Source organism: Leuciscus leuciscus (assembly GCF_965113295.1).
Source record: "Leuciscus leuciscus genome assembly, chromosome: 7".
Lineage (NCBI taxonomy): Eukaryota > Metazoa > Chordata > Actinopteri > Cypriniformes > Leuciscidae > Leuciscus > Leuciscus leuciscus.
In genome coordinates, this window is record NC_138731.1 from 39,646,463 (window position 1) to 39,918,206 (window position 271,744).

Sequence of the window (271,744 nt, forward strand, 5' to 3'; positions counted from 1 at the left end):
ATCGTTTTACAATGTTCACTATATAGCGACATAGGTATCACGAGGATAATCAAATTATTATTATTATTATTATTGGGTTATTATTATGGCCACACCCCCACAAATCTGGTGTCACAGAAAAGGCCAGAAAGTTCCCTTTAAGTAACATCAGGACATAAACCAATGGCATATTATCTCAGAGATTATTATAGAAATGTATACAGTGGACAAAATGCTAGGCGTTACGAGGATATCCCGAGGAAATTAATATGGGAACACATATATGTGTTCTAATTATTATATTATGCTATGAAGACAAACATACAATCGTAAAGCCCTCTAAAAACACAATAGAAGCTCGCGCATTTACAGTAAGAAAATGAACGTACAGCACAAAAACAATGAGAATCGGCTGATTCCTCGACTGCTAAAGCAAATATTTCTAGTAAAATCCAAATAGAGACATGGTGAGAACTAGAGCACGAAAAGCTGTGGTATGCAGACTGTATTTGTCAGAAATAACACGGAAACAAACGCTGAATTTTAGTTTTCCTCAGTATTTGCGAATATTATCCAGTAGCCTAAACAAATTAACATTCTCATTATATCGTCGATGTTATGAAACGAATAACGACCCAGCCGTAAGAAGGAAAAATTTAGGCCTACCTCTCGTGAATAAAACTCAAATTTCAGCGGGGTTTAAACTGGTTATGAAGTTACATACCACATTCGTAAACGTTAAGCTAAAAAAAAAAAAAAAAAAAAAGAGAGAGAGACAGAGAGAAATGGAAAAGAATTATGATCCTGAAATTAAAGCACCTGTGTGTGGAACTATAGTCTAAGGAACGAAAAGATTCTGCTACATGACATCGGGATATGAAGTCCTTTTTGTCCTAACATGAACCTTTATTTTTAAGAGTTAAGGTGAGCTGCAACCATAACAGTTTATGCTCCTGAAATAACAGCACAAAAAAAAACTCTTTAAGATCTTTAAGGCAAGACTGAAATCTTTCAGGCTAAATACGTGTACAATATTACCTTAATTATTTGTAATTATTATTTACATTTTATTTAATAAGCTAAATTATGCATGGAGTTCTCTTTCCTTGACAACAAAATAAAGCAATATCCTGTGGTGAAAAGAAAGATTTCCTAAATGAACCTGCACATCTATAAATGAATATGGTCCTAGTTTAAATAACTAATTAGCTAATAAAAATGATGAAGTGAAATTAAAGAAGATATCATAATGCATTAACCAGTTGGATAAATATCGATTTTTATGCGCCGGATTAGGCCTCTTATCAACCAAGACAACACACCGCTGTCATAAAAATGTTTAACTCAACACTTGTTACAATATTAGTTATTTGTCTAATTGATTCTTTTCAATTTATTTGAATAAAGTAATATGTGCTACTGAGAAATTCCAAAGGAAGGCAGGTGTACGGCTTCGGATTTCAAACCAAATGACCTCTTAAAACAGTTATTTTCCAGTGACGTAATTCCACCTGGGATTTGTGTAACAAGATTGAACCAAGCCTTTTCCTGTGTAAGCATGTGCTCCCACTCAGAATTAAAAAATGGGATCATTAATAGCTTCCCATTTTTCTTTCTTCAACCACAGACAAACCTTGAAGTTTAAGGTCTTTCGTTGAAAATCCCTGCATAGAAGTTTGAGGCCTTTAACAGAGAGAAGCAGATTTTTTAACCTAAATGTTTCTCACGAATGTTTCTTCTTCTTCCACAGACTGTTTACTTCCACTAATTTTGAAGACACCAAAGGATTTATTGATGAACCTCTAAACCTCAAAGACGTGGCCAAGGGACATTCAGTGGATACACCTACATCCTCATGAAGGACACAACAAAAGGAACTTTTTATATACTTAGAGAAAAAGTAGATGACGTCTCCTGTGTCGTCAAATACATTTAATCTTTTTCACAAGTTATTCTTTAATGTCGCTGTGGTGATAGTACAGGAAGGCCATCTGTTATCTGTATGGAAACTATATTTCATGTTTGTCTCTAAACAGAAGAGTTTATATATATATATGAACAAAAAAACTATTGTACATAGGCTACCTGTGAGTGTTGTCAGCTTTTTTTAAAGGGACCAATGCAATTTAGAGCAATACTTTCTTGAAGTATGCTGCATGGATGAATGCATACATTTGAATTTTTTTCTATGCAACATTTTCGATTTCCATCCATTGTACATTTTGCTTATTTATTAAAACATATTTTTGAACATTTAGGGTGAACACATTGATTTGCATATGTCCACATCATCACTGCAGAAAAAGAGCGTTCAGATTTTCCCCTTCTTTTGTGCAGGTTCATTAGCCGAAAAGAAAGTCCAGCCAGTTTTACCCCAAAGCTTATAAAAAAGCCTGTCCGCTCTAATAAGAAGAAATCACTGAATCCAGACGGCTGGAGGCAAATTCTTTAACAACTGCAGATAACCGCAGCATTTAAATACCGGACCCCTACCAGACCTTTTCATTTCTCCTCTAAATCTACACCAACGCTCGCAAATCATTTAATTGTTTACATCTCATTTTCCCAGGCTTAGCTTGATAAAATCTAAAAGAAACGACTCCACTGCTGAGGCATTAATGCTTGATAAAAGCTCAGTTGTTCTGTTGGCCTGTTCAAATTCAACTCTGTTTTTTTATGATATTTTGGAGCTTTAAATAATAAAGGCAAGAACCTTTACATCAGATAGGCATATGTCATGGGTCAACATGCCACTGATGATTAAAAGAGAAATCTTTTTTTTTTTTAAAGAGTTATAATAGTTCAATTTTGTATAAGTTGCATACATTTTTGATAAGCATTTGTTCCATTTTCAACAACAACAACAAATGATTTTATGACTCCAACAATGTGGGGGTGTTTATGGTTTTCTTATCACATGACTAAACAAATCACTTCCTTTATGCTGGTTATGCAACACTTCCTTTGATTTCCCAGACAAGAGTGGCTATATTTTAAATGTCAGGGTATTAAAAGTTTTTTTTTTTAAGGTAATAGCAATAAAAGATTGTGCCAGAGTACAATCTTCTGATAAAGAGCTGGAATCAAAACCTCACCTGTGGTGAAAACATGAAATAAATATTTTTCATTTTTTTTGGAGCTGTGGTGTGCCAAATTTACCTTCCTTTTTGTAGTTGAGCACCCTCATTGAGCTTTTTTGCCCGTTAGATGCATGTGCGAGTTCAGTATGCCAACATCTTATTTAGCCTATCTCAGGACAGTTAGGCCACCATCACATGACGTTTTTATCTCCCACAAAATAAAATCAAAATCAAAAACTAAAACAGGCAAGAAAAGGTAGCAAATTTGGCGAATCGCCACTGACCCAAAGAGATACACTTACGACAAAACAGCTGCAGTTTAAAAATAACAGTTCTTAAATATGTGGTGATGGGGAAGCCCACAGAAGAAAAAAAACTGCGGTGAAGAGTGAGAACCAGCCTGTTATATACACACCTCTCACTTTATTCTGTGCACCTGCGCAAATCTCTGCAACCGCAATGGAAACGAGCTGAACGCAAGGGTCTCGAGAACGGCTACTTGACGTCGAGACGCGACGCAACTGAGAAATACGTCCTGCTGACACACTTGTACGTAAACAGACCAAAAATAATTAACGTAGGGCCTATACGGAAAGCAAGAACATTTACAGGATGGAAGCTATACAATAAAATAAAACAAGTTAACACGTCTGTCAATCGCCCACTCTCAACAAACATATTTTGGTTTCTTATAGGCTATCTACATTTTTTAAATCTCAGTTAGCGATGTCCGATTCGTGGAGGGCTCGTTCTTATGAGTCGGATCTTTTATGGAACAGGTCAAACTTGTTCACAAAATGATTCGTTAAGGAATTGGGGATAGTTCACCCAAAAATTGAAAGTTAGTCATCATTTACTCACCCACGTGTTGTTCCAAACCTGCCTGAGTTTCTTTCTTCTGTTGAATGAGATTAAAACATTTAAAAAGAATGTTGGTAACCAGACGGTTGACAGTAGCTTTGACTTCCAGTAGGAAAAAAATACCATGGAAGTCAATGGGTGACTTCTGTGTTCAACAGAAGAAAGAAACTCATACAGGTCTGGCACATAAGGGTGAGTAGGCCTAAATTATGACAGAATATAAATTTTTGGGTGAACTATCCCTTTAATGATTCGTTCACTAATCTTTTGAATTTAACGAATCGGACTGAATCAGTAAGGACAGTTCTCGAATACGAGTGAATCTTTCGAAATAGCCTATGTCCAACTCGTAATAGGCCGAGAATTACTGATGGGGCAAAAATATGTTCAGTAAAAAATGTTTTTACACATCAATTCGAAACGTTGGTTTTAATAAATAGCATTTAATTAAATCATGCAAATATTCAGTCGAGTGATGTAAATTTTAAGTAACCTATTGTTTAATGTGAAACGCAAATTATATTTAGGTTCAAAATAACTGTTTTTATGAGCTGAAGTCTGGCAGGAACGAAATTACAATAAATAAACAATCTTATTAATAAAAGTTTCTCAGGAAAAATGAAATAAACATCAACGTGTTTCTACATAAGACTTTATTAGGTATGTACATGCAATGCAATTATATCATGGAGGTGTGATTAAATAATTACGTCATGACGTAAAATCACTGAATCTTTTTTGACTGATTCTAAAGAGCCGATTCACGTAAAAAAGTAATTATTAATACACGTTTTAAAACGATGTGAGAGGCACATAGATTTAAAAATAAATCAAATAAAAGGTTGTGTGTTGAGGGAAAGTGCGTATCCATCAGCAGCATGTTTGATAATGTCTCATTATTCCCGCCTTCCTTCTGAGCCAGAATGCCTCGGGCCACAGTTACGGAGTGGTGCAAGCCCCAGATGTTTCCCGTAAAATGAGACGGAAAAAGCAACAAAATTTTAATTTGCAGTAAAACGGATAAAGTAAAGGTTTACGCTGCATGCGCCGCAGAAAGGATTTCATGTTCTAGCTAATGCCAAGGTTACATTACACTGTGGGGGTGGGCCCTGGCAGGGCACACATTTCCTTCTGCTAAACCTAGAATCAGATTTGTAGGCTACCACCCTAGTGGCTTACTTTTACCTTCTGTGTTGATAGTAGGCCTAAACTAGAGCAACTAAAAGACCACAGCTAACTCTAACTTCAGGCTAACTTGATGAGCCATGCTAAAACTGTTGTAAAATGCTGATAAACACAACACACCTGTGGCCTCAAATTGATATTAACACACTAAATTACACTGTAAACAGTTTACAGTGAGCCTAATGAATTATATTAGCATTCTTGGCGGAAGAAGTTTTTTTTAAATCATTAATGTCTGTCTACTATTAAACTTAAAAGTATAGTTTACCCAAAAAAGAAAATTCTGTCAATTTACTCACACTTGTGGAATTCCAACACTGTATGACTTTCTTCTGTGGATCATAAAATAAGATATGCCTCAGTGTCCATACAATACAATACAATTCAATAGGGTCCAGTGATGTTTAGACACCAATATACTATAATTACCCATGACTTTGAGTGGCTTATTGGATTAATATTTAAGATTTTTATAATAGCTTATAAGAGCTTTACAAAAGTAAATTTGTAGCTAGAATATAATAAAGTACATTCTTGTGATGGAACTCAAATGATCTCTCCGGATGACAATAAGTGGAATCGAGATGAGTAACAATTTGATCCCATAACACTCATAAGAGGCTGATACTGGCCTTCTTGCCCTAAAACAGCTCCACGTGTACAATATACGAACCCGCAGGACCGGATCCGAGCTCAAGGGTAGATGACGTGGCAATGCAGCACATGTTTGGCCTTAGATCGCATACAAACGTCTGCGCTGAATCACCGACCAGCAGATCAAATCAGGACATGGCTGAAGGACGGTGGATTCAGACAGTGTAACGGACATGCGTTCTGGGACAGGACATCTACAGCGCAGGTGTGTTCCTCCTGCACAGGTGGAGGGCTGTATACTGAGAGCGTTTCATCTGGAAACAATAGGTGGAGATGCTTACATTTAGTATAAACAATCCAAAAAGCCAGGAGGGGAAGGGATTATGGTGAACAAGAATAGTTCTGGAACGCTCTGGACCTTCAGTTCACAGAAAGAAGACACTAAAAAAGTACTGGGAGGTAAGATCAGGACATGCAGGGGCCTGCTGACATGTTCAGAAGCCATGGATGATTAACTAACTAACCAACCAACTAACTAACTGCATTTTCAAAGACTGTAATGGATTATTCTAACTAACTGCTGAAAATGTCAAAGCCCCTAATAGATGTTGGTTACACTTTACTTTACAGTGTCTTTGTTACATATGTCACATGCACTCACCATACTAATAACAATAAATGATGCATGATTACATGCCTAACCCTCAACCAAATCCTAATCCTACCCTAACCCTAAGTACATGTACAGTAGTTATTTAATATTACTCAGTACTTAAATATTTAATTACACTGTAACAACGACACCTTAAAATAAAGGGTTACTCTTTATTACAGTGTAATTCTATATTTAAGTACAGAGTAATATTAATTAACTACATGTACTTACTATAGGGTTAGGGTAGGATTAGGATTTGGTTGAGGGTTAGTTGCATGTAATTATGCATCATTAATTGTTATTGCTATGATAAGTACATGTAACAAGGACACTGTAAAGTGTTACCACGTCTGGCTGTCTAACAACCAACCAACCAACCAACCAACCAACCAACCAACCAAGTAACTAACTAGCTATCTGTCTGTCTGTCTGTCTGCCTGCCTGCCTAACAAACTCCTAGCAACCACTCAGAATACCCTAGCAACTGCATAGCAACACCTTAGCAACCATCCAAAGTACACATAGCCTAAATAATCTTCAAACATAAAGACACTGCACTATTTTAAACTTTCAGAGAAAGGTTGTCCAGCCATTATTTAAAGTTTGAAAAACTCTACTCATAGTTTTCATTCATTTTCATTACTGAGTGTAATTTCTGAATTTCTTGAATGAATGTGCCTGTGATTTCACTTTGACATGACCTTGAGCACTATACAAAATTATACTTATTTTATTATCATCCATTAACCGTGAGAAAGAACAGACTTTCAGTCTTCCACTGCCAGCAACACCACCTCTCCCCTCATCCTGGGAAGCACCAAAAACACTTCTCAGCCACAATCATTCCAAAAGCACACCACCACCACCCCCCCCCCCCCCCCCTCCCCTAAAATTCCAGTCTTTACACCGCTGGAGAGATTTCCGCTGCTCTTGGAGGCAAAATCAAACTGGACAAGAAAATGGCTTAAAACACTAAAGTGGCTGTAAAAGCTGGTGTGGAGAACACATGCAGACCAGGCTATGGAAATTACCTGTGGACTGATGTGGCACTCAGTGACCTCAATGTTCATCAATGGTTTTACATAATTCTGTATTATGATTCACCAGCATCTCTATTCAATCTCAGGCCTCTTTGCTCAAAGTGTTTGAGAGGTTTATAATATAGGCAGCTGTGAATTTAAAATAATGATCTTACACAGGACTTTCAAGAGCTAAAAGAGCAGAAATTCTTCACCTTAACTGGATCAGGCAACTTGCAATAACGTTCAGTGGTTAAACAAAGGTGCGCTCGGCTGCAGAAACCTGATCCCGTCTCGTCTGTGGGTTCATACTGCGGCACACTCGCACACCAGACCACTTTCCTCTTCATTAGAAGAAAGGTCACACCAGGCCACTGAGGTGAGGAGCTGTTATTCTCTCCATTTCACCAAACTATGAAACAAACCAGCGTTACGCCACGTCCTAACCAAGCACGGCACTGGTTTCCAACATGTAATTTGGTAATCTACACAGAAAGTGAATATGTTGTTTAACTCGATACAGAACATATTTGATATTTAATATACATCTAAGTAGAGCATTTGGACCAATGAGATTTCACTGTGGGCGGGGCTTTCCAGCATGACACCACATTATTACAACACCATCAAATGTCATTGCATTGTAAAGCATTTTCACTTTCAGAATGGACAAAAATTACTTAGAAACCAGTCAAACCACAAAGTGTCAAGCTGCTTTTTGGTTGTCTTAGTCATGGCTGGTTAAGGCAAAAACTCAGACTCAGCGCCGTTGGTTCCAGAAGTATTTTGTTCATTAATTTTAAAATAGTCTTTGTTAACTCTAAGCCACCGTCAGCGTTTTTGACCATTTTCACAAAAATGTCATGGCCTCCAGAATATTTTGTTGAATGAATATCTGAACATGCAAATATATAAAGAAAGAACAGGCCCTCTACTTTCAAAAATAAAATAAAAAATAAATCTAGCTTAATACATTGTTTTTTATCAACACTTGAATGAGGGCAAGTTTCATTAGAAAAGCAACAATTTGAGCAAAAAGCTGAGAAAAACGTGCTTTTTTGTCAAAGTCTACGTCTGGATGGGATTCAGAACAATGATCAAAACATAAATGGAGTAGATTGAGTCCATCAACACCTATAGTCTTATACCTCGTCCTTGGTCGACATTTCATTCAGTAACATTAGGCCGTTTTGATTTATATGCTGTTTAATGTTGGTCATCGTGTTATTTTACATATACATATGATTACATATGATATAGCTTGTGTTTGCATCTTCTTCGCATGTTTTGATCAAGAGATTTAGCCTACGGAAGATGCGTATAGCGACCCCTACGTAACAGTGAAAACACGGAAAGCCGGAAATGTCCGTCAATAGCAGGCAAGCATTGTCTCATAAATTATGGAAATAGAGTTAAAGTTAAAGGGTTAGTTCACCCAAAAGTCTTTTCACGTAGCCTAGTGTAATAGTGTAGCGCGTCTGTGTAGCACGTCACCACGTAGGCTCACTATTGGGCGACGCTAGTCATGTGTGAGATACATTTACATTTACATTTATGCATTTGGCAGATGCTTTTATCCAAAGCGACTTACATTGCGTTATCCTATACATTTATACATAAGTATGTGCAATCTCCTGGGATCGAACACACAACCTTGCGTTGTTAACGCAATGCTCTTACCACCACTACGTGGTGATGTGCAACACAGACGCGCTACGCTATTACACTACGTGAAAAGACTCGAGGCCCAGAGAGAAGGAAATGAAAAGTGGAATAAAGTCGTTATTTTTTTTTGTTTTTGCGCACAAAAAGTATTCTCGTCACTTTATAAACTTAAGATTGAGCCACTGGAGTCACTTGGACTATATTAACAATATCTTTAATACATTTTCTGGGCCAGCAAGTTATAGTGTCCATAAGCCTGTGGAGGAGTGATCCAGCACTCAGATTTCATCAAAAATATCTTAATTTGTGTTCCGAAGATGAACGAAAGTCTTACGGGGTTGGAACAACATGAGGGTGAGTAATTACTGACAGAATTTAAATTTTTGGGTGAACTAACCCTTTAAGAGTTATAATCCATGAACCAAGCCAATCAGCTGCGAGGTGAATCATAACACTACAAACTTTGTTTTGAAGCAAAAAAGTTTTAGAAAATCGGATGAAAAGACATTATATACAAAAACAAATATTTGCATTAATTTAGTTTAGCATGCTTATGTTTTTTGTGTGCTTGTTCTCACAGTGAAAGCTATCCTCTACAGTCTGGTGAATGTTCGTCAACTGAGTGCCACACTCTGTTAAGCCACAGGACCGAACGTTTCACATGCCCAGACTGCAAACAGGTACGTGGCCAGAAATGGTGCAAAAGTTGCTTCTGTTCCAAACATGGTTGCTTTCTAAGAATAATCTCATCTGAGTACAAAGTGCAGTGCATTTTTGTACAAACTCTTCATTTTGAGTAATTCTAAAACTATAGACCTTCGGCATATATGTCAACATGTGTTTATCCAGTGGTGCAATGAGCTGAGTGAAAGGCACCTGAGCCCGAGATTGTGGGTTCGATTCCCGTGTAGTGCAACTTTATAAAATTGTGTGCTATAAATTATGTTTTTACATTTCGATCACTTAAATATGCAGGTTTTGCTCTTCTTGGCCCCGTATCGCAGCTTGCAGTTATACTTCTCTGTGTTTTTGTTGTTGTGCTGTTGGTGGAAGAAACACCGGCTGAGGGAGATTACAGAGCAGAGATGCACGGAGATGTTAATGACTTCCTCATGTGAAGCCAGCGGGATAAAACACACAGTCCCCTTTACACGGTTAGCGCAGCCGCAGGGGAATTGCGGTGTGAACGATTTGAAGGGGGGGCTGAAATTAAACTTGCTCCGAGGGGGTAGATTCCGTCCCGCTCCATTTTTGATCTCATAGAGCCGGAAGGGGATAGGTCACCTGTGTAATTTGGACTAACACAACAGGCATAAATTGGTGTGGGTTGTGTTTGTGTGCTCTCTTAAAAAGTTGTGTGAGCTCTTAATGAGAAAAATATGTCACGGCCCTCGAGAGCCACCTTTCCCCCGCTCTCCTCTCTGTGACGATAAACATTTATGACAGTCCTGTCTTCGCATGCAAAGTAGAATCAAACAGTGAGGCGCTTTATGTCAATATTGAAAATGATCAAGTAGGAAAACGGAGAGTGTGAACCCAGCGGCGTTTGTTTCCTCTCAGGGCCGCAGCACCTGCAGTGCAGTGACGGCTCAGTACACAGATATCTCCTCCCTGTAGCCTCTCGGGACGGGCACCGGGTTTTAGACTAAACACGGCAAAGACAAGCAAACAGCACACAGCTCTCAAAACACAGCACACGCGAGACTGAAGATGACAGTCGACGTGGAGGACAGGCGTACAGTTTCTGAAAATATTTGAGCATAAAACAAACTCGGCACATTACAAGTGCCATCAACATCCTCGTCTTCAGACAAAATATTATCAAATAGCTGGACAGATGATCAAATAAAACAATAAGCCTTGAGAAGCCATGTGTTACTGCACACGTCAAAAAGCAGACTGCTTAAATCTCCTGTGGTAAAATCACGGTAGAGCATGCCCTCAAATGGCTTATTGCTTATTTTTTCAGAAAAACTGTCAATATGACACAAAAATAAACATCAATATTCACTAAATAGTTCAAGGGATTGGTCACCTAAAAAAAAATAAAAAAATAGGATAGTTCACCTAAAAAAAAAAAGAAAAAAGAAGAAGAAAATTCTCTCTCACCCACATGCCGTTCCAAACCTTTATGATTGCCTTTCTTCTGCAGAACACAAAAGAAAATAATTTGAAGAATGTTGGTAACCAAACAATTTTGGACCACACTGTTTTGGTTACCAATTGACTTTCAATGGACAAACAAACAGAAATTAAAAACTGGAATGAACAGTTACTGCAATAGTATTATATATTATTAAATATAGGATAATTATTAGTAAAACATGATGCTACTGACATTCTTAATGGATGTTCCAGGCCTTATTGTGCACAATTCATTGTTGAATATTATTTAAATACAGTAAAAAAAAAAAAAAAAAAAAGTAGAAGTTTCAATTTATTACCATTAGCAAATGCATTAAGTATCATGAACTGCATTTTATTTTACATGTATTAATCTAGTTTAATTTTCTTAACCTACTTTTTTTTTGTTGATTTGTGTTTGTTCACAATAGATAATAAATAAACTAAAGTTAATTTATTCAACTTGAAATGTTAATACATTTTCATGTGTAGAAATGAACAAACATAGATTAATAAATGCTGTTAAAATATGCTTTATTGTTAGTTCATGATGCCTAAGGCATTAACTAATATTTAATTCAACCTCGTTGTAAAGCGTTAGAAATTGTTTTTCTTTATAATCTTTCAAAATTCAACTTATTTCACCCCTGATTCGTCTGACTTTTTCATTTTTCCAATCAATTCTCAACGGATAAACTTTTTCTCATATACTCTGTTTTACTTAGAAATATGACAGATAATTAAACGTGCTTATCAACTATTATACAGTGGCTTTAAAGGGATAGTTCACCCAAAAATGAAAATTCCTAAAGTTGCTCCAAGCCTGTATGAATTTCTTTCTCCTGCTGAACACAAAAGAAGATATTTTAAAGACTGTTGGTAACCAGACAGTTGATGTGCCCCATTGACTTCCATAGTAGGAAGAAAATACTATGGAAGTCAATGGGTGCCATCAACTGTCTGGCAACCAACAGTCTTTAAAAGATATTTTGTGTTCAGAAGAAGAAATAAACTCATACAGGTTTGGAACAACTTGAGGGTGAGTAAATGATGACAATTTTCATTTTTTGGGCGAACTATCCCTTTAAATGTGGCTCATCCAATCTGAATTTACAGTCTGCACTATCTGCCTCATAATATGTGATTTACAGTCTAAATTGAGGAGAAGCTCTCTTGAGTAACGCTGGTCGGGATGATGTCCACACCCATTGGGTGAAGCGCAGGTCTTCCGCCTTGTGTCATATCACTCGGGGCTCTGTAAGGCTGATCTGTAATTTGGCTCTGAGATGCAGCTGGCTTCATCCACCACCTCAGAGCCACAATTAAAAACTGCAGAGAAGTGGCGAGCGACGCTCTGGAAGGAGGACCTTCTCTAATATAAGAGACCATAATGACAGACTGAGCCACCTCAATGAGGATGAGCAGAGGGATGGCGGGGAAAAAAGAGAGATAGAGAGAGAACAACATTGAATTGTGTGACCGCAGACCAAATAGTTAGGAACTAGCTAGAGGTTTTCCATCTGATGTGTCAAGCTTGTGTTCTCCGAGACGGGTTTATTGTGGGAACGGAGAGCATGTAGAGACCCCGATTGGGATCAAATGTGGAGACCGCACTGGGTTTACCCGACCCCGAGCGACAGGGCAAAGGTCACGGGGTTCAGCGACCTGATCAACAGTTCCACTGACAGTCTCTAAACGTTTCACCTCGATTTGACTCCCGAGGAGCTCGATATGCGAACACATTCCTGGGGATCACGTCACCTTTGTTGCTCGCTATGTTGTTTGGAGACGATCTTTTGTCGACCTGCGAGACGGTAAATATTGTCTCTTGCGTCTCCTTTCACACTATTAGCTTATCCGTGCCACACGTCCCAGGGTGTCAGATTTATGAATATTCAAATGCCTGCTTTGTGACGTGTTAAATTGTTTTCTACTTCATGGCCTAAAGAGTCAGTTCAGCAGCGCTGGACTGGAATTAGCCGGTTGTTTGTTTGACTGGCGCTTAGCAAGCAGCAGGGTGATGTTTTTGTTTGCTTTGGTCAATCCGCTGGATTTCTGTCGCTCTAACTTGCCCCTGTATATTTGGACAGACGTCTGACCCTTGTCTCCTGTAAATGAGCTGCTAATCCCTGTCGTGACTACTGTAAGCTGTTGCCCTCCCCTGGACAGAGGGGGCAGTGCTCCAAACACAAGCACTGGCTCCAACAAACCTTCACCAGAGGAGTACTATAGTAACAGATACTACAATCATACTGTATTCATGTACCATGGTATTTACATGGATCTCCAAAGGAATTAAAAAACAAAAAATTAAATCTAGCTTAATAAATTTTTTTTTTGCAGTAATTAAAAAATATATTCATAATCATCATTTTTGCTACATCTATCAATACTTATTTAAAGGAATAAATAATAAACAAAATATGCCTCATTAATTCATGTTCCTTGTGCATGATTCAGAGGCCGGCTTTTTAACAATACAATCAAATCCAGATTGATAAAATCAAGTCTTACTCAACATTTTGTGTGTGAAATATAATTTTTTCATTGGGAAATGCAACAGGATTATGACTTTAACACAATAGTTCCATTCCCTACTGTATCTAGACTACCGTTCAAAAGATAGATATGATTTTTTTATGTTTTTGAAAAATCTATTCACCAAAGCTGTTTTTATTTGATTAAGAATACAGCAAAAACAGTAATATTGTGAAATATTATTACAATTCTAAATAACTGTTTTGCTGGCAAAGCTGAATTTTCAGCATCATTACTCCATATATATATATATATATATATATATATATATATATATATATATATATATATATATATTGTAAGAATGTATGTCTTTACTGTCAGTTTTGATTAATTTAACTTTTACTGAATAAAAGTATTAAATTCTTTAAAGCTGCAGTCCGCAGTTTTTCCTCTTTGTCGCCATCTCTGTTCGAAATCTGCAATTGCAGTTATTCATGGAATCATCAACTTTACGTGGGTTGTGCCTCGGCACAGCACAGCGCGGATGAATCCAATGTTTTGAGGAAAATGTGCGGCTGTCAGTCGCCGCGCCGGTGTGGATACTGGCATTCGCAATCACAGATTCTACTTTTTGGAAGTATGACCAACATAAGAATTTTCATTGGGAAAATGTCATCTGTACAAGTAAGTAGGGTTGTGCCGATGGACGATATCATCGTCCATCGTGATGGCTGACCGACATCACGATGGAGAGCCACCATCGTGATGCCACGCCCCGCTCGGTTGCGCGCCTGAACGGCCAAATAAACATTTCAAAATGCCAAGCCGAGTATTCCCGTTGCGTAAACACAGTAGATGTAAGTAGCTACAATGTGCACTCTCCCTGTCTCTTCGTGATCGTCAGCACCTCCATCGCGATGTTTTACTGTAAACATCGTCAACTGCCAATTTAGGGGACATCGCCCAACCCTACAAGTAAGTAACATCCACTTTTGTTCTGACCAACTAAGGGAAAAAAAAGCATTGCAGTAAATGCCGCTGATTAAATCTAACGATCGTTTATCATATCACGTCAAACCGTGCAAATTATACTTTGTTCTCAAATTGTTAAATGTTAACAACATCAGCATTGCGTGACTACATTTAATGCCCTTCCGATATGTATCCTTGTTTTCGCATGGTCCGCAGAAGTCTTTCACGTTTTACAACGGATGAATCTCCAGTTGTCACTGGTGATTGTCGTTTGAACCTTTCTGGTCCACCATCAAATTGATAAGTTTAATTATATCAAGTGCTGTGAGAAAAGGCTATAAATCTCCACCTCCAACATCCTCACACTCATAGCCTACTAGCCGAGACTCCTTCTTTATGTGTACAGATGTGACGTAATGACGCAAAGACATGCTCGAATTTCCTGCAGAAATCCACCAGTACCACTGGAATTAAAACATTATTACAAGCTTACCATTTTGAATCGAGCTGAGGCAAGCAGATAGTTTTGAACACTGGCTGGTTATTTACTTGCTCAAAAATTTATTTTGGATCATTTTTAACCTCAAAAAAGCTACGGACTGCAGCTTTAATAAATTGATACAAAAAAAAAAAAAAAAAAAAATTATTTGCACAACAATGTGAATTAAAATAAATGAACATGAATTTCTTTAGTTTTAATAAGAACATCAAAGAGTCACATTATCTATTTCACTCATTTACTTATTTGATTAGTGAATTTAAAAAAAAAGATTAAAATATAAATATAAGAATATGAAGAGCAAAAGATTTCAAGTGCCATCTGAAAATTTCTTCTAGAATGGTCATTTTTATCAAGCTCGTATATTTAAGTTCAGTCATTTCACTTAAATGACAATTGATAGGTAATTTTCATGGCCATTTAAGTGAAATTACTGAACTTAAATATATGAGCTTGATAAAAATGACCATTCTAGAAGAAATTTTCAGATGGCACTTAGAATCTTTTGCTCTTTATATATAAATATAAGCTATAAAATGTTTCTTTTTCATTTTTATACATACATTTTCCTTCTTAATCTTTTTCCAAAACGGTTTATTTAAATAATAATAATAATAATAATAATAAATAAAAATAAATTAAAAATCACATCTTTCCTGGAACATCTGAAAAGATCTCTAATATCTGCTTTATAGGGCAGGTACACCCAGCACAAAGATCTATATTTAATCTATCTCTCTCTCTATATATATATTCTCACAGTCTAAATGCTAAAGTTCTGCGCTCCAGGCAAACTGACGGGAACTGATGCCTGTGACAATAAACCACAGTCCTTAAACACACTGTGGGACATCTGAGCATCCCGGCCCTTCTCTCCCCTCAAACAATTCATCTCCAAGAGTTTTCCATAGAACATTACTTGTGGTGCACTGTTGTTTGCTACATAATAGATTTACAAAAAGTCCCTGTCGCCCAAGAGCACACCACAGAATTATAGTGTAAAATGATGAGAAAAGCTCAACGTTCACTACCAGAAAGGCCATTAGACCCTTCACAAAGTGACGAGAACACTTACGGCGGTCAGATTAACAAGGACTGGAACTTCCTACTGAAACGGTTGAGGTTTAACAGCTGCGGACTCCCGTTCTTTTGATTAAAACGTATTTAACATGTTCTGTGCAGATTTTGAGGGGAGAAATCTACAGAAATGTCGTAATAAATTAATCCTAAATCATGACCAAATTAGCCAAATATTCAGACAAACACACAATGGATGAGTGACAGGCATTCCAATCATGCAGATATCTGGACCTGCTTATCAATATCAATATTGCATATATAATTATTAGTGGTCCGTAAAAATAAAATTATCAACAAATGGTTAAACAATTGTAAATGAGGTATTATTTAAACACACACACACACACACACACACACACACACACACACACACACACACACACACACACACACACACACACACACACACACACACACACACACACACACACACACACACACACACACACACACACACACACACACACGAAGAGTTCAGATGCAAAAGCCTCTAAGTGCCATCTGAAATTTTCTTCTAGAATGATCATTTTTATAAAGCTTGTATATTTAAGTTCAGTAATTTCACTTAAATGACAATTAATAGGTAATTTGCATTGCAATTTAAGTGAAATTACTGAACTTAAATATACGAGCCTGAAAAAAAAAGATCATTCTAGAAGAAAATTTCAGATGGCACTTAGAGGCTTTTGCATCTGAACTCTTCATATATATATATATATATATATATATATATATATATATATATATATATATATATATATATATATATATATATATATATATATACACACACACATATATATATATACACACACACACACATATATCCAAAATGTATTATTTATTTAAGATAAATATAATTTATTTACCAAAAGATGGCAGGTGAAGAAGTCAAAAGTTATTCAAGAAAATGCAAAAATGCACCCCGACCAACGTTTAGTTTTGTTGTATGAGAGCACATGTACTACAAGACAGTGATGAATAAACCTAAAATTATGAAAAAATATAAAAAACATGAAGTCATAGAGAAAGCATTCAATTATCTTAGTAGGAAATATGACATTTAATGAATTCAGTGATTCTACTATTATAATAATTAGAGCCCCTTCCTCATTGTGCGTTGGTGAATCCATCGAGTGATAACGTGCTCGGGAATAAAAACAAGACAGTGTGGTATTCAAAAACAAGGTACTTTATAGGTGATGTCAAAGACAAACATTAGAGCAAAGGTCCCAAGAAAAGTTCTATTGTAACAATGGAAAAACAAAGTGACAAAAATAATATGCATTTCTTACATTTTGTAAACCTAGAACTGTTCTCGAGCCACAGTGGTCACAGGTATTACTGGCTGATAAGAGTTTTTTTGTTTTTTGTTTTTTTTCTCCTTTTGGACAAACTGAAGATATTTCTGACAAACATCTGGAAAAAAGCCCTTTGATGATTCCAGATGTTTCTAAAGGAATGACCCTAATCTTTTCCTAGTCTTCCTCCAGTCTCAAAAACAAATCCTTAGGAAGAGTAGAAAAAAACAAAAACAAGAAAAGAAAGCAAAAGAAGTCACACAAACAGTCTAAAGTGTGACGTAGTGTGTAGTTCACCTAAAACAATGCTCTACATAAATACGATAAAGTCTATAGTCTGTATGTCACAAGTGCTAGATAACTCTTCTTCTTCTTGTTGTTGTAAAATATTCAAAAGTCATTTTTCTTTCATTCCTTTTTTAAACAAGTAAAAAGCACATCCGTCGGACACCAAGAGCATCATTCCGTCTGCGAAACTGACCAGAAACAGGAGGAAAGAAGAGCTTCCATCCCATGCGTTCTCCAAAGCCTCAACCCTCCCGTGTTCCTCCTTTGTGCAAATATGTTACAAGGACAGACAGGCATGCTGACGCACAAACCATGCAGAAATCTACAGCTGTGAAGGAAAGAGAATGAAAGAAACTTCACCCTGGCCTTCAAATAAACAACTGCTCAGGCCAGACCTCATGGCAAATTAGCAGGAATGACAAGAAAGGTAAAAAACAAAACAAATGGAATGCAGTTTTCGTTTTCTTTTATACAAAACAAGAGCAAAGAAAATGCCTATCCGGATGAACCAGATAGAGACGTCCCTTTGACAAGGCTTTCGATAGGCTGCCGTTTGTATTATTGCAAAGTGGTCTGTGAGTTTGATTGGCTGTCCGGTCTGAGTATTACTATCGTGTCGCTTTACATTTCCAGGACACTTTCAAATCAATGTCAGCCTTCGCACTTCATTCTTGAAAGTATATTAGATGAGATTTGATGGACTTGGTTTTGATATGATACTGCAAAAAAAAAACTAAAAAAATGCCCAAAATAGCTCGGAAAGAGTAACAAGACGCAGATTTTACAAAACATAAGAGTCCAGAGAGTGACTGACCGCATATAAATAAAACGCTTACATTTTCACAAAGTCATGTCCAGGTTGCATTTCACCCTAAAATCAAAAGGAGGTAAATAAGAAATGCTATTTTGCATAAAGAAAATGCTTATTTAAAAAGACTATTAAGCATATTTCACAATTTTTTCGTTGCTTTTTGTAAAATTCTCACTATAATTTTTTAAATTTTTTTTATCATTTAAATTATTTTATATTTCACAAAGCTGAAATGTGTAATTTCGTGTAATATTTTCAAACACTTCTTTTGGAAACTCCCCGCCTTCCATTGGTCGAACAAACATATAGCCACACCCAAAACTCACACTATTGGCTGAGCCAGTGTTGCTTGAGGAAACATTTGATTTCTTCCATTTTTTCCTTTGATTTTAGGGTGAAATATGACCTGGATGTGTTCTTGATAGGTTAAAATAATTCAAACGAAAATGAAATGAAATCCATTTTGGATCACTGTCAGTATCTACTCTACTTGGTCTATCCAAATGGACTTTTACCAATGGAAATGTACAGTGTCAGTCAATAATATTTTTTTCACGGGACTTTCATATGAGAGTTTAGAGAGCACTCTGTCAAACTGAAGCCTGGAACCACAAAGATCCGTTTGATCAAGAGTTTACGGTGCCAGAGTAATGCTACTGTGAATGCATGAAACCAATAAACAGTGCCTTCAGTGGAACCAGCGACGGCCAAAGCCAGACCATGTACTGAAATATATCACTTTGCAATCTTTATAATATATAATATATCTATAGATCTTTGAAATATAAATCTACTATGAACAGAACGTAGTAAATACACAATTGTCGTAATCATTATACAAAGTAAAAGCATCTCCCTCCCACCGCATACAAAAAAAAACAAGATAAAACAAATTTAAAAAAGGCTTGTTACTCTCTAAAACAAGAAACTAAAGACTTGAGCATGTAAAACACATTGTCAACTACATAAAGACTGACAAATGAACAAGTACATAATCCAAAAAGTACAAAAAAATTAAACGGGACAAATGAGCTCACAAGGCAAAAAAAAAACGGACAAGAAAATAATGGCCACGAACCCAAAGTGGAGTAGTCATACGTGACAGGCATATATAAAAATGAAGTCGAGGAACAATGGCAACGGTGAGTCAAATCTCCCGCCTTAATGAGTCTCATATTGAACATGACACACAGAAAAAGAATGCCAAAGGTAGTTGCCGAGAGGCTAAACACGAGTCAGGGGTTGTCAAACAAATCATCGCCTCTTCATCAGTCCAGAATCGAATAAAATTCAATGTACAATCAAAGTCAAGCCAAATGATCTACTGTCAGCATGCATAATTGCGTATATATATACAATTCTATGTGCCATTTCGAAGCGTCGGCGACTATGTCAATGTCCCATGCAGATTGTCTGAGTATCACAGTCTTCTCAGAGGCGTTTACGATTGTTTTCTGAGTGGAAGCTGGTGGTCCCGCTACTTCCTGGATTGTGTCATGTGACGAGCACATGTTCAGTAGCACCTGCCCCTAGTGAAAGGCCCGTAACCCTCCTCGCTCGGGCCTGTCGGCAGGAAACCAGCGCTAAATCTCACCAGGTGGCACGTCTGAAGGCTCAGTGGTACATTTAAAATCGGTAACCAGCCCTTTTCCGCTTGTTTCAAAGGTGTCAATAAAACTGACCATCTGCTGAGTAGAATAATAGTAGTGATACGCTAGTGCCCTTTGATTAACTGTAAAGTAACCGGAAAACTAGACATTCATAGCTATATAAAAAGTACAACATGTTGAGAGAAGGAAAAATAGAAAGTTTGTCTCGAACTACAAATCGTATGACGCGTGGTCATCGCAGCCCTATCCTATATGCTCGCAGCTAGTGGGTTAACAGCAAACTCATGCTCGTTGGCGCTGTTAATCTACGACGGTTGAATTCCTAACTTGGCAGATGGAAAGCTGCATGCTGGTCAACCTTTCTTCGGAGGAGGAGGAAGAGGTGCGTATTTGGTCATTAGAGTTGAAATGAGTCGCTACATTGGCTTGCCTTCTAAAGCGTTGGAGAATTCAACTAAATTTTGCCCTTGGATGGCTGGCAGGCAACTACCTTAAAGTTCGCTTGTCAGTGACACTTAAAAGTCATGTAACATCCAACACAAGCACAGTAAAAAAATGAAGGAACATAAAACAGGTCATAATGCGTGTGAAACATGAAGATATCTGCAGGGAGTTCCTGGTAAACATGCTGAGGGTTTCTCGATTCTTTAGGCCATTGCGACAAGAAAAACCGAGGCGGCGAAACGTCTTCCCCTCCTGTAACTAGTTTAAGGCAATGTTCTTCTCGATCCGTCACGGGAACTCTTTTTGAAAAAGGCACAAACTCAAATTGTCACTCTCATGGCTCTCTGTCGGGGCTTCCCAGAATCCTTCGCCCTCTCTCACAGTCACATCGTCCACCCTTGCGGGTCTCTCGTCATGAATGTCAGAAGCGCTAACTCGGATGGAGAATGGAACAAGTCACTTTTTTTTCTCCCCCCCCCCCAAAAAAAAGAAAGAAAAACAGACAAACAACAAATAAAAAGACGTAGGCCGCAACGAGACCCCACAGCCGAAATCAATCATGTGGACTATAGTGGCTCTGGAAAATGTTGAAAAAAAGTTCATGTCGAAAGCACCAGCTCTCACATCTAACAATGAAACATGAGTCTATGTCCTGCTCGAATGTTAAATGTCCCTGTGGACAGACCAGGATGCACAATCCTGGACTTGCTGCCACGGACAGAGACTAACACGGCTGAGACGTTTGTCGCACTCTGGGTGTCACGGAGATTTCTTCAGGCCGTTTCGGATCCCGTGCTCAAAGTGCGCACATCGCGGGACAAAAAATGAAACGGATGGAGAGAGTAGAGTGACGTCAGAGGCTCTGAGCTGAGAGGGTCACCAAGGCATTCGAGCGGACCTTCTACAATGGAGGTTCCTCTTCCATAGGCTCCTCCTCTGTCCTGTGGGGCGACACACACAAACCCTTCTGAGTTACATCATACATGAGAGCTTTCCACATATTTTTTTTTTGGGACTTCAAGACATTCGCGACATTAAAATCACGATTAAATATAATCACCAACTAAATATTTCAGAGTTGAGCATAGGTACAAATTCATTTATATTCACCATGAATGTTCATGACTTAAAGATTTTATATTAATTATAAATATTATTATTTTTCCTAGACGTGGGAATCGCAATTTTAAAATTCCAAAATATTTCCAGGTTTCCTTGCCTCTGGGAACCCTGTACACACGCACACGCACACACACTTTGAATAAGATTTTATTTGTACATTTTCAGTTTTAATTTAATTTTTAGTAATTTTGTCTGATTTAGTGATTTTATTTTGCGTTAATTTATTTCAGGCTTAGACATTTTAGTTCTTGAAGTTACAATGATTTCAGTTAGTTGCCAAGGAAACATTTCAAATTTTCATCTAATATTCATATTTTATATCATTTCAACTTTATTTAAATAAATAAAAATCATTTTTAAAACACTTACACAAATATATTACACAAATTACTCAAAAATATTGTTTTAAAAAAAGACCCATATTACTTCAGTAAGGAGATGCTAATATAGTTATATATTTAAATATATATAAATATTATATAAATATATAATTATGGAGCCATTCACCTCAGTGACATTCCCATTGAACAATCGGTTTATGTGTTGGTGTTAAGAGCAGATTTGACCTAGTATTTGACCTGTAGGTGGCACTGTAATTGAATTTATATGGTATTCCTGGGGAATTGATATGGTATTCAAATTGACAGCAGTGTGTGCAACGTGTACAAACTCATTTCAGAGATAAATCATCACTTCCTGTTTGGTGTCAAATTTGCTGGTATTACTTGAGAATAGTGTAAGACATAAAAAATACACTTAGTGGATTTCCGTGTCTTGGTCTGAATATGATCTGAACCAGTTTTGTAGGAGTAGTAGAATAAAAAATGGATGCAAATTCATTTAAAATGACAGAAATGGTGCATGCCATGGTGGAGATTTACAAAATTTGAATATTCTATTTGAGAATTTTGAAAGAAATCAGGAGGAAATTGAAACAACCAGATTCATGGAACTTTCAAAGGATCTAGAGAGGAAAAAAAAAATTTGTTAAAAAAGTTATTAGCTAAAATGTTGATGAAACTTTGAACTGTTGTCTGGTGGCGGTACAGTGTTTGAGAGGCCGACTCCAAAACTGGCACAGAGAGTTTTGGAGCTTCCACAATCAAGTGTGGCTGCCACAGACACCAAGCCAGAAAACAGAAAAGAGGAAAATAAAGTTAAAATAGGTGTCAATGCATTTTCAGCTTTTGGCCCGTAATAGGAATAACAGGAAATAATGTGAGTTTGAACCTGTGCCGGGCACATGTATATACACATGCGAGAGTGTAAGAGTGTGAGTGTGTAAGGAAGGTCCAGCATCTGTGCTCAATGTTTCCTGAGTGTTTTTAATTAGGACTCTGGCAGTGTGTGTCTCTCAGAAGCCTGATGCTGCTGGACGTCTGCCCCGAACCGGCCGCCTGCCTATCACGGCTCATGCACACACTTGTCCTGTACCTCTGGACCCCCTCACACAACCATAAATACACATGGGGTCGCATAAACAGACACACACAGGAGGCCTGCTATGAGCAAATGTATGACACATTCCAGGAATAAGGTAACAATTACAGGCTGAAACATTTTTTTTTAGCAAATTCAATGAAAGGAGGTAATTTATTATATATATATATATATTATAATTTATATTTTAACCTTAAAATATATATCTTTTTTGTACAGTAAAAAGTATTTTATAAATAATAAAATAAATATTGGTAATTATAGGTAAAACACGCTATTTGTGCCTTAACTTTGTTTTGTTTTTTAAAGTAACGGGACCCAAACCGTATTTGTGGAAAGTGCCATATGTTAAACACAAACACGCATACAAACTCAAATATAACTGCACCTCTTCCCCATGTGCTTGTTGGCCACAGACAGGGAGGCCATGGCGGTCACCGTCTCTGCCTCTTCAGTTTCACATCTCTGAGCCTCCAGCAGAGAGTAGCCCAGAGTCGAGGCAGATCGCTCCAGCGAGCGCCAGTATTTACCTACGCACAAAACAAGGTCAAAGCTCAGCCTTAAATATGACTAAAAGCTTTATGTACAGGTGTAAGATGTCAAATACAAATAGCATGTAAAGAGATCACATGCATGCCAGAGTTATGACTAAACAGAAGTCTAGTCCATATTGCAGAATATTCTCACCAAAAACTGCCCACTCGAAGACGAAGACACCTTATGATATGCGACCAATCACAATTTGTTTTGTTTTTATACATTGTTCAGGGGCAAGTTTATCTAATAAACTATACTACAAACACAAAAACAAATCTTTTTTGAATGGTGTGTACAATATGCATCAGTCCATCAGTGAATGAATCGTGAAAGTGTGTTTGCACTCACTCTGGACCTCCAGAACTTTCTCCATGGAGTGAATGGCATTGGGGTTCGGCCTCTGTTGAAGCACGTCTTCAGGAAGAGGATCCAACTGGAGGGAAGATCACAGATTTAAGATTAAACGATAGACTGGACAAAGATCCCTTTAAATGAACCTTTAAATTAAATAATTGATAAAAAACTCAATGCTTATATATATTATACGTATATCATACGTACGTATGTATGTATGTATATATATATATATATATATATATATATATATATAAAAGCATTGAGTTTTTTATCATAAATATATAATTATTGAGTATTTCTATTCTCAATGTTTAGTCACCATGAAATTGACAAATCTTATTTTTTTATGGAATATTGTAGTATTAATTATGCATGATTTATCTGTATGCATCTTTTTATTTATTTATTCATGTGCCTTCATCATTTTGAATGAAAATAACTTTTGCAGCGACATCTCTGATGACGAGTTTACTGGAGCGCGGGCGGGGCAACCTGTCAATCACATGAGATCGACCAATAGAAAACCACAACCACCAAATCAATTCCCCACAGAAAAAAAAGCAAATCCCACCCTACATTTTTTCTTGTCTGAGAAGCCATTTCACTCATATACCCATCACAACACGGAAGAAAACAATAGGGAAGAAAAGGTGATAACTTTTCATGCTAACTTTAACACAAAACTATGTGATTTTGGAGAATATATACAACAAATCCACATCTTCATCAGGTTATTTATGGAAGCAGACCTTGCTGGTTACTGTTTTCAGGGACCACCGATGTCTACCTGTCAATAAATGCATTAATAGCAAGGTTGTGTTTACGCTCTAACGGCGGCTCACAGATGTGCTGAATGCTGTGCTTTAAAGCTAGCCAACAATGCAGGGCTTTGTGCTTTGTCACAGCGCGTGGGCAACGAGACCTCATGCTCCGGCAAACCCTCACGACAGCTCAGGGACCAGCGAGACCACGGCCCAGAGGAAACAGCCAGCGTGCGACGCTGCATTCCTCATGTGGAATGATTCCATTTCCCCTTGGCTCTCGGCTGCATTTTTTCACCCCCACGCAAAAAAATAATGAAAATCTACAGCCAAGCGTTTCATATGCAAACATTAAAGATGAAGAAAAGGGCATGCGTCCTGTCATTCATCCTTCATAAACCATTTACATGAAAAAGAAAAGAAAAGAAAAAACACACATGAAAACAGGGTGGAGTGATTTTGAAATATTATCAAGTGTAGAGAATGAAAGAAGGAGGGAGAGATCATTCTCTACTCCTGGCCGAGCTGGAAGCTTTGGTTTAATTAAAACAAATAAGACGAGGGCAGGAGGACTGGAGGCGTTGGGAAAGGCCGTCTGAGGAGACTTTAATCCTGCTGTGGCACGACATATCAAACCCCCAGTACTAAAATATTAGAAAACACAGTGTAAGCAAACTCTTTTTATTTATATGAGTTATGTACATTTTATTTATAAGGCACATTTTAGAGAAAATCTATCTATCTATCTATCTATCTATCTATCTATCTATCTATCTATCTATCTATCTATCTATCTATCTATCTATCTATCTATCTATCTATCTATCTATCTATCTATCTATCTATCTATCTATCCATCCATCCATCCATCCATCCATCCATCCATCCATCCATCCATCCATCCATCCATCCATCCATCCATCCATCCATCCATCCATCCATCCATCGCATTTATGTATATATAAAGTGTCCATATGAATATTGTATTTGAAATTTGATTTGAATCTTGGTGTTTCCATCCAACATTTTCACACAATATAAAAAATTTGTGTAAAAACTATATGAATGCAGGCCGGCTAACGAAAACATAAATATGCTCAATATCAATTTGCATCCGCCATAATTCTTCAAACGACACGTTGCCAGCTCAGAAAGTCCGGCCTCAAAGAAAATCCAGATTTTCCCACAGGTACAACATTGCGGTGGTGTTCATCTCGTAAATATGATCGTTCCGACATGACTTGAAGGCAGCAGTCCCATATGGAGGGGTGAAAAGTCTGCGTGTGTGTGAGGCCAGCTGGTCATTCATTCACACTTTCCCGCTGTGCAGTGTGACTGTAGGTCAACACTCGTCCCCCCGGTACGCTCCCATAGGAATCCTCCCAGTTCAGCCGGGCCCCTCTCAGCTCTGCAGTCCCGCTGCGGTCGCGACCCTGTCCTGCCCTGGCACTGGCCGAGGGGGAGGGGGGCGACCTGTCCGTCATCGTGATGGACGTCCCTGCTGCACGTCTATAAACTTTAATAGGTCTTGTCAGCGCACGCCAAGCTGCTTGGCAGGTATGAAACACATGCCAGTTGCCGGCATCCACCATGACAGTGGGATTTATTTGATTTTCCCTCTCGCCCTCGCCCGCGGCCTGAGTGTGCGAGGACCTTCACATTCTCCAGGAAAAAGAAAAGCTTTTGTTAGGATGGTTTCTGTCAACCTGCCTGCAGCAATATAAATTCTGACTGTTTGAGAACGGGGCACGTCCTTCAAATATGGATGAAGCCAAACGAACTGTGAACTTCATGCAAAACAGGGTTACCAAAAGAACATGCAATAGTGCAGAGAAGCAACAAAATAAAGCTTGATAGTTTACAATACATTAAGGCAGTGGTTTTCAATATTTTGGGCGATGTGCCACTGAAACTATTTAGTTAGCACTTTCCGATTTATATTTTTTCGGATAAATAATGGAACAGTTTTATCGGTGAAATCAATGAAAACTATATTTTTTTCAGTTTTTAATGTTTTAATGCATAATTCCAAGTCTTCTGTTTACTTTGAATGAAAACAGACAGAAATGTAACGGAAATGTAAAATGCAGAATTCATTCACAATTCTGCATTCAGATCTGCATACTCATCACCAAAGAAGAAGGTGGCGAGAACCCCACTGGTTCTAGTGTGTATAGTCAACATGGTAGATTTAAAGGGGCTTTAAGTAAGAATTTTCATGTATTAATCACTTTTTGTATTTTGCATTGCAAAAACTTAAAAAACGAGACCTTCCCCGACTTCCCAGATTGTCTATGATTGTTGTCTGTATCTTTATATTTTGGGCCAAAAACCCAAAGAATGTTTCGTTCTATGACATATGAAATGAATGCTTATACAATGTTCAGTATAATGCCGAAAGTATTGTAATGTCAAAGTCATGCAAAGAAAAGGGATTAATTCAAACTATAGTCTCACATGGCCAGATCTATATATAGTCTATAGTCTCAAACATACTTTATATCCAAACTATCATAACAGTGTAATTATAATTACTTCATCTGTCGACATGGTGCCGGTGAATGATCTGATGCTTTCTTAACAGCTGTTTTCTCACAGCTGTGATTTTTTGTTGGGTTTATTTTGATATTGAAAGGAAAGCTCGCAGCACATATTTAAGTATTCATGTTAAGTATTCAGCAGTGTGGTCTGGATGTTCGTTAACAGTATATCGCTGCAAAGGTATTTCCAACTTCTTTTTACTTCTAAGCAAAGAACGATAAGAAACTTCGCCGTGAGTATATCGGGGCACTGAATCAAGTTCAGTCTCTTGTACGTTACGTGTGCACGAATGCGAGAACAAGCAGTAAGTTGCTGACTGCAGTTCACTTAAAGGCCACCGGTGTCGCTAATAACAACGGTTTCTGAATTCTACATATAGCCCCTTTAAATGTGTTAAAGTGAACATGATATGGGAACTAGGGAAGTCTTTTGTAACTATAATTTACCACTGCATTAATGCATTGAAAATGATTTTACTAGAAGGACATTCATGACCAGCCCTGACAGAGCTGATTACAGTTTATTTTGAAATTGCTAATTTGATTGCAGTGACCTAACAAACAGTCCTTTACAGGACAGAAAATTCTGGAAATCAAGCCCAGGTCACATAGGTTAAAGCTTGCATGTTTACTGTAGCTGTTGGGTAAACGCAGAGAAAAACCTCATGGTGACTGGCAACAATTAGCTTATTAGGACGTTGTTTATCATATAATTGCTAATGACCACAATTTGAGAACAACATCTGCTTGCACACATCCATCAATGAGTCATGGATTCAAGGCTGAATGTCGTCAGAGTCGAAGCATCATTCATGAGCTATTTAACTAGCGAAACCTTTGGTTACTCACGGATAACAGTGAGAGAAGTGATCATCAGAACCGCCCCTGATCTGACTCATTTTCAAAGGAAACACAATCCTCATTATAACAGCGCCTCTTTCTCTTTACCTGCCTTTAAACAAGAGGAAGTATATTTCACACACACCAGCCCAGGCAGTTAAACGCTCAATATAATGACCACAGTCACATAGGAGGCTGCTGCGCTGTAAAGCGGCTCAATCGTTCACTCTCTCGCTCCATGAACAGCAGGGAACCCGGATAGTGTCACTGCGGTTCGCTTATAACAATTTGGGTAACGCCAAATATTTTTGGTCTTTATAGGAAACTGTACTTAGGTTTAGATGACATGTACAAAAACACCATAAGATTGTTTGTGATTGATAATTGATATTCAATTGATATTTAAATACTATATTGCTTTATGTGTAATCATTCTAAATACTATTAAATATAATATAAATATTATGGAGTAGAATATTCCTTTAAATATTATTGAATTATAATATATATAATGTATTATATATATATATATATATATATATATATATATATATATATATATATATATATATATATATATATATATATATATATGTATGTATGTATGTATGTATGTATGTACGTATATATATATAATTATAATCATTTTAAAACAGTTTTACATTAAAATAAATATAATGGCATATTATAGTTACAGATTATATAAAGGTATATTGTAAAAAAAGATATTAAAATAATTATATTATTATTTTTATAGAAAAATATAAATATCTAGAAATGATAACCAAAATATTAAACTCTGTAACATTTAAAGATTATATTGTTATATTTAATAACAATAATTATTAAACAATGTAATCTTTACATATTACAGATTAGAGTACTTTTGTTATTATTAGTCATATCATACATTTTTCACACACACACACACACACACACACACACACACACACACACACACACACACACACACACACACACACACACACACACACACACACACACACACACACACACACACACACACACACACACACACACACATATATATATAATCTATCTATCTATATATTTATATATATAATATATACACACACACACACACACACACACACACATATACACACACACACGATTTTATATTTTTAACGACATATCTTTATATTATTTACATAACACTATAATATATTATAGATTGGGAATGGATAATGCAGCCAATGCTGTCAGAAGATTAAAATCAGTCTCAATTAATCCTTCTGTAATGATGAACATGATTATCTATTATAACTACATTTGCAAACTGCCTTTTATTATGTAATGTGTTCAGTTTTACTATAATCATTTTCTCTTTTAAACTACAGAACACAACATGTAAAAAAATGGTCTTATTGATTCCTAAAATACATAAATTGGTTTAGTTTTGAATGAAAGCACTCTATTGAGCTTGATTTACTTTTCAATTTAAAGACGAGCGAATGAGCAAACCAGGCGGAGTGGAGGTTCGGGTAGCTGGAGCACCTGTTATCCCATGAGTCTCTAGTTCAAACACACTCAAACACGCTCTCGAAAGCTCTCAGACTCTATCGACATCATCTACTCACTGCCCCGAACTTCACCTCTGTTACAATGTGGGCTTGAATGCAATGATAAAACACCTGCTTCCTGCAATACTGATTACAGTCTGTGCTCTCGTACTATCTGGCCTGCGCTTCTCTTCTCGGGGCATTTCAGACATCTTGCATGGGTCATCAAATGACAGTGTGGTTGAACTGCCCCTTTTGAAAACCCCCTGAATGGGTGCCATGAAAAACATGCATGATACTCCACAAGAATCTAAACAAGGCTTCCAATTTTCATACTTGGACAAATAAGGCCAATGAACTCTTTGCGTATTAAAACAACATGCACTGGAGAGGGCTGAAGCATCTAATATGGCATTAGTTGTTCTGTGTCCAATGCTCATGGGATAGTCAGTCCTTCCACTCTCGATCTTTATGACATACGCTTCCTCTGTACTTTGTGCTTCCTAATTTCCTTTGATTACTTTAAGTCTGCATGTGTCTGCGAGAGGTGTGAAGATAACTGCTTTCAGATGGGCCGCTGGTAGCGTCTGTAAGCTGAAAGGGAAGAGAGCGAGCGTGAGATACTCCGAGCCCCCCTCTGAACATCCCTCCAGGGAGTGCACTCGATAGGCAGCTGAAGCGGGCCCTTACTGAGCAGTTTTGCTTGCTCAATGCCTCCGTCTCCTTTATCCTTTTCCTGCTATGACAACTAACCTTCCCATGGGGCAAACCGGAGATGAAGGCAGCGTCAGGCGGGCCTGCAGACTCGCTGTCTGCCACCGACCGAATGCTGGCACAGGTAAACCGATTATGATTATTGCATTAGGACTGCTAGTATGTGGTTCTACTCTAAAAGCAAACAGGTCCAGATCAGTTAGTGCATTTATTTTCTGACAAGCCTGTGACTGTGGAGACACACAGTGCCTTGTGGGAAAGAGAAAAAGTTCATTCCTATCCCATGCACATGTACAGGTCACACTAGCTTCTTTCTTTCTTTCTTTCTTTCTTTCTTTCTTTCTTTCTTTCTTTCTTTCTTTCTTTCTTTCTTTCTTTCTTTCTTTCTTTCTTTCTTTCTTTCTTTCTTTCTTTCTTTCTTTCTTTCTTTCTTTCTTTCTTTCTTTCTTTCTTTCTTTCCTTCCATCCATCCATCCATCCATCCATCCATCCATCCATCCATCCATCCATCCATCCATCCATGATTAGAAATTATATTCTATTTTGTAATATTTAATAGTATTCTTATTATACATTACATGACTAATGAGCTGACACTTAATAATAATAATAATAATAATATTCAAACAACACTTAGTAGTAACAAATAAAAAGCTACAAGAAATAGGCTCACTTGCAGCAATGAAAAAATGAAAAGAAAATATGAACTTATTAAACCTGGTGAGCTCTGACTTGATTAGTATGTTTATATAAATAATACAATTCTTGTTGATTGTGTAAGGCAGGTTTTAGAAATAAAAAAAAGTTGTGCACATAGTTTTGTGAACTTTTGTGATTTTTTTTTTACAAAAATATTTTAATGCATATAAAATTTTAATTAAAACATCTAGCAAAATCTACACTACTATTCAAAAGTTTGTGGTCAGTATGACTTTTTTTAAACTAAACTAAAACTTGCATTCAGCAAAGACATTCAATCAAAAGAGACAGTAAAGACTTTTACTTTGTTAAAAAATACAATTCTAGTTCAAACGTGCTGTTCTTTTAAACTTTCAAAGAATCTTGAAAAAAATGTATTACAAGACTGGAGTAATGATGCTGATTTAAAAAAAAATTATATATTTATTTTAAATTGTTACTGCATTTACTGTTCTAACATCTGAAATGTCTGTAGCATACCAAAAGTGTCAAATAGTGACAGAACTAACTAACATAAGTCTAAATTCTGGCGCAGAAGTCAAGGAGAGCACACAAGCACTCTCACCTTGTTTTATTATCCTGTTTATTTTCCTCTCATCCCCAGAAATGGAGTGGAGACAGCTCACTTTTACTGTTCCAGGAATGTATTTACAGGCTTGTCTCTAGAGCTTCAATAACACCAGGAATGAGGCCCATCCTCTCAGCTGACCGTAAGAGTGGCAAAATGATTGAGCCCTGCTCTGAACACTAACTCCCAGCGCTCAGCTAAGCTAGCCTCTGGGAAGCCGTATAAACTCAGCACAAGTGTAAATGTCGGGATCCACATGGTCTGGGATCGTATTTTAGAGGCTCAATGGGTCTGCATGGATGGTTTCAACAGGTTCACTCCTTAACCAATAGAAGTTAACTCTGTAAGGATGTGCCACATCGTCACTCTCTCAAAATACACACAATTTCTGATGTCCGAAGGCCTGTCAATTCACTTCAACCTATTTTTGTATGCAATTCTGTCAAACGAATCATAGACAAAATATGACTATTTTTATGAAGTCAACATCAGGGCTCTATTAATTCTTGAGAATAAAACATATTTAAAGCATGTATTAAACGAAACAAAAACTGTTTCACACATGGAGCTGCAGTAGTCCCTGTTATCTGTCCTTTGGTTTCTAATTCTATTTCTTTAATCTCAATTTTTTAAAGGGCTCATATCATGAATGATCAACGCGTTTTGATGAAACAATGTATTTGACTTTCAGGATTTAACATTAATGCTTTACTACCTACATATACACGTCAATGCCACTCTTGCATGATCAGAAACCCAAGGTGAGCCTATTAAGAAGGACGCAGGATATATTGTATTATCCTAAATAGAAGAAGCAACATAATAACCATGTTTACCAATCAGAGACCATGTTCACACAGCAGCAGTGCACAGTTGTCAATCCTGTATTTGAGGATATTTCTCAAAAAATTCTGGAAAGATGAATGTGTACTTAAATTGGGTCATTTATGCAGTAGAAATGTGAAAGTTGGTGCCTTCTAGACTGAGAAAAGCCAGAAAATGTATTTTTGGCTCATGTGGAAAGACAACAACTCCCAGAATGCACTTGCTTCGCTGCCCTACGAGGCCACTCCCAAGCCACGCCTACCGGTTACAGAGGGCAGTATTGGAAGAAATGATACAACTAGGCTACTAGTCGACTCGAAACTGAAAAGACGCGGTTTTATCGTGAGATCCCCCTATGGGCGAGTTAAAAACATGCAGAACTAGCTCCTCCTACTGGCTGTAGTCTCTCGCCTCTCGCCAAAAAAGCCTCCGATGATGCTAAATTATGATTTTTGTATCATCTGAGGTTTTTTTTTCCAGACACACAATACAGAAATCTCTCGTCTCAGGGGGACATGAGGGAGGTAAGCACAGTCATTCAAAAATACTACTGGGTTTCTTCTGATACAAAGCTTAATGCTAATCGGTGAAGTATCCCTTTAATACGGTTACATTCACACACAGTACGGTTATTTATGGGAGTGACAACTGCATTCTTTAAACAAACTCACACCAATACATTTTCAGAATTAACCGCACCCTCAAAAAACCTGTGCCGAGTGAAAGGAGAAAGGAACCAGACTGGACAACTAGTTGTCTGTCACGTCAAACAGTGCGAGAGAGCCTCTCTGGAAGAGACAGAGAACACAAAATCTCCAAGAAAGAATGGAGATAGAGAGCTGCCAACACAGGCAACATTTCAAGGCATCACAGGTCCAACATTTGGTTGTGCTATGTAGTTTTAGCTGATTAGAGTATTGCATCTTTAGCTTAGCAACATGCCAATGTCAAATGCTATTGAAATCAATTGAGCATGGATGCAATAAGTTGATGTCTATGTACAGTGTTCCAGATCACTTATGAGGTTCATTTAGGCTGCTGTTTAGACAGCAAAGCAGAGCCGAAATGAGAATGTATTTGATTTAGAAAGAGAAAGGAAAGGCCCTGAATCAAGAAGATGAAGAGAAAGAATAGCAGTGAAGATGAGAGATGGGAACATAAAAGAAATTATTCTTCCTCTGACACAGAGACAAGTGGATAAATGACGCCCCAAAGCTTCATTTGTCTTGTTTCTCCATGTGCGGACAGTGAACCGTTCGCTTTTCTTTCACTCCCACCCTCAGACTGGACTTTGACTGTGTCAGCTGAACCTTGGTGGCTGGCCAGCACAAAGGGAGTGCTGTTAAACACACACCCTGACAAACATCTAGTCTGTGACACCCTATACAAAAGCTGGGTGGGAGGACAGAGGACAAGGCTTGAGAACAAGGCCCAGGGCCAGTAAAAAAAGAGCTTCAGCTCAGCTGATGGAACATTCACTTGTCCAGTTTGGCCAGTTATCAGTATGCAGAACTGCTATGCAGAAGACTTGCTCTTAAAGTCAGCTAGAAGACACATGATGGGAACTCTTGTAAAACTTTTGTAAAACTCAAACTTTTTTTTAACTTAACACAAAATTCACTAAGTGTGACACTGTAAAAACAGCGAGAAAAGATGCAACGGCTAAAGATGTCACCCTGACTCAACACAATGTCCAGCATAGACCGACTGTTAAGACTGCAGAGGAACGCTTAAAATTGGTTATTTAATTAAAAAATAATTGTATACAATTCGTTATAAAAAAAACTAAAAAAACTAAACTCCACTTATAAATAATCATATATATATAATTAATTGTATGTATATTATTTGAGTATATATACCATTTCTTGCAGGAAAGTGGAGTTTAGTTACTTTTCATTTATTAATGTTATTATTATTAATTTAATAATAAAAATAAATAAATTACACACTCAACCTTGTCTACACTCCTGATTTAAAAACTGTAAAACTGTTTCCTGTAAAACTAAATTCTAAATGAAATAAATAAAACAAGTACACACACACACACACACACACACACACACACACACACACACACACACACACACACACACACATACATACATGTACATGTACATATATATATATATACTGTATGTGTGTGTGTGTGTGTGTATATATACAGTTTACAAAGACACACACACACGTGTGTGTGTGTGTGTGTGTGTGTGTGTGTGTGTGTGTGTGTGTATATATATATATATATATATAGTATAAACATACACACACATATTATATAAACATACTTTTATTTTATTTAATTTTTTACAGGAAACTTGAGTGTAGATATGTTGAGATTGTAATGTCCGTTGCATCAAATGGCATCAATGATAACATCATTTGTTTAAATAATGTGGTGAGCGAGGTGGAACTAACTGTTTGTCCAATTAATGAAAGAGTTGAAACTGTTTGAAACTAGAACAGCCATTATTTCTCCAGTTCTGTTCAGTGTCAGTGTCATTAGTACTGCAGAAATAACCACCTTTAAAACTATCAATTTTTCTCACAAGACAAGTACAACCTGAAAAGCTGGCTCAGCTGGATATAAAATCCATATTATTGAACACTGGAGGATGTTGTCATTCAGTAAAATCCCTTCATGTTTTCCTCCATTCATAAAGCCCCGTCCATCCCTGAGTCCCCCTCCCCGTCTGATCTCCAGTCTGCTCTTACCTCGATTCCAAGTAAAGCAGAAACGCATGCTTCGGAGGCATCGCAAATGGCGGTGAGGTCGTGACCCCCCTCCAGCGCGAGCACCAGCCGGCCGCCGGCCAGTCCCATCAGCTGCTTGGTCAGGTAGCCAAAACCTGCCAAAGGAAATACAAGAGGGGGTTATAGAAACCGGTGGCTGGCCTTTGATCAAAGGAATCAGAGATGAAGAAAAAAAGAAAGAGGGAAAAGAAAGACGGTATTACATCACATTCTCTCCGTTAAAAAGACGACACTCTGGATTTACTGGGACTAAACATGTAATACGAGGCAGGTTTAATTTTAAGAAATGTGGCTTAGTTTTTTGGCTCCAGGCATCTTTTGATCTTTGTTTGAATATATGTATCCGACTATACATCCCTTTCCCAAAGAATCACATTCAAGGCCATCCTAGATGAATTTATTTAGTTTTAATTCTTTACTGGCATGACATGGTCCAATGGGATGTTCTTCAACACGTCTGCAGTCCATAAGAGAAGGAACCGTCCAGTACAGCTCAACCACTGAGAACCTGATACAGACTTTATGCAACATATCAAATGCAACACAAATTGCACCAGAACCGCAGCTACTCTGAATAATGATGCGCATACTGTGCTTGTGCACATCATTCTTAAAGGAATGGTAAAAATATGTTATTATTTATGCACCCTCGTGACGTTCCAAACTTTTATGCTGTTATTTTGTATGGGAAGACGAAAGGAGACATTTGGAGAATGTTTACGCTGCTCTTTCTCATACAACGACAATTCATCGTGACCACTTCCACCCCAAAAAGCATTGTTTTTCAATAGTTTTGTAAGATGTAATTCACTGAAAAACCTAATTCTTAATCAAATCAGTCATGACATGCAAGAACTAATGGCGTTTGCTGTCAATGTTGAAAAAACGTGGCGTATAATTTGAACCTGATATTTGTGAGGTCTGGTAGAGAGGAATATTATCAGTCATCCTTGTGTCGTTCCAAACTCGTTATTTTTGAATTTGGAGATTATTTACGAAGCTCTTGTCCACACAATGAAAGTTCATGGTGACTAAATCCACTCCATAAACCATCATAAAAGTAGACTGTACGACACGTGGACTATATATTTCAAGTCTCCTGAAGTCATATGATCGCTTTGTGTGGGGAAACAAAACTGTTATTTATGACTCTGTCACACCATGTTCAGTTATGACAAACAAAAACCAATGGTGTTTGCTGTCAATGATGCCAAACTTGGTGAAACTAGTCTAACTTGAATTTCACCATATTCACCATATTTGAATTTGAGACTTTTATGAGCTCTTGCAGAGAGGAAGATAAGCCAATAAAAATGTGTTTCATTCAGATTTGACATATGGCGTACAAATAATGTGGCCTTGTTTTTGGGACAAAAACCACGTACAAATTTTGAAACGACAATAGGGTGAGAGCATAACGTCAGAAATATTTATTGGGTGACTTAGTCCTTTAAGTTAAGCGGAAAAATGAAAAACAAACGTCGGCACAGATCGAATCATTCTTAGATCAGCAGATGGAACGAATCTGATTTAAAGTTCACTTTCAGATGCAAGAATGGTGCAAATTCAGACCGGACAACCTGTCTTTCTTTAGACTCTGGGCAAATGTTTTAAGCGAACAGTGTTTCTACTTTGCGTTTCCAGCACTGACATGACCAGGAGATGTAATCTACAAGAGCTGGCCTTATGATCCCTCTAACAGGATAAAAGCAGCCTTTTGGACCCCAATAACAAGTGCTGTATAATCATTAAATGTTTGATTTAGAAACAAGCCTGGAATGCCTTCTTGATATTATGCACACATGGGGGGAAAAAATAAAGGAAAAACATCAGGGATCTGGAAGTATGAGACAGGATGACTGGTACAATCCCTCCCTTCAGGGATTAGACTTTGCACACAAGAGTGTGGTCTCTTGTTTTTGTGGTATTAGCACATGATAAATTTGCCTGAAATGAAAGCTTTTAGACATGAGAAATGAGCGAGAGAGAGAGAGGAGTGGGACAAAGGCTGACTTCCACGTCAATGACTCATCTTTCTGCTCTGAACCGCTTCATTCCACGAGAATGTTCCTAAGTAAAGGGAAACGCAGAACACTTACATTTAGCCGTGAGTTTGTATCCTCCCAGAGGTGGCTGGTGCCCCTCCACAGCGTCGAAGCCTGAAGAAACCAGAACCACGTCCGGAGCGAACTCATTCGCAATGGGCATCACCACCGTCCTTTAAAAAAAGACAAAAACAAGACCACATGAGTTTCGGAAAGGAATAGTTCAGCCAAAAACGAACGTCGTTATTTATCCACCGTCATTTTCCCCTAACTCTTTATTATTTACTTTCTTTGGTGGAGATATTTTTAGATGGTTTTTCAACTATGGCCACTTTTTTCCCTCTGGACATTGAAAATAATAACAATGTCCATTAGTGGATAACATGAATCACATGTGAACTTTTTAATTGAAAAAATAAATAAAAAATACAAATATAAATACCACCACAGTGCCATTTCCACCCTCTCACATTTTATGTATTGTTTTTAATAGCATTCTGTGATGGAATTGGTGGTGGAAATTACATTTTAACCAAATCCTTTGTCTTGCTAAGACTAATTCGCATTTATCATTTTATGTCTTCTATATACAGACAATTAAATAATATTTTCACTGTTCTTGCATAATTTTATAAAATTGCAGCTTGACTGGAAATTACACAAAATCATCTGTTCAGAAGTGATATCTACCATGCTTAAAACTTCATTAGGGGAAACACTGTTCAGTGTGGTGGAAATGACACTGCAAAACGTGTCAATAAATATGATTTTTTTGTTGAGATTTGCTCTTTGCAATAGTTTTAAATGTTTTATTTAAATTTTTATGATGGATTTCCATGTTTTAAGACTGGAAGTCTGTGTAAGAGTAATACGATAAAGTCTATAAATAAAAGGCATCTGAAAAGTAGAAACAATAAATTATGAGTACATGGTATAACGTTTCCAAGACTAAAGTTTTTAACGTGACCTTCATTTAACAAAATGAAAAAAGTGAATCCCTGGAACATAAAAGTCGAAGAAACACCCTTATAGCAGAATGTTATAGCTGCATTCCCCCCATACAATAAAAGTAAATGGTGACCAAGATATTTTAAGCAAAATGATCAGTGTCTTAATTTTCAGTTAAAGCTATTGTATGACTTAACAAGTCTTTGAAAACAATGTATTCACATGGACTACTTTAGGAAGCTGTTATGATGCTTTTTTGGAGGCTAGAAGGTCCTGTTTGACATTTACTCACATTGCATTGAAGAAAGCAGCATGAACATTTTGCAAATAGTTTTTTTGTGTTTCAAAGCAGGAATAAAATAATACAGGTTTTGAATGACGTAAACGACAATTTTTCTTTTTTGTGAACAACCCAAAGATGATGAAGCAGTGCAATTGTATGTTAAACATAGTCCAAACTCCACCAAAACACCAGTTGCCATCATGGGAGACATTTAAATTCAAAGAAACAAGACTAGATTCAGTATGATTCATGGGACGAATGCGGTTTTAACGGCTCATTCTGTGGTAAAGTCGCGATTTCTAAACCAAGACTGGCTGTTGCAAAGACAGCCGTTGGACTCAGCAGAGGTCGTAAGACAACATGACTGGGGTGTGTGCATGGCGTGAAAACAATCCCAGCCGTTCTGTCTGTAAGGCACATAACACACACATCCATGCATATACACACGCACGCACCCTCCGATTGCGTTTGTCTTGGCAATGCCGATCGGACTGTAAGGGTCATCAAAGCTCACGTCGGATGAAGACGACACGCACATTGATTAGGCGGAGGATATTCTGACTTTGAGTTTATGACTGCGGCCAGGCCCTGCATTCCTTCTGGGCTCACAGCTGTGAGGCTATATTAAGACGACAGATTTCTCTTTCTGAACTGCAGCTGGAGAAATTGGATATATAACTGGGCTTGGTGGGGCGGGAGGCTTGGCGCTCTGTGCTCAAGTGTAGGTGTAGTTGACGTTACAGACTTGATTTGTGTAAGGCTTCATTTCCATGGCTGTTAATAAAGATTCGATGCAGTAGAGGTTTATGGTGTGAGGGAGAGTGGGGTAAGATGTGTCATCTGCCTGATTTAACAGTCTGTGTCATGTGACCATATACTGTATTTAGAAAGCTTAAAAGATGCACATGAGAAAAGCGATTATGCTAAAAACTGTGTTTTGCATGTCAAAGTAAATTTATATTTTTATTTAATTTATACTATATATATTTAATTTATATAAATTATATTATATAATAATTATGAAATGTATATATATTTATATATATAAACACACAACTTAAGTATATATACATGTGTGTAACAGCATATACATACACATTTATTATATAAATACAAACTTTATGTTAGATGCGAATAATCGATTTGAGAGCACTAAAATATATAAATATAATAATATATACATACACATTGTGTAAAAACTAACTTTTATGTTAGATGAATCGATTTGACAGCACTAATATTAACATAAACTAGAAAAAAATACTAATGCACAGTCCCATCAAACGTCCTATTAATATGCTGAACACTGTTCAAGATCTTTTATATACTACAGCCAGGAAATAATTTAATATTCAGAGCATTTGATTGCATTGAAATAATGTTCAGATTTTTGAATACTAACATTATTTGTAATTTCCTGTACTTTATTGTAGATTTCCTGCACTATTAGTTGATTGAACCACTGGCACAACTTACCCCAAAGTAATTTACAACACGGATGCCTTTTTGGGAAAACGTTTCATTCATTAATTCAGTGGTAATCTTAAGCAATGCATATATTATGTTTAAAATTTTATATATATACATTAAATAAAAGATCATTTTAATTTTATAATATAATTTATAAAATATATAAATTTTTTGTATTGTTTTTAATTATTTTTTATTTGTTATATTATATAAAATGTTAGTATAATTCAACATATCCCTTCACATGATACAGCTTACCAAAATTCCTTAAAAATTTTTTTTTTTAATTATTAGACATGGCGATGACTCATGTATGCTCCCTAGCAGGGAGGTTTCTTTCACACACAGCTATTCTGCATTGCATTAACTGTAGTGCCCAGTTGCACAATATACTTGGTCTCTGGTTGGAACTTCACTGGCCTCTGGAATATGGCACTTGTCCTCTTGCCGAAGGTGGGCAAAAGGCCCAACTCCTAAGATGGCCAAAGTCCACAACTGTGCGTCATATTTTCCATCTTAAAGTACCTAACCTCACCTCAATTACACCCTGCGCCCCACACCGAGCCCAGCTGACTGCACTGCCTGACTTACTGGAGGTCTAAAGGCTTCAGAAAGGATGACAGAAGGCTTTGAGAGTCCAACAGGGTTTGCGTCACAGAAAAGCGGCTGAAATGCCATCACACGGCTGCAACGGGAACGCAGTGTTTTCAGTGTTGTCTGGGAAAGCGCAGTGGTGTCTGTGTGGTCAGCTGCTAAGTGAAAACAAGCTTGCTTGATACTATTTTGAGAGTCAACAGTGACTCGTGTTGGTGCATGCTGAGATCCTTAAAACAGTGGTTGAAAATAAAAACTTGCAAGATCAAATAAAAAAATATGTAGAGGTTAGGCATGCACCGATATTAAAATTCTGGCTGACATAACAGGCCAAACATAATAATTTTCATTCCATGTTTTGGCGGAACTGTCAACATTAAATTAATTATTCAAATGTTGAAATATGAAAGAAACCCAGAACATTAAAATCAATCATTTTAAATGCTACAAGCGAATTTAGGCATTTTAGCATTAAAATGAACCGGATGGAAAATGGATATTCATTTTGTAATTTGCTAAAGATTACATTTAACAGACTTATTAAATTATTTCCCTAAAAAAAAAAAGCAAAAATATTGATATATACTGTCAATGTTAAAATTCTATACTATTTTGTTTATTTACCCCACCCTCCCCCCCATTAAAACAAAACATTCAAATCTAAAATCAATCATTTTAAACGCTAAAAGTGAATTTAGGCGTTACAACATTATAATGCATAGGATAAAATATGGATATTCATTTCACAATTTCCTAAAGATTACATTTAAAAGTGGTATAAAATTATAAGAATAAAGTTAATAAATAACTAAAATAAAGATGAACTTTAAGTGAGAGTTAACTGGGAAAATTTTATCACAATGTAAAAAAAGGGAAATAAGCATGAACAACTAAATATTTAATATTGTTGAATATAGATGAAAAATAAATAAATAAAAAATCACACACACAAACAGACACACAAAATAAACCCACTAAACTCTCCTATTAGCCTTTAACCGATATGATACCAATAAATTGTGCATCCCTTAAAAAAAAAATAATTCACATCACCCACTGCTATTGGCATTTTAGTGAATATCCGGTTTGGTGAATTCAATATAATGGAAGCACATAGTGACTCATTGTCCAAGTGACAACCCCATATTTAAGTGGCCGTCCAGTAAAAGTGTGCAGGTTGCTGCTGCTCTCCAGCGCTTCATGCTTCTGTCCAGTAGGTGGTGGAAAATTTCACCTGCTTCCTCCATGCAACAAAGTAAAAAGGGGCATTTCCGGCACAATTTTACTGTGTAATTGTTGAAATATCTGGTTGTCACAGAACACCTGGAAAATGATCAGTGAGCTGTATATATATACAGTACCAGTCAAAAGTTTGGAAACATTACTATTTTGAATGTTTTTGAAAGAAGTCTCTTATGCTCATCAAGCCTGCAGTTAAAAAAACAACAACAACAACAACAACAAAAAAAAATAATATTATGAAATATTATTACAATTTAAAATAATGGTTCTCTTTTTTAATATATTTTAAAATGTAATTTATTTTTGTGATGCAAAGCTGAATTTTCATCAGCAAGTACTCCAGTCTTTGGTGTCTTATGATCCTTCAGAAATCATTCTAATATGATGATTTGATACTCAGTTATTATCAATGATGGAAACAGTTGCACTGTTTAATATATTTTTTTGGAATACTTTTTTCAGGATTCATTGATGAGTAAAACGTTAACAGCATTTATTCATTAAAACAGCATTTATTCAAAATAAAAACATTTCTAACAATATAAATCGTTACCATCACCTTTTAACGCATCTTTGTTGAATTAAAGTACTAATTTCTTTAAAAAAAAAAAGTTATTGTTCCCAAACTTTTGAACGGTGTATATTGTTACAAAAGATTTCTATTCTAAATAAATACAGTTCTTTTTAACTTTCTATTCATCAAATAATCCTGAAAAAAGTATCTCAGGTTATAAAAAAATATTAAGCAGCACAACTGTTTCCAACATTGATCATAAATCATCATATTAGAATGATTTCTGAAGGATCATAAGACACCAAAGACTGGAGTACTTGCTGATGAAAATTCAGCTTTGCATCACAAAAATAAATTACATTTTAAAGTATATTAAAAAAGAGAACCATTATTTTAAATTGTAATAACATTTCATAATATTATTATTTTATTTATTTATTTTTAACTGCAGGCTTGATGAGCATAAGAGACTTCTTTCAAAAACATTAAAAATAGTAACGTTTCCAAACTTTTGACTGGTACTGTACCTTTTTTTTTACAGACACTTTTGAGGCCTTTATTAAATCCACTGAAAATGATATTGATTAAAATATCACCTGCAAAAAAAGTGTTCTGCAAAAGAAAGAAAATCAAACAACATGATTGTGAGCAAATGAATGAATTTTCATTTTTGGCTGATCTATCCCTTTAAGGTCAAGATCTCAGGCTAGAACGTCTATTAATGAGACCTTTATTCACTAACACAGCAAGAAGAAAAAAAAAAGGCTGAGCTTTGCTCAACGGTCACACTTTCCATCACAGGTGACACCTCACATCGAGAGCCTCCTAGCTCGCCAGAAACAGCAGTGGTGCGCCCACACAAAGCCTTCCTCCAGTCTAGCCCTGGGCAAATCAAAGCTCCACACAGGCCACAGGCACTCACAGGGCAGCCGCAGACTCACAGAGGGGTCCTCGGTACGACAGCAGCGGAGCGGGCAAGCGGCCAGAACCTTCCGTTCTCCACTTTGATGTTCAGAGACGAGCAAGCTTCAGGCGCCCGCCAAAACTGCTCGCATCATCACATTCCCCCGCCACAAAAAACGCGCCTCTTCTCTAAAAACCGCACGATCAATTATCAAGCCCGTGTGGAAAAGTCTTCTTTAAAGCCCGTGCGCACATGAATCAGACAGCGTTGATGCGGAGATGAAAAAGAGCTTTACTAATTAGGCCATGGATGCTGAGATTTACGAGCTACGTAGAGGCATCCTGCTCCGAGTGGGAGCCTTCCAAACTCCTGTCTCTGCTGACTGTCAGCTTATTTGGTTGCTTTATGGCCGCTTCTGCTGACGGATATGATCATTCCTGCATTTCAATCCAATTGCCACAAAAAAAGCAGGATTAATCACTGGCGAGACCACACAGACACACAACGAACACAAATCAAATCACACCACGCCACTTTGAAGACCAACAGCATCGCTGAACCAGCGAGTGGCCCCTCTCTCTTAAACCTCGCTCATTTCTGCAGGTCTTACGGGATGTTTTCCTCAAGAAGCTCCCGTGTGATTCTTCCTGAGACCCGGCGTCAGGCTCCAGAGCAGGACACGGAGATGAGAAGCCGAGGGCTCATTTCTCACAAGATGATAGGGCCTCTGCCAAATCTCTTTGACCTTTGATGGGTTTGCTCCAGACTTGGACTGTTATGCCTAACTCTCACACACTCACAGACACGCAAATACAAGTATCTAGATTCATTCGGCTGCTATTTTAAAGTCTTTTCTTCCCCTCTCTTCAAAGTTGCCAATTCAGGGTTCCCACACTTGTTGACTAAAGAATTGCCATGATCTTTTCATATGATTTATCTTGTTATTTAATCATTGGATTGACATCTGATGTAAAAATGCAGACTGATAGTAATTTCATGGCCGAGAACCAATAATTGGCTGATAATACAGTTGTGTATATATATATATATATATAGTGGATCAAAACATTTCATCAAAGATGAACAGTACCCGTTCTTGTCTTAGGACAACTTTGATGAACTTTTTTGATCCACTTCAAATGTTGACTACTGTATATACATTTATATACACACACACATTTATATTTAAGTTTTAAATGCCATGTTTTAAAAGTGAAATGAGGAATCACAACATAATAAAAAAGGACATTCAAAAATGTATAATTTCTGAGGTTTGTTAAAGATGACATCAGTGTTATCAAATAATTGTTGTTGTTTTTTTTGTGAGAATTTGAAGACTGCAAAGGTAATCTAAAAAGCAAAAAAATGCAGAAATTAAATATCCGATACCAACAAACCTGATAACCATAAACTACACTAAAAAGTCAAAATTCCTCCCCAAAAGGCTCATTGTGAATGTGAACAATACAGAAGGCTTTTTACTTATTTACATGACTTTTCCAGGCCTGGAAAACACCAATTTAAAATTCATATATTTCCATGACCGTAGAACCCCAGTCCATAAATACAGCGAGTGCAGTCCTTCACAAATACTGATCATGCATCATACGCTGCACCTCTCATCAGTCATGAGCTCACCCTTCACAGACAGGTCCGCTGGGAAATGTTCATGGCCTCACACACCGCACCTGAACGCAGTATCACATTCCTCCAGAACTCGCATGTAGAGGCCCCTTCAGATCCAGCGGACCATCCGTTTGACAGTCAGATCAGTAAATGACAACACACAGAGAGGATCTCCGCTGACTGCGGTTTGGGCTCTACATTCACTAATGACACAAGTGAAAAAAAGCAAAGATCTGGATTCTCTCACTATCGCTGCAGTTGAAATTCAAGGGCGAAATAGGAGGAGAGATACTCAAAGTTATGCTGTCAAATAGAACGTTTTTAGAAATTTGCAAGCAGACGTAACGTAATTCAAAACAGAGAGAGATATTGGCCAGGCTGAATATTTTTAGCCAATTTGAGATTATCAGCTTTGGCAGCTAATATGGCTGCACCATGGATGATTAACAAAAATGTTAGTTCCTTCTTGTATCAAATATGCAGGGCTTGACATTAACTTTTTTGCTCACCAGACACTGAGGCTAGTGGTTTTTCAGAGTTATTAGCCACTCAGTATTTTCACTGGCCACAATTTTGACATCAATACCATGGGGGAAAGCTGCCATATAGATATTTTTAATATCATCTCATAATTTGGCAGCAGGTATATTAGGGTGCTGTCACTTTAAGACCTGACACACAGACCCATTAAGTGTTACCAAAGCGTTTTCTTTCTCAACTGTTTACGATCATTTAAAACAGAACTGAATGTGTTTACGTGAAAACTCTCATTATTTTGTGTATATCTGACTGTTTATGCGCAATAAGCAGCAAAAAATAACTGAATTTAGTACTGAGAGGCGGCTTTATGTGCGCGCACTTTGGGTGTGAGCAAAAAATCTGCAGGAATGAGTCAAATTATGCACAATATATGCAATCCCACGCCGAAGTTTAAGCCCTGTAAACACCAACAATATTCATCCGGAGCAAATGAAATGAGTGAGTGAGGGGAGACGGGTTTGTGTGTCAGAGAGACGAGTGAGTGATAAACCACAGCTGGTATCGTGTATCTATTCTGAGGAAAAAATTAGTATTGGAAGAGTTTCATATACATATCGATATCACTACACTGCACTTAGTTTATTTTTTCAGATGACTTTTTAAAAGGCTACAATAATAATAATGCATATACCCGCATTTGGCGTGTGTTAATGTCAAGCCCCACAAATATGTACGTGTTTCTACGGTTCCGGATAATCACTAAATATTACATTATTTTTCACATTCATTTAGAGGCATTACTATTGCTTAGTGCTACTTTTTTTGTGGGAACATCAGGCCTATACCCAGACCCAGAGGTTGTGTTGTGGAGTCCATTTGATGTGAATTAGCTTGATGCAAAACTGTTTTTTACTACGATGCGCAACAGGAAACTGCACCTGAGCCTGCTTGAAACGGTGGCCTGGGGTTCGTTCATGTGAACTCTCAATTTGTGTGAGAGCAATCATGATTAACTTGAAGTTAACTACTATTGATGAAGGAAAAAGAAAGGAAGAAACAAAAGGCGGAATGAATAAACAAGAAAGGAAGAAAGGAAGGAAGGAAGAACAAAAACAATTGAAAGGAACAAAGAAACAAAAAGACAGAACAAACAAACAAGCAAAGGAAAGACAGACATCAACAAACAATACAATTTGGATTCATGTGAACTCAAAGATGGTACACAATTTGTCAAACTGTGGTTCGGACCAAACAATCAAACCAAGTGTGAAAACAGCCTTAGAGTCTCAGAAACACAAGGCTACAGAGCGTGAGAAGGTCTTCATCATCCTCCTCCTCCTCTTCTCCCCAGTGGCAGCCCATCTGCCTCGCTGTGGGGTCTGTGGGAAGACAGCGGAGCTTGGCATGAGAGTACAGGACCGCGTGTCTGGGATATACAATGTTGCGAGCACTTTATCTTTCCGTCTCACACACAAACACTCTGGAAACGTCTTTGTCCCATGGCATGAGCAAGACAAACGGCGACCTCCATCTCTCTAGATGCTCATCCGCCTCACCCGAAACTCACTGGCAATGAATCCTCTTACAAAAGCTTATTCAGGGAAACTTTCTGTCATGTTTGCCAGGGGGGCAACAATGAGAACGGATCCACAGACGAGGAAGACTCAACCATGACGTGCAAGATGAGGCAAGGATTTATGACTGGTAATTAGCATTAGCCTGCGCAAATTTCCTTGCAATGGACTGAGACAAATTACATGGACTGGAACCACAAGGCTCTCGAAAACCGATCCCACCTCACGGGTCCACCAAATCCCAGAGCTGGAACATGCCAAGAGTGGTTTGGAACAGAAGGATCATGCACTTGTAAAACCCAAAAAAAAGGGCAGTGAAGGGTTAATGCTAGTCATGGCTATCCATCAGTCTCAAAGGCTTTTCCAATCGCTCCCCCGTCCCAAAAAAAAAAAAAAAAAAAAGCGAGAATGCAAAGAGTAAAGGCGGCGGGGAGGGGGGCACTTCAAAGCCTTGTCATCTGGCATTGCGAAGAGCTGGTTTGAATTAACTTCAATTCTCCTTTCTGTTTCCAAGTTCATGGTGAGAGTGCCTGGGCTTCTGGTTTTCATTAGAGCCAATTTTCTTATCTTTTTTCTCCCTACTTTCTTCATCCTAGGGTTGATCCCCAGTAAATGCAACGTGGCACTGGCTGGGTCTAAATAAGAAGGTGCTGCCCTTAAGGCATGTATTGTCTCGAGAGGCCCACAAAACATCGCTGAGGAGGGGGGGGAAGAGTGAGGAGGAAAAAAAGATGAGGGTAACCAGGAAAAAGACATGCATAAAAGAGGGAAAGTGAGAAGTGAGAAGAAAGGAAGAAAGAAAGGTAAAGAAACAAACAAAAGAAAGTAAGCCAGAACAAAAATAAGGTGAAAAAAGAAAGAACAAACAAACAAAATAAAGATACAAACGGAACAAATAACGTCAAAGAAAAGACAGAAAAGCAAAATAACACAGAAAGAACAAAGCAAAAGGAAAGAAAGAACAAACAATCAAAAGAAGGAACAAATAAAAAATAGAGAAAACAAACAAAGCAAAAATAATAAAATATCAAAAGACAAATAATGAACAAAATTGCAAAGACAAACTGAAGAAAGACACAAACAAAAGAAATAAACAGAGAAAAAAAAATAATAAAAGAAAGAATAAATGAACAATCAAAAATGAGAAAGATAAGATAAACAAAAAAGAGAAAGAGAAAAAAAAAGACAATGAAAGAACGAAAAACAGACAGAAAGAACGAAAAACAGACAGAAAGAATGAACAAACATAAAAGAAAGGACATGATAAATAAAAACAAAAACAAAGAAAACAAAAACAAAAGAAAAGAGAAAAAATAAGTGACAGAAATCATAGAGAACAGGAAGGAAGGAAAGAAAAAGAAAGAAAGAAAGAAAGAAAGAAAGAAAGAAAGAAAGAAAAAGAATGAATGGCGTGAGCAGGAAGGCAGTAGACAGAAATATATGAACTGTTATGTTCTCCCTCCGCAGTCTCGAGGGATCATTCAATCAAACGCTGAGAAACGTTTGTAAAGAGCAGCTGATGACAGAAAACGAGAGAGAGAGAGAGAGAGAGAGCGCAGTGGGAGTGAGACACGTCCCCTCATCTGGGTGGATCATGGGTGGACGCAGGACAGATAACTAAACTATGAACACAACAACCCGATTACAGATCATTTAAAGGTTGAGTCACTTAACATGGAGTTTCCTTTGACTCAGAATGAATCATGAGCAGATTTGCATGTAATTCGATTAACATAATGGCTCAGGTGCCCCTGTAACTCAAACAGTAGAGCATTACATATGTACTGAGTTACACGCATGCTCTGGCGTATGAGGCAAACGCTGACGCAAATATGGTTTGGGTCATTCCACAACTGTGGTGGCATTTTCAACACAATTTTTTTCAAAAATGAAACTCATCCATACAACATTACTGTATTAAAATAACCTTTCTGTATTATACCCTCTTTTACTATTTTATTAAAGGTCACACTATATAATTGCAATAAATGATCAATAATAATAATTAATTATAATAAACGACCACATGACCTTTAACCTAAGGAACAACTTTTTAATCAAATTTACATTTAGTCATTTAGCAGCAAGCATTTTTCATAAAATGTTCCAGTTGTACAAATTCTTTAAAATATTTCCAATATTTCCAATATTACACTTTAATAATTTATATATAAAATAAAATAATTATCTTTGTAATTTAACAACATGATCAAATATAGCACCTTTCACATTTGAAATAATTAGCGACAACTGCTTTTATGTAAATTATTAAAAATCTTTTGAACAATTTAACTTCACTTTTTTACTGTGCTTATACATTTCTTAGATACTATGTTTCACAACAAATCTCTTATTTTTGCTAATTTTATTACTGTATTTGAACTGAAAAATTCTCTCTAGTCAGCTGAATAATGAATGGGTGACATGCATATTTTTCAAAATCAAAATAATTGTAAATATTTATTAGGTCATATAATTGATGCCAAGTTGCAGTTAAAAGGTGTTTTTAAAAACTAAAATATGATTTTCAATAGGAATTGTGTGCATAGCAGTATCTGTCAGGGCAACTGTAGAATGACTGGTTACCACTAATACAGCAGCCGTCTCTACTGGAGTTATGAATCAGAATGAATGGACTGATAGAGTGAAGGTGTGCATCAGGGTATGAGTACAGCAGCTGGCAACCAATGAGTCTCTGAGTGATATGGCAACGTAAAGCGAGTCAAAGTCATTACAAAGGTAGATCTCTACAAAACTTTTCCGTCTGATTCTCAATGGCCAAACCGGAGCATCCTAACATGGGTGCTGATGCAGATGAGATCAGGGGGAGCTTCGGGTCAGACTCAGCTGGCATCACTTAGACCCTGCGTGAGGAAAAGCCGCTGAAGAGAGGTGCAGCGAATTTATCGAAGACGTGTTGGGGAGAGATTTACGGCAACGGCCGGACAGACGGGCTGATTGGGTCAAAGAGAGGGAGGTGGTCTGCTTTTAAAAAAACAGGGATGAGCGAGGACCATCCTGCCTTATCATCGCCCTGCAGCGGGCCATATTTTAGCCATCTACCTGTCGAAGCAGCCTGAACGCGTTGGGCACGGAGGCCCCTCTTCAAAGAGCATCTCGAATCGGCCGTGCGCCCGCGCTGTGAGGGAAGGGGTTATTAATAGCCCCAAACACCAATGCTAATGGGGCTCAGCTTTACTGGCTCACCATCAAAGACTCCCATCAGCCCCTGCTACAGATAAAAGGGACAGTTCAACGGATGAGCAGAGCTTATACAAATTGTTACAAGACACCATTCTCCCACCGATTCTCCAACAACCACCTACCGTTCATGAAAATCCCTGTGAAAATGGGGCTTTGCCTGGGGCTTTTCACACTGTTTGGCTGTCATATGGGTGTGTTAGTAGGCAATATTAAACCGGTGAGTTGGTTTGGCTCCATTTTAAAACCTAGTGAGCTGCCTTCATTTTAAGGGAGCATGAAAATGACTCAAATGCCAAAAAAGTGGGCAGAATAATTCAAACATGTCTTATTTTGAAACGACATCCAAGATGGCAGACGATGCTAAAGGAATGTCAGTTGTAAAATGTAAAACAAAAAATACCAGTAACTGTTATTAAAATGTGTTACAGGGGACCTATTATGGCCATTTTCAGTCTTGATTTTATTTTTGAGGTCTCCTGGAATAGGTTTTCATGATTGAATGTAAAAAAAAAAAAAAAAAATCACATTGTTGCAGCACCTCTTTTCCCAGTCCATCAGTAATGCTCTTTTTATTTCCGGTCTCTATGAAGCCCCTCCTTCCGAAAATCGAAATGTGCTCTGATTGGTCAACTGGGGCAGTGTGTTGTGATTGGTCAACTGCTTCGAGTATGTTTCGGAAATGTACCATAACCGCGAGCTTCAACACACTACTAACGCAACTCAACCTGGCCTCGTCCTCTTTATTTGCAGATGCCTTGGGTGGGAATTATTCAAATGAATAATATTGTGATGTGAATGTTCCCGAAAGACAACTCAAGACTACAATCGAGGCGTTTCAGGAAGTTCAGAAATAGTGCTTATTGATATAGAGAATAACTTCATTTGGACTGGACCTTGCGCTTTGTAACTTTACAGACTTTTTTCATGCTCAAACAGCAACAGCTCACTAGGTTTTTGAAACAGAGCCCTTCTCTTTGAAATAGTTTTTAATGTCTTTCCTGCCAAAAAAAGAAAAGGTTCATTAATCCAGCTGATCAAACTGAAGTGTGTTTAACTTCCAGCTCTTAAGAGTCTGTTAGACTATTCCAGCATTCTCAATCATCACATCCTATTCGGAGTTAAACTCAGTGGTGAAATACAGTCCTTCTACTGGCTGTGAGGTCACTGGGGTAGCCCATGCCCATCCAATAAAAGGACATTGCCTTGCGATAAATTCAGCCCTGAACAGGCCACTCTCAGCCACATGTGCCCACATGAAATCTCTGACTGTGCAGCTGGTGGTAATATAAATAGTTTGAGGGAGTAAATAGCTATTCAAATAAATAAATATATAATAAGCTCAGTAAGGCAAATATATCCGTGCAATAGTTATAAGTGCGTCTTTATTCAATATGATGCCGCTGCTCAACCAGGACTCATTCTGCACGTTTCCCAAAAAAAGAGAGAGGAAAAATAAAAAAATCTGCGTGAGAAATATGGCTTCTGCACCAGACACTAAAACCTGCTGGTCTTGAACCAGGACCAAATAACCAGTGTCTAAGGGGGGATAATGTCCACATGAATGACTATTTAATTAGACTTTTTGATTGTTTTTCATAAAAAATATTTAAAATCCTTAAAACAAAACTTTACTTGAAGAAACGCTAGTGTTGTTATTGTCAACTAAAACTATTAAAAATCAGTTTCTGTAATTAAAATAAAACTAAATTAAAATAATACAAATATTATAATAAAAACGTAAAATTAAAAAAAACTTGATTGAAAACTACTAATGTTGGCAACAAACTGAAATAAATAAGTTTAAGTACTAAAATTCCTAAAACTACAACTGAAATGAAAAAAAGGCACGTAACAAAATGACTAAAACGGCAACTAAAATTAAAATAAAAAAAACTGAAAAAATAAATAAATAAAGCTAATTCAAAATATTAATAAATACTATAACAGTATATAAATAATACTTAAATGACTGAATAAGATATTAAAACTAGTATTAAAACAACTTCTCAGTTAATTATAATTTCTTTTTATGATTAAAACAAATGTAAAAAAATCTGTCAGTGCACTAAGACAAAAAACACTATTTTTAAAGACACAATCATAAGTCTTAATATCTTATGTAGTGTTGTTTCTAAAATTTCTTGTTTTAAGGATTTTTAGTAATTTAACTGGAAAATTTGACAAAAATAACATTATAATCAACAAAGTTGATGTGATACACGAGCAGACACTACAAATCTACAGGACTCCACACACTTTTGTCTATGTGTCAGTTTAAAATAACTTGATTTTATTAACAAAAAAATCCCAGTATTAAATACATTCAATATTTGGTCCCATTACGTCTGACGCCAACACCAAAGTCAGCTCATCATGGCATAAAGACGCTGAGAGACATTAACAGTTTTATACTTGTAAACAAAGACTGCAATACACTTATGTAGACCGTCCTTGCTTTTTTTGGTGTAAAAGAGGTGTATGTGTGACGATGTTACCTGAATGCTGCCAGATACTCAGTGTCCCCCATGGGCGGCTCCAGACCTCCAGTGAATGCCATGTTCACATTAAAGCCCACGCCTGGACCGATGCCCACCTATACACAGACAAAAACAAGCCACAAATACAATTCTATTAAATATGTGGTGTAGTACTAAGGCTGCTAAGCTCCCAGCACAGGTCTTACTGGAGCAGATGAGCAAGTGTTATTATGAATCATGCACATTCAAACATCCTCGGGAAAAGCGCTGATGTCACAGAGCCAATGAAGGACAAATCCCAACAATTACGACCAGAGTTAAACTGTAATGAGGTCTTATTTGAAAGCCAAATGGACTTTGACTAATACCAGAATTTAGTGGTACAACTGAGTCAATTCAATTTCAATCCCCTCATTAGTTCAGAGGCAGGAGCTGACTTATCGGATTAATGATAATGAGCATTAATTATAACTGAGAGAAATTGGAGTCAAATAAGGAGGAAAAGAAGAACACAACTGTCTTTACCATACAGTGCTTATATTAGGGAGGCAACATCATTTTGGCCGCTGGAAATTATCGAAAATATGAGGTTACACTCTCGCTCTAGCGTTATCACAGCGCGGTGTGGTGCTTTGCTCAATATTCTGCTTTATGCACGTGTGTTGCTCACGGCCTATGCGAACGCTCCACTCATGTACCGCTCATGCTTATCGGAACAGCAAAGTCTCGCTCAAATAACACGCCAACATGACATTTCTATGTAGTAGGGTATACTTGTTGCTGTTTGCAATAGCCGTATTGCCCTAAAAGCATTTTGGGGTTTTCGGCCAAACGCATCCAGAATTTTCAGCTTCGGTTTCTGATCATGTTCTCCAGAGTGATTTGAGAATTGTTCAAAGAGCATCTGCATCTGATCGTCTATGCAAACAACTCGCACGATAAACGTCACACATTTTCTTAGTCACCTAGAACCAGTGCAGAATATTAAGCACATTTTCCATGTTTTCTCAGTTTTATATTTTACAAAATCCCCAAAACTGTTTATTTTCAGGTTTAAACCTGATTTTGTATCTTTGAATCATCGTATGCCTTGTATTATTATTATACATCAAAATTATAGTTAAATTAGGGTTTCTCTTACTGGAAAAAAGTTGTATTTTTTAAGCTGTTTCAAAAGAAATGCATACATACTGTGATATACAGTACAATTCAAAAGTTTGTGGTCAGTAAGATTTTTTTCTTTGAAAGAAAATAATACTTTCAATTCAGCATTAAATGGATCAAAAGTGACTTTTCTGTAAATTTTTACAAAAGATCTCTATTTATCAAAGAATCCTGAAAATAAATGCATCGCGGTTTCCATCAAAATATTAAGCAGCACAACAGTTTTCAACATTGATAATAAGAAATGTTTCTTTAGCAGCAAATCAGCATATTAGAATGATTTCTGAAGGATCATGTGACACTGAAGACTGGAGCAATGATGCTGATTCGCAGGAATAAAGAGCATTTTAAAATATATTTAAACAGAAAACAGTTTTTTTTAATCAAATAAATACAGCCTTGAAGCATAAGAGAAAAAAAAAAGCATAAAAAAATCTTACCATACTGTTAAAAGGCACACAAAAACTCACCTCATCGGGGGCTCCACTTCCAGGGAAGAAGTTCCCATCATCGTAGCGATGGAGAGACAGATACAGGATATTCGGATCACTGTAGAAGGCCTGTTGAGTCCCGTTGCCATGGTGAACATCCTAATGCACAACAGTACAAACAATTCACGTCATCTGTTCTATCCTAAAGTTATCATTAATCTACTCAAAACAACAATATTTGGTTAAGCAATGTAAAAATCAGATGCCGTAAAAAGACATGCCGTCACTCTGGTGTATTTGCATTGGAATGAAACGTGTGTAAAAATCTATTCTGAGCCGTCAGTGATGCAGGAGGACAGTTTAAGGGATGATTTCTTTTCATGTCTGCCACAACATGTCACGGTCAGCTTCCCCATAAACAGCAGGTCTGTCAGAAGAGCCGGGTCACAGAGACGAGGAAATGAAAGCCATTTTAAAAGGCATCCAGAAACCCTAATGACCCCAGCAGAGTCTGCCTTGACGCCACTTGTCATTTTAAGCTACCGCTGGCCCAGGATGAGACAGGGACTGTCCCGCATACCATAAACTCTCAGAGTTTTATAAAAAAATATATATTATATAATCACTTTTTAATTTTTTTATGTTTAATGCATTTTATTAAATATTTATAAAATATATAAACATACATCTAAACATGTATTTTGCCACTGGTTAAGTTAGCATTATAAATATAAAATTTATTAAAATGTAAAAAGTTTTGACCTCTGACCCGATGTATGAAAACTCAAGCTCCTCTTCTCTTATCGAAATCCTCCGACATTTGTCTTTAAAACTTCTCGTTTTAGACTTCTAATTCGCGACAAGTGTTTTGTTTTGCTTCTGCGCTTCCACGTTCGTCAATTTCAGAAGGCATTTATGAACTCACTGGAGTCATGTGGTACTTTTATGATGGATGCGCTTTTTGGAGCTTCAAAAACTGTTTCAAATCCATTACAAAGCTAGGAAGATCCAGGATATTATTTGATATAACTCAGATTGTGTTCGGCTGAAAGAAGAGAGTCATATACAGATAGGATGGCTTGAGGGTGAGTCAATTATGGGATAATTTTCATTTATAGTTGAACTATTTACATACAGTATTCTATATATATATATATATATATATATATATATATATATATATATATATATATATATATATGAAGAGTTCAGATGCAAAAGCCTCTGAGTGCCATCTGAAATTTTCTTCTAGAATGATCATTTTTATCAAGCTCATTTATTTAAGTTCAGTAATTTCACTTAAATATTTAATTTAATTTTATCAATCAATAAATTCCTCTTGAAACAAACTTTGTTGTATTATTTTAATCTAATACTGTGAAGCTGCTTTGATACAATCTGTATTGTGAAAAGCGCTATACAAATAAACTTGACTTGACTTAAATGGCAATGAAAATGACCTATTAATTGCCATTTAAGTGAAATGACTGAACTTAAATAAATGAGCTTGATAAAAATGATAGTTATGAAAATTTCAGATGGCATTTAGAGGTTTTTGCATCTGAACTCTTCATATATATATATATATATATATATATAAATATATAATTTATAGTAAAATATTTAAATATTTAATATTAAATATTAAAATTATATATAACTTTTTTTCCCTCCACTTTCATGGCACTGGTTATGTTAGCAGAAAAGACAACTGTTGCCCATGGACATTTACTGAAAAAAATGTGTGTAATTTTTTATATGGTATATGCACCAACTGCGCCAGTTACTGTACGTGTCCGGATATCAGTTTAAAAATGTTAACTATTTGTGTAATTCAGTTTGGTGACTCTAGTGACAAAGAAATAGGAAAAAGATATTTATGAAGAAAGAACATATGAATTCATGGACTAAAACAAAAATATATCCAACCTGATTGAGCGTACACTTACCCAGTCTACAATGAGAATCTTACTGACGTTGAGTCTCTGCTGGAGGAGTTTGGCTGCAATGGCGACCGAGTTGAAATAGCAAAATCCCCTGTTTTTTGTGTCAAAAACAAAAGCAAAAAAACAGCACGTGAGGGAGAACACAGAACCAGGGCAGTCAGCTGGTGTGTGTGATCTATTGTGGAGGGCCTGATCGTGTGCGTTTCTGAAGTGGACCTCCTGGCCTGATGGATTGTCTCATTTCGCTAATGACACGATTCACCCACTGCGTCCTGGCCTGACATCAGAGCGTAAGAACAGGGCCTGGCCCGCGGCCCACGGCAGAGGCACCAAACCTCAGTCGACTCCCCAAACACGGCATTGATGGAACAATCCTTTTATTTAACCTTTCACCATAGAGACTGAGGAACACTCGTTTAATTTAACCTTTCCGTAATGAGGGAGACGCACTGGGAATAAAGATGGGAGGAGCGGCTGTGATGCTTGAGCCTTTTAGAGCAGCAAAACTCATCAATTTGAGGGAATTTAGTCCCACATTAACGATAACTGACATTCATTTGCACAAACCATCAAGCATCAAGATAATTAAAATTGCATCCAAGTTGCCTGAGCTTAACAGTGAGAACATCGTGTACCCAAACATCTCCAAACAGTCAGAAGTATGCCAGATCGGGAATAAATTGCACTTTTTATGAATAAAGTACAAAGTATAGGGCTGAAACTCTTACAAAATGAATCATGTAATCATGTTTCAGGATTTGGTCAGTAAAAGGAAGCACTAAATGTTGAATGACAATGTTGAGGGCAAACTAATGGTCACTTTATGTGAGTTGTGCATTTTTTTGCTACCACAATTTGAGGAATGTCTAAATAGTTTTTTTCGGTGATTATTATTTTCTATTAACATAAACAAAACATCAAAATGAAGTAGGAAAAAAAAAAAAATGGAAAAAAAAGCTAGCTATTATGGGACAAAATGTTAGTTTGTAGATACTGATATACTGAAACATAATTAGCCCATTAATGAAACAATCATTATTATTATTTTATCATTATTGTTCCTTCCATTATCTTGGGTAACAGGGTTGAATGGTTGAATTTGACAATGCATACAAATTTAGAAAATTGGTTCGGTAAACAAAAGTCACAATTTAAGTGGTAACAAAGTTGTGTGCAAAACTTGCCACAGCTAACCAGCTAATAATAATAATTAAATAATAAATTAATTAATGAAATATTTAATTAACAATTTTAATTTATATTGAATATAGAAATCAACACATTATATCAAAAGTATGTGCTGTAATATTTTACATTTAAATGTATGTATTTTAAAAAAAAAATTTGTGTGTGTTCCCTGGAAATCAAAACTCTAACTTCGAGCTACAGGAACCTCTTTAAATCCTGGATCCAGAAAAGACATACCAAAGTCTACCGTACTCATGAAAAAATGCCGTTTACAACACATGCTAGTCTTTCCAAATAAAACTGGCGTGAGTCTGTCTGGAGATAAGACTGGCCTACTGTGCTGAATTCACCTCACCGACAATTTGCATTACTGTACTGAAGCCAGCGAGAGCGCTGGAAGTCCTGCAGTCTTGGCCAGGCGATCCACTGCAGAGCTGGAATTCATTTATGTGAGAGGAGAGTGTGTATAACACTGATTTATGATGCTGTGCGTGTGTTTGAAGTGGATGCTGATATCGGCTGTGGGGTTTATTTTGAGATCACAGAGATACAGTGAGAACGTACATGGGAGTGCTCTCCTCAGCGTGGTGTCCTGGAGGTCGAACCACAGCAAAGCCGTTCTGTGAACACAAACACACACAGTGTCTGAGACCTTAGAAGTGAGAAATACAGAAGAACCTTAACACAGCAGGGGCATCCCAATTTGCGTGGCTATGCACTATTCTATGCAGTTTCGTAGTATAAATTGTGAGAGTAGTGTGTTCACGCTGAGAATTTCAAATAGAAAAAGTTAACTTTAAATACCCGAATGATGCACTTAAAGGGACAGTTCACCCAAAAATTTATTTCTTCTGCTGAACACAAAAAAATAAGATATTTTTGAAGAAAATGAGTAAGCAGAGAATTGATGAGCCCCATTGACTTCAATAGTATAGAAAAAATAATAATACTATGGAAGTCAATGGGGCTCATCAACTGTTTGGTTTGGAACAACATGAGGGTGAGTAAATGATGACAGAATTTTCATTTTTGGGTGAACTATCCCTTTAAGTGCATCATCCGGGTATTTAAAGTGTACTTTTTCTATTTGAATTTTTTTGGGTGATCATCCCTTTAATAAAAAAACAATAAAAAAAAAAAAAAAAACAATTGTGGAATGTTTGACACTTCATGCATTATGATGTTGAATGACAAAACAACTTATAACATTCATACGCTACACGATTGAGTACATAGTGCACAAGTTCATAGTGTATAGTGCATCATTTGGGACAAAACTAGATTATTAAACTAATTAATGAATACATCATTTTATTAGAAATATACTTTAAAAACAATAAATTAACAATAATACAAATCAATATTTCAAAAGAATTATTATGGAGTTGTTTTTAACTGGGAGTTTGATGAAATAAAGTTTAATTTATTTAGTTTAATCTTACATACTGTATTTGTTATACTCAAAAAAAAGAATAAATGAGATAAAAAAAATATATATTTCAAGATTTCACTTTATTATTCAGTTTTAATTTATTGTAGCATTTTTTAAGTAGCTATCATCACAATGACAGTTGTTTTGGCGGACACAATGACAGTATTTTTTTATTAGCTATGATTTTGTCATTTGATGCAGTGGTTCGCGTTCAGGGGGGACGCCTGGCTTGGACACAGTATAACGGAGGTATGCTAATGAATGAGGGTTCATTTACAAAAACATCATTCCAAAGTGACTTTGGGAAACGCCACTCAGACTCTCTGTCCTGTCTCTCCTTGACTCCTCACAGATAATGTATTTTCCACTCAGGCTGATGGACAATAAAGCTCAGTGGATGCTACTATGTGGCTGGGTGTCACTGCGTGGCTATTGAGAGCAAGAGGACTTTAAGTCTGCCAGTGTGTGATACTACTTTACCTCAGGTTTCACACACTGGGCCGCCTGCAGCTGCCTGATTTTATTATCCTTCCTCACTACAGAGGATATTATTTTATGCAGAGATAGAGTGGGAAACAGAGGGAAAAAAAAGCTAGTGCATTATGTAGGTGTATTGAGTTTTTCTGGGCATGCTGAGGCATGGTTTTGAGCCATGTCATTTTTGAATGCGATGATTGGTGTATTTCAGTGTGTTATGCTGAGATTTCAGTGTGTTATGCTGTTATTTCGGGTGGGCGGGAGCTGAGGGGAAATCATTTGTGAAACGCATAATTCAGCCTCTAAATACTGACTGGAAGTGCATTAAACATGCATCTGAGACCAGTGAGTGTGCGAGAGAGTGTCAGTCTTACCCTTAACTCTCCCGAAGCCACCTTAAAGACCAGATCCACTACAGAGCCCACAGCCAGACGAGCAGCACTGGACGAGTGAACTTCATTCCAGATAGTGTCACTGTCAACCTGTTAACACACACAAGCACAGGTCTGTTGCATTTAGGGTGGAGATGATCCGATACTGGGAATGCTATCAAGTTTCAAGTTATTAAAAATGAAACAAATTAAACACACACACACACACACACACACACACACACACACACACACACACACACACACACACACACACACACACACACACACACACACACACACACACACACACACACACACACACACACACACACACACACACACACACACACACACACACACACACACACACACCTTTATGAGGACATTCATTGACACAATGCAATCTCTAGCCGCTTACCCTAAACCTTACCCTTAACCTAATTATAACCTTATCCCTAAAACCAAGTCTTGACCCTCAAACAGGCCTTTAAAGGGGTCTCAGAAAGTGAGGACCGGCCAAAATGTCCTCACTTTACTCTCTTTGTCTTCACTCCAATGGTCTAAAACTCAAACTGGTCAATAATACAAAGTTATATTAAGCCAACTGATATGATGTATAAAAAATAAATAAAAATATAATGTGATTAAATACATTAAATATCAAAACTACACAAGTTAAAATCAAATAAAATGGTTGACAAAAAATAAAAATAAAATTAAAAAATGATATTAAAAATTTGAAATATAAAATGTTTTACAACATTAAATCTAAAAACAAACGATAAAAATAGTTTGGTGCATTTGATGTTATTAATAGTTATAGTTTCATGTAAAAGCCATACTTTGCTACCCATAAATCATTAGTCCCATTTTAGTTAGTCCTGTTGTAGTGCACTTAAAAACGTACCACAAACAGCAATTTCTAGTCAATTAAATGATATTGCCAAATACCAAATAATGAAAATGGTATGGCATCCTAATTTAGCGAACAATATTCAGCAGTTCTATAAGATGTCTCTCCTCAAGAACCCATGTATACGATGAAAGCAGTGTTTTCTCACTGCTGAGAGACTACACAGGACAGAAGTGAGACGTTTACTCAAGCGGACAGCAAACAGAGCCAGAGAGGCTTCATACACACGAGGCCCGAACACCCAAACGTTCCCAAACATCCTCTTATGTACCATTCCCGTTCTCACAGAGATGCCTGATTGCCCAGCAAGCAGAAAGAGAAAACGCCACACCGAGATTTACACACAAACCAACAACACGGTCACAAAGAAGCCAGAGGCCTGTGTGACACCTAATGCACAACCCAAAGGACACGGGCATGCTGGGAGTTCAGGGCAGACAGGCTAAGAGAACGCAAGTTTATTCTGTGACATGAAGGCAAACAGTGGCAGGAGAGACCTGGCTCGGGAAGGGGGGCATTCCCAGAATGCTTAGAGACAGAAAACAGCCATTCATCAGGCACTACTGATTATGCTCACACACGTCTGCCCTACAGCCTGCAATTACTGCACAAATGAACACACACACACATACACACAGGAACACACACACTAATACTTAAGCACAGTGCACTTAAATGGGGTCATGGGTAAAACAGGGAATAATTCATGAGGTGTAAACTACTGGCTCTCCAGATCAACAGGTGCTCGAAGTGCAGAATAACATCTCTCACACTGAGAGTTTGACATGAAGTGCCATTAGTAATTAATAGTGTTCAGCTTATGACAAGCATCACTACTACTATTGCTCGTAAACGGGGATAGGGAACAAAACTTCGGCATGAATGAGACTTGGGGACAGTTGCAGACACTTAGCCACTATGTTAAGACTTTGTCTAAAGAACTAGTTTGACCAACAATAAGTTAACCAATGGGTAATCAGTCTTACTTTTCTGATTCAGATGAGACCGATATAACTTTTTATGTAACTGACTTAAAGTTATGAACAGCCTTAAAGAAAAAAAATGTGATGACTAACTTGTAAAACTAGCCTTAGCAGTTTATGCAACCGGCCCCCCCGAAATCCATATACATATAGAGAGATAGAGAGAGAGACCAGAATATCATAAAAACTTGAGCCATTAATAAACCTCCATAACCACAATATCTCTTCTATTAGAGGGCTTAGCACAGACCAGTACTGCTCATATTTTGTTCAGAATACATAAAAATAATATACAAATATTATTTTAAATAAAAAGATAAATTGTTGCTTTATAATATAATATATATGATAAAATTATAAAACTTTAATTATAAATTATTTTATAATAACAATTTACTATACTATATAAAAATACATCATAATTTGAATAAAAAATAAATAAAAATTAAAAGTATCCAATATTACAAAAAAAGTTTCTGGTTAATATTTTTGTTGCTGTTTTTTATATTTAAAATGATATAAAATGATTATTTTAAATAATAAAATTATAAAAAATGTATTATAAATTCTTTAATAATAATAATTTACTATAATATTTAAAAAAATACTATTTAAATAAATACATAAATTAAATTAATTAAAATTATTTAATATATATATATATATATATAAAAAAAAAAATTAAGCTAACTTTTAAATAAAAGGGGGAAAAACAGTTTTTACCTTTTGGCTTTCTGTGATCCAATGTGCATTGGACAGAAAAATTGCTTAATAATATAATTTTTATTTTATTTTTTATATTTAACCATACACTGTATTCGAACTAGTAAAAGAGATGCGTTTGAAATGGTGAAAAATTGTGCAAATTACAAAATCTTGTCTTGTCTTGAACATCTCTAACAGACAGCCAATAAAACATCTTTCTCTTCCACGCCATCATCACGCTCTACTTCCAGTATGGCTTTCCAATAAACCTGCGACCACTGAAGTCATTTCTGTTAAAGTGCTGGAAACTTCTTAGAGGAAGGAATATCAGGCCAGTCTGTGTCTCTGCAACAGCATGAGGAGGAGAGGGCTGAAATAAGCACTTAATGAAACGACGACGAGAAGGAAGTGAGAAATCTGGAGAACCGCTGAGACGCTCAGAAGGGGTTTACCAACCCTGGGTTTCCCTCTCAGCGCACATATCCTCCATCCATTTATGAATTCAGCTTTTCAATGGCATGAGCGCTCAAGGGCAACGTAAAAAACCTCCGGTCTTTTCAAGCTCCGCCAAGAACGACTTTGTCACGAATTACGAGCCTGTTGTGCATTTTAAAACGAACGAACGAAAAAAATAATAAGAATTTGATTCAGGGAACAGTGAGAGAAAGCTAGGGAAATGAGAGAGAGTGAGCTATTGAAAGAGAGCAAGAGTGCATGATGAAGGAATAGAGTGTAGAAATAAACGAGAGCGAGAGAGCAAAAGGATGTGCAATATAGATGTGACTTCTAGGGTCATTCCAGGATATTCTTTGTGTCTGGAGTGCAACTATGATGCCTTAAAATACTGCCTACATTAGCAGCTCATTAAGTTTAGGAACAGAGCCACTATGAGACACTTTCAAACAAATAATTATAGTAACAAAAAAACAGAGAAGAGTCATTTTTATGAAGTGAATCTTTCAATATTATTGGCGTTAAAATTAAAACCACTAAGCCTTAGTGCACATTTTACACTATATGTAGTTTAAAGCAAACGAACAAACAAAAAACTTGGTGAAAGACATGTAAACACTTCAGGCTTCAGCCCCAGGAGCCCGCCGCAGCGTGACCCGTGGTGTAAAGGCAGGTCTCAGGCAGGCCTGGGGAGCGTGTTGGAATGAACAAGCACAGTTTATCTTCACTCTGACAGGCTAATTTTTGCTCTAGAGATGCAGGAAGACAACAATTTTGTTCCATTTCCATAAAAGAGTCCAGAGCCCTTCTGTTTCTCACCATTCAGCTCAAAGACTGTGACTTCAGCCAGACGGGACCGCCTGCCATTTATCAGAACCCCCCGCTCCGCCCCCCCAACAGCCCTGCCTGAGGACCCTCCATTACACACACACACACACACACACACACACACACACACACACACACACACACACACACACACACACACACACACACACACACACACACACACACACACACACACACACACACACACACACACACACACAAAGTTTGGAGATATTACAATTTTATGTTTTTCAAAGAAGTCTCTTATGCTCACCAAGGCTGCATTTATTTAATAACAAATACAGTAAAAAACAGTAATATTGTGAAATATTATTACAATCTAAAATAATAGTTTTCTATTTGAATATATTTTAAAATGTAATTTATTCCTGTGATGTCAAAGCTGAATTTTCAGCATCATTACCGCAGTCTTCAAACAGAAAGCAGTTATTTTAAATTGTAATAATATTTCACAATATCACTGTTTTTACTGTATTTTTGATTAAATAAAGGCAGCCTTGATGAACATAAGATAATTTCATTCAAAAACATAAAAAAAAACTTAGTTTCCAAACTTTTGACAGGTAATTTATACACACAAACTACCATTCAAATGTTTGAAGTATCTTCTGCTCACTTCTATTAAAAATACAGTAAAAACAGTAATATTGTGAAATATTATTACAATTAAAAAGATCTGTTTTCTATTGAAATATATTTGAAAATGTAATTTATTCCTGTGATCAAAGCTGAATTTTCAGCATCATTACTCCAGTCTTCAGTGTCACATGATCATTCAGAAATCATTCTAATATGCTGATTTGCTGCTCAAGAAACATTTCTTATTATTATCAATGTTGAAAACTGTTATTGCTGTTATATATTTTTGTGAAAACCATTTGATATAATAAATAGGTATATAGTTTTATCATTTTGATTATTATTATTTAATAAAAATAAGAGTTTTATTATGTACTGTAACAGTAAAATATTTCTGTCTTATTTTGATCACGTTTGATCATTCAAGTGTCGTTTCCAGGTGATCCGATTAAATAGTCTTTTGATCCAATATGCGCTGCCTCTTCTATAACATTTTGTATCATTAGATTTGTATGGCAACTAAAAATATATGAAACTAGTTCAATATTTAAACAAAGTCCAGTGCACTTATAAAGCAACAGCGGCTTCAAAGCGAATCACGATCATTGCACTTCTTGAGTTTGTTAGAAGCGCTCACACAACATAATACAAGCATATTAAATGCATATTTCACATATTTTTTTATCTTCTTTTAAAATGTCCTTAATTTCATGGTAAAATTAACATATTATCCGTGTAGCTCAAACAATAGAGCAAGCTACAGCAAAGTGATGGGTTCAAATCCCAGGGAAGGCATATTTTGAATGCAATGTAAATTGAATGATCATATTATCCTAAATAGTTATGATTAGGTCCAATAGTTGCAACGGGCTAAGCCCTGGAGAAAAGAATAATTTCCCTTTGACGTATGAATATATCAACAACAACACAAAATCACATGAATGACTGAACCATCTCTCCATTCATTACAAGAAACCATTCATGGTTCGTCTGAATCGTTGACCTAATCCAGGAGGGGAGGGTATGAGTAGAATGAGAGAAGTGAGGATGAGTACTTCCTGTTCTTCCAGAGCTGTGAAAGAGTGTGGCTGACACTGTCCACTCAGCACTGAAGAACAAGTCTATCCATTCATTCATCATCATCATCAGAGAATACACACACAGCTTGTTTATAGAAAACATCTGGACACAATTACCCGCTCTGCAGAAAGGAGAGCAACAGTTTTTGTTGCCGCTGGAGTTCAGGGGAGGGAGAACAAACAGGGCTGTTATTTACACACGGGAAAGAAAGAGAAACTCACCCCGATTCCTCCGCACGGCAGTCTCACGAACATGGGTGTCACTGAACCTAGAGAGAGAGAGAGAGAGAGAGAGTTGTGTGAGCTCCACAAAATCACTGATCTATGTAATCGTCTTCTTCACATGAATATCAAGATGTGTGTACATGGGTTATTTCAGGCCAGAATTATTATTATTTATTTATTTTTCCAGCTGAATCTGGAGCACCACGGTGAAAGAGCTAATTATATAGTTGTTAACTTGCAGCCTGATAAGGCAAAAATGATGTCAACACAAGATATATTTGTTTTGCTGTCTGCACAAACATAGAGCATGACTAGTGTAGTGTGATTCATGTATGATACTTATGAGCTCTTTGTAGTGAATTAAAAACATGGTGCAACCAGTGCCATTTGATTTATGAACTAATGGACTCTTATGCGCTGATTCTTTTAGGCGAATTTAAAAACATACAGTGCAACCGATGTCGTCCGATTCACAAACTAATGAATCTTATGAGCTGGTTCTTTTTAGTGAATCAAAAACATCGAGTGAAACCAGTGTCATTTGATTAAAAAAAATGAATGACTCTTATAAGTGAAATCAAAAACATAGTGCAACCCGTCTCATTTGATTCATAAACCAATGACTCTTATGAGCCAGCTCTTTTAAATGAAATCGAAAACATAGTGCAAACAATGTCATTTGATTTACGAACAAATGACTCTTATGAGATGATTCTTTTAAAAATGATCAAAAACACCACTGTAGTTTGATTCACAAACAAATGACTCTCACTATTTTTAGCGACCCAAAAACGTATACAGTAGTGCAACCAATAAGATATGATTCATGAACCAATGACTCTTGTGAACCGGTTCTTTTCATGGATCGGTCAAAAAGACACACAAACCATTCCGATTGAATCAGTCTGACACATATTTCACCACATGAACTCAGTAAATCCATCAGATTGGTTACTGAATTAATATATGACTCACTTACTGATATGCAAGTAGAATCTAACAATAATATCCAACTTGCAAGAATAAAAAAAAAATTTATAAAAAAAAAACTGTGGCAGTAACTTAAAACAACTTGTTTTACGTAAATACATGCTAAGTCCCAATTCGCCTACTTATACTATGCCCTAAAAGTACTGTATGTACTATTTTTGTGAAGAAAAAGAAAAATACTTCTGAGTGTGTATCAGAAGAGTAGACAAGCTTTCGGGACACACTACTTCATCATAACCGCGTCTTTAACGGATAGCTCTGTTGCTTTGTAACATGCACCCCGTCACCGAATAAACTGCCCTGTCAATCATCTTGTCATAGTTTAAATCCTCCACGTTCAATTTAATTTAATTTCCCACTGTTTCAGAGAGAAATATAGTAGCACGTTGATCTGCCAGTCATATGTTTGTAATTTGCATAATGATGCATTTAAAAGTTAATGACCAAACGTATCATTACGTTTCAAACGTATCAAAATTCACAATGCTGTTGCAGATGAAATATAATGTGGATAAAATTGAATAAACATCTTTTCGTCAGGGTAGATACTGATTTTTAATTCCTCAAACCGCTTTATCTAAACTATCTGCCATGTTTGTAGTTTTTCAAACATTTTTTATTCATGTTTGTAGTTCTAATCGAATCCTCGTTCAACGCGAAATGGGTTGTGGGCAAAATATTAGATGAAAATGCACGGATCTGCACTTCAGATCTCTGGAATACTCATTTCAACATACTATGATATGGGACACACCGAAACTAATTTCCAATAGTATTTAGGACGGATAGTATGCGAATTGGGACGCCGAAATATTTCTTAAAAATATGTTGTGCAAGAAAACGGCATTAGTACACTTAAAAAACTGAGATGCAATGCAATATCTAAAGACGTCCCTTTGACGCACATAGACCAACAATAAAAAATCAGCACAGATGGACCACCAACTGCAAGTACTCAAAATGACCACATTGACCATCCCTAGTTAGTAGTGCACAAACACACATGCAATAATCCAACATTTCTCAATGAGGCAAAGCACCTATTGATTAAAATTGCCCTATTTTTCAAATCAACTGTGCTTCTAAAGCAACACATTGTAGCAACTAACATCAAAAGTCTGTTAATCAGATTGTAAAGACGGAAACTGTGAAAAAGTCTAAACTGTGATGTCGTCTCTGTGCCGGACGAGTGTGAAATATCCACGCGTGTGTGTGTGTGTGTAAGCGGGCATGTCGTTTAAGCATGCGTGTGATCGCTGCACGAGGGGGCCGGAGCTGAAGTCATGGAAAACTGCATGTGTGGTTGTTATTGGCAGAGAGGTGACGGCCCTGACGGACAGCTCAGGGGCAGGCTCAGATCAAGGCCGTGACTGATGAAAGCGGAGAGTGAGCTGACAGGGGCGAACAACACGGGGAGGGAACAACAACGGGCCAAAAAAAGAAATGAAACCAATTGCAGCATTTAGGAAACATGCTGTAAGGCGGATCTGGCTGCAGAAGCGTAAATAATGTGGATAATTGCAGAAGTCCAGACGCAGTGCTTCACGGGCTAATAACTGAGAAGGCCATCGGAGGCTCCAACTGTCGCAGATACAACAATGCGCTCATTCACAAAACTCATTCAGATTCAGCCTGTGGTGTAGTCAGGTGTGTGTGTGTGTGTGTGTTCTCTTACTGTCCAGTTTTTGTCTGAGTGGGTTGGTTCCATAAAGCAGCACATGGGCTTCAGAGTGGACCGTCTGTAGCTCCTCCAGAGTGGCTTTCCTGCCTCGAATACACTGCAAAAAACCAACCATAGAGTTAAGATCTGAGTATTTCATTTGACATGGATGATGGTTCTGCGTTTCAATCTGTTACACTAGTAGCGACATGAAATACTGAAATTAATCTGCTGAAATATTGTTTTTTTCTTCAGATTTTAATGTAACTTTTTTTTGTGAATTTTGTTACTATATAATGTTAAAAATTGTTCATTGAAATACAACAATTTTGTGTTTATTTCACGTTCTTAAATTGAACTTTCAAAAGTTTAGGGTCGGTAAGATTGTTTGCCAAACGGTACATTCATCTTACCCAGATAAAAGTTGGTCATAAACAAAATATACAAACTGCCATACAAACCATCTAAACTGAGCTCAAACCATTTTTTACATTTATGCATTTGCCAGAAGCTTTTATCCAAAGTGACTTGCATTGCATTCAAGCTACACATGTTTTCAATTCAATTCCTGGGAATCGGACCCATGACCATTGTGTTGCAAGCACTATTCTATACTGTTTAAGCTACCGTTTACATTTTTAGAGCCTCAAAATTCAGATTTTGACATTTACAATTATTTTATGAAATAAAAACATTTTAACAGGTTGCAAATGCTTTGAGTTTACATTACACAAGACGATTCTGTCCAAAAACATGGATTTTTATAAAACTTATAATCATGTGCACTTATTCAGAGGACAAATACTTATTAAAATATTATTTCTAAACAACAACCGATGAGTAGTATAAGTAACAAGAAAATAGTTTTTTTTTCTCTCGTATGTTTAAAGGCTATGGAATATCTTTGCACTCCACATTCTGTGTTTATCTTTGGTTTTGGTTCAGATTTCTTCTGTTTTATTTAAAAAGGCTGTGAAATTGTGCACTACACATTCTATGTTTGTTCATATGTTTATTATCCACTCAAAAAAACGGCCTTTTGTCTCCTTCCCAGCGTACCGACAAAGCCGTTAGCGTTAGCATTAGCCGTTATGCTTTTTTGGCTAAAGGTTGCGGGCTTGGCTTCCAGTGGCTTTGATATAATATAATCAGCCGAACAGGTAAACCGCTTTCACAACCTTGTTGTGTTTATAATTAACAATTATAACTTGAACTTTCAGGGAAAATGTTTTTAAACAAAGACTGAGAGAGTTGTCGGAAGCTTAGTTATGTGACATTGAGGTCATGTGACCGCCGTGTAGTTCGTTTAACGCCGACTGTATTTGTTAGATTATCATGATGAACAAAATGTGTAAGAATCATAAGCTTTTGGTAGTCACAGAGCTTCTTTTCTGCAAAAATCCAATGGAAAAGTCAATGGAAAAATCCTATTGGGATTTTGTCGAGGGAACCAGGGTGATGCTAACTCCGGGATGGCCTACACAAATACATCATCCCTGCAAAACTCTATACGCCGACTAAAGTCTTTAGCTGTCACAGCAGAGCTGAAACAGGCCCGCTGTCCACCTCCCACTCCAAACTGGGCCCCACATGCCTGTAGAACAAAGCCACCGGCCCTCGGAGCTGCTTTTCCCTTGTTTAATAGCTCTGGCCTCCGAGGCACAGACCATCCGAGAGGGAGGCGGACCTGCCCACCTGTGGAAGCGCTCTGGGGAGGGTTCTGCCGAGGTGACACCTGCAACAGGACGTACTACCTCTCGGATTTAACAGCATGTGCAGTTAAAGAGGGGCCCGCGGGGGCCCGGTGCTGGCTGGCGGCAGCTTAAAACAACCCTACACTCTTTAAGGGCCCCCCTGCTGTAGATTAGGGGGTATTAGAGTCATGACTGCCTTTAATTGAGGCCCAATTCACTGTTTCCATCTCCCAGAACAATAAACATCCCCACCAAGGAGCGAATGTAGGCGAGAGAGCAGACGCGCGGCCGTGCCATTGTGGTGCTTGTTTACTTGTTTGTTTGGAGGAAAACAGAGACTGCAGCTATGCGACTGCCTCGAACAGGCCTGACGCAATGGAGCCAGCGTGGCAGGAGAGATTAGATCCAGCGAGAGCCATTAGGCACCAGCGATCAGGACTCCAGATGATGAGAGAGCTCAGGAATTGCCCTCAGCAGGTGGAGGCAGAGATAAGCAAGCACACACTGCTTTTCTGCGCTAACTTCGAGGGGGGAAATGTGGGAAAGGGAGTCAAATCATGTTATTTATAGCTCAAAGCATACTATACTGTATTTAGTACACAAACTGTGTGGAGTTTTGTCTGGGCCCACAAAAAAATTATACTAATAATTTTTTTTATTAAAATTTGGAAATAAACTTAGTTTGTGAAATGATTTAAAATTAAATGAAGAAATACACAATCGTTCAAAAGTTTTTTATTTGAATGGAATTAATACTTTTATTCAGCAAGGATGCATTATATTAAACAAAAGTGGCAGTGAAGTCTTTTACATTGTTACAAGCAGTGTTGGGTAAGTTACTCTAAAAAAGAAATTAATTGCTAGTTAATGATTACATCTTCAGCCGTGTAATTAGATTACTGTACTAATTACTCTCTCTAAAAAGAATTGCATTACTTATTACTAATTATTTTCTATATCACATATTAACCTATACCTACTGAACAATACAAGGATAGACATAATTATTTTTAAAAATAATATAAAATTGCATAATTTATTATTGAACTGACCAAAGTAATTAAACTGAGTTTACATTAAAAACATACATTTTTTCTTTATACGTTACATTTTTATTCAATGTCTATACAGACGTAGATCTATACTGTATTTAATGCAATTACATCAGAAGTAACTAATTAAATTAAAGAAAAATTCAAAGTAATCCCTAACTGTACTTTTTCAAGGGAAAACTAATTAAATTACAGTAATTATTACTTAATAATGCATTACACCCAACACTGGATTTCTATTTCAAACAAATGCTCTTTTTATTTTTCAACATTAATAATAATAAGAAAATTTCTGAGCAGCAAATCATCATATTAGACTGATTTCTGAAGGATCATGTGACACTGAAGACTGGAGTAATGATGCTGAAAATTCAGCTTTGCATCACAGGAATAAATTACATTTAAAATAAATATATTCTTTAAAAAAATAATATTTCACAATATATACTGTATATATATATATATATATATATATATATATATATATTACTGTTTTACTGTGTTTTTGATCAAATAAATACAGCCTTGGTGCGCAGAAAGGACTTCTAAACTAATTTTTAGGTTACTAATCTCATTAAAATCGAAAATGTTACTCATCAGTACAAAGGCCAGATGCGGCTGCTTCCATTGAAACATTAGATGCTCTCTGGCTCAGATCACGCTGGAGAACATGATCATCAGGGTCTGAGCAAACCTGTAGGGTTCATGCAGCTAAAGTGCTGCTGTCATTATAGAAACAAGTGGAACAAGCCAAATACTAAGCCTTTTTTTTCATTCAAATTTATAATGAAAAATTGTGTATTAAATTGTGAAAAGAGAAGTATTTTCACAAGTGGTCTCAGACATTTGGACCCCCTGCAGTAATTCACCAGCACTTCCTCTGCTCTGGACGTTTTATGCCTCTTTTTCTCTGCCGGCTCATTTTTTTCCTCGAACACACTCAAATCAATCTTGCTCCCCCCTTTTCCGTTGAGTAAAACTCTTTGGTTTATTCATAAAGTTTCATCAAAGAGAGTGCGTGGCTGAGTTAGTGATGGCTGAACAGCGCCCTCTACAGATCGAAAAAAATATCCTTCACCTTGATAAAGTTACCAGCAGGAGTCTGAAGCTAAAGACGACATCAATATGTTTAGTGCTGAAACATCATAAAAAAAGCAGATAGATGATGTCACAAATGGACAGATGTGAGCAAACGAATTACCTCACACTGGCCGCGCAGTCCTGTCTCCTGCAGTCGAGACCAGATGCTCTGGATGCGTCCGGCGTGCTCGGGGTGGATGTTACTGTTTCCACACATGCACTGGTGTTTCTGCATCAGGGTGTCGTACACCAGACCTGTAGGGGCACAAATACTTATTTTAAGGAGGGATACAACCTAATATGAATATATTTAATATCCAGATGCTTAGTTGTTTTCCTTAGTTGTTTAGTTGGTAATCCCATGGCAATGATATCTAATCCAGTGACTGACCGGTGGTAAAGCGTGGTTTGGCTGCTGGTTCCTGGACCACAATGGGAAAGTTCGCTGAGGCTGGGGACGATTGCGCCCTGGACAGGGGCCGATGGCCTGGGAAGGTCACAGACAGTCCGGCCGCCTCCATAGACGCCTGATAGTTCCTCAGCTGATGGATCCTCTGTTGCTCCAACAGGAGAGCTTGCTGCTCAGAGACAACAACAGAAGTTTTCTCTTGAAATAAATGTGAAACTTTGCAAGTGAATTTGTGGAAACAAACAGGTTTCATCCTTCGTACAGACGAAAATCAAGCGCTTTAGGCGTCCTGCAGTTACACAAATAACCAGCAGGTGGCACTCAATACATTGAAGAACACAGACAAGAGCGTTTTTAGTAGAAAATGCTTCATATTTGGAAAATCAAAGAGAAAGACTTCACTTATTATGCTAATTAAGGTGAGAGTGTTTCAAACTACACTTTACATATTCACAATGCTTTGCATCCAGCTGTTCAAGACTAAATTTAGGCTATCCAAAATGTGAAAAATGCTGCTTTCTAAGGCAGTATATTAAGGTCTGAAGACAGATAAGTACATTTGGTCAAGGTAGTTCGTTTAAAGAATAAAAATTGCACTTGGGTTGGAAGATAAAATAAGATAAATATTTAAAAAAAATTATATTTCCATTACCATTCAAAATTTTGGGGTTTGCAAGATTTGCAATTCTCTTATGCTCACCAAGGCTGCACTGAATTGATCAAATATAAAGAAATATTGTGATATATTATTACAATTTAAAATAAATGTTTATGATTTGAATATACTTTAAAATGCAATTTATTCCTGTGATGCAAAGCTGAATTTTCAGCGTCATTACTCCAGTCTTCAGTGTCACATGATCCTAATATGCTGATTTGCTGTTCAAGAAACAGCTTTTTATTATCGATGTAAAGAAATAAATGTATATTTTTGTGCAAACAATTTTTTTTTTATGATTCTCTGATGAATAAAAAGTTCAAAAGAATAGCATTTACTTGAATTAGAAATATTTTGTAACATTATACATTTACTGTCACCAATTTAATGCATTTTAGCTGAAAAAAAATGTATCTCCAAAAAACATAATTCTTACTGACCCCAAAATTTTTACCATAGTGTATTTTCAAGTTATACTTAGAGACAAGCATTGTAGCCATCAAATATTTGCTTGGATGTGTCTAAAGCTCACACAAGTTTTTCCGTGATCATTGTACAGTATGTGATGTTATGGTTCCTTGAAGCTGGTCTGAAACCTCAGGAAGTTCTTCATACATAAGCTCTGCCTGTTAATTGGCAGCTCTCCTCAGTTACGGACACAGCTTTAGTTAGCTGATGAATATTTCATGATTGCAGGAACACGCAGAGGGTTTCAAACCCCCGCTGCCCATTAAGAAGAAAAAGAGCTGGACCTAAAGGATCTCGTCGAGCACAAGTGCGCACCTCCTGTTCATTTAAAAAAAGCAGTGATTAAGCACTGAGGACCTGTGGTTGCAGTTTACAGTTACTGCGTTAAAAAACACTCGTTTTTCAAGGATTGCACAAACAAACTCACATTAAGCATTTTTATGTTAATATAAACAGTTTTATTAAACTATTCTTCTTGTGCATTAATGAAACTGGCACGTTACTGTTTGCACAGCTGCTTAGCTAGTAATTGCTCTTTTTGTATTTGACATAAACTCCCATAGTTTTTTGGCAGCTTTAAGTAAAATAGACGAATGTCTTCAGCCGAGTAAGTGCTAGGAGGATACACCGGCTGCGTCCGAAATCACATACTCTCTCGAGTAGGTTCTCAAGGTATTTTGAATAAGTAATCAGTAATAAAAAGTACCTTATATATGAATAGTATGTGTGTAGTATGAATGTAAACCGGACGTCCTACATTCACCATGTTGTCATTATCCAGCCCGGTCTCACCCCAAAACGTCATATACTGACGGGTCTTGACCATACGTCAACATACGACGAAAAGGGTACCCCTATAACGTCCATATGAGACGAAGACATAAGCGCACCAGCAGCGCCTCCTAGCGGTACCCTAACGCATGCCTAAACCTACCCATAACCCGAATCGTCACACATGGACGTTAAAGGGGTACCCTTTTCGTCGTATGTTGCCGTATGGTCAAGACCCGTCAGTATGTGACGTTTTGGGGTGAGGCTGTGTTACATTATCATGTGACCAACCAGCGTCAGTTACGTCGCTTCACTGCCATTCATAAATCCTGTCCCGTGGCCTCATGGGATAGTTAAGTGTCCATCGCATGTAGATTTTAGAATCTCACCGGAAGTAGTATGTACTTTTTGCTTTCTCTTTTATGAATACTGTGAATTCTGATATACTTCTTTTGTCACATACTGTTTTTTGCTTACTATATAGTAGGTAAGTATGTGATTTCGAATGCAGTTTCTTGTAGCTACAGATCAGGTTAATAAGCACTTGTTCCACCGACGGGACAGGGTGCTTGTGTCCTTATAGGAGCCTGTTGCTGCCCTCTTCTGGTGCTCAACGTGTCTGTGGCTTCATTCTGTGCCATTCAAAGAAACACCATTTACTGTGCAATTCTACATTCTCAAGAGCGACGGACAAAGCCTTATATTTTATTTTATATATTTTATATCTCTATATATTTTTATATCCCCCATTTTGCGGGAAAGTCCCGAAATTGAGAGCTTTGTCCCGCGTCCTTCAAGACGTACGCTGTATCCTGCATATCGATTATGTCTGTATTATCTAGTTTTAAATATGTAATAGTGCATATATTGAGCAAAATGCCACTCTTTAGAATTATTTATTCTAGCTAACTATCGAGCTATGGACATTGAATAGCTTTTCTGAGGTAAATGTAGAGTTCTGTGACATTGTTCACAAACCGTTTTATTGACTTCTTCCTGCGGTTAAAACACTGATTGAGCGACTACATGAGACATGATACATGTGTGGCTACAACGTTCTGTCACGACACATTAACCCTCTGGGCTGCTGGGTCATTTTTGACCAAACAATTGTAAGTTTCGTTTTTTAAAAAAATGTTTTAACTTCATAGGAATGGTACGAAACTTTGTAAAGGTTTTGGCAATACCTGTGTGAACTCCCACACACACACACACACACACACACACACACACACACACACACACACACACACACACACACACACACACACACACACACACACACACACACACACACACACACAAATCATGGACATGATTCGAAAAGGTTAAATGGTCCTGGTAACCATTTACTAAAAAAATATAGTAACATTGTTTGCGCTCTAAAATTACAGCATTGTAAACAAATGGGAGACGAATTTCATCTAGTGAAAGTGCGGTCCTGCGCTCAAACTAAATTTGACTGAAAGCTCATTTTTTGAGTTATCAACCTCAAATTTTGAACACAGCTTGTTTAGATATATGGCTTTGATTTTCTCACAGTTTTAGATTAAAACACGTTTAAAATATATATTTCATATAAAACTTGAAGATGGTTTGCATTTTCATATTAATTGTAAAATTGTATGATTTTTTTTTCACTTCAGCAATAATATGTCAAGTATCGTTTATAAAAAGAGACCAAACTCCAAAGCAGTCAAGATTTATGACAGTTTAAGTTGGAAATTTTATTCTCAGGTCCATGCTCACAAAGTGAATACATGGATTATAACTACTGCAATACATATAATATAGCACCATTAAATCCCCTAAAAATACAAAATATTAAATAAAAAACATTATCGAACTAAAATATAGTAAAATAATTTCATTGAAAAAATGAATACAATAAATTTGTTTCAATTTTGAAATTTCAGTGTTAAAGAGCAGCAAAATGGTATTTATTGTTTGAATTTCATAATTAAAATTGACAGAATTGGAAAGATAAGACTTCATATCTTTCATATCAAAAAGTAACAATAAGTGACAAAGCACAGAACTTGATGCGATTTATTGGATGTGAAGAACGCTACAAATAATGTTTAGTGAAGTTGTTCACGCATCAACTGAAAAAAGCATAGACCAAGAAAATTATTCTTAAGATATTGGTTTATCAAAATGAGAATCGATTAAAATTGAGAAAACAATATTTTCAACTCAGCCCTAAAGTTCATTTTATTTAGTAAACTGAATATGTCCCGTGGGGTAAATGACATTGTATCACTCGAACCTAGGCAAGCTGAGTGCCCGTCACAGAGCCAATGGTTACAATTAACAAAGCTTACTGGTGATTTAAAACATGTTATCACCCAGAAAATAGGCTTTCCTACTAATATAAATCAATATTTACATAGTCTTAAAGTATGGAATTTCTCTCTCTCCCATGTGAGACAATAATCAGGTGGTCAGCCTGATCCTCACCTGTCTGAAGAGCAGCTCTTCCTCAACTTGTCTATCTCTCTGCTGGAATTCTTCGTCCTGTTCATCCAGAGGTTCCTGTTTGATGATGACCCCGTGAGGAAGACCCTCGGAGGAGTCTCCCAGCCCCTGGTGCTCCCGCAGCTCCTCTTCCGTCTCCTCCGGGTGGCTCTCGTGCTGTCGGCCCGGCTCGTTCGGCTTAGCCATCATCTGAGAGAGGAGGAGAAACACATCATCACTTCGTCTGATCAATCAGACTTCTTCACATACAAATGAATCATTTTATTGGAGAGTACAATAGGAATGTGTATTCAACAGTGTCTGGGAATAACTAACTAAAATTAGCAATGCTACTAAATTATGCACTAACGTTCAAAAGTTTGGGGTTAGTAAGATCTTTTTTCCTTAAAAAAAATAAAATAAGATAAAATAAAATAAATTATGCAGCAAGGATGTATTAAACTACAACAGTTAAGACATTTATAATGTTACAAAATTTTATTTCAAATAAATACTTTCGTCTGAAGGTTCAATTCATCAAAGAATCCTAGGAATTTTTTTTTATGAATCATGGTTTCCACAAAAATATTAAGCAGCACAACTGTTTTCAACATTGATAATAATAAGTCAAGTCATCATATTAAAATGATTTCTGAAGGATCATGTGACACTGAAGACTGGAGCAATGATGCAGAAAATTCAGCTTTGAATCACAGGAATAAATTACATTTTTAAATCTATTGAAATAGAAAACTTTAAATTGTAATAATATTTCACTATATTGCTGTTTTTACTGTAGTTTTGATCAAATAAATTCAGCCTTGGTGAGCAGAAGAGACTACTATTAAAACATAAAAAAATCTTACCGAGCCCAAACTCATGAAATGGTAGTGTATTTTTCCGAAGGGTAAAATAAATAAATATATTATTATTATAATAATAAATTAAAAATATGTCAAAAGTACATGATCAGATTTTTTTGTTTTGTTTTAGGTTGTAGTGTAGCTAACACATTTGATCAAAAGCATAAACCCTTAAAGTCAGCATTAAATTGACCCTATTTTAATTTATCAATACACCTTTTTTAAACATCAAATAGCCTGTTTCGTTTAGAAATACATGTACATTCCTTAATGGAAGTAAAAAAAGGTTGTGAAATTTGAACAACAGAAAAGGAATTCATAAGAGGATGAGTTCAGAACACATCTGCAACACAAAGATCTTCAGAGTCAAAGCTACAGTTGCATTAAATAACATTCCTGGAACAACAGGGACAAAAGAAACTGTCCTCTTGGCTCAAGTTCATGCTGTGACAGCTGTGTCTAACCCTATCACCGTGGCAATGACAGCTCTAGCCCCGCCCTCACCCCTGCACACACACACACACACAAAAACACGGGCCCCTGGCACTGTGCCAAGGGAACATAATTGACGTCAGAGCGCTCTGCAATTGCCTCATCTGTGTGCTTCATTCCAAACAAGCTTTTCTTTTTTCATATTCTCCTTTGTTTTCCTCCCCCTTCCTCGCCACAACTACATCTCTCCCTTCAGCTTAGTGAACATGTTCATGTCATTTCTTCGGAAAAGGAATCAGCCAAAGCCAAACTGACGGGAATAATCCAAAATTTGGGGACAAACATCAAATTTCCTCACAAGGATGACATGCTTTTAAACGTCTAGTTGCCACAGATACATTCATACTAGATACCATTTGAAAGCTTAAAAACTTTGCAAAAACATCTCAGCAAAAACATCTCCCAGGCCTTTTTGTCCTAAAAGTTCAGTAATTTTCAGAAAAAGGTTCAGAACATCAAGCTAGACCTTCTGTCAGTGTTAACAGCTCAGCACACAAACGTTGGCAGGTATGGCTTGGGTCATGAATATTAATTAAGTTATTTGAATTCTGTCATTATTTATCCATCCTCATGTCGTTCCGTTGGTAAACAATGGTAAGCAAAGGCTGTCAAGCTCAAAAAGTGACAAAGCACCATAAAGGTAGTCTTGAGTACTATATTTCTGAAACCAAACGATAGCTTGAATGAGGAAAGCACAGAAATGAAGACAATATTCACTGTATAGCTGTCAAACACCCAGGATGGCAGCGAATCAAAATAGAGCAAATCACCTTTTGAAAGTAAATTGACCCTTCAAACATAAATATTGTATCAATTATATCCTTACGCCTCTAGATGGCGACAAGTGACCGTTAAAAAATTAACCTGACATTGAATCATTCATTCAAGTGATTCGTTCAAAAATGCTCATTCGTCCAGTAATGAAACAAGTGAAGTATTTATGAGTGAGTCGTTGAATCATTTACTATATGAAACAAAAAAATTGTGATTCTCAATTTAATCCAGAATTGTGCAGCTCTAATTCTCTTAAATCTCATTCATGGACTATTAAGTTTCACACATGAGAAATAGGCCAAAAAGCTCACATGAATTTATTGTCCAGAGACCACACAAATAAAGTGCTAAAGTGCAAGGTATGGAAGTAGAATAATGTCAAATGTTTTTGAAATAAAAAGCCTGTTGAATTGCACTACTTGAAAAAAAATAGGCATTGCATTAACCATGCTTGCATTTTAATGCATTGTATTTTTAGTGCTTACATTTTTATGGGCTGAAATTCAACATGGTTGAATATTTAAGCTGTGAATATTTCAATTAAAAACATTTCAAACACCTTTTCATTATTAAAAATTAAATAATCCATATTCACCTTTCATATTTCACTTCCAAAATATTCAAACTGTTTAAAAATAGGCAATTTTCGGTCCATTTTATTTCGCTTTGCAAATTCGCTTCCACAAATTCAGTGGTTCAAATTCGACAGTAAATTCAACATTGACGTCCAGGAACTGCAGGAAAAGCAGTAGATTGCCGAGCATACTCTCCATCTGCTGTTAGTCGACCTCAACAGCAGATGGTGCAAAAGCGCTTGTTGTTGACGAAGACATTCATTCATAAAATGAAAATGATTATCTGTGTCAGTATATGCGGAAAAGATGATAAACACACAAAAGCTGTGTTTATGTTTCATTCAATAACTTCATTGTTACTTTCCCTGTGTATTCTACATGTCATCAGCTTTCTCTACCATGAACAGGATTATAATCGGTTTCCCTCAATACCTCATACTCAAGGATTTCCCTTCCGTTGATACAGTGATATGAAAGACCAATCTTGCACCTTATTAGGGAAGTAGGCTGTAGGCTATTATATAGGCTACAGGCAAGAAGATGGACTCAGAATATGAATTTAACGCGCAAAGTTTCATGCTGAGCGTTTCGTGATATACTGGCATAAAATCAACACATACATATATAGTATGCATACGTGTATTGCATTAGCTTAAACTGTCACAGCACTTGCATATTGTCCTCCTATTGTTAGTTTAACTGTAAATCGCTTTGGATAAAAGCTTCTGCTAAATGACTAAATGTAAAAATTGGCTTGACATTGGACATTCGCACATTTAGGGACCGTCTCTAAAGTTTCATACAACATTGGCATACACGTTTCTAACTTCAATAGCAAACTTAAATTTATTTGAATAAATATCAAAAATCCAAAGGGTGCGCATTATGCCTGACACTACATGAACACTTTACAGTAGGTTTTATGACTGTAAGTCGTTCTATTCAAATGCTATCGGAGTTAGAAACGTGTATACCAAAGTCGTATACACTTTAGAGACGGTCCCTAAATGTTCGAATGTCCAACATCAAGCCATCTGTATGCCAATCTATCACTGGGAAACGCTCAGCATTAAGCTTTGCGCGTTATTCTGAGTCAATCTGCTTGCCTGCGAGTTTGGTCTTTTACATCACTGTAGTCCATTAAGCTACGTTAAGCGTTGTATATGTCCAGCAGGGGAATCCTTAAGTATTGAGGGAAACCCTAATAGCCTGCATGCAGCACATCCACAATATAAAGTTAAGGCTACTAAACAACCAAGAGAAATATATGTCAACCTCAAAAATGTAACATTGGATCTGTATATCCGCATCGGGGAATAACATTATAATCTCGTTCACGGTAGAGAAAGATGCATGTAGGCTACACAGGAAAAGTAACCGTGAAGACACTGAATTTAACATAAAACAGCCGTCATAATAATCACAAATACACTTACATTGCTGTAAATGAGTTTTATGAATGAATGACTTGTTCTAACTGTTGCTGGTCTTCAACACGCGCTTTTGCACCATCTGCTGGTGAGGTCGACTAACAGCAGATGGAGAGTATGCTCGGCAATCTACTGCTTTTCCTGCAGTTCCTGGACGTCAATGTTGAATTTCCTGTCGAATTTAAAAGCGAAATAAAATGGACCGAAAATTGCCTGTTGAATATTATTGGTTGTATTTTTAAACAGTTTGAATATTTTGGAAGTGAAATATGAAAGGTGAATATGGATTATTGAATTTTTAATAATGAAAAGGTGTTTGAAATGTTTTTAATTGAAATATTCACAGCTTAAATATTCAACCATGTTGAATTTCAGCCCATAAAAATGTAAGCACTAAAAATACAATGCATTAAAATGCAAGCATGGTTAATGCAATGCCTATTTTTTTTCAAGTAGTGCAATTCAACAGGCTTTTTATTTCAAAAACATTTGACATTATTTTACTTCCATACAAGGACCGCAAAATGTTTTCGTGCACCTTGCACTTTATTTGTAGCCTCTGAACAATACATTCATATTAGTTTTTTGGCCTATTTCTCATGTGTGGAACTTCTTTAGTAGTTTTAAACATATTTTTTTAACAATTTTTGAATCTGATTCTATTCATTCACCTGTTTTGGACTAGTGTCTGGCGCTACGCTTTTCCGTTCTCTTCACTGGACTATTAAGTTTAACATTTTACCATGTTTAAATCTATTTCGCATATTTTTTTCCTAAATGCATTGTAAAAAAATGCACAAATCAAGGCCACAGATGTCATGCACTGGACCTACTTTGATATGCAGAAAACCACATGCACAGATTCACAACATATGCCTTCTCACATCTCCACAGCAAACTTCTAACTTCTAAAATATAGGAATGGACTGAAATCTAAACAAGCGTAAGCATTGCTTGGGAAGCATTAAATCCTCTGACATCTGCTGAGCAAAGAGGCCGTATTCCCGGAAGCCCCGAGTGTAGCGCTGAGGTGATCCACACCCAGTGATCTCATTCCGACATGTTTGTGTGCAGGCATGGATTACCTCCATAACTAATCTATAATGCACATTTGCAGTGGTGGGTGGGGGGGAGGTGGGAGGGGGGGAGCACAGGCATTAGAAACAAACCAAAAACCCTGTAGGATAATGAGCCAACACTAGTAATCTCTACAGACTTCACCACACACTCCATGAGCAAACATGAGGAGGAATAAAATGGTGAGGTTGTAGTTTTCCAAATTCATTATTTTCCCATAGGGATTTAAAATCCTTCAATGAAAAGTTCACGAAGCAAATCAACAAGACTTTCATTCATTACAACATTGCAAACTTCGTTCCGAATCAAAAAATTATATGAAAAAGTATATAAAAATGCAGACATTTAGTTTAGGAAAGAATGAACTGCTCATCCCCATCAAGCATTTTTATTAATATTTTAATTAAAAAAATAATGATGATGCAATACAAAACATATTGAATTATAGTTACTGAATAATGCTTTTTTTATTTTTATTTTTTTTTATTTGCTAAATACTTTGTTATATACAATTATATAAGAAGCTTAAGCACGTAGGTAGACAAGCCATATTCATCCATAATTTTCCAGCAAAACATTTTTTTTTTTTTTTTTTTGCAAAATACACTTCAGTTCAAAAAGTCTGCGGTCAGTTTTTTTATATATATATATTTTTTAAATAAATTAATACTTTTATTCAGCAAGGACACATTAAATTGATCAAAAGTGAGTTTTATAATGTTAATAATAAATGCTGTTCTTTCAAATCTTCTATTTAACAAAGAATCCTGAAAATATCCTATCACGGTTTCCACAAAAATATTAAAGGTGCTATATGTAACTTTTCTTCTAAAATGAATCCTTTTTTTATTGCCTGTGTGTGAAGGGGTTGTAATCACACATTACAATGATCCACTTGTCGTGTTTTGCTATTACCTCTGAAGGCCAGTATTCCTATTTCTATGTGAAGTCTCCGGGTCGGATTTTCTGCGAAATGCATCGGATGTGACGTGCATGCGCGCTCCCGAGCCTCTCTCCTTTTTTATATACAGTCTATGCGACGACGGCACTGCAGCTAACGACATGGAGTCTGATAACACCCAAAAACGACCTGCCTCCAGCACAACACAGACTCCAACACAAACTCCCAAAAAATATAAAAAACAAAAACAAATTTAATCTGCTGAAGCTCGTCAATCGGATCGACTCAGGACGAAAACACGGATCAACATCGGCAGAGCGTTTGAATTATGGAGAGACCTCCGCTTTGTTTTAGGTATAAAAACAGACCCTGAGTTGGCTTTCATCCTTTTGGACAGGTAAGCTAACATTACTTCAAAGCATGTAGTGAGTGCGCGCTCTTGAGTTCGAGCACGCACACGAGCACGAGTGCTCTTGTTGCGATCTGAAACATCACCGCTAGAGGCCGCTGGAACCTACATACAGCACCTTTAAGCAAAACAACTGTTTTCAACATTGATAATAAGAAGAAATGTTTCTTGAGTATCAAATCAGCATATTAGAATGATTTCTGAAGGATCATGTGACACTGAAGACTGGAGTAATGATGCTGAGAATTCAGCTTTACATCACAGGAATAAATTACATATTAAAATATATTTAAATAAAAAAATATTTTAAAATATATTACTGTTTTTACTTTATTTTGGATCAAATAAATGCAGCCTTGGTGAGCATAAGAGACTTCTTTCAAAAATAAGTAGTGGTAGTGGTCGTGCATATATTTTGTGTATTCATTTTATTTAACATTTCTTTTTGTAAAGAAATTTGACAGGAATTGTTTTTTTTTACTTCAAAAATGTTAATCTTTTAAGGTGGGACCAGCAGACAAAATAGTTACTTAAACCCTATTTAACGTAATTCATTTAACAGAACTCCGCATTTCACCCAAAATTCAGCCCTGAAATTGCGCTTCCAAGCATGGATTCAGTCTGGGTCCGCAATGACTGCAGTCCCACATACACACTAGCAGAGTGCTTCCGGTCTGACCATATAAGGACTGCACATCCTGCTGGTTGCCATGGTGATTAAGGGAGCTAAAGACAGACAGAATGCTGTACCTTGCTGATGTGAAGCTGCTGCTGCTGGAACTGTTGCTTGTGTTTTTCCAGGAACTGCTGGTGTTGCTGTTGAACCACCAGCTGCTGCAGCGCCTGGGCGTTCTGGGGCAGGGGGGCCGACTGTGTGCGTCCGAGGGGCCGATGCTGCCGGAGCTTATGGATGGGATGGGACTGCAGGGGCACGCCACCCAGGCCTGGGGACACAACACATGGGCTTTAGGTAACACAGCAGATTCTAGTTAGCACTTAGCCCTGAACTAATTAACACCTTTGCCCGCTTTTGCTCTCGGGGGGGGGGGGGGGGAGTTTCATGAATACATGCACGGCTGAAGATTTAAGCGCGTCTCCGTCTCAGTTTTAGGCGGCATGCCCACGGGTCGCTTGTGAAGCATCTAGTGCACACAAAACTGGCAAGATCCTTCTTAAAAGTCATTCAAAAATGCAACTGAATGGAACAGAACACAGACCTTGAGGTGAGATTTTAAAGTGTAACGATTTCAAACTTAACATACCGGCCTAAATATGTGCAACAAAAATAACAACCCCCCCAGTAAAATATATTTCAATAAAAGTAATAAAACGTACGTAAATCGGTAGTGTGTGCAATTATGTGTATGCATATATATATATATATATGATTTTGTGTATATACACAATTACTATATATTATAATACATTATATTTTCAGATCATTACATACAATTTTTTTTTTTATATATATATATATGAAATTATTCAATATGAAATATAGATAACCTGACATAATATACATAATAAAATAAAATCATTGTATATAATAAAATAAAATTGAATATTTATATAGTAAAATATAAAAACTGCGTATGTATTTATGTATATTTATTTATATATATATATTAGACTAAACTGGGAAGGGTCACAACACTTTTTGTTATCTATTTTTAGTTTAATTGATTCTGTTGCTCTCAACATTTGAAAGTTGCTTGGGATAAAAGTGTCTGCTAAATGATTAAATGTAAATGTAAATATAAATATATACACACTGAACGATGATCACCGGAACAAAATCTATTCAGTCAGAAAACTTTAATTTTTTTTCCCTACATTTTTTAATTGCCATTATTGGGCCACTCTGCTTCAGACACACTCTCCGTCCCTCCCAGGGGCTTGACACTTCCTGTTTGTACACTTCCTGTGCACTGGATTTGCTCATCTCCCTGACAACAGTGGGCGGAGAAAAGGTTAGCTCTTTAACGTGATGGTCTATGATGGCACAAATCATTAGTCAGAATTGACTGCGCCAGTGAGGCGTCTCTCTCTCTCATCCTCAGGATAAGTATTGACCTCTTCTTATTGCCAGCCTCTCTCTCCCGTCTCTCGTGAAGCCGTTCCTGGCACATCGGGAGGCTAATTAACACCGCCTATGATTAATTTGATTAAAATGAGCCTTCTTTAGTGCGTATCGGAGGAAATTGAATCCAATTTATAAAGGACGCTGCATAACCTATGCTGGACTAATTACAACCACTAAATGCATGACAACCGCAGGGAGAACGGAGCGCGACGCATTAAGATCCCGCGAGGCCCCGGGGCACCTGCCTGTTTGGAGGCCCCCCTTTGCTGCAATTTTGAGATATAATGTGCAAATAATGGGAAATTATGTCACAAATGTGAGAAATGTTTGTGTATTACGAGAATCAACGAACCATGCGAATAATACATTTGAGTAATACAACACTCGCAAAGATTAATGATTAAATCTAACATTTTTCCCAAAATGGAAGCAGGGGTGTAAAGTGTGTCAGATGCTTTAGGGTAAGCTGTGCCAGTGTGAACCTGCTGAACATTTTTAAGTGGGACCAAACTTCCTTCCTTTCAAAGAAAATAAGACATTTTCTTTACTGAGGAGCTACATCAGGAACAGAGTCTGGAGAACTGCAACATTTCATATTTCCCTACAACCAAAAACATCAGCTAAAATGTAGAATAATGCCATAATCTGTTCAAGAAATAATCTTTTTATAAACTCCCCTCCCCCTCTTCTTTTGTTAATGTTTAAAACATAATAACTGCAAACAAACAAATACATAAATCAAACTGAACATATTTTGAATATTAAACTTTATATGGCTGGTTTTATTTACGGATATATTTAAGAAAGTGTAAATAATAGCTGGTAAGTATAGAAAAATAAAATAAAAAATAAAAGGCAACAGTGCATTTTTATGTTGTATAATTTTGAATATTGCACGTCTCATGCCTAGTTTACAGATATTTAAGAAAAGGTGAATAATGACAAGAAAAAACCACAACTTTGAAACATAATAGCACATTGTCATATTGTATTTTTAATATAATAAAAAAAATTAAAAAATGAATATTAAACTTTTCATGCTTCGTTTACAGATACCTTTAAGAAAATATGAAAAATTTAAATTAAATTAAAATTAAACTTTGAAACATAATAGTGCATTCTTATATTGTATTTTTAATATAATATAATATAATATAATATAATATAATATAATATAATAAACTGTGAATAATGAAATAAAAACATTGAAACATAATAACAATGGATATATTGCATTTCTAAGATAGATAGAGATAGATAGATAATATAATATAATATAATATTCAATATTATAATCAATTTACAAGGCAATATATTCTCTTCTCAATCCAGTTGTCAGCTGATGTTTTCAAAAATAATGCATACATTTTTTCTTCTTTTACCAGAGACAACAATCAGCGCTCACCCCGTCTCTGCAGGTAAAAGGTGTCCTGGTAACATCAAAATTGGTTATTATGACTGGGACTGACCTGCGACCATGGAGTTCTGAGCGGCTGACTGCTCCAGAAGCACCATATGCTGGAGGAGTGTGTTGTGTGCCGAGCCGCTCTCCCGCTCTAAGGAGGAGGCAGTCAGGTAAGACGGCAGGTGGGCTCCTGGCATGAACGGAGTGGTTATGGGTATTCCTGGCACTGCCATTCTGTCACCATCCTGCTGGCCAGATGCCATCTATGTGAAGAGAGAGAGAGAGAGAGAGAGAGAGAGAGAGAGAGAGAGAGAGAGAGAGAGAGAGAGAGAGAGAGAGAGAGAGAGAGAGAGAGAGAGAGAGAGAGAGAGAGAGATCATAAGCCAAAAAGAATCCAGGGCAAAGAAGAGAGGACATTCCCCCATAAATAATTCTTGTGTGAGGATATTGCTTGCGTCAGTAAGCTGTGGTCAGCCATTGTCTTTCAAAAGACTCTTTTTGAAATGCCACTGGTGCTGAAAAGCCACATGTGGCAACCTGACGGTCCAGACAATGGAGTCTCTATGAGCGCACGCAAGAGGGCAGGCCCCCCGATGGAGAAAAAGAAAGATGGACTCACGCTGGAAGGGCCGGTGGCTGGCAGGCCCAGGGTGATGTTGGGAAGGGAGGGCGATGTGTACAGAGACAGCTGGCTAACAGGACCCTCTCTGCCGGCGAGTCTGTGTGCCAAAGATGGCTGGAACGACACACACACACACACAAACATATGCACAGATAAATAAACCCCACCGATAAAAACAAACAGCTCTGTCTGGTCGCTCTCCGGACCCCTGCGGGACGCGTCTACAGAAGGAGACTGTCGACGTCTGAAAAACATGCATGGAAACAGCCAGGAAAATTGCAGGACACTTCCCAAAGCAACATGACAAGTGTGACCACCAATAAAACTGAGCTAAGACTAAAAAGTAAAGAGATTTACAGGTCCATTTAAGAATACACCAATAAGCCAAAAGAGAGATGCCATGTCTTGCAGATATATCATTCTTATTAAGAGGCTTTAGGAACAATGAAGGAAAGTGTTAAAAAAAAAAAAAAAACGGTGGCAAAGTTACCATGACACATTCATTTGTATAATAATGCTACTATAATTTCTAGTTATTTTTTATCTATTTATAAAGTATATATAAATATGAATGAATGTGATTATATTTAAATATATGTATATATATATTTTTTTTATTATCATCATATGAATATAAATCTATATCATATGAATAATATGAAAAAGAAATTAATGATTCAGTTTATGATTGTATTTATTTTAAAATGATTTATTAGCTTTTTATCAACTTACGAACACCCTGGCAAACCCCAGTTTGAGAAAGTTTCCCATGCTAAAAACTTTACTCACTGCAAACGTCTACATGCTATCGTGATCTTAACCAGTTGTGGTCACCCAAAAACTACAGCTGGTGAAGTATACCGTGCTCTGTACCTCCATTGGACTGTTGGAGATGGATCCAGCGATGCCGTTCTCATTGGTAATGTTGTTTGAACTGTTGTTGGGTGAACTTGGACCGGAACCAGGAGCACTGCTACATGCCGATTCTGAGGGAAAATGGGTGTGGAAAAACGCGCTTAATTTGGTGTCAGTCAAATCTGCACGGATGTCGGAATCATGGCCTAGCAGTCAGGTCATTGATCTGTGGTGAGCATGCAGGAGACACAACTTACCCACTCTTCTGCCAATCATTTTTTGACATGTCTCTACTTTCACTATGAATAAAACATGAACTATGTTCTAGATGGATGCTCTCACCTGCCATGTCCAGAGAGCGTTTCTTTGCAGTGGTGACCTGCCCATCCTTCCGCCGAAGCAACGGGCTACTCCTGCGCTCCGTAACTTTCTGCTTCAGCCTGGATCGTAGCTTCAGGTTAGGCTCAGATGCTAATGGGAAACAGAAAGAGGACAGTCATTAAAATAAAGCAAGAACAGGATAGATATTTAATCCTGCAACAGTGCTTTCAAGTAGCAGGATGTGTGACATTACAACTAAATAGAGAACACACACTTAGGTTTTGTTCCAAAACTTTCTTTTTGTAAACTGTATACCTTTCCTTAGAATCGGGCCTAAAGCCATCCCATCACCTATTACGACTAGAAATGTTTCTCAGTGGAGAATTGGGATGTTTTGGTCTGATTTTAATTCATTCATTTTATGTATGAATTAATGTATGTATTTAAATTTGTAATTATTTAATCATATATATTTTTTCTAATTCATTCTAATTCATAAAGCATTCTATACTGAAAAGTGTGGATGAAAAATAGATAAAACATTGATTATTTTACATAGTATTTGTGTACAAGATACTTTATGCTTAAGCTCACTATTTGTATATACTGTACAATTTACTGCTTGACACAAAGTTTTTTAAATCAGTCATTGGTATGTATGTATGTACAGGTGTGTATGCACGTATGCATTTATGGATGGATGGATGGAAAACTTAAAAATCCTGATTCTCCACTGAGAAAGATTTCTGCTCATAAGCAGAGAAAAGATGGCTTCAGGACTGATTCTGCGAAATACAACTGTTAAAAAAAGCAAGTAGTTTGAAACTAGCTTGACCTGAACCAAGCAACTAATTAATCCTTACAAAAGAGGCCATCTCTGGTCACTCATTATGTTTGTGAATTCAGATTCCAGTTGAAAAACAATGGTGCAATCCAGCATTTGAACAACTTCCAGCCTGGCACAGCAACTTGCCCAAAAGTTTAATCAAGTCTGTCTAAGTGTAAACACTGTAAATGAATACCCTTGGTTCCGAGTGCTTTCAGTCAAACAGTTTGCAAACACATGCTCTTGGGAGTGCGACGTAGCGTGTCAGAACAGGCCTGCCACTGAGGCCACGCACAGGCCTGGCCAGCAATTAATAAAATGAAAGCTCACCGAGAGGGTCATGCCTATTTGAAGCTGTCATCCAGGCACGGACGTTTCTCCCATTAGCCACGGATGACATTTTCACCTGCTCACATACTCCAACAAAGACCTCTCAATCCCTCTCTTGCCCCAATTGTGCTTTGGCGCTTGATCCTTGCTTCGTTTGTGACCCATTGTCAAAATATGCATGGCCCAGAAATGAGAGCACGCAAAGTTCATTAGGACCAATGCACTCAATAGTAATTTAGAACATAACCTTATCTGCAGACACTAACAAAAGCCATGAATAAACCTGTCAAAGTGTTCAAATCATACACACAAATCTGCCCTGGGTGTTAAGGGGCACGCTTTTCCAGCCATTGAAAAGATTTTTTGTAATATTGCAAAAAAAGAAAATGCTTTTTTTTCATACACCATTTAATACCCGAAGTATTTAAGCATAAACCTAACAATTTCTTTAAGCATTTCTGCTTAAAACAGGAAACTAAATGGGCTAAGAAACTAAAACTTATCTGGGTAAAACTTATATTAAATGTTGTACAAGATCATATTATTTGATGCAATAGCAAGAAGTTATATATATAGAGAGGCAGTAACTAAAAATATATATTAAAAAAATCGGATGAGAAAATAATCCATCTTACAAAAATAAAACAACGCAAATATTACAAAATCTGACATTAAAAAGTGTATCAATCACTCATTTTCTAAAGTAACAGTGTCCAACAGCGAAACCAGCAGGGAAAGTTACAGCAGGACGCTGCGACTCTCTTGCCTCCCCTGAGCCCATTGACTTTTAACAGACCCCCTAAAGTGTGAGCTGGGTTTGGAGGGGGGTAATTGAGAATGAATGGGGGAAAGTCACGTAAGAGTATGCTCTGCTATTAATGGCAGCATGGCAGACATCGTGCTATGACTGGATATGATTGGTTTTGATTGGATATGATCGGTTTTGATTGGATTTGATTGGTTTGTGCGATAAATCCTGCCTCATTTCGGTGCGCTTTCGCAAATAGGTCTGACTGAAAAACATTATGGGTGTTAATGGGAAGACTATTAAAAAGTAAACAAACAACTCAACCACATATCACTGCTTTGTCACGTAAAACCAAACTTGAAATGGCCTGAAAACATGATGACTGTGTTTTTTTTAAGTGAGCAATCAGTTTGCTGAAATCAAAGTTAGGCCTAGTGTTTGTGACCAGTGTTTATCGAGCTTGATGACTGATGATCTAAAAAATAAGTTGACCATAAAAAGAACAGCTGAACATTAGTTCACAAATAAAATATATTGTTTAAATTGTTGCTTCCCTAAAAATAAAATTGTATTTGGTTTGGTTTGGCAGAAAAATATGATTATTTCTTCTTCTTTTTTTGTATATGAAATGCTGCTTGACTGCTACTGGGTTCGAAAAAACTCATGCAAGTAATGTTGAACTATTAATGATGCTTATAAAAGTTAACAGTGCAATGTTTCTGCACTGCTTCACAGAACATAAATAAACATCAGAATTAATGAATATCTTTTAAATACCCAAAATAATATGATTAACACAGAGAGCACTAACATATTCCAGCAATAGAGTAAAGCAAATGATACTGAAAATGGTGCAACTGCATGCACATATTCTGCACGTTTTGGTGTTAAATGTTGGCTAAAACATAACATTCGTTACTTCCTACGGTTTCTAATGAGTCATAACACGTTTTTACAGATGGGTTCAAATGAATGTTCAATGTAAAAACCTATGCCACCGCCACTAATAGGCAGATGTTGAGGAAGCAAAGGTTCCATCACTTCTTCTCTCAAGAGCACTCAGTTCAGAAAAGCCAATCTTGTGGTTATACTTATCAAACTAGGTAGATATGAGGATGGCACTTCTGGTAAGTGGTAGGAAACATTCCCAGACATCTATGTTAAAGAAAGCTAGGCATGCTGCCATTAATGCCCTGCATTAGCAAGGGTGGAGAAACAGGAGCAGTAATAAAGACAGGAGTAAATTTAACATTAGCCTTGTTCGGCTTACCATGTGTCAATCTTATGCCATCTGGCTTATAATAAAAAGTAGAAACAAAACTTTTACAATTACAAAACTTTTCACCGCAAGTGAGCAACTGAGCAACCCTGCAAAGCTAGATTCAATTTTGTTTAGTCGCGCATTTAAATTGAGATTCAAAACCCAACAGCCATTGATCTACGAACTGAGTAAATGATGAAACAAACACTGTACAAACTACATCTCAGGCTGTACAGCTTCAGTTTGACCACTTGATGAACTGTAATAGTTTTAGCATGAAATATAGGCCATAGTAGGCAGCTGTAAAGGGAATGGATGAGCTCTCTCACTGACAGCAAAGAGGACTCGAGGCCCTTGACTCTCACCTGCCTCTTCTAAAAACTGTTGAGATGGCAGAACCGCATGCGAGTGTGTCTGTTCCAGAACTCTGACACGTCCGCTGCAGTGGCCCGTGATATTTGCTGATGTTACACACTCGCACACGTCTGCTTCAGACTCAACTCTTGAAGGGTGACGGTGACCCTACCGGGCAGTTTGATAATGCTAAGATTGAGAACTATTTTCACAAAGTCAAGATCAACATCAAGGTTGTAACATGGTTGTAAAGTCACCATGAAATCAAAATCGACAAGTCTTGTTTTTTTATTTTTTATTACAGTATTTAAAATAAATAAATTATCTATAAACATGATTTTTTTTAACCCAGCATGTACCCTCATGATCTTTAATCAAATTAACTTAATTAACCCTTCCTTTTGCAGCTATATCTCTTCTCTTCTCTGATGACGTGTTTACTGGCACGAGGGCGGGACAACCTGTCACTCACATGAGATCGACCAATAGCAAACCACAACCATCCAATCAATTCCCGATGGACAAAATCAAGCCCTGCCCGACAATTTTTTCTTGTTCTGCTTTACTAAGATATACATCACAATAGGGAAGAAAAAACGATTGCGATTTCCGTTTCAAATTTAACCAAAGTACAGAAAAAGCACTAGGGATGCAGATATTAAAATCAATAAGCCAATATTTCTTTTCATTTTATGGCCGAAAAAACAGGTGACCAAAATAAAATAAAAATTCTACAATATTTTGTAAATTTAAAATTTAGACCTAAAAATGTTACAAGCTAATTTAAGCATCAAACAATTATAAATCTTTGAAATTTGCTAAATATTACATTTAACAGTGTCGATAAATTACGTTAGATGGCAACAAATGTAACAGAGTAAATGCAAAAATCGGCAAAATGACAAGCTGATGCCTTAAATCTCAGAACATGAAATACAAGAGACGATTTTGAAGGTACATTTTCATGACGATGGTGATTGCTGAAGAGATCTGGAGGAGTTATCAGTCTGATAAGAGCATGCAGGCAGTGTGTTAGCTAGGACAAGTTGTCAACAGAGCCGACAGGAAATGACATGCAGAAGTCATCACCCTACAGCTATTAAAAAAGCACTTAGATCCAGATAAGAGAAATGAGCTCTTAGGAGGCAAACAGAAGTCGTGTGGAGTGGACATCATGTTCAGGGCAGGGCATGGATACTCATTAGCGGTAGACAAGGCCGTTTTAAGTCTAAGCATTTTAAGTAGTCTAAGTCTTAAACAAGATTATTATTTTCTAGCAGGAGAATATACCCCCATATAGAGTGGATTCAGACTAATTTCAACGCCTGCGATTGACCATTGTGTTCACGCGCTCAACAAACATGTCTGTGATTGGCTACAGTGCTCAATGCTGCAAAAATACATTGTAAATAGAAACCTTTGATGGTCTACACAGAGCGCTCACACAAATACACACGGGAGCGTTTGAAAGCAGCCGCTTATCAGCGGGATATCATCAGTACTCTTTACTACAGAAAACCTGGTATTGTTACGCTTTTAAAATCGAATAAATATCGATTTGGCACAGAACGCTAGTTGGCCATCTTCCTCAAGCGCTTACATGATACGTACTTATCAGCTTTTGGTAGACTCGAAAATGAACTATTATCCAAGAAACACGGTAAACCAGAGACCTGTGCACTCTTCCGTCCAGAGGTCGCATTAGACTTTCTCATTTTCCGTCATTTTGACGGACAGGGTCGTGAAAATTCCGTCATAATCTATTATTACACCATCATTTTAATTTTCATATTTTCATAACTTTTTTTATTATTATTTTTTTTATTTAGGAAGAGATGAACAGAGACTTTTCATGTTCAACACCACATGAAGAAGATGAAGGTTTGTTTTTCCGCAGTGACAGCGGAGGCCACTAAGGGGCCGTTTAACGACAACATTTTCAACTAAAAAGGGAAAACTTTATGCGTTTCGGCCGTTCATTTACACAACAAGAGTGTTTTGGGAGCCTGAACACGCTAACATTTACAAATGGGTTTCAAAGTGCACGTTTTTGAAAATTAAATGCTGTTATTGTCTTTTGTAAACTACAAAAAAGCAAATTTGTGAAAACGGTGATGTCATGGGCATGCGTATTACGCGTTCAGTCTACAGGCACATAGTTTTTCTTCACAAAGTGACATCGCCAACTACTGGCCTGCCATGTTTTCAATTGTTTTCGCAAATCCGTGTTTTGACAACATTATCGTCTGTACACGAAAAACGGAAAGTAATAACTTTTCAGTTTTTAGTACATCGTTGTCATGTAAACTTAATCTAAAACAACAATGAACAATACAATATATTAAAAAAATTAAATTCCGATTGTAATACGAACAAACCGTAAAAAAATGAACTGAACTAAACTCAATCGAAGCTCTGTATCTTCCTGATCTCAAATCTTCCTCCAGGTCCACATCGACTTAAACTGGATGCTCGCCCGTGTGTAATCTAACACATCAAGGGAGACTAATGCAGAGGCAACTCATTAGATTTTGCATCTTTGCCTCTGACTGATGACTTCTCATGGCAGTTTTAATTTTGTTCTGGAGGCAGAACTCTGTTGCCATACTGGAGCGCACACGCCACCAACTGGACAGGGGTGGGAATTACAGTTACATGTTAGAATACATCACCCTCAGTGTAATCTGTCAAAATGACGGACGGCCTTCAAATTTTTCCATCACTGCTAAAAAAAACTAAAAAACAGTCAATGACGGAAAATATTCGGTTGACGCGACATCTGCTTCTGTCCTTTACTGCTGTTCACCAGCCTGAATCCCAGCTGTTATTAGCAGGTATTAGGTCACAAATTGCAACCTCCAGGCTGATTAGTGTAATTGTGTTTAAAGCTCAAGCTCAATTCCTTCCAGATTTCTCCATCCTCGGCTTTCTAATTCTGTACATTCCCTAGTGAAAATTGACGTGTCAACATAAATGTGAAGAGCACTTCAATGTAACCTGCAGGCGATTCATATGGAGTACAAATGAGAAGTGCAACGGCAATGCTTTGTGCAACGTCTCAAACTCATTTTCTGCAAAAGTGTCCTATTTCTGATCAAATTAGAGCAAGTACAACTTGCGTTTCACAAAGTGAGGCATAACAGACAGTCATCTACTCACTGCCCCAAGGCGGTTAAGAGCAAATCATATTTTGAGCCAGGAACAAACACTTTGTACATGACATGTAAAAGAATGAGTCACACAGCAAAAGAGTCACAGTTGCTGCAAGCCTGCTCTGCGCAAAAAGTCAGCTCTGTGACCTTCCTGCCTGCTCGAACACGTTCAGAAGAGAGGACGCATGAATGAAACAAAAGAGCTCTCGCTGAGTCACATACTTACAGGATACATTCACACCTAGCGAGGAGAGAAAGGAAGAACGCGTCACTGCTGAAGAATGTTACTTTAAAAAGTAACATGCTACAATATTGCATTACTTTTTAAGTTATTTTTCCTCTACTTTTTACATTTTTTTTTTAATCCCCATCTCACATTCACAAGAAACAATGTAAAGCATCACAAATCCGAATGTTACATTTCTGACAAAAAGTTGCAAAAAAAATTTGTTTTTGTTTTTAAAGATTTTAATTCTGTTGTATAATCATCAGAAACAAGACAAGGCCAGTGCTTATGACCAAGTTTATGATGAAGACACACAGTGTTATTTTTGGCTGCTTCATACAAAAAAAATGGGAAATTAACATTATTTATTTGAAAGTGTAAAATTTGTGTATTTAACAACTATTGTTATTTTATGCATTACATGTAAAAGTAATGTTACTTATTTGAAAAATTACCTGATATTGTTTCCATTTAATAAGTGAATTAGTGGAAAAATCTGATTATATAAGTTAGTGGAAACAATCTGAATACATAATTACTTGTTTGAAAAAGTAACTGATACTGTGAAAATTATGTGAAAAATCTGATTACATAACGTAACTTCTTTTAAAGAACATAAACTGATATTGTGTAAACTAAAGCAATGAAAACATTTCTTTGTGAAAAAATCTGACTGTGAACAAAAATCTTATTACATAAAATGTCACTTTGGAAAAAATGTAATTTGTGTAAATGATTAAGTGAAAAAAATGTTTTTAACAAGCAATTGATATTGTTAAAATTTAAAGAACAATGTATTGGTGCATGAAAAATCTGAATAAATTAAATGTTATTTGAAAAAGTTACTGATATTGTGTACATTTCATCTGCAAGGAATTACTTTCTGTGTGAAAACATCCGATTATGTGTAAACAAGAAAAAAAGAAAAAAGATAAGGCTACATAAAACAATTTGAAAAAGTAACAGATATTGTGTAAATTTAATAAGCAACATATTACTTAAAAAAAAAAAAAAAAAATCTAAATACATGATACATTACTGTTTGAAAATGTTACTTACACGGTGTACAGCAACGTATTTCTTGTGGGTTGAAAATCTGATTACATATGTATTTAAAAAAACTGACATTAGATTAGATGTTAGATTGGGGGGAAAAAAATCTGATTATGTAACATGCATTTCTTGTTTGAACAAAATAACTATAAAAGCAACACTCGTTAGTTAAAAAAGCTCTTTGATCACACAACCTCTAACGTATTACCCCCCAAAACACTGGTCACCACTATTAGAAAATCATGACATACATACAGACGAGTAACCATCTTTGCACCATTCATGGCACTGGACATCTTGCAGACTTCACTGTCCTAAAACAACATCACACTTCCTGCAGCTGCCAACAGCCAAGGTTCCAGATGTCGGACGGTTAGGTGAGACGTGAGAAAACAGACTCTGGCCTGTCCTGAGAGGGGCGGTATGGAGGGAAAGAGAGCGTCAAACAGTTCTGGTTAAGGCCTGGGCCACCCTCCTTCTCCATATCCCCACTGCAGGAATGCACTCTGCCAGCCAGAGCAAACTGAGGTTTATCTACAGCGGGAGGACTGGAATCGACTCGCAAACGAGCCTTACCGCAAACTCAATCATCAGAACTAAACAAAGAACATTTCACAGTTTGACGTTCAGACCATCAGATCCTCTTTCCCGAAGTTCCACCGCCTGTATCATCCTGCTGCTTTCCCAGGTTAACAGCTCGCATGGGAAATATAACCATGAAAGAACGTCAAAGAGGTTGTGCCACTCACGGATAATGAAAACAATGATCTGTGGGAACACTGGATCCTATCAAACCAAACAGTGGGTTGCTACAGTGAAATCAGGGGCCAATATTGACACTCGCCGAGAGCCAAATGTGACCGGTAACTTGTCAACATCTAAACTATGAGAATGATTATAAGAAGATTAGATTATTTGCTTAAGTGACACACAAAAAAAAAAAAGTCAGATGAATGAATAAATGTAAATGCAATTAAAATGAAACACTGAAATAGTTTATTAAAGAAAACATGCATCTTCTAACAACTATTCCTTGCGTTGTTTGTTTGTCTAGGACGGCTTTTTTTCCCTCCTGACCCCCATGTGGCAACACATATGATGAAATATTCATCACATCAAGCCAAAAAATAAATAAAATAATCAGTTGTCTATGAAAGGTGCAGTTTCATGGCACCAAAAAAATTAAAAATAAATACATTTTATATATATATATATATTGCTAAGGCATCATTTATCATTTTTGTTTAGTTGAAGCAATACAATAATAAACTTAATAAAAGCTTGCATATTATTATTTTTTTTTATATGCATATTTTTGTTCAACTTAATTTAAAATGAATGCAGAATTTTTTAATTAAATTAAATTAAATTAAATTAAATTAAATTAAATTAAATTAAATTAAATTAAATTAAATTAAATTAAATTAAATTAAAATATATATATATATATTTGGAATATTTGGAACCTGCACATTGTCTCAGTTCACCTGCAATTTGGCAGGTGGGGCAAAAAGTTCATTTCGGACTCTGAGTGCAGTGAACGTCAATTGTCATCTTAATGCCGACCCAGAGGTCATAAAGGTTTCTGTACAGTTGGACACTTTGCTTTAAGTAGCAGGAGATGCATTCACCTTCCATCCGCAGTTACGACTGTAATGCACCCGTAACACCTCCCCCCCCCCCAGGCCTGCACTGTAATTACGCAGGTCTCACCGGGGCTCTGTGTGTGCTAAAGGCCCAGGGCAGGTTGTACTGCGGGTCCCTGACAGGCCCATTTCCAGTGTGATTAATGAGCACAGAGGCCTTACGCTACCTAAACCAGCCCAAAGTGAGTCTGCATAGGAATTGCCCTTGAGTGCTCTCCTGCAGCAGAGAGGGAGGGGGTACAAGTTCTTTAACACACACCGTCTGGAGCCCTGATAGTGAAGACAGCGATGCTGAAGCAGGGGGGGCACAGGACCAATGCCAGCCCACAGACACTGGAGCCCTTCTTAATACACAGCAGATGCCACAGAGAATGTCTATACCTAACCCTCCGCCTTTTCTCAGAAGCAGAAAACTTTCCAGAATGTTCTGCAAGGTGTGAAGGACAAGAGTCTTCAGTGTTAGCCAGGAAATCTGGACAATGTTACCTGGACAGATCTGTTTGTGAAGGTGGATCTCACAAAAAATTGTAAAGAACACGTCCTGGTCATGTTTCAAAAGTAAAATAAAATAAAATAGTACCATTTATTTTTTTTCAAGACAATTCAGCACATTTATTTTAAATTGTACTTTTAAATTGTAACTAAATACGTAAAATTTGGTAAATGTTGAAGTTCATTACAGTACAATTAAAAGGTATACATTACTGCAGTATTTGTTGTACTAAATTTGCTAATTCTATTTTAATTATATTCAAATTTAATTGTCATAGAAAAAAATTTCAATAAATTGTGAATACTGTTATATGCAAAGATCTTAATGGTCTTAAAAGAGGTATCATTTATGCAAAACACATTTTTAACATATTTATTTTTGCATTATTGCTTTGAATTTTGGATTTGTTTCACCCTTTTTAAGTTAACTACAACTGTTAACATTTTTGTTAATTGAAATAAAGCTGAAATAAACTAAAATAAATATTAGACGAAAAACCTAAACTTATTTCAGTTGGTTGCCAAGAAACATTTCAAATTTTTAATTTAATTTTAAGTTGAAGCACTATAATTATAAACTGGAAATAATAATAAAAAATAAAAAAAAATATTTATAATAATATGTAATATTTAAAAAAGAACAAAAACTAATAAAAATTTAAAAAAGCACATTATAAAAGCAAATTAAAACTAAAAATATAAAAACAAAAGCTAATTTACAATATGAATAAAACTATAAAAGTATATAAATAATTCTAAAATAACACTTTTCAGAAAGGTTTGACTATATTAATTGTTTGCTAAGTTTTGCAGCCATTGAAGTTGAACTTCACAATCTTGTACAGTTGTGTGTGGGTGTGAGAAAAAGGCTTCTGCATCTGAAGGAGGGTTTCCACAAGCGTCAATGGAAGCAAAGGTCACAGAGGTTGTTCCACGTGTTTTGGAACAAGTTCTAAACAAGTAAACCTGAACTGGCCTAGGCAACCCTAGTGAAAGTCTGACAGGCCAGGACACATTAGGAAGAAGGGGGTTAGTTTTACAGTACCTGTCTTGCGGAGCGGGAAGTCATCTTTGGGGTCGTACATTCCCAGCAACTGGTGGTTGTAAGTGGAAATCCCTGTCTGAGGTGGTGAGCTCTGGTCCAGGGAGCTGTGCTGGGTTTTCCTGTGGAACAAATCACAAACACTCATGAGAGCAAGCATAGGTACTCAAATATGTGCATTTCAAGACATTTCCACACACAGCTGCTCTCCATTCCCAGCACTAGGACGGTTTCTGCCAAGTAACGGGAATGCAAACTCAGATCACCCATAATGCCTCAGTGCAGCCTATGAGAGGGGGGCGGGGCATTATTGTGTTCACAAATTAACATGCTCACACATTCACACTTCAAAACATCAGTGGCAGGCTATCAAAGCCCTTCAAAAATGAAAGAGATTAGCTCCTCCTTAACAGGAAAAACAACTGCACTGGGGCGTCTAAGGTCAGCTGGCATCACCACAGACCCAAGAACTGAATCTGTCTATCGTCAGCTCATCTCAAACAGACCAGGAGCGCCAATCATCTGGTTTAATAGTCCACAGAGGCTACAGAAATACCTCACTTCTGATCAATCCTAGTGCAAATGTTGTAATCAGTATTGTGGATGTCTGACATGAAGAAGCTATTGGCTTAAACATACAGCAACATTAAAAACTTTGAATTTACTTATTTAAGAAAGAAAGAAATCAATGTTTATTCAGCAAGGATGCATGAAATTGATAAGAAATTGATAATGTTACAAAAGATTTAAGTTTTAAATAAATTATGTTCTTTTAAACTTTCTTTTCATCAAATAATCCTGAAAAAATGCATCATGGTTTCTACAAAAATATAAAACAGCAATACCTGTTTTCAACATTGATAATAATACGAAATGTTTCTTGAGCAGCAAATCAGCATATTAAATGGTTCTCTGAAGGATCATGTGACTCTGAAGACTGGAGTAATGAAGCTGACAATTCAGCTTTGCATCACAGGAATAAATTACATATTAAAATATATTAAAATAGAAAACAGTTATTTTAAATTGTAGTAATATTTCAAATTTGTACTGTTTTTACAGTTACAAATAAACCGCCTCCGTGAGTATGATCTTTTTAGATACAGAAGTATCAGAAGTACAGAAGTATGTGAATGCAAAAGCCTGGAACATTTCTTTCAAAAGGAACATTCTCTTCCCATTTTCCTAGCCTCACAGATGAGGAGCGTGAAAGGTGGGCTTGATGGAGTGAGTTTTTCATTCCCATATTCACACACACACACACACACACACTGATACACTGCCTCCTCTTCCCCGTTATCTTCCACACATGAGAAGTGCCCAATCAAAACTTGTTCAAATTTTTCACGAATGCATAGATGACAGACAGATCTACATCTTTTGTGTGTTGAAGAGGGAAAACAAAACTGTCAATCAATCAAAACAGAAACTTATATAACATGCTTTTATTTTGGAATACTGCTGCAAGCAAAAACTACAGGGATATTCAGTCTGAAGTTTGGCATCAACTTCATGTAGAATGTGCATCTTTAGCCGTTTTCTGCCATTAAGATCCGCTGCAGATGATCTGATCACAACTGGTCAACGTAAAATACAGGTGTGAACACGCCCAAACCAGTATTCAATCACTCAGAGGTACTCATATTCAGACTACCGTACTCAGTATTCAGAGTACTACCATATTCAGAGGTAGTTAAAAATAGAGATGTACCGATCGATCGGCCAGGAACCGGAATCGGACGATTTTCCGCATGATCGACCGAGACTGGGAACCGGCCGATCGGTCTCATGTCTTTCTGATTCAGTTTTGCTGCCAGCGGCACAGGCAATAACGTCAGCTGCGTGTTCTCACTCTCTTCTCTCCAACGGTGAAGTGAAGTGAAGTGAAGTGACACGACACACACCCGCTTCCTCTCTCTCACTCGTCTCATTTGCTCCGGTTAAATAGTGCTTGTATTGTGCATCATTTTACTAATTCCCGCAGGTTTTGTGCTCACACCAAAAGGATGCACAACACTGATCTATAAAAGTGGAGCGCACAAGCCGCCTATCAAACAGCTTGTGAGTCGCGAGTACCAAAATAAATGGCTTACTGCGATTTAACGGTCAAGTACTCACAAAATGAATGTCAAACTGCCCGTCTTGGCAAGTATTCAGCTAAACGCAGTCAGTTTTGGAACCTAATTGGTTACGAAAGATAAATGTTGTGCAACAGTATATTGGATCCGTGCATAAACTATTAAAGAGACAGCAGCCTAATATTCCTGCTGCGGTCTGTCATGTTAATAAAAGAACAAAAGACTAAGAAAATCACTCTCTGCTCTTGAATGAATAACTTTGTAACCTTAATTGTAAGCATTAATCTGTATTTAATTTTTTACAATGAAGACTATCAAGTGTTATTTTACATTTGATACTTTTTTAATTACTACTTTAATCTCTGTAGTATTTCTAACCTGAATACTGTATACCCAGTAGAAAAACTTAAAGCCATGTTAATTTCATATCTCTATTTATTTTATTGCATTCATTTAAATGTTTATTTGAAACTTTTGCATTGAAGATCTTATGAACTATAGTCCTTTGAAAGAAAATCGCTATCAGCAGTTCACAACTTCACACTTACAAAAAAATTGGAATGGCTAAGAGAATTGCAATCGCCGCATCTTTAGTTAAAAACACTTGTGGTGTGACCACATCATATTCACAGTGTAAACCCAATCTCTCCTGATGCATCTCAAACAATAGTGAAACACTGCCTTCTCACTCACTTTGCTCTTCATTTGGAGAAACAAAAAACATATCGGAGCTTGACTCAAATAGCAATTAACTATCATTCTCAAAAAGAAATGTTTGTAAAATTCATATTCATATATATATATATATATATATATATATATATATATATACACAGTATATATATTACATTACTGCATATGCCTTTTTATTGTATGCTACTTATTTCACTTGACTTTTTATACATTTGTAATAAATTTTTGATAGGTGAAGCACTTGTGTAATTATTTTGTGTTATTTTTATTTTTATAAATATTTTACTTTCTTGCACTTTGCAAACATGCACTCATACTGATGTAGTTTGTGATATATGTAGTAGCAAAAACAGAAAAGACGCTCTCCCTGACACATCTGAGTTGCGTGTTAGCACTTAAGTGTAAACTGAATATAAATCTGTCTCAGTTGACCACTCTGTTAAAGTAAGATATAAAAGGGACCAGTAAAATGTTTGAAATATCCGCCCTGAGCAGGTTGTGATACTCACCCGTACCAGTAGCGCGGGTCACTGGACAGGCAGTGGTTGAGGCTCCTCTGGGCCAGCGCTTTCTTCTTGTTGAGGACAAACTCCTGCAACCTCATCTTCACCTCAGTGCTCGCCACAGCACCTGTCAATCAGAGCTCACAGTTCAGGCAGATCACAAGCAGCGGGACATCAATGGCATTCTCAAAGCCTCTAGCTGTGTTATCCAGCTAGATTTCTCTAAAAGCCTCGGGAAGGGGTTTTATGCATTTGTGAGTCAATTCCTTCACCATTTCTACACCCTGTAATTTGCAGTGCTGTAATTTCGTCTTCTAAATGGTCTTAACAAAAACTCTTAATAGTCTCTTCGGCATGAGACCGAGAAGATCGAACAGTGCCCAATTGATCAAGACTACAAAGGCTGACACTTGTTTTCTGGTGTCGATAAACAGCCCGACTCGATTCAGATATCTCTTTACATCTGAGAGAAACGGCCCCTTTATCCTGTCTTAAATAGAGAGCAGACTCTCTATTCCAATTCCACAGAGACCGCAACGGTTAAACAAAGATGTCTTTTTTCTCACTATTGTTCTCACTCTGAAAGAAACACATCAGATGGATGCATTCTCACAGCTTTTCCTTCAATTACCACCTTTCCCATTGTCTGTAAACATGTCCCCAGAGGCCGTCGCTGGTGTACGTACACATCTGCGTCGCCAGACAACACGCGCTGCTCGCGGGCTACAGGTGACCGCCGTGTCAACAACAACAGCGATGGATAAAAATAGACTGCCAGGAACATTCTAGATAAGAATATTCTAGAAAATAAACAGAACTAGTGAAAAAAAAAAATCACTGTTACTATTGGTACGCGGGGTGGTAGTGGCGCAATGGATAAGACACATGCCTTTGGTGTGAGAGACCCGGGTTCGAATCCACTGTGAGACACCAATGTGTCCCTGAGCAAGACACTTAACCCCTAGTTGCTCCAGAGGCGTGCGACCTCTGACATATATAGCAATTGTAAGTCGCTTTGGATAGAAGCGTCAGCTAAATGAATAAATGTAAAATGTAAAAAATTTCTTATACCTGTAACTAAACATAATGTGCATGAGAGCTGTGCTGGACCCACTTTATATTAAGTGGCTTTAACTACTATGTACTAACATTGAAATTAATAATTTGATACAATGGACTTATTGTGTACATACATGTTTTTAAATGTACAATTACACTGTTAACCTTTCCCTTATACCTTAACCCACCCTTAAACTTAACCAAACCACCACACCTGTCCCTAACCTTACCCGTATCACACCTCAATAGCAGCAAAAGTGTTTTACAATACAACATGAACACAATAAGTACATTGTACTTATCTTTTGATGTAAGTACATAGTACTTAAAGCCACTTAATATAAAGTGGGACTGGATTTTTAAAATAATTGCATTATTAAATATCTAGTTCACTCATGAAACTCTAGAGGGCGCAGACTGATAAGTCCGTCACATGCAATCTACAACCTATCACATAATTACCGCATGGCACAAGCTGATTGGCCTCTGCTGATCTTGTAGCCAATGAGATTGCTTGCTCAACATTTTAATAGTCTGGTTCATTGTTTGCTGAAACCCTCCACCTCCCCCAGCTCCACCTGCCTAGATCTGCCGCAGGATTTATTTTATATCTATTTCTGCAGCAGAAGCCTATCTTACATGCTCACTTACATGAATCTATTAGCGGTAGCAAGTCCATATTTGCTCTGCAGAAGAACAAAACCGAAAAACTTATATACAGAAAGCAAAGCATTTTATTTTATATCTGCTCTTTTGTGACTTATTGAAAACTTATTTTTAGAAAGAAAAGAGGAAATTATGGTCAGAAGGAAAGGATGTGAGCTGGACTCAAACTCATATCATCTGCATGAGTGGTGCGATACCTGATCTAACCGCTAGTCCATGGCTTTGACAACATTATGGGCTTTTTGACTACCTCAGTCTGAAACCTTTTCAATTTTGGTTATGAAAAGCGAGTATAACGCTGAGTCAAACATCCGCGCCGCAGTGCTAATTAGCCCAATAAATGGAAGATCTTAATGCGTTTCAGTCAGGTAATGAGATGTTGAGTGAGTGTGAGGACACTCACTCTCTTGGCCACGTTCTTTGTTTTTGAGTAACTGGAGCTTCTGTTCCCGCTGCTGTTTCTCCATCTCCTGTTCCTGACGATGACGCTCCAACTTCCGCTGGTGTTCCAGGAGCTCCTGCTGATGTTTCAGGGCCAGAAGGTCCTGCTGATGCTAAAAAAATAAATAAAAAAAAGGGGGGCATACATTATTCAAGTATATTTACTGGACCTTGATTTCAATTGTCTCAAAGTTTAACATCAAAAATTCTAAACTGACTCTATTTGGTTTCCTAAAACGTGATCCTGTTCTTATTTAAAATAACGTGACAAAATATGTACATAAAATGTAAATATATAAAAAGTGTTTTGTCTTCATAATTTTTTTTTAAATAAATGAAAAAATAATAAACTACCATCCAAAAGTTCAGGGTCAGTATTATTATTATTATTATTTAATTTTTTTAAAGAACTTTTATTCAGCAGGGATGCATTGATTAAAATGATCAAAAGTGAATGTAAAGATGTTAAGAATGATTAATTGAATCTACAATTAAAATTAGTTTGACTATATTATATTTTTATGTTGTGCAATACATATTTTCTGCATTGTGTCTTCAAATTAATCTTGAAACAACATAAAGATGGTATATTTTAAATATTTGAATGAGATATACTGTATCTGAGAGGTATCAGTTCATTTTTTTCAAGTTTATTTTGCACGTTCATTTTCATTAAAATTACCATTTAAAAATGTTGGTATCAATATTCTTATGTGAGGATTGATCATCTCGATACAACGTCAGTATTGCAAGTATTTACACTTATTTCCCCAGAAATGAACAAGTTATTTGTGACAGCCATAATTAAAATACAAAGCAGTTACTTCAAAACACATCATTTTAAAATATTTCTGTTTTTACTGTATTTTTTATCAAATTAATGCAGACTTGGTGAGCATCAGATTTCTTCCAAAAACATTTTTAAAAATTTGTGTATTGTGTCTGTGTATTTTTTTCTTAACACATTTTTTCGCTATAAAAATATAGAATATTATATAATTTCTTAACAATTTGTTTTCACATGGAAACAAATCAGATTACAGTATTAAAATGAGATGCAAACAGCATTTCACATTGACTCAAGCTGTACCAAAGCTGTACCACTAATGACGGGATGCAACTGCTGAAAATATGACTTCAAACAAGAACAAAGTTCCTGAATGTGTTTATCGATGTCTTGTTGTGAAGCATAAAAGCATCATTCCACTTTTTTTTTTTCAGATGAAACTAACATATGCAATTACCTCGACAATTCCTCGCCTAAAAAGACAGTTTAAAGATGGTGGTAATCTCTCTCACACTGAGCACTGTAAATGCAGCAATTTCGTCTAACATTTCCCTTTAACTGCATTTCCACTTGGACAGTTATTCAGCTCAGCAGCAGTCACATCCATTACTGGCTCATGATGGGTAATATCAGAGCTGTATAAGGCTGCTATCTCTGATGCTTGAATGTTGAGTGGATACTGGTGATTCTGGTCAGTTAAATCGCATTAACACCAGCACAGGGTGTAATAAAGCACATGGATAGCCTGTAAGTAAGCAGTCCGTTAAGTAGATGATTTTATCCAAAGAAACTAAAGTCCTCTTTTTGGTTATATAAATCCTTCCTCTCACTTTCCACATCTCTTTCTGCAGTTCCTGGATATCACCAGCGATGAGTCATGGGCGTCTGTCGCTTGGCAGAACGAGGATAGAGGCTCTGATGATGACATGTAGAGCGGAGAGCACGTTGCCCGAACCACAAAGACTTCCTCATCAGGCAAAGCTTTGACATTTCCAACTGCAGCTTTTCAATCCATGACATCTACCTCACCCCATCAACAGGCACAGGTCTAACCATCACTTCACATCACATCTGGGCTGTTTAAGGACAGAATATACTTTGAGTGCTTGGTCAATGAAATGTACTTTTTTCATGTGATGTATATTCAAACATCTACACAATTTTACAACTTACATTTGCACAAAAGAAAAGGCTGCAAATGCACATGCGAACGTTTAGTCATGAAGGTGTAAATCTAGTCTTTTAACGTAAAATGATCCCAAACATAACTTCAGCGCGCTCACTTCATTTCTCCTCAGGTCTACTTTACGTGTTTCGCGCTTGAGCGTCACGTATGCGCATGACCTTGCTTAATCGGCGATCGATAAGTTTTATCGATAAAATTATTATCGTTGATTAGTCGTTAGCATCCCTAATGTGTATATATTACTGCTGTCAAATCGCATAACATAAAAGTTTGTGTTTATAAAATATGTGTGTAAATTTTTGTATAAATAAATAAATATATGGTGTGTGCGCGTGTTTGTGATAACACGTTAAAATACACGTTTAAAATAACACGTTAAAATAATTTAACGCACCCATTTATAAGATTATCCTAAATTTTACAGTTACATTATGTATAAGTATATATATTTATATATAAATGTATATATACATTTATTTAATTCATTTAAAACTATTGAATGGATAAATATTACATATAGTATAATATATATAGTAAAGTAAAGATATAAAGAAATAATGTTTTCATATCACGTGTGTGTGTGTGTGTATATATATATATATATATATAAACATCTAAATATATAAATATATGAAGAGTTCAGATGCAAAAGCCTCTAAGTGCCATCTGAAATTTTCTTCTAGAAGGATCATTTTTATCAAGCTCGTAGGTATATTAATATATATTAATAGGTAATTTTCGTTGCCATTTAAGTGAAATTACTGAACTTAAATATACGAGCTTGATAAAAATGATCATTCTAGAAGAAAATTTCAGATGGCATTTAGAGGCTTTTGCATCTGAACTGAATATATATATATTGCATCTTATCAGAGCTGTTGGTAGTTGCAGCCCTAGATGGAAGCCATTGATTTTACATATGAAACAAGAATGTACATGCGTCTTAATGCTTTTCTAAAAGACAATCAGCTAACAGCCTCAGGCAGGACCAGACCATCCAACAATAATCACTAAATAATGAGAATGTGACATAATTAAATCTTTGACTGCACAGGAAACTGAAAAATCTCTTTCAGCATTTCTGCAGTTTGCAGCTAAGTAAGAAACTGCTGAAAAATCCAATCGGTTCTCTTCTCCCTCTCATCAGCAAGGTGTCACGACAAAAGCACGGCATCCATCAAACCCCTACGTTACATTTTGTCCATTTAGCAGTGAGATTAGCTCTGACACTGCCCGCAGCCTGTGAGGCTATTTATAGCACACTCAGGGCTGCCTCGCTCCCATTGGCCAGAAACCTCTCTGTGGCAACACAGCAAAGCCGGAGGTCTGCTGAGCTCACAGGCTCCCGGTGTTTCCCAAGGACAGAGTTCCCATACCGAGATTGCAGTCACCCATTGGCCGTCCTCATTCCCCGCTGCAGTCGCCGGACACACAATGAACGCTCAGTCTGAAGGCCAATGACAGCAGCGCTGCCTCAGAGAACCACAGACACGACAGAGCCGTATGATGCAGACATTCACCAAATGCTCTGCATCTCACTCTCCCAATAATATTCAATATCCAAACAAACTTCATTCCGCAGAAAGAAATGGAAAATCGAAGACAGAAGAGTGGGAAAGCCCTAAAGGAAGGGAGGAACGGAGACGAGAACCGCAGCATCGTGAGCTTCTTAAAGGTTCTAATTATTTACTCCCCCTCATGTCATTCCAAACCCATGCGCTGTTATTTTATCCATCGGACAGAAAATGTGACATTTTAAGCAATGTTCAAGCACCACTTGTCCATTCATACAATTCACAGTGGCCACGACTGTCAAGCTCAAAAGAGCACTGTAAATGTATCATAAAAAAAGTAGTCAATCTGGCTTGTGAGCTTTATTTCTTCTTCTCAGTCTATATAATAGCTTTGCATGAGTAACACATCAAAATCTCCCAAAAACCAACAAAGCCACAGCTCTTCATTTAAGTGTGTGCCTGGGATAAGGTCTGTGGTTAACACAAGATCAAGATATTTTCACATTTTATTCTATGACATAAAATACATTTGAAATACCTTGGCTCTTCCCACATTGAGCATTTAACGTTTTCATTTTTCTGGATTCCATTTTAATGGTATAATAAAAAATTTGTAGTCCAAAAGCATGTCTAATTAACTCTTTTCCTGCCAATGATGGAATTTTCGGTGTCTTCACTGTTGTAAGGAGGCGTTATTACGCATTTTCTGAAAGAGTAGAGAATCTCCGGATCAAAACACAGGCAAATAAGGAGCAAAAACAAGTGATAAAAGCATTGCACGTCGTAGCCTTTAAAAAAAAGAAGAAAAAAAAGAAAACGTTGATTAAAAAAAGAATGCATGAAGCTAGAATAGAGTTTTTTTATTTTTATTACAGAGGCTCTGTTATTTCTTTATATATATTACTTATTTAGATATTCATACAACAAAATATTCTGGAGGCCATGAAATTTTGGTTAACAAATTATCAAAAATGCTGGCGGTGGCTGGCAACTTAAAAAAAGAAAGACAAAAGAGTTAAATCATGAAACTTATTCAATTTAAAGAAATCTTCTCCTTTTTTACCCAAATTCCGTTTTTTTTCTATTAAAATTTTTCCCGATTCCATTTTAATGGTGTAATCTAATTTTAATAATCGAAAAGCATGTCTAATCAATTAAATTAATAAAACTTGAACTGCAAGTTATTTTAACTCAAAAGTTCAGGAAAAATGTAAAGAAAGAAAGAGTTGTCGGAAGCTTAATGGTGGTGGATATTGAAGACATGCTAGTCTTGCGTAGCCAGACCTTCAGACTGATGGCAGAATCTCAGCTTTCATTGGCCAAGGACTGTCCAACAGCACATCTGACCGACATGTAAAGTAACCAATCACAGTCCACTTTATTTAGCATCACGTTTAAGGGCGTGAAAATATAAAGTCGATGTCCCCACAATAACAGACCGCCGTGCATCTAATAAATTATTAATTCAAGAACGTTGTGCAAGTTTACTGCAACAATGTCAACCAATCAGACGACGACTTCGAAACATGTTTCCCATTGTGTGTGCCTTATGCAACAGATGTTCAGCCAACAGTCCGTCGGCGTGAAGTCTTGAGGCTGAGATTAAAGTCATGCGACGTGGTGTTGTTCATTTATAGCCTACGCTTAGCTTTTTACTTCAGGCTATTGTATTTATGCTTGAAAATTGAAAATCATTTGTGAAGATTATCTTGAATAAAATGCGTAAGACTCATAAACTTTTGTTGGTTGCTGAGCTTATTTTCCGCACCCTTCCAAAAGCCAATGGAAAAATTCTATTGGCATTTGCGGAGAGATCCAGGGTGATGCTAACTTCCAGGGTGGCCTACAAAAATACCTCAGCCCCGCAGCAGTGTTTACCGCCCACCCCGGGTCAGGAGCGCTCGCCTCACCTTCACATGCTCCTGCAGTTGAGCTTCATGCTGGCGCGAGAGCTGCTCGTGCTGCCGCTGAAACTCTGCGATCAGGAGCTGCCTCTGGATCTGCTGTTTCTGCTTGAGGGCCAGAAGCTCCTGCTGAAGCTGATGCTCACGCTGGGCCGGGTCCGTCGGCGCCAGGGCGAACTGGTGATCTACACGCAGGTCCATGGGGATGGCAGAAGGCGGCACTTGAAGTGGCAGCGCCACACTCACATCAACTGCGGAAAGTGAGAAAACAGACAATAATGAGAAAAACAACAAACTCAACAGGACCTGGAGAACATGAAGCTTTTAAAACTGATTTAAACTTTCACGCAAGCCAACGTTTTAAGATTGTTGGTGCTGCAAAAATGAGTCTTCAGAAATCATCATCCTATTGATGTCGCAACAGCGTACACATTAACAAATCATTTTTACATAGTGCTTTTACATCCATTTAGTGTTCACCAGATTGGCACGAAAACAGTTTGAATTACACGAGTACTCAGAGGTTAGCCAATCATAACAGAGGTCATTTACATATTGTCCTGCAGGAAACACTGATGTGTAGAAAGATTATACTTTTTACTACCATACGCATTCTCAACATTCCAGAAATTCCAGAAATTCCCAACATTCCCAAAACAAACAAAAAATTCAACAATTCAAATAATGAAGTAAAATACAACTCATTATAATTATATAACTAAATTTGTCATCAATAAAAAAAAGTAAAAACTAAATAAAATTTTAATAAAGATAAAACAAACTAAAATATAAACATTAATTATCAATATACAAATAAAAGTATTAATGATTGAATTTTTCCCCCCATTTTCTAATTAATCCATTGTAATTTATATATATATAGACATAGACATATAGACATATAGACATACACACACACACTATGTATTCATACACTATAAATATTATTGGCTCAGATTGTAATGTTCCTTTTTTTTTGGGTCGTTATGAATAAAAGAGACAGGTAAATAAATACATAGAAATATTCATAATTAATTTTAATTTAACTTCTTCATAAATATACAATTAAAATAATGGGTAACACTTTATTTTGATGGTCCCTTTTGAACATTCTGTTGACTGTAAGTAACTCTGCAACTACATGTCAACTAACTCTCATTATAGTATTAGAAGACTGTCTGCTTAATATCTGCTAACTCTTTATTCTAATGCTGGAACGCGGGATGCTCCACAACAGACATTCTACTGACTAAAAGTAACTCTGCAACTACATGTCAACTTATTCTAACCCTACCAGTCTACTAATACTCTACCAACGTTACTTAGTCAACAGAATGAGTTAAAGGGATCATCAAAATCAAGTGAAACCAAATAATGAAATTGAAAGAATAATAAAAAAATAAAAAAATATATATATTTGTATTGATGGCAAGAATCAAATATATCACAATACTGTGTTGCACCTGCAAGTGTGATATCAGGTGATCACTGAGCCATCTCAAATCCTGCCAGTACCAGAAAACAATGATAGTAAGAAGCAATTGTCCAATCAAAAAGCATCTTAAATATTCCAAAAATGTGCACAGAGAGTACAGTCCTGCAGCAGCATCGCACCAGACATCAGAATAAACAGAGCAAAGAAACATCATGTTCCTGAGACAGATCTTGGTTGGATTCACTACAGTCGAACATGAACCGCGTCACTGGAATCAGGAAGCGGCATCTTCTTCAATCATCCCTCTCTCATAACAGATAAATCTGAAGAAAACTGAGGAACTGAGCAATTACATTCCGCAGCGAGGATGCTTGTGTTGATAAGTTAAGTGGCTTTACGACCGTGAGTGTACGCGAGGCCCAAAAGGTTTGTGGGTTAAATGAGCAATGAATTTCAACACAAGAATAAGTAGGACATCATTAAAAGACATTTTATGTTCGTTCCTTTTTAACATTGTGTAATTAGAATAAACAGAGAATGGAGGCAAATTTAGCTTATTCAAGCATTACTGCAAGTCTAGGAACCCCTGAATATCATCAACACATCACCATAAACAAGAACTTTTACCATTATTAGGACTGCTTTACATTTATATTATATAATACTGTCTCTTTTGCCAGGCTAAAACTAGGCCAAGGTGAACAAAGCAGACAAGTGGTCAGCAATAAATAGCCTCTCACAGCATATTACGTCCATACTGCTGGCATGGGACCTCTTCATTTGTGCATTACTGAATAGGAGAGGTTTTAGGGGGAACACTGACCACATTCATGCTTTAGGTGTCAGCTCCACTCATGTGACGTCACGATGCCCCTAATGCCACAAGTTCAAGGATGCTCCTCTGACCCCTTAGCACGCGAAACAAAAGCCCTCAGCGGAAGCCCTGAGGCCACACAAAGGCCAGCGTCAAAGGCTATTTGATGTCATGGAATAAAAACAGCCCTGACTAAATCATTAAATAAAATCATATTTATGACGCAAATCCTTGGTCACAAAGGGGCCGTTGATGCCCTAGCCCCTGGAATTGACACTACGCTCTTTGGCAGCCCACGCTCAGCTGGACAGGAAGCCGTCAACCAGTGAACTACTTCCTCCACGTTTACTTTGCATAAATAAATGGCGATAAGAGCGTTGTTTATCCGTGCCTATGCCGTCAGGAGACATATTTGCATTCGCCGCCCAGTCCAAACAAAGCCCAGTGGCCAAACACACACAAACAACTATTAGCAGTAATTAAAATGCCAAAGAAAACAAAAGTGCACTAGCAAACAGAAACTCTAATTGAATTAATAAACACTGTTTTATTGTCTTTTATTCAAAACATAGAAGAGTTTAGAAGAGAGCTCAGATGGGAAAAACCATTGGCTAAAACCGACATTATGCGGCTCCCTTTCAATTTATGAGAATTAATTTGAATTGCAATGGCCAAAACTCACAGGAAGTTGAATTGGAATGTCAAGACAGAGGAATATATTGAATCTATCTACAGTTTCTATCCATCCATCCATCCATCCATCCATCCATCCATCCATCCATCCATCCATCCATCCATCCATCCATCAATCCATCCATCAATCTGTCCATCCATCCGTCCATCCATCCATCCGTCCGTCCGTCCATCCGTCCATCCGTCCGTCCATCCATCCATCCGTCCATCCGTCCATTCCATCCATCCATCCATCCATCCATCCATCCATCCATCCATCCATCCATCCATCCATCCATCCATCCATCCATCCATCCATCCATCTGTTGGTCCATCCATCCATCCATCCATCCATCCATCCATCCATCCATCCATCAAGAATACACACCTTGAAACTTCAAGTCTTTTTAAACTTTAAAACTTTTCAAGCCAACATTGAACATTTCAGTTGTCTTTTCTAGCTATAAAAAGTTATTTGAATATCTTTGAATTTCAGTTCATTTTTATTTTACTTCCTTGCATTAAAATTCAGTCCAATCCAGGGATTTAAAAAATCTGAATGGCACACAACTGAACTGAGAACTGTAAAAAAAACACTCCATGGCACCTGAATCTCACCAGAGAGCGTGCTGAGGTTGGATGAGCCTTTCCTGCGAGTAAACCCCAGATGCAGCGCTACAGTTTGTTTACTAGTGTAATTATTTCGTACAGGGAGGATTAGGTAACATTTGCATTAGGAGTTTGCTGACAGGCCGGGGTAATCCCAGTCTTTGCGGCGCTCTCTGAGGATTGACGCTTGGCACACACTAAGGGAGACTGTACGGACATTAATAACAGCCAGGGCACTGCATGTTACAGTTAGGAGGCACGCTGGAAACAGAGGGGATATGCATTTCTACCCAATTAGAATGATGCAATATAAGTGTAAAGAGAAATAATCACCCCTGCAGCACTAGTTCTGAAAAAGGGGATTTGCTGACACGCACAGCACTGGCTGAACATACACACGGATACACACCTACACGCTCTCTCACCGTTCTACAGCATTAACTGATGGAGATTGATTCACCAAGGCCATGAATGCGGCGGTCAACCATTACACCATGTACCTTGTGAGGAGTGATGCATCCTGGGACAGGGAGCACTCTGCACTGCTATCCATCACATTTAAGTCAGGAAATGGGTACAGGTGCAACTCTACTGAGAGTAAGTTCAGGCATCTCTACTACACCAACGGTCCTGCCTAAAACACTAGCATCCGCATCTACAATGCTCACTAAAACAAGACAGAACTTATGGACAGGCACTCACACACACACACACACACACACACACACACACACACACACACACACACACACACACACACACACACACACACACACACACACACACACACACACACACAGAAATTAAAAAAGGTCCAAAAACAGCCATACTTTAAAGTTAAAAATTAAAGTTATAAAATAAAAATGATCATATATATCTGGAATACCTGGAATCTAAAATTTCAGCAAAAATAAATAAATAAATAAATATAGTTATTTAGTCAAGAGCAGTGTGATTTTTTTTGTCCTTTGTTTGATTAACATTAAAAACACAGACAGCAGAAGGAATATTAGGCTGCTGTCACTTTAAGAGCAAATGCACATATCTAATATACTTATTGTGTACATATGCATTTACTTATGTAATAACACTCACAAGTATAGAAGTACTTTGCATTAAAGACACCTACATTATATTCAATTCAGTTTGATTTGGGACAAAATAACGCATATTGTGAGAACTACATCCAACACTAAACCAAAACCTTTTGATACCAACAACGTTTGAGTAACTCAAATCTCATAATTTTCCATTCTTTTCCTCCAAACAGCACACACTGGCCTTTCCTGAGAAGCCCAGTACGGCTCCGGCCCCTGGCCCAATGCCGCCTCCTCCAGAACAGTGTCCCTGTCTGAACCCCTGACCCTCTACTGGGATGCCGAGGATAATGAGGTGTTAGGGAAACATCAGAACTGCGTGCTGATTACGTCAGAAGAGCCCCAGTTACCGCAGGCCACGCTCGGGCGAATAGAGGGGCGTTTGTTCTGTACCATGGAGAGACAGGCCACACTGATGATCATAGACCAGTGTCCAGAGCGCGCTGTAAAATCTGGAGTGACTAAATTCAGAATGAGGACAGAAAAAGAGGTGGCTAATACAGTACACTATTTATTTATATATTTTGAAAATGCACATACATAAATGAACAGAAATAGGCTAAATAAGCTGCTTACGTGACAGAATTCCAAATGAATTCTAGAAACTGAAATATCTTAATTGAACTATGGCAACCTGGTTTATAAGACATACATAATTGGAAAATGAACAAATTTCGAGATTAAATCAGAATTTCCATGTGCATGTAAACACAGTCATTGAGAGAAAAGAGAAAAAGACAGAGAATTATAATGAAAAATTTAGTCATTCCAAACAGAAGCCACTATAAATAGCCCATGCTAAGCTGTCTTGTCCATAAACATTGACTACAAATGGCATGAGTCACTTGTTTTTCAGTTCCCCTGGGCCTTCGCAGGAACAGCACAGGAGTGCTCATCAATATGTCTGTGTGTTGGCAGGTTACTGTTGCACCAAAGCTGATCAATGAAATCATGTGAGTGAATGTCCATTCATACAGTGCATGACATGTAACGCCAATTTCACATGCTTTGAGCTGTTAACCTGACTCCAGCATGCAGCAGGGATGACATATTTCTATAGGCCAAAACCTATAAAACCCCATGAGTTAGCATTTTAGCACTTCCGGTTCCATCGCCCCGAAGTCAATCCAATTTTCATGTTTTGTTATACGACATTAAACACACCAGTAATACCCCACTAATGATTTTTTTAAAGCTGTTACGCGTCTTGAAAAAGCGGTTGCTAACAAGTTGCTAAATGGTACTAAAAAGACGGTGCCAGGGACATTAAACCTCATCACGCTGAACAGATAAACTCATCTACGCACTAGTGCGCTTAGTGTATCATAAAGTTTTGTTGACCACAGAGCTTTTTTTTGGGGGGTGATAATTCAAAAGCCTATGGAAAATCCAATTAGGCTTTTGTCGAGGGAACCAGCGTGATGCTAACTTCCGGGTTGGCCTATAAAAATACGTCCTCACTGCACCACTCTAAATGCTTACAGATCAACAGTTACTGTTAGCACGCTACATCTCTGATACCACTTTTCCACCAACATGGTTCCGGTGCAGGTTCTCTGCCTTTGTCCATTCTCGAACCGTTACACGCATTTCCACTGCAGAAAAGGGTGTTCGGGGCCAGAAAGACTGGTTCGACTCCAGCCCTAAAAAACGTTCTGGTCTTGAACGGAGCTGGAGAAATGCTGTCGCTGTCTTTGCAGTCTCATTGAGTAACGTAATAACGTCACACTACATTGCTCTTTATATCTAAATATGTAAAACTGTGCGTGCGAGAGAGCGAGTGATTCAACGGTTACAGTTTCAACATATCTCCAAAAAGTACAGATGATTATATCGGTAGTTTATGCGAGCTGCCATTATGCTAAAATCACTCCCGGTACTGTGAACAGCAAAACAGAAGAGCCACACTGCCTGCACAAACACCGGGACGCGCACAGTTTTATTTCAGACTGTTTATAGTCAGGTAAACAACACGTAGTAGCGTTACTTCACCGGCTCCAGTTCGCGTGGCCGAAAACAGGCTCTGACTCAGAGAACCCAAACTGTTCTGGTGGAAAAGAGCTATGTATGCCTTTTAAAAGGAACCGTATGTAAGAAATGCATTTCAATTAATCATAAAATGGCCCTGATATGTCACTAGACATTAAGAAATCATGTTCATTTCAAATACTTATATCACTGACAACAGTAGTCCGGCCAGGATATTTTCATTTAAAAGTGAAGTTGCAGCCCTCAACTGATGTTGATGTTGTCATGTTGTGTTTTGGCCTGATGCTCCACCCTCCACCTATCTACCAATCACGAAGTCAGTAATGTTTCGGCATCCGGGTTGCCAGCTCTGCTCTAGTTACCACAGCTGCAGCTACAAACGTGTCGGATAAAAAATGCCAGCCTATCTGGCAACCTCGAGTCAGGGGGGAGGGGGAGGGGATACACCGCTCTACAGCAATTTGAAAGTGATTGCAGTACCAGTTTTGGCCACAATCTTACATACGGTTCCTTTAAAGCACCAAAGCTAAAATATATATATTTTTTTAAATAAACTCATTAATTGACTTGTCAGCTGTTGGATGACTAATCGACCAACCTTACCAAAGCCCAATTTATACAAAATATAATTCATTTATTTAATTTGATCTTTGGGACATTTTCATTTCATTTGGTCATTTGGGACATTTATTTGACATGAACATGTTTTGTGAGATTCACATCGAGAAAGAGGGATGAGAGGGAGAGTGATGGGGTCTTTCAGTTTTCCATCCCCACTCCTCCACCCTCCAGTCTTTAAATAAGCGAGACATGAAGTCGCTTATGAGGTCATGATGACATCAGTGGGGTTGCCGTGGTATCGGCGCGTGTGTTTACCAGCCGGGTGGCTCTAACGACTCCTGAACGCAGCGGCCCCTGAACATTCGCTTGGCTACGCAGGCTAAAAGCCAAACGCTGGGCAGCTAGAGGAGTGTTCTTCAAAAGTCTCTTTTAGTCTAAACAGCCGCTTAAGTAAAAGGCCTACACACTCAGCTCTTCCATATAGACGTCCGCACTTGGCACCAACCACGCATCTGGCCTCGAACAGCGGAGAGAAAGTGAATCGCAAGTGTGTGCGTGTATAAAATCATAATTCAACCAACAGGATACAGCTCCCATTAAGCTTCACTGCAACATGTTTATTCTTCATAAGACTACAACAGTCTACAGCACTACCGAAATCAATCGATGCTCTTATCTTCCCCCGGCTCATGCTATCATCTACAGGACAATTATCTCCTCATCCAGTCAACTACTGGAAGATGACAACAAAAGAATAAACCCTAAATGTTTCTGAACCCAAGCCCTGAGTGCTATCTAAATGCCCTGCTAACTTGTCCACCTGGACAGATGAGGCAGTAAAATTGCACTTCACTGGAAGCCTTGAAATTTATTCCATTAATTCAAGTACAGCGAAAATCACTGGTCACTGGCACCCACGCTTTACTCAGAGGCTTGCGATGAATGCACAATTACAGCCTCTCATGCCGGGAGTGCACTGTAATCACAGCATAAAGAGATATGCATTAAGAACCGGTCGCTATCATTGAGGAGTGTCCGCCGAAATCTCGCCGCAATGATGGCATCACCAATCCAGCCATCAGCGAGCCAAAACAAACAGAAAGAAAGTGGATATAGACACGCAATCCTTCGTAGCGTGCTTATTTCTGAGAGCGGGTGCTCAAAATGCTGATCAGAAATGACATGTTTACAGTAAACAGAGGATAATATATAGCTGCCATCGCCAATTATACAGTACCAGTTAATGAACCACCGTGTCCATTTTCTCAGCCCAAACTTGCTAAAGTGCCATTATACTATATCACCCAAATGAGTCCTGACCCATCAGTCACCCTCATTATGGTGAGGTCACAGGGTCAACAGCAAGTCCTGGAACGTTTGACAGAAAAACAATTGGGTTCTAGTATTAATGATGCACTGACTTGTTTATTTTGATCATAAAGCAGTTTAACTCTTTCCACGCCATTGACGGAATCTTCCGTTATTAATGAGACAATGCTTACCCGGCATTGATGGAATTTTCTGGCTGTCCGTGTTTTCACTGTTATACGGTAGGGGGTGCTATTAGGCATCTTGAAAGAGTAGAGAATCTCCATATCAAAACAAAGGCAAAAAGGAGCAGAAACAAGCGATAAAAGCATTGCTTATGCACAGTTTTTGTTAAAAAAAGTTCATTTTTTTAATGAAACTCACCCACATTCAAGTGGTGATAAAAAATAAAGCATGAAGCTAGAATATTTTTTCCCTTTAAAACCAGAGGCTCTGTTCTTTCTTTTGATATATTGCGTGTTCAGATATTCATACAACAAAATATTCTAGGGGCCATGAAATGTTTGTGAAAATGTTTTTTTTTTTTTTTTAAACACTGGCTGGCAAAAAAAAAAAAAACGCTGTCGGAGAAACAGTTAAACGTGATTTGCTTAGAATTAAACTATAATTAAATCAGGAACTATTTTCATACTAGGGCTGGGTGATATCACAATATATTATTCAAAATGTACTCACGATTTTTTGCAATCCTTTCATCACAGCAGATGTTTTAATAACATATCTGATGCAAACCTCAACAAAAACAGTTTGTACGTTGAAGCTGACATTACATTGCAACTTACATTACAATTTGTTATAATAAATCGATTCAAAACAGTGCACCAATATATTTTTTGTAACTTATATTTAATATAAATTATATATTTATCCATTTTAAATACAGTAAGTATTATTGTATTGGTGTACATAAATCATTTTTGAAGCCTTTTGCATTTGGCTATTTGGTCAAAAAGGTTGTTCTGATGATTAAAAAAAAACACCTTTTATGTCATTTAAAGGGATACTCCACCGAAAAATGAAAATTCTGTCATCATATACTCACCCTCATGTTGTTACAAAACTGTATGAATTTCTTTCTTCTGCTGAACAGAAAGGAAGATATTTAGAAGAATGTCAGTAACCAGACAGTTTTAGATACCATTGACTTCCATAGTAGGAAAAAAATATACTATGGAAGTCAATGGTATCTAAAACTGTCTGGTTACTGACATTCTTCTAAATATCTTCCTTTCTGTTCAGCAGAAGAAAGAAATTCATACAGTTTTGAAACAACATGAGAGTGAGTATATGATGACAGAATTTTCATTTTTCGGTGGAGTATCCCTTTAAGAGTAATTATATCAAAATGCATTGAATATCATCAAAAGATTAAAGAAAACGATCAAAACTTCTGATAACTAAAGTTCTGATTATGAACAGTTATATCAGGAAATAAAGAGCCCTTCATAAGAAATACAGACACAAGTTTGTATCAGCGCGCTCTCTTTCTCTCTCTCTCTCTCTCTCTCTCTCTCTCTCTCTCTGTGTGTGAGACAAGGCCTCTCGCCCTCATCCAGACTCCACCTCTAACCAGATGCTCCAGGCATTTCCCTCCAATGGAGGGAGACACCAGCAGCTGGAGCTATTTATATCCTCAGGTCCCCTAGCAGAGTAGCAGTTTGACTCAGCATGACCGGATTAGGATTAATTTGTGCTTCAAATCTATGATATTGATATTATGAATGTCCTGCTCAGGTCAGGACGATATAGGTAAAATTACATATCTTAATATCGTTCATTACTTAGTTGATATTCATTTTCTTGATATTACTGTATTCATTATGAAATTGATTTTTTCTTCTTCTTCATTATCATTTCAACCTAACAAACACTTTAGCCGATTACAGTAGATTCACAATGTTTAAGGCCAGAAGTAAAATAGTGAAAATCTTGTATAAAAATATTTGAATACAAAAAAATATAAAAAATAAAAAAATGAATTTTTGAGTCATGACACAAATAAACTGTTGAATCAAAAACGAATCAGATAAAAAGAAATACAAATAAGCCTGCCACTAAATGACATAAAACAAAACAAACTGTTATTGGTTGATTTCATGTTGATTAGACAGCATCTTCATGTCTAAGTGCGCAGTTCTTGGGTTGAATAAACAGCAAACCGATGTTATACCTTAAGGCGATAATCAGAAGTCTGTCTATGAGACTAATGGATCGGTAGACCTCTCAGCAGATGGTTTGAATGAAAGCTTTCCCTCATTAAAACTTGAGAAAACTCTAAATATAAAGAGACGGACATACTGAAGGTGAATGAAAACAGTGCTGCATGCTGGGCTGCTCTGTGAAGCCACCGGACGATTGTCACATGTGCTTTTAATAGGGAGAGGAGGGGTGAGCAATGCCCATTCAAATGTGAATGGCACTGAGGTAGGACACTGCAGGCTCCTGGATGACTAAGAGAGAGCGAGAGCGAGAGCGAGAGAGAGAGAGAGAGAGAGAGAGAGAGAGAGAGAGAGAGAGAGAGAGAGAGAGAGAGAGAGAGAGAGAGAGAGTGTGTGTGTGTGTGTGTGTGTGTGTGTGTGTGTGTGTGTGTGTGTGTGTGTGTGTGTGTGTGTGTGTGTGTGTGTGTGTACACACTGGCCAACACATTCATGACAACCCCTCTTCAATGACAAAGATACTGAGACACCAAAATCATCTTCAAATCATCTAAAAATCCCTATCTTAAATATACACACTGTACTTATATATATATATATATTAGGGGTGGAGCCGAACCCGAATACGGTATTCGGAAAGCACAAATAATGTGTTTTTTACGAATACTTATTTCGAACAAATACTTTTAAAAATATTTGTATTCGGGAACAAGAAAAACTTTATATCAAAAAGCTACGTTTCCTCATGAGACATGGCGACCGGCGGTGCTGCTGATGTGGTGGCTGAAATATTTTGGATTAGGCTAATGTCACGTTGTCATAAGGGGTAGTTCACATAGCGCGTTTTTTGCGCGTGCAGATTTCAAATGTAGGCGCGCGGCAAGCGCGCTGCATAGCAACGACAGACGCCACGGGAGGGCAAGCGCTTGTGGAAAGGAGAAAGCGTGCGAACTGCGCTCTTCATGATTACGAAGTATCAGCAAAGAATTAATTGATTTCTAGCCCTTGCATTAGCTTTAGATATATTTATGGAGATGAGAAATGAAATAAAAAAGCCGTCATTTTGTCATTAATATCAGTCCGTCAGAAAAGCAGTTCTAGGCTTATTCTTGGCTGGATAACTCTTAGCAGGTTTAAAAAGCTCTTTTAAAATTAAATATGAATGCAGTTTTGGATTAAATATAAGTACAGTCAAGTCAAATAAAACATGTTTTATCTCCTGTTTGGTAACACTACAATAAGATACCATTCATTAACATTACTTAATGCGCATCTAACATCAACACATTGAGTGAACAATATATTTTTACAACATTAATGTTTGTGAATGTTATTTAATACAAACACTTGATTGGTCATGTTTGTTCACTTCATTCATTGTGCATTAAATAATGTTAACATAAATAATGTTAACTTTTGATTTTAAAAATGTATTTTTAAATGAACCCCAAGGAGAATAATTGCGACAGTATATAGCCTAACTATTGTTTATTGTTAGGTCATTTTATCTATTGTTATCTAACAAATGTAATATTAATGTAGTGTTTTTAATACTACAGTTTCCATCTTTGTAACCGTGATATAAACTTTAATATATGTAAATTTAATCTAAATTAAGCTTTACCGAAATTGTTACCGAGAACCGTGGATGTTCACAGGTATTGGTACCGAATACTGAAATTTTGGCACCGTGACAACACTAGTAGCTCTGTTAGCTTGGTAATTTAGACAATATGCTGTTGACAGAGTAACATTAACGTAGGTAATGGCTGTTATGTTATTTTCTTTTCAATGACGTTCCTTGTTACATGTTCATTGCTGGATTTATGGAAAAACATCAACCAATATTGCATATCCATAATTATTATAATTGATATATAATTAAAGAATACTTACACTATAACGTAAATTAGAAGTGTAACGCAAAAAAAAATGGATTTTTACACCTATTTTGAAATTTACTCGAATACAAATACAAATACAAATACTTTTCCTCTCTCAACAAATACAAATACAGATACAAATACCGGCTGCTTTGCACACCCCTAATATATATATATATATATACACACACTTTATATAAGTCACTGTTTGGATTTAAATAGGAAAATATTTTAAAGTCTATGATTGGTTCATTATTGCAGTGATTACTGTGTTTCTATCATGTTATATGTTTGGCAACAGTTCTTCTAACCCTAATGATGGAGAGAGTTTTCATTTCATAAACAACCATGTAGGAAAACACATCATGGCCATATTCCAGGATGACAATGTCAAGATTCATCAGGCTCAAATTGTGAAAGAATGGTTGGGAGGAGCATGAAGAATCATTTTTACATATGGTTTTGCTCCTCTGAGTCCAGATCTTAAATTGATTGAATGTCTTTGGGATGTGCTGGAGGAGACTTTACAGAGAGCTGGACTCTTGCATTGTCAATACAAGATCTTGACCAAAAAAAGTATGCATATCTTGATGGAATACCATCACAACATTTATTTCCATCAAGAGGTGCATACATTTATTTTGGTAAAGTTTTAGTAAATTTGTTTTGTGCTTTTGCCATTTTTATTAGTACTTTCTATATAGCTTTATAGCATTTTTAAGTTTTAGTAATTTTAGTACTTCAACTTTATTTATTTCCCTTACATACCAAGTTTAAGTTTTCCATCAAATACTTATTTTTTAATAAAAAAAATTTCATTTCAGCATTATTTTTCAAATATCGATGAATTATTTTTAATAGTTTTAGCATTAGTTAACAATAACCAGACAGGTCGTTGTAAATTCAACAGTTATGTTATATGTTAAATAAGCATGTGGTTTTGCCTATTGGATAATCCAGTGAATTAACGTTAAATACTTCCAAATTAAATACTTATGAGAATAAGATAAGAACAATCACGACCAAAAAAAAATTCATCAACTGTTATATTCAATTAATAACAGAAATCATACACAGCTAGTTTTGGCTCTTGATTCTGATTGGATGAACCATTTTTTTTTAAGCCATTGTAAAATAACCAATAAACGTGCACATGTGACCTCATGAGTTGAATTCTATATGAATGCGGCAAGTTGCGATGTTACTTGGCAACCGTAAACAACAAAACTGCACTTTTCAGTGCCAAAAACCTCGTAATAACTAGTTCCTTGTCTTGACTCGTTCGGGACACGTCCTGCTTTGCATTTGCATTAATCCATGTTTCTGTACCGCTCACAGGTGTAAACAACGTAACGCAGTCCTGCCCACTGAGTAGACGCATCTACCACGGTATAAACGGTACAGCGGTATCTCTACCGGCTGACACGTCCAACATCACGCTGCCCAGCCCTACTTTCCATCCTCACCAGACAGATTGTCCAGGACAGAGACCCTGCGCCACAAGCACAGCCAAGCGGAACACCTCTCTCTCTCTCTCTCTCTCTCTCTCACACACACACACACACACACACAAAACAAAACAGTGACAATAAAGTGCATTGAAAAGCTCTCATCACTCTCACCACTCAACAGAGAGCGTTCAAGGATGCAGCGCGCGTGTACACACACCCACACAAGAGTGTTAGCGTATCTCAGCACCATGCAATAAAGCCATAGTCTTCACACTCCCGTCCGCCCACTCAACCTCCCTCACTCAGAACACCCTGTACAGAAATGGCACATACCCATCAGCCCCTCAAGTCCAGAGCAGGGAGACGGCAGACAGTGAGCCGGAGGGGTTACGATGCGCTCGATGCCTCTAACAGCGCTGAGTGTGGCTCTCTCTCGGTCTTTCACATTCCCCGTCTCACTCTCACTGACTCTCTTCCCTCCGGCTGTGTCTGTATCTCACTCCGTCACCCTTGCCCCTCCCCTCTCTCTCTCTCTCTCTCTCTCTCTCTCTCGCCCGCCCGCCCTTCCTCTCAGCTGGTGACATCACAGAGCCGTTGCAGGCATGCTGAGTGTTTATGTGCACTGCTGTAGTTTCCTGGAACACGGGGCAGATTCACAGAAGCTCCAAGACTCTCTCTCTCTCTCTCTCTCTCTCTCTCTCTCTCTCTCTCTCTCTCTCTCTCTCTCTCTCTCTCTGTCATTAGCACACTACTCTGATGTTTACATAGAGCGTAACGGTGACCACCCACTTTTTCAGTGGCTTTAGTTTGGGAAGAATTTTTCCTCATTAATTTTCTCCCAACGATTCTGCAATTAAGAGCTCGAAACCAAACCAGCAAGCTCTTGGGTAAATAACAACAATCGTTTGGTTCAAAGGAAAAAGGTGTTTGAACATCTGGAAAAATACAGAAGTGTTTAATATGAACCATTCAATCCATAAAGCACTGTGGATAAAGTACAGCAAGTGAAATAATCAGAAATAATGGTATGATATGTGAAAATGTTGACTAAAGTTGAAAAAGTAAAATATAAGTTTGAGTTTTTAGAATATAGCTTAAAGGGATAGTTCACCCAAAAATGAAAATTACTCCATGATTTACTCACCCTCAAGCAATCCTAGGTGTATATGACTTTCTTACAGACGAAAAAAACATGTCCTGGCTCTTCCAAGCTTTATAACCCTTTTGTGCGATTAATCACGATTATATTTTTAAATCTATTGACAGTCCTAATAAATACGTTTCTAGTGTAGTTCTTCAATAAGCATTTGGCTTGACAGTAAAAAAAAAATTACGAGTAAATTAAAAAAGAAAACGAGTGTGATTTTTACTGTGTAAAGCTCCTAGATCACTTATAATTTTTCAAAGCTCATGTTGTCTGGAGTTTTATGTCTATTGAAGTTTCTTCGAAATTTAATTTTTGCAGTGTTTTGTCAGTAGACCAATCCAAAAACACATTAAATAACAGTACAACCCACTGAAGAGATGCACGTCTATCCCTCATAGCCTTGCTTTCATTCCCCTTAAAAATCAAAGATGGCGCTGCTGTGAATAAGGTCTATAGGACCAATGAAAAAAATCTCTAAACATCTTAAAGTAATCTCGGAGGTTTGAAATAACACAAAGTGTCAAGTTAAATTTTTGAGCTGACTAGGAATAGGGGGAAAAAAAACATGTGAACACATCTCATCTTACTACACATTTAACATTCCCATTCCCTGATGGCTTTATGCAGAGCTCATTTACAGTTCCTCTAGAGTTTTATTGATTGATCGATTGACTCAGGAATATCTTGACGATCATGAGCTAAAACCCTGTGTACGGCTATTGATCATCTCCAGCACACTGTTCAGGGAAATCCCATAACTCTAAAAATACTAATATCCCATTCCCCAGCCCAGTTTGTCTGTCACCTAATTAATCTGGAAGACTTAGGTCACCATTGTTGGGAAGAAAAAACAACACGCATGATTAGCTCTTTCGTCTTTGAATAATTGAAGGTAATAAGAAAGCTGGAGAACGAGGTGCTTGAGAAAAAATCACAAATGAGAACATTAGAGCCGTGATGGATGGAGCGTGGTCGGGATTTTGAGCGGCAGACTCCATCATGTGACGCCACACACGCCCCGTCCATGAACATGGTATCTTTCGGAAGATTGTGTGTTTTTCCAAAGGGTTCGGGAGAAGTGAAGAGGAGGTCCATCTTCACAGGACAGCCTGCCTTGACAAGGCCACGTTGGTAAAGCCTGGCGCTTAACAAAGCAGAAAATCAATGGCACATTTACTTGGGCTCAATGTTAATCAATACGCAGTGTGTACAGATATGGGCACAGAAAGACCAAGAGACAGAGAGAGAAAGAGAGCGTTGAAATATTTATCCTACAGATCCCTTTCATACAGAGACGCCAAGCAAACAATACCACACGGCCAACACCCAAAACGAAGTGCTGTTGGATCCTTTACAAAGAGCCTGGAGCATTAAAACTCAGCTCAGCCCAAAAATAAAGAGAGAACACAATCTCAACTCTCACATAAACAAACACGCAATCAGATAATTATCTTCCACATCACAAGAGATCAAATGTAATCAACATTCCCTCTTCTTCGGATTAGTCAGAGCACTTTAGAACAAGGAACAGTGTAGTATAAATTAGGGATTGGCAGTATAGCTTAAGTCATATTTCATAACGCTAGGAATAATTGTATGAATGCGTCACTAAATAGTTATTTTTGCTGAAGAAAAATAAATAAAAATCACACGGTTGATTATTACTTCTGGAGTTAGGCAATTTGAAAAATATATATTATATATATTAAAAATAAGTTCTGGGAGCTGTTTCTTTGAAATAGAAACAGTCCAACCTGTGCCGTTAAGTCCTGGGTACTAAATTTTCCACCTTCCACTCCTTCTCAAAGACCCTTTCAAAGTAAACTCTTTTAGCAGTGAGCATGGAAAGATGCGTTCGGCGCGTGCACACAACACTGTTGTATGTGCACCATCTGTGCTAAAACACAAAAATTGGATGTCCGAGGACCCTCCTGATGACGAAAATTACATCACATGGACAGTGTGACCGTTGCGGAAAGCGGACGGCTGAAGTATACTTTGGGCTTCAGATAAAAAAATAAAAAAAAATCTTATGAACTGATTCTTTTTATTTAAACAAAACATACAGCCCAACCAGTCTCATTAGATTTTTTAACTAAAATGAATCCGTTCATACAAATAATTATATATATATATATATATATATATATATATATATATATATATATATATATATATATATATATATATATATTCATATGAACTGATTCTTTAGTTAAACAAAAAGATAGACACCAATCAGTGAAGTTTGATTCCAGAAATAATTATTTCTTGAACTGATACTATTTAGTGAAACAAAAACATACAGCCCAACCAGTGCATATTCTCAAATATTCTCTAGAAAAAGATTCTCAAAAACAGATTAAATAATTTTAATAGAGCTTATCCATCCATCCAACACAACATGATGATGTATGGATGGATAAGCTCTATTAAGTCAATCAAAAGCTTGTGAATCAGTCAGGACAGTTACTGAATTAATCTGACTCACTTTACTGAATGGCATGTTGTTACCTGCTTATTTTTTGCATTTTTGCTCAATTATATATTTAAGGTTTTTATGCTCACCATGGCTGTATTTATGGATCAAAAATACAGTAAAAACAGTAATACTGTGAAATATTATCACAATTTAAAATAATTGTTTTCTATTTGAATATATTTTAAATGTAATTTATTCTTGTGATGTAAAGCTGAATTTTCAGCATCATTACTCCAGTCTTCAGTGTCACATGATCCTTCATAAATCATTCAAATATGCTGATTTGGTGCTCAAGAAACATTTCTTATTATTATTATCGATGTAAAAAAAACAAACAAAAAAACAGCTTAATATTTTTCTATTAAGTTTTTATTTTTATTTATTTTTTTATTAATTGTTAAATAGACCCTAATCCTTTGGAAGTTAGTGTACACTACTGTTTAAACATTTGCGGTCAATAAGATTTGGAATGTTGAAAAGTAATCACAATCTGAATTAGAACCCTATAGCAACTGCATAGCAACATACTAACAAACACTCAGAACACCTTAGCAACAGCAAAGCAACGTCCTAGAACATCCCACAACACCCTGGTGAGTTTAGCAAAAGACAATCAGAACTCACTTTTTCTTCACATAATGTAAAAATCTAGTTTGACCTGAATGATCAGAACATGTTGAAGGCCATGACGCCAACACATCTTCTCTACAAACTGATTCCAGAGATAACAGGCACGTAAACACACGGCAGTGGACTAAAATAGCCCATCTGTAAACCTCAGTTGGGAACGAGTGAGAGTCAAGAGTTCTAGCAGTGATGTCAGCGAGGTACTTTGATCAACAACAAAAGTGCCCATTGAAAAAAGCACCTGGGCTTCATACACATGGAGCTCGGCCAAAAAGAGAGCCAGAGCTCATGCAAAGCAGGTCCTCTCCCCGAATCACGCACTCGTGAGTGGGAAGGCCTTTTCCATGACAGTTTTACAGCCCATGATGCCTCAGAAAGCCCCAGGATAAAACTAGTTTTAACAACAGATCTGCTGTGATAAACAGGGCAGAAATAGAAAGCACTTAAAAGGCAGTGGAAGAAGAGAAAGTTTACCAGGATGTGTGGAGGTGGCCGGAAATCTTGCTGGCCTTCCACTACAATGTACAAGTTAAAAAACACTTAAAACACAGGTGCCTTAAATATCCTATTCTGTACGTAAACAACTTCAATGTATAATTCAAGTGCCTCAAAACCTAGTAATGGGATTCTGAAAAGAAGCGTTGACAGTCTTTAGAGATCTTGCAGAGGAACGAGACATTGCGTAGCTCTGCTGCGGGAACTCCTCCCTTCTCCACTTTTGTTGAAATCTTATGGGCTTGGAACAGCTGGACAATTGTCACGAAGTATGCAAATACTGACAGGCTCGAGGGCAGTATAAAATGCATGGGTGCGACAATTGCGTCAGAATCACGACTGAACGCTGCACAGCTGATTGAACAGCGAACACGCCGGCTAACGCAATGTCTCGTTCCCGCCTCTCAGGGAACCGAGGTTACGATAGTAACCGGAGACGTTCCCTTTCGAGAGCGGTAACTCTACATTGTGTATCTACACTGCGGGAGCTGTTTTAAATCCCGCCGTGATACTAGTGAAGCTAAGCCCGGGCAAAACGGGGCCAAGCTACACCGGCCATGGATACGTCAGCGGCCGTATCGGCGACAACTGTGAATATACGCAGTTGGATCAGAATAGCCAGTTGCACTGAAGGATACAGAGCAACATTACAGCATAAACACAAATCAGTATGTACATAAGCACAGCATCAGCAGCCGAAGCGGCAACGACTGTGCAAACTCGTAGTCAAGACTCAAGACTAGGAGATAATCGAGGGTAATCACTCACCGAAAGCACTGTTCTGTGAAGATCAGCCGGTTGCAAAACATACAAACCTAAAGACGCGCCTACATGGCCCATGAAGAGACGATAGACCTCGACGAGTGAGCTCACGTTGAGGGGGGTCTTTCCTCCTGAATGAGCACTAGTGAAGTGCTCGGGTGATGGTTCTCGGGTCCAGTATCAGACGGAGTCCTCCATCCCTCTTGGGCACTATGAAATATCGGCTATGCACTGCCATTTTCAGAACGGGCCGTTTTGAGGTAAAGTCAGTGCACTGACTTGGGGTGGTCTGCGTCTGGGCTGAAGAGAATACCTGTGTTGAATTATCCCCAGTAGCCAAGGTGAAACGCCTGGAATAACTGTCCACGCATCTAGAAAATGACACTGTGGCCGTATTAGTTCTATGGCCGCTGTTGCCAGTTTGTAGACTGGAGCCCTGCCCCAGCCAGGCTGGCTGCTGATCGGGTACGTACGATGTCGTGCACGGTGGGGGAAAACTGGCACTCTCGCGTTTCATCGGGAGGCCACTATATGCCCGGACTGCGACTCTGCTCTGCTCGGGGCAGGGCGAGTGACACAGTGTTGAGTGTATGAGGAGGAAACTGCCCTTTGTGTGAAGGGATATGTGCTCTTATTGTGGAGCTCACACAAACAGCACACAAACATTGCAAATGTCGCCTACAAGAACATGGGGACATGATGCAGAACACGGCGCTTGGGGGCAGGGCCTCCAACAAACTCTCCTCCTTTTGGATGGTCAGTAGGACGAAGGCTTGGCAGCCGGGGACGGTGCTTTCCGTGGTCAGTGACGCTACATTCCCGGTCCCGCCCACTGCCTACGGCGAACATCCGGCTCAGGGCGGAGAGCCGCAGAGGGGTGCTCAGCCAATCTTAAGCGGGTGCCGACGAAGAGAGAGACCTTGACGAGAGCGACAGGGCAATATTCGTGACTATTCGCGCTTCTGCGCCTCAGAGAAATGCTCTGTAACTGACTCCACGGCGTCACCAAGGAGGCCGGAGGGAGTGATTGGAGACTTTATTTTTTCAGCCAGATGAGCCGTGAACTTGCACGGCTTGGACTGCAAGCTGAGATCCGCGCCCAGAGATGAACAGACGGGCACAAATGCACGGCAATGGTCTCCTTGACAGGGGGCATGCGCACAGAGCCATGGGCTTCCGCCTCGTCCCTTTGGACGCGTGACGATTGTGGTGAAGACCACGACTTTACCACGTGCTCGTGGACGGCGCAGTGCACACACATGGAGTCCAAGAAGGCCGTCTTGGCGTGGGCCAGGGCCAGGCCCAGGCAGGCGGCGCAGTACTCGTAGGTGTGGGGCAGGTCGACGGGGCCCGCACAAATACTGAAAAGGTTAGCCATCGGATGCGAGGAAGAAAAGGTAACAAGTCCTCAGGTGCAACTTCAACGATGACAGCGTGAAGAAAGAGATTCTGACACAATTGTCGCGCCCATGCATTTTATACTGCCCGCGAGCCTGTCAGTATTTGCATACTTCGCGACAATTGGCCAGCTGTTCCAGGCTGACCTTAGCCCATAAGATTTCAACAAAAGTGTAGAAGTATGTATACATATGGGTTATTGAGCACTCAAACATTAAAACAATCCTTATCAGTCATAACAAAACAACATCTGTCGATCTCTATTGGAGTCACTGTCACTTACTCCTCTGTGCCACTATAATGTGCTAAAATGGGCTTATGGATATAGGACACCCTTTCTCTCCCCATTTCTCGCCTCCTTTCAGCGATGCGGGCCAGAATGGTAAATAATGCAGCTCCTCTAATGATCAGCTCTGAATGGAGAAATCTGCAGCCAACCAAACAGATGAGGGAAATAAATAAAAGATGGATGCTACAGTATAAACAAGAAGCCTCGCTGTACTCAGGGGGGATCGACAGACCTGAAATACAGAGAGAGAGAGAGGGGGGGAGAGAGAGAGGGGGAGAGAGAGAGAGACTGCAAGAATGATATTTTCATCCTTCCCCCTTAGGGCACTGAAGCCCAACTCCAAATATGTGAAATACTGTGTCATTTATTATTGATTTACGCTATTTATAATCCTGCCTTGGTGTGTGTGTGTGTGTGTGTGTGTGTGTGTGTGTGTGTGTGTGTGTGTGTGTGTGTGTGTGTGTGTGTGTGTGTGTGTGTGTGTGTGTGTGTGTGTGTGAAACTGTCCAGCTGCAAACTCACAGAGCACTGAGATAGATATAACAGCGTTTCATTAGAATAAAACACGTGAGGCCACAGTCTCCATCTGTTTTATACACCAACGTTAATAGTGCTCCCTTCAAACTTGAAAAGAAACATTGATGCAATGACTTGAAGCCAGAGACATTTACTTAAGCTCATTCAGAGCAGACCTAGAATGAATGGCTGATAGGGTAAAATAAAATATGAGCAAAATCAAGCCAGCAAACATCATCTTACAAATCACAAGCCTAAGAGAAAAGGTATCTCTCCATGTACACTACCAGACCAAAGTCTGGACAGACACACACACTTATTCTTTATTAGTATTATTTAAAACATTTTAGGACAACGGTAAGATATTAAAATTAAGAAACTGCATAGAATTAAGTAGAAAGAAAAAAAAAATATATATATTGTTTACATTTTAAGTTACCATCCTTTGACGTGAGTTTGGATCATCTGTCCAACCAATGTTTGGAAGATGCACTGATCAATTCCATTGCGATTCCATTGAATGAAGCTAACAGAACAAAAATGACCTTTAAGATAGTAGAAAATAAATTCAAGTATGTCCAAACCAGTTATCACAGTTAACTAAAACCATTAAAAAAACGAATCTACTTGAAATAAAATAAAATATTAGTGTTTTATTTCAGCCAGATGTCAGACACATTTGTCATTCTTATTCAGTTTTCCTTGATGTGCTCAAATAACTAACTGAAATAAAAATGAATAAAAACTATATAGATATTTTTTTAAAGTAATAAAAATGAGGGGGGAAAACTAAATTACTAAAACTTTAACTAAAATGAAAATGAAAACAAAATAGAAAATATTAATACAATATTATTTCAATGACACAAAAATTTGACATTTAGACAGGCAGTCCATCAAAACGCACACAAACAGTGAGAGAGAGAGAATCTACTACAAATGAATGTCCACAGAGAGCAGACCACATGAATGGGATGCTCCCAAATTTTACTTTGGTTTCCACAAACAAGATAATTGCAGCTTTTCATGCACAGTTTGTAGTACAGTTTATTTGCTCATTGTGGCTAATTGCTACTTTGAATGCTCTTGACTCTCCTCTTGGATCATGCCAAACACACACAAACACACAAGTGTGACAGACAGAGCACTGATCAACATCCTGAGACATGGACCTGAGGTACATGATCCCACAAACAACTCCAAACAGCTCCATATGATTCTGCTTACAACTTCACACCGATGCTTCAAAAACAATTGGGGGGGATTTTTATATATAAAATCTATATTTGGAGTCAATCCTATAGATTCCTAATGGGAATTTTCTTGTAAGGAAAAAGTAGTTCTCAACAGATGTGTTACGTGTAACTGTTGAATTGATTGGATTGTGCACTGGATTGTAAATCCTGCAAGAATTTCAGTTTATCCAGTGATATATTTTTTATTAAATTAGGACTGGTTCTAAATGATGACAGACGATCCCAAAGGAATCCTGTACAAGTTCCATTAGGATTTTTGACTTTCAACAAGTTTTCAGAGTTAAATCATTTTTCTGTCCAGATGGAAAGTGAAATACTGCCTGAAGAGACAAAATCACAGTCTATACTAACATACTTGTAATATATTTACAGCAACCTATTGTTCAAACGTTTGAGGTAAGAACGATTTTCTTTTTGTTTAGGAAATTAATAAATAATCTTCTTTTTTTTTTTTTACTCAATTATAATATTACAAAAAATAGTTTATTTTCAAATAAATGCTGTTCTTTTGAGCTTTCGATTCATCAAGGAATCCTGAAAAATATTAAAACGTTTCTGCAAAAACATTAAGCAGCATAATTGTTTTAAACATTGATGATAATAAATCTTGAGCAGCAAATTAGCATATTAGAATGATTTCTGACGGATCATATGACACTGAATTCAGCTTTACATTAAACCGTATTAATATTTCACAATATCCCTGTTTTGACTGTACTTTATAAAATGAATGCAGCCTTGATGAGCAGAAGAGACTTCTGAACGGTAGTATATGTTGAGCAGGATTTTGGACAATGAGACCCCATAAATGTCTACTTTTATGACTGGTATATTTTTAGATTTCTTCACAAGATGAATTTACAACAAATACATTTTATTTTAAATATTTAAATAACCATTAGGTTTTACAATATAAGTATTTAAAATTATTTTTAATGTGCCACAATGTGCATTCTGTGACATGTTGTTGTGTTGACCTGTTTTTCAACTTGTGCCCCTTCACTTTTTTGCACCTCTGCTCATCCGGCTGTCATCTGTTCATCAACATCACCTCTGTGTACGTGCAAACTGGCCAGGCTGAACAAGTGACTGTTTCGTCAAAAGACCCAAAAGTTTTTCACACAAGCCCTGAGGAACGTCAGGAATTAACTTCTGTCATGACGAAAACTCGGTGAATAGTGTTCGGCATTGTAAAATGCTCTTCTAACAAAGAGCGTGCATGCTCGAAATGTGATCTGTGTCCACTGTCCACTATTACATTTTTTGCATTTTTGGAGCCTTGGTGTGCAAATTTTTTTTTTGTGTGATATTTTTGGTCTTGATGGATTAGATATGCCAGAAAGACATGCTGTTGCTGTCCAAAATTGCAAACATGAATTAGCAGATCTACACAGGTGGAGCTGGGGAAGATGGAGGGTTTCTGAAAGCTCGCTTGGCTCGCATTGGCTACTGATACGGCAAGAACCAACCAATGCCCCAATCTGATTGCAAGCAGATCGAGTTTGACAGACCTATCAGTCTACGCAATCTAAAGATTCATGACAGACTTTGTATTTCGCTGTATTTAAAGGTGCTCTAAGTGATGTCACGCGTTTTTTAGGCCAAAACATTTTTTGTCACATACAGCAAACATCTCCTCACTATCCGCTAGCTGCCTGTCCCCTGAACACACTGTAAAAAAACGTGGTCTCTCTAGACACCACAGGCTCCACAAACGGCAACAAAAACAAACTGGGCTCACCCGCACCACGAAACACAACAAACAGTGCTCCAGCCAATCACCGACAAGAAGTATTTGAGGGGTGTGGTTTGGGGGTTAGTGCGCGTGGACATGAAGGGGGTGTGGAGGAGAGACGAGAGAGAAGCATGAAGGGGGAAGTTTGAATTATGGCCGACACACGACTAAAGAGACGACGTTCCGATGAACAAATTGTAAAGAAGAGGGACAAGGATAAGGAACGAATTTACATCGGAAAAACCCTCGAAATGTGGCGAGAACTCCGCCGGCAGAAGGGCTTCCAATCAGACATTCAGTTGCTCTGTTTTTGCAGAACAGGTAAATCCATTTTTCTTTCTAAATTGACGTTCATGTTCGCCAAACCAACACAAGGATGTAATTAGCTAGAACTATGCAGTCAGCGTTAGCTTTGGTGAATACAACATATATGTTTCAGCTAGCGATCAATCTCTATTGTAAATGATCAAGCAAATTCACAGTAGGGCGACAATTTGTGTGAATTATTGTTTTCACCCACGGTTTGTTATGGATTTGAATGTTCATTTATAGGCTATTGACAACTTTGACTAAATTTGTTTACGACGCCGCCGTTGTTTATGCTCACTGGGAAACGCGAAGCTAACGTTATCTTGCTATTATTGCGTCCTTGTATGGGAGCTATAGTTATAGTATAACCTCAGGTGGCGAAACGATTTTAAGACAATGTTTCTCTTTTTCTGCATTCTGTTCTGCAATATATAAAAGCATTTATCTAACTTGGTGACATTACACATTGAATGAAGTATCAGTAAAACTTAACTTTGTTTTTAGTGACTACTTTGACTTTCCTTTATGCCGGAAGGGAGGGGAGGAGGGAGGAGACGGGATGAGGAGGAGGGAGGGTCTAGCTAGCCTCCGTTTTGTTTGACAACAATTCGAATGTCAACACTCCCGGCATCACTTAGAGCACCTTTAACGTTTTCATTGAGTTGTTTTATTCTTTATTTATGAAGGAACACTTATTTTAAACATACAAAAACACACTGTTTGTTATTCTTTGACAAAAAAATTTCAATTTAACCAATTTATTCAATTAAATTCTGAATCATTTAAATGATTAACTTGGTCTAAAATAGAATTTTGAGAAGTTCATTAGATATTCCATCAGCTTAATTCACTTCACTTCCATTAAAGGTGAAGTGTGTCTTTCTCATATTAAAAACAAAGATTAGAAATAGTTCAGTGACCAAAAACTAGATTTTTTTTTGGTGCAAATCTAATACAAGAACACACTTTTGTCATTATTTGAGGTAAAATAACCAATTTATTAAAATAAATTCTGAATCATTTGAAAATTTTGCTTGGCTAAGAACAGAATTTTAGCATACACATTTTGCATTGCAGTTGCATTTTATACCCCCATTAATTTCTGACCCAACGCCCCCGAGCCGTACTCACAGTCAAGTTCTGCTTTCTCAAATCACGCCTGGTTAAGACACGTGTTGGTCAAGCTCACTGGAAGAGCCCAGCCCTGTTCAGTCTGCTCAGGCTCTGCTCCTTTTGTTCTCTCACACTCCGATGTCAAAACAACATCAATGGCTTCTGCAGTGAAGAGCACGTGGGAGGAAAGACCTCATTCATATTTACTCAGTCCCTCCGGCTCATCACACTCTCTGTAGCTCTTGAAGCTGAGGGAGTGTGTGTGCTGGTCCATTAGCCCCGCGGTGTCTTCACTCAAGAGCTCCAGGCCCCTGCGGACCCTGGCCTGGCCGGGCTGCGTAACCTCGCTGGTTTTGACCAGAGGCTTCAGAGACGCTTAGATCCTCTCTCTCTCTCTCTCTCTCTCAGAAATGATGTGGGTGAAGCAGACCAATGTACTGCACACATGCACGTGTAGTGCTGAGATGAGCATGAATAATGCAGACAGTAAGTACACAGATGCGTGAAGGCTTTTAAAAGCAGAAAAATAAGGCTCTCATATGGCAAATGACAGCAAATGATGACCGCGGTGCCATGCAAATCAAAGAGAGGTCGGTAAACTGCTCAGGATCATGCAACAGCCTTTTACTAACCCTATGCTGTGAATTAGAAAATAGCATGTCGAAGGGATCTGTGTTACGCTTTTATCGGTATAGCTGAAAACAATCAAATTAGCCAAAATATTGAATAAACAAACATGCAAGAGGCAGGGACTTTGTGAACCACTTCAGAAAAAAGCTCATTTAGCTCTGGATTCTTGAATCAGAGTTTAATGAATGGATGGCATTTCAAGCTGGAGTTCCTCCAAATGCCCATTCATTTTCAGTATGGAAAGCTGTCAGAAGCCTTGCGCGGAAATATGCTGATTAATTTGCGAGATAAGGACCACATCCGAGAACAGCTTTGTTCTACAGATTTCAAGTTCTTAATGGCACCAAATAGAATCACTAAAGCTTGCAAACAAGCTTGAAAAATATACATACAGATGCGTATATACACAGATATTTCCAAGATCCAAAATTATTTTGTCTATCATTATTGTAGAAAAGTTCACTTTAAGGTTTTCACAATTATTTTTTGAATATTCATAGACTGGGCTCATCTTCAAAGAACTAAACCCTGACTTGCAACCATGCAGAAGTATAACAGGCTCATTTGCTTCAACAGACAAATGCTCTTTTTCTCAGCAAGTTGCAAATAACAGCAAAACCATCCTGCTAAATGGCATCCAGTCTAGACACGACACTCCCCCTAATACCCATACAAAACTCACTATGCACTAAAACGCATCCCATCCATTTGCATTGCACGTAGTTTCTGCTCTTCAAGAACAAGACAGAGGCGAATAATAAATTAGGTTTGGTATCGTCCACTCAGCCGGAAATCAAAAGTCAGTCTGGACCTCTGCAGCCATCAGGAAATAACGGCTGTTTGAAAACATGCTTGTGGGGAAGCACATGGTCTGTGTATCTGCGGGTAACTTTACAGCAGGATTGTTTTCTCCCTCCGAGTCTTTGCAATAACGGCCTCGCTGCTTCCAGGAAAAGACCTATTCCTCAGCTATTAGCCCATCTAATATCCTGCTCTCATCTTGTTACAGACATGTGATCGTGGAAGAGCACACGACAGGAGTCCGACCAGAACCAAACAGTCCATTCCCTCTGTTTACATTACTGTAATTTTCTGATGTTAAAATCATTCAATAAATGAAAACGAACAAAAATGTTCAAACATCTAATAAAAAATGGGAACATATTTAAAACATTTTTAAATGTTGGCAAATGGTTAATTTTTTTTATTATTTAGTTCTGAAAACTGACACACAAAAAAGAGTGTATCGAGACAAAAAGAGCTCATGAGTACCCGTCTGAAATCTAAAACATAAACTGCCAGTGTTATTTTTGCATTATTTATATAATATTAAAGTGTTTATCAAATTATCAATTAGATTGTATAATTCGTTACATTTATATAGCGCTTTTTCTGAGACCTCAAAGCGCTTTACATAGATGGGGGAATCTCCTCAACCACCACCAATGTGCAGCATCCACTTGGATGATGCGACGGCAGCCATATTGCGCCAGAACGCCCACCACACACCAGCTTACTGGTGGAGAGGAGACAGTGATGAAGCCAATCAGTATAGATGGGGAGGATTAGGAGGCCATGATGGACAGAGGCCAAGGGGCAAATTTGGCCAGGATGCCGGGGTTACACCCCTACTCTTTTTCGAAGGACATCCTGGGATTTTTAATGACCACAGAGAGTCAGGACCTCGGTTTAACGTCTCATCCGAAGGACGTATAGTCGAATGTCATTTTTTTTTTTTACTATTTAGCTTTTGTGTCATTTTTATTTTTAGTAAGTTTAGTACTTCAGCCTAAAGTTATTTCAGTTAGTTAAATTTTTCATCTAATATTTTATTTCAACTTTAGTTCAATATCTGAAAAGGATTTTTAATAGTTTTAGTTAACAATTACACTAGGCAATACAGAGACCAGATAAATAAAACAAAGCCACCATTTTTCCTTCTCGTTGACTATCCTGTTTGACTTAAAAATAAACCACATCACGGATGTAAAATGGGTTGTGAACGCTGTTGACTATAATGTGCAAAGACAACTTTAAGTAAGCTGTAGATTGGTTTCCCAATAAAGTCTAAACACTGTGGTGCTTTTAACATTGCACATTGGCTCAACGATTCGCATCTGTTTGCCCAAACAATTGGAAATAGACGTAACGTTCGGGAAAACCTGTTTAAAAAGTCATTTATTCTACCATTCCATTTGGTGACACTAGCATTACACAACTGCAAGTCCACTTCGAGTTCAGCCAGACAATCATGGGCGGCAACTGTTCTCCTGTAGGTCTTAGAAAGGCCTGTGTGTGTGGCGTGTGTGTATTGATCTGCTCCGGTCCTGGCAACATTTAGAGCATTACGCAATGCCCTTCTAACAAGCCACTATGGCCAGTTTGACAGACAGCTGGACTCATAGACTTGGACTGCAGAGGAATGATACATCCGTCAATCAATCAAAACGCTCGGCCAAGCTGTCAATCCATCAGTGGCAGTAGAACATACAGAGATTGATAGATGTGTTTATGTAGAACGGACACCACCATAGTCACGACACGCATCTGGACAGCCGAGTTCTGATTGAGAGGAACAGAAAGAAAGAAAGAAAGAAAGAAAGAAAGAAAGAAAGAAAGAAAGAAAGAAAGAAAGAAAGAAAGAAAGAAAGAAAGAAAGAAAGAAAGAAAGAAAGAAAGAAAGAAAGAAAGAAAGAAAGAAAGAAAGAAAGAAAGAAAGAAAGAAAGAAAGAGACAGGAGAGAGAGAGAGAGAGAGAGAGAGAGAGAGAGAGAGACGGAGAGACTTTTTTACTAAAGCAATTACTCAAAATATTAAATAAATTGTAAATTAATAAATTGTTGAATACTAATTAATAGTAAATTAGATTTTATATGATAGTATTGTTGAAATGGATTTAATTGCTTAATTGTCATGAAAATAACGTCATAATAAAAAATAAAAAAAACTTAATGGTTCAAAACCAGAATAATATGAATATTAATAATAATAATAATTATTATTTTATTTATAAAAAACTCATTAAAATTGATTGCTAATACCTTGAAAAACAACTACTTAGGATAATGTGTAGGAATCAACACCAGATGTAAGAATATGTATGAATGAGATCTGTCTAGAGTGCAACAGTCCTGACAGAATAGCCGTCTACTGCCTGCCGACCGCTTTGCTTGGCAGATCCGACCTGGATACGGGTGCCACGTTCAGAGGGCCAGGCAGGAGGCATGATGACCATCTGTGAGGGCTGGCACCTGGACCAGGCAGCATTCTCCCTCCAAAAACTCATGTACTGTACACGGGTGACTTCCTCTGAAAACTATCTCCCTCTCACAGCCTACAGAGCTTAAAAACATTCTGGTGAAAAGGCTGTTGAAGACCTTTTCACAGTGACTTCATTTAGGACTGGGTGGTATGACAAATGTTTCAAGTGGTTTCCCCAAATTCAACTGAAAATGCAACTTTTAATGACTTCTGCAGTCTCAAAAGTATTCATCCCCTTCATGGCAAGCATCTTTAGTACTTAGTAGAACACCCATTTGCTGTTATGACCTGCTGCAAACGAGATGTATACCAGACATGAGCAATGGCCTCCAGTTCAGTAATGTTCTTGGGTTTGTGTGCTGCAACAACCTTCTTCAAATCCCACCAGAGATTGTCTACGGGGTTCAAGTCAGGTGACTATGATGGCCACTGTAGGATCTTCCAGGACTTCTTCTGCAACCACGCCTTGGTGGAATTTGAGGAATGCTTGGGATCATTGTCCTGTTGGAAGGTCCAATGACGCCCAAGCTTCAGCTTCCTCACTGACGGCATGACGTTTTCCCCTAGGATTTCCAGATACTTCAATTAATCCGTCTTGCCTTCCACACGCTGCAGGTTTCCAGTGCCAGAGGATACAAAGCAGCCCCAGAGCATCACCGAGCCCCACCATGCTTAACTGTAGGCAGACTGTTCATTTCAGCATATTCTTCATTCTTCCTCCAGACATACCACTGATCCATAGGGCCGAAAAGTACCAGTTTTGTTTTATCGCTCGACAGAACAGAATCCCAAAACTTCTGTGGCTTATTTATATGATTTTTAGCAAATTGGAGCTTTTCTTTGTGCTTTTGGGTCAGTAGTGGTGTGCGTCTTGGAGTTCTGGCATGGAAACGCATGCGTTTAGTACGCGCCTTGAAATCTGGTTCCAGCCATTGATAGCTTCCATTTTCTGCCCCGTCCAGGTAGTGTAACCACTGTTCCTTTAACTTTGAACTTGCGAACAATCTTTTGACTTGAGTCAAACATGACACTCAACAAACCTAGCCAGTTCAGATATTTCATGTGTTCTAGCTCAAACACAACTGGTGCAACTAATTAAGCCCTTGATTAGTGGCATCAGGTGTGCTTGATAAAACAGATGCAGTGCTTGTTTTGCAGATTTGTGCTGTTGTGAGGGATTCTATGCAGGGGGTTGAATAATTTTGAGACTGTCATTAAAAGTTGCATTTTCAGTTAAATTTGCAGAAACCACTTGAAACATTTGTTGTGTTGAGCTATTTCAATTACTCTTGTTTGATTTGTTCATTGCAAACAGCTGAAAGTCTGTAAATTTTGCCAATAAACCTGATTTGTAATGGGGGTTGAATAATTCCTATCACAACTTATATACAACATATACCTGTATATATATATATATATATATATACACTGCTCAAAAAAATAAAGGGAACACTTTTTAATCAGAGAATATCATCAAGTCAGTTAAACTCCTGGGATATTGATCTGGTCAGTTAAGTAACAGAGGGGGTTGGTAATCAGTTTCAGCTGCTTTAGTGTTAATGACATTAACAGCAGGTCCACTAGATGGGCAACAGTGAGACAACCCCCAAAATAGGAATGGTTTTACAGGTGGAGGCCACTGACATTTTTTTCCCTACTCATCTTTTCGGACTGTTTTTCACCAGTTTTGCATTTGGCTAGGGTCAGTGTCACTACTGGTAGCATGAGGCGATACCTGGACCCTACAGAGGTTGCGCAGGCAGTCCAGCTCCTTCAGGATGGCTCATCAATACGTGCCATTGCCAGAAGGTTTGCTGTGTCTCCCAGCACAGTCTCAAGAGCATGGAGGAGATTCCAGGAAGACAGACAGCTACTCTAGGAGAGCTGGACAGGGCCGTAGAAGGTCCTTAACCCATCAGCAGGACCGGTATCTGCTCCTTTGTGCGAGGAGGAACATGATGAACACTGCCAGAGCCCTACAAAATGACCTCCAGCAGGCCACAGGTGTGAATGTCTCTGACCAAACAATCAGAAACAGACTTCATGAGGGTGGCCTGAGGGCCCGACGTCCTCTAGTGGGCCCTGTGCTCACTGCCCAGCACCAGGGAGCTCGATTGGCATTTCCCATTGAACACCAGAATTGACAGGTCCGCCACTGGTGCCCTGTGGTTTTCACAAATGAGAGCAGGTTCACCCTGAGCACGTGACAGACAGGAAAGGGTCTGGAGAACCGTGGAGAATGTTATGCTGCCTGTAACATCGTTCAGCATGACCGGTTTGGTGGTGGGTCAGTGATGGTCTGGGGAGGCATATCCATGGAGGGACGCACAGACCTCTGCAGGCTAGACAAATGCACCCTGACTGCCATTAGGTATCGGGATGAAATCCTTGGATCCATTGTCAGACCCTATGCTGGTGCAGTGGGTCCTGGGTTCCTCCTGGTGCACAACAATGCCCGGCCTCATGTGGCGAGAGCATGCAGGCAGTTCCTGGAGGATGAAGGAATGATACCATTGAAGGGCCACCACGCTCACCTGACCTACATCCAATAGAACACCTCTGGGACATTGTGTTTCGGTCCATCTGACATCACCTGGTTGCACCTCAGACTGTCCAGGAGCTCAGTGATGCGCTGGTCCAGATCTGGGAGGAAATACCCCAGGACACCATCCGTCGTCTCATTAGGAGTATGCCCCGACGTTGTCAGGCACGCATACAAGCACGTGGGGGCCATACAAACTACTGAGTACCATTTTGAGTTGCTGCAATGAAATTTCAGCAAAATTGACAAGCCTGCTACATCATTTTTTCACTTAGATTTCCGGGGTGTCTTTGAATTCAATCCTCTGTAGGTTGATCATTTTCATTTCCATCAAACGATGTGGCATCCTTTCGTTCATAACACATTACCCAGTCCATATTAGTATAGATATCCAGCATGACATTTTTCCCCATTGAGATCTGATGTGTTTTCAAAGTGTTCCTTTAATTTTTTTGAGCAGTGTATATATAAGGACGGCCAACATCAACGCAAATGTAAATTATATATATATATATATATATATATATATATATATATATATATATATATATATATATATATATATTTATTTATTTAATATATATATATATATATATATATATATATATATATATATATATATTAGGGATGGGACGGTATGAAAATTTCATATCACGATAATAGTGACCAAAATTATCGTGATTATCAATATTATCACGGTTTTGTTAAAACGAGATGAAAGTGTTCAAAAATAACTGATGCTCACACTGAAGACAAAGTTTTATATTTGAAAATCAACAAACAACAAATAAAACGAGCAGCTCTATGCACTTTTTTAAGCAAGATTATATTCTGTGGCATTTCCTTTCTTAAAATGACCGGCGTCAATAACAACGCATTATAACACCGCGCACATCCATCACAACGGATGCGCTCTCGTTTCATTCAAATACAACTTGCTGTCTTGCGTCTCCGTTTTCGATTGTATTGAAAATGAAATCAGAGTTGATTTATTATTTACTGAGTTTGTTTGATAATATTTCTGTGATCACGTAAGATTTAAAACATTAATCTGCCTTCCGCCATTCCTTCTCCAATAAAACAACAACAACATTGCGCGCTGCGCCTGCGTCAGAGACTGTTGCTGGCTGGACAGGATTTACAGTGTGTTATTAAAATCGCGATAATCAAACACGGTTTTAATGATAATTCAATTTTAAACGATAATACTAACCGTCAGTACATTTTATCGTGGTTTATAGTGAAACCGGTAATCGTCCCATCCCTAATATATATATATATATATATATATATATATATATATATATATATATATATATATATATATATATATATATATATATATATATATATATATATATATATATTTATATGTGTATTTATAAATACACACACACACACACACACACACACACACAGACACACACACAATCACCAGGATTTTGGAGCAACAAGACTTTAGATATACCACCTAACTCTACTTCATGACTCAATTGATCTCTCTTTCGATAATAAATAGTCTAAACTTGTGTCAGCAAAAGTTTTGGTCAAATGCATTTTTTGGTGTTGAATCAGCAGAGTGAGAAATCGCTATGCAATATGGGTTTCATAGTAAGCACTAAAACTTGTGCTGAATTGTTGTAGGATTGCGCAGGGCTGTTGGGATAGCAGTTAGGCTCCGCCCTCGACCCATCCCGCCCTCTTGGCTTTAGCGGTGCGTATCAGTCCGCTTTACTGACCTGGCTGGACTCCATCCCCTCTGGAGTTCAGCCAGTCCTGGAGAGAGAAAAAAAGAAGAGAGGGATAGAGAGAGAGGTGGAGCAGTGCAATGACCCTTTTCTTCAGGGAGAAGCGGACAGGGAAGGACAGTGAGAGAAAGTGAAAGAGAAATGCACCGTAAGCCAAAAGAATCTTTCAGCCACACAAAGAAATTGTCCTTATAGTGGAGACAAGGTGACTGTTAAAGCTCCATAACTCTTAAAAACATGCCACCATTTCAGTGTGCAGATTACATTAGTGCTGCAAAATGTGTCAAATTTCATCATCTACATCCTTTAAAACTGTCCATAAGTTATATTATTATAAATGTGTTATAGCAGTTTGCACTTGTGCTACAGTAATGTGAGCCGTGCTCACGCAAGAGATGCAGGTTCAAGTCATATATATCTATATATTTATTAGGAGTGTAACAGCCACCCACGTATGCATTGCGATTGCCGTATGCTCTAATATGAGCAGTCATTTACGCCGGCATCACCCGGGTGTTGATAGCGTGTGAGCGCAGGTGAGACCTGATAAGCACATGTTGCTATCTGTTTAAACTATACTCATTTAAGCCTTGTCAATTTAAACATTCAAGCGCAAGACGCAAAAGAGAACTTGTGCATGCTGTGAGAAGATTTGTGTGTGCACTCATCCAAAATGCGCACACAGAAAGCTGCCAGACAGTGCGCAAATATTGAGTTCTCTTTCCAGTCTTACGCTTGAACGGGCAAATTCACAAATGATGTCAACATGCCTGTCTTGGTGAGTATCCTAGTAAACGTAGTCGGTTATGTCTTAAGTGAACATAAACAGTAGAGAAAGATAACGCATGTGTATTAGTATGAGTGTATTGGAATCCGTGAATTATGTCTTAAAGTGACAGCAGCCTAATATTCCCGCTGTCTGTGTTTTTAAAAAAAAGACAAGGAAATCACTCACTGCTCTTGACTAAATAGCTTTTGTAACATTAATAATGATTAATCTTTATTTAATTTATACAGTGAAGATTATGCAAATATGTTGTTTTACATTTGATGACTTTATTCAATTTCTGTATCTGAAAACTACTGTTACATACCTAAATAACCTGAAAAGCACTGTTTATTGTATTTGTATCTTTGCTCTATTGTATTCATTTGTGCTATTGCTTGTAGTTTGATTATTTGTTTTTAAATATATATATCATTTTTTTGACAGTAGTCCGTTTTCCCTGAATATAGCACATACTGAACCGTACCAAGACCGTGACAAACTAAATTGTGAGTAATTAACCTTTACACCACTGGTGTATAGTATATTATAGTACATAAACAGTATTGTTTTGTTTTTTGAATGATAAAAAGAGATGGAACAAAATAAAAAGGTAGGGGAAAATCAGACTGAAGGGGTTAATAAGGTTGGGCATTTCAGGCATTAGCATACGGGTCACGCCCATTCGAGAGCCAAGCTCTGTCCCTGTTCTCTGTTCTTATCTGTAGTGCTGTTTGTGTCTCTCTCTTCCACTTAAGAGCTCATCTATAATTCAGTGCTCTAAATAAAGAGGCAGCGCTGTGATAAAACAGGACTCTGGGAGCACCGGGTGGACTATCCAAGCTTATCGCTGTAGGGCCTGAACCCCAAACACACACACACACACCACACACACAACAACACCACCACATAACACACATCACTGGATGCAATATTCTCTCAATATTTTCCAGCTTTCTGATGATATTTAATATATCTATTGATAGGTGTGGATTAAAGGGGGGAATTAGAGGAACCATAAGTTTGAGCTAACAACCCCTTTTGCCAAATAGATTCAAAAGGTTTAATGCAAGAAGTAAAATACAGTAAAAATCCATTTTAAAATAGTCGAGGCATGTTTTCAGTGAATTAAGTGTTTTGAATAAAATCAATGAAATATTTCAAAATGATTCATGAAAATGATTTTAAAAACTAATGCTTTTATTGAAGTTTGTATTAGAGAGATAAAAATATCTCTCAAGAAAGCGAAGGAATGTGAATATTCAACATATTGCTCAGATACACAACCATCTTTAGAAGACATTTGTGGTGTAGGAGCCTCAGATGCATACTACATTACACACACACACACACTTCTTACTGCCACCCTCTGAATGAAAAACTCGCTCAGTCAGGCTACTTAATATGCAAACAAATCTGTCTTCATAAAGTTCATCATCTCCTGTGTGAATCATGTTCTCAAAGCCTCCTCTTCTTCAGACGACCAGCAATCACACACAAATATCATCTTTATGAAAAAACTAGACCAAAGTTGCTACTAATAATGATGCATAATGGCAGTTCACTTTTTATGATACACATGTGATAGACATAAAATGTTAGATTAAACAATAAAATGAATAGCTTAAATAACCCTTAATATTACATAATTTTTTATGAATTATTGAAATTAGATGAACATAATTAATTATGAAGATCAATCCTATTAAAACTATATTACTTACAAAATAAATGTAAATATTTATTTTCATATTTAAAATAAAAATAAATAAAAAACTATATATGAATCTAAAACAAGCTGCCAAGGCTGCATTTCTTGTCTTAGTTTAGTTTTATTTGAAGTACTAAAATAAACTAAATTAACTAAGACGTATAAACAAAAAATCATTCAAAAAAAAAAAAAAACTACAGACATATTTTAATATGAGTGATATATAACTATATAACTCTCCCAAAATGTATATTATTAATACACAATCCTCTCTAGGAATACTAAACCCATCTCTAATCTAAACTTAAAAGTTACCATGAAATCAAAATAGGCAATTCTTGCTTTTAAATAAATGATTTACCAGTGCTCATAATTAAAAAAAAAAAATCATATGTCATATAATCTTTAATCAAATTAACTCTTGTAGCGATACCTCTTCTCTTCTCTGATGACGTGTTTACAGGCGTAAGGGCGGGACAACCTGTCACTCACATGAGATCGACCAATAGCAAACCACAACCATCCAATCAATTCCCAATGGACAAAATCAAGTCCAGGCCAACATTTTTATAGTTCAAAGAGCTGTTTCACTCAGATATACATCACAACAGGGAAGAAAGGAGTATCGCAACTTCTGCTTCATGCCAACTTTAAACATGGTCAAATGTGTTTAACACACCTGTGTGTGTGGCGAGCGCCATTGTTCTGTAGCTGCCGTTGCATCATCCAAGTGGATGCAGCACACTGGTGGTGGTTGAGGAAATATATGATTGTAAAATGCTTTTGATGTACAGAAGTACATAGTAAAGCGCTATATAAATGCATCATTCATTCATGCTTCCATTGGCTAACCACAAACAGATAGCCCAATTTTTTTAAACGTATGCACGTATGCACAAGCAAGGTGGATGGCCTCAGTTCTCACGCAAGAGATGCAAGTTTGAATTTGACTCCCCGTTCCACTGAGTCTATCCAATAAAGCTGCAAAAAGCCTCTCCAAAAATGCATCGGATGAAATCGCTATAAAGAGCAGATGCATTTGCATGTTTTTTTTGGAGAAGGCCGGTTTGGAGCTCAGAGGTGTGGGCGTTTAACAAGTCGCCAACAGCTCATCTTCATTTTCAATTCATTTTCCGCCCTCGTAGCAGGAGATCTGCCCAGCACGTTTGCGAGAGCCAGTACGCTTTCACAAGCCTCCTCTGAGGAAGAGTGTCTATGAGTGAGCGAATTATGTGTGAATGCATGAAAAGGTCATAGCATTACTTGACCAGAATGTGTGTGTGTGTGTGTGTGTGTGTGTGTGTGTGTGTGTGTGTGTGTGTGTGTGTGTGTGTGTGTGTGTGTGTGTGTGTGTGTGTCATGCGTGTGTTTAAGAGGCTTTAACACACACAAACTGTAAGAATAACACACTGAGATGACTCAAGCTCTCAGCAGACACACAGATGCAGACAAACATGCTTGAATGAACTCGCACGCCAGGGCCGCGCAAAGGCCGTCTACAACATAAATAAGACATAAGACAGACAGACACTCAGGATACTCAGACATTCAACCAGTTTGGCATGTAAACAGGACTCTTTTCCTGATGCATTTTCCTCTCTGAAAATTTTAAGAGATTCAAATATGAGCATTTTGGCATTCTTTAATATGATTTTTTTGTCTTCTGTGGAACAAAAAAGTAGAAAATTGCATGTATTGATTGGTTTTTCAATGCAATTACAATGAATGGGATGCAAAAGCATTAAAGAAAACAACACAAAAGTAGGGTTGTTATCGTTAACTAAAACAAGAAATAAAATGTTTTTTTAATTATTGTTATAGGTGTTACTTAAAAAAAGAAAAAAACATTATCTAAAAAGAAAACATTTAAAAATATATTTATATATTATTTCAGCTAGCTGCCAAAGCTAAATTAATCTCCTTCATTTAGTTCAAACAAAGTACTAAAATAACTAAAACTAAATTAACTTAAACTTAATTAAATGTGAAAAAAAACAAAAAAAAAAAAAAATATATATATATATATATATATATATATATATATATATATATATATATATATATATATATATATATATATATATATATATATATATGCATTTATATACTATTTTATGTACCTACATATATTTCTTGATTTTTGTAATATTATTGTAAACACACACATATACACAATAAATAACACTCTTTTTTCTATACAGTAATGAAAATGAACACTGTGAAGTAAATTTAAATGACTTTTTTACAAAAGTGTTTTTTTTATTTTTATTTTTTATTATGCTAATGAGAATGAGTAGCAATGCCTGGTATTTTGTATAAATAGCTGCCTCTCCATGTTTAACAGTGTTTTGTTTAGTTGTTTTTTTCAAAAGGAACAGCGCAGACCGCCTAATATCTAATGCTTACATGTCTCACACATGTTGAATAATGCATGAAGCTGCATGTGGTGGTTTATTATTGCGTATTTGCTGCTCCGACACAAGCATCAGACAAATGAAGGCATCGTACAGTAACTACAGTCCATTTCGGCCAAAAACACCAGTGCTGGCTGGGAATGTTATGATCCAAAAACAGCAAGCACGCCTTGTCCACGCGGACTCATTAAACATACGGTATAAAGTACCATTGGTCCCTGCTCAGAGAGCATGTTTACAATCAATACTAATTCAGCATGGAGGGGAACAGGGGAAGAGAGACAGATAGAGAGGGAGAGTGAAAGAGTGGAAAGGCGCCGTTGGCAGTGAGCAGGTCTCCAGGCGAGACTTTCAGCACCATCTGTTTCCTGCTCCTCAGTTCCAGTCTTAAACCAGTCCTACACAAGACTAAAGCCAGCTGAACCAGCCTAGACAGGGTCTAAACCTGCACCCATTAAACAGGTCATCAAGACAAAACTAAAGTCCTTCAAATCCAGTTCAGTCTCAGACATTAACAGAAAATCTGTTAAATAATCTGCTATCTTCTCCCCCTCTTTCCTTTCTTACATTATTTACCATTATTATTTCCTTCCTCATTGCCTGCTTCATTTCCTTCTTTTTCTCATTCCTGCCCCGTCTCCCTTTCTGTCATTCCGTAAAATTCTTCAATCCTTCATTCCTCATTGTTTCCTTTTTTCATCTTACATACTTTCCTTTCCTTCCCATTAAAAGGGATTTACTAAAAAGGTCCAAAACTTTTCACTCTAGCCAAGAGAAAACCTATTTCCATTGCATTATTGTGTGTGTTCTACAGTACATGGCCATAAACCCCTTACTAAGCCTCAGTGTAGTACCAGAGTCCTCAGACTACAGCGGTTTGCGTGTGGCTCTCTGGCCGGGCCAACATGTGTGAGTGTCTGTACACAGATGCCACGCTCTGTCTCTTTTAGCAGGAGCGGAGGGAAACCACATCGGGCTAACCAGTGTGTTTGTGGCTAGCCAGCAATCCACTGCTATTCCACTATTCCAGCTCCAAGAGGAGAGAGTGCACATACACAGATACATATATATGATACAGAAACAAATATAGAGATATAAATATACATTTCAAAAGACAGACAAACACACAGATAGATAGATGGAACGACAGACAGACAGAGATAGATAGATAGATAGATAGATAGATAGATAGATAGATAGATAGATAGATAGATAGATAAACGGAACGACAGACAGACAGATAGAGATAGATAGACGGAACAACAGACAGACAGAGATAGATAGACGGAACGACAGACAGACAGAGATAGATAGATGGAACGACAGACAGACAGAGATAGATAGACGGAACGACAGACAGACAGAGATAGATAGACGGAACGACAGACAGACAGAGATAGATAGATAGATGGAACGACAGACAGATAGAGATAGATAGACGGAACGACAGACAGATAGAGATAGATAGACGGAACGACAGACAGACAGAGATAGATAGACGGAACGACAGACAGACAGAGATAGATAGACGGAATGACAGACAGACAGATAGAGATAAATAGACGGAACGACAGACAGATAGACAGACATATAGATAGATGGAACGACAGACAGACAGATAGAGATAGATAGACGTAACGACAGAGACAGATAGAGATAGATAGACGGAACGACAGACAGACAGATAGAGATAGATAGACGGAACGACAGACAGAAAGATAGAGATAGATAGACGGAACGACAGACAGATAGAGATAGAGAGACGGAACGACAGACAGACAGAGATAGATAGACGGAACGACAGACAGACAGATAGAGATAGATAGACGGAACGACAGACAGACAGATAGAGACAGATAGAGATAGATAGACGGAACGACAGACAGACAGATAGAGATAGATAGACGGAACGACAGACAGACAGAGATAGATAGATGGAACGACAGACAGATAGAGATAGAGAGACGGAACGACAGACAGACAGAGATAGATAGACGGAACGACAGACAGATAGAGATAGATAGATAGACGGAACGACAGACAGACAGAGATAGATAGATGGAACGACAGACAGATAGAGATAGAGAGACGGAACGACAGACAGACAGAGATAGATAGATGGAACGACAGACCGACAGATAGAGATAGAGAGACGGAATGACAGACAGACAGAGATAGATAGATGGAACAACAGACAGACAGATAGAGATAGATAGACGGAACGACAGACAGACAGAGATAGATAGATGGAACGACAGACAGACAGATAGAGATAGAGAGACGGAATGACAGACAGACAGAGATAGATAGATGGAACGACAGACAGACAGAGATAGATAGATGGAACAACAGACAGACAGATAGAGATAGATAGACGGAACGACAGACAGACAGAGATAGATAGATGGAACGACAGACAGATAGACAGACAGTACATCTGATGCTATATTTTCCACTGAATGAAACGTTTTTAAAAGGGCCGTTAAACACAACTCCAACTCTACAGTGTCACAGAAGCCAATCAGACGTTCTGTGACCCTGTGAGACACACAAACACACACACACACACACACACACACACACACACACACACACACACACACACACACACACACACACACACACACACACACACACACACACACACACACACACACACACACACACACACACACACACACACACACACACACAGTCCTACCAGAAGGAATGTGGTTGACTCCAGATGGCTTCAGAAGTTCCAGTGGCTGTTCTTTACTGGGAAGTCCATCTGCGGGAGAGAGAGAAACAATTCCAACTGAGAAATGGCGTGTAGCGCTGAGGATCAGGGAAGCAGACGTCATCAGGATATTCTATTACGGCTCTGAACACAAACTACATATGCAACATATGGACCATTGCCAGGGAAGACGCCATATTTTTGAAGCAAATGAATGTGAGGGATTGACGTGCACTCGCTGTCTTAAAGGTAACAAAACCGCCTCTATTTCATTTCTTTCTAATACATGTTCCTGCTTACTCTTTGTAGTCATTCATCAAAAATGTAATGTCTTGTTTCACATCTAATACAACTTTCATATCAGGTCCCAAATGTTTTTTCTCTGTAGTTTCACTCTGGAATTTGTTTTGGCCATATTTTCAATATTTCATAAGCTAAAAAAAATCCACACCGAAGCACAAAACCTACTGAATATAAACTCTATGTCTATCTCTCACAGCCACATTTTTATTTTAATCAATTTAGATCTGCCATCTACCCTGAAAAAGGTCCACAGCGCACATGAAATGAACACGCAACAGATTTCCTAAAGCAGGATTTATAATTACGTGAAAAGGCAAAACAACATCAGTAGGCAAGATAACTCAGGGAGAACCAGCTATAAATAGCCTAGATCTCTAAAAGAGGGAGAGGGAGGGGGAGAGAGAGAGAGAGAGAGAGAGAGAGAGAGAGAGAGAGAGAGAGAGAGAGAGAGAGAGGCTCAATGCAGAATACATGAGAGCATTAGCATTCACAAACACACACACATACAGTAGCAGAGGGATCATAAGACCTGCACATCTCATATTAATCCACCATAACAAAGGAGAAAGTGTGCATAGGGGGAATCTCATAAAACCCTTCAAGAACAAACCAACAAAACATATTTTCCATTGTGACATTTTCATTAAGACATGCATATTATTCTCAAACTTGTATTACTGTAATGTAAAAAAAAAAAAAAAAAATCATATGGTACTATAGCATTTATACATCAGTAGTTTTGTGTGATAGCTTGATAAATTGTTTAGATTGGTCTTATATAATGATATGATCTTATATATGTGTGTGTGTGTGTGTGTGTGTGTGTGTGTGTGTGTGTGTGTGTGTGTGTGTGTGTGTGTGTGTGTGTGTGTGTGTGTGTGTGTGTGTGTGTGTGTGTGTGTGTGTGTGTGTGTGTGTGTGTGTGTGTGTATACACTGTATATATCACCATTATATCAGACATTTTCCGTTATAATTTATGTGTTATATATTTAGTTTTAATTTATAAAAGTTATAAAACAATATAGTGAATTTAATTATTTAGTTTTTGCTTTCACAATTTCTGCATTAAATAAAATAACTAATTAAATAATAATAATAATAATACTATGGTAAATGGCAATGAAGGTAAATTGGCAATGAAGGTAAATTGACAATGAAAGAAAATATTAATGGTACAAAAATAGCCTTTATTTTCTCAATACTCAGTTTACTGAACACTACTGTTCAAAGGTTTTGGGTTGGTACGATTTTTAGCAAAGAAATTCATTATTTTATTCAGCAATGACATTAAAGTGATCAGAAGTGACAGTAAAGGGAATAGTAATAATGTAACAAAAGATTTTTGTTTCATATAAGTGATGTTATCTCAGGAAAAGATTTACAAAAGGACCCCAAAAAAAATAAATTTTTAAATATATTAAAATAGAAAACTGTCATTTTACATTTTAATTATATTTTACAATATTATTGTTTTTCTGAAATGTTTATCAAATAAATGCACACTTGGTGAGCATACCAGACTCCGACCCCAAACATTTTAACGGTTGTGTATCCTTATTTAAAATTATTTAAAAATAAAAATTAAATAATTGAAATATTAATTAAAATATAATATATTTTTTAAACGTGAAAAATAACTCCGACAGCCGGTTTGGTGGCATTCCATTAATCTCACAGTAATGAGCTTCAGATGCACTTCACACGAGTGAGCTTCCTGACACACTGACCCCAATGTGTCTCACACCTACTCGCCAAACACAGACAGTGAATCACAGCCTGAGAGTCAGAGGAGGAGGAATGCGAAGACTTCACAGCGTTTCATTCATCCGACATTCCAGTCACAGTCTGGCCAGCGGCGGCAGGGTCGTTTCCACGGATCAGCAGTCGTCAGTTCCTCTGAAAGTGAGACCGGAGGGCTTTGCGCGTCAGTTTGCACAGAACACTGCAGAGAGGACAAACAAAAGCCTCGCAGAAATCTGGAGGGGTTCGGATTTTGTTGTTGTCTATTCCATTTTTCTCCCCCAACATCACTTCTGTAGACGCCCAATCTGTCCTCAAACCTGCCCGGAGCGGCAGAAAGACAGGAAAAACATTCCCACACAACTGACAATCAGATGATGACAAATCAACCCTGCTGTACGGAGGTCGACGGCAACTCTGAACAGGAAAAGTGGATTCTTCAACAAAACACTCAGGAATACTTCGATCTGTTTGGTCTGGTCTGTAGACGACAGAACACACATTTTCTCAGTGTTTTCCCAAAGCAGAGACAGCTGGTTTTCCCAAAGCTGGTTAACAGCGTTTCCGACAGAACTGTGCTTTTACAGCAGGCTCCAAACACCTTCATTTGTCCAACTTACATACTAAAACCAAAGGGGAAAAAAAGTAATATTTTGTAAAATATTTTAGTATAGTTGAAGGCTTAAAAAAAAAAATATATAATATAATATCTAATATAAAATATTATAATTAAAATAATATAATGTAATGTAATATAAATAATAAAAAAATAAAAATAAAATATAATAGAAAATAATAAATAATATAAAAGAAAAAAAAAGAATAAAAAAAGAATATATATATATATATATATTTTTTTTTTTTTTTGTGGACATGTCTATTGCTGTGGTTTGATGATCAAAGAAGACCAAAACAAACCATGGTTGGTCAATTTGCATGTCATCCAAGCAGTTTCTACCTATCTAAGTGGGTTTCTCTTTGTCCAAAATACGCTGCAAATGCCTATGATCAAAAGCCTGGATAGTCCAACGACTGGCAAAACAGAGACGAGAGCCAATCCTCCAAACTCCCAGCCTCAACTACTATCAACCGATCTGCCTTCATACATCTCGACTTAATCATATCTCTGGATCTCATTGAATGACAGGACCCAAGTGACCTCATCCATTCATGTAATACACACAGCAGCTCAGATAAGAGCTACACTTATCCCTGTGAATTTAGATCAGAACAGAGTGTATCAATCATCCCGCTGATAAGAGCTGTTCCAGAGGAACGTGCACGGAATGCTGCGTGGACACGGTATTCCCAGACTGAGGTGTTCAACAAACTCTGCTTGTGTCTGAAAATAAAGCTGTATTCAATGATTATTTTGATTAATATGCTCATGAATTGCTTCTTAATTACTTATTTAATTAATCAGGTAAAAAAAAAAAAAAAAGCCTGTGTACATATAAAAAAATCAATTGTACATAAAGAATGTATCAAAAAAAAAAATCTCCAAAACATGCATATATATATATATATATGTATAATATAAATACGTACAAAAAATATATTAAAAAAGTAAAAAAAAATATTGCAATACAGAGCAATACTAAGTATTATTTTTATTTTTATTTACAATTACTGAGTTATAATAAAGAGAACCAGTATTAATAAATCGCCATTTAAAAAAAAGATCAAAGCATCTGGACAATGCTTGTATGTAATATGAATTTAGAGGGACATTTTCATTTTGATATTCAAACCCATGAACATGTATAAATAAATTTACATCACATTTAAAAATAAACATTTTCAAAACATTAAAAAATTATTTTAATTTTAAAATGAAGTAAAAATAGACATTAAATTAAAATATTAACATAATTAAAATTATTATAATAAAAAAAAATATATATATATATAGAGAGAGAGAGAGAGAAATAATGACATTTTTGGAGTCAATTATTTTGATTAATTTCAATTTGAATGTTTATTGTTGCAGCCCTATCCCGACCCGCATGGCAAAGGATTATGGGATTTCAGTTGACAAGATGAAGACATCTTAGCAGACAAGATGTTACACAACCACTGAACCTGAACATGTCTCGATGCCTTCCTACCTCTGTTTACTGCGCGTGTTTGTTCTCTCCGATACAGGGTGTACGAGTTCAGGCTGGAGGAGCAGGAGGCAGATAAACAAGACAGCCCACAGCATTACCTCGCTCAGCCGTGATTATCCGCCTCTGTAACCCAGCACGCTCCGGCACTGAGCCCCGCTGAGTCCGGAGAGCAAGGAACCCGAGGAACCTGCGGCACATCGGCACACGTACGATGAGCCTCGAGCCGACAAGGATCTATCTAGCGCACAGGCCTCAGGCTTTTAACAAACTTTTGTCTTTCCATGATGCTATTTTCAGCCATCCAGACAGAAGTCATGATTAATACATGCTGCTGCACAGCAAAAATAAAACATTCATGGAAGAGCCCTCCGACGGTGTCCCCTCTGAACAAGGAAGCTTTTTAGATTGTGGCAGCACACCTCCTGACTTCTCCTCCTGAGAGGGATGTAGATGGGAGGAGGCAGAAAGAGGGGCATTAAAGAGAAGACAGAATAAACAAAGGATGGGAGCTGTTTGTGCTTCCGCCGCACGTTCCTGGGCTCGTCTCGCTGCATGCGCGCTCTATTTTTGGAAGCCTCCCTGGACCAGACAGGAGCAGAGCCTGTACCATCATGGCATTTTAATCAGACCCACAGTGCATCTCCAACTGCACCCCACAACACAGCACTGCAGTTACTTAAGCATGCGTGCATCGAGCATCAAGCTCTGCGGTCAGGAGCACTTCTGCCACGAGTCAAGGGTTAGAGAAACTAGTTATAATGACTTGGTGCATAAATTGTACAAAAGTGTCAAAATCAAAAAAGGTAAATGTGCAATGTGTTATTTTCTTTCTTTCTTTCTTTAAGCTTTGGCTATCTGTAACACATGTAGTCATTTATGTGTTGTATATTTGTATTTGTATATTCTCACTAGTAATGTGTCAGAGGTCAATTATATAATGCAGTGTGTATATTGATGTGCATTGTTAAATACATATATTTTAAATACATGTATATAACATTTAACATATTACATATTACAATAACAATAACAATTAATATTATAAAAAAAAAAGCAAAATTCAAAGTACTTATATCATAATTACTTGTGTACACATCTATACAAAATAAATGGCTGATATACATTTTTTATAAAACACTAAAAACTGCAATCAGTCATTTTAAAACCATTAAATGCATCACAACATTATAATGTACAGTATAAAAAAAAAGGTAATTCATTTTGTTATTTGCTAAATATTATATTTATGAGTTATTAGATATTAGTGTTTTTAAACATTAAAGGCCCCCTGAAATCAAAATAAAGTTTTTTAGCTTTTAGTATGAATGTGTTAGCCATAAGGTTATAAATAAGCTATAGTGTGTTACAAAACAATAACAAATTTCTAATTTAGGAGATATAAGCATTCAAAACTTACAGTCTCTCACTTCCGCTAAAATGGATCACGGATTTTTATGACATCACCGCGGACTTCAGCTTCTCATCACATCTTCTGTCCAATCAAATGCTTTCTAGAATCTAAAGTCCCGCCCCCATGCCATAAATACCACCTATCCAAAGCGTCCGTTGACACGTCACGGAGCAATATGGGTTGGAGATGTGTGTTTGGTTGCTCAATTTATTCACCCCTCTACTATTGAATCCAAGGTATCATCAGTGCTCGGATTCCCTTACATGGTGTTGTCAAGCACAAATTGTAGTCTGTGAGGTAAACTGAACGCTATTGGCTATTTGAAAAGGGGGAGGAGCCATTCAATTTGTCCCTCATTAGCTTCCCGTTTCAGAAATTACGTAAACACATCAAACAAAGCTGCGCGTTTCAAGGCACTTCAGTGGACCTTTAAGTCTTACATATCCCATATTGTCTAACATTATTTAATAACCCATACGATATCGCTATATTGTCATCAGGACAAAAGTAAGGAAAAGATCAACTGTACCCTGTAGACCAGAAGCAGAACACACTGACATAAACAGACAGACAGGCAGAGACGGCACAGGAGCCCCCTGCGTCTAAGACACATATGTCTCTGTCTCTGTGTCTCTGTCTGTATCATATCCTGATCCAGATTCACATATGCAGACACGCACGCACAACAGATATGGTAGCAAACATTAATTCACTCTGGCACTATGGAGATAAAGTATATAACAGAATTCCCACATCTTTTGACTCATGACACTTGATAAAATAAGGATTTTTAAAGTCTCTCTGTAGTCAACAATTGTATCCCTTAAATCTCATCTTTGATCACCAAAATTACATATTTAAACATTTTTCCTTAAAAAAAAAAAAAATCTTCATGCCTTAAAATAGCTTGAATCTCCACCCTCGCCTCATTAAGTATACGCAGTTCTATGAATATGCAAATGAGCCCCGCCTCCACACAATCACACCAGCTCAGAGATCCACTCGTTGATGATCACACGTTGACATGTATATTATATTATATATTATAAAATTAATACAATATGTATATATGTCTCGCTGGGAGATGTATGCATGTATGTATGTATGTATGTATGTATGTATGTATATGTATTATGTATATGTGTGTGTGTATATATATATATATATATATATATATATGATAAACACATACATACATAAGTCACTGAGTTCAAAAACATCCAAAAAGTTTTTGTTCTTAATCAAAATCACAGCTGACATACTATCCATCAGAATGATTGAAAGTTTAGAAGGTGGTCAAGAAAAGTTGAGGGAAATGCTAGAGACTGATATATGTAGTAGCTGTGTGTGTGTGTGTGTGTGTGTGTGTGTGTGTGTGTGTGTGTGTGTGTGTGTGTGTGTGTGTGTGTGTGTGTGTGTGTGTGTGTGTGTGTGTGTGTGTGTGTGTGTGATACTGAGATGGACAGACTGGCTGGCGGTGGCAGATGGCAGAAAGACGACACCAGAGCCTGATGGACTAGATGAGGAGAAGTCCGTCTGTCTGTGTGGCATGAGAGCCACCATTACATGATCACACACACACACTATTTGTCCCTCTCTGCAAGTACAGTAGCACATGCCACATCACACAGAGGTACATTAGAGTCAACATGAAACGCCATTCACAGCCCATTTTACTTCTGTAATCTGTAGGGCTGCCCCCAATAGTCGACTAAACTTTAGTCGACGAGAAGAGGTTTGGTCGACTACATTTTAATTAGTCTGTTATTTGCAGAAGAAAACTCCACAATAATATGCAAATTCATGTAGTTCAAAAATAGTTAACACGACTGGTCCATGCGGTAATATGTCAGGCAGAAAATCCAAAGTGTGGGAAGATTGAGAGAGGGTAAAGAATGACCACAAAAAAGTGACGTGCGACCTCAAACATGATTTATTTAAAGCATGCAAGTAGCCTAACATTAGCCACTTTACATGTGTCCTAAGCTATTAGGTGCATTTTCAAGTGTGTGTGTGGAGTGTGCAGGTAAATTAGCACCGCGTTTACTGCACGACATGCCATCGGAGAGCATCTTCTCAAAGGCCGGCTTCATAGTGAGCAAGACATGGAGCTCATTTCTCCCCAACAACATCGACAAACTCGGGTTCCTTTCTCAGTGTACAACTATGAGAAAACATAGCAACAGTGAGTCAGGTACACATTAATTGTCTATATTGTTATAGTGTTTCAGTTTCAAAAGATTGAATTTCTTTCTTTTTTTTATTATTCATTAACATCCATTTACAATTAAGTATTCAGAAATGTTTTATGTAGCATTAAAGTAGCATTAAAATAATAATAATGCATGTTTTCAGTCTAAACATTATGTTCTGCATATCGAACACGTCAAAAACAAAACAAAAACATCAGGTGAAAATTCTAAAGAATTTCTTTGGCTTTTGATGAAAAATGATGAAGACAAACATTGTTCTTCTTTGGAAAATGCACCAATGACTAAGAAAGACAAGAATTGTGTTTTAGGAAAGTAAAAAGGGTCGGTTCTGACTTCTCCTGCTACAAGGGTCCACGAGCAGGGTTTATGGGCATTTTTACAAGATTTCTTTCAGACCAGCAGCACACAACTTAAAAAAAAAAAAGTTTATTGAAACCATGAAACCATTTGAGTGCTGGACGGTTACACTGAATCTTATCTCCATAACGCTCCTGTTCATGGGACATCCCCTCAATCAGTTTACAACCACTATTACCACTGCCTCGAAACATCAGAAGAAGAGACCAGTGGGTGGGTGGGTGTGATTCCAGTGAAGTTTTGAAAAGCTCTTCTAGGAAATGATTTCCCAGGAAAAAGAGCTTGCAAGTTAAACAGTAGTTGTTTGATCCGGAAACCATGACGCACCAATTCATTAGATATCTATCATAATCTTCATAACATAGCCAGAATTTGCTTCATATATACACACCCATATATATACACACACATACATATATATATACACACACATACATATACACATACACATACACATACACATACACACACATACATATATATATACACATACACATACACATACACATACACACACACAAATAAAACATTAGCCTTTACATATTGTGTTTCTTGAGTATAGAAAACGCTACTTATTCAAAGAACCAGTTCTCTATTTACCTTTGCTTTGCAAATAAGCAGACGGTCCAAACTGCGAGCGGCAGCTCATTCACAATAGAGGTGGAGTCATGAGGTTTTATCGACAGCTTGAGGATCCAAAGGAGATACAAGGTATATAGTCACAAGCTATTTATACTTTTCATTGGTTAAATATTTGCAAAACCCACAGACAGATACAGTGAAAGTGAGTATAATACTGTTCTCATTAAGTGCAAAGCCCTTCTATTGATGGGACTGTAGCCACTGTACCATAGCAAAGCTCATCGCCATATGTTTACAGTGCAGAAGAAGCTTTGAAGACAGATGCCTTATCAGCTCCAAAAATATGCATCTTCAGTCTCCAAACAGATAAAGTTCTGCCGTCCCACCCTGCACCAGATCTTTCTCACAGACTGCCATCGGAACCAGCAAACTGAGGCTCGATTCCTACATAGTGGGTATACTCCAATAAGCTCAAAAAACACTGGCTGAAATAGCTCATTATATTAAGAGTAAGCAATTTATTTTTATTTCTTTCGATTATGAATGTTTATAATCAACATTTGTCTCGCCTCGTCCGCCATCTTTGGCTGCCTTCAAAAGACAAAGCCATTTACACAAACAAACACACAGGGGCTAATTACATCCTCATCTACAAATGACTCCAGCTTAGACTGTTATTAATAAAACTCATTGTTGACATGAAGCAGGGCTTCCTGAGGGCTTAACACATCCGGACTGCCGCACAGAGATCCAACGACAGGAATATTTAGGGAATTAAAGGCCTGATTCGGGAACAACCAGAGGCACAGTGCTAAAAATAGAGCCTGCAGGCTGCTGGTGACACGCTGTTTGAGGTCACCTCGTCCTGTCTCTCCAGGGCAGTTTGTATTTGTGTGAAGGGTATTCGTGTACAAGAGTATAACATGAGATCAGTGAAGCCAAAAGAGAAAGTACTCCGTATTAACTCTGCATTTGTGAGAGTACTCTATGCTTAATGCTCTGTTACATAAGCATCACTCAACCCTTTACATATAGCATATACAGGGCAGCATACTGGATGTCAAATGTTGTTATATTCCCCACTCCCATGCATGCTCAACCCAGAATGTCTGGTCTAATCACAGGATACGCCTTCCTGTAATGGGGTGATCAAGTGTCCAATCTAATCATGTGCTTTAAAAAACTGCTCCACTCCGAAAGCTTTCTGTCTGCCTCCAATATAGGCTGCTGTCTTCAAAGGCATCAATTTATGTTTTTATTGAATATTGCTGTATTTATTATACAAGAGTTATCCATGCACATCTTTTTTTTTTTTTATTATGGGCCGAGCTTAGTCTCAGCCTCAGATGTCACACCCATGGGCCATTGGCTGAACATCTGATGTGTTAGGCACACCAAATTGGAAATACTTTAAGTTTCGAAGTCGTCATCTGATCGGTTGCATTCTACAGGATTTCCGCGAGACGTGTGTCGCGTTCTTTAACGGTCCACCTGGAAACAAAGCCGTAGTGACGCCAAACCCCCTCATGGAAAAAGAAAGCCGTCGTGTTTACGGCAGTGACAATGAGCGCCTACCAGGGTCAACTAACGCTTGATTTTCATTAATGTGTGTTAATGTGGGGATATCGACTTTACATTTTTACACCCCTAAACGTGACGAGGAACCAAACAAACTGTGATTGGTTGCTTTACATGTGGATCAGATGTCCTGTTGGACGGTCCTTGGCCAATGAAAGCTGCTATGGAGTCCAGAACTCCCACCGTCAGTCTGAAGGTCTGGCTACGCGAGACTAGGCCGAGCTGGTCTAGCTATTGGAAGTGTGCCTTACAATGCTGTCTAGTAGGCAGCTTGCTAGGTTTTGGAACAGAGCTAAAATGGGATCAGAGCACAAAATGAAAAGCAAGATTTTCTAAGGAAAGGTCTCTGATTTTGTCACTTTTTACATTTGTCTTTCACTGATGTTAGACATACCAAAGATGCTCCTATGTACCTTGCTAGCTGGCAACCAGTGTTATTCAAGTATCATTGAGACACTATTATAGTTTTTATAGTTACATTTTTTTAATTAGTTTTAAGGGGCCATGCCCTGAAGGGACTGTAACCCCTATTGGAATTTGTCGGTTTACTTTATTATTATTCCTCCCCAATGGGAGTCTAAGGCAGCCCTATAAACAGAACATAGGGAAATTAGGAAAAATTGGCACACGTGTACTAATGCTAATGAATAGTAATCTGACCAACTTTGAGGTCTCTAGGAAAATACACTTTTCAAATGGTGAACCCTTTGTTCTAGAAAAAATAAACTTAGTACACCTGATTCCTCTCATCATGCTGATCACATCTTAGGATAGGTATCAGTAATGACCTTCCGACTTCTACATAACATGAAAACTATAGAACAATTCAAAACTTATAAGTAACTTATATTTTTAAAGTCGTTATAATAATGTTTTAGCTACTTTTTGAACTCATAGCTCCCTTAGAAGGGCTTTGGGCCCGTCATTGCTGCTCGCAGCTATATTTATTTTTGTATTTTTTCATTTTAATTTTAGTTAAAGTTTTAGCAATTACGTTGTATCTTTGACCTTTTTATTATTATTTTTTTTTTATATGTCTCTATAGCTTTTAATTTTTATTTCAGTTTCTGTTGTAGTTATTTTAGTACTTCAAGTTACACAAAATCACAAATGTAGCTTTGGCAACTACCTGGCAACTATATATTTCAACTATATTCCTGGCAACTATATACCATTTCTTTTATTTGAAGTAACACTTTTTTTTCTTTTCTTTTTTCATTTAAGTTTTACTTAACCATAATAACCGTGCTGGCAATGTTTAAAACCCCAGTTTTTGGATTTCCCCCAGCATGAGCAGTAAATGCTACATTAGATTACAGTATGACACATAGTGCTTCCATTACAAATGTCATACGAGAACCACCTAAAAGTCTCTAAGACACACTGGACACCATTTACACCAGCGTCTGGTGCCGTCCCTTTATGATCAGAAACAGATGCTAATGTCAGGTATTAACAGGATTTAAGAACAAGTCCCGCATGATTGACCATCCATTCAATGGGAAACACCTTGCAGATCCTAAGGGAGGTGGGCAGACTGTGGCACAGTGCAGGGCTCATGTGCCAAGATCCCGTTCGCTGGCAGGAGACGAGTGTTTGGCAGGAAGTAAGGAAGATGGTGTGTGTTGAGGGGGGCGGCACCTGCCCATCACCTGGTGAGACTGACCAAGCGCACACCCGGTGTACGAGCACAGAGCCACGGCTCACACATTCAAGCACACACACCTGCAGCCTTCAACTCTATTTTCAGTCTAACATAATTCACAGCGGACAAAAACAAAGACTGCTTCATCACACTATCCTGAGAAGGAGCATCAGCCATATGCTATAAAACATCATGTGAGAGGAGAAGACGAATGAAAGCAAACAAAAGCACAGCAATAAACAATATAGGGCTGTGCAATTAATCAAAATTAAGTTTCGATTTTGGCCACCATCGATTATTAAAATGCGAGATAAAATTATTATAGTGCCCAATTGCGTCCTTTTTTTTTTTACGTTAATTAGCCTAGTCTTCTACTGTGGTATCGAGAATTTAGAAATTTCACTGGTATCTAAAATTTAGACGTCATAGAAAACTCATTTCTAGAAAATACATATTTGATATATAATCAATTCTAAATAAACAAATCTAAATAAATTACTCGTATAAGTTTTTAGCCATGAGGCCCACTCTTAATAATTTTAAATAATCGTGATTACAATATTAACAAAAACATCTGTGAATTAGATTTTTGCCATAATTGTGCAGCCCTAAAACATTATTATGCGTATTGTGGATTTTTATTAATATTGAGCATGGTAAAGTGAACTGAAAACTTATGTCTACACATTCAACAGTTTCCAGCATAAATGGCCTTAGATGACTCAGGCCATGGTTTTCTGCCAAATCGTAGACCAATACAGGCTGATTAACTGTCCAATATCACCCCATAATCTAGTAGACTTGGCCAAAATGTTAATTGTTTGTTTTTTTCTCACTTTGTCCGTTCCAAATTCTACTGACAACTTTGTCAATGGAAAGCAAATCTGACAAAATTATTAGGCAAAAAATAAAGTACAGCTACAGTTTTTATTTTACTAAGCAAAAAAATGCATTTGAAAAAGAAAACGTTCACGGAAAAAGCATACATTGACTACAAAATAGTCAGTTATTAATATGTTGTTGGTTCCCTCTTGTTTTTGCACGCGTTCATAATTTCTTTGAATGAGAGCCCAGCCAAACATTATGTCTGCACAATTTGGCATTTCATTGCGTTTCTACAAATAAAACAAATGACTCGGATAACAACTACGCAATATGCTTACAAAATCGTTAACACATTTTTAATAGTATTTGAATAAAGGATGAAGATTAAAAAAAAAAAATCAATGACATCAATTTTAGTCACTACTGAATATATGTGTCACTCAGAAGAGCTTATCGGAAGAGAGCTCAGCTTTTACATTTTCCGTCATACAGCACTGAAATCCCTCTCCTGCGGCTCTGATGAAGGCTGGGAAAAAGATCCAGGCCACTTTAAGCAGCAGACAGTCCTTCTGCAAATATCACAGCAGAATGGATAGATTTGAAACCCAAGCTGGGTTGAAAAAAAAAGCTGGAAGAAAAGGGTTAGGGGGTCTTTATGGACCCCGAGAGGGGACCTGCCAAACGCAGAATGACAAAATGTGCCATCCGAGGCAGCAGCTCTTTCGCCGTCACTGTACGGAAGGCTTGTTACTCAGGGATCACTCAAAACCTTATGGTCATTTCAGCTGGTTAGCAAATGCATCATATGAGCAACAGGGCCAGCGTCCCAGAGGCCCAAATGTCTGCACGCACACACAGCCGGGGTGTTGAGACTGCAGTTGAGAGGTGACAGACGTGATATATGAGAAGAGGCTGTTGAGCGGGAATAAGAGGAACGATATGTTAATGGAGATCTCTAATAGCAGCTACTAGAAGATCTACAGTGGAAGTTATTATATCTCTCTTCAATCGCTCTTTCAGAACAGTGAAAACTGTTGCTGAAACTGCTGTTTTCGACTTGTGCACTCAGTCATCATTACAAAAAAAAAAAATGTACACAATTAAATGAATAGTACCGAATAATAGTCACTTTATCGTGATAACCCCTTTGTTTTCGAACACTTTAACTTGAACTAATTTCACTTGGAAAGAATCAATCATGCCTGACTGAAAATGAACACGTCTATCTACAAAGGCAGAAAACGTATAATCACTAAAACTATTAGGCCGTGTGTCCACCAAGCTTTTTTAACCAGCTGAAAACGGAAGGCACTCTTCTGAAAACGCCTAGCTGCAGACGCTTTGAGTTATCATTTGAGAGGATTTGGTTACTATGATAAGCAATATCTGCGTAAGTGTTAATAGTATCTGATTTCGCAGATATTTTGTATATAAATATATAAAAATTTCGAAACAATGTAATGTAATGTTGCTCTGGGCTCTTGTTTGAAATGTTTTTGTTCCGTTGTTGTGCTTGTCTGTTGCCGTTGTACAAGCAGGATGGGATGGTTGGTCGTTGTGGTATTTGTCCCGCCCCTCTGCCATTGTGATTGAAAGGCTGGGTAAAAAATGACAGTGATGAGAAAATGTCAAGCGCTCAGCGTGAAATAGACGCTCAGTGTGTCGTCACGCTGCTGGCCTTTTTAAATACGCAACGCTCACATTGAAAAAAAATACAAAAAATACACTGGCATTAAGAAAAATTGCTTTGGTGGACACACGGCCTTAAAAACATTTGTATTAAATAAAAAAATAAAAAAAATAATACCAAAATAACACTGTTCTGAAAATCCATGCTGCTGGTATCAGTAAGTAAATCTTTAAGTGAGACAAGCAAGCAATTCGGTTTCTAGCAACAAGTACTATGTGTGTGCGCCATGAATTGAAACCTGCTCACGACAAAGACAACTACTCAGAACATGCTGTAAAGTACACAGTTATTAGGAGTGGGATTTTGGAATTATAAAAGATTTGTCGATAGAGATATAGAAAATAAGGAAACAGGAAAAATGCCAAGAACCAACGCAACCGTCAAAATCCCCTGCCACTTGTCATGTTTGCGGCTGACAAAAAAAACTGGCAAAACAAGATTTGCATTGAAAAGGTTCTCTCAATAAGCATAACTACAAAAAAATGAAAAAAATAAATAAAAATGGACTATAGAATTATCCATAAAAAAATATTTGAATAATTCCCATGACTTTTCCAGGTCTGGAAAGCACAGTAAAAAAAAACAACAACAACAAAAAAAATCGAACTTTTCCAGGTTTTTCCTGAGGGGGGGGGGTGATGTGATGTTTTGTTTGTTTGCAGGTTATATAGTTCCATAGTAAATGATGTCATTATTCGGCTCTCAGGTCAGTGGAAACCCTTTTGAAGCAAGTTTGCAGATCCTCAGGCTGACCATTTTGGTGGAATAGGGGTAACTGAAAGAGAGGAGGGGAAATGCCAACTGCAATTTCACATGCCATTATTCTTGTCACCACCAGAAAGTGTGCAGTTTGACATTTCATGCGCCCACAATCTTGAACACAGTGTTAAAAAAAAGTATTAAAAACAACCTGTGAGTGCTGCAAATACAATAGAAGTTTGATAGAAGCCCCAATCCGATGTGCTGGCAAGAGCTGATAGGATCAGCGGGAGCCCGGGGGCCTCCCTAAAGCATTTACATGATTTACTCCGAGTGGCTGTGAACCTGCAGGAAACAGGGCTGTTGGAATGAGAAGCGAGGCGAAGGGATCTGCACCACTAGAGGGCTTCCTCCGGGCTTCACCGATGTTGGGAATATGGGGAAGTGTACTTTAACACGCACTCACGATTCACTTACGGCCTGCAGACTCTCATCTCTGCAGGGGACACCTGGGATGAGAGCAAACACACCATCATCTAACCAAATAATCTGATTTAGTGACTCCCTCTTGTATTTCACAGATGTGTGATTTAGTGCTGGTAACTAGAGGCAAACGACGACGATGTATAAAAGAATCTAAGAACGGCTTTAATGAACAAATATAAATACACCATTCCTCCAGCATTCATTAAGATTCATTTACACGTCTTTCTAATCTACAAGTGCCTCAGGAGGAAGGTCAGTAGCAAATATGTGCTAATCTTCAGAGGTTAAACACACCAAAATTAAATTTGAACGCAACACTATGGTTAAAATTGCACTTCGCAACTACAAAGGTCAGGATTTATACCAATATAATAAGGATATTAGGCATATAATAGAGCAGGTGACCCGATATCCATTCCATTCAAAGTATATTGAAAACAAATTCTGGAATTTTAAGCTAGTTGGCACAGGGTTCATTTCTGGGTAAGTCGTCGTGGGTGCTGCCACAAAAATGCAGAATTTAAATGTCTGCCCACTGAAGACACAATCATTAATTGTATAAATACATTTGAAAAAATCTGAATCTGTCAAAGGATAACTTTTAAAATATAAAAAAAAAAGAAAAAAAAGAGGTAGTACAAATATTTTACAAATATTATCAAATATGACATATATAATATAAATATTGAATAATATAATTAATATTTAAAATATATCAATGTTAATTAATAGTGATAGGAACAAGCTTGGTATAAATTATGATAAACAATTCAGCTTGGCTACCACCATATGCAAAAAGAGTTGGGATGGTTGGCACATGGAATATAAAATAAGAATAATTCATGATTCATAGCCGATCTGAACATTTGGAAAAAAAAAAATGAGGGGGAAAACCCTTCTTACTAGAGGGATTTACACTGTTAAAACCATCATAAATGGTTGTTAGAACTGTTAATTTATCATGCTGTACATCATAAATTAGTAATGAAATAATCTGACATTTAAAAAAAAAAAAGTAAATATTTATTTAAAGCTATAGTCATTTTAAATTGTACCAAACAACGCCATAAATGTACCACAAAATTGTGTTCAGCAAATTTAGAAAATACTTTAATAAATAAACAAACAAATAAACAAAATGCTTGCATATGCACTTAGTTCTGTTATCATAATGTTTATTCCACCACAGATATTCAACAAAGTATGAAAACTGTGCCCATCAACCTCTGTTTCCCCTAATGAGGGCACGTCTTGGATATCGAAAGCTGGCACAAGGATATAAACATTACGTCAGCCTCCAAAACGGTTTAAAGCACTGCTGATAAGATATTCCCACTGTCAGTCTTCACAAGTGGACTAACCAGCAGCAGACGTCCCAAAGGGACTGGAGTGTTTTCCTTGAGGTGCCCCTAGAGGAAGTGATGACATAGCCTCCACTGCATTACAAGACTGTTAATAGAACATGTTAATGCAAGAGCGCTATCGTGGGGTGGGTTTAAGTCCCACACACCTCTAGAGAGGATAACAAAACAGATAAACAAGCAGTTTACCTTAATGACTGCATAAAATTATTTTATTGGTAACACTTTAGTTTAGGGTCCAATTCTCACTATTTACTAGTTGCTTATTAACATGCAATTTACTAGGACACTGGCTGTTTATTAGTACTTATAAAGCACATATTAGTGCCTTATTCTGCAGGACCATATTATACATCCTTAATCCTGCCCGATATCTAAACTTAACAACTACCTTACTAACTATTAATAAGCAGTGATTAGGAGTATATTGAGGCAAAAGTCATAGTTAAATGGATAGTTCACCCAAAAATGAACATTCTATCAGTAATTACTCACCCTCATGTCGTTCCAAACCTTTAAGCCTTTCGTTCATCTTCGGAACACAAATTAAGATGTGTTTGATGAAATCTGAGAGCTTTCTGTCCTTCCATTGACAGCTAACGCAACTACCACTTTGACGCTTCAAAAAGTTGAAGATCGTAAGATCGTAAAACTAATCCATATGAACTGATGAGTGTTTAGAACAAATTTTCTGAAGAGACTTAATCGCTTCATATGATGAACAGATTGAATTTAGGCTTTTATTCACATATAAACATTGATCAGTGAACATAAGCAGAAGCTCAATCGAACATGCTTGGTGCGCGGAAACAAACCTCATTGGTTCCTGCGGAAGCTCAAACGTGCCGCGTAACACGAGAAGGAACCTCTCTGGTTCTTGATGAATGCTTAAATGTGAATAAAAGCCTTAAAGGTATAGTGGAGGATCTTTCCAAATTTTAGATAAGACCCGCCCTCTCCACTTTTTGAAAAGTTTGATTGATTCACCAGAATGATTGACAATTAGGAGGACCAATAGTATAGGTTACCCACCAGGAAGTAAAACATCCTCCGCTATACCTTTAAATCAATCTGTTCATCATAAAAAGCGATTGAGTCTCTTCAGAAAATTTGTACTAAACACTCATTAATTCATATGGATTAGTTTTACGATCTCTTTATGAACTTTTTAAAGCGTCAAAGTTGTAGTTGTGTAGCTGTCAATGGAGTGACAGAAAGCTCTCAGATTTCATCAATAAGATCTTCATTTGTGTTCCGAAGATTATGGGTTTGGAACGACATGAGGGTAATTAATGACAGAATTTTCATTTTTGGGTGAACCATCTCTAATAATTAGTTAAAGGTATAGCGGAGGATGTTTTACTTCCTGGTGGGTAGTCTAAACTATTGGTCCTCCTAATTGTCAATCATTCTGGTGAATCAATCAAACTTTTCAAAAAGTGGAGAGGGCGGGTCTTATCTAAAATTTGGAAAGATCCTCCGCTATACCTTTAATAGTGAGAAATGGACCCTAAACCCTTTATTTTATATTCTTTATTTAGTTATTTTATTTTATCAGGTTTGATCATCAAGTGATGCAGGAAGAGTCACACCAAAGTTAAATACCTGTGGTTAGAGGTTTGTCAAGATCACTAACCCCAAGTATGAGCAATAGTATTAGCAATGTTTGCAAAAGCACCACTAATAAGCATTTTCAACATTCTTCCTGCAAAAAAAGCCAAACGAAATGACTAACAAACACCCTTAGCCAGCCAGGAAAACGAGATCAAACAAACAACGAGAGCCTTTAATAATTATGTGTTAATCAAAAATGGCCCTCTAATGAGTACTTCTTCTGGTAGGTAGAATGTCTTATGAGGGGTCGGGAAGTGATATCAAGGGTAAGTCACTCAAATAATCTTCTGTAAAAAGCCTTTAGCTTCTCAAAGCAAGGTCAAATCAAAGGAGGAAGAAGTATTACATCATGTACCAGGATCATGGATTAACCGGTAGACACACAGAGACGATGCTTTAGAGAATGAAGGATGAAAGAGTTCGTACAGCTTTTCAAGCAGTATTCCCAAGACTTTCAGGGTGCCTAAATCAAGGCCATTGTAACCCATCAACGTCTTTTTATATTTAGTAGTATGTCGGTCTCATTGTTAAACTGAATTGAATCGTATACATTTTTCTGAGCGGCGACTACCTGGATTGTGTAAAGAAAATACAGTAATATGTGCATTTAAGCAAGACTAGTAGAGACTGTTGCATTCACAAGATAGAATAAAAGTAGCACATATATAACGATTAGATCATTCATTTCATATGTGAAGTAATCAAGCATTTTACAGGAACATATTCAAAGTTCAAAAGCATAACTAACCTAGAAAGCAAATCCCAAACTGTGTTTGGAAACAATGGTTTCCAAAAACGCTCTGACACATGACCAAAAGTAAAGAAACGTTACATTCACTGCAATGCACTCTGACAAACATCCATTGACACATGCAAATTTTCCATGCAAAGGATCTATTTTAGAAATATGCTGCAGGGATGATGTATTTTTGTAGGCCAACCCAGAAGATCACATCACCCTGGTTCCCTCGATAAAACCCAACAAGGTTTTCCATTGGCTTTTGGATTATTGCATAAAATAAGCTCTGTGACCAACAAAAGTTTATGATTCTTGCACACTTTGTTCATCATGATAATCTTCACAGATGAACAACTTTTATGAGTTTAAAGCTAGGCTATAAACAAACTACACCACAGTCGCATCACCACCACCATTAAGTTTCAAACAACTCTTTCAGTCTAAACATTTTCCCTGAAAGTTTGAGTTAGAATAGTTTGCAGGAGTGTGATTATAAACACAACGAAGCTGTGAAAGCGGACTAGTGAGTAAATAAGTTTACCTGTTCACGCACGGTCAACCATCAAGCTTTAATAAAAATCCCAAAAGGGCATTACAGATATATTTTATGTTGTAGAATAAAACGTAAATATCTAGAGCTTGTGTTCCCCACAGACCTTATTTCAGGCATTTAACCAAAAACCCATTCAAAAAACACACTGACTTCAGGACGATGGACCTGGAAGAGCTGAAATGCTAACTCAGTACTCTATTTTCTGTATTTCTGCTTGATTTCAAACTGACCCATCTCCTCATACACCGTCTAAACACATCTTACCCATTCCAATCCATTAAACACTCCGCTAGAGCTTTCTAAAAGACCAAAGAAAAGGCTAAAACAGGATAGAAGTGCTGAAGTCTGACCCTTACAACCATGGATTGGACGTTCTCATCCAAGCACATTGAGACGGCTCATGCTGATCCTGTCCAAAGGCAGTCTACATCTTTCACTCCAGCAGTGAAATTGTGGGTTTGTCCCAGGAGGAAGATGAAACAGTCAAGAAAGCAGCTGAGAAGACAAGTGAAACATAATCAAGGCGGTACACATGCTTTTTGAAATCTCCTTTCACAAAAAAGATAAAAGGACAGATTCCACGTACACATCATAAAGAAAATTCTGTACTCGTTAAAAACCATTCATCGTTGTTTTTGCCCCCAGGCCCTGACTAAGGCGTCGAAGACCGACGTCTACAATTCTGGATGTGTTCTGCATGCAGATCTCACAGTTAAACAAGTTAACAAACAGACATGAAACCAGGGCTATGCATTATGACCAAAATCCCACCAGGATTCAGTTACCTAGCATCATGGTCACGACATAGACAAATATTCACTGAAAATGTGTCTATTTATTAGAATATATTTATTATTTATTTATTCTGTGCATCACCAAAAGCATCATAGACCTAAACAGATCTTAGAAATCATTGTCTCTATATGTTATACTTGAGCATAAGCATGCTATGCTTTTGAGTTTTTCCACATGCATTTACAGTTAATGCGGACTGGAGCTTTTAAGCTCAAGATAAGTTTTTGAAAGAAGTAACAATGTCCAATTCCTGATCAAATCTTTATAAATGAAAAAAATCGAATCTTTATAAATGAATCAATATATCCAGTTCACAAAAACGGTGAATGATTTGTGAACAAATTGGTCTGATTTGGATCAGTTCACCAACTTTTCACAGACCCTTTTCACAGACTGTGATGATTAAGTTTTTTATATTTTCATTTGTAAAAAAAAAAGAAAAAAAAAAGAAAAGTAGCCTACATTTACCAGAACACTACTTTTTTATACATGTTTTCATACCATGACACTGAATTAAAGTAAAATAGTTTAACACTGTTGCATGAGTGTTTCCTATACAATGGATGAAATATAGCAAATGTGAAATTTTTCTCTATTCTGACAATGTAATACAATTTTTTCCTCTCTTTTGGAAAGTCACAAAAATGCTATCATTGATTTTTTTTTGTTGCTATTGTACAAAAGGGAATGCAAAAATGATATGTAGTTTTCGTTCACAACTATAGAAGCTTACACAACTATGATTACTTCCACCGGGGTTGCTGCGCATTTAAAGTCAAATTTATGGCTTTTAAAGACCCTTTTAAGACCTGAAGAAATAAAAATGAATACTGTGCACTTTTTAAGACTTTAAGGATCTGCGGGAACCCTTCTTCCAATTCTGAGAACACCGGATATGTGAAAAGGGTCCATGATCCAATTACATTGGTTAGCGTCACATGGTGTATATATGGTGTACGCCGTGATACTGGCACTTCTTAGGCTGTTTATAAAACATCACAGGTTGGAGCACATGGCTGCTATGTGCATGTGTGTGGAGTGTGAATGAGAACATCATGATTTCAGTAGGACGGTCCACCTCTGTGTGTGACAAACAGGATGGATGAGTCAGACGCTTCAATCGCTCACTCCTTCCTGTCCTTTTGAACATGCTGTTAAACTCTGAGAGACACCAGAGAGACACACGTGTACGCACACAGGTGTTAGCAGGGTCCAAAATTAACTTCAAGATTAAATGACAAAATGTACTGACTTATATATTTCTCACCTGCCATGAAACTAGTTTGCAGGGGAAACATACAAAGATATTGCTATTTCGTTTTCATATTTTTTGCATATATTGTTTAAAAATATAATACACAACACTACCATTCAAAAGTTTGGGGTTGATAAGATTTTTGGTAAGGTAAGATGTTGGATGTTGGTAAGATGTTTTCGAGAGAAGTCTCTTATGCTCACCAAAGCTGTATTTGTTTGAACAAAAATACAGTAAAAACAGTAATATTGTGGTTTATTTTTAAATACATGTCATTTATTCATGTGATGCAAAGATGAATTTTCAGCATCATTACTCCAGTCTTCACTGTCACATGATCCAAATCATTCTAATATGCTGATTTGTTGTTTAAAAATATGTTTTATTATTATCAATGTTGAACAGTTGTGCTGCTTAATATTTTTTAAATCCTGCATATTTTTATAAGTATTGTTTTATAAATAGAAAGTTTAAAAGAACAGCAATGATCAATTTAATGAGCTGATTTTTTTTTTTTAATGACTCCAAACAGTAGTGTATATATTTTAAAATATATAAATCACAAAATAATAATAATATTTAGATTTATTCTATGCAAATGCCATTATTTTCACAACAATTAAGCACATTTCCTGCCTAACTGTCAATAATACTGTAATGAAAATGTCTATTATACAAAAAAAAAATTTTTTCATCATGGTAGTATTTGTTCTACTTATTTTAACATGCGCTGATTTCCATCCAAGCACCAGCTTGTTTCCAAGTATCAAGGCACGGTGAGCCTCTCCAATGGGAGTCTATGATAGTCCATTTCTGAAAATATTTCCTTGACATTCACTCATACATCAGCGGCCTGTACCTCTTAATCTGTCCTCAGGGCTGATAGCCCTCTGCTAGTGGGGCTTTCTCATCTGAAGCCCTCTCACAGGACCCCAATCCACCATCTGCCCTCTAATCAAAGCGCTGATTAAAAGAACCAGCACTCCCAGTTGCGGGGAAAGATCCAGCTATGTCATCCAGACAATTAACGCCACTAAATATCGCGGATTTCGCTACAGAACGGAGCCACGTTGCATCACAGAGGGCATGTAAAGCTCTGCATGAAGCCTCAGGGATGCGCCATGAGATAATGGCATGAGCCTGGGCGAATAACCCTGACAGTCGCCCTGATGAGAGCCAACAATCCCGTACTAATTGCTAAATGTCTAAAGAGCCTGTATACGGTAGATGTAATGGCAGGATGAGAGCAATTACAGAATAACAGAGTGCCCGGAAATAAAACACAGCTAAGTCTCTGTGACTTTTTCATGACTTTTCCAGTTAGTTGTGATGTCTGGATATGGATTTTCTGAAATCATTTTACAGAGAAAGCACTCATTGAAAGCAATTTCTCATCATATTTTAGAGCAGTGTACATCCACAGGTGGGTCATGACCCAAACAGAATAAAACAATTATAAAAAGCAACTAACCATTTAATTGTATGCAGTAAGCAATACATTTGCAAAATAAATAACTTTAATAAGAGAGGAGAAAATGTTAACCATATCTTGTGTTGCTGATGGCTGTGCAACTAAAAAATGTAAAGCATTTTATTTTACATAAATCCGACTTACATATTTTATGAATTATTTATGAATTTATTTCTATAAATTAGTTTATATTCATTTATTTGTAATATTTAACATATTAATATTAATTAAATATGAAGTACTTAAATTAGTTAATAATATTGAACTGTATTTTTTTTTTTAACCAATCCCAAAATCATTCTAAGACTAAAAGACATGCTCTGACTTAGTAAGTTAAATAAAATAAAAAATTTAAATATAAAATATAATTATTAAATAATGAAAGAAAAAATACTATTCATTATTTATAGTAGGGCTGGGTGATATGGCCAAAATTATCACAGTTTGTTTTTCCATATCATCATTATCACGATATTCATTTATCATTAATGGGAAAGGAAATGCTTTCCACATATTTGTTAGACCTAGAACGGATGTAAATGAAATCCCTAAATGTTGTGTTTTCCATTAATTTTTTGGGGGATTCTTTGTTAATACACATTTTAATTAAGCTTTTAAAATGTAATCAAATGAAAATATAACAATTAATTTACAACAAAATATTATTTGTCAAATAACAGAAAATGTATACATTTAAAACAGATCAAACTAGAAGTACAAGTAGCATACAGTAGTAATATATTTCAGTCATAATTTCTTGAAGTTAAACCAAACTTTTATTTTGACGGTTTGTCGCAAAGATCTTTCATTTTTAGTTTCAGTGTGTTTCAGTCCTTTTCTCAAATGAAACAGTGAAAAGCTTGAGAAGTGACTCTCAAAGCAGCTCGAGAGATGAAGTTTCATGTGTTCATGTCCTCATATATCGAGACAGCAGACACTGAAAACACTGTGAGCATCACGTGTAATAGTTTGTGTATTAGACGGAGATGCACAGAATTTACTTATTAGCAACATGCACTACCTGGCTGTTGTCACGTTTTTATCTGCTGTGTGATTGGCTGTTAGATTAGACTAATCCATATCAAGTAAATTGTCCAGAGATTATCATCGTTATCGACGTAAATTTTATCGTGATCACAAATATGATATCGTTTGTTGCCCAGCCCTAATTTATAGATTATTAAAATATTATTTATTTCATGTATAAATCACATTATTTTATTTTCCATTATATATTTCCATTTTTGAACCCAATGCAAAATAGGATTGTCTTATTTGTGAAAAACTAAATGTGTGATCCTGTAAATGGTACGCAGTACGCAGTGGATGGCCTCTCCATGTGTGGGTCATTCCTCTGGGTGTCCACAGCCTCAGGTGCTCGTCAATTCATGCTCCAAATCTTCTAAGAATAACACACATGGCCAGTCAAGCAACACAAACAAGACAGACCTGACATATAAAACTAACTCATTAGAAACGCCACACTCCTGTTTTTGCCTGCGCTACGGCATCCTTTCAGTGGCACAAATTCAAAAATAAAGTTAATTTCACCAGAACACCTACATTTTGACATATGGATGTGCAAAAAGACATTTTCATATGTTCAACAAGATGCTGAAAAACAGTGAGACGCAAATGCCAAAGTTGTCTGTCTGCAAGCCAACATAAGACTAAAAACAAAAAAGTGACACTTAACGGCTTTCACACTGAGCGTGATTAAAGGGATATTTCACAGCTGGAAAGATGAATGTGTATTTAAATTGGGTCATTTATGTAGTAGAAATGTGCAATTATTTTAGAAGTTGGTGTCTTCTAGACTGAGAAAAGCCAGAAAATGTATTTTTGGCTCATGTGGATGAAAGACAACAACTCCCAGAATGCACTTGCTTCGCTGCCCTACGAGGCCACTCCCAAGCTACGCCTACCGGTTACAGAGGGCAGTATCAGAAGAAATTATACGACTAGGATACTAGTTGACTCGAAACTGAAAAGACGCCGTTTTATCGTGAGATCCCCCTATGGGCGGGTTGAACACATGCGGAACTAGCTCCTCCTACTGGCTGTAGTCTGTAGCCTCTGGCCAAAAAAGGCTCCAATGACGCTAAATGACGATTTTTGACTCATCTGAGGTTTTTCCCAGACACACAATACAGAAATCTCTTGTTTCAGGGGGACATGAGGGAGGGAAGCACGGTCATTCGAAAATACTACCGGTTTCTACTGATACAAAGCTTTATGCTAATCGGTGAAGTATCCCTTTAAAGCTACACTGTGTAGGATTTTCTCCCATCTAGCGATGAAATTGTTTATGACTACCGACTGAATATTACTTTCTAGCCCCTCCCATTCCGAGGGTGTTTTAACTCCTACGGTGGCCGTATTATTTCAAATCTGCCAGCAGTCGCGAGTAATCTCCCCCTCGCATTCGTCACGGTGCCACTGAGTGTAAAAATGCGAAAGGCGAAGCTTGAATTTCCAGGTATGTCCCTCTTTGGCTAATGTATTTTCAAGATGGAGGCGCAACATGGCATCCGCCATTCAAGCGGCTCGCTCGTATGTATTATAAATGGCAGATTCTACGATTACGAGAATACTTGATTAGTTGGTAGAAGTAATTACACATTAATGAGCACATATCATTTTGAAAGAACAAAGTGTTTTTTGCTAAGAATCAACTTAAAAAATTACACAGTGTAGCTTTAAGCAACGCGAATGTACGTAGCGATGACGCTCTTAAATCGAAACAATAGATCCCTATGGAGCTATTCACACCATATGCGATCAATCGCAGCGCGACGAAGCCATTTTTTTCCCAGTCGGCCCGTGATGAAACGAGCCGTCCAATTAGATTTGAGCTTACCCGAGTCGCTGCTGTTGCATGAAAGTGTGAGAGAAGTGCCGCTTTTTTAAAAACCTGTATAAACAACAAAGAAAAGTTTTCCGGAAGAGAGAAGAGAATGGATGTTGAGTGTTATCACTGGTGTCTGAGAACAGATTTATTCTTATCTATTCATTTTCCACTGAATTATATGATCTGAAGTGCTTGAAACAAAGCGATGTTTGTCAATCATATTACGTGATCATAACTCCTGCCCTTCTGAATGACGACGTTGTGTTCATTTCCTCATTCTGAGTTCCACACATAGACAACTAAGTTCTACGTAAATGTAGTAAATGTTTAAAGATGAAACATGAAGCCAAATAAATATATGATTATGATACACAGTACATGTTCTGTATGCATTTTTCATGCGGTTCGGGGTATTTTTATACTTACATGAGAAATGCTAAGCAGGTGTAGCGTTCAGTTTATTATAAAACAATAAAAATAATGCACATCTGCCCATTGTTTAATTAAAATCCACTTTAGATCGCAGTCGATGACGGTGTAGTACCAAACTTTATCTTAATTTTCTGTAGTATGTTGTGCAGCGGACGAGGTTAAAGCCAAATGGGAAAACCTACGAGATTCATACATGAGGATAAATGCATTCTTGGTCAGCGCCACCTACTGTATCGTACAGGTGTGAATTAGCTGAAGGAAATCAAACATTTCGCGTTTAGTGTGAAAGCTCCATTCGTCTGAAATTCCCTTAGCTTTATCGTGTCACACTAATTGTGAAAGGGCCTTAATTGTCATTAAATCTATTCTTAAAGTGGTGAATATACTACAATAGTTGATCTTTAAAAGGCTGTGGTGGCTAAAAATGGGATGAATTTAGAGACTTAACATGCCAGCAGTAAATCAAAAACTGTTAGCAAGCGAACCCATATTAAAAACCCTGTCCGACAAGACCGTTACAAAACGAACTTTTAAAAAGCACCAGCACAAAAAACAAAACATTAAATTTAAATAAACTCACTGGAATTGGAGGGTCATGAGGAAAGTTGGTTTTCATACGATGGACAGTGCTATCAATACAAATCACAAAACAAATATTTTATTATATTCCTTTAATGACAAAAAAATCAGTCCATCCAATCAAACTCTATGATGTGTTTGTGCAAATATATTAATAAATAAATATTTAACTGTCTGAGATACTTTCATCCCAAAAACAACGAACAAAACTATGCCAGATAAAAGAAAATATGACATTATGTATATTAAATATGAGTTTTATCAGTACATCACACTTCTTGACTTGAGCCATTTGTGCTTTTGAGCCAATTACATTTTTTTTTTACAAAAATGTAAATGTTCCTATTCAGCCTAGTATACCAGGTAAAAAAAATAACAAAAATTTAAAAAAGCACATTGTTGAGTCCATGCATGAGAATATTAAGGGAATATTAATGAATTTCAATATTGGGAATTATTTGCTTATTTTTTGTACAATGTCCAAAGTAAAATCTGAGTTCTAAAGCAACACCAGCTGAGAACTAGTTGGTTGTCATGTGACTAATCAACCATCCTGATTCATCTATAATAAGAAAAGGCTGCAATCATCATCTCATACAGCACAAAACAAAAGACAAATCCAAGTGTTGTATGCCATTAGCATGTCTGCCATCAGGGGAGAAGGTAATATTCATTATTGAATGTGGAAGCTTATGAACTTATGAAAGAGAAAGAGCATGCATTATGAATGAGGAATCTCCAGCATGATGGATTGGGATCAGGAGTACCTGGAAATGCCCTGCCAGAGGCTGTAAAGACTTCTGAAAGTGTGTAGCACGATGGTGAGGAAACGGCTGGCATCCAGCCTCTTTATCGATGTGAAGCTTTTAAAACTCAATCGAACTGCCAGTAAAAATGAATAGATCTTTAAATACTGCTCTGGAGGGTGGCGATGCAAAATCTGGTGAGCCATCCAGAAAAAAGAGATACTGGTAGCCTCTCTCTTTCTTCTGGTTTTATTATGACAGATATTAAGAGAGACGAAACATGGGAAACGTCAGTGCTAATGTAGTACTTTCAGCCCTCAGGGAGCCTGAAAGCTTTTTAAAGAATCACTTTCCCAAGCGAGGAAAAGTAGTTGAAAACAAAGAGGAGCGTTTGGAGAGCTGACAGAGGTGAAGCGTTGTACAATAAACCGGCACATTCCAGCTAATTACAAGATATTAGCCAATTCTTACATTTGGGTACCTCTGACGTCAAAACTGTACCTTCCCAGACTCTCTTTTTCCTCCCAGCCTTTTGCATAACACTGCTTTTGGCAGGCAGTTCAGGTCATGAGACAACAGGCTAAACAGGACCTGCCTCCCTCTTACTCACTACTCTTGTTAGAACACCTAAAACGCCATATATAAACTAACAAATGATGCACTTTTTAAATGGCCTGACATGATATAAATGCATTTACATAGGAATCAAACACTGAGATGTGCAAAAGCAAAACTATAATGGAATCTAGCAGTGTTTTAAGATAGTAATCAGATAATAGTGTAGTCATAACTTCACCGAGCTATCTACAAATAGGGGTGGTTGACATTTAACAAAATTAGTGCATAATACAAAAAAAAAAAAAAAAAGGCTCAAGCCACCAAAATGAAAAACTGAACTCCAATTTGAGATACACTACTTAACATAAATTGTTCCATGTCTTAACTTGTTTGGGACACGTCCTGCTCTGTATTTTTGTTCTGTTTGTTGCAGAATAGATATTGAAAGTGATAAATGACAAAATATATACCACTATGTTGCCTTTCTGTAAAGTAAATTAAAGTAAAAGTAAAGTAAAGTAAAGTAAAGTAAAGTAAAGTAAAGTAAAGTAAAGTAAAGTAAAGTAAAGTAAAACAGAACAAACATTATTTATGCTAAACCTTATACCAAACCCTAAAATCTAAAGTTACCTACAATTTTCCACTATTCTTTCCTGCTTTGCAAGCCAAATTAAATCCATACATACACAACAACAAAACTACAGTGTAGTGGAAAAAATTCTAAATTATGACCATTTTTGATGTAAAAATCATACTAACATTATAAGTGCACCCCATGACACATTATAAAACAATAAAACAATGCAGTTCATGACCCCTGTAAAGGAGCCGGCCCTTAAAAACTGATCATTTGAGACAGAGGGTTAGAATGAAGGTTGAAAATAATAATTTTCCACATATATACTTGCTTTTTTTGTGTGCAAAACTTTATTATCATTATAAGTGTACCTCAAGAATATATAATATATAAAAAATTTATATATATATAAAAAATTTAAAATTCATGTCATGACACCTTTAATATGTTGGGGAAAACATGGGGTGTACTTACTTTTTCACAGCACAATTTATTACCCATCAGCTCAGGTTCGTCCTAGTCTACCTTCACAGAAGCACATGTAACACGTATCTGCTTCAGTGGGTTGTGACGAAGGCGGAGAGGTTTTGGAAGAATCCCACCTTAAGTCTGTTTGTTATGCATTTCCAAATTTGTGGCATAAAAGGGTCCAGAAGGGTTTTTGTTTGAGCCTACGATGAGCTCATGAAATCTGGATCCCATCTGACAACAAAAGCCCCCCCAGTTGCATCTAATCTGGGAAGAAGCAAACATCAACGGCGTGACAACAACCATGGCAAATGTGTATGACTATGACCCTTCAGCAGCTGGACTAATGTTCAGAATGGTTGACCCAGGCCATCTCCTCTAACAGCAGGAAGGATGAACCTTCACTCGTAACACCAACATGTTTGGCTTGTTTAACAGCCTGGCCGTTTCCTTTCCCAGCGCTATGAGCGAGCATTAATGAAGTTTCGCTGTAGAACAACAGAAGCAATTCAGGATGGAGGGGGACGCGGCCAGCCTGCCTCTTTCCAAAGCTCTTCCTACGCGCACCACTCAGCTCCATGGCAACTCGCAGCGAGAAGGCCAGCGCGTTACAATACGGGACTCTCACTTCCTGTCATAAAAGCCTCAGCGCTCTTTTTTTTTCATGATCCTTTGTGAAACAATAATAGGCCTGTTTTGGTTTCCACACATATCGCTCAGGGTCATGTCTCATCTGAACCTCCACTGCAAAGAGGTGAGAAATCGTCAGTGGAAAGATAACCTTTACTCCACAACGGTCTGAAAATGAGAAACTCGCTTTCAAAACTCCCAGCATGCCTCGCACTCTAAAGAGGGTCTCTGAAGGCCTTTTCACATGTTTCGCATCAACTTGTCCATTGCATCGAACTCTATGGACTATGGAGAGAAGTCCTCAAAAGACTTTTTGCCACTGACTTTTCGAAGTGCAAATGATTGTTCGATGATAACAGAACAATTCAAATTTTGTATTCAATGCGACTTAGTTTTCATGCAAATAATTTAGTTTCAATTTAGTGCAAAGCAACAAGAAATGTATTTTAAAAACCAACAAACTGTATCCAGAACTCCTGAATGTCTCAATTTACATTTATGCCTTTATATTTACCTTCATATTTTCACACCCAGAGTTCATTTTAATTATACTCTGTGATTTTAAATTAAATTAGCCACAATGCACAGGAAGTTAAATTGGAATTTGAATTGGAATAACAGAAAGAGGAATTTATTGAATTGCAATTTAAAGAAATTTAACAGGTGTAACAGTGCATGCTGGTATAAATGTGAAAAATGTGACATGACGTGTAGCCAAGTATGGTGTCCCATTCTGGGAGTTAGTGCTCTGCATTTCACCAATCCAAGTGCACACACAGAGCAGGCAGTATTGAACACACACACACCGTGAACACACACACAGAGCATTGGGCAGCCATTTTTGCTGCGGTGCCCAAGGACCGATTGGGGGTTAGGTTAGGTTTATTTCTTACTGTCTGTCCATTCATCCGTCCGTCCATTCGTCCATCTATCCGTCTGTCCATCCATCCATCTATCCGTCGGTTTATCCATCCATCCATCAATCTATCTATCCGTCCATCTATCTGTCTATCCGTCCATCCATCCATCCATCTTTCAGTCTATCTGTCGGTCAATCTGTCGGTCAATCTGTCCGTCCAACCATCCGTCTGTCTATCATCCATCCATCTATCCATCCATCCATCCTTCTGTCCATCCATCCATTCATCCATCAGTCCTTCTATCTTTCTTTCCTGTAGTTTTGATTTTCAAAGACATACAGAGTTCTATTAATTTCAATTAATTTCAATTCAACATTCTTCCATTTAAATTCAAATTCAGGAATTGAATTGGAATTGAAAAGGCATTATGATGCAAAACCCTGCTATCATTCAACGACTTGTTGGTATAGTTCCCCTGTAACTTTAATTGCAAACAATAATGTAGTGAAATTTTAAAGATCACATATAAATCCCTTCACGAGTACAGTAATATCATCTTTCTCAAATAGACAAAACCAATGCATTGAAGCCGTGATGCAAGTCATGTGAACGGACCTAGCGATTAGCGCAGTGCTGTCTCTCAGAATCACATCTGCTCGCAGTCATTAGCTGGTCATCGCAGGAATCAGTTAGTGTATGATATTTTATAAGCTTTTAAGAGCCACAGGCCACTTTGGCCTCTCCTTAAGCACTCAAACCTCACTTCAACAAAGTACACTTCAAAAGGACCCGCAATGAGGTAAATTAAGATGTTAAAATTAATTCTAAGAATTAAGAAATGTACAAAATAGGCCACATAAACGAGTAATGCTTATACAAGTGTGCTTATGGTAAGTAAATGATCTTTACTTTACCCAACTTAACCTTGTCCCACACAGTACAAAATATTTGGCTAGTAAGCAACCAATAAGAAACCACTAGAAACGGCCCCAGCCAAACACCTAGCACCCCAACACCCTAGCATTGTGTTGCCAAACACTGCATGCAAATAAGCATCACTCGCATATTCTTTGGAAAATTTAAATCAACGTATTTTTTTCTTAAAAACATTTCAAGCTCAATTCTGGCTTGCACTACATACCGACCCAGCTCCTCCCCCTCATCCTTCCTGTCTTCTCTTTTAACTTTAGCTGAATTAAAGTGGCAGAGGCTCCCCCAGAAATGCAAATGTAATGGTACTGTCACTATAGGTTATATGACGAGCAAGAGATACCCATTACTTTCATCGCAGCGATGTTTTAATTATAAGTGCAGCATTCTTAAATAGTCCCACCCCATACTGCGAGGGAACTCAAACCAGCAATTAGGAAGCTTTTGGATGACAGGTAGTTTATGCAGGGGGTGAATTCATATGAAGAAACTCGTGCATACAATTATAAGATCAGAGCTGAATTTCAAACAAAATATTGAAATAAAATGTCACTGCTCCTTTTTTTAAGCCTCTGACCTACTGTGTCAAGCTTTTGGGTAAATGGGTTTGGTTAAATATTAGGGCTAAATAAAAAAATGACAACTGTACGTTCTTTCAGTTCCCTGCATTAACAACCTCAGACAGATTGACAAACTCGATTGAAAAATGGATAATGACACAAATTTTGCAACACTGACACCAAATTTTTTAACTGACTTGAGCTGAATAATCACTATGCTTTCTGTAAACCTGCTTATAGCTGAAATGAATTCAATTTATAATTGATGAACTTTGCAACGCTGACAGTTATAGAACTGAAGTGAAACAACATTGAGCTGAATGACACTACTATCTTATGTAGAGCTGCTTTACAGCTAAAAGTGAATTTGTTTCATAACTGATGAATTATACAAAATTATAACGTTATCTTCCGGTTTAATAATGTGAAGCTGTTTTGAAAAAATCTGAATTGTGTCAATCACTATGAATGTAACTTGACTGCATTTCACCTCAATTGTTCTTTAAAGTGCCCCATTATGGTTTTTCAAAAATTACCTTTCATGCAGTGTGTAATGTAGCTGTTTGTGAATATAAAAGGTCTGCAAAGTTTTAAAAATCAAAGTGCACGATAAATAAAGCTATTGTCTCCCAAGAGAAAGTAATTCTAGTCTTTCTTCATACGTCCAGTCATTGTTTATTCATAACAATGTAATACATTTGCATAATAGCCACCTACATTCTTCATTGGCTGCCCGCGAACAATGTCTACTTTGACCCACCCTCAAACACTGATTTGGGTCTAGGGATGGGTATCGAGAACTGGTTCCATTTTAGAACCATTTTAGAATGCTTATCGGTTGCGCATTCTAATGACTTTAAACCATTCAAGAGCAAAGAACACTCGCACGCGGTTTTCTGTGTTGCGCACACATCCAAAACGTGCGCACAGAAAGCCGCCTCTCATACTGTGGAGTGCGATAGTGAACTGAGTTCTCTTCCACGTCTTTTTGCATTTGAACGGACAAATACACACAAAAATTTCTAAATATTCTCGTAAACACAGTCAGTTACAGTTGTGGTCTGAATTAACGGCACCCCGGGTAAATAAGAAGAAAAATGGCTGTAAAAAATAAATCTGCATTGTTTTTCCTTTTGATCTTTCATTCCAAAAATTCGCAGAAATCGAACCTTTAATTGAAGTAAAATAATTGAAAGTGGGGGGTCACTCACATTATGAAATAAATGCTTTTCTCCAAAACACGCTGGCCATAATTATTGGCTCCCTTTTATTAAATACTTCTTGCAACCTCCTTTTGCCAAGATAACAGCTCTGAGTTTTCTTCTATAATGCCTGATGAGTTTGGAGAACACCTGACAAGAGATCAGAGACCATTCCTCCATACAGAATCTCTACAGTTCATATTGGTGCTGCTTCTCTTCAGTTCACTCCACTCATTTTCTATAGGGTTCAGTTAAGGAGACTGGGACAGTCATGGCAGAAGCTTCATTTTGAGCTCAGTGACAGTTACCTATGTTTGTGTTGATTTTGATGTTTGTTTTGGACCGTTGTCCTGATGGAAAATCCAACCACGGTTCATTATAAGATTTCTAGCAGAGGCCGTCAGGTTTTGATTTTTTATCTGTTTGTATTTTCTAGAATCCATAATACCATGTATCTGAACAAGATGTCCAGGACCTCCAGCAAAAAAATAGGCCCACAACATATAAGATCTAGCAGTGTATTTAACCGTAGGCATGGCGTAAGTTTTATCCCTGTTTGCACCAAACACATCTTGTGGGTTTGCTGCCAAAAAGCCCTTTTTTTGTTTCATCTGACCATAGAATCCAGTCCCTTTTGAAGTTCCAGTCATGTCTGACAACTGAATATGCTGGAGTTTATTTTTGACTTTACTTCAAACCCTCCCAAACAACATGTGGTGATGTAGGAGTTGTTTAATATTTTTTTAGTCTTTGACCCCCAAGACTCAAGTAATCTCTGCAATTTTCTGTGATCCCAGGAGAGTCTTTGGCCACTCAAACTTTCCTCCTCACCGTGCAAAGACAATCAATTATTTTATATTTTTATGCTTTTTTCCAAAGCGACTTACATTGCATTTCAAGGTTCACACATTTACATTCTTATCTTATCTTATTCTTGCTTTCCCTGGGAATCGAACCCATGACCTTGGCGTTGCAAGCGCCAACACTGTTTGAGTTACAATATAGACACACATCATCTTCCTGGCAGATTCATAACATGGGGATTTTCAAAATGGGGATTTTCAATTCTTTAGCTATTTTCTTACAGCCACTTTCTATTTTGTGATGCTCAACAATCTTTTGATGCACATCAGAACTATATTCTTTGGTTTTACTCATTGTGATGGATGATTAAGGGAATTTGGCCTTTGTGATTCCTCATATTTAAACTCCTGTGAAACAAGAAGTCATAGCTAGACAATTTCATGTTCCTGATGTGCTAAAAAAAAAAAAGGGTAAATATTAATGGGATACTTCAGAGAAGCAAAGGGATACTTCATTTCAGAGATATTTTACTCATAAAAAAATCTAGGGGTGCCAATAATTGTGGCCAACGTGTTTTGGAGAAAAACATTTATTTCATAATGTGATAATTTTACCTTATTGGATTTTAAATTAGGAATCAATAAGAATTTGAATCGATAAGCGGAATCAGAATCGTTAAAATTCAAACGATACCCAACCCAAGTTGTGTCATGGAAAGGAGGGGTTTAGATAGACTGAATCTTTGAACGAGTCATTTTAGAGTCTTTGAGAAATTAGGTGGTGTACAGTGTATATTATGAAAAAAAGTTGAAAAATTTAAAGTTGTTTTACCTTTGGTGCATGAAAACATGTTGTAGGAGACTCCAAAACTAAATTAGTAACCTTTAAAATAGCATAATAGGGGCACTTTAAAGTCTCAGAAAAGAGTTTGCATACAATACTGACAAACAGTAGCCTGTTTATGACATAAAAAGCATGCTAAAAACTATCGCTTTCACAAATGTTTTGGCTCTAGGGCCTCTAATTAGAGTAATGATCACGGTTGTGCCTCAAAAGTGAATGGTCGACAAACTGACATGTTTCGTTGCGTGATTAATAGCCACACACATACAGAGAAAAGCTTGTTTGTTTACAGTAAACTAAACAAAGGCAATGGCATCAGCATCAGTGGCAGCCTTGAATGACACAGGCCAAGGAGGGCAAACGCAGGGCCTGGCTTCACCCTTCCTCTTTCTAAACTCATTCCCCAAAAGGAAAGTACTTGCAGAACTAAACCTTCTAGTACGCTTGAGCGTTGGCAGCTGGTCAATACCAATGCTGCTGTGTGGGAGGGATGTTCCTGCTCCTTCAGGCCTTGCCTGATTCCCACAATCCTGTTCTGTTTTGGGCAAGAGACTGCGACCTAGGGGTCACCTAACCCAGAAGACCAAACATCAGAAGTTTGATTGAACGAGAGAAGAACAATGGTGTGTAAAGACACAGAATCTATACGGTCCTTTCAGAAGAGTGCTGACGCTGTAATGAGCGCAGTCATGCTTGAAATGTGTTCAGCCTGAATGGAGCAGAATCAGTATGAGGGAGGGACCCAAAGAAGATGGAAAACAAGTGAACACATAAACAGAGACATAGTTAAAGGTGAAGTGTGGCATTTAAAATAATGACTGTTTTTAATAAGTTTTAAACAAACCCACAGACTTCCATTTTTAAACCAAACAGCTAGTACCTCCCAAAACTCACAACATTAGTCGAGTCATTGTACTTTTGTAAGGTCCAGTCTGGTTCCTGTTTAGTACCACAAGCATGTGGCACAAAAAAGCCTATGGTTTAGTTTGTCTGAAATCAAATACTTCCCTACTATACATAATGTGGAAAAACAGTACACCAATAGAGCAGTATGTCCAACTGCTAACTTGCTAACTTTATGTTAGCATTAAAAAACAAAGTAGGTGAAAAGTACCCTGAAGCCATTCTTGGTGTATATGATATTCTTCTTTCAGACAAATACAATCGGAATTATATAAAAAAAAATGTCCTCGCTCTTCCAAGCTTTATAACGGGAGTGAATGGGTTTTTGTTTCCATCAAAGTCCATCAAAGCGCATCCATCCCTGATAAAAGTTCTCCATGTGGCTCTGGGGGGTTAATAAAGGCCTTCTGAAGCGAAGCGATGCGTTCGTGTAAGAAAAATATTCATATTTAAAACTTAAATAAAAATAAAGTAAAATAACTAGCTTCCGGCAGACAGCCGTATGCAAGGCGAGTAAGAGTAACACTTGACAATGTATGACGTAGGATGTTGGATTATCGTAAGCTTTGACTCCTCTCGCGGTTCAAACAAACGAATGTGGGCTGGGTAACCACATTCGTCATCAAGTTGTGCGTCAAGTTCAAGGGTTAGTCTGTCGCCTTAAATCGATGCATACGGCCATTTGCCGGAAGCTAGTTATTTTAGTCGTTAAAGTTTTAAAATTTTATATTTTCCTTACACGAACGCATCGCTTCACTTCAGAAGGCCTTTATTAACCCCCTGGAGCCGTGGGGTATTACTTATATAAAATTAATAGAATTATATAATTATTTACTTTCATATGTAAATATAAAATTGTTAAATGTTTGAATACATGAATGAATTTTATAAGAGTACTAATAGTATTTTTTGTTTAACATGTTTAGATTTTTATAAAATTACTGTGCAGATTTTTTCAAGAATTACTTTTTGCTTCTGATTTATACACTCACTAAGTTTAATTAAAAAAAAATGTCAAAGCTATTAAATAAATTTATTTAATATTTAAAGGTGTTAACTGTAATCTTACACTGCAAAATTTTAACTTACAAAGCATTAAATTCATCACAATAATTTAATGAATGAAGCACACAAAAAAAAAAGCATGACAAAGCCCTAAAACAGACAAATTAATCGGCATTATCGTCAAAGCCCTAAAACAGACAATTAATCGTCAAAGCCCTAAAACTGGCAATTAATCGGCATAACCGCAATTATTTTTTAGACAATTCATCGTCAGCCAAATTTCATAATCGTGACAGGCCTACTTCCAAAAACCCATTCACTCCCATTATAAAGCTTGGAAGAGCCAGGACATTTTTTTTATATAACTCTGATTGTATTCGTCTGAAAGAGAATGTCATATTCTCATCGTCATATGTCATACACTAAGATGGCTTCAGGGTGAGTAAATCATGGGCTAATTTTCGTTTTTGGATGAACTATCCCTTTAACTATCCCGTGAGGTGACAGGAGAGAAGTTGTAAAATGCCGGTGAAGCGACATTACTGGCGTCGTAGATCACATGACAGTGACAACATGGCGGATGTGCATGTCCGAATTCCATTCATACTATACACATTCATACTTCATACTTTTTGCATAAAAAAAAAAAAACACTACAGTAAAAACTTCATTGAACAGTAGAAAATGTATATTGCATAATTAGACGAGTAAAATTTTGAACATTTCTTTCAATATTTCAGGGGTTTTCTGCAAGTTTATACGATGCTAAAGTAGTTGCTAGGGTGTTCTAGGTGGTTGCTAGGCTGTTACTAAGGTGCAGTGGGTGGTTGTCAAGGCATTGCTATGTGGTTGCTAAGATCTGACTGTTTGGCACATTTCTGTATGTTTCTAAGGAGTTCTGAAAGTTTTAAAAGTGGGTGCTAAACCATATGCTTTGGTTAATACGTTTTTTTAATTCTCCATTTAGAATATATATATATTTTTAAATCAATTTACTTGAGAAGCAACAATGCATAATATAACTTTCTTTAATACGAGTAGGCTAGACTATATATTGTGGTAGTGCACTGGCAGATTTGTTTCACTTATTTGAAAGATGCAAGATAAGATGCAAGTAAAAAAATAAAATGTAATTAAGACAAAATACACTTAAATGTTCAAGACACAATTTATAAAAACATACTTATGTAATGATCCTGTGCGTGATCTGACCTCCCTGTCCTGAGATTACCATGTTGACCATTGCCACGTCTGACGTCAGGCAAGATAAAGAGAGGAGGACAGTTGCGCACAAAACTGTAATAATCTGGGATGACGCTTTTATGTTGGTCTTGATGTTTTTTTAATGCTGCATTATTTTGTTAGATTAATGTACCATGGGGATGTGGACGGACGGACGGGGCGGGGACAGCAAATCCTCTAAACGCTTACAACTGTGGTGGGTATGGAGGCATTAGGAGTAAACAAGAAAATTCCTTCTTGCATCATATCAGAGAACTAGATTCAAGGCAGAAACAACATTAAAGTGGGATTAATGCAGAGATATTGAACACAAACACAATAAGGCAAAAGCCTGGACACATTTGTCTGAATCTGTTTCTCTTGATCTTAAAAAAACATTTCATATAAAAGTCTTTTGATTACATGTTTTAAATAATTGTGTAATCTTTCCTCCCAGGATGCACCTCAAGAAGTTACTTGAGAGAAGGTACAGATTGAGCAGAGCTGGAATCTAGACAAAGTAGCTCATTTCATTTGATTAACATTTTTTTGGTCATTAAATACTCTCCATATTTCCATTTATGTTATTGCAATGACTTTACAGTGTGAAAAAAAAGCAGGTGTGTCCAAACTTTTGTCTGGTCGTGATTCTTTTACATTATCCTTTGGTCATTGTGCTCAAGTAGAGGTTTTATGGGACAATGTTGGACCTTGAATCCTCTTTATGTACTAAACAGCATATAAAAGTCATAAAAAGCAATCTGACTGCCACACACTGACATAACACTCATGAGAAAGACATCCACACAACTTTACGCATTTAAAACTCTTATTTTAGCCTCTCTCTCACACACACACACACACACACACACACACACACACATTTAAAGTGACAGTTCATCCAAACAATGAAAATACTGTCATCATTTACTCACACTCATGTCGTTCCAAACCGTACGGTTATTATTCTTCTGTTGCACACCTCCGAAAGAATATCGTGTCTGCGTTTTCCATATAATGAAAATGAATGGTGGAATTAAGGCTTCAGAAGATGTGAAATATTAAGCATGCGTCACACGGATCATTTTTATGGTGCTTTTATGATGCTTTCTGTCATTTTTGAAGCTTTACAGCTCCAGGTCATCATTGACGTCCATTGTGTGGAAAAGAGCAGTGTCAATATTGTGCTAAAGAAAGAGTTTGAGTTTGGAATGACATGAAGGTGAACAAACACATTTTGGTTGTGCGAATAACTGTAAGTCTCTGTTGACAGCACTTGTAAACACATGTGTACATTGTAAATATAATGTAATAAACATGTGTGCAATCTTCTGTGCCATGGCTCTGCCCAAAATGAATTTTCAATCAAATATGAAATTTAAACAGTTTATTGGACGCTGTTTATTTTGGCTGTTGTGCTGTTGTGCCATTCTCTGGTGATTTATGCCCCTTAGGAACAGGAATGTCCAGGAATGTTCCACACCCAGACTTCACCACAGTCTCCACCACAAGCAATATTAAATCTGGACAGTTATAGGAATCAGAAAGTGCAGTCTGGTTCTGATTATGGCCGATTTTTCTCTGGGGAAGGAGGGAGGGAGGACAATAAGGACAAGGTCAATGCAAAATACCACTTCCTAAGATTAAAAAATTGACATTTTATGTGTGTGTGTGCTGTTATGCTAATTACAATAACATGTCTTTAACATAGTCAAATTTATTAGAATCAATAGTGAATAGAAATGCTGTCTGTGTTGAGCATTTTAAATCAATCAATCAATCAATCAAGTTCAATTTTGGATGCAACCCAAGAGGTCAGCTGCCTATCTAGGCCACAAGGTTTTGGAACGGTATTCTATCCTGGTTTACTAGCTGTGTATTTGATCATTAACAGGCCGAGGTGAAAGCAAATAAAATCTTGGTCCAGCTTTAATGAGCTCCGCAAATCCCTCTGGAAGAGGTGAGGCTGTAAGCTTTACTCATATAGGATTGAAGTAAACAGTGAGTCATTAGGCCAAGAGCCAAAGATCAGTGCCATCGTGTCACTAACAGCTTACTAAGGTGTGTAACATTTGAAGAGATCACCACTTCTGTCAGGGAGATGATGAGCATCTAGGGCTTCAGCATGTGGCCCTTCAAAACCGTTAACAAGACTACAGCTGCTAATCCCATGATCCCAACAGAGGCTTTGAGAGCCAAAGTCCAAAGTTCAGATTTGAAAGCAGAGTAGTTGTAGGCCATTGGACTTAATCATATTTTAAAGAAATTCACAGTTCTGAGATATATCTATATAGATATATCTCAGAACTGTGAATTTCTTTAAAATATGAAATTCATATATATTTGAAATAGAGATAGTGTATATATATATATATATATATATATATATATATATATATATATATACACATGTATATATACACTCACCTAAAGGATTATTAGGAACACCTGTTCAATTTCTCATTAATGCAATTATCTAATCAACCAATCACATGGCAGTTGCTTCAATGCATTTAGGGGTGTGGTCCTGGTCAAGACAATCTCCTGAACTCCAAACTGAATGTCAGAATGGGAAAGAAAGGTGATTTAAGTCATTTTGAGCGTGGCATGGTTGTTGGTGCCAGACGGGCCGGTTTGAGTATTTCACAATCTGCTCAGTTACTGGGATTTTCACGCACAACCATTTCTAGGGTTTACAAAGAATGGTGTGAAAAGGGAAAAACATCCAGTACGCGGCAGTCCTGTGGGCGAAAATGCCTTGTTGATGCTAGAGGTCAGAGGAGAATGGGCCGACTGATTCAAGCTGATAGAAGAGCAACTTTGACTGAAATAACCACTCGTTACAACCGAGGTATGCAGCAAAGCATTTGTGAAGCCACATCACGCACAACCTTGAGGCGGATGGGCTACAACAGCAGAAGACCCCACCGGGTACCACTCATCTCCACTACAAATAGGAAAAAGAGGCTACAATATGCACAAGCTCACCAAAATTGGACAGTTGAAGACTGGAAAAATGTTGCCTGGTCTGATGAGTCTCGATTTCTGTTGAGACATTCAGATGGTAGAGTCAGAATTTGGCGTAAACAGAATGAGAACATGGATCCATCATGCCTTGTTACCACTGTGCAGGCTGGTGGTGGTGGTGTAATGGTGTGGGGGATGTTTTCTTGGCACACTTTAGGCCCCTTAGTGCCAATTGGGCATCGTTTAAATGCCACGGCCTACCTGAGCATTGTTTCTGATCATGTCCATCCCTTTATGACCACCATGTACCCATCCTCTGATGGCTACTTCCAGCAGGATAATGCACCATGTCACAAAGCTCGAATAATTTCAAATTGGTTTCTTGAACATGACAATGAGTTCACTGTACTAAAATGGCCCCCACAGTCACCAGATCTCAACCCAATAGAACATCTTTGGGATGTGGTGGAACGGGAGCTTCGTGCCCTGGATGTGCATCCCACAAATCTCCATCATTTACATTTTACATTTATTCATTTAGCTGACGCTTTTTATCCAAAGCGACTTACAATTGCTATATATGTCAGAGGTCGCACGCCTCTGGAGCAACTAGGGGTTAAGTGTCTTGCTCAGGGACACATTGGTGTCTCACAGTGGATTCGAACCCGGGTCTCTCACACCAAAGGCATGCGTCTTATCCATTGCGCCACCACCACCCATCAACTGCAAGATGCTATCCTATCAATATGGGCCAACATTTCTAAAGAATGCTTTCAGCACCTTGTTGAATCAATGCCACGTAGAATTAAGGCAGTTCTGAAGGCGAAAGGGGGTCAAACACAGTATTAGTATGGTGTTCCTAATAATCCTTTAGGTGAGTGTATATGAAGAGTTCAGATGCAAAAGCCTCTAAGTGCCATCTGGAATTTTCTTCTAGAATGATCATTTTTATCAAGCTCGTAGATTTAAGTTCAGTAATTTCACTTAAATGACAATTAATAGGTCATTTTCATTGCCATTTAAGTGAAATGACTGAATTTAAATATACAAGCTTGATAAAAATGATCATTCTATAAGAAAATTTAAGATGGCACTTAGAGGCTTTTGCATCTGAACTCTTCATATATACTGTGGTGGCTGAAATTATTAGACGTTAATTATTAAACGTTTTTTAAAGAAGTCTCTTCTGCTCACCAAGGCTTCATTTATTTGATAAAAAATACGGCAAAAACAGTAATATTGTGAAATATTTTTACAATTTAAAATAACTTTTCTATTTGAATATATTTTTAAAATGCTATTTATTTCTGTGTTGGTAAAGTTGAATTTTCAGCATCATTATACACCAGTCTTCAGTGTCACATTATAATCATTCAAATATGATGATTTGATGCTCAAGAAACATTTATTATTATTATCAATGTTGAAAACAGGTGTGTACAATCTTTTTTTCAGTATTTGATGAATATAAAGTTCAAAAGAACAGCATTTATCTGAAATATATATTTTATCACTACCGTTCAAAAGTTTGGGGTCAGTAAGTTATTTTATTTTATTTTTTCAAAGAAATTAATAATTTTATTCAGCAAGGATGCATTAAATTGATCAAAAGTGACAATATAGACATTTATTATGTTGCAAAAGCTTTCTATTTAAGATATATGCTGTTCTTTTGAACGTACTATTCATCAAAGAATCCTGAACAAAAATTGTACACAACTGCTTTCAACATTGATCAATAATAATAAATGTTTCTTGAGCAGCAAATCGGCATATTAGAATGATTGCTGACTGCCTTTCTAATAATTTTGGCCACCACTGTATACGTGCATGTATAATGCACAGTATGTGTATATATATATATATAAATAAATATATATATATATATATATATATATATATATATATATATATATATATATATATATATATATATATATATATATATATAACCATCCGAGTGTGATAAGACACAAAGGAGAACACAATATATTTGTTATTCCCAAGTCCATATGTGTTTATTTTAAAATATTTTAACTGTTCTTGGGTTTCATTTTTGTCAAGTGCACAAATTATGTATAAAATAAAAATGGTTAAATAATAATGATAATATATTGTTATTTGTTAATTGTTACAATTTACGGTTTGAATTTTACATTTTAGTTCTCGCTCTTGGCTCATGTCAATTTGACATAACAAAAGTAATGACTATTGATCAGTAAAGACCAGCTCTGAGTCGTTAAGAGAGTTTCAAACAAAAACTCAAGAGTCGAAGACTCACTGCACTGGTTACCCTACCAGTGAGGACAACATAATAGAAAGACGTCTTGTCTGCTTGTGTCATTATTTTGGCAGCATCCACTCTTAATCTGTCATCACATTCAATTTGGACTCCATTCTTACAATTCAAATAGGACACAAAACATTTTAGCTTTGTTTTGTCATTCATTAGTGGAAGAATGCCCATTTGAGAACCGGTAACAGAGCCGAATGTCATGAAAATCAGTGTTTTTAAAACAAGAGGAACCCAATTCCCATCCTAACTCATTCCGAAATCAGGGATCATTCTGCACGGCTGGTCGTTGTGTGATCCAAACCGAGCAGAGCTTTTGAATGAGTGATGGCACGGTTAGGGCCTTAACATATACATATATATATATATATATATATATATATATATATATATAACCACAATCAGAAGCACTGACGTCGATGGCCTGGCTTTGCTCTACAGTGCTTGCGTGTAATGTGCTGTGATGAGGTCAGTCCGGGGTCTGGACACAGCATCAGACCTCTGACTGGCTCATCCATCTCTTACTGGATTATGGAATATTAATCCCTGACCATCATTATCCTCAAAACAAACAAACAACTTTACTGACGTCAGCAAAACAGGGCCAGGGCCCTGTTCTTTTTTTTGCCAGGGCCCTGTTCTTCGTATTTGGGTTATTCAGTTTGCGAGGTGTAATTGCTGACGATTTGACACAGTTTTGGATTGGTCCATCAGTCATCTCACAGTTGTCATCAGATCCACAAGATTACATTTATTTAACATGAACAATTTTGTTCCAGCTTAATAATAAGGTACCCATTCAACACGCTAATTTACAGCCATACTCTCATTTCAAAAAGCAAAAAGTTAATTTAATGCACATTTTTAATGCATGCCGCAACCTTGCACAGCGAAAAAAAAATAATCAACACTGATAATAATAATCAACTTTTCTTGAGCAGCAAATCAGCATATTATAATGATTTCTGAAGGATCATGTGACTGAAGACTGGAGTAATGATGCTGAAAATTCAGAAATAAATTACATTTTTTTATTTAAATCCTGAAGAAAAATAGAAAATTGTCATCTAAATTGTAATAATATTCACAATGTTATTTTTTATTATTATTTTTTACTGTATTTTAGACTAAACAAATGCAGTCTTTGTGAGCATAAGATACTTCTTTCAAGAACATTGAAACATTTGAACGTTTCCAAACTTTTGACAGGTATTGTGTACATACATACATATGTGCATATATATTATGCACACATATTTTGTGTAGAGATGTTTGAAGGACTATTAACGAAACCGAACGTCATTGAAATAATCAGGATTCAATATATGGAACATGGAAGCGGTTCAAAACATGAACTTTGCGGAGAGGCCTGCAAAGCCACAGACACGGAGCTCTCCCTGGGTAAAGACAACAACAGTCATCCATCCGGAGGCCTCCCGGGGACAAAGAAGCCCAATGAAGCTGTCAGCTACAAATGAAAACTCGCTTAGAGGGGAGGAATGCGGGGGAGTTACGCTGCCATACGGCCCACAGCTGTTCTCCGACACAGAGCCGGCCCGTGACGCCACGCATGGAGAGAGATGGCCCAGGGGCCCTCGGGGGACGGAGGTGGATGATATTCTATATACATAGGCATTTGTAGCAACACACGGAAACAAAACTGTGTCCGCCCGCCCACATGCACTTATAGCATTAAACACAAGACATGAACCATGCTGAACTAGACAGGACATGGCTAATGGTATACATGAAGAAAACATGTGAATGCAACTCCATGAAACTGAGCTTATTACAGACCAAAGCCGTATGATGTAATTCAGATCATTTCTTGAAAAGCAACTGGGGAATATGAGTGTTTTTTAAATGCATATATTTTATCTTTATTGGACAGCTCCATAAACGCCCATTCTCAGGAAAACGGCCAGAGAAATAGAAAAGCACTCAATTTTTCCCGGAACAAAAGCCATAATACAATAATGATTAATCTGTGCATTTTTTTGTTTGTTTGTTTGTTTGTTTGTTTTAATAAAAAATAAACCTTTGCAATAAAATTGAATGACTTGCTCCACCTCTGCAACAACCTTAACTCCTCACCTCGAAGCACCCGTCTTCCTTCTGGAGACGTTTCACAATCCACTCAATTACTGATGGTTACAATAAAATTAAGTCTGAAATCACGGAATATCCTGTTTTATTCAAAAAGTGTTTCAATTATTAGCCTAAATATTATGGCTACATTTAATTATGCTTTCAGCTGCCAATAAAAGTATAGTACTCTCTCTCCTTTAAAACATTTTACCATGAATTTATCATCATCATTCCATCACTATATGTTAAATCCAGAATTCCACTGATTTCCCAGAAAATCTGCATAGAAAATACTGACAAAGTCAGCAGATTCCATGATCAAAGACCTAGAATAAATTTAATTTTAAATATTCAAATTGCCAGATATTCAAATAATCAAATATATTAAATATTTACAAATTAAAGCTCCATCAGATTATGCAAGTAAAAGATGCAAAAACTACAGCAACAGGTAGTTACGCTGGCTTTTACTTGAAAAAGCCAGCGTTTTCTGCTGAATATACAGTGCTATGGCAAAATAAATATTTTACTTGAGTTTATGGTTATGAATGTGTGTTTTACATCTGAACTGAATGTGAAACACATCTTTCCGGTTGCTCTCACGGGCTGCGCGCAAAAACAAACATACTGTGTGACCACCAGTGTCGTCTGATTCACGAGCAAATGACTCTTAAGAGTCAGGTCTTTTAATGAATCGTTCCAACTCAAGATTTACTGGTTTTAATCAGTCTGACAAATCCTTCACTGAATGAACTCACTGAATCGATCAGAGCAACTGAATCATGCCTGCGTACTGCACTGCAAGTTATCATTATCATATCAAAATCTCTCAGAATCAAAACACTAAGAAACAAACATAAGCCAGCAGCTGAAATGTGTTATATGTGCAGTGTACTTACTTCTGAATCTGCTGAGTTGAAACACTGAGTGTGTGTGAGAAAAGACGACGCTGGTGTAGGTACCGCAGACCTGTAGCAGTAATGAGCCCGTTCTTCCACTCCAGCTGTCCGTATGCCGTTCCCTCTGCAGGAAAGCGCTCTATCAGCAGCATTGTCTGCCTCTCCATTTCCCCTGCCTCTGTTTACTTAAGCCTTCCTCCACATCCTCATCGGATCTTCTTTATAATGGTTTAACAGTCGATGGCATACAGCGGGTTTGAAGGCACCTCCTAAGGAAACTGGTTTCAGACTTCCAAAGCACCAGAGCGTCATGTCTAATGAACAGGCCCACACTAAATCTGCACAACTGCACCTGTAAAAACTCTACAGAACTGGCGAATCCATCACTCACAAAGTTCTACGTTACCATGCCTGCTGGTTCCTCATTTATTAGTCTAAATCAGGGGTGTCCAAACAAACTTGAAAGGTTTTCTATCAGATGAGACCATGTACTTTATGATGGCGTTTATATAAATAACCATTAAAGGGGTCATATAATGCCATTTTTGAACAAGCTAATATGATTCTTTAGGGTCTAAATTAAAAGTTTGTAATATACTTTAATTAAAAATTCTCATTAGTATTGTAAGAAAACACTCATTTTATCTGGTCAAAAACCAGCACGCCGTTTAAGTGCATGTGTCTTTAAATGATAATGAGCTTTGCTCACCCCGCCCCTCTGTTAAAAATGCCTTGAGGGGTGTAAGGGGTTAACAGTGACAGTCAACAGAGACCTTACATATTAGTCAAGTCACATTTATTTATATAGCACTTTTTACAATACAGATTGATTCAAAGCAGCTTTACAGAGACAACAGGAAAATAATGCAACAAAGTTTGTTTCTAAAAGAAAATAGTGTCACAGTCCAGCTTAAGTAAATTCGGTGATGGTTAATTTTTGTTGTAAAAAAAGTTATTAATTTAGTTAATTTATATAGCCGCTCATGGAGAAAACCGTGATGTCATTGTCCAGCTCAGTTCAGTTCTCATATAAATGGTTTCAATGCAGGCAGATCAATAATATTGTTGAGTATTAAATTAAATGTCCCCAACTAAGCAAGTCAAATGGCAAAGGCGAAAAAGGCGACAGCGGCGAACACCAAAACTCCATCAGGTGACAGAATTACTTAAAGCTTAAATGATCGTTATCGGCTGATCATAATGACTAAATGGGTAGTCAGTATCGACTGCAAAAATCCTTTTCAGAGACAGTATCCTTTAACCTACATCTTAGTAGACAAGTTATGTACATTTTGGATTCGGACATGCTTTGTTGCCTTTCTGCCCCCCAAAAGCAGCATTTTTCAGTATATGGACACAGCCGGAAACTACGCCAGAAACCATCTACCGGAAACCGATACACAAAACACTGGTTGCTGAGAGGGACAAGCCACAATCCGCAAGGCCAGGTCTTAAATTGCAGGTCTTAGAATGATAAACACTAGCCGAGGGACGTTTGTGTTAGTGCACTTGAGAAGCTGAATGCAGCTTGAGTAATCACAGGTATATGAACTGCTGTACACAGTGCTATTTTAATCCGATGATTGATGTGAGGTGGCGTAGCGCTCCTCTTCCTGGACCGGCACTAAGGAGCTTGAAACAGATAAGAGCTGTGATTCTGAGTTCCTGTGGTCTTATCTACAGCTAAAAAATGAACACAAGGAGGACTGCACACTATCAGACTACAGACAAGTCTTTTCAACCCCCACAGCAGAGCAGGAACACACAGCACTTTCCCTCTTAAAGCATGGGTGGATGGGTCAGTTTTGACATCCATGTCGGACACCGTGACACGCCATGAAATCTATAAAACAATGAAAGTTAAATCCATGGCTCTGTCCCAAAATATAGTGAGGAACTCCCTACAAAAGCAGCATTCCAACTGAAAATAAAAATAGCTCAAATATTAGAAATAAAAAAATATTACGAATAATCTAATATTCCAATAAAAAATTTAAATAATCAAATATTGAAGAATGAAAATACTGAATTGACATTAAAATCAGATATTAATATTATCAAATACTAAAATCAACTAGTCAAATGAAATATCAAAATAATCAAATAATGAAGAATGAAATGACTGAAATACTAAAATATTAAAATATTAACATCAAATATTAAAATTATAATAAAATAATCAAAATCAAATAATGAAGAATGAAATTACTCAATCAGTACAAGTATAGTTTTATTTAATGCCATGTCAGCATCTGTAGCTCTCTTCATGGCAAAAACTGAATTACAAAAATAAAAGGGTTACATATAGGCCTATACAATAAAAAAATTATTTTACAAAAATAATTAAAAAAAACAAGCATTGAGGAAAAAAATACATGAGATTACTCAAATACTGAAAAAAATCAAATATTACAATAGTCCAAACCTCAATGACAGAATAAAAACACAAAACACACAAATATTGGGTGAAACGGGTCGAATGCCATCTTGGATGCATAATGCATTAACTAATTACCTTTTCCACAAAGCTTGCCTAAGTTTGAGCTGTCAAAGATATCTGTGAATTAACACCAGCCTGATGTACAACAAGCATTATGCAAATAATTTTGCAACATTTCATCAACCAAAAAAAAGTCCCTTGTTCTGATGAACAAAGCCAACAAGAGCATAATTTAGGAAGTCTCTAATAGTAGATTTCTATTTGTACGGCTCAATGAAGGTCACAAGTGCTTTCATCTGTCTGATGCGCGGTGGGGATGAGGAGGATTCGGAAAGGTCACACCAATCATAACTCCGTATAGGAAAAGACTGAGATGCTGGAAAAAACACAGGAAGAAATCAGACACGTGTACATTCACGGATCTCGCTACTCAGCCACAAGACATTGCAAGCGTCTTGTCGAATTTCAGGGCACAGGAAAATATGACACATTGTCGGCATGTTAGGGAAAAGGAATGCGCTCCTTATTTTTGTTTAGGAACAGTGATTTGAGCTCGTGCTAGACTGAAACGCTGATGGAAAATCACCGGCTCCATTAGTTCTTTTCCGAGGCTTGAATTGTGCTCATTTTGAAGGGTGTGCAGGAATACTGGGTCCCGCCATCATTACTCAAGCTAAGATCTGGTACGCTTACGATACATCATCGATGTTTAAAACAGCCCATTACTCAAACTTTACCAAACCAGCACTCGCTTTTTGGCGTTCAATAGATGAACCACTCACCAAGCACTCATGAATTTTACAAGAGTTGCCTGCTGCTTTTTTTTCATTTTATTCAGGCAGGAGGAAAATATAAATCTATACAACAGTAAGTTCCGGTCCTTGAATCTGATTGGCTGAGGCGTTTCAGGAGTGCTGATATTTCACAGTATCAGCACAGGGTCTGTTTACCACTTGTATCCCTCCACTTGTCTCTGCACGTTCTAGACAGAAACCCAATATACATTTCGAAATACTATGTTGTTGTGTCATGGAATGCAGTTTTCGGTGTAACATGATCCTACAGAAATCATTCTAACATCCCGATTTGTTGCTAAAGAAACATGTCTTATGATCAAATGTTTAAAACAGTTTTTGAGGAAACAATGATGAATTGTTTTCAGGATTCTTTGATAAATAGAAAGTGTAAAAGAACAGCATTTATTTGAAATAGAGATGTTTTATAACATAGCAAAGCTGGCCTCAAAATTGAATACAGTAATATTATATACACACACTTTTCTGTTCAACAATGTTAATGCCACACTGTGAACAAAGTGAGGTGCATAGAAATAGTTTTCCGGACCTGAACTATTACTGAACACCATTGAACTGGAACATCAGTGCATGATCTCACTGATGATGTATTGCTGAACATTTACATTTAAAAAGAATGACCAAAAAAGCATGAATCCCTCCCTTCGCTGCTCTAACAACTTCCAACTCTTCTGGGAAGGCCTGTAATGTTGGAACATGGAAGCAAGGATTTATTCCCATTCAGACACAAAAGCACCAGTGAGGTCAGGTAGTGACGTTCTGCGACGGGACTGGCCGTTCCAATTCATCCCAAAGGTGTTCAACAAATACAACTCTCAATAAATACAATAACTCACAAACTTTAAACATGCTTTGTGCAAATGATACATTATCAAAAGCTACGTTTGTTGAACACATCCCCACATCACCCTACATTCATAACATTAGCTTAATACTGACACGGTAACGTAAATGTTTCTTACCAAATGATAAAGCGGTAGATGAGGTAGAACAGTTGCAAGACTATCGGCCAGGCCAAGTTTGGAAGGATTGTCTTTAGTAGCTAATCTGTGGATTAGTGCCTGGAAAGTTTCAGTTCCATCAAGGAAACCGTTTCGATTGTATTCCCTATTTGGCCAAAAGAGCACAACAGTAACCGTCCCATCGTGAAAGTCGTCTTTGGGTCTACCTTCACTCTTAAACTCTTTATATTTAGATATATTTGGATACTGTACAACAAAGATGACATATATTGTGTTTCTTGCAACCTACTCGCTAGTTTAATACAGCATTATATTGTAAATTGGAATTCAATCGCATCATTTGCAATGCTTCATAGGGATGAGCCTGAAGCCTAAATCCAAATTTGGAAAGGAATGGTTAGGGTTAGGGTTAGGAATACGAATAACGCACGATAGTCTTGCAAATAAATAACGCACTCTACGGAGCCCCTAAAGGGACATGGTTAGGCTTGCTGCGGGTATATCAGATTTCACTTGTGTGAAGATAGTAAAGAAAAATGACTGACAGGACAATGAGGATAATTTGGTGCGCAACAGATCCTCCGCGTCATCAAATATCTTATCTTAATGTAGAAATGTGTGTTCAGTATCATCACTCCCTATTCACAGAGTAAGCGTGATCGTGAATAGGAAAGTGAAAAGCTAGCATACAAGCAATTTAAATACCCTGCATATTGATGCCTGCAAATTATGTACAATATAAATACCCAACTATATAATTGCGAGATAATGCAAAACCATTGAAATATATTTTTCCTCCTATCTCATATTTTTTTCCCATCACTATGTCCCTTTAGTGGCTCCGTAGAATGCGTCATTTCCTTTCTGAACATAGTATTCGGCTTCGAGCACATCCCTAGCTTCCTGGGATGTAATTCCCACAATAAATTATAGAGTCTTGTGACTTGTTACCAATATTCAAGCACTTTTTCTGCTTTAAATCAAATGTTGTAATGTTGTGATTGATAACTGAGCTAGTAGTTAGTTTGATTCAAGATTTAGAACTCTTTACTAAACTTTTTTTTTTTAAATCTCAACGGAGACAAGGTGAAAACTACTTCCAAAACCAGTGATAAATGCTGTTTCCCAAGACTTTTTTCCTATCCTGTCAAAAAAAAACAACCTAAGCCACAGTCTCATCTGGCTTGCTCACTGGAGGTACTGAGGCACTATGTTCTGTAAAGCTGCTTTGAAATAAAACATATTGTGAAAAGCGCTACACAAATAAAACTGACCTGACGTTTGCTGAAGGTAGGCAAGGGACTTCACCTAACTTCAACCCTTAATTGTCTTTATTCGTTGAGTCATCTGCACAAATATCACAGCGTAAACACAAACAGAAGAATATTACGTGTTTCTGGCATCATGCACAAGAAACAAAACAAACCTCAGGATACATAAAGAGTAAAGGCGTAATTGGTCTCAGATAAGTGTTTATACTTCAGCCAGAAAAGGGGTCATAGCACCTATTTTTTAATAATTTAGGGTTTTTTCCCTCTGTGATCCAATTACAATTTTAGTTTGTTTTTTGTCATCCAAATTAAATTCAGTTTTTCATCACTGTTATAATTAAACAGGTAATTTTTTACTGTCCTAGGAGTAACGATTCACAAAACTATCAACGCTAAAAAAAAGTAAAGAAACAAACTGGGAAGGATCAGACTGAAGTTATCAAATGATATTGTTAAAAATAAACAATGTTCTTGTTTAGAAGTAATAGAAATCTTTCCTCTGTATTAGGAAGTTGAATGACAGAGAGAAAGAGGAATTGATTCCACCATTGTCCTAATTTACTAAATGTGTTGAAATATAAACTAATATAAACCTGTCTGTCTGCCTGTCTGTCTGTCTGCCTGTCTGCCTGTCTGTCTGCCTGCCTGTCTGCCTGCCTGTCTGCCTGTCTGTCTGTCTGTCTGTCTGTCTATCTGGCCTAACCTTCAAATCTTTTTTCAATATTCAAAGTTTGGCGTGACAAACTTTGCTAGTTAAAAGTTTGCTAGTTAAAAATTTGTTCTATGAATTTCAATTCTACTTCCTTACATTCAAATTTGAATTGCAATTCTACATCCTGTTGTTCTGCATCCTGCAATTCTACAACCCCAATTGAAAAGGAATTTAAAAAGGCATTCTCAGTGGAAAACATTTAATTAAAAAAGTAATCTTTGTGGCTTAGTTTCACTTGGAAAGAAGCTTTGAGTTCTGAAAGTTTCAGTGTCCTTAAAGCACATAGAACGGATTTCATTTGATTAAAAATATTTGATTAGTCATGATATGAGCCCTTTAAACAAATCATTTTAAACATCCTCACTGACATGACTGAATTGTGGCGTTTCTGAACACAAAGCACAATTCACAGAGGAAATGGAAACAAACTGTGGTGGCCTGTGAAACAACCCTGCTTGTAAAAAAACAAGAGAAGTTGAGGATTATTTAAAGAAAACATCTCATCACATCTGGCTCCGGGGCTTTGAAGCTGGTGAATTTCCCACAAGTGCTGGTTAACTGCACGGTCCTAACAGTGGCGGGCTGGTGGGTTTGGCCAGCCGTCTGCCTCGTAATGGTGCGGCGTGCCTCATCAAGATTGGCTGCTCGCTCTGGTCTCTGAAGCTGTAATCGAACTCGTCTGGGAGACAAACTAGTATACGTGTGCCTTGATGTGTGTTAGATGCGGCTATAAAGCATGTTTTAAATGGCGTGCACAGCAAGTGCCAGGCTACAGTACGTCAAAATGCTCTTAACTTTGCAATTAGCTGGTCTTTCCTGCCACATTCATGTGGCACATGAGGGCCAGACTGTGGGTTTACAAATCTGCGTAGTTGTGTGAGATGCCATCTGAAAAAATGAGTGGAATGTGATAATGCCTCAATATGAAGAAAAAAACTAAAATGACAAGCATGCCATCTATAGATGAGACATCCATAAACACATGCAGGATAAGCTTTGAGTGCCTATTCATAACAGTCATATTGCATTTTGAAAAACTCATAAATGAACGATAAACGTCCCTTTTGGCAAAGCGGAACCCGAGGCATTTCTTAAATTCAATACAAAAGGCAGAACGCGGGTATATTTCACCCCGAATTGGATTAGCTGAATTGGATATTATGGAAAACGAAAAAATGAGACAATGACAGCATATAAATCTCATTACTCTCTCATCATTTCCATTGTTCTGAGGAGGTTTTGTTTAAACTAGTCCTCCCCTCTCTGGCTTCCGCCAACACATCTATCTTTCCACAGCGGCGAATTTTCCAGAGCACTTGTTTGGTAATAGCAATGACATTTTGGTGACCTTACAACACTAATACTACACTTCGTAGACCACAGACTAATATTCACACTGATTTACCCCACAAACCCCCCTGAAAATCACCTCCTGATTACAGTTTTACGCAAGTAATACAGGCCACTGCACACTTTAAACAAACACACTGGTCTCCAATATCACTGCCTGGGTAATTAACTTCCTCTAAAGCCTTGACTCCAGCCCTGATAGATGCTGTTTGAGACTTTTTTGTTGGTTTTCTTGGTAAATAAGCAGTTTTAAGATTCAAAAAGTATAAAACAAAGAAAAGTTATGACATGAAATGAATAAGAATTTATATGTGACTAATCGTTTAAGCAAAATAGGGACATTGATAATTTAAAGGGGTGGTATAACGCCCTTTTCACAAGATGTAAAATAAGTCGTTGATGTCCCCAGAGTGTGTATATGTGAAGTTTTAGCTCAAATTACCCCACAGATATTTTTATATAGCATGTTACAATTGTCCCTTTTTGAGGGTGAGCAAAAACGCACCGTTTTGTGTCTGTTCCTTTAAATGCAAATGAGCTGCTGCTCCCGGCACAGAGGGCGGAGCTACAACAGCTTGCACTCACACAGACATGCACTGAAAATTTCTAAAACTTTTAGCCTTTTATGTTCAAACCGGATTCAGACAATGACGGAGAGACTCAAGAAGAAGTGACAACATGTAGAAGCAACAGGACGTTTCTGAATGGTTAGTTGATGAATTTATGTAGCTTATGTGTAGTTATCTTCTAGTCATTGATTAGCATATTCTGTCTTGATAATCTATAAATATTGTTCAGGGGGCGGGGTTTATGTAAATTTTAGGGTTAGTGATGTCACTAACCCGGGAGGAATGTCGTGTAGTCCCTACCAGCCGTTTGTTGTAGTCCTTAAAAAGCAATTTATTTAAAAGCAAATATCTTCCTTTGCTTTGAACTTTGAGCATTGTAACTTTGCAGATGTTGTTTATGCTTAATCAGCAACTTTACTCACTAACTAAAGTTAAAAAAGTGAAATCATAATCAACCACCCCTTTAAAAAACTGCAGAAAGCGGCCAAAAGAAAATATTCTGGAATTCATACTTTTTTCGGTTGCACTTTATTTTACAGTATGCGCACTTAAGTGTACTTACCTAAGAAACTGCAGATTAATATAAGGTAACCAACTACTACATTGGTAATAACTATAATACATACATAGTATGTACATAGGGAATAGTACAGTAAATATAGTACCCTTTTTCCAATACAACTTTAATCAAATTGTTATGCTGCTTTCAAATTATACAAATGCTAGGTTACACTTTATTTTAAGGTGATGTCATTACATTGCACTTAAGTACTACTGAGTAATATAAATTAACCACATTTACTTACTATAGAGTTACGGTTGGGGTTAGTTACGTAATTATGCATAATTTACTGTTATTACTATAGTAAGTACATGTAGTAACGTGTAACTACGTCACCTTAAAAGAAAGTGACCAAATGCTGAATTAAAGCAATTTCAGTACTAGTTATCTCAGACTTGTATCTATTTACTATCAATTTAATTCTCAAATACACCCTGTTCCCAACTTTCCATTCTTCTCCATATTTGACAGAACATATTTGACACTCTTCCATTGAACCCACATAGTATCTCCATTTATTGTGGTCATTTTTAAGTAAAAGTAAGAATAACAGACACTTAAGGCAATTTTATGCAAAAAGCTCTGCAGATTTCCATGTTACATGGAAAAAGGAGTTCTGGGGAAATTGGCGCACTTACGAACATCACACAGCACTTGTGTCATTTTTGGGATGAGGAGAACATTTTTGAGAAAATTATGAACTCTAACAGTCCTCAGGATAAATGTGATGCTGAACGCTACCCACAAACTTGTCATGAATTATTCAAAACCATCTGCTACCGAACTGGAGCTGAAAAAGGATCGAGGGATATTTTGGGTTTCAGTGCATCTGTGCGTGCACTAGCGTCTAATTCCCTTTCCTTCAAGATCCTTCTGCATGAATGTACTGTAGCATTACCTCTCCAAAAGGAAAGGAATGAAGGAATGTAGAGCTCTCGGAAGGTTAGCGGCGAGTAGTGAGCTCAAATCAACAGGAGAAAGGCTACAAATATTAAAACCCTTTGACGATAAATGTTTTAGCACAGTATTTTATATGTACTTGTATAAGGACTAGGCATACCAAAACAAAACAAACCATAATTTCAAATCAGCCATTGAATTATGAATTGGATATTTTGTAATTGAGTAATTTACTGCCAAATGAATATTAATTACATTTCATGTATATGAACCAGTATAACAGTACATACACAATTCTGAACAATATAATATTTACCAACATAAGGTTTTACTTAAACGTTTTAATATATGAAAAATTCAAGGTATTTGAGTGATGAAGGAAACTTGAACTAAAAGTTTTGGGGCGTTGAAACTTTTTAAATGTTTTTTGAAAGAAGTTCCTTATGCTCACCAATGCTGCATTGATTTGATCAAAAATACAGCAAAAACTGTAATATTGTGAAATATTATTACACTTTAAAATATATTGAATATTATGTTAAAACATAATTTATTCCTGTGTGAAGCAAATTTTTCCACAACCATTTCTCCAGTAAAAAGTTCAGCATTTATTTGAAAAATACAAATATTTTTGCATTTAACAAAATAAATGTCTTTACGGTCACTTTTGCACTTTTTATGTCTTTGTGTCCTTGCTGAATAAAAGTACTTTCTTTAAAAAAAAAAAAAAAAAATCTTAACCTTAATCTGTTGGTAGCGTAGATATAAAAAGAAATATTGAAAATAAATCAAAATCACAATAACACTCAATAATATTCATTGACATCAGTCAATCAACATTTGAATCCGTCTATAAGATCCATCTACATAAGTGTAAAACAGAGACCACCCAATAGCAAACGCTTTGCTGGATAATAACCGAGAATGAAACTATGATCTGGAAAGAAAACAAGACAAAAAGGAAAGCTACCAGCAACAAAAAAAAGTCACTGAGTTTTGAATTAAATAAATTCGCCCTCATTTGTTTGAGACAAGGACAACTCTTAGACTTCACAAATCCAGGCCTTGGCTTTAGTTAAATTAAAGAGCCCAGAGAGACCTGTGGCTAGATCTACTCTAATAAAATTTGGGTGTTAAATAAACTGCGCTAGCGCCTCAAAGGACCTGTAGAGCCCTAACTAGCGCTGGCCAGGCTTCAGTCACAACCCGGCCTGTCTTTGTGTTTATGTTTGAAGCAGGAGAGTTGCCTTCATGACGATTTATTGACGCAAGATCCCCACAGTTCAGCCTGCCAGCAATTAATCATGGGGCTTGTTCAGGCCTGTGAGAGCGATCTCCCCACAACCTGAGCCAGGAGACTAACCTACTTGTGAGATCGGCACAGCGCTTGATCACTGGAACAAAACTACCACCCAAAATTTGTTACCAGTAAAGAATATATAATCTGCCATCCTTCAACACCAATCAACAGTTCCTCTTGCTGGAAAATAATTGAGCTTCATGACAGAAATAATGTTTACACAACTTACATGTTTCTCCATGAGCATGTGACATGGCCAACGTTCACGTTTCTGAGGAAAAGGGCCCTGAGAAACCGGATAAAAATAGGTTTCGTGATGAAAGACCACTCCTATATCATTTACTTTTCTATCAACAGAGGTTTCCCAGAGCATGGGATCCCTTCATGAGAAGTGAGGATGTAACGTACAAACAAGCTTCACACGACATGCAATTCATAAACAGAGAAGATTAAGATTTAAGATCTGAAGAGGGAAAAAAAATCTCTGCAAACCTCAAGGTATGACGCAAAACAACAACTGAACAAACATGAAAAATGAAAACAACTTACATAATACAGTTGCTATGATCTATATTACAATTGCACAACCACACTTGAGATGCACTCTAGAGACAGACAGATATATGGGCCAATATATACCATGATTATGTGCAGGTCTTTTTCAGTATTACATCCACCATTCCGCTCTTGTCTTTTGTTCTTTGATTAACATGGCAGACAGCAGCCTAATATTCCTGCTGTCACTTTAAGAGTTTATGCACGGATTCAATATACTGTTACACAACATGCGTTATCTTTCTCAACTATTTACGTTCCAGACCTGAATGTGTTTAACTGAATACTCATTTGGTACTTGCGACTCACAAGCTTGTTTGAAAGGCGGCTTTATTATGTGCGCGTCAATTATAAAGATCAGTGGCACGCACGCTTTTGGTGTGAATGCAAAACCTGTGGGAATTAGTCAAATGAATCACAATACAAGCACTATTTAACCGGAGCGAATGAGACGAGTGAGTGAGAGGGAGCGGGTGTGTGTCACTTCATCGTCGGAGAGAAGAGAGTAAGAACATGCAGCTGACGTTATTACCAGTGCAATATTCCTAATGTAATATTGGCTGATTCATCTCTAAAACACACACACACACACACAATGCATATCACTGTTTAAACAGAACCAATAGCCAGAACTACATATTTGCTACCTTTAACAACACTCAAATGACCTCACATGGTCATGGCCTTTTGGCAATATGGCAATTTTCTTTTACTCCCAACAACTTAACCAGCATTCAATTTGGCAGATAAATAAAACTCCTAGCACAAGGTTATTTAATGAATGGACAAACTGACTGGAACTCATAGAGAGACATAGTTTGGGTTTTATGGGGGGGAAGGAAAAATTCCCTGAAAAACCTGCCCTCTGAATGCCGAGAAGGAAATAATTACACATAATGAGGCACAAAAAGCACTCAAATATCATGATTAAACTCTGCAAAACAAGATAGTTCCAACACAAATTGGTTTAATAGTTCAAAACAATGACCGCGGGACTAGAACAAATGAAGCCACCCAACAAAATGTCAGCTCAAATATAAAAAAAGCATAGCAACAACCAAAATAAGTTTACCCACTATTTTTGTATTGCACATAATGTGTAGGCCTACTAAATAAAATATATAACAAGCATTCCATCAGACCAGTGGAATTCAAAATAATAGGAATTATTGATGGCAAAAAAAATAAAAAATTCAAGGAAAACATGAATCTATCACTGTACCGTGTACTCAGATTTTACAAAAAACACATTATGATTCACATTTCAACCATGTAAATCTGTCCGCCCCTCGTAAACATCAGGACATATTTTCCACATTCTCATTTTAAATCTCAAACTTGCAAGCAAGCAAGAAAGCAAAGACTGATACAAGAAAGAAAGAAAAAGTCAGTGACTTTTACAGGCACAGATTCCCGTCAATCCGAATCAATTCAATCCAACTGCAGATTCCAAAAGTTTATACACTACTGTTCAATATTTCAGGGTCAATAACTTACTTTTAAATTAAAACTTTTATCCAACAAGGACACGTTAAACTGATCGAAAAAGATCATTATAATTGTACTTATAAACAAATGCTGTTCTTTTGAACTTTCTATTCATTTAATCTAATCTATATTAATCATAAAAAAATGTATTCATAAACTTTTGACCAGTAGAACATTTAAAAATACAAGTATTCTGGGAAAAAAATTTAAATAATTCTGTTAGCATTACAAATTACCAGAGTGAAAGCTTGTGAATCCAATCAGAGAAAGAGACCGATTCAGTTCACTTAAAAAGATGATTTGCTGTAATTGTTCTTTTTATCTTTCTACCATTTCTAATATATATTTTTAAAAAAATAATTAAAAAAAACATAGAAAAGTCTCAGGATGAGACATGATTTATAGTTTTGAAATGAAATTGGAATTGTTTTCCAATTTGATACTTTAACCAACAATTTAGGTAGAATCAGATTATTCAAGGATTATTAAAACGCGCCAATCACACTGTCCAGCACTAGGTTCTTTCATGCGAGGGGATTATGGGTTAAGACTTCTCAAGAGCTATTCTTAGACTGGATGGTGGCAGTAATACGGCATAAACAGAGATTGACTGAGGAGCAGGCAGGTTTGCAGCTGCACGGCCCGACTAAAAACAGTGACAGACTGCGATTACGAGTCTGCTGTAGGGGAGTTTGGTGCACTGGCGTCTGCATCTGGATCAAGTTGCGTTCCCCATCCGCCTACCCTGGGGCAAACACACCATTAGTGCCAGTTGTGTGGAGCAGTAAAGCCTGTAGGCTAGCAGCCATGATGTCAGCCTGCTGGGCTAAACCGGGCAGTCCATGCAACTGGGTACACAGAAAACAATGGGCTCCATCACCCAGTAACCCAGCAGAATGGAACAGAGCCTGATATTCCCAAAGGAAGTCTGGACTTTGATACAGGCCGGATCAAAAACCTGTTTGCCAATCCAGAAGCTCTGGAGAGAAATGAAAGTACATCAAGCTGTCCACCTTCAAATGCACAGAGATATCAGAGCCTCAGGCACAAGCTTCTAAGGTACTGAAATAAATACAAGCCCAGAGCGCTAAAGCGATATTCATCGTTACTGGCAAAATCAGCCATTGCTTTTCATGTGGCTCATGGGACGAGGGCAGCAAGCTGACAATCAAACAGCTGCTCTCCATGGCGCAAGTCCCGAGACTGAGCGCAAGCATTCGCAAATGCTTTCTGTACCACAAATAATAAGCTTTAAAAAACATTTTTGCTTATAAAGTCCTAGACCAGTAGTGTCTATCAACATTCTCTGTACAGATGTGAAGGAGGGGTCTCGAAAAGAAAGTTCACATTGAGGCACGCTGGGTAATGTCAACAGATGCTGAAGGAATGTGATGTGGATGAAAATTCAGTGAAAGAGAGAGATCAGGGAATGACCTCCTCTGATGAGAAACAGCAGATTAGACTGATGCTGGCGATCCCCGGCTGAAAATGCTCTTTTGGACCAAAAGCGGATTAGTGGATGGGATGTGTGAGAGGTGACATCAGGCCTCCAATCTCCAATCCAGCTCAGAGAGAACAAAACCATTACATCAACCCTGGATTAGCAACACAGACCACCAACGAAGTCTTTAACCCTTTGAGGAGATCAGGAGTGAGATGATTGGCTAATGAGTGTTGTTTCTGTAATCTACTCATGTGGAGCAAAACACTGCTCTCAACACCATTACATGAAACAATATTCAGATGAAAACCTCTAAATTTTTCATGTAAATATTTGAATATACTCAAATATTTCAGTTCAGTTCTCTTGGTTCTTTTGGTCCAGACCAAGAAAGAAAATCATACATTTATTCCTGGTTTGCTTAGAGTTCACACTGTAATTTCTAACAGTGATAAAATGTGTAAAGGAGTCAAAACAGCAGCAGGAATCCCTCCATCACACACACAAAACAAAGATCTGCTCTGAGGAGACGTGGTTCTGATGCCTGTGATGGGCAACATAGAGACTATGACGGGGGAAAAAAAGGGTATGCTTGAGCATTGTCCTTTTTAGGGTCGCATCTTGTGACATCATGTCCCGTTTTTGGTTCGTTTACATGTCTTTTGTCCGTGTTGCGTTCATATTTCAGTCTAACTGCTCCAGAGTTCGTTTGGAAGCAGACTGAGACCCACATTTTCAGCGGTCTTGGTCCGCTTGTTTGGTGCGCACCAGGGTTCAGATTGCAGCGTTCACACTTATTCAAATAACCCGCACTAACAGAGCAATCGCACCAGAATTCATTTTAATCAAACCAAACCTGACAAGTGTTTACACACCCTTAAATAAGTCTCTTATGCTCATCAATGCTGCATTTATTTGATAAAAAAATAAATACCATAAAACAGTAATATTGTGAAATATTGTTACAAATTCAAATATGTTTTCAATTTTAATATATTTTAAAATCTAATTCATTCCTGTGATGCCAAGCTGAATTTTCAGCATCATTACTCCAGTCTTCAGTGTCTCATGATCCTTCAGAAATCATTCTAAGATGCAGATTTGGTGCTGAAGAAACATTTCTTATTATTATCAATGTTGAAAACAGTTGATAATAATGATTGATATTTTTCAGTATTATCATCATTAATGAATGTAGCCAGAAACAATAAGCACAGTGATTTTACCACAGTTAAGGCAGGGTTAGGCTAAGAACACCACGATCTCATTAGCAAAATATTGGTGAAATTTTGCATGCAAAAAGGTTGATTATCAATTGTCAATAGTGTATCAAACAGAAGTCACTAACCAAGCTGCAAGATTAACTTGAACCCGTTGAGCCTGAAATCTGCGTGCTGAAATCTTTCATAATTCACAATTCAGAAAAATTCACAATCACGAAGATTCCTATTGAACTGCCTGGATTTCAACCACATCATTAATTGTTGCATAATCCCTGTAACTGACCTCTCATTGCTTTACTAACCCAATGGCTCAGAATAAAGCAGTACAACTACCGAGTGCTCATCTGTCTAGCGGATGATTCAGTGAACAGAAACCATCTGAAACTCTCTGACCTTTTCCTCTGCGAACACAAAAAGGAAAATATAAGCAGAAAGAGAGAAGAGGAAAGATAAAGGAAGAGAGGGAGCCAGGGAGAAACAGCACAGCTTAACATTTTTTCCAAGAATAATCAAACTCCTCCTCGAGCTGACAGTTGGACAAGGCGGCCTTGGCAAAGTCGAGGGGACAGATATTTGAGTGCGAATCAAAAAGCTGCTCAAAAGCCTTTTCTGGCATCTCAAGGCTGATTCTCAACCCTCGAAGCCCAATCACGTGCTATTCCTGTAGCTGAGAAACACTATCCTCTTCTACAGAGAAAAACGGGTTTGTAATGGCACATATCTGGATCACAAAAGGTTTATTTACAGACAGACGTAACTGAAACCCGATCGGAGCTGATTCCATAGTGTTTATCTTGTTCTGAGAGGGGTAACCTAAGATGAAAAGCACTGAAGGGCCACAAAGAGCTCTTACCTGGGCGGCTGTGGGAACTCATTGTGGCTGCGACGGCTCTTTCTGAAGTGATTGGGTTGATAATAAGAGGAGTGTGTCCTGGCAGATGAGGATGTGAGAAACACCTCACAGCTCCTCTGGGACTCGTTGGCTGCTCACCATCCACGGTTGAATGGAAAGACGAGTCAAAAGAGATGCGGGACAGGAAAGAAAGGACAATCTCAGAAACTCATAGCGCCCCCTCTGGACGTAATCCAGCTCTGCGTGATGGTTCCTCTTCGCTAGGCTTGAACTGTCAAAAGAGCAAAAGAAAGAAATTATGTAATGGCTGTGTTTTATTACCTAATGAGCTGCTTTGCATATATTGAACTGAAAGATAACCAAGACAGTGATTTGCAACGCTCTACATACAATTAGCACAACATATGAAAAACCCCTTATGGGATTACCTTCAGTATAACACATGCAATGTTAATTTAGCTTTTGGTCAACGGGAACGCCTTATAATGTTCCCTATGTAGGCAGCACACTAGGTTTTGTAACAGAGCCAGAGATGAAGTGCACGTCACTCAAGTGGGCTTTTCCTCTACAGTGTAAATGCATGACAAAGGCCAGAGCAGAAGGACGCCGTGACACATTTTTGACACGCGGCGGGGCGGGTGTAAACCACCCTTTACCAATCTGCCACGCTGACACATTCCCTCCCAGCCTTCCATATTTGCTGTCACAAAGCTTAACAGAACTGACAATAACAATCACATGTCAAGCAGACATAACGCAGCTCGCCCCACAATAAGAGTGTGTACATTTCTCCTTATGTCCACCTGGAACAAAGGAACCTGTCTGTCAGCATAACAACAGTATCTGGAGCAGTCTAGCACACAGCAGGACTTCACAGTTTAGCCATGTTATGTAACCATAAACATCAGCTGTTCCAAGAGGAATGAGGCCTAGAGTAAAGGAAAAATCACTCAGTCTGTGAGGGTAGGCTTACCCGAATACCATGTTTCTGGCAAGTAGGGCTGGGGAAGGCTAATAGGGATGGGAATCTGAGAGAATTTCTGATTTCAGGACCTTAACAACTCAAAACAGTTCTTTTGGGAGTTTTGAGAAAGAAAACCACATCACACAATAACAGGTCACAACGATAAAAAATAAATAAAAAAAATGCCTTAAATACACAATGCAACAACAGTTTTCTAGTTCATATTGAGTTGAATGGGATAAATATATTGACTTATTTTAATGAAACTGCTTAGAATCTGTAGCTGCGTCCGAAATCGAATACTTCCTAATTATATAGTTCTCGAAAAACAGTTGGTAGACAGAGTAGTATGTCCTATTACAGTAGGCAAAAGGTACCCGGATGACCTACTTCTTCTGGCAAGATTCGGAAGTGCACATTCAATGGACACTACTATCCCATGAGGCCACGGGAGAGGATTAATGAACTGAAGTGAAGCGACACAACTGACCCTGGTAGGTCACATGACAATGACAACATGGCAGATGTCAGATGAATTTCATTCATACTACCCAAATTCATATATAAACATCTTTTTTAATGGTCACGAAGTAAGTTCAATTTTCACATGTAGTACCTATTCAGACCGTATGCACCGTGTGAGTGAGTTCAAGACTGATTCATGAGTCTTTTTAACAGATTAACTCAAAGAACCAGTTCCTAAGAGTAATCCCTTTTTGAACCAGAATGCAATAGTCATGATTCTACATAAATTGAACTCTAGGATATGCACACATAAATATAAAAAAAGTATCAATACAAGTATCTACAGTATCAATGCAATATTGTGAGTAAAAATATATTTATTTTTTTTAGCCCTAAAAAAAAAAAAGTGGTGCACCTAGATCGATGCACAGATATAAGACACATGTTCTCCTCAGTTCAATGTGGAATGTGTCCAACAAACCTTTAGGTTAAAGAGTTTAAAAGGTAGGGTTTGTAAAAAATGTACAAGTAAAATGTGCACGGCCACACGGGCATTCATAATGACACCGGTATTACCGGAATTGTCAAACGTCGATTAACCGGTGGGAATATGTCCTGTTTCAAATCCCTAGTTTAATCAAAATTACATTTTTATTAAAGATTATAAAGACAAACAATATTCCCTTTAGAATAACAAGCATTGGAGAAGTAGGACCAAGAACGCACATTACTACATTACAAAGTTTAATTTACAAATTAATAATAAAATTGTAATTATAAAACGGATATTTCCAGTCCTTGATTCTGATTGGTTGAGCCGCGTTCGAAGCCGTTGTAAATTACTCAACAAACACACACCTGTGACCGCATTACATTAGTATTACTGCGCAACTGCCGTTTGTGATTCTTTGTTGCTGCATGTGTTGCTTAGCAACCTCTTCAGAACTACACTGCTTGGCGGAGGAATAAATGTGTTATAACATAATTTTTTTTGTTGTTTATTTTATGAATAAAATTAATATTAAAATTAATATTTTTATGGAGTAACCGTTTTATAAAAGCAATAAGCCCCTTGAAGCCGTGTTTTGCAGTGGATTTAAAACAGCTATGTGGCGTTGTTAAAACCCCCTTAGCAGTTCTAAATCTTCACAGGGCTTATTGCTTTATTTTATAGTGACCCATAAGAATACAATTAAGCATAAGATTCATATGTCAGCAAATGTCTCATCATAAATTATGAAAATGTATCCTACAGCACGAATAATTGGGATATGCACGGGTTTTACTATAGTGCTGCTCTAAATTCTGTCAAACCCATCTGAAAAACCTGCTGAGACGAGGGAAACATCACACAGGGCATGCCTGCTTTTACATGAGACCACTCCAAACCACACATCTATGCCCTCAAAAATCCCAAACTGCAAGTACTCGATCCCAATTAAACGTGCCAAGAAAATGTGATTTAATCTTTGCAACTCCCAAAGCTGACGTGAAGTTTTCCGCGCACACCAGGAAAAGGTGTTGCATCACAGGCCACCAGAATTAAGTGAAGCATGTACTCTATAAATCCGTTTGTTTTAGAGAAGCACGTCTCCGCAGAACCACACACAATCTTTACGGGACATCTGATTTTCCAGCTTTCCTCTCAAAGTAACTATGGCTTCTCACTGGTGCCAGGTGGCGTGGATTACATGTACTGGAGGGAGTTTAGTTCCAGTTCCTCCGGCAGGCTTTTGCACTTGCTGTCATCACATGTCTCACATGGCGCCCTTCCCGCCCCGTGAGCGCAATAAACAGAGCGAAAGTGGACGTGCACGGACACAGTGGGTAAGGATCTCGAGTAAATGGGAGAAAGCAAGGGCAGAGACTCAAGCCACAATGACATATTTGTGCAAAGAATTGTAGGTAAAGTGTGCAACTGAAGAAACAGCTATTTATAATATTTTTATCAATGCATATACGAAGGAGGATGTAATGATTTTGGTTGTGATTATGATTCTATTTAAGGATTCAGGTTCCTTAATGATTTTTTTTTTTAATGCAATTTCTTTTATATTGTTTTGTAACATATTTATGTGTCTGTACACAAACACCCTATTGTGGTAAAAATCCACTCACTCCATTTGTTATTTTACACATAAATCTGAAACATTGTCTCGAAACATGCCGTTAAGGAATGTGATCCAATGTGACATCACATTTGACAGGCCCCGCCCATGATTGGCACAGAATCTGCCCTATTATCTTAGCTCCTCCCCTAAATGAGCTGTACACAATCCACCATGTTTATTCCCTCGCCTGAGCATTTAACAGCATTCAAGTAAGAAATATATTCTTTTTAAAGCTACTAAAGTTATTCAATCAAGTGCAGTGAGTGATTTTCTGTTTTTCTTTAGTTGTTTGATTCATATTAACAGCATATAGAGCAGTAGGTACTGTATATTACGCTGGTGTCACTTGAACACACAGATCTTAATATACACATGCAATTTTTTTCACTGCTGTTTACGTTCACAGACATAACCGACTGTGTTTGTGAACTTGTGTGTTTGTAATAAGATGTAAAAGAGAAATTAGTTTATTTTTCCAGCTTGCTTTGGATGTGTGCGTGAAGAAGGCCATATCAGAAGTATAAACTGATATGGCTTTAATATGCATGCAAATGAAAAACTTTCATGATGACAAAGAACTGCAATGTCATGTGAGCCTGGCCATGGATAGCGATGATAATCAAAACCAAACAAATGTTTTGTTCGTTTTTTGGCAGAGTATTCAAGGCACAAGCTGTACAGGCTCCGCCCTCTTCTGGAAAGCAGGGTCAGCTCATTTGCATTTAAAGACACATGCACGAAAACAGCATGTTGATCCTTTCACTCAAAAATAGGCATTTTCAACATGGTGTAATAAATGATCTGTGGGGTATTTTTAGCTGAAACTTCACAGACACATTCTGGGAGCACTTGAGATTACATCTTGTAAAAAGGGCATAATAGGCCCGCTTTAATAGGTATAGCTACAGTAATGTCTTCAGCTAGTCAGCTTGAGATCCTTTCCATCTAAACTGGTTATATCTCTTAAAACTAGTAGTGAATGTTTTACGAGCAGTAGGATAACCAAAACCATATTAATCCGCAAAGCCAAAAGTTACATATACCTTTAATGTGAACAAATACCTATTTGTGAACAAATGATTATTTTGAACTGGTTCTGTTAATGGAGCTCATTGAATTATTCAAAGAGGTTCTTGACTTGTTCATCAAACCACAAGTAACAAACCACAGTAAGAACAAATTTTGACCAATGCATTATTTTTGACAAACCAATTATTTTTCATTCATTAAAAAGAACCATTTCAAAAGAGTTACTGCCCCTTTAAAATTCAGTGAATGAACAATTTTACTGAACAGTGGAAAACAGAAGTTTCACAAAAATTACACACTTCACCTTTAAGAGCTGCCAAAGAAACCCACTTCTCTAACATCATTTGCAGCTCTGTCCGTCTACATGAGGCGTAATGTTTTCCTGAGAGTGTTTAATGGAGTGAGCTTCCTCCCTGACCCGAACTGAACACTACAGCTCAGTCACTTACTCCCTCACGGCTCAGAGAACGCTGACCGACTACATTCGTCCCAAACCACAAATGGCCCCAGCAGCAAGACCAGAGTGACCGTGAGAACCGCAGTGACGCAGGGTTGACTTGAGGGAAACCCCTGATATAAAAGTCAAAGTGGCATTTGAAGAGCCGCAAGGAAGGAGAGTTTCCCCCCCCCCGGAGTACCGCTGCTATTCTCAGCTCAGACCTATTTTAGTAAAGGGGTTTCTCATGAATTGACATTGCCCCATAAAACTGTCAAAACATGTTAACTGCATGCAAGTGTTGATCTTTTCAAGCGGCTGGTTTTCATGCTCACTGGCCATCACACACTATGTCTGTTATTTCAGTCATGTTGCTCACGTACCAAATCATTGTCATTCCTCCTTCTCAAGTGTCAGAGGCGTCTTCTAACACAGGATGAAAAAACACCTTCTTGATAAATGATAAGATAACGCGCACACACACAATGGATTTAAATGAAACATATCTGTCTAAGACGGGTTTCTGACGCATGAAAGTGCACTACACTTGGCTCGATACCAAAACGTTGGCTTCGGAATGATTAGGAAATTTCAGATTAAGTCAAATAAAAATAAAAATATGAATAATGTGTAATATTAATAATATCATTCACATTTGGTACCACAGTCTGAAAATGCATGCAAGACAGTATAATACTACCATATATATATATATATATATATATATATATATATATATATATATATATATATATATATATATACACACACACACACACACACACACACACTGTTTATTCAATGTCATTGTTTCTAAAATATAGTTAAGTAAATAGTACATAGTAAATACTTGTCTAAAGATGCATCAGACCAACCACAACTGAAGTATTAAAATTACGTTACATTTTTTGTTGTCAAATAATTTTAATAAATATATAAAATAAATATAGATCAAATAATATAATATAATATAATATAATATAATATAATATAATATAATATAATATAATATAATATAATATAATAATTCTTTCTACAATAGTCTAAAGATGCATGGTAATAAGAAAAGTTATTCACAAAATGTATGCCAATTGCCAGGAAAATAATTTTCAGTTAAAAAAAAATATATATATATATATAAACATCATATATAGAGTGATAAATATAAAAAACAAATATAAATATTATAGCATCCTTCTTTCTACAGTATCGTTAATTTGTCGATTATTTGTATTTAAAAATGTATTAATTAATAAAATAATCATACGAAAATTATGGTAATCGCCAAGGAAAGAAGAAAAAGTGTACTTTTTCTGTTGTCAAATACTTTTTAGATTTTATCCTTGGGGTTTTGAGTGTTCATTTAAATTCAGCAATTTCATGGCCTTCATATTTGCTGTTAATAAACTGACATATCACCATTAGGACACTCCAGCTGTAAATATCAGCCTCGGCCATTCAAAAACACTTATTGCAGGTTTTCCAAGATTTTGGGAACCCTCCCATACATAACAACTAGACAAACACATTAAGACATTTTTAAAAACAGGAATAGGAATGGTGGCCTAGTTTTATATAAAAGTGTGTCAAGGAAGCGGGGCGCAATGTTAACAGAACGCTTCAGGACAGAAATCAGCCAAAGTCGGTCAAGCGTCCACTGGCCCTGACTGCTCATGTCTGGGGGTGCGGGCTTATCCTGAGGGAAAGGGAAGAGACTTACAAACCCTCAGCGGCATTTCAGTCTTACATCATCCCGTCTGGGACAAAACAAACCCAAACATGGCGGGCCGGTCAGCCGTCTAGAGTGACCATCACAGAGGAGCAGATCTGACACAGGCTGACAGGTCCGAACACCGAGCTCAGCAGGAAAACGACACTCAATCCAATATTACAGGATATCGCCTGTGTTGGTACAATACTCCTGTACGCTACAGGACCAAACACTAGCAGGACAAATATAATACCAGTTAGCCATTACACTGCACTAGAAGAGCTAATGAATGCTTAAACGTTAAATGACTCTGCTTTTGATGAGAGTGACCATTTAACATGAAGAAGTCTAAGCTGAGAATCATCAAAGAAAGCAATGCCATTGGGAACTCAGTTGTGTCTCTTTTATCCCAATGACTTTGCCTCAGCTAAAGCTCTGTGTGTCACATTCCATTAAAATGACAAAGTTGCACAACTTTTGAGGGAACCGTATTGCAAAGGAACTCCACATCTTACTTGCAGGCGGTGATTTTCAGCGTTTCTTTCCAGGACTGACGTGGTACCGTGTTCTGTGCCATTAAATTCACTCTCACGCCGCTATGGCCAAATGCTTTAAGGAATTCGCTCAACCACTGACGTCTTGTTTTGGCAGAGGAAAATAGTGCAAGGCATTTTAAAAAAATGGGATGGTGAGCAACAGATTGCGTATGTTTTAACCAGTCATTTGATGCAGTAAGTGTTCATTAAAGGAATTAGTTCAGTTGAAAAAAAAAAATCTGTCATTATTTACTCGCCCTCATGGCGTTCCAAATTCATAAGCTGTTTTTCTCTCTTTTTTTTGTCTTTTTTTTTTTTGCACGGAACACAACAGAAGAACTTTTTTGAAGAACTGTCATCATGGTTATTATCGTTCAGTAAAACTATTCAAAACTTTTTGAAGGTGAAATAAAAATAACATATTAGATGAAAAACTGAACAAAAATGAGAAACGTTGCCTTTGGAAACTAATGGAAGTTTAAGTGGAAGCACAAACTGGAACTTCATAAAAATTGAAAAACTGAACTAAAAAAGAATTAACAAATTAAAAAAACTAAACCTAAATAGTAATATTGAAAAATAAATAAAATTACAAAAGCACATAATAAAATTACTAAAAATAAAAGCTAATTCAAAATGTAAATAAAAAAACTATAATAATAATACTAAAACAACACTGGCTGTCATCAAGCTCCAAAGTGGACAAACACCATAGAAGTAGTTCAATGACTATATGCACTATAGTAAAAATCGTTTAGGCCTAATAGTTTTGTCTAGAAATAAATCATTTGAAGCCATTTTTCCAACCTGAATGAGATTTTTCATATGGCACATGAGCTTTATGCATTAATTTATGGTTCTTTAAAGAAATAGTTCCCATTCGTTCAACATTGACTCACACTCATGACGCATCTATTTGCATATGAAGAATATTTAGGAATCAAAATCCAAACTGACTTAAACTGCATGGGGGGGGGGACACGCAAGACATGTGGCATCAAAATATCTTCATGTTCCATGGAAGGAATGAAATGAGGGTGAGGGTGAGTAAATGATGACAGTTTCATTTTTGGTGTGAACTATCTCTCTAACAGTGTTTATTAATCTGTCTATTTTGGAGCATGACACACCAATGAACTCTATGAACTGTTGAAAAAGACACATCATGAGATTGAAAACTTCACCTGAAAAAACAACAGCATACAGGTTTGGAACAACATGAGGGTGCGTAAATACTGACAGAGTTTGCATTTTAGGGCCAACTATTCCTTAAATAGTCAGATGAGCATCAAGAATTCAACATCTCCATTTCCATACAGGCCTGAGTGTTTCCAGATAAACAGAGATCAGGAAATGAGACTGTGCGACTGTGTGGACGAAACAATCATCACTCACTTTCCCTCGGCTGCTGTGTCCTCCGCTAGGACTGCAAGGGTCACAGTCAGGTGACGATGAGGTCACCACCTTGACCAACAAACACTTCGTTTTCATTAAACCCATCATACAAACAGACAAGCTTTTGATTATTGCAATCTTGGGTTTCGGACAAACACAGATTGCCAAATGAACCCTGCCAAATGAAGCCTCGCCAAGTTCTGCCAGAGCACAATGGAAAACCGAACGGGCGCTTAAAACAAACCAAAAGTGACACGGACACCAAAAGATTCCACACTGAGGCGACAGCACTCAAACCACTGAATCTAATACCCCAAAAATGAAAAAGTCTGTCATCATTTACTCATCCTCATGTCGTTCCAAATCTGTAGGAATTTATTTCTTCTGTGGAGCACAAAGAATATTTATTGTTCTTTAACTACATAATGAAACTAAATTGTGATGGGTGATGTAAGGCTCCAAAATGATAAAGCAACATCATGAATGATGATATCACATAAATATCATAAAGGGCTGCATGATTTGGAGGGGTGAAGGGAATATGCAAAAATTGCGATTGCGATTAAAATGCCTTTTTCTTTGGCAAAAAATTTTTTATTATACATCAATATGACTATAATAATAATAATAATATCGTTATTGTTATTAATAATATTTTTTACTAAACAAAATATTAAAATTAGAAATATTACAAAAGAGCATTTAAGAAAATTAAAATTTGCAATTTCAATTAAAATGTCTTTGCTGTGCTTGTTTGAACAATTTGGCCAAAAATAAGAGATTATAAAGTAATAATAATAACAACAACAGTAATAACATTGTTATTATTAATAATAATTGTTTTACTAAACAAAATGTCAATTTAAGAAATATTACTAAAAAGAGTATTTATGAAAATAAAAAATTGTGATTAAAATGCCTTTGTATATATGATACAAATTGGCAAAAAATGTGATATTATCAATCAATATAACTATAATAATAATATAATTATTATTAATAATAATACTTTTTATTTCTAAACAATTTTAATATATGGTGAAATGTTGATGATAAAATAATTCAAATTGCAATTGTAATTAAAATGATTGTACAAAAATGTGAATTATATATCAATATGACAATTATAATAATATTTTAACTAGTTAAAAATATTAAAATAAGAAATTACAAAAAAAAAAAGAGTATTTCCATTTTTAAGTATAACTGATCAGTTAAAATACTTATATGTTTATTTCTTAAATTATACATTTAACTTTTTTTTTATAAGCTCTACTCATTAAAAGTTTGTTACATTCTCAAATGCACATTATGCATATGACTCAATATGACTATTATAATAATATTTGAACTAGTTATAACTAAGTTTTACTTTACTTTAACTTTTTAGTTTTAACTAACTCAAATGCACATTATAAGTGACCCAAACTGCAGAGTTCATGTGAACCGAGCCGCTCTGAGACACTGAAAACACTGGACCATGAGCTGTTGGGGTTTAAAAGAACACAGCGCCACGCTATATATATATATATTTCATTAAATCAGAGCCTTTGCTATTTGATAATCACACAAAGCAATATCGCAATTCTGATTTTATTCGATTAGTCGTGCAGCTCTAATATCTGACTGACTTACTTCTGAGGAACACAGAATGAGAAGTTTGAGTATAACATTTCTTTAAGATGAAAGTGAAACAAAAACTGTCAAGTTCCACTAAGGACAAAATAGCACTATAACAGAAGAAAAATAGCAACTCTTGCACTATATTCCCAGTCTCATGGAGTCACATGAAAGCATTATGTGAGGAATGGACTGAATTTGAGTCAATATTCATTCACATGTTGCTTGACTCATCATTCATTTTCACTGTATGGAGAAGAGCAGCTTGCACATTCTGTGTAAATATCTCCTTTCGCATTTCATAAAAGCCACAGAGGTTTGGAAAAACATGAGGGTGAATATATAAAATGACAAAACATTCATTTTAGGAAGAAGCACCATCCTACAAGTATCCAGAGACTTATCTTAGCAGACAACACAAGCCCTCAGGGACATTAAGACAATCCTCTAAATAACACTGCTTGTGACAAACATCCAATTTTCCAGTTAGGGGACAACCTTTCCACGGATCGCCAGTCACACTTGTCATCTGTCCAGCCGCATTTCCCACCTACAGTTACGCCCCGTCTCCTGTTAACACTTTCCCTCGGAGCCAAACTCTCGCTCTCTTTCCTCTTCAGTCACAGATGCAGCAAACGGTGCAATCTGCCAATCTCCATGAGTCATCCAGCACTGTTAATTATGTACCCTAAGGAGTAGAATTGATTAGCGAGGGTCTCAAACTGATTTAAATTGTTATTTGAGACTATATAAAGCGTGGGCCTAAACATTGCCATTTAGTCACATTCACTAAGCGCTGTCGTTTTTCAGATTCATACTTTGCCAAGCCACACAGATCGGATCTGTGGAGAGAGAAGCACAGACAGGATAAATGATGCCGGTGCATTCACTGACAATGTGTTTCAAGGGGAGAAACTTTTTCACTTTAGCTTTCAATGAGAGGTGCTGTATGAAATGAATAATTATTCAACATATTATTAGTCACTAAGAGTGGAGTAGAATGTCAATCATTATGGCAAGCCTACAGTTAAACTGTTAGCACATGAAAAGAGGTGCAAACTTAACGGCAAGTCATTCATGTCAGCATAGGAGTCTTTAAGTTTTTTTTTTTCTCACCAAGCTTGTTTTGTTTTTGTTTTTTGTTTTTTTATAATACAGTAAAAGCAGTAATATTTTGAAATATATATACCGGTTTTAAATCTGAATATATAAAAAAATATATATAAAAAAAAATCCTATGATGACAAAGCATCATTACTCCAGAATGTCACATTATCCTTCAGAAATCATTTTAATATGCTGATTTATTGCTCAAGAAACATTCCTTCTTATTATCAACAGCTGTGCTGCATTTTTATCAGGATTCGTTTATAATTAGAAAGTTCAAAAGAATTGCATTATTTTAAATAGAATTATTTTTGTAGCATTGTAAATGGCTTTACTGTCACTTTTGATTAAATTAATGATCCTTGCTGAATGAAAGTATTAATTTCTTTAAAAAAAAATAAAACGTTTAAACTAGTGTAGGCCTATATGATCAAGTTTACTCGAGTAATTGGATTAGCTGACCAGTGCATGAATTCAACTAGTTAAAAAGCATACAGGTTAATCTCACATTTCACCCAAAATCAAAACAAACAAATAAGAAATTATATTTTGCATTAATAAAAAAAAATCTATGTTTTTAAACTATACATTTTTACGACCATTATTTTTGTATGCTTTTTTTTATTTTTTTATAAATCCAACCATAAATTCTTAATACCATCATGCATCTGGATATGAAGCCAGTACAACGATTTTAAATTTGTGTTTACTTATTTTTGCATTACAGTAATGGAATGATATTTTTTGCCATGAGAGATGAGACGCCAATGGTATTTAATTGCCATGAAAATAATAAAAAACTGAAAATCTTAATGGGCTTTTATTTTTATTTTTTTGGCTTCAAGTGAAACATTGGCAAAAAAAAAAAAAAGTCAAGGAAAGAGCAAAAATATTCCAAAAACAGTTCAAGAGATATAAACCCACACAAAAATCACATGTGCACATTATTTTTTTGTTTGTTTCCAGAAATCTAAAAGTGCACAACTAGGGTCAAGCAAAACTAGATTAACTCTCTGCTGCCAAGTTCTCAGAAGGCTGCTTTGACCTTCTTCCTGTGGGGCCTGGAATTTACAAGGTCTGAGCGCCGGTCCTTGAGAGCCGGAATGTGGAAAGACGAGCGAGTTTCCTACAGGCTGTGATTAAAGCCTGGATGTATATGCCTGTGCATGATGCCACATGTTAGAACTTCAACCACCAGCTACGTGTGACAGCAGCCCAGACCGACAGCGTGATATAACCACCACCACCACCACCACCACCGGACAACACAGCCGGCATGACTCAGCTCAGAACATCAAAACAGCCCAGGGAACTCGTCAGCCCTCATGTTCTGTTTGGTCGTTTACGTCAAGACCGTTTTAAAAGCACAAAAACAAAAATTTCAACCTAACATAAATAATACACCCCAGCAACTTTTAATCTCCTGGCAATCTCTGATTGGTGCACAAGGAAACAGAACATTCCAGAAACGGCAATACTATTGAACGCATACTAATTTCTTAAAGTATCAATAATGTCTGCTTAACCATATTTAAAAATATTGGGAAAGTAAATGTTCATTTCAAAATTAATATTATTGTTGTTGTTTTTTTTTGTTTTTTTTGTTTTTTACAAATATAGAATTGAGGTTGCTGGTCGGTACTAATCAGAAAAGCAACAAAAAAATTCTACAAAAGGAAATCAATGAATACTGAGTTGGGAAATAACATCTAAATTCACTTTCAAAACAATTTCACCCATTCATTCATGCTCCCTAGAATGGCTCTTAAAGGGATAGTTCAACCAAAAATGAAAATTCTGTCATCATTTACTCACCATCAAGTTTTTCCAAACCTGTATTTGTTTTAAAGAATTTTAAAGAATTTTGGTAACCAGACGTCTGGTTATTTTTTGTTCAACAGAAGAAAGACACTCATACCGGTTTGGAACAACATGAAAGTAAATGATAACAGAATTTAAATTTTTGGGGTGAACTATCCCTTTAAGTGATGCATAACTGACACAAGAATCATCAGTTATGCATATGACGTCAGAACTTCCATTGACAGAAAGGAACACGCTGTTTATTGCTTGGAACTCCACGGGAAACATACTGTATATCTATAATGTTTAACCAGGAGTTGAAACAATGTAGCATTTTTTTTTTGTTTTTTTGTTTTGATCAACCACTGGGGATTTGACTCATTCAAAGTGCACAAAACTACCAGGTCCTAAAATGTCTCTCATGTGTGTAAAGAATGACAATGAAAAGCTGACGACTGTCACAAAGATAGTTGACCCTGTCAAGTAAAACTGTCAAAATTATGTCAAATCAAAACTGTCAAACCAAAGCACTGCTATGAAAACATGCAAACATATAGTCAACATAAGAGTAAAATACAGCGCATATGAGATAGGCCTAAATATACACACTTTCAAACGTTTTCTGACAGACAAAATGTTCAAACCTTTAAAAAAAAATTCAAAATGAAAAGATCACACATTTTGTGGAACGGCCATTGTATAGTTGAGTAATAGGCTATGCCTTAATTATAATCTAATATATCAGACTTTTAAAAATCTGCCTTTATGATTCTCCTGCAGGTATGAAGTAACCGCTTACACATAGAAAATGAAACGTGATACAACTACTCCGAGAGTTACGATTCAACACACACACACACACACACACACACACACACTGTTTTGATTGTTTCATCTGATCGCCCACAAGTTTCTTTCTCGTACTGAAACGATCGCTGCATTTAATGAGAAATCACAGGGTAACGCATGCGAATCGTCGCTGCTCACCTCTCCGAAGCTCCGCCGCGATCGGACGCAACGCTCCGGACTTTATTCCCGTTGGAGAGCGCGCCAACGACGGATCCACTCACCGACGGGTTCCGCCATACTGGATTGTGTCGAGCGGATCACGTGCGTGTCGAGTCCCCGGCGCATGTCCTCCAGAGGCGGGCGCTCACAGGCAGTCGAGCCCGCGTCTTCATGTTTCTCACATGGGATGAGAATTATTGACCGATTCCGATTCCTTAACAGTGCAGTGCCAATAACGATTCGTTTGATGAACACATATTTGAAATAAGAAATGAAGTTCTTGTATAATACATATAATCTTGTAGCTTTGTTATTGTAGCATATCGTGATCATTACAGATTTCAACAGATCAGATGTAAAAAAATAAATAAAAATGAAATAGATTTAATATAATATTTTCAACATTTAAGAGACTTTTTAAAGGCGATACAATCATTTGTCCCAGTGGCGCAAACTGCAAATAAACTGAATTATTCATTCAGGACTGAATGTAGGCTAATTGTTAAATAACCATTTAACAGTGATCATAATGTATCATTACTGCTTAGCTAAAAATGGGAAATTCAGCATTTAAAGCATGCCATAAGGTAGGGTTTGGCAATAGCTAATGGGCAAAAAAATCTGTATTTTTGGGCTAAATGGCGATGTATGTTAATCTCAGTATTTTTTTTCTTTTTTTTTTCTATTTGAATAAAAACCAATCTGTATTTAATTTAACAAATGTCATTTCATATCCTGATCAATATTGTCCTACAATCAATGTTTATATTGAAGGCTATAAGTTAGTTATGCACTGAGGAAATTAATGTATGTCACTTCAGTTTAAAGATTATTAATAGAGGTAAAACAGTGCGAAAAAAATGTTCTTTGTATGGAAGCTATGGGAACACTCTGGGCGATTCTCGGCCAGAGTGAAATCGCCCAAAAAGAGGCGGTACTCCGCAGACCGTGACTTGACGCTGATTGGACTATATCCAGAGGCAGAACAACAGTGACGGCTAGCGTAAGGGCTCTTACAGAGTCAACGCATCGATACGCATACGCGCCTGCAAGGCTACGCATCGCTACGCTTCGGCCGCCATTATGCGTCTATGCGTAGCAAAATGTGTCGTCCCAGTTTTTGATAAGCGACGCACCGTTGCATGCAATATTATGCGTTGTTGGTGGGGGCGAAACTACAAGTTGCTTGCGTCCGACGTGTAGACTATGAAAGGGAGCACGTCGCTCACGTTGCTCGCGTTGACTCTGTCAGAGCCCTAACTCTGTGGTTGAATGCGAATGTGATTGAAAAAGTCCCTTTCGCACTTTGGTGGTGCGTCGCCCTATCGCCCTAATGAAGAAACCGCTCCCTGCCTATATGTGAAAATTAAACGTTATATTTCATAAATGTATTTACTTTTATACAATTACCACTGATTACAACAAAACTCATAGGCTATTTGTGCATCTTTAACTAGGCCTACACATTGTCATATGAACAACCAATAAGTAACTACAATGAATTAAGTTTCACGAACCTTGAATTTAACACAACTGTTCTTTTGAATCAGACATGTAATAAGTCGGTAAGTGAGTTGGATTAGTAATTCAGAAACGGCTAAATGATTCACAAGTGTTCCCATTCAGTCGGTCAACTCGATACAACACATGACTATGGGATATCGCGCTCTTGCGCCGTCAGCTGAAGACACCTTTATTCACGCCTGAAAGGCAAATGACGCATGACGACGTGGGCGGAGCCACCGGCCCAAAGCATATAAATGCAGTTGAAGCATCATTCCCTATGTTCTTCAGTTCTTCACCGTGCTGTTAGAACACCATCGTGCCACATTTTCGCAAGAATAAAAGCCCATGGTGGTGTTTCTTGTCGAAACCAAGGCAGAAAGAGAAAGCTTTTACCACAAGTTTAGCTTTGCTAACAAAGGGCTAATAAGTTTTTCTCAAACAAAATGTTCAAACATGCCACATTCACAAGAAAACCCACGGTGGTGACTCTTGTTGAAGGAAAAGGCATAAAAAGGAATTTTTTAGCTCAAGTTTAGCACAACTAACAAATGACTAATAACCATTTTCATAAGAAATGTATACGTATGAGCACTGTCCAGTGTGTTTGGAATTGTCTGCGCTAGGCTAGATCTCTCCAACCCCAATGCATGTGTGCATGGCTGGCAGCTCTATCGTTCCGCACTCGAGCGGTGTGTAGTGCGTGCTCAGTGGAGGCAGTGGCCAAACACGTCCCGCTCCTGTCTTCAGGTGCTAATCCAGATGCGGCGACCACCGTTTTTGGAGGCCACGGAGAGTTGGGACAATCGCGTAAAGGCCGAGGAGTGTCAGTGTAGTGTCCATGACAAGGTTCCTCTGTCTGAATTCTGTCTCGCTGGACCACACGGGCGAGGAATGCTCTGACGATATACACTGACTATTTTTAAACAGGGCAGATCACGGCTCCCCCGAGGTGGGTGGAAGTAAAGTGATGGCACTTGCATTGATATGTATTGGAGAGCGGTAACAAAGTTTGTCGGTCGAGTGACCTGCCCTGATCCAGTGAAGCTCGGGGGTTCTATTTGACTCCAGTAGAAACAGTGGTGGGAACTCGCCTGAAGATCTATCCAGTTTGGGTAGAAATAACCCTGCAAGATAGCGGGTTCAGTTTTAAGTATGTTTAGTAAGTCAATAAAAGACATGTGTGTTCAGCATACAAGGCCTCATGCAGGCTTGTTAAAACAGGCTTGTCAAAACAATCAGAATGCATTAGAACCGCTAACCTCACAGTCTGGCTATGTGCCGACAGAGGAGGAAAATGCAGTTATATGCAATATACAGCAATGTTTGCAAAAGGATTCCCCAAGGTGATGCCTGGGAATCCTCGCTGTCTGCCTCAAGCGGTGGCGCACGTGCACTAACACCGTGGCTTCTTCGCACGATTCCAGTGCAGAGTCTTCTGCGGTTTCTCTCTCGCCCCCTTCTGTTTCGGCGGAGTAACTGCAACTTTAGTGTCCGAGAGGGCTTCCCCAAATACTGAGAGGGGAAATCCGTGTTCTCCTCAGCAAAGTGGCAATTCAGGTTTTGCCACAAGGGAAGATGGAGGAACAGGTTTTTCAGCCATTAATTCGTCCCGATCTTAGATTTGCAGCAGATGAACAAACACTTTAATGTGTTACAAGTTCAAAAATGCTTGCAGTATGTCACCTGTTCTGCCCTCTGCATCCTCGGGTATGGCTTACATTGGTAGATTTTCCCGATGCATATTGCCACAATCCACCTGGAGCACAGAAAATCTGAGGTCTCCGTCAAGGGGATTCCCTACAAGTTTGAGGTCCCATAGCGCTGCACATATCTGCAAGATATGCAGAAGCGGGGTTGGTTCTGCTGTGCCATGAGAGCATAATACTGTTCGCTTATTTGGAGGAACTGCTCCTGGCTGCAGACAGCAGGGAACAAGCAGTGTTACAAAACACATGCGCTTGTTTTACATTTACGAGCTCTGGGATTCTAGATTATATCAAAAGAGGCTGTTATATCTCAGTCTGGTCCGAACAGAGGGCAGAGGATTTTCGCAGCTGTCTGGTTCAGTTTTGACTGGGGAGGCAAGCATGTTTTCTCACAGTATTAAGACTGCTGGCCTGGGGCTCATGGCCTCGATATAGTACGGCTGGATTCTACTCTTTGTGTGTGCAGTTCCGGCGCTGGGCGCTTGGTAGCTCTTACAGCACGCAACATTTAAGCATATGTTGTAGCGCCGTTGTGCCTTCAGGCCCTGATACCATGGGAAACCTGAATCTGTTGTCAGAAGGAATTCTCCTGGGCAGGGTAACATCATGTTTAGTAGAGACGACAAATGCATCACGACACGGTCTAGAAACTCAATAAGAGGAGAGTGGTCGACAGTGCTGTAAGAGCGTCACATACATTTTTTGGAGTAGTTCTCCTGGTGCTGAAACACTTGGCCCAACTGGGCAAATGTGTTATTCTGAAAGTTTGTTCAGCAAACAAGCAATCAAGGCACTCATACACTCATACGCTGTTGTAGACCCTTCTGTCCTGCCCGGAACGTAGACAGCCTTTGAGCTTAAAGGTCTGCGTTTTTAGGCTTGTTACAAAATTGAATAGTGCCGTCATGATCCGATGGTAGATCTGGAGGCTATGTGTGAACCTCCGTTTGAGCCTTCCATCTTAAATATAAAGGGCAGATGCAGGGTAAACGCTCGTCTGACCAGACTTTTGTCATATTTTCCAACTCGGCCAGTGGGAAGCCGCTATTAAGCGATGTCTTTCACATTGGATTGTAGAAAGCTATTTCTATAGCATGTAAGGAGTTGGTTCTGCTGGAGGGGTGTGTGCGCACTCTACGAGGGGCATGGAAGTGGCATAGGCTTGGTTTAAGATTTTCGCACGTTTGTCCGGTGTACCGGCTACTTGTCACTGACGGTAACTTAGGCCGTGCTCACCACAGTATATATATATTTTTTAACAGGGGCCGTCTTTTCCCTGTTTAGTTTAGCGACATGGCGGGGCGTGAACATATGCCCCATAGTCATGTGTTGTACCGAGTTAACCGACTGAATGGGAATGCACTATGGTCCCAGAAAGAGGGAAACGAGGTACAACACTTCTGAGCCACACGCATGTCGGAGGCTCGGTGAAGAGCTGGTCTGAACAAAAGAAATGATGCATACGACTGCATTTATATGCTTTGGGCAGTTGGCCCCGTCCACGTCGTCGTGAGTCATTGGCCTCTCAGGCCTTAATAAAAGTGTCTTCAGCAGATGGCGCAAGAGCCTGATATCCCATGGTCAAGTGTTGTACCTCGTTTCCCTTCTTCATGTTACGGAATCCAACTACCTACACTTCTCGCTGTATTTAGTAGATTTTTTGTATTGTATGATTTGTTTTTTGTACAAAATAGGCCTAGATAACAAAATAGCCTACTAGCTTTTTGTTCATATAAATTGTACCTTTATCAATAAAAAATCTAAAACAGAAAGATTTGTTCTTTGTGTTGTACAGTATGCCCATTACCATGCGACATGGAAATATGAAGTCATTTAAAAATAATTATTTCCACACCAGCAACCTGCAGTGCTCAGTTGCAAGAAACCTCTTAAATTAAGAAAACTCTTATGATACACTTACAATTATAACCAAGCAGTTTATTAAGAGGTTTGGTGAAGCTGAGGAATGGAAAAGACAGTGAAATGAACCAAATCTTAAAAAAAAAATTAATGCACGTGTATATAGCTAGCTACTAATGCAGGTTATGAAAGCCCCTAAATAATTCTCTGTATTGTCTTGGATGGTTTTCACATTTTTATGTTGCTTAAATAGGCCTACTGCTTTTACTGTTCATTTTACCATCTTTGGCTGAACAATAATTAAAGTTGTAGCTATAATACCAAGATCACCAGACATGACATCTTAATAGGTCTTTGGTCAAAACATTTGATATATGCAATACACACATAGTATTGGAGAAATCTTTCTTTCTCTCTTTCTCCCTCTCTCTCTCTCTCTCTCACACACACACACACACACACACACACACACACACACACACACACACACACACACACACACACACACACACACACACACACACACACACACACACACACACACACACACACTTATTCTTAGCTGAACGTGCCTGATGGAGCTTGACCCTCATGTGAATGTAAAGTGATGTTGTGGTGACCGCTGTTTCTCAGGTTCCCCCATCTAATACTCAGAGGACTATAGAGTTTCATTCAGTACAGAGATCCACTGATCATTTAGATTGTCCTGTATTGTACACCATGCCAAGCAAATGTGCCTTTATTGTGTCCTAATCCTCCCGTATACATGCTTCTCTTTCCAATGTTACACAAAAGTTTTTGAGGAGTCTTTACATGAGTCTTTTGAATTCAATAACAGTTTAAAGTGACCACATCTAACACTAATGTCCATTCACACCAAGGACAATAACTATAACGATAAAGATATAGTTCTAAAAATCTTTCTAAATATATAAGAATAGCAGAGTCCACAACACAAATATAACGATAGAGGAACAGTAACTTTGAAATCACTTTCAGAACGATTTTTTTACAGCTGATGAATGATAAAAACATTGACAGCAAATCAGAATTCACCCTTCAAGCGTTTAAAGGGGCAGACCACAAAACTGCAGAGCGCGCTTATAATAAACAGAGGGATATTATGTGTTGGTGTAGACACTAATATAGTTATTATCGGTGTGAACCGGCATTTTATCTAAATCATAGGTATCCCTTACCTCTTGTGCATACTGTTTATTGGTGCTTTTCACAAATACATTGCACTTTGATCTCCCTGCACTTAAAAAAAAAAAAAGCAAATACCAAGTCGCAAATCCCATTTAAATTTTTTAACAACTAGATATGTTTGATAACCTATTATATAAAATTAACCTTAAAAAAAAAAAGCATGAAATGCAATCCCCTTAAAATGATTTTGGCCTGTAGCATCTTGAGAGGTCTTGACCTTATTGACAGTATTCAACAAATAAATCATACAAAAATGTCTATTGATATTCAATTCATCGTATTAAAAACTACTTAATTTAACTTAATTTAAAGTGCACTTATCAGTAATTACTCACCCTCATGTCGCTCCAAATCCGCAAGACTTTCATTCAGCTCCAGAACACAGATTAAGATCTTTTTGATGAAATCTGAGAGCTTTCTGTCCCTCAATTGACAGCTACGTTACTCATATGTGAATAAAAGCCTAAATTCAATCTGTTCATCATATCGAAATTTTGGACTAAACCGTTCAATTCATATACATTTTACGAAGATTAAAGTGCACGATAAATGAGTTATTGTCTCCTAAAAGAAAGAATCGATTCTGAACTTCCTGAAACGCTCACTTACTGTTACATACATGCCTATATATAATGTTTTATAAATATCATATCATATATATATATATATATATATATAATATAAATATGATATATTATAGAAATATATAATTCTCATGTCATATTTTGCATCCTGTAAAATGCCTTTAACTAAAAATAGGGATAGCTATTTCTGGAGATCAGCCTTAATAAAATATGCAGTTTTTGAAATTCCTGTGGATGCAGTGCTTGTGTTCAGAAACAAGTTGTTTGGCAGAATGAGCCGCTACAGTTTGTGCTCGAGCGTCCTGTGTTTAGCAACAGAATTCCAAGCCATTACACCTGGCTTGGTGACAATAATTATCACTTCCAAGCAAATGTAACTAACCTAATTACTGTCTACAAAGTTGTCAAGCTTCAAAAGCTGAACATGAAAACAAAAACAGGAGGGCAAATTAACTCAATTAGATGCCAAGCAGAAAAAGCATTGCACTGTTGTTACGATACAAGTTGCTTTTCAGTTTTTCTCACTGAGTTTTCTCTGTTCTTAATCAGACAGGCTGCAATCACACTCGACCGCAGAAGAAAACATTCTGCAGCAAACTGATAAAAAGAGAATTCTTCTGTTGACAAAGCCAGACGCTTCTATGATGAAAATCAAACGTGCACTTTTCTGTTGATGGAGGAAACACACACACACACACACACACACACACTTTACAGAGGATTTTGATCCACTAAAGTCATGCACTGAATCTACGTCTCTCCATCAATGGCACTTTTAACTGTTCAAGAGAATCCCTGGCCTCCTCTTTGAGGTATTGCTAATGTTATGAAGCATAACTGAGGTTTGGAAACACTTACTGCGGTCATTCAACTGTCTAGCGCTGCCATCGGAATGGAGCTTCATTTCTGAGGTATTAATGCAAAAGAAAAAAATACAAAGGCCATTGTGAGAACAGAGTGTTTTTTGTGCAGTTTAAAGGAATAGTTGATCATTTAGGCAACTCACCATGTTGTTCTGATCACATATTTTCTTTCATTAAAGGGTTCGTTCACCCAAAAATGAAAATTCTGTCAGTAATTACTCACCCTCATGTTGTTCCAACCCCGTAAGACCTTCGTTCATCTTCGGAACACAAATTAAGATATTTTTGATTAAATCTGAGAGCTATCTCACTCCTCCATAGGCTTCTAAGGGACTGAAACTTGCTGGCCCAGAAAAGTTATTAAAGAGATCGTTAATATAGTCCAAGTGACTACAGTGGCTCAATCTTAAGTTTATAAAGCGACGAGAATACTTTTTGTGCGTAAAAACAAAACAAAAATAACGACTTTATTCCACTATTCATTTCCTTCTCTCTGGGCCTCGAGTTTTTTCACGTAGTGTAATAGCGCAGCGCTTCTGTGTTGCACGTCACACGTAGGCTCACTATTGGCCGACGCTGGTCATGTGTGTGATGAGTGTGACGTATTCTCGACAAAAAGTATTCTCGTCGCTTTATAAACTTAAGATTGAGCCACTGTAGTCACTTGGACTATATTAACGATGTCTTTAATACATTTTCTGGGCCAGCAAGTTATAATGCCTTAGAAGCCTATGGAGGAGTGATCCAGCTCTCAGATTTAATAAAAAATATCTTAATTTGTGTTCCGAAGATGAACGAAGGTCTTACGGGGTTGGAACAACATGAGGGTGAGTAATTACTGACAGAATTTTCAGTTTTGGGTGAACTAACCCTTTAAATGCAACAGAACAATGTCCAAACTGTTATTTTACATACAATGACAAAACTTGTGCACTATATTATATAAGTCTTTGCCACCAATTGATCTGAATGGAATCGGAACAGACTAAAAATGAATTGCAAAAATGTTGCGTCTAAAAGAGGTGTAATAGCCGTCCAAACACAGCCCTGACCTCTAGGCTAAAACAAGGCAAAATTTGGGCCGTCAGTGAATTTTTAATAGACGTCTAACCGTAGCCCATGAATAGACTAGTCATCAACGCATAGAACATGTCAAAGACATGAAACCAAACACCTTGTAATCACTGTTGACTTTGATTAAATGATGGAATATCACACATCTTGCAAGTAATTTTTTTTTTACAAAATGATCTCACCCACCGTGTTTCTGCTGTTTGCTGCACTATGTGCACGAGCGCTCCAGGTAGTAATTAGATTACAGAGATTCCAGGAATTTGTTTACATGCAAAAATGAGCCTGTCACTTTTTCAACAGCACGGTGCACTTTTGGGGCCCGTCTGCCATTTGTCACTGTAATTAACAGGAGAGAGTCAACTCTGAGCATGTACCTTGCGCCCGAGCGCGGCGGAGAAGCTCAGACGTCCTCTCGATTAATGACACCGGATGTGGGCGCTTCAGAACCATGAATCTCTGAATCAGTAAATGTCAGTGTTATGCAGATCAGCCACATCACAGACAACAACAGCTCTTAGCATTCGACCACATAGGTCAACGGAGATGGCGGGTGGGGGTTTGCAGGGGAAACGCATGCACTGCGTGGAACGGCCTGATAAACTACCGTCTGCACCAAACTATTTATCTCTGCTGTGCAGGGACCATATACAAGCCCCATTATGCTGTGGTCGTTATGGAAGAATTCATGTAGTTTCAGCTGACAAATTGTAAGCTTTTGTTGGAGAATTGCTCATTGATCAGTTTATTTATTAGTTATAGAGATCAGGTGGTTAAAACCCCAGTTGAGAAGTTTTGTCTAACTGGTACACTTTAATATTTCACCATGAATAGGCACAGATACTACATAAGAGCTGGTATATTACAAAAGTAATTAGAAAGGGAATGTTCACACAGAAGAACATTGAATTTTGGCTTGATGTCATGAAGGTATTTTTAGGTGCAAGATTTCATTCAATATATGTAGAAAAATTGCAAGAAGTTACAGAAAGAAGTTAAGAAAACCCAAACCTTTTAATGGGAAAAATATATAAAATGTAAATACATTCAAACTATAACAAATTGCCATGATTGACAGACAGGGACAGGTGGACAGTTGCTATGTAGTTCTGGGTGGTTACCAGGCCATTTCTATGCATTTGCAAACCTCCACATACAGACAGAACGACAGACAGATGTACAGATATATAGATAGAATGACAGACAAGACAGACAAACCTCCACATACAGTCAGATAGATAGATAGACAGATAGACAGACAGACAGACAGACAGACAGACAGATAGATAGATAGATAGATAGATAGCCATAGACAGATAGATAGCCATAGACAGATAGATAGATAGACAGACAGACAGACAGATATATAGACACAAACAGATTGATAGATAGACAGACAGATAGACAGACAGACAGACAGACAGACAGACACAGACAGATTGATAGACACAGACAGACAGACAGACAGACAGACAGATAGATAGATAGATAGATAGACACAAACAGATTGATAGATAGACACAAACAGATTGATAGATAGACAGACAGACAAATAGATAGACAGACAGATAGATAGACAGACAGACAGACAGACAGACAGATAGATAGACACAGACAGACAGACAGACAGATAGATAGATAGATAGATAGATAGACACAAACAGATTGATAGATAGACACAAACAGATTGATAGACACAGACAGACAGACAGACAGATAGACAGACAGACAGACAGACAGATAGATAGATAGATAGACAAACGACAGACAGACAGACAGACAGACAGACAGACAGACAGACATACAGACAGACAGACAGACAGACAGACAGACAGACAGATAGACAGATAGACAAACAATAGACAGACACACAGATAGACAGACAGACAAACGACAGACAGACAGACAGACAGACAGACAGACAGACAGACAGACAGACAGACAGATAGACAAACGATAGACAGACAGACAGATAGACAAACGATAGACAAATGACAGACAGACAGATAGACAAACAATAGACAGACAGACAGATAGATAGACAAACGATAGACAAATGACAGACAGACAGACAGACAGACAGATAGATAGACAAACAATAGACAGACAGACAGATAGACAAACAATAGACAGACAGACAGACAGATAGATAGACAAACGATAGACAAATGACAGACAGACAGACAGACAGATAGACAAACAATAGACAGACAGACAGACAGACAGACAGACAGATAGACAAACAATAGACAGACAGACAGACAGACAGACAGACAGACAGACAAACGATAGACAAAATGACAGACAGACAGACAGACAGACAGACAGACAGAAGACAGACAGACAGACAGACAGACAGACAGACAGACAGACAGACAGACAGACAGGTGTTGCTAGATTGTTGCTATGACACAGATAAAACTCATAGAACTCAAGTTTATACAACAGTTTTGTTGAGCAGTGGTTTTGTCTCAGAGATGAAGCAAGAAAGGCAGTTTTACCAATTTGTTTTTGTCTCACTAGGGGCATTTTTGTATCAAAAGCTCTTCTAATCCATTCCCAAAGAGGAAGGCTATTTTTGGGAAACGAACATCTATTAACCCCTCAACAGTGTGGCCTGCACGAGAGGCTAAATCCCCAAGCTCTGCACTCCGTCAACACGTTCTGATGTCGGACGGGGAATCTCTCCAAGCTTTCATCTGGTCTCTGCTGTTCCTGGTGGCTGTGCTGAAAGCTCCTCAGGGACGGCTTGTTTCCAGCTATTTCTGTGCCGTGCCGGGCTCTGCTGTTTGTTTGTTCTACACATCTGACAATCCGAAACCAGTCTCCCACAGGTTTCTCTTATATAAGGGAGCCAATTAGTGCAGACACTCCAAACAGGATATGAACAGGACTGTCCCAACAATAGGCTGTACGCATCTGATGAAGGATAAAGACCACTGGGCTCATTAATAGAGTCGTAGCACATTTACATAATCAGACTGCATAACTTAATCTTATTGTGCAAGAGAGCAATGAACGGCATCGGTTTATGAAGATGCTGTTGAAACATCCCAGCTAAAAATAATGTTCTGAGAACATTCCCATCGCTTTTCTATTGTTCTCATGAAGTTTTGAAAATGTTATTTTTGAATGTTCTGCAAAAGTTCCAAACATTCAGATTATTTTTTTAAACGTTTTAAAACCCCCTGGTGAAAGTCAAGTTTTTAATGTTGTTTATAAGTCTATGTGGTATTTTTAATATACAGACAAACCATGTGCAAAGTCACTGCTGAGTAATTTCACCTTAAAGCTGCAGTGAACCAAAGACAGTCTCAAAAACGTGGTTTTAAATCGCCAGTGTTTCTGACGTCACAAACTACCTTGTAATCAATCAATCACGTCAACGTGCCGGCAGGCTTTAGCATATCATTAACTTTGCTGTGAAGCAAGGGAGTCTCAAGAGAAGCCAGGTTATCTCGGTATCATTTTCTGTTGATATGAAAAATCGGGTACATTTAGCAATATAGGGGGTGAATTATGTATATGATATATATTACAATGTTATGATGAACTATATGCTTTTCTCCACTGACGTTCAAAGTTGTTCAAAGCGTTTCTAAGGATACTGATGGCAAATGGGAACATGGTTTGTGTAACATTAGCAACACATTATTAGCTGTTTGATAACGTATCAAGCCAAAGGCTAATCATTTCAATTACCATTATGAGTCCAATGTTGTAGAGAGCGATACATAAAACACATTACCATTCTGATACATCGACTTGTAGACTACCCTGTATAATTCACTCTTCCACTTATTCTTCTGAATCAGTTTCTGGTTCAAACATATATGGCTGAATTAAACCAGTATATCCACTTGCCATTCTGCAGCATTTACTACAGTAAAGTTGAATGAGTGGATCTCTGAGCTCGGCGCGATTGGGTGGAGGCGGGGCTCATTTGCATATTCATGGTCCGCATATACTTAATGAGGCAAGGGTGTAGAGTTACATTCAAGCTATTTTTTTTTCACAGGAAAAAGCATTTGAATATGTCATTTTGGTGATTGAAGATGAGTTTTAAGGGATAAAATGATTGACTACAGAGCGACTTTAAGAATGTTTATCCAAATAGTTTATACCAACGTTCTGAATAACATTATCTCAACAAATATAAAATGCAAGATTAAAACATGACGTCAGTTGTACCATATCCATTCGAGCCCGAGTCCTCATCCTTTGGAAGTGGATACAAAGAGAATTTGCTTTCACAGTGAAGAAAACAGTGGCTTCTCGATATGTGCACAACACCAACAAAACACTTCAAGTGTTTGAGGGCGGGTCAGATATATGTACAGGGCAGCTAATGAAGACCATAGGTGGGCATTTTACAAATTTGGGTAACACTTTATTTTACAGTGTCCTTGTTACATTATGTTACATGTACTTACCATAGTAATAACAGTAAATTATGCATAATTACATGCAACTAACCCTCAACCAAATCCTAATCCTACCCTAACCCTATAGTAAGTACATGTAGTTAATTAATATTAATTGTTAATTACTGATTTCAAGCCGTTCAGAATCAATTCTTTCTTTTGGGAGACAATAACTCAATTGATCTGCACTTTGATCTTTGCAATTTTGCCGACCTTTTACATTCACAAACAGCAATATTACACACTGCATGAAAGGTAAAATACGAAAAAGGATAATAGGGGCACTTTAAACCAAAAACAAAAACAAAAACAACACTTACTTGCCCTTTGGACCTTTACTTATGGTATTCTGTCTTTCTTGGAGAAGATTTAGCCATGGCATATGGTTCTTCAGAATTTCCCCTGTGTTTCACAGAAAAATAAAACAACAATAATGCCATAACCTTCATTTATTACTTTAATAAAGGAAATACAGTGCATTCTTATTGTTATTTCATTGCAAAAATAAAGTGACAGTAAAATAAACCATAACAACAATAAATGTATTAAAATGTTGTGCTTTTGTGATAGAATCTCTCATAGTCGAACACCTGTCTATATAAAATCGCATCACTGTCTGCTGTACGCACAGAAGCCATTATGTTTTAAAAGGGCAAGCAAATGTGACGATGACATTGATCTGTCAGTTAATGCATTGAGCAAAGCTGAACATCAGAACATATTTGCGGGGTAGTCTTGCAAAGATGTACAAAATGAGGCTTAAATCAAGCTAAAACCCCAAAAGATAAATATAAAAGCAGTTTTTGTGATTCTGGATTGAGAAGATGTTTTTTGTAAATTGGAATGTAATTTGCATGACTGTACATCCTAATGGGATAAATTCTATATCAAAAAGCTTTCATGCTGATGTTGCATGTCGTCTTTGAGGTAAAAGGGGGAAATTGCAATAAAGTGGCACTGACAAATGCACAATATTCATAACAGTGAATTATCGCTCCCCTCCACACCTGGAGGATCCTTTCAAAAAAAGACACTGACGATTTTCTGCTCATTATAAGAGTCAGAATCAGAAAGAGCACATCCCTTGAGACAGAGATTTAACCTCTCAGGAGATAACAAAAATGGCTCATTTGTACACAAAGAATAATGCCGTCTAGGCAAGGAGGATGTCAGGATTCATGCTGTGTTCACTAAAACAAGTAAATGCAACACTCAGGGCTATAACACATCCGATCCACACAAATAAGATGTTGCTTTTGCTCCCATAATCTAATAACACCCTTTCTGAATTACCTAATTAAGATTTTATACATGGAGAAAAGAAGTGAAAAACAAGTAAAGTGCCTGCACATCCTGTTAACCTTATTACCACTTCAGGTTTGTTTGTTCTGCGCAGATTTTATTAGTACGCTCAGACTAGCGTCTGTTCTCAAATAAAGCAATAGGCCACTTGGGGCTGTCCGTTACAGTGATTTTACCATGTGTAATGTGTAAAACTGCACTAAAGCAGCAACAGCACCATGATAAAAAACGTCAATGATCAATAAAAAGTTAAATGTTGATACTTATTGGAATAAGCTATGGGGAAACTAGAGTTTTCTTTTCCATTACAGTGATATTGTCCACTAGCGTGTAGCCGGTTCTATAATGCTCTTCTGTTGGAGCCTACTCCAAACAGCATGATCTCTGATTACTCATCCAAAACCATCTGATACCACCAGAAATCATTCTGCAAAGACAGCTGGGCCATACAGATAATGGCAGCATTTAAGCCTAATTGTCTACTGTGTCTAGCAGATTTAAACACTGCTTTGCTTTCCACTATTCCCATTCTACCACCTCTCATGATCTAATAACCTCAAACCAATCATTACTGACTAGATCATATTCACTAGATCATAGGGATCAAATCATAGACAAGACATACATATTTGTATTCTTCTTTTTTTTTTTTTATCATGAGGCCTACTTGTAATTTTTTAGCACCAAAGCCAATTTTTTTCATGACTTTTTTCTTTTTTTCTTTTCCATTACAGTGATTTTGTCCACAAGCGTGTAGCCGGTTCTATAATACTTTTCTGTTGGAGCCTATTCCAAACAGCATGATTTGACCCCATCTCAATCTGACCTTTAGAATTAAATGAAATAAGAATTATTTTTGCATATATATTTTGTGCACTATAGGCCCAAAATCAAAGGAAAGGGGAAAACAACTTTTCAATCGATTTCTTACGCTAAGATATCATATGACTTCAGAAGACTTGGAATATAGTGTATATATAGTTGTATGGACTAACTTTTTAGGATTTTTTCTTTTACAAGCTTAATAGATGTGGTTACTAGAACTGTTGTTGTATGAAAAAGAGCTACGTAAAGATTCTTCAAAAACTACTACTTTTCCATTCCACTAAAAAAAAAAACACAAAAAAAAAGCAGCATTCAGAATTGGAAAGACTTGAGGGTGAGTAAATAATGACCAAATTATCATTTTGTTGTGAAGTGTACCTTTACGTCCCCTCTAGATGTTGTGAGTTGGCAGTTGGCACAAATGCTCTGCTTTTCCCACTTTGCTTTGCTCCGCTATAGCCTATAGGTGCTGTAATTGGATAAGAAGGAATAAAGATTAATGGCTCAGTCCCCAGTCCATCAGCCAATCCCGTTAAACGCAGCAGGTCCCAGAACAGCGCAGTGTAGGAGCTCTCGACTCCATGTCCTCCTGGCACCTTCTCCACACACACTGCCACTCTCCTGAGCCTCTCTCTCTTCCTCTGCTAATCACGCTCCGTCAATTGGATTTCCTCATTTCAAGCTCATGATCTTTGTGAGGTGTCTGCCCGAATCCGTCTGACTCTTAATCAATAAATAGAAAAAAGAAAATATAAATAAGGAACGAAGAGGAAATCATAACATCAAACTCATAAATAAAAATATGGAACAACTAATTGTTTTTGTCAAATGTAGAGCAACATGACCAAATGTATTAAAAGATTTGATCTTTTATACATATATATATATATATATATATATATATATACACACATACATATATATATACACATATATATACACATATATATACACACACACACATATATATATATATATATATATATGATGAAAATGTTGTGGTAAATACTCTTAATACTTTATTAAATGTAATCTGTAATATGTTACAAAAAATTATTTAAAAACGTTACAAAAGGCACTTAATCTTGTTTTTTGTCATCTTTGTAGAAGTTCTATTTATGTATTTAAATGGTTGGACAGAGCACGAGCATGCACATACATCAAAAGTTTTACACATTACACAAAAAACTTTTACACATTTATTTATTTATTTTCATAAAAAGCTTTTCTGTGTTTGTTTTTTTGGGACGTCCTGCTATGTTTTCACATAACTAAATTTTTCTCGCTTTCAAATTAAAGGGTTAGTTCACCCAAAAATGAAAATTCTGTCATAAATGACTCACCCTCAAGCCGTTCCAAACCAGTAAGACTTTCATTCATCTTCGAAACACAAATTAAGATATTTTTTTATGAAATCTGAGAGGTTTCTAGATTTCTGTCCCTCCATTGACAGCTACAGAACTACCACTTTGACACATAAGAGATCGTAAAACTGATCCATATGAATTGAGTGGTTTAGACCAAATTTTCTGAAGAGACATGATCGCTTTCCATGATGATCAGATTGAATATAGGCTTTTAGACATAAAATGACATACTTTACTCCAATAGTCATGTAGAATATACACTGATGAGCCAAAACATTATGACCAGTCACAGGTGAAGCAAATATTGATGATCATCTCCTAACTAGGCTACATATTAAGGTCTAGGTAGATTAGATGGTGAGCAAACAATGAATTCTCGTAATCAATGTGTTGGATGCAGGAGAAATGGGCAGGAATAAAATTCTGAGTGACTTTGACAAAGGCCAAATTGTCATGGAAAGGTAACTGGGTTAGAGTATAGGCTTGTGGGTTGCTCTGGGTAAGCAGTGGTGAGAATTTAGCAGTGGCCCGAGGAGGGACAAACCCCAAACCGGCGACAGGGTGTTGGGCTCCCAAAGGGGTCATCATAGGCACTCTGAATGGTCTGCAGCTACTATATGTGTTGACACATTCCTCCCATAACCGTCATTAAAATTTGATGTGGCTTGTGCCACAGTAGATCTTCTCATCGCTCGGGCCAGACGGGATAGCCTTTGTTACCCTCGCGCATCATTGAGCTTTGGGCGCCCAACACCCTGTCGCCGGTTTGGGGTTTGTCCCTCCTCGGACCACTGCTAAATTCTCACCACTGCTCACCCAGAGCAAGCCACAAGCCTATACTCTAACCCAGTTACTTTTCCATGACAATTCGGCCTTTGCAATTCAGCCACTCAATTCATATGGATTAGTTTTACGATCTCTTAAGTAAATTTGACATGTGCCACCTACCTTAACATTGTTGCAGACCAGGTACACCCCTTCATGACAGTGGTGTTCCCTGGTGGAAGTGGTCTCTTTCAGCAGGATAATGCATCCTGCCACACTGCACACATTGTTCAGGAATGGTTTGAGGAACATGATGAAGGTGTTGCCCTGACCTCCACTTTTCCCAGATCTCAATCTAATTGAGCGTCTGTGGGATGTGCTAAACCAACAAGTTTGATCCACAGCGGATCCACAGGACACCTTCAGGGGTCCATGCTTCGGCGGGTCGGTGCTGCTGAAAGCAAGCGGAGAACCAACAGCATATTAGCCCGGTGGTCATAATGTTTTGGCTCATTGGTGTATTTAATACAGTCAACAGTCTAGACCCATTCAGAAGCCTTGTGTCAGTAAAACAATGGTAAACTCATTCCTGAAGCAGCTGACCTTTGTAAATGTACTATACAAATGTGGTCTTTTGTGTTCAAAGGCTCTGAAATCATCATCGCCGTTGTTCTCCAACATGACCTCCGCATTTATTTTGTCCAATGTCACAACCTTCTTCTTTATCTCTTTTATATTTCCCTCAGCCTCTTTCTTTCTCTCCTGACGTGCCCTTCATACACAGAAACGCATATAAACGCATAGTCCTTTTGCTCTGAAGGGAAATAAGAGGACCTCCACCTGTCAAACCTTCATCACAGCACAGTTTGTCTCCTGCCCCCTCAGACCTTGCAAACTGCGTTGCTGTTCCTCTCACAATCCCCAAAGCTCATTGTCTCTGTCAACAGGCACAATAATGATACGCCAATGCCATGCTACTAACTATTTATTCAGCTCAGGCAAAGCCGTGTCTCAGTGTGTTCAACGCTTTAAGCAAGGTGAGACACTTTCTGCCACAATGAAAGCAAATCACTTTTTTCTGTCAATGTGTTTTGGGGTTTTCATTAAGATTGGCTTAGCAGCCTGGCAAGGAAAATATATGATTATACAAAGATGTTACACTGTTCGCATTTGTCTTTGAAAACATACATTAAGCCCCTGAGAAAATCCCGAAATCTGATTCCTCCCACTACAACATCTGATCCGAGCACCGGGGCGTAGACTTTACGACCACTGAGGTGTAATATGCATATTACATTAAAATACATTTACACAAGATCATTGGAGAGGAAAGGACGGGTGCTTAGCTACAGCTCTGAAAGATGCTCCCACGGTACAAAGAGGATGCCAAGCGCACACTATTGCGTTTATCCACCGACAACGACTACTGGCATCAAAAGGACAAGCTTTTTGAGTGACGGTTTGAATGCATACCTTTCTTAAAGTCAGTTGGGGCTGTGGTAACCATAGTAACAGAGGATTATAATGTCTTACATAACCATGCCTGAGCATTTAAAACCCCCTGGATGAACCACGCCACATTGATTTCATAACGAGCATGTGTCTTTTGGGCATGTTTGAGTGTGGAAAAAATATCTCATTACTGTAATGTGAACAAAAATCATGTATTATTTAAGTATTTATTTATTGTTGTAGCATCATGTACTGTCTAAATAAAATGTAAGTAATAAGAAAGACCATTTAAAAATTGATGAGTAAAAAATTAAAAGTGGATTAAAAGTGATAATCACTATTTAAAAAAATCGATCAATGCAACAACAAAAAAGGTGTGTTGGGGGGCTATAAATATGCTTAATTTACTTTAAGGCAAAACATACATTTTAATTTTCAATGTAACCCGGACAAGTTGTATTATTTCAAAGATATTCAAAGATATATATATATATAAAAAATTCAAAGCAACGACAAAATGTTCTTTAATGCAATATGTTCTTTAATCGATTGAGTGCTGTCAATCGATGAAAAAAAATAGATTGATCAAATTTTTTCTGTGATAAATCGCGATTAAAAACATTTACATTTTTAATATATTTTATAATTTCACAGTAAATCTCCATATTAATGTAGAAATAACAAAGACAGTATATTTTAAATACTCACCTCACATAAACCCATAATAAAGAGACAGTGTGTTCTCTTTTGTCTTGTTGCACTTGAATGGTTTAAAAGAATTTGCATGATTCAAAGCGTGATCATATAATGTAACGCTAGCTAAAGGATGACAAAAAAAATGGATGATGCGTTAATATTAATAAATAAAATATTCATTATTGAATACAATTTATATTCAATATTTTAATGCTTTGACTGGACAAAAATGTATCGCATGCGTTAACGTTGACATAACTTTTTAATTTTTGATTTCTCATGTGACAAAAAAAAAAAAAAAAAAAAAATCATCTATCAATTTAAATGAAAAAAATCCAAAAATGTGTTTTCCCAACTTTTTTTCAACTTTGATTTGCAGTGTGACCGGGGCTGCGTTTCCCAAAATTATCTTCAGCCTAAGTATCTGTCAGGAACCACTGGAAATAACAGGACCCAAGCGCAGAGATGAGCGGTGAACGGTGATAACAATAACAATAGGGTGGAACAATGTGTAACCGTTGCACAGTCCACAACAGAGGTCTAGACAGGAGACTCGGGCACAGGATTGAGCAACCGAGTCACCAGCAGTCAGTGCAGTCTCAGGCTGGGCAGGACTCAAACACACACAGACACACAACACAGGAGAAACCACTAAAACATTAGAGAAGTACAAGTAACTGAAAAACTAAACCTTTACATATAAGAGAAGAAAACTAACAAAAACACTAGAGTAAATAACTCAAGTAAAACAAGTCCACAACAGGAGAAAGCTAGGTATTAGATAAGTGAAAACCCAGGCTAAATAATAAATGAAAGAGAAAAGTGAAGTAACAGTAACAGAAACTAACTTTATGAATTTATGAAAGCACAAAACAAACATGGAAACATTAAACAAAGATTCAAGAGACAAAGCTGCCCGGGCAGAACCCTGACAATATCATAGAGACTATTAATATTGGGGATATTTTGGGGATATTTAATTTAATTTTATCAATCAATAAATTCCTCTTGAAACAAACTTTGTTGTATTATTTTAATTTAATACTGTGAAGCTGCTTTGATACAATCTGTATTGTGAAAAGCGCTATACAAATAAACTTGACTTGACTTGACTTGACTATTGGTGCCAATGTTTTCTACATTCTACATTTCTTTTCAAAATGTTCTCTAAGTTATGTTCTTGTTTGGACACTTTAAAGCATGTCAATACAATGCAGACATTACAGTTTTTAAGGACACAGGCAACATATTCAATAATATGCTTCATCATTTACATTTATGCATTAGGCATGTGCGTTAATTGCCAGCATGTGTGTTGCCGAATTAAACCCATGACTTTGGCATTGATAGCGACATGCTTTATCAGAACACCTTTTATCATTGTCCAGAATTCAAAATAAAAGGTAATATGAGTCAAGGTGCTGGAAGAAGCTCAAGAGGAACTAACAAGAGTAGTATGTTAAGATGTTTTGTGACTTGTTCGATCTGTTGATCTCACAGACGTAAAGCACAACAGCTATTTTATTGAGAGCAATTTGCCATTACTGGCCCAAACCAGTTCCTTCCTCTGCCTGTTGTATCTCATATCTGGGCTCTTTCCAGAACCGCCATCTGTTGGTCTTTGTTAATGACACAGTTTGTCTCAGCGTGTTGCGCATCTCCATTCTGCAGCACAGCTCTAAAGTCACATTGTGTAATTGTGTGCCGCCGATAGGCAGTTTGTGTTTTCAGAGTTTTGCGTTGATAACATGGGATGCTGAGCGCTCTCACGGTGGAGGGGGAATGTGTTCGGGCACGATTTAGACAGTGGGAGAGAAACTGTGTGGGTTGGATTACTCTGTCTCTCTTCTCTATTTTTGCTTATTGCTTTAGTTTGACTGAAATCGACCGTTAAAAGAACATTGAAATGCAATAACTTTCTTTTCAAGCTGTTGCCTCATTTGGAGAGAAGTAATGATAACTCGCAGTTCAGTAAGTGAGTCAGAAGTTGACTGATTCCAACTGTTTTTTTTTACAACCTGTTCAGAAGAGTCATTTGCTCATGATGAATGAAACTACACTAGTGCTATTCTACAGAAGTGTGTTTTCTTGCTATTATTTTGCAGCACATACTCTATGTGCCAGTGTTATTTGATGTTATTATAGTTTTTGTAAATATTTTTAATCAGTTTTTATTTTTATATTTTCTGTTTTAATTATAATTTTAGTTAAAAACTTTTAGTAAATTTGGTGTGGTTTTTTGTCATTTTTATTAGTTTTGTTTTTGAGGTCAAATCAATAAATCGCATCTAAAATAAAACATATACACATACATACACATACGTACACACACACACACACACACACACACACACACACACACACACACACACACACACACACACACACACACACACACACACACACACACACACACACACACATGATATATATGATATATATGAACACATACACACACACACACGATATATATGATATATATGAACACATACACACACACACACACACACACACACACACACGATATATATGATATATATGAACACATACACATACACGCACACACACGATATATATGATATATATATGAGTGTGTGTACATATTTATATATATGTATATACACACACATATATGCATACATATATTTACATATATACAGACACATATATTATATATTTACAAACTTTTGTTGGATGCGATTAATCGATTATTACATTTATTTTTATTAAGTTTAAATTTTTTTTATATTTAAGTGGAATAAAATAAGGTTAAGTTTTTTATACTTTATTTTATTTTCAGTTAATGTTTCTTTTATTTCAAGCAATGAAAAAGTTGTTCATGGTTTTAGTTTTAGTTAACGATAACAACCCTTCTATATGTCTCATCACATTAAATTCTGACTGCAATTCACATTAAGATTTTTAATAAAATAAGATTTCTTTTGCCATGAAGCTGAAGATTCAGCCATGGAGGCCTAGATTCTCCATCGCTGAAGAGTGGTGCGTGAAACACTGGACAGGAATCTACTGTATGAAACACATGAACCACTTATATGTTTTTTTTGAGCTTGGCATTATAAATCAGTATCCACTTACGTATGGAAAACAGCTGTTCGATTATTCCACTTGCATTTCCAATTGGTGTTTCACTGAAATCAGAAATGAATACAGGGTTAAAATGACATCAGTATATGACATACTTAATTCATTTAGGCATGAAATATTCCTTTAACCATCAGGCACGTATTGTGAGAAACACAATAGCTTTAAGTTTTACATCAGAGTTGACAAAACAGGAATAATGTGAACAGGCTGTGCTGACAATAATGGCGCTGTTATTAATAATTACATCTAACCGGGGAACATTACGTAGAACAAAACAACAGCAGACATATTGCATTAAAGGAGCAGCATCCAGTGCCCCCAAGATGTTTCCATTCTTAACATTTTATTACCACTAGTTTATCACAGGATTACGTGCCTCTGTGAAAATCCGTAGCAGGTTATTGCGAACACCTGGGATTTAATCAACTTCAGTTGAAGCAATTTCCCTTTTTGCATTCAGCCATTAGAGAATAACTGGGTAAATGATGTGTTACCATGGAGGAAATGTAAACAAAGTTACAGCGTTCCTTTAAAAGGGAAAATGAATGGAGACTAATGAACAACAGTGTATTCATCGGCAAACATTTTGTTAAACTAGTTCCTAATTTATGAGTGAGCGAAGCAGACCAAAAATGTGTAGATGACTAGATCATGGCAGCCTGATCATTTGTGAGCCCCTAAGGCTTTATAAAAAAATTTATTAATATTTAATTGTTTTGGGGGCGTGTCTGAATCACCATCATGATGACTTAAGTACAGGATTTAGTCAAACTCTCCCCGTCACTTTGATGGAAAGTTTGCTGAAGAATAAAAAGCTTGTTACTCCGAAAATGGTTCATCAAATCGACGGCAGTTCAGCCCTTTATAGCAGAAATCTGACAGCAGATTGCCGTCGCTCAACTTTGGCAGGCCCATCAAAACAGCCGATCGGGTTTTGCTCTTAACTGACATTGACATGACATACATGATGTCTCTGAATTGTGACAGTCCTGCAGGAGCGCAGACATTTCCTCTGACAGCTAAATTACAACGTGGCAAGTCGGTCTGAATGAGTCTCATCTGCCACTTTTCTCTCTCTCTTTCTCTTTCTCTCTCTCTCACTCTCTCTCTCTTAGGCCTGAAATAACAGCCAACAGCGCTCCTCGTTATCGGGAGTGAAAAGGGTGTTATTTTCTGTCGAGTCCATAAAATCACTGTTATAGAAAGTCAGAAATAAGGTACAGAAAGCAAAGGTGAGATAAAAAAAAAAGTTGGCGGGATAAAAATGTGCAGCATCATTTTTGGCACATATACCACTAATTTTAGTGCTTGCAACGCAGCACTAGGGGTTGTTCAGTCTAAGCATTAAACTTTGCATTTTTCAATTCAGCCCAAACTACTTGACTTATACACTCATTTATCACTTATACACTTATACACATTCAAACTTTGTTCTGTAGATAATTTCATTTTCAGGTTTTCTATTTATTTTTGTTCTTCATAAAATGTATTTTTGAAGAAATGTAATATTACAGTTTGAAAATCTCCCACTGACCATTGATATTTTCATACTACAGTGTTGTGGTTTTCACTCACCCATTTTTTGCCAATTATTTGCTTTTGCAATGAATCTTATCCTTTGACAAACTTCTGACAGTGTGACTGAATGTTGCAATGACGATTGGGTCGAGTTCTGGAAATAAAAATGCCATTCATTTTCTTAATAGGAAAATAGATTTTTAACGATAATTTATAAACCGCTAAAGACGGACCTACTGTGAGCTACAAGGTTGTTAAGGCACCAAATTTGTTAAAGAAGGTCTCCCACTTTGGCCTACAAAAGAAGTGAATTAGGTATTACTATTAATAAAACTGTTAGAATCAGTTTTTTTCAAGTGTAGAGACATTTCCCCAAGTTTTTCCACATTCTTCGCCTCATGCAACAGGGATAAATTATTCAAGGCACGGCTCAAACCGGTGTCGTGCTCGTGCTACGAGGGTTTAAGGTTCCATTGTCGTTGCTGAAGCGGGCTGGATGTTCTTCACATCCTCTCATATTCCAGGCTGCTGAGCTGAAACAAGAGAGCTTGAAGATAGTGGGGATCGAGGGACCAGAGGCCCCAGGGACCGAGAGACACTACACCTAGGCTATGTTCACGCTGTCAGTCCAAATCCGATTATTTGTCTATCTGATTGAAATCTGGTCTTAAATTATTGACTGGCCACATTTTGCATCGCAACTGTTCAGATCTAGCCTGGGAAAACCCAGACAAACTTCTGGCAAATTTAGATTTGCTCTGCAAGTAGTCTGGCAAAGAGCCCATTCAAGCCGATTTCTAATCCGTCCAAATAGAGGCACCAATCAGAAACGTTGGGGCGGGCTTTACACGATGACGATCGCTCTGATTGGTTTTAGGTCTATCCAAGAGGCATTTGAGCGACGTCCGTTGGTGAAGCGCAGCAACTTTTAAATGCATTATTATATTCAAATTGCAAACACATGAGGACAGTCTCCATGAAAGACCCACTGGCAGATGAACGTGCTACTACATTTCTCTCCGAAACGGTAGGAAATTTAATTAGATTTAATAGAGGATTTTAACTGTTACAAGATGATTGACAGGGCAGTTTACGTGACGGGATGCACGCGACAGATCCGTCCGATAAAGATGACGAAGTAGTATGTCCCAAAGCTTGCCTACTTTTTTGCTTCACATTCAAAAGTAAATACCTTTTCTTCACAACATACTTTTATGGCGTAGTGTAACTTAGGCGAACTGGGACGCAGCATATGGCTTTACACGATGACGATTGCTCTGATTGGTTTTAGGTCTATCCAATTGCGCCCAGTGGCATTTGAGCGACGTCCGTTGGTGACGCCCCTTTGGAAATGAGTTTTTAATGAAGCTTTGCCAGACCATAACTCAGTTACTACTGAGAATGGTCTGGTTTTAACCAGGCTAGTTCAGATCCAATTTGTTTTTTCCGAAATATCTGCATTGGTTTCTATGGCAATTAAGTTGCGTTGGTAGGCATACGGCAACAACAACCGCAACATGGAGGGGTTTGCAATACAGATGTCTTAATTCCAACATGACAATGCAGCCGTCAAGCTGGACTACAACGTCTTCTGAGCCAGTGGCCGAAAAAGCAGATTTCCAGGACTGCAATATATGATTTCAAACCACATATGAATGTAGCTCGAAATGCATTTCATGCGATTTCTTTTTGTTCTTTTTTTTTGCCATTCACACTTGCTAAATTTGATCGGATTTCAATCGGATATGCACAAAAATCGGACTTGGACTGACAGTCTGAACGTAGTCATAAACTCTAACACCAGGACTAAACCTTACAAGAGATGCCATGCACAGACTGCCATTCCTTGCTTTTAAGTCAACAATTGCTCCTATGTTCAAGGTCTTATTGGACACAACTCGGTTGTGGATTTTATTCGAAATGAATTTGTCTTTGTAATCTTTTATGAAAAAGTGATTACTTGCTTCCCTTCTAAAAGGACTTTCCTTGACATCACAAATCCCTCTTACTTTCATTGACCCCCTACAATCACCTCCATTTTATTATGTAACACCTGTTTATCATGATCTAATCCATTTCCAATGGACATTTTTGCTCTCATATCTCTTTGCTCTCGTTTCACTTGGAAATACATTTTATGATTATGAAAGCAAAATGGGTTGCAAATATCCTGTCATGTTTCCCTTAAAGGCTTTTCTCCATTACCTGGCACTCACCAAAAAATAAGATGGTCATGCTTATGAAATACAAAATATGTACCAGCATATCCAAAAACAAAAAGTCATTATCATATTGAATATTTACTACCATTCAAAAGTTTGGGGTCAGTAAGATTGTTTAATGTTATAGAGGGAAGTCTCATCGTATGCTCATCAAGTCTACGTTTATTTGATCAAACGTCCCATTTATAGACTGATACCTCTCTTGTCCCCATGTTGAGAGAAATAAGTGCATAGAAACAAATAGAAATAAAAACAGAAACAAATGTGACAATTGTTGACATTTGATACCAAGATCTTACCATATGATTGTAGACTGGCAAATCTGAGCACATTTGGTGACATTGTTGAGATCTTTCCTGAAACACAGGAGACACATGAGATTTCTAGTCTTTTACTCAGGACAAACATCTAAGGAGAACTCAGCAAAAGTCTTCATTTGCTATCCACCTTCATCTCACTTCTGTTTGGGAGAAACAATGGAGATTATTAGAGAGATTTCATTTGTGATTTTACTTTTCAATGGTCCCTCATGTGCCAGTTAACAGAGAATTTAATATTTCGCAATCATTTGTGCTGCATTACAGTACCTGAGAGATCTTTATTCCTTTCTTGGAGAATTTTCTGGAAATTACAAGTTAACAATTGCAACATCTCAGGTATTTAACATTCCATGCTGAATTAAACATGGCAGTGCAACTCCATAAAATCTGAACAAGGAGCAAATGTTAATCTATTTGAGTCACACTTTTTTGAGTTTGCTAATTAACACAAAATGATCTTATTTACATATTTAGCGCCAGAGCGAGAAATCTCTTCAGCTCAGAGTCTTGCATATGATTAAACCAGAGCACTTTGTCAGCGTTAATGACATCCTTTTGTCATGAAGGGTCATTCTGATGGAACCTCAGAAGACAGAAGACGCTAATGACCAAATAAATGTAATATTTCTTCTATGTCTAGAGAAAAAAAAAAATCCATCTAGCATATTATTTCTGTCTAAAAAGGACAGTGAAATGGCTTATATAATATCCATATTAATTAGCAATGTCTTTCCTGGTGCAAAGATGACAATTAACAGTTGTCAGTTTTGGAAAATTGTGTTTTTATTGCTATTGCTCCAAAGCGTCTGTTATGGCGTCTGTGATTTTACTTAATGTTGCAACAAATTTTTAAATGACCATTTTACACCATTGTTTGATAAACGTTCCCACATTTTACTCAGTGTGTGGTCACGCTTTAGATTAGGGTCCAGTTCTCACTATTAACTATGACTTTTGCCTCAATAAACTCCTAATTACTCCGTATTAATAGATGTTAAGTTTAGGCATTGGGTAGGATTAAGATATGTAGAATATGGTCATGCAGAATAAGGCATTAATATGTGCTTTATAAGTACTAATAAACAGCCAATATCATGGTAATATGCATGCTAATAAGCAACTAGTTAAGTGTGTTTATTCAGTTCTGAAAAAAACCACTAAGCATGAAAACGGATTCATTGCATGAAACAGAAAGGCTGAGTGAACTTCAAATCATCCAAGTGGATTGGGTTAAACTTTGAGTAAAACTATTTAACAATTTGCTGTAAATGTGCATATCTCGTCTAAGGGTAAGTGGTGCGCAACATCGAACATCTCTCCATCCTCTGAAGTGCTCTTTTTTCCCCATAATTGTGCCAGTATTTTCCATGCAACAAGGCAAACAAGCTCAAGCTGTAACAGAACCCTGTGTGTGTATAAATAGCCCTTTTATCACATGCTTGTGTCCGTTGCTAAGTGAAATCCAAGTAGAAAAATTGAACACCAGCTTAGCTTGAATAATTTGATACACTACCATTTCTCCAACTTGGCAAGATCAATTTTCTCTAAATCAAATCACTGTAATTACAAAAAGAAAAGTCTGCAGTTGCAACCTTGCAGATTCAGCAAAATAAATAAATAAAAATGTCTGTTTCAATCGCTGTTAAACCCATTTAAGAATTCAAAGGATACACAAATAGAACCCATGATCAATGCAATTTGATAAAATGTACGTGAGGAATAATGGGCATCAACTATTAATGTTTTTGTGTTTATCAACAGATAAATCATGATGGAAAAGAGCGTTGCGTTGTATTAGATAGTCCACTTTAAACATTCTAACTATAAGTAACTTTGCAATGACATGCCAACTAACTTTCATTCATTTGAAACTACATGTCATAGAAGACTACATGTTAGAATAAGTTGACATGTACTTACAAAGTTACTTATAGTTAGTAAAATGTCTTAAGTGGACCATCGTCCACGTCACTCCAAAATCCATTTAATGTTTTTATTCCGTTAAACAAAAAGCAGGAAATTTGAAGAATTGTACAGCTATTTTTCATAGTGACCACAACAAAAAAATCATAAAACACTATAAAATAACCGATTAACTAAACCGATTTAAATGGTCACAGATAATCTCAGATCTCTGCATTTGTGTTACCGTTCAGATTAAAAAATAAGCGTGGCAGGTTTGATTTCATTAGCTATGTTTCCATCCAAAGTTGTGAATTTAACTTATGCATAAAGTTGAAATATCACATAAAACATTCCATGCATTCAAGAGAACAAAATCGTCACTTCCTGGGAAATTGGCGCAAAATATCTGTAATAAAAATAGAATTTGCTGTTATCCAATCACAAATCACATCCACTTTTGAGGCAACGCTTTTTTTGTTTCTGTCATGGTTTATTCGCATGTCCTCTTATCGGATAAAAAATGTATCCGCCTCAATTGAGCACATATGTTTTTTTATGCACATTTTTAGAATCTTTGTGCATCTTGGCTTTTTTCCCCCACATTTTTTTATGCGAAATCCAAACTGAGCATTAAAATAGGTGGATGGAAACTGTTACATCCACCAGCTGGAGTGCCCTTGATTTCCACTAGAGGGCACTCCTCCTGTCTCCTTGGCTTTCCAATCATGAACTACACTTTCCATAACCCTTTGCCTAAACTCATTATGCTTCATGTCTTTTAGCTGTGTCTCATTTACCTTGTTAACTATGCCTTTATAAGCCCTGTGTTTTCAGTCATTCATTGCGAAGTCTTGTTTGTTGTCACACTGTAATTCTGAGCACTGGTTTCCTGATGTGTTCATGGTTTTTTGATTGGATTATCCTAATTGCCTGTGCTTTCTGCCTTGTTGTTTTTGTTTGGATTGTCTGCCCTGTGTTTTGACCTTTTGCCTGTTTTGGATTTACGGTTCTGGATTACCCTAATAAAGGACTGCATTTTGACCCAAGCCTCAACCAAAGTCTCGGAGCAGTTTGTGCCAGAAACATAGCTATTGACCCCAAAAACATGTGTTGAATGTCTCGTAACCAAATGCAACATGTTAGTTTGAGTATATGGAATGGATAATGAGGTTTGAAAGCTGCAGTAGCGGGGAAGTAAATATTTTCAGTAAATACCTTAAATTTCTTTTTTTCCCCACACAAAGCTATTGCATGGCTTCATAATAGGGCTGCACAATAAATGGAAATTATCGAAATATCGCAAATGTAGGGGAGCGCGGGGCACAACCTAACGCGGGGCTAGTTGTAACACGCTTGTTTTAAATACTTCCGCACATGCATGGATGACGAAACTTTGTGTATTTACTAGTTGCCATATCAACACTATATAGAAAAAAAAATTCCGCCAAAATTATTATTTTTTTGGGACGATATCCATAGACATTTATTAAACCATAGCAAAAGTAAATTTCTTACTTAAGTTAATTTTTCATCTCTATTTTTTGTGTTTATTTAAAATAAGACAAATCTGATATTATTTTAATCTCCAAGATGTTATTTAACAGTTGAGATAGTTCTTTAATGCTTCGCTAACTAGCAGAAGACACTAGCAGGGTTTAAACCCCAGTTGTGCAGGCGGGGGCATGTTGTAACACTGCGTTACAATGTGCCCCTATTAGAAATATGCTATTATATTCTATACTTTGATTAATTTTATTGGGAAAACGTGAGAAAAAGGTGAATAAAGACTGAGAGTCAATGTTCAGAAATGACTAATTATTTATTTGTTTTGAACTATGTTGTATAGCTGTGTTTTCATGTGTTCGTAGTCAAAACTAAAAAAATTGTTTATATTTAATTATTAAAAATTGCCATTATTTTATATGAAAAAGTTTTTTAATTGTATTTTATTTAGAAAATATTTTAGTTTGTTTTGTATATATTTTTTATTAGATCAGATAACATTTTAAGCTGTCTAATGTTATGTTTAAATGTGCCCCACACATGTTACAATGTACCCCACGTATGGGGCATGTTGTCACATTTCACTTCCATTCTTTTGGGGTATGTCAAGAAAAAAGTATATACTGTATTAATAAAACAAAACCACATAATTGTACTAGACATGTGGGAAATTAATGTGGGAAAAAATAAATACTCTGAACCATAAGTAGATTTACACAAACTAAGCAGTGTTTTATTTTTACATTTGATTATTCAGTTTCTGTTGTTAAATAACCCTAATGTAGGATAACACTTCTTATGCTACAGTAAAAACACTGATGTTAACTTTCAGAAGTTGTAGGGATGTTTTACTGTCACAAAAAGAATGTGAAACACGTATGTATAGGTTATATAATTTTAAATAAATTTAAAAGATAATTTAAAGGGTTAGTTCACCCAAAAATGAAAATTCTGTCAGTAATTACTCACCCTCATGTTGTTCCAACCCCATAAGACATTCGTTCATCTTCGGAACACAAATTAAGATATTTTTGATGAAATCTGACAGCTGGATCACTTCTCCATAGGCTTCTAAGGGACTGAAACTTGCTGGCCCAGAAAAGTTATTAAAGAGATCGTTAATATAGTCCAAGTGACTCCAGTGGCTCAATCTTAAGTATATCAAGCGACGAGAATACTTTTTGTGCGCAAAAAACAAACAAAAATAACGACTTTATTCCACTATTCATTTCATTCTCTCTGGGCCTCGAGTTGGTTCACGTAGTGTTTTTGTGCAGCGCGTCTGTGTTGTACGTGACAGGCATTACACACATGACCAGCGTCGGCCAATAGTGAGCCTACGTGGTGACGTGTAACACAGACGAGCTGCGCAAAAACACTACGTGAACCAACTCGAGGCCCAAAGAGAATGAAATGAATAGTGGAATAAAGTCGTTATTTTTGTTTGTTTTTTGCGCACAAAAAGTATTCTCGTCGCTTGATATACTTAAGATTGAGCCACTGTAGTCACTTGGACTATATTAACGATCTCTTTAATAACTTTTCTGGGCCAGCAAGTTTCAGTCCCTTAGAAGCCTATGGAGAAGTGATACAGATTTCATCAAAAATATCTTAATTTGTGTTCCGAAGATGAACGAAAGTCTTACGGGGTTGGAACAACATGAGGGTGAGTAATTACTGACAGAATTTTCATTTTTGGGTGAACTAACCCTTTAAGTTTATTTTACACACTTTAAGCATTATCGTATCGCATATTGAATATTGCATTATTTAATGAGTTATCGCATATCACATTTTTCTTCAATATCGTGCAGCCCTACTTCATATGACTAGGAATATATTGTATAAGCCATACTTATTTTGGTATATTTAGAAAATAATTTACCCAATGAAATGGGGTGGTTTAAAGTTTTCACCACCTGGAGTTGCATTGAGGAGTCAACCATATCCGTGAAAAAAAATCAAGAGTTACATTGTTTACATGCAAGGATGGGTACCGATGGGTGATAGAAGTATGCATACCAAAACTAAAACTAAAAACTAAAGTTTTTCAATTTTGACTGAGTTTATTAGAACTAGCCAAAAATAGGCCAAAAAACGATGCACTGACACAGAATGAGATTAATACGGCAGTGGAAATAAAATCTATATCACACAGTTTCATGTTTTTACACAATAGAGCATGGGGTCATGAACTATCTGAAGGATTTAAACACAAGGGAACCTCCATTTATCTGGTTTAGAGTGTGTAAGTTTTATGAAATACCACAGTGTAATAATGGTGGATGTTGAAATGTAGCACAAAGCCAACAGCGAGCTAACATGAACCTTCAGGAAAAAAAGAAAAGAAAAACACTTGCTAAATTACAGAGATATTTGCACTCAGGCATACCCCTGACGTTCATAAAATTACTCACTATTGGTTTGAAAGCTGAATCAATATAAAGCAACCTAAAGAGGTTTGTCGTCAGCGTGTAAAGGTTACAGCTATTTTTCTTGAAAAACAAGAAATCAGTCAGGGCGCGATATCCCGCGAGCAATCGTTCATATTGGTAGATTAACCTTTTCAAAAATAGAGTGCACATAATTACAGAGCAAACACAATAGTGACGATTGTTTTCATACATGGAGTTTTCCCTGACGAAAGATGAGAGATTCAAAAAGGAATGTTTTTAGGATGTCGATAATTAAAACATTTAGAGCTGCAATTCTGCTCAATAAATCAGAAATAGTCTCTTCAGCCAGACTTTTTGACGATTGGCATAATGTTCAGAGTATATTGTTGTTTATTCTGAAAGAAACTCAAAGCTCATTTAAATGATAGCACAGTGTTGCATCCTACAAATAGCAATGGAGAAATTAGAAAGAACAATCTATTGATTTTGTTTTGTTTTGCTAGAGCTTCTTGTCATCCATATATAATAAATACAATAAATCTCAGAGATATACTGTGTAATAGAGTGCTGCAGGGATAACTACACACCCATATCAAAAACGAGAATATTGAAGCTGTAATGTTCATTAATTTTTTTTTTTTTAAATGCATGTTTTTAATAAGTAAATAGATAAGAACATTTGGAGTGTGAGTGTGAGCAGTTTACATTGTAGAACAAAAGATCCAGTATCATCAAGTATCGTTAGATCTTATTTTACTCGTAAACTGAAAAACCTTATTATTAAAACCCATAGGAAAACCTTGAGGGAACCACTAGCGAATTAGTCTTCTGGGTTTTGACGTCATCCCTGCAGCACTCTCTATACGCAGTAGTACTGGAGGAATTTGCAAAAAGACACAAACCTGGCCACTTGTGGTTCCTGCACAGACCCTTTATTAAACTGGATGGACGGACGGACGGACGGACAGACAAACAGATAGATAGACAGATAGATAGATAGATAGTACTGTCAAATCAATTAATCACGATTAATCGCATCTAACATTTGTGTATAAATATATATATATTTACAAACTTTTATGTTAGATGTGATTAATCAATTTGATAGGCTACATACATACACACACACACACACACACACACACACACACACACACACACACACACACACACACACACACACACACACACACACACACACACACACACACACACACACACACACACACACACACACACACACACACACACACACACACACACACACACACACACACACACACACTGCCTAAAAAAAAAAACAAGCTGCTGTTTGGATTTAACTAGGCAAATACTTAAAAGTCTATGATTGGTTCATTATTGCAATGGTTATTATGTTTCTATCATGTTATATGTTTGGCAACAGTTCTTCTAACCCTAATGATGGAGTGTGTAGCTTTTCATTTCATAAACAACCATGTAGGAAAACACATAATGGCCATATTCCAGGATGACAATGTCAAGATTCATCAGGCTCAAATAGTGAAAGAATGGTTGGGAGGAGCATGAAGAATCATTTTCACACATGAATTGGCACCTCTGAGTCCAGTCCTTTGACCCTTTATTATAAATAAGTCTAATGTATTACCATCACGTCAAATGGCCTCATACCCAGAGGTCTGGGCTGAACCTTGAATATCCACGGCTGATCTTTTCATTTAGAGTCATTTTACATGTGGTTCTGCACTGACGTGAAATAAATTGTTCCGCCCTCTTGTTGCAGACACTGTCAAAGTCTATATTTCTAAACGATGAGCCTGAAAAATACCGTTGTGATGAAGCCAAGCAATTTGCAGAGCAGATCGCTCACTCACCGGCTTCAGCTCTCCGGGTCATTGGCCAGAGAGCAAGAGTCAATGCCAACTGGCCGACGGAACAGAATATAATCCAAAAATAAATGAAGAAAGAAAAAAACCTTAAAGGAATAGTTCAGACCAAAAATAAAAATTGTGATTGTACAGTCTTAGAAGAAAAGGTTCTATGTAGACTCTGTCAGGTGCTTCATATACAGAACCTTCATGGGTTCCCATTACGGGATCATTTTATGATTTCGTTTTAATTAATTAATTTTGGTTTAATACATTTTTAATTTTAATTGAACTTTATGAATTAAACAGCTTGTAAACATACTTTATTGCTAGAAAACACTGAAATAACCTGTTAAAATGAAAGTATTATTTAAGACTTTTCTCCTTATTATCGGGATATCCCCTTATTGGGGATATTTTGGGGATATTTAATTTAATTTTATCAATCAATAAATTCCTCTTGAAACAAACTTTGTTGTATTATTTTAATTTAATACTGTGAAGCTGCTTTGATACAATCTGTATTGTGAAAAGCGCTATACAAATACACTTGACTTGACTTATATAGAACCTTTTTGGCATATAGGGTTCCTAGAGATTTTTTTTTTTTTTTTTTACGTCTCGCAATTCTGACTTTATTTCTCAGAATTGTGAGATATATGAAGTCAGAATTGCGTGACAAAGTCGCAATTGTGAGTTTATTTCTCGCAATTGCAAGTTTACATCTCACAATTCCGACTTTGATAACACAATTGCGACTATATATCACACAATTCTGACTTTATAACTCGCACTTGCGACTTTATATAACGCAATTGTAAGAAAAAAAGTCAGAATTGTTAGATAAAAAGTTGCAATTACCTTTTCTATTTTTTATACTGTGGCGGAAACAAGCTTCTCAATAAAACTACACTGAACCTTTTTTTTTTCTAAGAGTTGTTTCTAAGAGTTATATGCTAGTTATTTTTAGCATTACACACAAAGAGACATTGTGTGGAATGTCCCAGCTGCACACATTTTGGGTACATTTTGCAGATAAGAAATATTCTTATATACACACATAATGTTGCATTGATTTTACCATAAAATGATGGAACATGGCTATTTTTACTTAAGTCATGTGATAATCACACTTTTAGGTTGACATTATCCACAATTCTACTTTATGGCCATGCGTAGGTTGCCACGAGGGAAGCTTTGAAGGTATGGTTTATTCATGAAAGAAAAGGGATTGTGAATCAACCTCATCACAGTGAGCCGAAGGAATGTTTGAATAACTGTATCGTCACAGCCTTGAATGGTGGAGTGCGCCTGCCCTTTCAAGATATCTGTAGAAGTGAGCGTCTGAGGAATACATGAATGCCTAGCAGAGACACTGATTCTGCGGTGGATGTGGTAATCAGAATGCATGCATAATTCAGGCAGTTATATGAGAGTCGGTGAACTTGGAGAAAAAGAACGTGGGCGATGATGAACGCTAATTTAGTGCTTTTCAAGAGCACCATTCAAAAAGCATCAAGATGAAGCCAAGAAACTTTTTTCCACTTAATTATATGGGTTATTCTTTTTCATGATATGCAGCAATTTGACACAAAAAGCCTAAAGAAGGTGTTCTGGCATGAGAGGTATCCAAACTAAAGCTGTACTGTAACTGGATGACTACGGGAAAAACCAAGGAGTCTATATTTGGCTGGTTAGCTGGTAGGTGCCTTAGCTACATCATTCTGCGGCCAAAAAGCTTATTTTGACACAGTGTTATGGTTAACTAAAAGGAAAAATATTACAAATTGTTTTTGGTAAATGAAATAAAGCTGGAATAAAATAAAACATAAATAGATGAAAAAACAATGTAAATTTACAAAAATGTAATTCAAAATAAATAGAAATAGAAATATTGCCTTGGCCATTAACTGAAATAAATAAATTCTGAAATTACTAAAAGTACAACATAAATTAATTAAAGCTAATTAGAAATAACTAATAAAAATGACAAAAGTGCATACCAGTGAAAAGTTTTATTTTTTTATTTTTTAGAAAGACTTCTCCTTATGCTCACCAAGGCTTAATTTATTTAATAAAAAATACAGTAAAATGAGCAATATAGTGAAATATTATTACAATTTAAAAGAACCGTTTTCTATTTTAATCTATTTTAGAATTTAATTTATTCCTTTGACGGCAAAGCTGAATTTTCAGCATCATTACTCCAGTCTTCAGTGTCACATGATCCTTCAGAAATCATTATAATACAGTAGTGCAACAAAATTATTAAAGCTTAAACTAAAATGAAAACTGGAAATTTAAAAACAAAAGCTAAACCAGGAAAATATTAATAAATACTATAATAGTATAAATAATGCTAAAATAACACCATTCAAAAGTTTGTACGGCTCTTTTCAGGTATAGACCTCCTTAGGTAAAACATGTTGACATCTCTCTCTTAAAAAATTATGGCAAATGTCAGCAAATGTCAAGGAAACAGGTCCTTTTTTTTTTCTTTTTTTTTTTTTGCAGAAAACTTACTTTGAAGGCTGCATTTTGCCCGAGCAACCCTTTCAGCTGGAAACATTCTTCTAGTATCATGTTCAGATTATTGAAGTGAAAATATTCGCCCCTCGAGTTTGGACTGCAGATTCCGCGTCCCACCCCGCTCCATTCCTTTACAATAATGTTTTCATGATCTCGCATTACAAAAGGGAAGATTTCAGGCTTTTTCCAGGAAAAGGGAGTATGCCAGACATCCAAAACTGCAAATAGAGGGAAAACATGCCACAGCTGAGACGTCCATAGGGTTTGGTTATCCACTTTGTTTATAAATATTCCCCTGAAACTTGGGAAAAATGCATCCAATCTAGAGCCATTATAATGTGAGGAGAAAAAGCCCAGAAAAACATGCAGAACTGCTCAGAAGTACAGTGAATATGATGGCTGTTTATTTGATATTTTTATAGCATGTGATTTCACTTTACTGAAAAATGTGTGCTTATGCATGTCAAGTGGGAACAGACCCATTAAACAGGCAGTATAGGGGAACGCAATCTGCACTCTTTATACAAGAAGAGAACGATTCTCTTTCCTGGGAGTATTATTGGTTTAGAGCACTTTGCAATCACAATTTCTCAGAAAATGTGACACCAAGGTGCAGTTATACACAGCAAGCATTTGATTAAGCAACAGAGCAAGTGTTTCATCTTTCTTGTGGCTTAAAGAAAGAGGATAAACATTCACCGCACTGCACTATTGTTGTAATTCCACAGAAATCATTGGGCGTGTTGTCTTTTAGTTTCTGTGGACAGAAGGTGTCCTAGGGGGTCATTTACGGAGCAGGGGTTTATCTGACGTCAAAGCATCCCAGGCAACATTACTGCCACCTGGGCCCTTGCTAATAATGCCCCAGACAAATCCACTAACTCTTATGTTGCCCAGCGCAGGGTTGCAAAAACGTCACCGAAGGCTGACAGTGCCGTCCGTGGGGACTCGCTGATGACGCTCGACGAGATCTGATTTCGATTGTCTAAGATTAGACTTTGTACTCACAGGGAATGAGCGAGTCTCGGTTGTATCACACTCCCAGCTCGGGCGCTGCTTTTAGGGGGAGATCACAACAAAAAAAATATTAAGCGCTACAAAGGTTACACGCCAATGACCACAAAAAAAAAAAAAAAAGAAATTCATACTTTTATTCAGCAAGTACTCTAAAGGTAATTATAATGTTACGAGACTTAAAAAAAAAAAGATTTCCATTTAAAATAAATGCTTTTCTTTTGAACTTTCTATTCATCAAGGAATCCCGCGGAAAAAAAGCATCACGGTTTCCACAAAAATATTAAGCAGGACAACTGTTTTCAACATTGATCATAAAAAGAAATGATTCTTGAGCACCAAATTATCATATTAGAATGATTTCTGAAGGATCATGTGACTGAAGATTGGAGAAATTAAGCTGAAAATTCAGCTTTGCATCACAGGAATAAAATACATTTTTAAGTATGTTAAAATAAAAAACAGTTCATTTAAATTGTAAAAAATATTTAACAATATTTTTGTTGATACTGTATTTTTGATCGACGCTTTGTAGAATCTGCTCTGGCTGTGTGCGTTCATGTGTTTTGAAGGATGTGTGGCTTTGGAGACGCGCTGAAGGGAGGGCGGGATCTCAAGCTTTCAAAGCTAACTTGCTATTGCTAACCTCTCCGAAATTGCCTACCCTACCTTTAAGTAGTATTTCTTATCCAGAAAGAAAGACCGACCACTCTCTCCAAAAAGTCAAAAACTTTAAACCCGCACTTGCAAACTCAGCATCAGCAAATCCCAAGCATTCAAAATGAGCAGGAAGACAATACCTGTAAATTCCATCTGATAAATAATAGTGACCTGCCATCAGATTCTTGTTTCCTGTTTCCAGAGTTTAGAGCTGTCACAGAGACAGGTGGGATTTCCCAGGACGCCTATTTCAGTGATAGCTGTCAGGCAGTAGAGACATTTTATGTTGTAAAAAAACGTGTTTTTTTTTAGTTTTTTCGCAGATCTGTGAGAATGGTATTGTTTTAAAAACATTGTAGTCTTTACATGAAAAACATTTTTTGTAAAGAAACACGCCTATAGACTGAAAATGTAGGAATACACATGCACATGATGTCAATGTTTTCAAATTCGCGTTTTTGTTCGTTCAGTTTTAAAAAACTTAAAAACCAGTTTAAAAAATGTCATGTAAATTAACGGGCACAAAACGGCCCCGTGCAGTATTGGCATGCATGTTTAATGGGTTGATTGGGAGATTAGGAGCTCACTTAGGCCCTACAGCAAATCATCCACCTGTGGTTAATTGATGTGATCTTTCCTTCCAAAAGAAGTTGCTCTGGAGACCAATCACGACCTCCTGGGCGGGGGAGTTAAAAGCACATTTCAGAATATGCTAAAAAGTCATTTGAACAAGACTAATAAAAGCAAGGACAGATTAGGGTCCTGCGATGCCACTTTCTTGTCGCAATTGCGATTTGTCATATAAAGGCCTGTTTGCACTGACAGGAATTAAATCACTGGAGGTCAGCAAGTCTCTGTGCTGTTGGTTTCCAGTAGCCGTTCATACTCTTCTGTCACGGTTTTCCACCGGTATCATGTGGCGAATCCCCTGCATTTAACATAAGCTGGCATATTTTTGTGATTTGAATTTTGGAGTGTTCCTGACTAAAATGTAGGCTATGTGAATTTATTATCATTAGGCTACTTTTTCTATTAAGTGATTAAGAACATGTAAATATTTCTTAACTATATAATTTATGTGTATTAATAATCATGTATATTACTACTAATGTATAGGCTATTAGTAGTAGCCTACCTTTCTCTCCAAACATGATTCTCAGATAATGGATAAAGTTTGTGAAGTGAGACAGTTGTGTTACATCGCCACCAAGTGGACAGCAGATACTAGCGACCAGGTAAGATGTTTATTCATGAACATAAAACAGCATTAGTGAGAGGAAGAGAAGAGGAACAGAGATCTACTATTGAAAAGTACATAAAGTTATTTTGAAACCTAAATAAAACAATCCACAAACGTCTGTCTAACAGAGACCTATGATACAGCATTTCATGATTCTTTAGTTCAGTTACTTCAGAACTCACAACCTGCCCTCATCTGTCAGTCTATGCTTTATTTTTAGCCTGGCACTAATTTGTGAGAACAAATAAATGTTTTGTTTTTTGTTTTTTTTAAATAACTTATTGATATTAGGCAATTGACTGCCTTGGTTTGTATACAAAATTAAAGAATGATGATAATGGCTAGCTATATTAGAATTTCATGCTAAAAGAAATGCATAAAAAGAGATGCATAATGTTGTTTACAGAGATCTAAAAGATTATTTGCTTTATTAGTAGGCTAAGTTCAAATGTATAACAAATATTTAGTTGGGGTCCAAATGACAGCTGGAATTTTTGGGGAAAATGACAAGAACATGCACAATATTATTCAACAGGGCAACATTCAACAGTTCCTAGTTATCTTGTTTTTGTATCAAAGGTTGCAATGAGCACAGTGATATGCTAGCTTTTGGCTTCCATTTGTAATTACGTAACAAATGTAAATACTAAATAAATAGTAGGCTATCACTATCAAAGTCCATGTAACTAGCCTACTACAGAAATGTTGCTGTATATGAGAAAAGATTCTCATTTACAATTTGTAAATATGTTGAGCTCTAATAAATGATACAAATGATACATGTTTACGTTTAATAAAAAAATAAAAAAATAAAGATTTTCGGAATAGTATATATGCCATATATAATGCAGTGAAATGATGCCATGACCACAGATCAGCACATCACTGGAAAACGAGACACTGCCTCTCTCGATCCACTGGTGTCGCTGTTGGACAGTCTAAAAATGAATGGTTCACACAGCATTTCATCTCTTATTTTGAAATATTTGTGTTGGTTTGTTTGTATCATTGCAATTATTTTCTCATCCAATTTTTTTTTTTTTTTTTTTTTTGGAGGAGACCCTGCCTACTTTGAGAAAAACATTTCTGCATGCTGTATTGCCCACAAAACTTAATATAACTACAACAAAAAACAACAAGAATATAAATGCCTGTGAAGTGTTCATGTATCTGTTTTTATTATTATTATGTATTATCTAAGGATATAGTGAACAGCAAAATGTGCATATATCGTTGACGTTCCTAACACTGAGTTTATGTGGCTGATTAGTTTGTTCTGTCTATATCTGTAAATGTGGTACTTGAAAAAAGAAAAGAAAATCAGACCTCCCTCTAAACACACTCTCGGTACATGGGCATAATGTTGATAAATTTAACCAATCACAGCAATAGGGAAAAAAAAATCAGTTGAATCAGTGAACTTTGTCTTTAAACTGTATTGATCATATGAGTCTGCAATTATGCTGTGTTATCTGACTAAGCAAAGATATCAAATCTGTTTGCTTTCTCCTTATACACGTTATCTTGGTGTGTGTGTGTGTGTGTGTGTGTGTGTGTGTGTGTGTGTGTGTGTGTGTGTTAGCAAGGCTTTCATAAAACTCTCCACAGGGGTCACTAAAAGTATGCATATCAGTAGACCAAAAGTAATCAGGGTAATAATTGACAATACATTATTGTTGCTGAGATAAAGTGCAAGTGTGTGAGTTTACTTTAAGTTATTGCAGTACAAATCTTTATTATTATATGACAGTATTTTGTTCTGGCAGCCAGTTAAACAAATTCCCCCTCTGTTATGTTTAAGATTTTGCACATCTCTGTGCATATGCTTATCATGTGAAATTACATCACACTTCAGGATCATTTATGGTCTGTAATGTATTTTCCACTGATAGCAGCAGTAAAGGCTCAATGGGCATCAGTGCATTGTTGTTTACACTGTGATATGTATGGTACAAAATATATACTTATACAACAACT

At 37.3% G+C, this 271,744-nt stretch overlaps 2 protein-coding genes and 2 long non-coding RNA genes across 6 annotated transcripts in view; 1 reads left to right on the forward strand and 3 right to left on the reverse strand.

Annotated features, from left to right (window-relative positions):
* twist2 overlaps positions 1 to 2,236 on the forward strand; it is a 3,663-nt gene extending 1,427 nt beyond the window's left edge. Inside the window, exon 2 of the mRNA XM_082176613.1 lies at positions 1,730 to 2,236. The gene's annotated coding sequence lies outside the window, so the exon portion shown is untranslated. The remainder of the gene's footprint in view (positions 1 to 1,729) is intronic.
* Positions 2,237 to 17,368: 15,132 nt separating this feature from the next.
* Positions 17,369 to 215,827, reverse strand: hdac4 (histone deacetylase 4). 3 transcript variants are annotated; one of them, XM_082174627.1, is made up of 26 exons: positions 215,694 to 215,827; positions 152,392 to 152,460; positions 110,501 to 110,745; positions 105,066 to 105,216; positions 102,944 to 103,064; positions 99,667 to 99,785; positions 88,555 to 88,683; positions 88,231 to 88,343; positions 87,355 to 87,471; positions 86,800 to 86,998; positions 83,998 to 84,191; positions 76,730 to 76,936; positions 72,355 to 72,541; positions 72,085 to 72,218; positions 68,153 to 68,255; positions 65,485 to 65,531; positions 59,702 to 59,809; positions 57,983 to 58,038; positions 56,234 to 56,321; positions 54,324 to 54,443; positions 52,708 to 52,805; positions 37,428 to 37,546; positions 35,290 to 35,423; positions 24,096 to 24,180; positions 23,599 to 23,740; positions 17,369 to 21,589 (listed from the first exon to the last, which is right to left on the reverse strand). In XM_082174627.1, exons 1-26 carry the CDS (start codon positions 215,713 to 215,715, stop codon positions 21,550 to 21,552), a joined length of 3,147 nt encoding a protein of 1,048 aa, XP_082030753.1. In that variant the 5' UTR covers positions 215,716 to 215,827; the 3' UTR covers positions 17,369 to 21,549. The 3 variants fall into 3 exon arrangements, with proteins under 3 accessions (XP_082030753.1, XP_082030752.1, XP_082030754.1); XM_082174626.1 differs by having other exon boundaries at positions 88,219 to 88,343; XM_082174628.1 differs by lacking the exons at positions 152,392 to 152,460; positions 215,694 to 215,827 and adding an exon at positions 124,824 to 125,105 and having other exon boundaries at positions 88,219 to 88,343.
* LOC309502434 lies at positions 116,483 to 116,934 on the reverse strand. The gene is made up of 2 exons (XR_014207275.1): positions 116,643 to 116,934; positions 116,483 to 116,591 (listed from the first exon to the last, which is right to left on the reverse strand). It is a non-coding gene; the product is annotated as an uncharacterized lncRNA (long non-coding RNA).
* Positions 215,828 to 252,583: 36,756 nt separating the features above from the next.
* Positions 252,584 to 266,993, reverse strand: LOC309502446. The gene is made up of 4 exons (XR_014207288.1): positions 266,848 to 266,993; positions 256,653 to 256,709; positions 254,189 to 254,285; positions 252,584 to 252,657 (listed from the first exon to the last, which is right to left on the reverse strand). It is a non-coding gene; the product is annotated as an uncharacterized lncRNA (long non-coding RNA).
* Between the last annotated feature and the right edge of the window lie 4,751 nt (positions 266,994 to 271,744).

Excerpts from the sequence above, each read along its gene's own strand:
- hdac4 (XM_082174626.1), bottom strand. The coding sequence starts at position 215,715 with ATGAGTTCCCACAGCCGCCCAG. Across the intron at positions 87,472-88,218 it reads CAATGGAGGTACAGAGCACG|CCATCTTTGGCACACAGACT; the intron begins GTATACTTCACC and ends GTGTCGTTCCAG. Across the intron at positions 52,806-54,323 it reads GAAGTGGAGCCCCCGATGAG|GTGGGCATCGGTCCAGGCGT; the intron begins GTGAGTTTTTGT and ends GTCTGTGTATAG.